The sequence below is a fragment of the Cololabis saira genome, chromosome 2 (assembly GCF_033807715.1).
Source record: "Cololabis saira isolate AMF1-May2022 chromosome 2, fColSai1.1, whole genome shotgun sequence".
NCBI classification, from domain to species: Eukaryota; Metazoa; Chordata; class Actinopteri; order Beloniformes; family Belonidae; genus Cololabis; species Cololabis saira.
This window is the reverse complement of record NC_084588.1, coordinates 21,370,943-21,614,341: the sequence shown is the minus strand read 5'-3', so window position 1 is coordinate 21,614,341 and position 243,399 is coordinate 21,370,943. Positions and strand designations below refer to the sequence as shown.

The 243,399-nt window shown below is 39.2% G+C and overlaps 13 protein-coding genes across 20 annotated transcripts; 6 read left to right on the top strand and 7 right to left on the bottom strand.

The window, feature by feature from the left end:
- Positions 1-3,151: 3,151 nt before the first annotated feature.
- Positions 3,152-10,485, top strand: LOC133460034 (BTB/POZ domain-containing protein 1-like). Of its 2 annotated transcripts, none has more exons than XM_061740519.1 (8): positions 3,152-3,754; positions 6,301-6,457; positions 7,538-7,643; positions 7,733-7,930; positions 8,112-8,304; positions 8,404-8,491; positions 9,384-9,530; positions 9,648-10,485. In XM_061740519.1, the coding sequence occupies exons 1-8, from the start codon at positions 3,333-3,335 to the stop codon at positions 9,804-9,806; spliced, it is 1,470 nt and encodes a 489-aa protein (XP_061596503.1). In that variant the 5' UTR covers positions 3,152-3,332; the 3' UTR covers positions 9,807-10,485. The 2 variants fall into 2 exon arrangements, with proteins under 2 accessions (XP_061596503.1, XP_061596513.1); XM_061740529.1 differs by having other exon boundaries at positions 3,153-3,754; positions 8,175-8,304.
- An 8,891-nt stretch (positions 10,486-19,376) lies between these two features.
- Positions 19,377-22,948, bottom strand: LOC133420078 (RNA guanine-N7 methyltransferase-activating subunit-like protein). Its single transcript, XM_061709649.1, has 3 exons — positions 22,845-22,948; positions 22,526-22,693; positions 19,377-20,531 (listed from the first exon to the last, which is right to left on the bottom strand). The coding sequence occupies exons 2-3, from the start codon at positions 22,690-22,692 to the stop codon at positions 20,330-20,332; spliced, it is 369 nt and encodes a 122-aa protein (XP_061565633.1). The 5' UTR covers position 22,693; positions 22,845-22,948; the 3' UTR covers positions 19,377-20,329.
- A 612-nt stretch (positions 22,949-23,560) lies between these two features.
- homer2 (homer scaffold protein 2) lies at positions 23,561-58,341 on the top strand. Of its 2 annotated transcripts, none has more exons than XM_061740505.1 (9): positions 23,561-23,774; positions 33,185-33,341; positions 39,278-39,409; positions 39,540-39,632; positions 40,159-40,298; positions 45,192-45,348; positions 46,481-46,591; positions 54,491-54,571; positions 55,952-58,341. In XM_061740505.1, exons 3-9 carry the CDS (start codon positions 39,308-39,310, stop codon positions 56,138-56,140), a joined length of 873 nt encoding a protein of 290 aa, XP_061596489.1. In that variant the 5' UTR covers positions 23,561-23,774; positions 33,185-33,341; positions 39,278-39,307; the 3' UTR covers positions 56,141-58,341. The 2 variants fall into 2 exon arrangements, with proteins under 2 accessions (XP_061596489.1, XP_061596481.1); XM_061740497.1 differs by having other exon boundaries at positions 23,561-23,985.
- A 1,502-nt stretch (positions 58,342-59,843) lies between these two features.
- LOC133460015 (WASP homolog-associated protein with actin, membranes and microtubules) lies at positions 59,844-83,310 on the bottom strand. Its single transcript, XM_061740484.1, has 11 exons — positions 82,650-83,310; positions 78,846-79,019; positions 78,151-78,301; positions 76,740-76,909; positions 74,400-74,607; positions 67,087-67,271; positions 66,720-66,806; positions 66,499-66,594; positions 64,249-64,669; positions 63,677-63,810; positions 59,844-60,901 (listed from the first exon to the last, which is right to left on the bottom strand). Exons 1-11 carry the CDS (start codon positions 83,232-83,234, stop codon positions 60,746-60,748), a joined length of 2,367 nt encoding a protein of 788 aa, XP_061596468.1. The 5' UTR covers positions 83,235-83,310; the 3' UTR covers positions 59,844-60,745.
- A 1,286-nt stretch (positions 83,311-84,596) lies between these two features.
- On the top strand, positions 84,597-93,696 carry LOC133459992 (fibronectin type III and SPRY domain-containing protein 2). 2 transcript variants are annotated; one of them, XM_061740452.1, is made up of 13 exons: positions 84,597-84,682; positions 84,903-85,177; positions 85,404-85,499; positions 85,691-85,924; positions 86,150-86,172; positions 86,435-86,556; positions 87,634-87,798; positions 87,930-88,064; positions 88,210-88,363; positions 88,948-89,081; positions 89,596-89,728; positions 89,811-89,987; positions 90,874-93,696. In XM_061740452.1, the coding sequence occupies exons 2-13, from the start codon at positions 84,914-84,916 to the stop codon at positions 91,121-91,123; spliced, it is 1,887 nt and encodes a 628-aa protein (XP_061596436.1). In that variant the 5' UTR covers positions 84,597-84,682; positions 84,903-84,913; the 3' UTR covers positions 91,124-93,696. The 2 variants fall into 2 exon arrangements, with proteins under 2 accessions (XP_061596436.1, XP_061596443.1); XM_061740459.1 differs by lacking the exon at positions 84,597-84,682 and having other exon boundaries at positions 85,125-85,177; positions 85,415-85,499.
- LOC133460007 (KH homology domain-containing protein 4-like) lies at positions 91,258-100,717 on the bottom strand. Its single transcript, XM_061740471.1, has 14 exons — positions 100,582-100,717; positions 99,087-99,351; positions 98,876-98,995; positions 98,672-98,748; positions 96,566-96,618; positions 96,206-96,411; positions 95,503-95,711; positions 95,283-95,343; positions 94,937-94,994; positions 94,497-94,732; positions 94,032-94,136; positions 93,191-93,276; positions 92,983-93,101; positions 91,258-92,547 (listed from the first exon to the last, which is right to left on the bottom strand). The coding sequence occupies exons 1-14, from the start codon at positions 100,608-100,610 to the stop codon at positions 92,417-92,419; spliced, it is 1,755 nt and encodes a 584-aa protein (XP_061596455.1). The 5' UTR covers positions 100,611-100,717; the 3' UTR covers positions 91,258-92,416.
- Positions 100,718-104,082: 3,365 nt separating this feature from the next.
- pde8a (phosphodiesterase 8A) lies at positions 104,083-172,347 on the bottom strand. Of its 3 annotated transcripts, XM_061740422.1 has the most exons (22): positions 170,709-172,346; positions 134,705-134,761; positions 130,929-131,119; positions 129,354-129,410; positions 129,091-129,145; positions 128,927-129,015; positions 127,499-127,577; positions 127,032-127,172; positions 124,821-124,909; positions 124,651-124,702; positions 124,519-124,561; positions 122,263-122,340; positions 121,993-122,063; positions 117,970-118,134; positions 115,364-115,412; positions 115,104-115,239; positions 114,796-114,994; positions 113,778-113,995; positions 109,223-109,355; positions 107,066-107,230; positions 106,794-106,923; positions 104,083-106,160 (listed from the first exon to the last, which is right to left on the bottom strand). In XM_061740422.1, the coding sequence occupies exons 1-22, from the start codon at positions 170,859-170,861 to the stop codon at positions 106,054-106,056; spliced, it is 2,457 nt and encodes an 818-aa protein (XP_061596406.1). In that variant the 5' UTR covers positions 170,862-172,346; the 3' UTR covers positions 104,083-106,053. The 3 variants fall into 3 exon arrangements, with proteins under 3 accessions (XP_061596406.1, XP_061596423.1, XP_061596415.1); XM_061740439.1 differs by lacking the exon at positions 127,032-127,172 and having other exon boundaries at positions 170,709-172,347; XM_061740431.1 differs by lacking the exon at positions 134,705-134,761.
- Positions 172,348-183,154: 10,807 nt separating this feature from the next.
- gatm (glycine amidinotransferase (L-arginine:glycine amidinotransferase)) lies at positions 183,155-187,402 on the bottom strand. Its single transcript, XM_061740409.1, has 9 exons — positions 187,272-187,402; positions 186,271-186,489; positions 185,985-186,180; positions 185,709-185,899; positions 185,343-185,480; positions 184,953-185,117; positions 184,742-184,805; positions 184,544-184,660; positions 183,155-184,404 (listed from the first exon to the last, which is right to left on the bottom strand). The coding sequence occupies exons 1-9, from the start codon at positions 187,338-187,340 to the stop codon at positions 184,292-184,294; spliced, it is 1,272 nt and encodes a 423-aa protein (XP_061596393.1). The 5' UTR covers positions 187,341-187,402; the 3' UTR covers positions 183,155-184,291.
- A 4,671-nt stretch (positions 187,403-192,073) lies between these two features.
- LOC133420067 (long-chain fatty acid transport protein 2-like) lies at positions 192,074-203,722 on the top strand. Its single transcript, XM_061709637.1, has 10 exons — positions 192,074-192,629; positions 196,008-196,217; positions 196,300-196,458; positions 197,101-197,225; positions 199,782-199,976; positions 200,746-200,836; positions 200,922-201,120; positions 201,695-201,792; positions 201,899-202,029; positions 202,502-203,722. Exons 1-10 carry the CDS (start codon positions 192,152-192,154, stop codon positions 202,676-202,678), a joined length of 1,863 nt encoding a protein of 620 aa, XP_061565621.1. The 5' UTR covers positions 192,074-192,151; the 3' UTR covers positions 202,679-203,722.
- Positions 203,723-207,981: 4,259 nt separating this feature from the next.
- LOC133459959 (long-chain fatty acid transport protein 2-like) lies at positions 207,982-212,640 on the top strand. The gene is made up of 10 exons (XM_061740396.1): positions 207,982-208,515; positions 209,358-209,567; positions 209,717-209,875; positions 210,108-210,232; positions 210,377-210,571; positions 210,767-210,857; positions 210,933-211,131; positions 211,471-211,568; positions 212,039-212,169; positions 212,251-212,640. Exons 1-10 carry the CDS (start codon positions 208,047-208,049, stop codon positions 212,422-212,424), a joined length of 1,851 nt encoding a protein of 616 aa, XP_061596380.1. The 5' UTR covers positions 207,982-208,046; the 3' UTR covers positions 212,425-212,640.
- Positions 211,974-217,219, bottom strand: hdc (histidine decarboxylase). Of its 2 annotated transcripts, none has more exons than XM_061740375.1 (12): positions 217,138-217,219; positions 216,829-217,001; positions 216,598-216,711; positions 216,357-216,479; positions 216,111-216,248; positions 215,889-216,032; positions 214,734-214,800; positions 214,442-214,604; positions 214,225-214,315; positions 214,037-214,135; positions 213,815-213,916; positions 211,974-213,535 (listed from the first exon to the last, which is right to left on the bottom strand). In XM_061740375.1, the coding sequence occupies exons 1-12, from the start codon at positions 217,163-217,165 to the stop codon at positions 212,765-212,767; spliced, it is 2,013 nt and encodes a 670-aa protein (XP_061596359.1). In that variant the 5' UTR covers positions 217,166-217,219; the 3' UTR covers positions 211,974-212,764. The 2 variants fall into 2 exon arrangements, with proteins under 2 accessions (XP_061596359.1, XP_061596368.1); XM_061740384.1 differs by having other exon boundaries at positions 216,829-216,955; positions 217,138-217,200.
- Positions 217,220-220,912: 3,693 nt separating this feature from the next.
- usp8 (ubiquitin specific peptidase 8) lies at positions 220,913-235,815 on the top strand. 2 transcript variants are annotated; one of them, XM_061740346.1, is made up of 19 exons: positions 220,913-221,014; positions 222,365-222,538; positions 223,333-223,477; positions 223,574-223,659; positions 223,785-223,926; positions 225,589-225,631; positions 225,829-226,000; positions 226,178-226,340; positions 226,436-226,577; positions 226,898-227,169; positions 227,310-227,780; positions 228,340-228,414; positions 228,564-228,862; positions 230,102-230,323; positions 230,414-230,624; positions 231,589-231,825; positions 232,087-232,229; positions 233,087-233,219; positions 234,320-235,815. In XM_061740346.1, the coding sequence occupies exons 2-19, from the start codon at positions 222,435-222,437 to the stop codon at positions 234,476-234,478; spliced, it is 3,219 nt and encodes a 1,072-aa protein (XP_061596330.1). In that variant the 5' UTR covers positions 220,913-221,014; positions 222,365-222,434; the 3' UTR covers positions 234,479-235,815. The 2 variants fall into 2 exon arrangements, with proteins under 2 accessions (XP_061596330.1, XP_061596322.1); XM_061740338.1 differs by having other exon boundaries at positions 227,280-227,780.
- Positions 235,816-235,994: 179 nt separating this feature from the next.
- LOC133459941 (uncharacterized) lies at positions 235,995-241,813 on the bottom strand. The gene is made up of 7 exons (XM_061740362.1): positions 240,564-241,813; positions 237,948-238,148; positions 237,669-237,864; positions 237,352-237,567; positions 237,095-237,237; positions 236,312-236,444; positions 235,995-236,183 (listed from the first exon to the last, which is right to left on the bottom strand). Exons 1-7 carry the CDS (start codon positions 241,811-241,813, stop codon positions 235,995-235,997), a joined length of 2,328 nt encoding a protein of 775 aa, XP_061596346.1.
- Positions 241,814-243,399: the final 1,586 nt, after the last annotated feature.

The window sequence follows — 243,399 nt, the reverse complement described above, 5'->3', positions numbered from 1 at the left end:
CATTCAGAAGACATATTCCACATATAAGGGCAATATTCAAAACACTTTGCATGGCCACAGCAACAAAATATTCTTTAAAAAAAAGGTATAGAGAACACAACAGCAAGCAGGGTGGGAATACAGCAAGAGATGAGAGAGAAAGGGAAGGAGGGGTGAAAGAACAGGAAGGCAAGGAGAGGTCAAAGCCATAGATTATCTATAAGGGTCTACCATTCTAGCATGCAATGTGGTGTTTGGGCACGCCCTCTTGAAACAAGGCCTGAAAAATTATACCATTCACTTCTTGGCAGACTTACGAGAACAGAGGCCGTCTCTGAGCATGTCTACCAGCTGTGTACAATGGCAACATTTCATTCATTCTTCTTTTTTATTTATTTTTTAAATACTTTTTCTACACTACATACTCTTTACAGTCACCATCCTCAACATTTTGATGGATTTTCAACATTTTGATGGATTTTCTGTAGTGTGGGTTAGTATTCTGTGCGTTGTGTGTGATTGGATAAGAGCATGCATATGGACGCTGTGGATATGACTGTGTGTGATCATGTAACGTAAAAGGAGTAGAAAGAAATATTATATAGTTGTACTGATGTGAAAGGAAGAACAGTATAAGAAGCTGTTCAGTCGGTACAGTATGAATGTTCATCATGGCTCTGCCCTAACCATGGCTGTCTCTCAGTATCATGAAAGTTCAGAAGACATGTGGGACACAGTCTTTCAATCTACACTCCTCGTCATTTTTTTTAAAGTGATTGAGGTTCGTTACCTATTTTTGCATTATGTAAAAAATGTTCATATTAAGCATCTTGTGTGCTCAAGATGAGCAATTGTATAAATAAAGGTTCTCTTTATTATCTATTATGAGTTTACATTTAAGCAAAATTCTATAAAATTAGGGATTTTAAGGTGTTTTTTTTCTTTCTGGTAGAAAAATGCATCCAAGATACAAATTGGAGAAAGCAAAACAATTTGATACTTCACAAATTAACGCTGGAGTAGTACAATGTCTGTGTGAAACACAAACAGACTAAACTCTGCAGGTAGTAAATGATGAATGGACAAATTGAATATTTCTTAGTATGTACATGTACATATGCACACTCAAACGTACACGAGCACGGGTTGTGGTACACTTGAGTGACAGCAGTCATTGCACTCCACATACCATCTCTCTATCCTTCAACCCTGAGTAAAATCTAAGGGAGAGATTTCATTGTTCTCTGAGACATAAGCACATGAAAGAAAGTGTGTGGCTTTATTTTATCTTTCTTTTCTTTTACTTTCCTTTTTTTTTGAGGTGCCAGAATGTACACATTTGTGTTTGACCACAGCATGTGTGTGTTTTTTCATATGTGAGCCCATCTGCGTGAGACAATGAGATTATTCAATGAGAACCTGATGATGACTTACACACGATAGAAGAAACTGAAATGTCAAGGGCAGGGGTTTGCAACCTGCGGCTCCGGAGCCGCATGCAGCTCTTCCTCCTCATTGTAGCAGCTCCCTTCCCTTTGGCCTTGGAAAAAATGTCATTTTTAGTCATATTATTAGTTTATTTTGTTGGGCAGTTATCTTGGAGTTTGAGTTGATGCCATCTAATTTTAAAAGAACTATTTTTAATTTCTATATTTCTATATTTATTTTTAAAGCTGCTAAGCTGCAGCTAAATGTTTTATTTACCGTATATTAAATTGGGGTAGTTTTTATTTTACTGTTACACAAATATAGACTGAAATAGTTCTACAGATTAATTTATTTCAAAGTATGCCTACGAATGCACACTGCACATCTTGTTATATTTAGGGGTTGTAACAGCTAACATAAATAAAAGATGAAAACTTTTAAAATCTCTGTTATTTCTTGCGGCTCCCGACAATTTATTTTTTGTAGAAGTGGGGGAAAAAATGGCTCTTTTGATAATAAGGGTTGCGGACCCCTGGTCAAGGGTCAAAAGAAATATCGATTCAAAATGTCCTTTTTGTTCTGCAAATTCGGAAACAATGACTCACTTATTCTGGCTGTGCCGCATAGTTCAAACGTTTTGGAGTGATATGTGTAATTTTGTGTCTGAAAGCATTGAAACTGATTTCTAATTATTTTGGAAGGATGTGTGTTGTTTGGTGTTTTTGACCATATAACGATTAGAACAAAGCCAAAAGAAACATTTATTATTAATTTGTTGATTATTCTTGCAAAATTCCACATCCACAAATCCAAATTCTTACACAAAAAACCCTCTTTTTTACTTTTCATTGTGAATTCAATCAGTATCTGGACTCTATTAAGTTTTCTACTGATTAAAAAGCAATCAAAACCATAAATGTATGTAAATGTTTTGGCTTTCTGTTATAATTTAATCCCCCCTGGCTGGTTATAATGTGTTGTACTTTTTGTTTTGTTTTTTACGGAGCCCCTCTGGTGACATTTGAAAAAAATAAAATAATGCGTGTCCACGCATTAATAACTCGTGGCCACGAGTTAATATCTCGTGGCCACAAGATAATCAATACGTGGCCACGAGATAATCAATGCGTGGCCACGAGATATTAATGCGTGGCCACGCATTATGTATCTCGTGCCCACGCATTATTTTACTCGTGGATGGCATTATAACCTACTGTCTGGACTTCATGGATGCAACTTCCTTGGTGGGATGGTTATTCATCATTAATAACGGTAATTATAGTCTATTTATATTAAAGAGCAAGAGTATTGTCATGGCGAGTGTAGTAATAACATGTGACATTTGAAAAAAATAAAATAATGCGTGGCCACACATTAATAACTCGTGGCCACACATTAATAACTCGTGGCCATGCATTGATTATCTCGTGGCCACGAGATATTAACTCGTGGCCACGAGTTATTAATGCGTGGCCACGAGTTATTAATGCGTGGCCACAGCATTATTTTTTTTTTTTTCAAATGTCACCAGAGGGGCTCTGTAGTTTTTTATTCGAAATTGCATAATGTGAAGATTTGTAATCATTGTACTTTTTGCAAATATTAAATAAAAAATTTAAAAAAAAAAACCTTGTCAAGGGTGTTGTAAGTTCTTCCACCAGATGGCAACAGTGTGCTATCAAGATCCTTGCTCTAAGGCCGACAGACGAAGAAGAAGCAGGTAATTGTTTTGGAGGAAGTCGGGTTGCGTCATTTCTGCAGCAGTGATGGCCGCTGCAGCGATGGACACCACGTAAATAAACCTCTCCTCGCAGCGACTCGGCGGTGCTTTGCCGTCAGCGCGGGTTGTTTTTTTTTATCCAGACAAAGTGCAAACAAAACACAACCAAAACCACAACCACAACACGCTGTAGCAGCGTGTGGTCATGGCGACCGGGAGCGGAGGCGGGTTGGCGTGCAGCCTTGAGCCGGAGGCAGCGGCGTCCAGCTCGGTGCAGAGCGGGGCCGCGGCGGCGCCAGCGCCCTCCAGCCTGCCGGCAGCCTCTGCTCCCACCCTGGCCGCCTCCCCGCCGGAGCTCGGCCTCCACAGGGGGCCCATGTACAACTGGCAGGCGAGCAAGAGCTCCCTGAAGGAGCGCTTCGCCTTCCTCTTCAACAACGAGCTGCTGAGCGACGTGAGGTTCGTGGTGGGGAAGGGCCGGCAGGCCCAGCGCACGCCGGCACACAGGTTCGTGCTGGCCGCCGGCAGCGCCGTGTTTGACGCCATGTTCAACGGCGGCATGGCCACCACCTCGGCCGAGATAGAGCTGCCCGACGTGGAGCCCGCAGCCTTCCTTGCCCTGCTCAGGTACGGGGGGAAAGGGAGGGAGGGACCTCCACACTGACATGAGGACAGCCAGGACTCGAGTTGGAAAAAAATCAGGGGGGGTGGTGGATTTTATCATATGGGGACAGATAATTTGTGCTGATTACAAATAATATAATATATTACAAATAATAGCAGTGACCAAAACACCTGCAGAAATACTGCAGGAATGACATAGCACAGGGCCGGTTCTAGAAAATGATGACTAGGGGTGCATTTCAGATCAGAGGGGGTGCACATACCTGGCACGTTATTTAACACTAAATTATGCATTTTCCCATAATTTCAAGCGAAATAATAATAGCAAAACAACAATATTTGAAGTGTATTTCAAGTGCACTTTTGCAGCAATATCGCTGCAGAACAAAGAAAATGCTACATTTAGTCTGGACTACCTCACCCATCAGACAATCTAGCAACAGAAAATAAAACATAGCAACAAAAATAAATTTAACCATAAATATACAAGACTGTCTCAGAAAATTTGAATATTGTGATAAAGTCCTTTATTTTCTGTAATGCAAAATGTCATACATTCTGGATTCATTACAAATCAACTGAAATATTGCAAGCCTTTTATTATTTTAATATTGCATGCAATGCATGCTTTTGCACCCTCGTAGACCCGGGCCTGACATAGCAGCAGTTAAATGCAGCATTCTGTAAGCTTTAAATATCCACTGGGCTTACATCAAATACATCAAAACACAACAATAAAAAACAGTTTTCTGAACTTATCAATATGACTTTGTCCTTCACAGGATAAGTAAAATGGATCACTGCAAAAACTCAAAATCTTAACAAGAATATTTGTCTTATTTTTAGTTAGAATGTCTCATTTTAGTAAAAAAAAAAATCTCATTACACTTAAAACAAGACTCATCACTTTCACCTGCTTCAAGTAGATTTTCACTTAAAATAAGTAGAAAAATCTGCCAGTGGAACAACATTTTTTTGCTTGTAATGAGAAGTTAAATCTTGTCCCACTGGCAGATTTTCCTACTGATTTCAAGTGAAAATTTACTTGAAACATGTGAAAATTGTCAAATAAGTTATTTTTCTGTTGTTATTTTTCTGGTGATGACTCTAAATGTTGAAATAGCAGTAAAACCACATTCATTGATGAAATGACATAAGGGATGGAAAGGGGGGGTGGCAGTTTTACAGGGGGGGTGATTTTGACCGTTTTTATTTCAGGGGGGATGCCATCTCCCCTCATCCCCCCTCAACTCGAGTACTGAGTACATCTGAACCTGCAGCAACATTCAACAGCAGATCTAATACTCGATCTAGATGTTGTATGTTGAAGGTGATCATTTATTTACATTTGTGCAATATTAGAAGATGCATATGATAATGTCGTAATTGTAATGGTTATTTAAGTAAATGTTGCACACGTTGTGCAATGCTCTCAAATAGCCCTATAGAATAAACTTTATTAATCCCCCAGAGGAGAAATGTACTTGTGCAGCAACAAACATACACACTCTCAACCATTTTACAAAATACACACGAAGTATGAAAAGGTATAAAAAAAGTATATCCTACCAAAAAAAAAAAAAAAATGAATAAATAGCTAAATGATTAAAAAAGAGCAATGTACAAAAGAAATGCTAAACCTGAAAAAACGAATAATATATACATGTGCAAAAATACCAGTGAGGTATTTAGAGGGAGAAGGTTATTGCACTTTCAGAAAAAACAGGTTATTGCACTCGAGTGACTAGAGTTGGTTGTTGTAGAGTCTGATGGCTGTCGGGATGAAGGACCTGCGGTACCAAAGATGTACCAAAGTTTTACTTTGTAGAGCTTTATTTACATTTTAAATCTGCACTATTTTTGGATGATTTATGATAATTTTTCTAATGAAAAAGGATAACGTAGATTTTGTTTTCACAAGGTACTATCTAATAAATGGATAAAGACATTTATAATAACAGAAGTCCATTCATAACAGAACACAGTAAACATATTAGTTGCAGAAAGTGAGACCATTTTATGAAAAATACTAGATCATTTTGATTTGGATTACTGCAATACATCTAGAAAGTGATTGGAAAACTACAAAAATAGGTTGGAAAAGTAAGTTATACTAAAAAGAAAAACTTGAAGGAACAACTTGCAAATTATTAGGCTGCTTGGCAACTGATCATTGACATGATTACCTATAAGAGGAACATTTTAAAGAGGCAGAATCTCTTAGATGTAAAATGGGCAGCAGTTTGCCACTATGCAAAAACTGTATCAATACATTGTGAAACAATTTCAGAATAATCCCAGAATGAGAATATAAGGACCTTGAAAATCTCATCATCTTCAGTACATATTATCATCAAGATTCAGAGAATCTGGAGAGATCTCTGTGCATCTCTTGAGTTTACTTTTACCTATTTAGATATTTGAACAGAAGTAGCATACAGCCAATTTGATTAATATCAAATTCAAAGTAAGGGTTAAACCTTTCAGAGGCTCTCAGCAGAAAAACAAAAATACCTGTCCATCACTATTTTTGTGTTCCCTCTGTACAGGTTTCTGTATTCTGATGAAGTCCACATCGGTCCGGAGACTGTGATGACAACTTTGTATACAGCCAAGAAGTATGCTGTTCCGGCCCTGGAGGGCCACTGTGTGGAGTTCCTTACCAAGCACCTCAGAGCCGACAACGCATTCATGCTTCTCACTCAGGTTATTCCCAGTTTCCATAACTGTAAATACATATTTCACTCTAAAATGACCTGGCACTGAGTAGTGTGCCAGCATAAACTGCTGTTTTGATTTAGAAGCATATTCTGTATGATTCTATTTATAAAGTTAAGTTATGTGCATATGTCTAACCAACATTGCTGAGGTTTTGAGTCATCTGAGATTCTTAAATTTCATTTGTGGTTCTCAAATCTTTGAAAAATGGTCAGATTAACACATCTTTCTGCAAATGAAAGCCATGTGGTGGATCATTTACAGAACATACTATGAGCCATTTTCATTAGATTTACTTTATTTTGAGAAAAGAAAAATCCTCTTAAAATACAGGTTCTGTAATATAGGGAGGGAATAGAGAGTTTCTGTAAGAGCTTGGTCTAATCACATTTTCCAGGGTGTTTGTTATGTAAAAAAAAAAAAAAAACAACAATTCAGCTTTGCGACTTCCATCGGCTGGAAGCTGCCTGATAGCAGCCCGTGTGGTAGAAGATGAAGTCATTTTTCTTTGTGTCCACAGCAGACCATCTTCCAGCTATTGCTAGTAGGATTTTGATAACGTTAGCTGGTCTATTTTTGGTTTATGCTATCATTTGTTTGGGTTCAGCATTTCGTTTTGCTGCTGCCTGCTATTCCTCCAGTCTGCTGCATGACTGCAACTCAAAGAAACGATGCTGAGAAGCCACTTTGAGCAGCCCATATTCCATGAAGCTTTTTTTGTAGTTATCATTGCTTGCCTTATTACAATTTCCTTGACATTAAGTGAGCTTTAGTGAGTTATTTCTGCCCCAAACTCAAGTTTGCCTGAGTTATGTAAGTTATGTCATTTAAGGAGATCTAGAAGATGATACAACAATGTTTTTTAGCTGATTTAATTTTCTTACACCCGGCTTGTTTTGGATTTATCTGACTCACTATTTAGTAGATAATGAGGCTTATGCTTTTGTGCAACTTAAAATAAAAAGCAGCAGTTCTTCTTTTGTGCATGTAATGCATGTAATTTAATGGCCTGAATTGTCCAATAAAGGTTCACATGGCTTTTTTTTTCATTTTTTATTTTATGTACAGGCAAGGTTATTTGATGAACCTCAACTTGCCAGTCTCTGCTTAGACACCATAGACAAGAGCACTGGGGACGCAATAAATGCAGAAGGCTTTACAGATATTGATCTTGGTATGTGAGTCACCTTTTTCGAAATTTGTTCCTCTACAGTTATTTATTGTTGTCTATAAAATTGATTAAATCTTTGTTTGTATGTGAAGACACGTTGTGTGCAGTGCTAGAGAGAGACACACTCAGCATCAGGGAGAATCGCCTGTTTGAAGCAGTGGTACGCTGGTCAGAGGCTGAGTGTTACCGACAACAGCTTCCCCTGAGCTCGGAGAACAAGCAGAAGGTTCTGGGGAAAGCGCTTCCACTCATCCGTTTCCCGCTCATGACTGTTGAAGAATTTGCTGCCGGTAAGTGTATCACAAGATAATTTATCAAGCAGCCGTGTTCATTTTTATTTATTTATTTATTGTCCTTCCCAATCATTATTCCCGCCACGTCAGGCATTTTTAATCACATTCATCATGTTCCTGACATGTCCATACAGCTCAAACCACAGAAACCAGTTTGATATTCTTTCTTGTGCAACAGGGCCTGCCCAGTCTGGAATATTGTTCGATCGGGAGGTGGTAAATCTGTTTTTACACTTTACAGTAAACCCCAAACCACGGGTCGACTACATTGACAGGCCCCGCTGCTGCCTCAGGGGGGAAGAGTGCAGCATTAATAGATTCCAGCAGGTTGAGAGTCGATGGGGGTACAGTGGCACCAGTGACAGAATCAGGTGAGGTCGCAGCTGTCAGTTGTTGATCAGAGCAAACTAGAATTAAGTTAATTATTTGTATTAATGGTCTTTTTTTTTTTTTTTTTCTTCCCTCTGTAGGTTCAATGTAAACAAAAGAATATCCATAGTGGGCTTTGGCTTGTATGGTTCAATACATGGACCCACTGACTATCAGGTCAACATACAGGTAACTCCTGGCATTAAGGCATAGACTGGTTCTCATACCATCTATGAATTTTTAAAGGAGGTGTAATTTATTTATTTTCTCGAGTTGTAATTCATTATCAGACTGAACTCAACCCTCACTTTAGCATGGTGTACAGCTTTTGAAACTAGCAGTCGGGATGTTACAGTCCCATGCAAATCTGAATGGCATGTTTTCATACTTATGCCAGCCATACACTGAATGACTTTGCAAAAACGTCCTCTCGCATGTTAAAACTATAAACCAAGGCACAGGTGAACAATTTCACAAAAGATTGAGGATCTTGCTGGATGTCACTCTTAACACAGCTACAACCAACAATGCTCCTGTTGGTTGTTGAGACTAATTTTGTCAACACTGGATTGACAAAGTTTGCTCTAGTCTAAAATCTTACGACGATAATGTTCTTTGACTTTGGAACAATGACGAGATGAGGACACCTCAAGCAGTACTCCTCATGTTTTGTTTTGTTTTGAGCTGTGCATTTAAAATAATTATAAATTAATATATATATATATATATATATATATATATATATATATATATATATATATATAAAATATTATCAGCTTGATAGTTACATGTTACATATTAGTTCAGCAGCATTATGCAATCCTAAAGTACCAGGCTTGTGTCAAAGTCAGTTTTTTAGCTGATAATCACATCAATACAGTCGTACGCAGAAAAAAAATTGTTCCCCCCCCCCCCCCCTCCCCCCACAATGTTCCATTTAAGTTTCCATGAGTTCCCCACCTTAAAATATTTAATATGGTTTTAATAAGCTGGCAAAATGCATGATAGGAAGGAAATGATAGATTAAACTGCCAAATACATGTATTTTTTTTGTTAATTCAGTATTGTCCTGCTCTTCCAGATCATAGAGACAGACAAACGCATTACGCTGGGACAGAATGACACCGGATTTAGCTGTGACGGCACGGCAAACACCTTTCGAGTGATGTTCAAAGAGCCGGTGGAAATCATCCCCAGCGTCAGCTACACTGCATGTGCCACCTTAAAGGTTAGTCTCAATTTGCTGCATTTAGAAATAGATTTTGACATCTAGATCATTTGAATAATAAATGTCATCTGTAGACTTTGAATTAACGCACAGCCTGTCTTTAAATACTTAACTCAGGGTCCAGACTCCCATTATGGCACCAAAGGCCTGAAGAAAGTCACCCAGGAATCAGCAGCAGGGACCAAGACGACGTTTTTCTTTTTTAGTTCACCTGGAAATAATAATGGTACGTCAGTGGAGGACGGGCAGATACCAGAGATCATCTATTACACATAAACTTAACAAGTTGCCATACCGGTACAATGAGCCAGGGAGACCTCACATTACTGGGAAGACTGGACTGCTACAGATGGACTTAGTGCCTCAGGATCCCCTGGAATGTGTTTGAGTGTGTATATGCTGTATCTAAGACTTTGGTGTATAAAATAGTGATTGACGTACATAATCAGGAATGTGGAACGGCTTGTGGTAAAATCACAGCTCTGCTGGTAAAACAAAAAAAAAGTTTTGGGGCATAAACTTAATTATTCATCTGTAAAAAATCTAAACAGCTATGTCCTATGAGTGTGTTATTGTAAACTGTGTTGCAGAAGTTTATACTGCACAAGTAATACTACAGAGACGACTAGCATTTGTTATTGATGCCAACTCATTTCATCAGTTTGGCTGATGCATTTATCAAAAGTATAATTACATATTTTTACTGTGCACTGTTCTTGTTTATTATGCATGTGTTCAAGTATTTTGTGTCTCCAGTGTACACATGCTTCATGTCTGTTGTGTAATTTTACAGGTGGTACATGCTGTAACTTAAAATGTCAGGATTGCTTATACCTTCATTAAAATGTAAAACAAGCAAAAATGACAAAAAAGAAGTTCCTGGACTTTTAAGTTTAAATAAATGAGGGGGAAATATTTTTAGCTTTTTTTGGCAATAAAGCAGAGTGTGACTAAAGTGAGAAGGCTTCTTTTGTTATACAGTATCCCCACAAATGTTCTTCTCAAGTGGGTCTTTATAATATTCCTCTTTCTGTCACTAGGTGATGACAGATCCATGCAGATATCAAACTAATGGATACATTAACTCCATGCTGGAAGGGTTTGCTGGAACAATAAGGAGAAAGGAAAAAATACCAGATATTTTTGTTTTATTTTAAACGCCTTTGGAAATCAAATGTAGATAGTCAAAGAGACAGACTATTTACGGTGCAACTTGTGTAATCAAATCAAACTTTATTTGTCAAGCGTTTTTCATACAAATTAAAAAATGCAATGCAAAGCGCTTAATATAACACATGAATATATACCATAAAATTACTATGGCATCAATAAAAACTTGCTAACCAGAAGAAAAATGCCCTTAGGCTGGGATATTATTAATGGCAACATGAAATCACTATTTTACTACTTAATTCGGTTGAGGTGAAGAGTTTTATTTTAAGACTGCAGTTTAAAAAAAGATCCATCATAAAAGTCTCAAGAATTTTTTCATGTCCTTCCAGATTTTGGTGCAAACCTCATTAAAAAATTTTAATGAATGTGCTTTATTCTTGTCCTGGTAGGAATAAAGTGCTGTCTGCAGAATCTTGCAACCCCATTTCAAGGATGAAGTGCTCTTGAATTGCATAAGCTGCACATTTATATGAGACAGGCGGTAGAAACGAAGCCTTTTTAGACAGCTGTGAGTGGGCTTTGATGAGAAGAGTGATCCACGAACACCGTCAGGTGACTCACCAGGACCTGAGAGCTTCTCCTGCCGACTACCCACTTAGACAGCCTTTTTTTTTTTGAGGGAAAGATCCATGAAAATCAATTTGACGCAGGATTTTTTACCACCCACCAAATTAAGTGCTTAAAGACCAGCAGGACAAACAGTCAGCTCCACCTCTCACCTGTGCTGTTTTCTAGAAGCCTTTGGATCTGTTCAAATCAAGCTCTGTGAATGCTCCATTAACTGTTTTCGGGGATGATGGGACACAGTTTACAGTGATGAATTTGCAAATTTGGAGTTTGTGTAAACTATCAAGTCAACTTAATGAACGGTTTCTTTAAGTTACTAGATTACAAATGCATGACAGTGATTTGTGATGCGTGTGCGTATTTGTTTCTGTCCATTTGTGTGTGGGTGGGTGTATGACAGCAGAATGAGCTGTCTTTAACAGCGTGCGCCTTCTGCTTGAACACAGACATCAGGAGAGATGATTTATGCCTCTGATGTTTTTGACAACATTTGACATATGAGCATACTGCTCCTGAAGCAGAACTTACATCATCGTAAACACAGCAGAGAATGAGATTTAATATCCATGTTGCCTTCGTAGCATGACTCTTTATTTTATCTGGTCAAGCTTGATACTAAAGTTGCCTTCAGCATAGCACTAAAGATAAAGTACCAGGCTATGAACCAAATAATGAGTGTAGCTACATACTCATTAGTATACAGGGTTTGATAATCCTCCAGATATGATTTCTTTTTCATATCCTTGTCTGCAAAGTCAGGATTCCCACTTGGATGCGGTGTTAATATTCCACTCTGTTCTGGTATCAATTACAAGGTTCCTCAAAGGTGCCCCCCCCCAAATTGTAGAAAAAAGGATTAAAAGTTGAGCAGGGTTCGCCTAATAAAAATCCAACCAAACAGGAACATGGTTCACATATCTTCTTATAAAGATTTAGTTTGGATAACATACGATTATTATGGTGTTGTTACTCTGATATTGGCCTTTTTCTTCTGTCTTGACTTAGGCTATGTCATATTTCATTTTTATTGCAATATTTTATTGGCTGTACAGTGGATAAAAATGGATGTACACCCTTATGAGATTGTAGGTTTTTAAATGACAAAGATAAATAATTACAATACGAATGTCTTTAATCCGATAATCCATCACAAATCAGTAGGGAAAAAAAATCCCTCATTGCTACCAAGAGTCCGCGAGCAAAACTGCAGGAACTACGTGAATTTCAGCCAGGTACTGCTCACTGGTTGTATGTAACTATCACCTGTCCAGATTGATGGGAATAAGAACAGATACCAAGATATTTTGAGACAAAAACCTCTGTCTGGTCACAATAAAAGGAAAACACAGGAACATTTCAGAATTTCACAAAACAACACTGAAATACACACAATAACATGCACACACACGCACACTTTAAAGACTGTGTTGGGATTTGGTTGTTTAATTTATGATATTTTATTGTCCTTTCTGAAATGTTTTTATGTTTAAAATTACTGGGGTTTCTGCTAACCGTAGACCAAACATTATCAGAGTGAGAAAGCAATCATCACAAGTAAAGTCAAACGTCATCACATGGAGGTTTACAGTTAAACCAATAAGGTTTAACATTAAATTTGATCTAAATAGACTGTAATTTTACTTTCGTAGTTGACAGTTACTGTACGTTACAAATAAGTCTGCATCTATGTGTATGTCCCAAATGCTCAATACTAAGAAATGAGTACTACAGGATCCATACATGAATGTTCAGATTGTGTCATATGGAATAAAAGAAGATATGTTATTGAGCCACGCTCACTTTTTAATTTTAAGACGTACAAAAGCAACACATTTTTCTAGACTTGTTCCAACTTTAAACTAATTGTGACTCATCGGTTGACACAGAGATTCCTAATTGTTACACCAAATGTTATGAAGTTGTATATAAGCTAGTTTATCATATTTCATGCTGCTTTCACAACAAAACAAAGCATGGTCTAGACAAGTACTCCCAAAAGCCATAAACCAATTCTGATGTACATTTATATTTAATTCAAAGCCTCAGTTATTCCAATTGTTTAATGAACATCCTTCTGTTTAGCCTAGTCGACTAAAACGACACAAGGCCATTTCTAAACTCCTGGAAAGTGATTAGGGTTGATAGCTACAAGTGTGCTCATGCTGTTATTCAGATTCAGTATGTAGTCTGTCCTTTTTTTCCAAGCATCATATATCTACACCTTGTTAGCATTACACATTTTCTTGTGACTGTTATTCATTTATGCATGATTTTGTGGGTGAGATGCAGCTCTGGGTGTACAGTACATCCAGAATGCTTAAGAGCAACAGCAACCTGCAGCGATGAACACGGCAGTGTATCTGTATGCATGCCTGCCCAGCTGGTGGAGGTCATGTAGTCTGAACCCTGATGATGTAAGACAGTTGGCAAATTAATTGATGTGTATGTATGACTGTGTGGTAAGCATCAATAAATCCCTCAAGCCTCGGAATCACTGGGTTTGAGCTTGATCCATGTCAACTGACCCTGCTAATTTGTGACATTTACTTATGTGAAAAAAAAAACAGGAAAAAGGGATAATCAGATGTGATATAGTGCCCTGCTGTATTTAGAGAACGTGAATCTATTAAACTCTGTGCTTCATGATGCAAATGTGAAAGTTTATAAACGCAAAGATTGATTTCTGAGAAAATCAGACAGAGATTTTAATGGTTACTGGTTTGGAAAAAGCTCAAAAACACCTCAAAAGTGTTTAAGTGTTTAAGGCCACCAATCCACAGTAAAACCCTTTGTACAGTTAGGGGAATTTAAAGAGCAACCTTAAATTCCCTGGAGTGATTGACCAGTAAAGATCTTTTGACATAAAATGTTTTGTCTGTAAGGTCACAGAGGACTGTTACTGTAACTGTAACTTCTAAGCAGATAAAGGCCTATCTCATGTTGTCTAGCGTTAGTCTTCAGAATGTGTGCCTTCATCTTGATGGGGATGGCAGGGCAGCAAAGGAAAAGTCCCTATCCTCCCCAAATAACTTTGTCAATCATCTGCTTTTTTCCAAAGACCAAGTAAACAGGCCAGAAGGCTGTTGGAAAAATATAATACGGACAGCCGAGACACAAAAATAGAACTTTTAGTTTGAAGTATCACGTTTGGAGGAAGGCACAACACCTCGTTCCAACATAGAGGTTAAATCTGCGAAACATGGTGCCAGTAGCTTTATGGACTGTGCAGATGTTTTACTGCATCTGCATCTGGAAACTGTTGCCATCATCAATGAAAGATTGAATTCAGAAATATGCCGGAAAAGGTCTGGGTATCTGTTTGTGAACTGAATCAGAATTTAGTTATTGATGCATTTGACACACATAAGAGGATGGAAACACTTCCCATAACTTCCTCTTTCACAGATATGATCAATAGAAAGGTGAGTATAGTACATTTGCTTCCTTTTCAAGGAGACCTTATCATATGGTACAGTTGAAACCAGAAGTTTACATACACTGTGCAAAAAGACACATAACATCATTTGTCTCACTTGACCGATTGAATGGCTGCATGTCTGAAGTAAAATCAGACTAAACTTATCCTGTTACTGGTCAGTCAGGATTATGAAAAATTATTTTATTTTGCTAAATGCCATTATAATGAGAAAGAGAATTTCTTAGAGAATTTTAAAATGCTTTCTTCGAGGTCAAAAGTTTACATACACAGAAAGTACTATGTCTTTAAATAACGTGGGGACGCCCAGATGATGATGTCATGGGTTCGGAAGTTCCTGATAGATTAACTGACAACATGTGAGTTAATTGAAGGCACACCCGGGGATGTATTTTAAGGCAACACCTCAAACACTCTGCTTCTTCCTTTGAAATCATGAGAAAAATCAAAAGAAATCAGCCAAGAAATCAGGGAGAGCCTCGTGGAGCTCCACAAGTCTGGTTCTTCCATGGGTGCAATTTCTAGATGTTTGAAGGTGGAACGTTCATGTGTTCACACAATTATACGCACGTATAAACATCACCGGGATGTCCGGCCATCACACCGCTCAGGAAAGAGACGGGCTCTGTGTCCCAGAGATTAACGTGCTTTGGTCCGAAATGTGCAAACTAACCCCAGAACAAAAGCTAAAGAACTTGTGAAGATGCTGGATGAAGCTGATTAAAAACAGAGCCTTATCCGCAGTGAAACGAGCCCTGCACTGACATGGGCTGAAAGGCCACTCAGCTTGAAGAAGCCATTACTCCTAAAGAAACATAAAAAAGCCAGATTACAGTTTGCAAAAAGACACCAAGACAAAAACCTTAACTTCTGGAGACATGTCCTGTGGTCTGATGAAACTAAAATAGGGCTGTTTGACCATTAGATTAGCTTGTAGACCTGAGAACACCATACCAACTGTGAAGCACAGAGGTGGCACCATTATGCATTATGTTTTGCAGCATTCATCCCATTCTCCTCCTTCAAAAATACACTCCCAACATTAATCTGTGATCATTGCACATGTTTGTAACTCTTCCAGACCAGCGCTACCACTTTTTACTCATATTTTTTTTATGTGTTGTGTTTTTTATATATCCTGTTTGATTGTTTGCTTCACTGTGATTGTATAAGCTTACTCTTTGTGCTGCCTCTTGCCCAGGTCGTTGTTGTAAATGAGAAACTGTTCAACTGACTTACCTGGCTAAATAAATAAATAAATAATAAATAAATTGTTGGTCTGTTATGCTCCAGCAGGATCTTGAGCTGTTCATAAAATAGACTAGAACTACAACTTTACATGGAAATATTAAGGCAACATCTCAAGACATCACCCAGCTCCCCTCTGGCAGAGAGTACAGGTGCACCAGAACCATGTGGATACCATGCAGAATACAGTTTATAGTTTATAGTTTTATTTGGATCCCCATTAGCTGCAGCAAAACTGCAGCTATTCTTCCTGGGGTCCGACACATAGTCACGGCTGTTTTATCTGCTTTGATCTTGAATGCTTTAAGGAGGTGAGGGCCGTGTAGCAATGTACAGCATGCAATCAAGTAAACACTTCCCCATACACAACCAAAAACAAATTGTATGGACTTTAGCATAAAAAGGGATCTTTAATGATAAAACAAATTAACTCTTTTTTTTTTTTTGATCTTTTTAGAAAAAACAACATATAATGACAACATGAATATATGTAATCAAAGATACGCATTATACATTATACATTGTCCCCTTTTTTTTATAAACACACAAAACCTAACAAAGGAACAGAGTCTCTGTAGCGTTAAAAAATAAATAAACAGATGAGCAAGAAATGATCAATGGAAGAAAGTAATGGATGAGCAAATGTGGCATACAAAAAACAAATGCAGTGGTGAATGCAAATGCCCATCACTGATATCCAATTAAATGGAAATAAATAAAACAGAAAATGCTACATAAATCACAATAATAAGAACAAATGAAAGAAATGAAAAGAAAATTAAGGGGGGGGGGGGGGTCAGTCGGTGGGTAGAGTCTTCAACGAGTTAAAGTAATCTACGAAGGATTGCCATTTATGAACAAATTTAGCTGAGTTGCCTTTTACTGAGTATCTCACCTTCTCCAATTTGAGAAAAAACATAACATCACTAAGCCAAAAAAACAAATTAACTCTTGACAACTTGTCACCACCAACACAAAGTGGTCTGCACTGGGGGGAACTGTTATCCATGTCAGCTGCTTGCTCCTGGCAAAACAAAACACAGTGGTACTATCTCTGATATTTAAGAGGGAAAGATTAGGAATTGTAGTAGCATAAGCAGGAATATGAAGATCTGAATACCTAATGCAAGTGCCTGTCTGTGTCCCAGTGCAGATCCAACCAGATATAATCAGACTAACAAACTGCCCTCAGCAGCAGAGTCCACTCTCTTCACATGGATAACCTCAGCAGCAGCTGCATGATTAACTTAAAGAGTGTGCAGTTGAGCGAGCAGAGGACAAGATGTTGTCAAAGCAGATCTGCAGCAGCGCTTTTAGCACTGGTTCCGAGTTCTTCATTAAGAGCATATACTGTAGGAGAGTCTGTTTACAAAAGCCATGTGTGTGTCCATGTGACAAGATAACATTGTGCACATATTTATGTACAGTACTCGGCAAAGCTGGGGACCTGTATTTCAGCAAAGAAGGAGCAGAGCGAGAGTACTCTGCCGTTCACACTCGTCACATGCTATGCGAACACTGTGTACTGTCTGCTGGGGGCTGGCTGGCCCGGGCCAACCTTAGCCCCTGCACTTTTGAACACCAGATGTAGGTCGAAGAGTGCTGCAGGGGCTGGGGGATGCTGTGCCTGTGTGAGTGGGTAATGGTGGAGAGGCTGAAGTGTATCGCACGCACACATTTATTTTTGTGTCCACTAAGAAAGGAAGACGGCAGAGTGGCGATTGCACCGGATGAGTTCACCACCAAGGACATGGCCTCCAGCATACTGTCTCCATTGCTGTCACATTTCATTGTCACAAACAGGCTACATGAAGCCTGAAAACCCAGCAGACCAGACCAAGGATGTGCTCTCATAAGTCCCTAACTGTGGCACTCCATTGTTTTCTCTCTCTCTTCAAGCCTCATGATGCATTAGCGGCTAATTAATTCAAATGTTGCCTGCAATAGATTTGATTAAAGGCAGCACTGAAAAGGTTTGTGAGCTCTTTTTAGGAAGCAGTTTAATAAATGCTTAATTAAAACAATTTTGTAGAGCTGTTTCTCACTGCAGAAAAAATAAACATTTCTCAAGTTCAGATAAATAGTTTATTTCAGAGCAAGGCTATTTCCTTATTACTCACAAATTTAATGTAGGTTATGAGCAAGTGGTGCAGTTGTTGAAAAAGCAACAAAAGAGAAAATCAACCACATCTGGCTGCTCTGTGACGACGGTGCTCTGAGCTAAATGTCAAATGTCAAACTGGAGCAAGAGGAAAGCATCGACTATGTGATCATTTATTCTCTGGTGACGGTGAATGTTTCTAGCCCTTTTGATAGCATTATCAAATGTGTTTCTCTTGCAATAAAAATTGCAACGCATAAGAGGAAAAATCAGAGATCACCAAAGTTTGGTGCATGAATAGTAAGATGATTTTAGCTGACAGCTAGGGAAAAAAATGAAGCCATTAGATTGAATCCATGCTCTCCTGCTCCGTTTCTGCCCAGCGCATCCCTGCCCCATAAAGAGACTCCATTCGAAGATGTAGATTCTCTAATCCAACTGATTACAGAGGTGATGGCAGCATTCTTGCTGTGTGACAGTTTCAGCACTTCCCCCACACTTTCACTCTTTCCTCGCTCCCTTATCATCACAGCTGATTGCACTGCCGAAGTCCAAATAAAATGTTAGCACCATCTTTGCCATGGCTCTAAATAGAAACCAAAGAAAGGAATTCAAGTTGCAGTGCCATTCAGTGATGAAACAATGCACATTTTTTCTGCTTGGGCTGCATGTCAGAGGGACAGTTTTTCAGAGTCACGGGTTGTTAAGTGAAATCCAAGTCCTCATCTTTAGGCAATGAGCTACACGTGCCATTGCCAATGATGCATGTAGCAACAATGTATTAATGATGCACATAAATATTTTAGCCACTTTTTACAAAGTGAACCATGACTCGTGTTTTGTATGTATGAGCGTTTACTGCAAATGCAGAATTCCCATTCACAGACATTGCACTTGCTCAGATCACCTGATTTAATGTGTCATCCATTACACTACAATTAAAGGCTGAAAACATTTCTCAGCCTGCTACGATTAGCAGTTATTTCAGAAAAAAAAGTTTATTTGGATTAAAATGTCCACTAAATGTAACAATCTTGATTTGTTTTCTGGGAGAGGTAGTTAATGCATGGAAAGCAGGCATTTGATAATATGCAACAAAAGCCTTTTTTGAGATAGACACTGCTTTCATCCAAGAGTTAAATCAGGCCCAACTGATTTAACTGAATCTCCCAAACACCTTTCCCTCCAAAGTCTGAAATTTTCACCTGTAACACAAGACCAGCAATGTTGTTGGTCTACCTGGCAAAACTTAACACACCGAAGAGGAAAGGGGGGAAAAAACAACCCACAAAGTATACTGAAATTGGATTGGTAATTAACGACCCTGGTTAAAGTCCCAGTATGATCTTTTTTATTTGCAGTATGAATATTCTCACTGTTTTGAGTGAGTCCCCCTCCGCCTCTCCAGGTACATCAGCTTCCTCCCACAGTCCGAAAGCATGCATGTTAGGCTGACTAGTAATTCTAGACTGACGACAGCAGTAAGCAAGAGCATGCATGGTGGTTTGCGTCATTTTTCTCTGTGGCCCTGTGACACACCTTTTTGCGATTTACACTCCCTCTTGCCTAGATACAGCTGAGGTTTCAGCATAATCCCTTTATTCTACATCCCATAATAGAAATGGGTGTGGAAATTATATGAATAATTTTCCACTGCTCCGTGGGAGTGATCCTATTAAATGTGATTAACTTTTTCAAAAATTGACATGCAGTCTTACCAAACAGAGACCTTTAATTAGAAAAATACATGTTTACTGACATTAAAGACCATCTCTGCATTTTTGATGCAGGACAATAAAGCTGCTTAACAAATACATTTACTGTTCAAATTTAGGCTCACTGCTTGTATTTATATAAAAGAGAGAGAGAACACTGATACTGTAGTCATGACCAAGCGAAAACAGCCCTAAGCCTAAAATATTTTGTTTTGCTTCAGTGCATTGTGCAATGAGACTTTTCAAGTACTGAAAACTGCGCATTTGTCCTCAAAGATTTCCACAAAACATTGTCAGATAATTTAAATATGACCACAGCAAAGTAGGAAAAATTAGAAAATAGATGCGTCAATTCCTAATACAATGTGTGTATACTAGAAACAATGATGGAAAACAATTGTTTTAACATTCCTGCCTCTGAGATGGTAACATTTATTTAAAAAAGAAAAAAAAAGAAAAGAAAAAGAAAACCCACTAAGAAATGCAGTGATATATTGTCAAATAGCGTGTAAAGATTTTATTCTATAAATACTGACAAAGCATGCGTGACTGGAGTAGATCAGTAACAGTCATAACGTGGTCTCTGATGATGAGAGTTGTATCCCTGGTTTGAGCTTTGGGTGCCTGACCGATATTCACTTCCGTGCCCCCATTGCCTGTCCCTGTCATGCCCATGATGATCCCGTCGCCAGCCACGGTCTCCCCCCCAACCTCTGCCTCCTCCCCACCCACGGTCTCCAGGTCCTCGACGATCCTGGTACCTTCATGAAGACAAATTGAAATTTATGATCAAGGGGAAAAAAACAAAAACATTTACATATAAATGTAGATATTGTATGACAACATAGTAGTCAAGGAAACCACACTAGCCAATAAAACAAAAAGCCATATGACCACAGAGGCTGTAAATGACCTCTAAGGCTAATTAACCTGGTGTGCAGTAGAAAATGCAGTCCGGAAAATGTTCCTTCATATGTTGTACCATATTTTGCTTTGTTTTCAGCTGCTTTTCTTATTGATCGTCAAAAGTTTCTGTGTGACTGATGACATGGCAGGTTTATTTTGGTATGCATATACGCACACAAGTCACGTAGCATCAATTAGTGACCATTTATAAGCATGTCGGTAACCCTTTGAGTTTAGGTACTTTGGTCAGTGTTTAGGTATGGGTGTTCATTGTTTCCCTGTTTAGGTTAATATCACTTGCCCTTTGAGAGTTTTTCAGCTGTCCTAGTCTATCTGCTGACTTTTTGACCAAACAGGTTAACGTGTTTTTTTAGGTTATTCAGCAGCTCTTTGTAGTTGTTTTAAGCCTCTGTATTCTATAATTTTTTGACTGTTTATCAGCTCGGTCATCAAACACTTCAAGTCAACAATACCTTGATTTAAGCTTCAGAAACCCAGTCATATTCACCAAGACGTTGTGCCCAGTACATCCACGTAATAATACTTAAAAAAGGGCCTGTCATTTATTCTAAAGTGTTTTCCCTTTACACTGCAGAACTGCATTACCTGAAGTGTCAGTAAAACCAAGGAGATGATTAGTGGTTATCAGAAGTTTCAAAATGAGCCAGATACTGTGACAAACACCAAATACCTCATTGCTGTTAAAAATGATGGACTAAAATATGGCAATTTATATTGTACATGTAAAGAAAAAAATTAACATGCAGATGTCTCTGGAAACTCAATTCATTTTAGACATCTAACGAAATTCAAGTCATGTTATATTGTATGGCATTATCACGTGAGCCAGTAACAAGACATTAGATGTTCAACAGAGCAGTCCTGTAGTTGTGAATGTTCTGTAAAAGGCTTGGCAGTAGGAATGGGTGATATTTTACCGTTCACGATATACCGTCAAAAAAATTCCCCACAGTAAGAATTTGTCATCTCATGGTAAAAACAATAAATTCCTGTTGATTTTTTTGTGTAACAAACATGGCGGAAGGCGGATCTGAGAGCGAGGAGCTCGTTGTTAAATGAGACTCCAGCTCTGGAACTGGTTTGGATTTAAAAAGAGTGACGAGGAGCAAACATCATCTATTATGTGTCTGCAAAAAAAGAAGGAAATGGTTGTTACATTTTGATGTAACGTTTGACTATTGGCATGTTCCAACCACAGGTTAATTTGCACATTTTATTTATATTAGAAGAGGTCATCACTGATAGTGTTTTATTTTCAGTGAACTTTTATTTATTTGTCCTGTTTCTTTATTTATCAGGTTGTATTTTTTTCTACTTTGTGATTTTATAAGCTAAGAAAACTTGAAGGACAATGGTACTTTTGCTGTTTGCACTGTTATGCCACTGTTTAAGCCATACAGTTTGAATAAATGTTGAATCTGTTCTTACATTTCAAACTTGTTTCATTTGAGTCATTACAGTTTTGCAGTACAGATGTACTAATTTAATTGTTTTTTGTATTGTATTTGTATTGTAACTAATTTAATTGGTTATTATTAATTCAATTTAATTGGTGTAGTTTAGTAGCATTTAGTATTCTTTTAGAGCAGTGTTTTGGGGGCTCCAAAGACTGAATGTGGTGATAGATTTATAGTTAAAAAGGTGGAGTTGAATTGGTATTTTCTTTTTATCGTCATTTTTATCGTTATCGGGATAAATGCCAGAAATTATTGTGATACATTTTTTTAGTCCATACCGCCCATCCCTACTTGGCAGTGCAATAAAACACAGGTTGCATTAAAGAAAATAAAGTAAATAAAAGCTCCACATGGCTGCAGACTGGCTGTACCTGTTGTCCCTGCCTCTCTGGTTTCCCCCTCGGCCCCTCCAGTCCTCCACCACGGGTGGGGGGTCCGTGGGACGTTTCACATACTGCTGGTATTCTTGATCCTCCGATGAAAATCTCTGCGCAAACAACTCCTCGTAGCTCTGCAGCGTCTCAGAGATCTCCGTCATCCTGACCACACGGACAAGTCAGTGGATAACTGCTAACGGCACTGTTTTCTACTAAAACGGTCTCGGGTAAAGAGTGTTTATCCACAGTAACAAGCAACATCCAAATCAGAACAAATACACAACCAACGACAGATAACAGAAACAACACACACCTTTAAACAGCGAGGACGTCGATAGCTTCACTAGCGCATCTACGGTCTGAGCCCTGCACAAGAGCGTCACTGAAATGGCTCCCCTGGAACACACAAATACGATTAAAAGGTTCCGGAAGTCGCGCACCTGTTCATGATTACTAACTCGACGGTGAGAAAAATGGGTTCGCAATCAATATCAAGTCCCATAAATACGAAATAAAAAAAAGATAAAATAAGGTTCAAGCCATATATTTTGAGCGGATAATGGCAATTAGTGATAGTAACGCATCATCATACCTATATTTCATTTAATCTGGGAGAAAGTGCCTGCTGCTGGAAGTGAACACGGCCACTTCAAACATGTGAGTGTGAAGCGATGAAACTCGTTTTTGTTTTGTTTAAAAAAAAAAACGTATGTCCTGTTATTTTAACAATTGAAACATTTCGTTTTGGCTAATTGTTGAACCGAAACCGCAGACTCGACCGCAGATACCACAGGTTGGGGGAATAAAAAAAAGAGTGGGTGGCTTCAGGATGAGCAGGTGGGAGCCGCTCAAGGCTGATTTATGGTTCCGCGTTACACCAACGCAGAGCCTACGCCGTAGGCTACGCGGCGACGCGCACCGTACGGCGCGCGTCGCCGCGTACCCTACGGCGTAGCCCTGCGTCGATTTAACGCGGACCATAATTCATGCTTCAGCGTCGCTGCTGCAGCCCTGCATGTGAAACAATCCCTGTGGGCAGGGACAAACTCCGCTCACAGATTAAGCAGGGAAATACAAACATTAATTTAATTCACTGGCGCCGATTTTTAGTGGACACAGAGGAAGACACCATTCCGACGTGATAATTATATCATCGCGCGTGGTAAGGAGGGGAATATACGAAGAAAGGGGAAAAAACTTCCTGAATTGAAGCTGGTTCTGCAAGAGCGAGCCTGACAACCCAGTGAGTCGAGTTTCCGAAGAAGCGCTCTCATATTTCACTTGTCTGTCATCAGTCAGAGGACTTGTTCGAGGCTGGCACTCGGGATATGAACTCCGTGGACCACTAATCATCTGTGGACTTTGACTGGGTGTTTTAAACATAATTTTCCTCAAGGTTATATATATACATTTTTGACAAAAAAGGAGTTGTTCCTGAAGTCCGCGGCAATGGGGTGAGTAATTCAGAGAGCGCTGCCCTTCAGAGCGCCTCTCATGACACATGCACTGACTCAAAGCTTTATTTCCTTTAAAAGATTCAACACAATACACCATAGCTGTTTAGTTTTCACGTCAAGCTTCTGAACAAATTCAACTGTAATCATGTCTCCCAAATCTCTTTTGTAATGTAAGATTATGGAGCAATGTTAGGAATTCATTGGGTGACTCTTGCTGAACTGTCTCTCCGCTGTGAGATATTCCGAATCAATGTGTGGAAAGGGTTGATGTCCTATTTCTAATTGGATTATTGAATAATTTATAAGGATAAATTAATAGGGATGCCACTGGTATAGTTGGGAATGCTACAGTTATTCTTTATCAGTGCAAATGTGGATTTGTAAGGGTTATGATATGGAGGTGTCAGAGTCAACACTGCCCACTAAATAAGGAGAGATTGCACTTGTGAGTGTGTGTGTGTGTGTGTGTGTGTGTGTGTGTGTGTGTGTGTGTGTGTGTGTGTGTGTGTGTGTGTGTGTGTGTGTGTGTGTGTGTGTGTGTGTGTGTGTGTGTGTGTGTGTGTGTGTGTGTGTGTGTGTGTGTGTGTGTGTGTGTGTGTGTGTGTGTGTGTTTTTGTGCTGGCGGTAGGGCTGTGCTCTCTTTAGTTTCCAGGGAACAGTACATTATTTTGCCTCTATAATCCACTGTGGTGTGAGTTTTGACTGTGGCTCAATTGTTATGCAATCATTAATTTCTCTTAGGGCTACAACTCCTTTCTGCAAGTATTCTTTTCTTTTTAAGGTAGAAATTGCACTATTAATGGCAATTTGCAACTAATTCTGAATAATTTATGGAATGTTATGATTGCATGCATTCGCAAAAATAAGAAACCACAATCTACCACACCACAGGCTACAGTGCCATAGCTTTTAATGTTAATTAAACCAGTTCAACAGTCCTGACTCTCTGTCAGGTGTTTGGTTTAGTCACAAAACTGGTTTGAGGGGAGTAGGTCTTGTTGTGTCATGAAACTAACTCGGTGGACCAGCAGCAGTGTGACAGCCAGACCAAGACAGGTTGTCACACCTACTGGGTGAAACAGGTGTGACAACCCCTTCTAGTATCACTTTTAAAGCAGCACCTTGGAATCTTTCAGACATTCTCAAAACCCTCAAACTGGCATTTGTTTAGGGTTGCAACAACTAACAATTTCTCATTTGTTTTAAATTCTTTTCCTCTGCAGTAAGATGTGTCTTGTGTGAATGTTTAGGTGCCCCTAAACAATGTCTATGACTCAAAGTGATTTAAAAATTGCTTCTTTTAGTCTGAGCAGCATCCCAAGACCCAAAGATAATAAGTTTATTCAGTGAAGAAGATTGATGACACTAATTATGCGTCTGAGGATGTGGAGCCAGCAATTATTGACATTTTAGCTTCAAAATGACGTAAACCGTTAATCTTGTATTTAAATCTTTGTTGCAGTGATTTTTAAACGAGTTAGTTTGTCTAACCAGAACTCTATTCTCCCCCAAAGATTATTTTCATAAAAGATGATCTGCAAGAATGAATAAACACTTTGATTAACTGGCAGTAAATGTTGAGTATATTTGATTTAAGAAGCAAGTATACAAAAAGAATGATGGTGATGTTAATGGTGTTTACCTCCATGTTTTAAAAAAAAACTCAAGGTAACATGAATTATTTGCTTATTTTCCATAGTGGTTGTTTAATATCCTTAAAATATTCAGTTTCTTATACAAAAAAGGAGAACCAGAAAATCCTCTTAACCAAGAAACTTGAAGCTTTTTTTCCCCTTTTTCCTCCTTCCCCTCAGAGAAACAGATGCTCTCTCTCCACAAGCTTAGGACACATGTGCGTGCAGTGAACTGCAGTGACAGTTTCTTGCATACTGAGCATTTTTTATTTCTAATGATGTGTATATATTTTTTGTCTCTATAAATTATGTAAAAGTCTCAGACTTCTAATCATTTAAGTTTTGTTCAAAAGTTCTTATCAAAGCGCAGCTGAACTTTAACATATGCATGTTTTAATTGGCCACTATATTCTATCCTGACTTCACCACGGTGCAATGATCTCCTGCCCTGAGAGACTGGTCGCTGTTGATGTGTGTATGCATGCCACACAACTTACTCACACCCACAGTATAATTATTCTTTTGTCCTTTTAGTACTGCAGTCTTTGACTATACAGTATGATCCATCAATACTCCATTGCACTATTGTTACTGGTAATGCTTTTTCCTCTTAATTGAGAATGTACTGTATGTCTTGGCAGAATTTATAACATGGAATTTACTGAGCATGTTTTGTAGATCAAATCAAAGCTTTTCAAAATGGATGAGACGGTTGTTACACAGTTGAATGTAGACCAGGAGAAGATGGAGAGCAAATGAGTAACTTCAAAACCAACTCCTCTCATCACAGGCAAATCTGAGATCACTAGTAAATAAAATAGACATGTTTGCAGTGCTGACAATGCATACAAAGACATAGAACATATTCCAGATTCTAACACTTCATGCAAATTTAAAACATTTTGGGCGGAGCAGTAAGAGTTAAGGTGGCAGGTAGGGCATCAGTGCTTGACAACAGATGACGTAATCCTGGACATGTCACTGTGAAGGAGCGTCTGCATCCTGGGCATTGAACTGTTTTTGTTTACCGAGAGTTCACTTGTATTACCCGTCAAAACTGCCTGTAACATCAAAACCACAGTTGTTTCTATGTAACAACACAACACCCTGATTGATCACAGCACATTTCAACCACACCTCTCTACACCGCCAACCTAACAACTATCGCTTTTTGGCGATTTTATATGAAAAGTAAAATTTCAATTTGAAATTAGGGTGGTAAAAGTGGAAAGAAAGTGAAGGCAATTTTGTTTTTAAGTTTGAAGTCCAAGTGCTCTGCAACTTTACCATAATCAATCTTCAGATTGCCTAAGGTCCCTTCCTATGGAATAAACGGTCACACTGCTAGCAATACTATCAGCATATTGCTATTTAAAGTAAGCCAGGCTGGGAGCAACCCGAACACAGGGTTAGATGATAATCTGCTTGCTGGCCAGAGAATGACATCTAAAGGCTTAACACTCATTGATTAGGGTCTGTGACATAGTAGAGAGCCTCTTGGCTGCTCAGACAGGAGGGCAGACTTTAAGCCTCATCGTATGCGTATGTGTGTCTCCTCTCTTTTTCTAGTGGTTTGGAGAAGAGTGTTGTTGAGGTGTAGTATAGAGGAATAGAAGCTGGTCTTACTGTTTAAAAAAAAATGTGTGTAAATGAAGGGGAACAGACTGACAGTAGATTGAACGTCTCCTCACCAGATGGTTGAAGCCTAGGAGGCCATCTGCTGTCATGCTGTGTTTCTGTGGGGACCTCCTCATTTCCTTTTTCCTTACATCTCTCATCATTGGGTTCTTCAACCAACCTCGGTGTGCTGGTGGAGGCCTGCTGTGATTGCTACGGGGGGAAGCTGGCATTACATGGAAAAAAATGCAAATGATAAAGATTATAATCAGCGATACCAGCTAAAACAGGTATACGGTACATGTGTGACTCTGAGTCAATGAGAGTGGTAAAAAGGAAATTTTGTTTTCAGAATTTTCTGAAATGTTATTTTAAACAACAGAATATTCTTGTAAACTTATATAGCATTTGTGCTACAAATAGAATCTGAATCTGCACACACATACACTATTAAAGGACCTTTCTGAGATGTTTATTATATATCTAGCACTTGTTGCACTGTTGCAGCCTATTATTAATCCCAAAATCTAATCTAGAAACCCATCAGATGCAGTCGGACTGGTCTGACTGCCAGTAATTATAAGGTCATGGCATAGCTATAACAATGATTGACAACTGATTTTCTTTTTCTTCTAAAAAATGGGTGTATTGTATATCTATTTTTCATCCTGCAATTATATAATTTTTCATTCTTAGGAGTTGATTGCCTGGATGATCGGAATTACTGGAGGTAACCTGGTTTTATGGACTTAAGTAAACTCAAAGCTTGTAATGTATACTGACAACTTGTGGAACAGTACATTCGCCAGAGCTTTAACTGTACATCTGCTTTACTTAAACAAATAAAAATGAAAAACATTGACTTGTTTATAAGGCTAAATATTTAACTCTTTACAATTAGTTTTGCACTTTATCATGTCATCTTATTGTTGTGCCTAAGGGTGTATTCACACTTGACAGGTTCATTTGTTTCAAAACAAATGTTGTGACTACTCTGTTAGTATAGATCATTCGAATAAGTATGTTGTCCTCAGATCCTTTGGTATAAATCAAAGAAGCAGAATGAGATCCGTCTGAGAAGGGGTTCGCTTTAGGCTGCTTCCAAATAAACTCTGGTCCGAGTTATTTCAAATATAAGGGTGTAAGGACCAAAGGCATTAAAAACACATTAATAGATTCTTCTATAGTCATAAGATTTGGGGTGTTACCCTAATTTCAAAGCACTATCTTCATTTTTGTGTACAACACAAAACGTCCCAGAGGAATTTTGACTTCCCTTCCCCTAAATGCTGTTCTTTGTGTTTGGGTTTTGTCTTTGGGTTTTGTTTAAAAAAAATAAGAATAAATACTTTTGTTGTTCCTGAACTTGGGTTTTGTTTGATGTGACAGTTTGTGCACGGGATGTGACAGTAAAGTCAGATTTCACTAAAAATGACCGGGTTGTATTTTCTTTTTCTCTGGTTTATACAAAATTGAAAAACATATTTCACTAGCTGTCTATAACCTAAATTAGTAGATGAAGACATCTCATTATATAATGGACTTAATATCATTATGCTTTTGGGTTGGCACCCAATAGTAACTGCACATTTGTCTAGTTATTCTATTCCCATTTCATGCCCCAGTAAAGGTGCAAAACTTTATTTGCGGAGCTCATTTCTGACCCATTTACTAAGACTTCACACCTTTTTTGTAACAGTACACCTAGTAAAAATACTAAGGTTTTCTTTATTTATTTAAAAAGAAACAGACATAACCAAATGAGTTTGGATCTTTATGTACAAACTAATATGGGCTCAACTCTAACAATTTGACTAATTGTATGAGTAGCTTTCTGTATTACTATTGTGAAAGTTGTGTGATTTAAGTCGGTCATGTAATGTTTACGTTCTGTTGGAAAGTGAAAAATGTAGTTCACATATTGAAAGCTGATAGCAATGCCACATTCTGTCAGATGGGCTTGATTGAGTTTTGCCCTTCAGTTGTTCAGTTTGACCTCAGACCCTTAAATCACTCAGCAGTCAGACAGACGGGTTTAGCTACAGGGTATGCAACTATGTTGGCACACAGAGTGAGCACTGGCCCAAATGTTGAAATTACACACCCTTCCCCCCCAAAAACACAAATTTAAATAAGGATTAATGGATGATGGAAAGATTAATAAAACAAAAAAAAAAATAGACTACTAGATCATGGTCATTTTTTAAGATGTTGATGAAATTGCAAGGAACACTCAAACAAAAAGAGAATTATAAACAATAGTGTACAAAAACTGTGAAAGCACAAAGGGAAAGCAAGTGGCTGGCAGCAAATTCTGAAGGATTTAATTGACCTTTACAGAAACCTCAGTCGGAGCACTGATATTGTATGGGTCTTGGTACAGAGAACTGTGCTTTCGCTGACTGCGTTCTCACCTGTGCCATGCATTACCATCAAGCATGTTTTTATGTGTCATGGTGCTCCCACTTCAGGTTATTTTATACCAAGACAAGCATTTGCTGAGTTTTGCAGGTTTGAGATAACAAATGCAATGTGACTGCGACTCTGCGAATTAAAATCAGCATCCCAAGTCTTAGTCAAAGATGGAATCATCCTGCTGTTAGTCATACTTCCTCTTGGGACATAGTGTCATTCTGCATCTTCTTAAAATGATGGTGTGTGTGTGCGTGTGTGTGTTTGTTTTTTTTTTTATATAGAGCATGACAATCTTTCAGCAAATTTCACTACACCTAGTGTCAAGGGCAGTGGCCAATCTGAAGCTTTATAGCATCTAAGAATTTTATGTACCATGAAGTTGAGTAATTCATCTAAGCATTTTTAATTCATCAGTAGAATGAAAACTGTTTGTTGCCTATTGATGAAGCAGTATTTCTCTCCTTTTTTGATGTTTTCTGCACACAACACCTCTTTCTGCATCATCAGTAGGTCTGGTGTGTGTGCAGAACTGTTCATGGGTACAAACGGTGCAGAAAAACTCAGACCTGCACCTTCCCTTACACACACACACACACACACACACCTGTAAATTATTCAAACCACCAGCTGGGGACAGAGAGTACCTGACAGTCAGTGGTCATAAAGTCCCAAATGTTGTCGTCTCTTCTCCCCAATATAGATCAAATAACCTAATGCTCTTTATCTTGGTAATGCAGGTCAATGGATTCCACTAACATTTGTGTGAGTGCATCCATGTTTTTAGCATTGGCCTTTCACTTGACTTTCCCGGCCAGTCTGAGCTGGCTTCAGACTCCACTATATCAAAGGTCAACATGTGTGTTTGTATATGTATGGTGAAAACAACAACAGTGATCTGTGTAATGGGTTCTGTTGTTCCCAGAACAGATGAAGACTGAGATTAGGCTTTAGTTTCTACGAGAACCATAACCCCAATGAAACTAAAAGCTTTATTAGCTCCTGAATATTTGTAGCATCCCAGCTTCTCTGTTGGTATTCAAATTTTTTTTTCATACCACAGTAGTGCATTGAATTTATACTCTTATCAAACATCCTGCAGTTATCTTAAGCTTCAACAGCAATATTGCTCTCTGTGCTCCATTTATTAAAAAAGAAATAATAATAATTCAGTGGTACCCATAAAATGAATTGGTTAGTAATGGCATGGCAAAAATATTTGAGTGTTGACCTAAAATCCAAGCTCCAAGTGGTAGCTTCCAACGGATGCCATCAAAGAAGTAACCACCACAACACATAAGATCCAGAGGATCTTTTCCTTTCATCCTGCACCAGACACTCTGACACACTCATCTAGGGTCTTTGGTCAGAGCTCTTCTGGTGGCCTGCTGGTTTTTGAAGGAATACGAGAGAGAGAGAGAGTACAAAAAACGGGTACTTTAACAGATCACATTTAATAATGCAGATTTCTATAAAAATGAAAGTGCAACACAAAAATTGGACGGCATCAGAGTTTAAGTGATAGTCACCAATCCTCCTGCTTTACTTATTTTTTTAAAAACTTATTTTCAATGTTTTATTGCACTGTTCTCATTTCCAGTGTCACCTGACACTAAAGGCATCAGTTTAAACTCACTAAATTCTCTTTTAGATGACTAGTATGTAAAACTGGAAAGCCCATGCCAGTCCAGCACTGACTCTGAAGAGCTGCCTCCAATGTTTTCTTTACTTATCTTGAATCCCGAGATCACAACCACTTTAGCAGCGAACATTCAAGTGTAGAAATCTCTTCTTTCATGAAATTACATTGGTCAGCTGTTATTTTACATATTCAACAAAGTGCAATGCACTAAAACCCTTTGAAGGATTTTAAAAGTTATTCCCACTATTCCAAGTCTTTGCCTTTTTCACCTCTGCGATGCTAGCACCCCTTTTTTTCCCTCCCCACTTATTTCATCCATCCATTCTAGGATGACCCCTGTTAGATGAAAAACACATCTTCAGTAAAAAAGAAACAGAAATCTAAAAACCATCTTTTATGCTTTCTGTCCTTCATGCGTAAGTCATTTTGTGTTTGCACGTGGATAGATGGATTGATCAGTATATGGGGCTGTGTATAAAAGTGCCGGTGTGGGAGGATAATTGGTCTCTACAGAGATATCTGTGGATGTCATAAAGAGGAGTTGCATTTCCATTGTTTTCAGTCTGGTGTCATTTGAGTTTAACTGATCTGCTCCTCAACTTCAATGCTGATGCTTCTCTGAATCACAAGGCAAGCACATTTCTCATAGCTGAAGAGTAGAATACTCTGACCCTCTCGAGGAAAGTCTGCATTATTTGGAACCTCTCTTGGTCAAGATTGTTGAGTTGGGCCTTGATAGTTAGCTAGTTTATTCAATTTTTGGTAATACATAAGAAAAAAGAAGAAAAAGGTTGTTAATTCTATAAAGGATTCAAAATCATTTTGATTTGGTAATAAAATTAGTGATTTAATGACATAAGATGAGTAGATGTAACTAGGCATTAAGGTCAGGAGAACTGAAGTCAGATTATGAGAGTTTTTTTTTCTACATAAAGTATTATACCCATGATCACTGAAAATCAAGTTAGCGCAATATTTAGCATAGGTTAACATGCTAAATATTTAGCATATATATATATATATATATATATATATATATATATATATATATATATATATATATATATGATGTATCGTTTTCACGAAATAAAACAAACTAATTTCATTGTACTGTTCCACTTATGTGTAAAAGAGGGTCTCAAATAAAAAACAAGGTTTTATTTTAAACTATTAAGTCTATGGACAAAAAGAGACTATGGTGTATGTTCAGACTGACAGGTTTTACAGTAAATCCAAAATTCTGTTTTGACAATCTGATAATTTGTTTAGAGTTGCATCATATTAGGTTTTGCACTGAAACATATGATCAACGCTGAAATAACCATTCTAGTGACTTGGAGAGGGTGTACATTTTTTTTTTTTTAAATCACATGGTAATTTTGTAATGACTTCTATACATTTCCCAAGTGTATAGTTTCAATAGCTTGGTTAATGAGGGTAACATGTCGGCTAACCTTTTCTTTCGTAAAAGGTGGATGTTTTTACTAGAAAAACAATTTTTCCTTTGTTTGACTTTTTTACCACAAGTAGTAAATATTCTCTAATCAATTTATTGCGTCTGAAGTCTTACATGGGATAACAAATGGCAGTACATAAACATGGGCATGATTTCACATGCACACCTTAGAGGTATATTACTGACACCTATTAGAAGTAAGGGGGTGTTGATGTGCTGATGACATGGTATTCTATGTTACATTATCACCCGCATGAGGGTCTCGGGACTGCAACTCTGGAGAAGAACTACATGGCGATGGTGACACTAAAACTGTGAATCATTTCAAATGTGCCTTATTTGATAGTGAATGTTATCTTGAACTGTAGTCACATGCAGTGTTTTATTTCAGTCGTTTTTAAGCAGTGTCTGTCTGCTCTGTCCTCTCTGCACCAGGGAGCAGCCGATCTACACCACCAGGGCCCATGTATTCCAAATAGATCCAACCACCAAGAAGAACTGGGTTCCTGCCAGCAAGCAGGCTGTCACCGTTTCCTATTTTTATGACAGCACACGCAACAGCTATCGCATCATCAGTGTGGATGGATCCAAGGTAGGTGTTGTTTTTTTGTTGTTGTCGTTGGTGTGTGTGTGTGTGTGACATTTTCAGGCATATTCTGTCAGTTTTTTTTTTTTTTTAAAGAAGAAATGGTGTCAAAATTGTCTTAAGAGACAAATGGAGAAAATGCAACCAAATTGTACCAAATGTTCTGTTGTTGTTCAGTGATGTTCAATTTGCTGGAACCATGTTGAATTTGATGTGCTCATCCCAATTTGGTGTGGTTATTTGAAAGTTAATTATCATTTCACTTGAATATTACCATCAGTTAAATATAGATGTATTGTAGTTGTGGCATATTTGTGGGGTAAAAACTCAAAGCCATATTCCATTCACACCTGAGTCCTTTCTTAAAAAAGCATTAATAAAGCAGAGGGATCATTTGAAAATGTTCACTTGAGAGGTTAAATCTTTGCATTCTATTGTAAATGACTTTGGACTATATAATTTTTATTTCTCATTAAAAATTACAAATGACAAACTTTGATGCACACAAGTGTGGCTTCAAGTTGCAGCAGGTCTGTGTGAGTTAAGTTCCCCAATTTAACCATCATCGGCACTACATGTACATCATAGAAACTGCATGTGGAAAAACTAAGAACAGCCTTATTGCCTTCATATGAATTAGTGGTGAATAATAATTTGAATAATTGATCATCAGGAAGTGTGAGCCCCTCCATAAATACCGAGGTTTGGACAGTTAACGAGAGCATTCAGAACATCAGTGTTTCTTGGAGAAATGACTGTTAGTAGCTGTTGATATGAAGAGGGTTTGAAATCCTTTCCAAACTATTTGGGGACCATCATTTTACTTGTAAATAGATTTTCCACTTGTTTGAATTATGTAACATTCAAGTGAGTTGTCCATCTTCATAGGAACAGATGCCTCCGTAAATTCCCCACAGATTAATGACTGATGATTTTTGTCATTGTCATGGTTTTGGATGATTTGTTGTTGTTGTTGTTGTTGTTGTCACATAGGAATGGGAGGATCTAAGGGTAAGCTAGCCTGTATCCCAGGCACTCTGTATTCAGTAATGAATTGGATGACTTATGGCGGACGTACTTGCATCATGTGAACTTTCCCAGGCAAAGACAGATGGAAAGTTCCAAATTCAATCTAGTTTCCAAAATGATGAACATTTGCCTTTATCATTAGTTCATGTTAGAAATGTAGATTTACCATGTCACTATTTTATTTATTTTTTCTTTTATTCAATGTGTTGAACACACCATTGATCCGTGGAGAGCTGGCCACAATGAATTAGTTTCCTTTTCAGACCCATCTGAACTATTCTTCTATGTACCGGTAATTTGAGGTTTTCCTTTTGGCTTTAATTCAGTTTGAAAGGGAACTATTATGTGATAGGAAAAAGTGCTGATTTTTTTCAAAAGTGTATACATGATGCAGACATTCTCAATAGCATGAATCTAAAAAAAAAGACACATTTTCTCATAATAATTGAAATCTGCCATTAAAAGAGCATGATGTTAAAATTAAATCATTCAAGAGAAAATGCACCACATGTGTATGTGTATTAGCATCCTTTACCTGAGCTCAGTGAAAGAATAGTTTCCATGGTGACTTTATCTGTGTGAAAACTGTAGATGCATTACAACAGCAATATCCCTCCACTGACAATGTCAATCTCTTTTTTACAGTGATACATTTCAAATTTTATCTGCACAGCCATTTATGAGAAAGGATTTCAGCTTGGTTTTACCTGAATAAAGAACATTGCAGAAGAAGCATTTTTCTACTGGCTGACTGGTTTGTATTTTCGACAAATACAAACTAAATATTTAGCTGATATTCAAACTATTCAAAAATCTGAGTTTTGTTTGTGGACATTACCTCCAAATAAAAAGCTAATAATATTTTAGATAATATTTTATTTTTAGATTTATTTCCCACATCATACGTTTAGTTTAGTTTTTTATGTCCTCTGTATCCTAATGACCAGTCCTTTCAGCTCTCCCATTATCCTACATCTACATGCCTATTAGCTCTCCTGTAACCACAACAGGACAGCATGTGTCAGAAAATATCTGCAGGGTACCAAAATATGTTGCCTTTGAGAAGAATGGAACGAAACGTTATCCTGATTTAAATAGGGACAACTTTTTATCCATGTCTCCAGTGGAGTTGGATAAGTCAAAGTGATGTAACTGTGCACAAAAGCAACCAACAGCAATGAAATGTCGAGCCATCAAGTGTTAAATATAGTCCTTAGTTTGTACAGGAGCTGCAAGGGAGACAAGTCTGTCTAGGAGAATAATCTGTGCTGCTGTACTCACAAACTGTGACAGGTTGTCTGCTTATATTTGCCCACTTGTGATTGTTGGGCAACTTGATGAAGATGATATTGCAAGTAGAGGAACAAACAAGTAGCATGGTGTTGCCAAGAATTAGAATACATTTTTCATTCCAGTTGATGGATGCTCTGAAAGTCTTTTTTTTTTCAAAATTTTAGATTATTATTATATAATGTGACATACACACAGTGCTATGACTGTAATAGTCAAAGTACTGCATAGCAGGGTTTTTTTTTGTAGTATGGTGAATCACTTAAATCCAGCTGGATTGGCTATTTTGTTGTTTCCCCAGCTGTCATGACAGAGTCCCCGAGCAGTTATCCATCAGGATTATGGATTCAATCACACCAAGGCTGGTATGAGTTAATATGAAGCTCTAACATAAGTAAACTCTGTATTGTAAACAGCATTGTGTATCATTGCTTTTTCTTTTATAAACACAAATATGGGCAGTAAATGATCATAAAGGAGAATTAGAAATGGAAAAAATAGAAAAAAAGAAACCTTCTCTTCAGCTATCCAGCTGAGGGGCCGGACACAATTGTAGCTTATAAGGCCAAATTTCTTGTACATTAACACAGCCCCTATTGTAGGAAACTGCAAATGTATCTTCTACTTAGTCTCAACCTACAGCTGTATAAATATCCAATTAAATATGTCAGCAGGATATGTATGTAATGAAGAGGACCAGATGAGCACACATTATAAAAATGATTAGTTAAGTCATCTTCTTGATAAGATAAAGATTTCAACTGCCGACAGCCTCCACTTTAACCCACCGATACATCATATAGCATTTGAGGGTCCCTGCTCCCTTTTTTAGGTCTTAATAAATTGAGATTCTGATTTCACCTCTCATTGCTGCCTACCTTTGGAAACCAATCCTGCGTCACTTGCATCACGGAGCAGTGTTATGTCTAGTTCTTTAATATTTGGTACAATGAAAAGACCTGGCAGATCATTATTATTTTATTTTTTTACTGCGTGTGTGTGTTTGTTTTTTTATTTTTATAATGGCAATCCCTTCAGTGCAAATTATCATTCTGTTTTATTTTGTGTTTATATATGCCACATTCTGGACATGGTTCTGTGTTTGAGTTAGAAGTTGCTACAGGGTTTTACTTTATATTATCTTGGGGAAAAAGTACCATGCTGTGTTGCTTCCATTTTTCTAAGCATGAAAGAACTTGCATGTGGTGTTTGACAGCCGATCATGTCGTTTCCATATAATCCTCTCCCACATTCTTCATCGTCAATTTTACTTACTGACTTTGCATATTCTTTGCAGTCTGCAGACACCTAATCAGCTGAGGAAGCTTTCTCCTTTAACCTTCTGGTTGGGTTTCTAACTGACCCCGAGGCCAGAAGGCAGCCAAGCCTCGCTTTGAGCCTTGTGTGCCACTTGATCTGCATCCCAGCCAAGAGCACAGCTGTTAACGTCACTCCAATCCCTCCCTTATTCACTTGCTACCTAGTGCAACATTCCTACATGCCAACATACAGTCACAAGGTCTACAAAGATGAAGGTAGTCTGGTAGTCGTGCATCTTAACTTCCAGCACATCATTTGGGATCCCACTTCATTGCTTCACGGTGTGAAGTTAATAATCATGTTGGCTGTTATCATGTTGCACACCGGTGATGGAAGCACTCAGAGGCTCAGTTACATTTTTAAGCTCTAGTTTGTTGCTTCCCACCTGCAGTGTCTTTTCAGCCTCAGTATTTGTCTGAGTCAGTTACATTAGGGCACTGGTTTGTGTCATAACATCTACGTAACAGTTTAGATGCATCAGCTCAACAAGTTTTCCATTGACTGGTTTAAAATAGTCTTTCAGTTTCAGACGGCAATAATCTGAAGAGTTCCAGACCTTATGCGGTAAACAGTCTAAAAGAGTGTGTTAAACACAATATATGAAAGATATAAGAAATGTTTTTTAGTTGTTTAATTAGATACGTTTGAATGGAAACGTTAGTTTATGTTCAAGTGGCTAATGAGTTGATTTTCCATGTGCTTGCTTACATTTTTTGTTTATTTTTCTTCCTGCAGCTACAGCCTAGTTTTTACACAAAATGATCATTAAAGTTTTATCCAATCTTAACACTTTTCTTTGAGCTCGAGTGACTAGGCCTGTTAAATATTAACTCTGCTGCTTGAGATGAGATTTGTGAGCATTGTTTAGACTTTGCCCAGGTTCCTCTTCGGGGGAAAGTGGGTCACATTCATTTTTGTTTGTTCTTTATGTATCCGACTTAGTGATTTTGAACTCTAAGTAACAATTTGTAATTGCTTGTTGTGGGAATGCTGTTTTAATGAGAAGTTTGGTTTTTACACTTTGAAGATTGTAAAGGCTTGTTTGAGATGATTTTTAAGTCTAAGAATCATTTACATTGTTCTGAGACACAAATGACAGAAATTGAATTAATGTCATGCTAGTGTTTTGTTATTTTGTTGGCTCAGTGTTTCATCTGTGTAGCAATGCACAGTTAAAAAAAAATTTAATTAAAGTTTTGAACACCCCAACCACTGAAGAGATAGGGACAGAGACAGTGGAGGCGTAAAAAAGGACACAAGTCTGTCAGCAGTTTGAATCCTCAAGTCCTATGTTCAGAGCCATGTTGCTATGAAACAAGGGCTACACTGTGATTTAACTGCCATCTATTGTTTCTTAATTGTTGGGCTTAATTAGCATGTGTTGCGTTTAAGTTCTGCTGTATATTTATATTGAGATTGGGTTTGTGTGTATACAGAGGTTATTTACAGCTGCTTATTTTTACATGCAAATTTACCCTTCCATATAAGAGTAGATGTCAGTGATGTTTTAAACTCACTAATCAATGAAGTCTGGTCAGGCTAATACAGTGTTTACAAATGCAAAAGTTTCTTCTGTTACTGCAGCACAAAGTCTACAGTTTTTCACTGCATCGGTGGTATGGTATCTGTTTTTACTGCATAGTTACAGCAGGTGTATGAGCTCTGGATAAAAATATACTGTAGACAGACTGCAATTTTGCTGCTTGTCCACCTGCATGTACTGTAGGTTGGTGAGTGCAGGCACCACTGCATATGGTTGGTCCATTCGTGTGTTTTTTTTTAAATTAGTTTTTGTTTTTGTGGTTTAGTTAACAAATATATTAATTTGTAATTGTTGAATAAAATTACAATCACACCATATTAGCCATTCACTAATGCTATGAAATGGTTGTCAAACATGCATATTAATCAATTTACTTTTTAAATGTTTTTATTATTATTTTAAAGACATATGCCTCTGTCCTAAGACGGGAATAATGCTTGGGCCAACTGTGATCTAGCTTGTCAGTTTACGCATAAATATGGCCAACAGATAATACATTTACTCTGGTGCAAAACTGATCTCCAGTGCATTGGCCTGTGTTAAATAAATGACACTATTCATTACATGGGTGCAGCAACTGTAATGGCCTAAAATATCATGGATGAGTTTCTCAGTTTTCAAATTTGTGCAGTGTCAAATCCAAGCAGAGAGGTTCTCCGTGGGGTGCCACACGCATCCACCTGATTCCTTTGCTGAAAGTTCATCCACTGATTCTGTACTGATGGGGCTTGAATATTGATAAGTCTCTTTATCCTAACAGGTAATCATCAACAGCACAATCACACCAAACATGACGTTTACCAAGACATCACAGAAGTTCGGCCAGTGGGCAGACAGCAGGGCTAACACAGTGTTTGGACTGGGCTTTGCTTCAGAGCAGCAACTTACAAAGGTATGATGAAACATTTCTGTAGCAACGTGTCACCTCACAAAGAACTTAGACATTTTGTAATAGAGTCCAACTAGGTTGGCTTGTACTGCTACTATAATGACAGCTATTTTGTCTCTTTTTTTATGATCAGTTTGCTGAGAAGTTCCAGGAAATAAAAGACGCAGCCAAGCTAGCAAGGGACAAATCTCAAGAAAAGGCGGAGACGTTGAGTAATCACTCCCAGGTAAATAATCTCTGTCTTTCTGGAATTCTGGGCACTCTGAAGTCACCGTTGGCCAATCTTGAGACAACTTGCATAATTACAGAAATGTTGTAGCCTATATACATTGCTGAATGAGAGGTCAAACATTCTGCTCATTAAGACACACAAATAAGCTAATGACATTAAGGCAGTTATATTCGTTTTTTAGTCCAATACAGATAATTTCAAACCTTTTTGATCCTGTTTATGATTGGAGTCACATGGACAATTGACAGCCACCTTCCTGCCAGACCAGCTTTTAGCTTGCAGTATCTCCAGATGGAATCTGACTCAGCGCTGAGACGTGCAACGCTGCTGGTCATGGACATGATTAACACTGGCAACAGTTTTTCCTCACCCCTCCACAGTCATGGCCAACGTGTTCAGGGTTTTTTTTATTCCTACATATTTCTGAATGTTTATTCTCTCATTTAGAATACTTAAGGTAAACTGCTAACGTGCTTAAAATCTGCCCTGAGATACAAGTTTCCCACTTTTCGCCAAGCAGGAGTCTGGACGTGAAACGCCTTCATCAAACCAAGCATCAAGCATTAATGGTACAGATGATGAGAAAATCTCTCATGTCAGTCCAGAGGCTGATACGCTGAAGACAGAAAATGAACGTCTGAAGAGTGAGGTAGAGCAGAGGTAAGCTTTAATTTCATGAAAACATCAGAAGAACCTGTTTTTTAATGTCTTGACATGTTATTCATTTGATTTTTATTTAATATCTGGTTTGTTTTTGCCCCCTTCACAACATTTAGTGTGTTGACTTGATGAGGAAAAAACAAAATTGCAACATTTTAAATCATGCCAAGTAAAATTTCTCCGATTTGGATAAATGCACTGAGATGTGCAGTCGCGGGTGGAACTCAATAACTCCTATATCATTTTAATTGGACTGAAACATGTCTCAGCGCTGTATGCATGATCCATTGTTCCCTGCCTGGGCTTTGGCCTAAAAATAACAAAAGAAACAAAGGCGAATAAGTCAGTCCCATCAAGAACTATGCAATACAGTTTTATATAGGTTATACAGTTATATACTTTTTTTGTTTTGATCATGGAGGTGGTGCAGGTCTCAAAAATGTCTTTAATACGATAAGCCAGGCATTAAGGGGTTAAAGTTATACAAGTACCAATATGCATAACGTTTACTTCCTGGTGGTTTGAATGCAAATGCTCATCCTGTGTAATACTACAAATGAAATTAAATATTTTTCTCTTCTGTACTCTTCAAATTATGATCAAGGTAGATATTAGAAATACAATTTGAACAGTAGTGTGCAGCAGGTGGTGTGTGAACAGTATACTGTAAATGTTTGGTGGGGTTTTTTTTTAATTTTATTTTTTATTTCCTTGATCAACAAGCAGATTGTACAAGGGCGTTTTACAATCTGGCTTTTTGAACATCAGCTCAGCTCTGGGTTTCACCATGGGACACAGTCAATTTGAAACTATGTGTATTCTAAAATGTCATAATTCATATGTAATAATGGCACACCTTTATTCTCAAACATGCTTTATGGCCATTATCATTTTAACTGCACATTCATCAGGTTCTGATCACTATTTTTTTCCGTGGATTGTCTCTGCACGCAAATGTTCAAATATTATCCCTTTTCAATCCCCAAAGGGCTCAGAAATCATAACGATCCCCTTTGCAGAATGAGGCTGCCTTACTCCACCATTTGGTTATTCTGGCCTCTTTAATCCAGATGTCTGCTGTATAAATCGGTAATTGCATGAAACACCAGATGTTGTTCCAGATGGGACTGAATTGACCTCAGGGTGGCAGAGTCAATTAAAAGTATATCATTTAAATTTGGCTAGAGTCACAGCAAAAATCCCCAACACATCTGATGCAGGTTCCTGAATGGTTCAGTGAGATTTGTTACTCGTTATATTTAACACAATGGTGTGATGTTGCAGTCATTACACAGCATGAAACATGTTCATTTGTCTTCAGGGAAGTTTGCAATTATGCAATTTGGAAACTGTTTCCAGCTAAAAATGACTAACAAATGATTATTTACTTCTCATGCACAGTTTCCCCCTTTCTTTAAACCCGAGTAAGCTCATTAGCTTGCATTCTTCTATCCTATAATTGTTAGATTTTTATTTTTTCCAGCATCTCATAATGCGTGAAAATGCCATAGAACGTCCTAAGTACCCATCCATACTCTTAAAATGAAAAATACTTGTGCATATTTCTATGCCAGAATAAATGTCCGGAAGCACAGAAAATCACCCGATGTTGTTAAAGAATGTCTTTTCTTTTTAGCTTCTAAAAAAGAAACTGTGTTGCAGGGGCAAAAATATACACTGCAGAAATGTGTACAAATGCATATATAAATTGCATTAATTAAGCTTATAGACACCAATAAATTTAATTAAATTTCCCTAGAAAGTAACTATATTCAAGCAGCTTTCTCAAGGGTCAAACCTTACGATTTCTTTTCCTTATAAATATCTTAGATAAATCTTAATACATGTATGAGCTTTCAAAATAATATTCTGTTCTAAGAACCTGACATTGAACAATCGCTCATTATAGGAAAGGCATTTTCTTTTGTCTTTGTCAAAATTCTCCAGCTTCTAGTTGTAAAATGCAGTTTGGCCTGTTCCCTGTCGTCGTTCGCACATGTCAATCATTCACATATATTTTCTGCGTTGTTGAATTGTCACAGCAGTGAAACAGTGGAGGGCTGCAGAATGCTGTGTTGCAAGCATGTCAACATTGGATGGACATTTGAACTCTTCAACCCAGCCATGGCTGAGGAAGGGAGCAGATGTGTAACAAATGCACATCACAAGCTCTCCAGACTTTTATAACACACAAATGCATGCATTCTGATGTGAAAGGATACTTGGTGATTTGAGTGGCTGAGGTCCAGTCTTCCAAACTAATGACCGGTGGCTCAATCACCTCCTATTGGACAGAAAAATGTGTCAAACTGATTATATTTTAGTCATACAATACTGTGCTGAGTAAACCTGCTTTCAGGTTTTCACATGGATCCTACCTTGACACTTGGCCACCGACCTAAACATGTTTGCAGTCTTCCCCCTCCCGAGCCAACCCTTACAAGTGGACAGTGCCGTTGCTATATGAACAGTAATGGGTCCCCCAAAAGTGGAAGGAAAAAAAAAAGAAAGTTTAATTTCAATTCAAATTCAAAAATGCTTTATTTATCCCCAGAGTGAAATTAGTAAAATTCATTTTGAAAGTCTTCATTTGGCTTCCAAACTCCAAAGATGGTTGGAGGCAAAAAGTCTTCAAAAACCCTCTACCCACAGGGTCCAAAGGCTCTGTTGCTAACATTCCAGTACCAGATGCCCTAGAGCACCCCCAGGATTTCTTTGTTCAAGCAATGACTGGTCAAAGCTCTTTTTGGCAGTAAAAGAGGCATCTTCTTAACACTAGACGGGAAGCTAAAATGCCAAGGCTGATTGACATATGGTGGGGCAAAAAGGTATTTAGTCAGCCACCAATTGTGCAAGTTCTCCCACTTAAAAAGATGAGGCCTGTAATTTTCATCATAGGTAAACTTCAACTATGAGAGACAGAATGGGCGGAAAGAATCCAGGAACACATTGTAGGATTTTTACTGGTAAATTCCTCGGTAAAATAAGTATTTGATCACCTACAAACAAGTAAGATTTCTGGCTTTCACAGACCTGTAACTTCTTCTTTAAGAGGCTCCTCTGTCCTCCACTCTTTACCTGTATTAATGGCACCTGTTTTAACTGGTTATCAGTATGAAAGACACCTGGCCACACTCCAAACTCCACTATGGCCAAGACCAAAGAGCTGATAAAGGACGTGAGAAACAAAACTGTAGACCTTCACCAGGCTGGGAAGACTGAATCTGCAATAGGTACAGTAAGGAGCTTGGTGTGAAGAAATCAACTGGGAGCAATTATTAGAAAATGGAAGACGTACAAAACCACTGATAATCTTCCTCAATCTGAGGCTCCACACAGAACCACACGGGGGACCTAGTGAATGACCTGCAGAGAGCTGGGACCAAAGTAACAAAGGTTCCATCAGTAACACACTACGTCGCCAGGGACTCAGACCCTGCAGTGCCAGACGTGTCTCCCTGCTGAAGCCAGTACATGTCCAGGCCCGTCTGAAGTTTGCTAGAGAGCATTTGGATGATGCAGAAGAGGATTGGGAGAATGTTATATGGTCAGATGAAACCATGAAACTTTTTGGTAGAAACACAACTTGTTGTGTTTGGAGGAGAAAGAAAGCTGAGTTGCATTCAAGGAACAGCAAACCTACTGTGAAGCATGGGGGTGGAAACATCATGCTTTGGGGATGTTTTTCTGCAAAGGGACCAGGACGACTGATCCGTGTAAGGGAAAGAATGAATGGGGCCATGTATCGTGAGATTTTGAGTGAAAACCTCCTTCCATCCGCAAGGGCATTGAAGATGAAACGTGGCTGGGTCTTTCAGCATGACAATGATCCCAAACACACCACCCGGGCAACGAAGGAGTGGCTTCTTAAGAAACATTTAAAGGTCCTGGAGTGGCCTAGCCAGTCTCCAGATCTCAACCCCATAGAAAATCTTTGGAGGGAATTGAAATTCCGTGTTGCCCAGCGACAGCCCCAAAACATCACTGCTCTAGAGGAGATCTGCATGGAGGAATGGGCCAAAATACCAGCAACAGTGTGTGAAAACCTTGTGAAGACTTACAGACAATGTTTGACCTCTGTCATTGCCAACAAAGGGTATATAACAAAGTATTGAGATTAACTTTTGTTGTGATTTTCTGGATTTTACTTTTTCATTTTGTCTCTCATAGTTGAGATATACCTGTTATGAAAATTACACACCTTATCTTTTTAAATGGGAGAACTTGCACAACTGGTGTCTGACTAAATACTTCTTTGCCCCACTGTATAAGAAGCACTATCTGTTCTTATGTACATGTATGAGTGTTGTAATAAAACAATCTTTTCTGAACCTGGATAAGGTTAGAGATGGTCATATAATAGGGCTCAGAGATCCGATTTAAAAAATAAAAGGAAAAAAAAATCAGAATGGAGACAGATTGACAATGTCGGGTATATTTGAAATTTCTGTTAATACTTTTACAATGTTGATAATGGTCCACCTATTATCAACAATCAACAGGTAATCTATATATGTGCTTGGCCTCTAGCTTTGTTTTCAAAGACACTAATTTAATACAATTAAATTCCAAGTACAGCCGACTTTATTTACATGTTATATTTCCAGAACAACGAGCCAACTTAAATAACCCTGGCTAGGTCTACAAGCCAAACGCAAACACTGACTTTACAGACATGCCCTGATAAAATCACCTTTGACAATGTCTGCTTTTCCCACACCTTCCTTCTTAACTCTGTGATGTGCGTAACAAGTTTTATTAAATGGTTATGAGTTGAAGTCTCTGTGTTGTATTATGTTCTTTATCAGTGGCCATGTGCCCCAGCCATTCCATCACCGACTGGCCTACATTTTGCTTCTGTTAATAACCCTCCTGTATATCTCTGTCTGTTAGCAACACCAATGCCAAGAAGTGGGAAACAGAGCTTCAGACTTTAAGAGACAATAATGCCAGGCTGGTGGATGCACTGCAGGAGTCTTCGGCTAATGTAGAGAGCTGGAAGAAACAGCTTAGTGCCTGCAAGGAAGAGGGTGACGCACTCAGGCAAAAGGTAATACAGTCGTGTTCTCCTCGGGGAAGCTGAATCATGTACACAAACCCATCAATCCTGTTGGCAGAGATGCTGAATCGCTGTATCTGCCTCTATAAAACTAGATCAGTCTGTCTAAAGGACATGTTTTTTTTTTTTTTAAACAGTTTTAACTAGTGCTGTCAAGCGATTTGAAAAAAAAAAAAAAAAAAGATCTCACCTAAAAATTGCTGAGAAAAGCCCTCAACTTGAAGTGTTTTCCTTTAAATTCATTACATTATTGTGGCAGATCAAAAGATTAATATATAACAAAAAAGTGGCTTTATAAAGTAATTTATTTATTTTTTGGACAGACTTGAACAGATGCAGTCCTAGCCATTTACATCCACTTGACAAGAACATTCGCCCTCCTCTCGGTCGCAGACGTGCGCATGCGCGGCTGCTCTCCTCGAGTGTAGTTTGTAGTTTAAGACCGTTGCTGTGGCAACATCGTTGCTGCTAATGTTAGCCGTGGCTGCGCTCGCAACCAGGTGCTTTGTGTTTATGTGGCTAAGCTTGAGCTGCTCCGGTGGTCAGCAAAGTCCTCTCCACAAAGAACACATATCACTCTACCTTTATCAAAGGTGCCGTCGGGGCGTTTTAGAAATGTAAATTCCTCATTAACTGGACTGACAACTTTCACATGCTCCTCCATTTTCACCCCCCCAGGCCTGTCCAGCTACAATGCGAGCCTACCAGCGTCTGCTAAACAAATGCAGGGACAGCCAATCAATGTTCACTTCAAGGTGTAACTAACCATTATTTTCCACCCACAACTCAAGGACAAGAAGTCCACCGCACAGACACATGTTTCAAAATAAAGGCAACTCGCAAACAGAAAAAGTAAAGTTAGAGATTAAAAAACATCACGCGCTAAATATACCTGTAATTAATTCATCGCAATTAACGTGCTAATTTGACACCCCTAGTTTTAACAGGACACCACTGATGATGTGGACTACCAATTTATCCAGCTTTCCACAAAAACGCATCAGATGTCAGCTGGATTAATAATTATAAAATGTTAAAATTTGTCTCACTCACTCACTCACTACTGAACACCTTTTGTGTAAAAACTTGATAATGCATGCAGCATTTTTCGTCTTTTGTTCAGATTGCAGAACTAGAGGCTCAAGTTAATGAAGCCAACCAAGAGAAGCAGAAAAATTCCCAACTGACCATCCGAGTGCAGGAGCTGGAGGCTGAGCTGCACGAGAAAGAACAGGTAAGACTGCAGCAAATACTTCTTCAAATGACAGATTCAAAAGTCTCCAGAGCTCAGTCGTCTAATGGCTGTTCTATATGAGAGTCTGTTTATATTGAACCTGTGTGACTCACTCAACTCCTTTCGTCAAAAAGGCACTTTTCTTCCCTCCGGAGGTGGTTATACCTCTGTAGGAAATGATACTTGTATGTACTTTGGTTGTATTGAGTGTTTGTCGAGGGCCCTGTATTTTTAATGTGGTAAATATCTTAATTGAACTGCCCCCGTACTTTCTGCTGCTCTACCTTTCTCATTGAAATTAGTTGTTTTATCAGATTCATGTTGGGTGACAAAGTTGTTCAGGTTTGTTTTTGTTTTTTTTCCTCTTTAGAAACTCTTGTGATTTTCGACAGTGTTCCTAATGTGTAGTTTCTCTTATGCCTAGCTGTTGGTGATTGGGGGTTGTTTTTAATCTGGTATATGTTTTTGGTATATCTTTTGGCATTTGTGGTATCATGGTACCTTTTTGGCTAATGCATCAATGATCCAAAATCCAAACTGTTGGTTCAGTGCAAATTAATGATGCCGCTATTACTAATAATGCTAAAACCTTTTCAGCCACACTGTCATTTGACAACATTCCTTGTTAAATTCTGTCTCTGCAGATCCATCATTCTGACTTACTTCTGACTATCTCAGGTTTTCAGTTCATGTTTCTACACTAAGGGCCTGATTTACTAAAGGTTTGCGTGCGTAAAAACCTGTGCAAACTTGACAGCACCCGCAAACCAACATGCGAGCTGATCTACTAACGGCGTGTAAAGACGACTGCGTCTCTGAAATCCGCAGAATAGCGCACGCAATCCATTTAGTACTTTTGCCCTGATGAATAATCAATATTGGGCGTAACCGCCAGAGAGCGCTAAATACTGGGAGGGGAAGATGCAAATAGGTTAATTTACCACGCGCAATGAGATTTACCAAGCCTGAAAGTAGTTGCGCGTATTGTGATTGCGTCTGTATTTAATACGTTTGAAAGTAAGGTGCTAATCTGCTGCTGCTGTTATTGTGGCAAGGAGGCAACATCCAAAATCAAAGAATACGCAGAGAGAGAGTCTTTATTCTGCTCCATGCTATTTTAAAAATGGTTGCACAAGTTTTATTAAAGGCCACTTTTTCTTTAGTTCTTCGCCTTCTTGCCACCTTCTTTTAATGTGCCCCCCTCCGCTCGCCCACAAGCAGGCCAAGCCTTTGTGCCAAAATTTGTATTTTATTGATTACTTATCTTATTGAACGTGAAATCATCCTTCGTAAATTACATTTAAAAAATACATTTACAAAAAAAACAATTTTTTTAGTTATATTTGCGCGCCCTGCTTTGCTCCGATTCTGCGCCCACTCGCCGCCGACTCTGCTCCACCTGCGCGGACTCTGCGCCGAGTCTGCGCCACCCCGTTCTATGTGAAAAAGGCTCAACTCAGAGGGGGAACACTGAGTCTTTTTTTAGACATTTTGTTCACATTTTCACTGTCAACTGCGGATTCTGGTGTTTTCCTCTTTGCAGCAAGTTTAAACAAATCCTCCTCCATTACACTATCCTCCTCTCCATCCAACACAGACTCAGCCATCCTGGTGGCAGTCTGTCCAGTCAGCCCCTTCAACAGAGCCTGACTTCCAGACTCTGCCATCTAGCTCTGTACACCGGTCGCTTCGCTCTGCACAATAACCTGCGCCCCACTTTGCGCTTCGCCCGGCGCAGCAGAGCCGGCTGTCAGAGCTGACAGCCGGCTCTGCTGCCTGCCGTTCCCCCGCTCTGTCGGGGCATGAACGGATCAACGAACGGATCAACTTGATATATTGAAAACATGTATGTGACCTCGTTGTGTGTTACGAGTAAAACGTTTTCAGTCAAAGTAAAATGTGCGCTTCCTTGCATTATTTACATCTAAGTGATTTTATTTCTCCACATGTTTTAGACAGATTATTAATAGGAAAGCAGTGAGAATGCACTTTTTTCCTTAAAATGCTGTCCTACAGGACTGATTTTGTGCCTGCCCTAATAAGCCTCGTGCCCCCTCTGAATATTTGCTCTGGCGCCGACCCTGTCTCTAACTCCAACTCGTCAAATTTAATTTTGCGCTTGCGACTATCCTGCTTTCCATCCACTCTCCATGGCGCAAAGTTTGCGCTCGCAAACCGTAAGACACGCAACACCTCATTTAAATACTGAGGTTTGCACCTGTTATCAATTGCGCACGCAATCTTAGTTGATCACCTGCAAAACACACAACAACAGCACGCACAAACTTTTTCAGTGCACACGCAATTTAGTACTCTTTATTTAGGATCTTAGTAAATCGGGCCCTAACTCTCTTACATGATGAAGATGGAGAGACAATTTCACACGCCTGTTAAAGCACAATAAAATAGAGAAAACTTGTTTTCCCCTTTTCCAGTCTGCTACACTACAGAGTCTCGTTCTTCCACAATGTCGACTGACAGATTCCAGAAACAGAAGTTGAGGTGTTCATTCCTGTGCGACCACACTGCAGGGGCATCTTGTTCCCTGATCAAGCCTAAGGCAACGGCTGTGCGCTACTTCTGGTCCTTAAATCCCAAGTCCCTCAACAGTTTTTTGGTGCATGTTCCCACAAACCCTCTTCACCAGACCTCCACTGGGCGGACTTCCGTGTTCCTTGTTCTCTCTGATGGGGTGGACTTGCTCCTGGTAGCTGTAGCCCCTTCAAGGACAGAGGCAGTTGCCCACAATGTTGTTGAGGTGTTAGACGTTGGCAATGGTAGGGCATTGATGCTGGATCATTTCTCCTCCAGTTTGGTAGCAAGGCTTTTCAAGACTTGATTGTGGTGCCAAGTGTATAGTCCTTGGGTAAGGCTGGTTCTTATTTTACGGGTCCCAAGGGTGAGGACCGTGGTAACAAATATGTGTACCTGTGAAAAGCAGGTGGAGTGCGGAGTGATTAAAGCACGATGCGTCTCTGTTCTCCGCCAGGTAATTTCTGAAGGGGCAGCGGCAGGTGCACCACTTTTACCGAACCCCGGAACCGCTGGAGCGACCACAACGTTCCGCCCCACTACTTCCCAGTATAATACGTTCCCCTTCACAACGGTTATTAGACATCAAATAAAATACATGAAAATAAAATACACTTCTTAATGAAGGTGTCCCATTTGCACACATAAAATAAAAATCACATTATTGTGACCACTCCTTCACAGGGGTGTCACACTTACACCCGGTGAGTATCTGCCGGAGGGAAGCTGGCTTGGAGCACAGGACGCATCCAGGAACTTCGCCAAATCACTGGTGGAGATTAGTTGGTGTTGGTAGGACGTCATATGTGGCTCTGATAGCAAAGCTCAGGCTCCTTGCTTCCATGGCCCATACATCCCTCCAGCTCAACCTCCTCTTTTTCGACACTCTCCCACCGTGTCCCCACTCCTTTTTGCCGAGGGCGACTGCCTTGGCCCATCTTGCTATCTCCTCCTGACGCCGCACTTCCTCCACCACCATCTTCCTCCGTGCTGGACTGGTGGATTTTTTGTCCAGGCTGGGCGGCTGGGTGTTAGTCCAAGGCCTCCCCTTCCTTGCAGAACGTTTCCATAATGTCAGCATGTCTGAGAGCTGCTGTTGCCTCCTCTACTGCTCTTGCTGGTCTCCACTTGCGGCCAGGTCGGTGCATTTTCACTTATCACCGGATGTTTGGATTCGTTCAAGGTCATCTGCAGTCATGCTTTAGCACACTTGAACTTGAAACTTGAAACTCTGCTGTAAAGCTGGTGAGGGGCAGAACACTGTCTCCGTAGAGGCCTATGGCGGTGAGGCACCGTAGGACTCCAAACCACTTCTTGACGTGGGCTGTGATTCTTCTCTCCAGCTTCTCTACTGTTCAGATGGGCACCTTATAGACAGCCAAGGGCCAGAACACCGGGGTAGTAGACCGAACTGGAAGCACCAGGTCTTTAACTTCCCAGGTAGTTGGGTCTTGTCAGTCGCCTGCCTAGTTGCTTCACCTGGTCTTGGTTTTTTAGCCTTCCAAGGCTTTTGACTGGCTGCTCAAATACAGTGGGGATTGGGTCATCACCGATGAAGAACTGCAAGTCAGTAAGCCCTTCCTCCACCACTGAGATGCTGCGTGACTTAGACGGTTTAATCCTCATACGGGCCCAACTGATGTTTTCTGACTAACCTCCTGGTGCATGGCACGGTGGTAGTCAGGGTGTTAATGTCATCCATGTAGGCTCTGAGGGGACGGAGGTGCTGGCAAGAGCCGAGTCTTTGTCCACTTACAGTCCATTTTGAGGCTCCTATGATGATCTCCATGGTGCTAAAAACTAGTCCTGAGAAGCTCATGGGGCACAGTGCCGAAGACGTTTGCAAGATCCAGGAAGATCGCATGGATATCACTTTTCTACAGCTTTGCTATTTGGATCTGGTGCCAGATCATGCTAGCATTTTCTAGGCACCCAGAGAAGCCAGATACGCCTGCTTTTGTACAGATGTATCCACATACTCATTCCTGCGCAGGTACTCTGCCATCCTTTGTGCAATAACTCAGAAGAAGATCTTACCCTACACGTGGAGCAAGGCTATGAGCTGGAACTGGCTGATGTTTGTTGTGTCCTTCTCCTTTGGGATAATGATGCCACCTGCCCTACGCCACGCTACGAACTTAAAGGATTGAATTAAATCAAACTTGTTTTGAGTTAGTGGAAGTCATCAGGGGGCCCCCACTTTGAGGGCCTCAAAGTGGGTGGTAGGCGGTGAACGAACCAGGGCTGGGCTCCGTCTTCCACCTATCAGGGCTTACATGGATGACATGACAACACTGACCACTACTGCAGCATGCACCAAGCGTCTACTTGGAAAGCTTCAGGAGAACATCAAGTGGGCCCGAATGAAAATAAAACCAACCAAATCTCGAAGCATCTCCATAGTCAAGGGGGTGCTTAGAGACACAAGGTTCTACATTGATGAAGACCCAATACCAACAGTGTCTGAGCAGCCTGTCAAAAGCCTGGGCAGGTGGTACAACGCAAGCCTCAAGGACAAAGAGCAGGTGCAACAACTAAGGCAAGAGATCGCTAATGGCCTGGAGAACATCAACAAGACTCTTTTGCCCGGGAAACTGAAGCTCTGGTGCCTACAGTTTGGACTCCTCCCCCGAACAATGTGGCCACTCACCATGTATGAAGTCCCAATAACAACTGTGGAGAAGATGGAGCGAACCATCACTTCATATGCAAAAAAGTGGCTTGGCGTCCCACGATGTCTCAGTAACATCGGCCTCTATGGCAAAGGGATCCTGGAGCTACCTCTCACTAGTCTAACTGAGGAATACAAGTGTTCTAAAGTGAGACTCCAGATGACACTGAAGGACTCCAGAGACAAGACCATCAGTACTGCTGCACCGCCCCTAGCAACTGGACGGAAGTGGACACCATCCGATGCAGTGCAGCAAGTCACATCAGCCCTGAGGCACAAAGACATTGTGGGACAAGTCCAGCAGGGGAGAGGAGGCTTAGGCCTGACCACAAGAGGACCAACCTGGAAAAAGGCTACAACATCAGAGCAGAGGGCACTGGTGGTCGAGGAGGTGCGTCGACAGGAGGAGGTCTTGAGGAGTGCGAAGGCTGTCTCTCTTGCCAAACAGGGGCAATGGATGCAGTGGGAAGGTGTGGAGAGGAGAAAGATCAGCTGGAGGGACCTCTGGGAAATGGAAGCAAATAAGATCAGCTTTATCATCAGAGCAACCTATGACGTGCTCCCATCACCAAAGAACCTCCATCAATGGTACGGCGAGGATCCAACCTGCGCCCTCTGCCCAACTCCAGCCACCCTCAGACACATCATGACAGGCTGCAAGACTAGCCTCACGCAAGGGAGATACACCTGGCGGCACAATCAGGTCCTCAAAAGCCTGGCATCAGCCCTGGAGAGCATGCGGAGTGTGACCAACGCCTTGCCACCAAGAGCAACCAATCCCCCGAAGACAACAAGGTTTGTCCGAGAGGGACAGAAAACACCCAAACATCCTTCCACCAAGCCAGAAGCAGGACACCTACACATGGCCCGCGACTGGAAGATGCTGGCAGACATCGGCAAAAAACTAATCTTCCCACCTGAGATTGCCGCCACCAACCTCAGACCAGACCTGGTGCTCTGGTCCCCTTCACTGAAGACTGCGTACATCATAGAGCTCACAGTCCCGTGGGAGAACTCTGTTGAGGAGGCCTATGAGCGTAAGATGCTGCGCTACTCAGAGCTAGCAGCAGATGTGAGGCAGCGTGGCTGGAACACCAAAGTCTATCCAGTTGAAGTGGGATGCAGAGGATTTGTGGCATCGTCTACCATCAGACTGTTGAAGGAACTCGGAAGCCACGGCCAGGCACTTCGGAGGACCATCAGAGCAGTCTCAGAGGCAGCTGAAAGAAGCAGCCAGTGGATTTGGCTCAAGCGGAAGGACTCGTGCTGGGCCCCAACATCAGATTAACAGGATGGATTTCGGTGGCGGCTGAGCATGGGACACAAGCTGAGGACTGATCATCCTGCGGCGGGCCACCCTTGTGGAGGGTGTATAGTGTTGGAAGGCCGAAACACCCAATGATGCAAGGGCATACACTACTGAAGATGTGTCTCTTGCCCGGCTGTCCTGAAATTCTACCCTGGCCAAGACTCACCTCCCACACAACTCGGAGAACCCTGACCTGTTGACTACATACCACTCCCAAAAACATGGCATATCTTTAATGAGTGCTCACCACCTATTGGCACAAGGGACAATTTAACATCTCGTCCTGTGTTTTTTGATTCTTTTCGGTTTTTGTTGTTTTTTTCAAAATTGAATGAAATGTTCATCTGGAATTCAAGATTTTGTTTATATGTTAATGTGTAAAATATTTTCTTTGATTAATTATCTTGCGTATACATTACGATTTTATGTAATTCAGACATATCTGTCATCAAATGTTTGATCTCCTGATAAAAAAAATTCTCCTTGAAACAGTTTGACTTAATTGTTTGGGTTGAATTCAGTGGTTCTCTTTTACAGTGCTTCAAAAACATTGAACAACAACAAAGGTTGCTCTGTGTGGAGATACTTTCAGACTACCTTTAAGATAAACAGTGTCTGGAAAATTCTAGGTGACCACCTGGCAGCCAGAGTATTAATAGAACATTTACATCTTTCCTCGGTCTGCAGTATATATCTCACACAATGACAGGAAGAAAACTAGTTCAAACAGCCGGGGCTGATTTTAAAAGATGGCAAGCAAAGACTTGGGCCCTATGGGAGCTCCAGCATTTCCACTCTTTGGTATAACAGCCATATTGTTGCAGAGACTGACCCAGGGGCTTTTGGGGTGGGTGTTTCTGTTTGTCGAGAACTGATGCAGCAGACAGCCCACAGACGCTGATGTACACGGTGACTCATTCCCTTCCAGGGAGATGTACGTACCCACCACCTCCAATTAAACATGTGGCTGTGAATTATTAAGGATTCACTGTGGTGTTGACCCCAGTGTTGGTCAACAGGAAACTAGCAGAACAAAACTCCTGCAGGTTATTAAAAAGACAACCAATTATTACTTGTTGTGAAAAAGCTTAAAGTAATTAAAGATGTTATGAAACTGGGAGGTTTTTTTGTTTGTTACTTATAGCAGTTGGGTAATGAACGCTGTAGTTCAGAACCATATTAGCTGAGAGCAACAATGTAAAAAGAAAAAGAAAAAGGTAAACATATAAATAAGTTTACACTCCAAGTATTTATTCATAGTGTTACATTTTTAGGGTTCAGTACATATGAACACTGACTTTAAAAGAAAATTAAAATGCTGTCGAAAGAACTACACATAAATTGTTGTATTTTGATGAAGAGAACTGATTTCTGTAACTATTTACAGGAGCTGGAGAACCTGAGGAAGCAGGCTGAAATAATCCCCCAACTAATGGGGGAGTGTGAGACCATCACTGCAAAACTGCAGGTATGTTTAAAACACCCATAACAAACCTTTATTTTCTAAGATATGATTTACAGCAGACACATGTACAAACCTCAAGCGCATGTGAGGGCATAATGTCTGTCACTGTGAGCTAACACACAGGCTCTGAGGTGGAAGCAATAGTTTCAGATAAAGGTAGAGAAGAAGGGCTTTTATTCATCATTCTGCTCAAGGTCTGGTGACACAATAGTCCTCACGAGTGTGCATCGTAGTTGCTGTAGAAGTTAATAAAAGCCTGCTCTCGGTGAAATGCTGAGTGAATTATTTGCTCTTTTGAAAAGGATTTTTCTTCATCTGTGAAGAGCAGGTTTCATAACACCACGCGTGTGGGTTGTCTTGTACATTATGTTTTATTGTTTTTTTTTTTGTATTTTTATGAGTTCTTCATAAGAGAGCACCGTAAAAAAAAGTCTTATGTGGGGAATACCAGACTTTGTGTAAAACCAGAAGAGCAAAGCCCTGTGCATGTCTGATTGTGCCGTTAGTGCCCAGTCTGACCTGAACTGCACTGTTACTGACGCTCATTTCAACCTGTACTGACTGACCCGGAGCAGGATTCATGTTTTGCCTTTCAGCTCAGACATGGAAGGGAATAAAACAAACAGCAACATACCTAAAGTTCTTGCGCTTCACCAAACTTGACTGCTGGGTTTGTTTTTGGAACAGCCAGCTGGATTAATGACGGTTGCTGTAGCAGGAGTTTATCTAACTGGCTAACCAAGCTTAGTAGAACCACAGACATTGGAATTTCTCAGATACCTTTATCTATCCATGAGGCTTAAACCCAAAACTGAGCCACTGTCCAAAAGGAAAATATTTTCACTGCCACCGAAAGAAATGTACCCATTAATTTACAGTCTACCTACTCCAAGTCTGTATTTGACTCCACTCTATTTAAAGATGACACCCCATGAGGAGATTGGGTTTCAGGAGTCAGCTGGAGGATGCAGTCATTCAGATGCAACTCCCATTTAGCCCTCCTATTTTAAACTCCACCATTCAAAGGTATCCATGGCACTGACGTGTCACTTGTTGCCTGTCAGTCTGATAAACTTGCTGAGTGCTCTCATCTTGCACTGGTAAAAATGTGGATTTCCTGGTTTATGGTTTTTCAGCTATGACATAAACATGTTTTTCTTGTACTTTGGCAGATGTTCAAATGAATGAATATAAATATATAATATAAATCAAATGTGAATTTTGATCTTTTTTTGTAAGAGAAGGTATTCCCTTAGGTCATCTCAGCTGAGGCAAAAGAATGAACCTGCTCTGCATCAAATGCTCTGCTATGCCTCTGAAGATACTAATTTGATCTTACTTTTTTGCTGCATTGTATCAATGTCCCCTGACATGTGTTCACAGGCTGCAGAGACGAAGAACAAGGAACTGGAGGGGAGGATAGAGGGTCTTCAGACAGACATAGACGATGGTCTGCAAAAACAAGGAAATGTGAAGGGCGAGCTGAAGAAGTTCATGGATATTCTGGATGGAAAGATAGACGAGCTGCATGAGTTCAGGCAGGGACTCTCCAAACTAGGTGCTGATAACTGAGGAAAAACCTGTGCTGAGCTGAAAGAGTGAAAAGTTAGGTACAAAGGATGAACTGGAGTTTGTCTTCAGGGCAGGAACTACTGTATATGGCACCTACTCCCCCAAAGTGATGCCCACTCTGAAACTATCCGCTTTGGCTTCTAATAAACACTAACTTGTGTGAGAGAGAGAGACATGTTTGGAAGAGGGAGATTGACAGACTAAAAGGAAGAAAGCCAGCATGCCCCACAAAATAACTCAATCGTGTGTGCTGGCATTTGGAAACTACATTAAAAGTCACGCTTTGAGCTCACTCGTCCATTCTGTGGTGGAAGGTGGCTTAAAAGAAGCTGGTGATGGGTCCTTCGATTCTGTCCATCTGTCCTTTTTTTTCTTTTTCTGAAAGCTGCAGAACTTCTACTTAAGCAATCTAAGCTTTGAGTAGTAGAGGGGATTTAAAAGGGCTAAAATGAACAACACAGACACAAATACTGTTCACCTCCAATCAAGTAATAGTGTTATTCCTTGTGGCCCATTCAGAGAATTAAAGAAGTCGTCCCTCTACAGACTGTCCTCGCTGTTGTCTCATGTCTATCTCAGGTGTCTCAGAAGACAGTTTGTACAAATTAGATTATATGCACATAAATGACAAATGGCCGTGACACAAAGTGCCTCCAGGTGTATCTAAATCTCCCTGGAAAGGAAAACTGGCCAAGTCATGATCATCTGACCTGATGATGTGTCCATCCCGAGGATGTTAATGTAACGAGAAACTCAAGGACAAAGCAGGAGTCTGCATTAAAACCACTCTGATGGAATTTTTCTGGTGGGTGTATTCAGTAAAACTGTCCTTTTGCATAGAGAAGGAAAACTCTTTTCTCAGGATATTTTCCTTCCAAAATAATAGTATTCCCATCTTACAATGAGTGTAGTGGTTTAAAGAAGTTTTTCGTGTGCATTAGTGTTGTTCATTTGTAGAACAAACATGTTTGTCTCCAAGGCTGTTGATGTGCTTCCTACACACTGGTTTTAGTTATGGTGGTGGTTATTTCTGGATGAGGGGACATGATGCTGCTCGATGGGTAGGTTTCACTGTAAACATTTAGATGGACTGGGCCTTCTTACTATAATCCCTGTTAAATTCTTGCTTTTGTCTTACGGAAATATTTATTTTTGGTGCCTCTTTGCAATTGGTGTTCAAGACCAGCGTTTCCCAGCACTTGTCCTTGGGGCACACTGTCCTGCATGTTTTATTCGCTACCCTGCTTCCGCACATCATGATACAAGTAGCGATGTCATGAACAAAGTTGTACAGACCTTGATAAGTTGGTGACAACTGTGTGTTGATGCAAGGAGACATCTGAAACATGCAGAACGGTGTTCCCCGAGGACCAGGGGTGGGAAACATTGTTTCTAAACAGCCATGTACTATTTTCCGGGTGTAGAATAATGTACTGAAAACATACCAAACTCTGAGGATGGAGAGATTTGTATAACCGGGGATGGTGTCGCATCTACTTTTTGTGAAGCCAAATTTGAAACATGATACAGTACATTGGAAATCAAAGGCACAAGTTATAGTTGAATATTTACTCTGTAATACTATGTCATATGTTTATATTTTTCACCACTGTTTTGATCTTGTCATAAGACTAAGATCCAATGAAGGGATTTTCTTGTTTTCATTTTTTGTTTTTACTTGTTTGTAAGGTACCTGAATCTGGATAACGCAATGTATGATTCTTCCTGTTGAACCAATGCCTATTGTGCACTTTTGTGATTCCTACTCAATATTGTACAATAGAACTGACAATTGGTAAAATCTAGTTTAATTACAATGCTGAGAAAGTGTCTTTCTTTTCTTTTAGTTAAATTATTTTAATTTGTTATGTGTAAGAGCTCCAAAGGGGAAATGATGAAAGTCTTATTTTGGGCAATATATTTGTACGTTTCATGGCTCTTTCTTTTTTTTGTCTCCTGTAGTAGAGGAGGAGGAATGAATCTTCAGAAGTGTCTGGCAGCTCAACTGCTGCAAGTTTTTTTTACCCGTTTATTTACACACCACTAAATATAGTAAAAATGCTCCTGAAAATGAAATTTGATAGAAACTAATCTCAAAGATTTGTACGAGTTTGAGCTCAAACGCTGTGCTGTTGTGCTGGATCACAGGAAATGTTGCCTTGGCAACTTGATCCCACTCACTTTTTTTTTTTTTTTTTTTTTTTAAATAACAATGTGAATAAAGAAAAATGGGAAGTGTACTTTCCAGAGCTACTTTATAAAAATGTGTAACACAAAATCTTAGTTTCCCTGCCAGGGTCTCTAGTTTCCTTTTTTTACTTTCAAAGATAAGCATGTTCACGGGGGTGGAAATTACTGAGCTTGTAATATGAGTTTAAGTGCAATCAGTTTATAAAAAAGTAACTGCTTAATGAAAACATGTCACTTTTTTTTAACAAACTTTAGAGACCCCATCATGACTGTTCTGAAGTTTCAGATTTTAGTGCAGTGACTGGGAATCCAGTTCTTCCGTACTACGGACCTGCATGGTTAAGATGGTTCCCCTGGTCCAACACACCTGTCTGAAATGGATGTTTTATTAACAGACTTTAAACACCAACTGATGGAGATCCATTTATCTAATTCATTTATTGAAGCCCAGAGACATCTAAAACATGCAGGACTGTTTTACCAAGTCCAAATATGTTGTTTACCATTTTCTAAATTTCTGATATTCCAAAATGCTTTTGAATATTCACAAAGTAAAGTAAAATTGTATCAATTTTAACACAAACTGTTACTTGGGCACAAATGACATGAATCTGAATATTCCTATCTGGATACCTTTAACCCTTGTTTGACTTGAAGTCTTGTAAGCACTTTAAGAACCGGATTTGACCTTTTAATTCAAAGCTTTGATTTACGGTAAATACATGAAAAAACAGGTAAAACACTGCATAAAAAAAATCATTGTACTAGATCAGTTAATACCACTTCAAAAGAAAAAATTGCAGGAAAAGCAACATTTCTTCCCGTCTCCTGTTCATTGCTGCCGAGACTCTGCGAGGCTCATTGTGCGACTGGTGGTGAGTGGGCGAGTTGCTGAAACATCATTAAGACTATGCTGCTCTGTACATGTGAGAGTGAGGGAGAAATGGCACTGCAGGCCACTACAATTGAGACTTGCTGTTACCATAGTAACAGGCTCAGGAATTTCATGATGATGCACGATTTGAGTGGTTTGTCGAAGTATCCCCTGTGTGTCCTCCCTAAGGTGCGTGGTCATCTTTCACCTGTATGCTGCAGACGACAGCAGAGAGCCAGCAGCCCCACAAACATGGTGGCGGCGTCTGAAACTAAGCGCAACTGCGGGCTGCTGGTGGCTCCTCTCAAAGTGCACGGAGCTGAATAATAACGTGGATCACAGCTGGCTGGTTACGTCTGAGCTGTCGATGCTTGAGAGATACATGAGAGCGACAGCTGCCAGGATAGATACCACTTTGAGTCGTCATCATGGGCTACGAATCTGCCAAAGTACACTCATCGAGGTTCAGCGCAAGTTTGACAAGACACTTACTCGGATGCTGCTTTGACAAGGGTGTCATTATGACCTGGCTACACCTACATGCAAATCAGGTGAATAGGTAGCCATTTAGATATTGAGGGGAGGGAGGGGGCAAGGATGTCAGATTAGTAGTTAAAATCAGAAAGAAAATCTGCAACATTGAATACTCATGACAAGATTTATTACAGCAGTATTGCAGGTGCGTTTCCACCTTGGCTACTATCAGCTCAGCTTTCTGCAAACCATTCAGTATGTATGTTGAAGGCTTGTTTATTTGATAACGTCATGTGACCAAGCTTTTGTTTTTAGGATTCAACAGCGATTACAGGGTGAGACACGTCTTCATTAAAACTGTTTCATACTAAAACATTCTAGTAATATACATTTGTCACTTCATTCATTATGGCATCATGAAGGCAAAAAAGAAGAAGAAGAAAAAAAAAAGATGGTTCTCTCAAAGTGCTCTTCCACATTCTGACAAAAAGGACAAATAAAAACAAACCAGTGCAAAGTATAATCAGCTTCTCCTACAAACACTGAAGGTTTACACATGCAGCCCGAACTGTTTACACTGTTTTCACACCATATCCTAGTTTGTTTAGCACTGAAGAAGACTTGTTGGAGTAGGTTACTGAAGCAATCATTAAGGTTTAATTACATTCAGGACTTTTAGAATCGGCAGTATAGCTGAACGTCGTATTGCAGCTGTCTCTGCCTGCAGCACAGGCTTCTCCTGCTGTGCGACAGCCTCACATAGAGGTCTCGTACACACACAGTTGGGATTCCCCCCCAAACACACACTAATCTGGGAAAATAGAGCTGTTTTGGATCCAACACAACCTTGCTGGGCGACTCCGTTAAGACCAACAGGATTAGTGTGACAGCTTCAACAAACTGTAGTGTTCAAAGTCAGAGGAGGCGTAATCTCATCCTTGTCAAAGAAACTGCTTTTTACATTTTTTTTGTAAAAGTCTGGCAGCAACCGGAGCTGAAGCCTGCAGCCTAGAGGAAAGTGAAGCAGGGTAATGTCAGAGCAGCTTCATAGGCCACCGTGAACGTCCTCAGCTGTCCCAGTCCGTCCCCTGCGTGTCGTCGTCACCTCTGTCCTCATCGTCGGAGTCGGCTGACACCTTCTTCATCCTCATCATGGCGGCTTTGATGCTACGCTCCAGGTCGTTGTCGCCGCTGTCCTGGAGCCCTGCTTGTGCAGGAATCACCTACAGCACAGCCCAAACGTCTGAATCAACATTCACAAAACAAAAACTACTTCTGCAAAGAACACCAGTAAAACATGTCTTAATTAAAAAGTAATAAAGCTTAATCTGAGGGCATTAAAAAAATACTTTTTGTTCTTTTTGTGTCACCTTGTTATCCATTAAAAATATTTTATATGGCCAACTGATTTTAACTGATGTGACAAGCCCATGTTTGCTTGCTTTTGCTGATGCTTTCAGCCTGCTAGAAGTAATGTTTAAAAACAACTTGCCTCTCCTTTTTTTTTATTATGACTACAATATTCACTTGAGTACAATTTACATTTGAGACACTGATTTATTTGCATATTATGCAGAAGCCAAAGCATGTGTGAATAATGAAAGAAGGGTGTCAGAATTACATTTTTGTGGAATCATGCATGCTGATTTCAGGTCACATTTTCACAGGTTACTGTGGCACTTGAATTGTGCAGAGACACCCTTAATGGTTTTAATAACCCATGTGCTTTTCACTGAATCCCCATCACCGCTGTGGAAAAGCCTTACTTGATTTTACCCATAAGCTACACTGGCTTGGAATGATAAATTTGATTTTCTATCATGATAAATTTGTGTTTTTTTCTCCCTCTTATTTCCCGTACATGATTCAGGAAAGCAAGACTGTTGGATAAAAACTACTCTGCGCAGATACTATTACCACTTTATTAGGTACACCTGTCCAACGGCTCGTTGACGCTAATTTCTAATCAGCCAATCACATGGCAGCAACTCGATGCATTTGGACATGTAGACATGGGCGGAACGATCTGCTGCAGTTAAACGGAGCATCAGAACGGGGAAGAAAGGTGATTTAAGTGACTTTGAATGTGGTACATTTGTTGGTGCCAGACGGGCTGGTCTGAGTATTTCAGAAACTTCTGATCAACTGGGATTTTCACGCACAACCATCTCTAGGGTTTACAGAGAATGGTCACAATGCCTTGTTGATGCCAGAGGTCAGAGGAGAATGGCCAGACTGGTTTGAGAGATAGAAAGGCAACAATAACTCAAATAACCAACCAAGGTATGCAGAAGAGCATCTCTGAACGCACAACACGTCCAACCTTTGATGAAACATTCGGATGGTCGGGTCAGAATTTCGTGTCAACAAAATGAAAGCATGGATTCATCCTTGTATCAACGGTTCAGGCTGGTGGTGTGATGGTGTGATGGTGTGGTTAGTGCTGGGCGGTATACCGGTTCATACCGAATACCGGTGTTTATTTTTCTTATGATATGAATTGTTCATATACCGTAATACTGGTGAGTATGTACAGTAGCGTACACAACGTTGGGAACGCCGCGCGGAGCTACATTCTGCCGCGCACCTGGACACTGTTTGTGAGGGGACTGTTTAGCAGCAGTGATGCACCGATTGTTCGGTAACCGAAATTGTTCGGCCGAAAATGGCAAAAAAACCACTTTCGGTGTTCGGTAAAATAAGTGGGAAAAAAAACGAACAATTAATAACGGCGTTGTAATATAAGGAAATAGACTGTCCGCTCCCGTACCGGTTGCGCACCACAAACATAAATCGTTGGCCAACCAAAAAGTAACCACACAGCAGTTGCATTGTTTACAGCAGACATATGTGGGTGAAGATGGCTGAAAACGAAAGTCCCACAACTGTTCCAGAACATGACACAGGGGAACTTGTTCCGAAAAGAGGAGCCGTATGGCTGTGTGGAAATTCTTTGGCTTTAAAAAAGACGACGTCCAACAAACAACAATCATCTGCAAGTGTTGTAAAGCTAAAGTTGTAGGATGTAGTTGTGGGAGGCAACACTAGCAACTTGCTCCACCACCTCAGCCGCAAACATGTGATAGAATATCAAGAATGCATGAAGCTGAGATCTGCGTCCACCACGTCTACAGGTAACACTAGAAGTGCGGGAGAAAAGTCAAGTCGGACAACACTTAAAGTCTTTAAGTGTTGTCTGACTGATTCTCTCACTTCATTAGAATCATAAGTGCCGCCACCTCATTGTAAATGGCATCATTATGTGAGGCCATGCAAACCTGTATTTATACTAGTGTGGACATTAATGTTTTTCTACAATATTTCCTCCTCATCCTCAATATTTCCTCCTCAATAATGACTTGGTTTTATATAGCGCCCTTCAAGGCACCCAGAGCTTTACAGAGATCATTATTCATCCATACACATTCTCTCCGGTGGTGGTAGCTACGTTTTAGCCACAGCTGCCCTGGGTCAGACTGACGGAAGCGTGGCTGCCATATCACGCCAAACGTCCCCTCCGACCACCACCAACATTCATACACATTCATACACATTCACACGGGGCAAGGTGGGTAAGGTGTCTTGCCCAAGGACACTACGACAGCAACTGGGACGGAGTGGGATTCGAACCGCCAACCTTCCGATCATTGGACGACCCGCTCTACCACCTGAGCTACTGCCACCCCCAAATTTTCCCTGACTGTACGATTAACGAAGGTCTTAGGATTTATTTCTGCATCAACAGAACCAATTTTAACTCAAGTCATTTCTTAAAATTTGTTTTTCACTGTTGTCTTTAGTCTTCTTATTTTTCCCCGAAGGGAATATGTATAAGTTGGGTATTGAGCCTCTAGATTTTACAGTTGAATCATCCCGTCAGTCTTCTCTGGTAAATAAAGCAAGTACTAGAGACACTTTTTCTAAATCACCTGGTACAATTGAACAAATACTGGTCGAACATATCTACGATAAACGAGATGTGAAAATATTAAAGTCACCTTCTTCAGTGTGACTCCGTGTCGGATGGCGGACATTAGACTGCTCCTTGCATCCCCAGTGGGTTCTGCAATGGGGACCTTCCTCAGTTTAATCTGTCCACGTTGCAGTGAGGCCAACACTTCATCCATTGTTCCTACAACAATGGAGGAAGAAATGGAAAACAATTTAATTAGTTGTGATGTTAAGAGCTTCCCTGGAAGTAGAGAATGCACTTTTGTGATTAAATCAAACAGAACAGTTTATACATATTCTTAACGCTCCACAACATTGAAAACAACTTCTCTGAATGAACTAACTCAAAACGCTTGTCTGTCTCTTCACATCTGACTTAAAATGCCTCCTCTGGCCTCGTGGGAAACAATGGGAATGTAGGACAGAACAGCAAGCACAGGAATACACAGACACACTCCCTCTCTAAACACACACTTTCACTTGAACACAAACACAGCGTCCAGAGCAGTAAGACAACATCGCATACTCCACTCCATTTGTACTCCATTTACCTTTTTTTTCTTCCTTCCTTCCTCCACAGACACAAAGTTTGATTATATTGTTAGCGTCTCAATCTCACCTATATTCTGTTTGAGCGTGTTCTTGGCTGGAAACGGAGGGTCCTTTTTTTCACTGAGAGGCATCGGCTTGTCCTCTGGGTAAGGCAAAGCTTGGACAGGTGGAGGAGGCATGGCAGGAAGCAGCAGTGGAGGTGGAGGTGGCGGTGGAGGTGGAGGTGGAGGCAGTGGAGGGGGTGGAGGAGGAGGAGGTAAAGAAGGACAAGCTACTGGTGGAGGAGCAGCATAGATTTGAACAGGAACGTCTTTTGGCTGCCGTTTTTTGGGTGTTTTGCTGCGCCTGGGCGCTGGGCGGATGGAGGAGGGTTCTTCAGAGGTGGTGGAGGGAGAGAGGCTGATGATGGACATTGGCTGAGATGGACATGCATCTTCTGAAGGAGAAATCCTGGTTTGAGGAGTCAGGATGTAATGGCCCTGTCGTTTCTAATATAAAAAAACAAACAAAAAAAAAAAACACTTCAAATATATTTTATCATCTAAGACAGATTTGGCAAGTCAAGCTGAAGACAACATTACAAAGTGCTATTTACACATATAACACTTCACTCACTCTTTCATGGATAACTTCTTATTCTATCTATGCAGACTATACATAGTATTCAGCGCTTTGTGATGGAAGCAATGGCAGCAAACACATTTCATGATGACATCAATAAACTTGAAAGAACAATTTTAATGCAATGTTGGGATGCAGCCGCCATTTTCAAATCCATTTCTTTTATATGTTAATGATACATTACAGATATGTTTTCAACAGATTCTTTTTTTAAATCTGATCTAAAACTCATAAGAATTCCCACGAGTAAAGACTCATAAACCAGTCATGTGTGAAGATGGTCGGTGGGAGACATCTGCAGGGTTGTCCCGGGAAAAGCAATTAAATGTGTGCAAATAGTAAGTGCACACATTTAATTAGTAATGCAAATGTAATAGTCCAAACGTACTGCTCTTACTGCAAAACAGGTCCATTAGGAGTTATGAGTGTCTAATGTGTTTGAGTAGTAAAACACGTTAACAAGGCAGTGATTTTAAACACAATGTAAGTTGCTGTAGCAACACGTTTCTCAGATTGAAAAGAATTTTGATCCGGTGGTTGACTGTGTTGCAAGTGGCTAAGGGTCTCGCCGGCTGATCACGTAGCTCGCAGCTCAAGTCCCAGTTTCTCCTTCCTCCCAGTTTCTAACACGTGTTATTAGACGTGACACAGCCTCTTAAGTTCCTCCAAGTATCTTGTTCGACAGCTCCGCTTCAATTGATGTGTGTGTTTTGGGAATAGACGCATAAGAAGCAAAATTCTGAAAGTACTATTTTAGTAAATTAAAAACAGTGAAATGGAAACAAATACTTGATAAAATACAACAATTATAACGTGCAATTGCATCTTAATCTTTAATTTGTACCATGATAGTGCATATGGTAATTTCTATACGGATAATATTTAAGGGAAATAATTCAGCAGATAATATTCAAGGAAATAATTCAGCAGACTACTTGTGCAACCATATTAGACATTGAATCTAGAAAGATTGAAAATTATTTAATCAATAGTTGTGCTACAATTAAAGAATAAGGTAGCGTGTGTTTATTGTGTTGTGTCAAGGATATTGATTGCAATTTCGATTGAAAATCGATTAATCCTTCAGTCCTATCAAAAACTTCATTGTCTCATTTAACCAGAGTACATTCTTCACCGTATTTGGGCATTCTTTAATGCCATTTGATGAACTCTAAACATGCCTTATGCCCTATTTACGGATAAATTAACTTTGTTTCTAACGCTTTTGTAGACGTTTTTCATTTTAATTGCATAGAGGTTGTCTGAATTCTTTCAGTAACTGGCATCATCAGCAAAGAATCTAGGTCTCTGAAGCGAATCAAGTAAATACATACGTGCACAGTACTTTCTAACTTTCTTTTTTAGCATTACTATCGTTTCAATTTTACTTCTACAATTTCTGCTATTTTGTGCAAGTTCACACCATAAAATGTCCAAACATATGATTTAAATTACAGTTTGTAATGCATCAAAATATGGAAGCATACCACACATGTTCCCAAACTGATGTCAGTTTAAGCTCTGGTTTAAGACAACTGTCCAAGACGGAAGCTGTTCATGATCAATGCATGTGGTTAATTCCCATGTGGTTAATTCCCAAGCTTTAATTCTGACTTTTCACTAAACACACTATGCAGCATTAACAAAAAAGGAGAGCTACAATAGGAATAGAGCAGATACAATGACAAACTCTGACCTCTCTGAAGGATCGTAATCTGCTCAGAGTCTTCTCTCGCTCCTGATCCACCCACTGTTTCCTTCTCTGCTCCTCCTCTTTCTTCTTCTCCCGTTTCTGCAGACAACAGAGGAAGACACTCAGGGGCAATAGTAACGAAACAATTTGATCCAGTTTCATTTCTAGCCTCTGCTGGTGACGGGAGAGTCCGTGTGGACTGCCTTGTTGCCGTGGTGACGTACCAGTTGGATCTGATGATGCTGGTTGAACAGCATCGAGCTTTGCTTGGCTGGCAACTGCTTCTGCTCATTGGCTTCCATGCACTGATCCTGACAACGTACACAAAAGTTACATCTTCAAATATCACATTTTTCAAAGTTCAACAATTTAAAAGAGGATTTAAATAATTAATCTTTTTTTGTACTGTTGTTGACCATAGGTTACAACAGGTAAATTGAGAGATGACAGTTGCATCATCACCATCCTCCTTCTTTAAAACTTTTGATAATTTCTACATCTACTTGAAACAAATCAAGTACCGGTAATCATTTTCAATTAGTAAGAAAACATAAAATAATACTTATATTAAATGACTGCACCCTTCCACACCTTTTTGTTGCGCAGATAAGCCCTCCGGGCACAGATGCCACCCCTCTTGGTCTCCAAGGCCTGCAGTCGTCTTTTGAGCTGACTGATGAGCGTAGAGTCTGCCTGGTGAACATTTGTGTGAATCATGCTCTGCAGCTCCTCCTGATCCTCACACACATCATAGTACACCACTTCCTCCTTCAGTTCTGAAACATAAATGCACTTCAGTCACTTTAACTCCACATTTTATAATTTTTACTGATGCAGCCACGTTTCTTTGATCAGGATTTAAATCTGTGTTTGTTCTTCACATGTAACTTTTGAAAGAAACTTCTCCGTCATCGTCTCTAGTTTACCTAGCGATCTAAACTTTGTAAGCAGTAAACAGGCGTGTTTACGCATGCCACTTTGATTTAAATCTGTAATTATGACGGTTTCCTGAACTTAAGAGGTTGAACTATCTTAGTTCATTACAAAGGCAAATTACTCCAACAAGAAACAGTCTGGAACTACTTTGCTTTACTTCTGCAAAGAAAGACTGAGGTTATATGTTTTTGTTTTTTTTTTGGTTTGTTTTGCTTTTCTTGTGTAGAATCAAAAAATAATTTAATTAGCATAAGTAAAAATTTCACAACAGTTGCCTTTTTGGGGGAGAAATGTGCAAAGACAGTATATATAGATACTTCATTACATCCCTTGTCTGTAAGTTTTAAAAATGTGTCAATTTCAAAAACAAAGAAAGTGGTCTGAATGTCATCTGAATTTCCCATTGAATAATTAATATATTCCATCAGCAGCATAAAGAAAGACATGGCTCTTCTCTCTCTCATTGATTAATTCATGTGCAGGCTGCATAAACTCCAAAGTCCCTAATTAATTTGCCAGTCTTTTCATTGAGAAGTAAATGAAGTGTACACTGCCTTTTAGTTTGGAAAATGGACCTGAAAACAGTAAATGTAAGAAACAGTCACAAACAGACTGGAAGGCACACAAAGCTATACACACTGTACAGACATCCGGAAATCAAATATACCTTGTATCTTGGAAAGCAATTGGAAAAAAGTATTTACATAAACAAATACAGTTTCCCCACAGTAAACCTTTTACAGAACACAATGAGTGGCCAGAAAATAAGAACCTCCTCTACATGGACGCGGAGGTTTAATAACCTCGGGCACCTTTCTGCCGCAGGCTACAAAAAATGTGTTGTGTATTTTTAATAATAATACGAGTCGCGGTGTCACAAAAGTTGTCCATTTCAACACTAATAAATGTTGCTTTATATTCTAAGATGTTCTCAGATTCAAATGAGGTGGATAAAAGAAATGCATTTAAATGCAATATAGTCCAATTAAAAAGAAAATCCTGTGAACTTTAAATAACACAATCATTTAACTAAATCAACATGGGAAACAAATGATATTTTACATAGAAGCTTAACTAAGAAAAAATTTAAAAAATAAGTCAAGAAAGCTGGAAGGTCTTTGTTTGCTACAAAGTCCATATTTGCGCAGGCGCTGTTGGACTACACTTAGGGCCCGATTTACTAAGATCCTAAATAAAGAGTACTAAATTGCGTGTGCACTGAAAAAGTTTGCGCGTGCTGTTTGCGTGTGGTTTGCGGGTGATCAACTAAGATTGCGTGCGCAATTGATAACAGGTGCAAACAGCAGTATTTAAATGAGGTGTTGCGTGTCTTAAGGTTTGCGAGCGCAAATTCTGCGCCATGGAGAGTCTGGATGGAATGCACAGTCACAAGTCACAAATGAAATTTGACGAGTTGGAGTTAGAGATATTAGTGGAAGAGGCAAATAAACACATTCATGAACAGCAAAGAAATTTAAACATTACCAAAAGAAACGCAATACCTACCTACCTGCGATAGAATAAATGCAGTTGGTAACACAAAAACGGAAAAACGTCTGGTTTTTCATATTTCAATTTTAGGCACAGATCAAAAATACGAAATAGCAAAACGGGCCACAGGACTGAATTTGATTTTAATATTTAATTGGTCGGCTTTGCGTGACCCGGCGGTGCTCGGCATGATCTGAGGAGAAAAAGACATCAGACACAGAGCTGGAGAGCGCTTTGATTCATCTATTTATGAGTTAAGTTTTTATTCAGATGTCCACAGTATATTGCAAATATTATATATTATATAGCAAACACTGACAGTAAATGTGTGACAGACGGGACCATCATATGGCCGTCGATTTAACGCAGAACCATAATTCAGGCGAAGCTGCAGTCTCTGCGCTGATCCTGACACAGCGGGTCGGAGCGGATTTGGTCATGATGTTTAACCTGTGTTTTGTGATTAATAAGCACGGGTTTTAATTAAATGTAATTTACGAAGGATGATTTCACGTTCAATAAGATAAGTAATCAATAAAATACAAAGTTTTGGCACAAAGGCTTGGCCTGCTTGTGGGCGAGTGGAGGGGGGCACAATAAGAGAAGGTGGCAAGATATAAGGAAGAAAAAGTGGCCTTTAATAAAACTTGTGCAACCATTTTTAAAATAGCATGCAGCAGAATAAAGACTCTCTCTCTGCATATTCTTTGATTTTGGATGTCGCCTCCTTGTCACAATAACAGCAGCAGCAGATTAGCACCTTCCTTTCGAACGTATTAAATACAGACGCAATCACAATACGCGCAATTACTTTCAGGTTTGGTAAATCTCATTGCGCGTGGTAAATGGAGCAATTTGCATCTTCCCCTCCCAGTATTTAGGATTTCTGCCGGGTACGCCCCATATTGATTATTCATCAGGGCAAAAGTACTAAATGGATTGCGTGTGCAATTTTGCGCATTTCAGAGACGCAGTCGTCTTTGCACGCTGTTAGTAGATCAGCTGGCACTTTGGTTTGCGGGTGCTGTCAAGTTTGCACAGGTTTTTACGCACGCAAACCTTTAGTAAATCGGGCCCTTAGATCTTAATAAAATTAATTTTGTCCATGACTTTACAATTTAAAATGCTGACTCTTTTCGTCGGACAAGAATATTTAGGTTTTTATATACCTGACAAGAATATTTAGGTTTTTATATACCAGACATGTTTCTGCGATTACTTCGCCTTCATCAGAGTCAGGGTGACTGATGAAAGCCTAAATATTCTTGTCCGACGAAAACAATCAGAAAATTAAACAGAGGTTTTATGCGTAGTAATTTGGCCTGTTTCATTAGACCCTCTCCCTGACATCGCAGGGTCCAGGCCAGGATGCAGAGCTGTAGTTTAACACACTTCTCTGCTCCTTCTCGAGGACCAACGCCTGCCAACAAAACTATAAGATTACATGATGTAACTGGTAACTCTAACCAGGTGCCTAGCAAAATAGAAGTAGTTGCAGTTCCCCGCCCTCCACTAGTTCACCAGGTGCGGCGTTATAGAGGCGTTAACCAAAATAATCTTGTAAAAATTAAAACCAATGCACATTTGGTACCAATAAGAGACCGAAAAATTAGATGCGGACTACTAAATATACGATCATTAAGCTCCAAGTCTCTGTTAGTAAACGATATAATCACAGAGAGCAGGAGTGATGTTTTCTGCTTAACAGAAACATGGTTACAGGATGAAGAGTATGTTAGTTTGAATGAATCAACTCCGCCCGGCTACTTTAATCATCACATTCCTAGAAACACGGGCCGGGGCGGAGGAGTCGCAGCAATTTATAACTCCAGTCTCCAAACAAAAATTGAACCTAAGTGCAATTATAATACATTTGAAAGCCTCACGCTTAGTCTGAAATTTCCGAGCTGGAAATCAGAGAAGCCAGTTGTGTTAGTGGTAGTGTACCGGCCCCCTGCTGGCGCTTATCTAGAGTTTTTGTCTGAATTTTCAGATTTCCTTTCTGGATTATTGATCAGTACAGATAAATTCATCATAGTGGGTGATTTTAATATTCATATGGATGTTGAAAGCGATAATCTTAAATTAGCTTTCAATTCTCTTTTAGAATCAATGGGTATCTCACAAAAAGTGGACGGGCCGACGCATTGTTTTGGTCATACTCTCGATCTCGTTCTCACCTACGGTGTTGAAACTGATGGTCTGTTGGTGTCACCTGTTAACTCCCTTTTATCCGACCATTATTTAATAACGTTGGAATTGAATGTTGTTGATGTTGAAGTGCAGGGCAGGAGGTATTATTTTAGCAGATGTTTGTCTGATGAAGCTATTGCTAAATTTAAGGAGACCGTTGCTCGTCTTGCGACAGTGGAAAATAGTGAAGCCTCTACTGAAGCAATAGAGGCCAGTGACCTGGGTTCTACCTCTGATGTTGATTTTCTTGTTAGTAACACTGCTGATCTGTTGCACTCAGCTTTAGATGAAGTTGCTCCTTTGAAAAGGAGGGTTTCTAGCCACAGGAGCTTAACTCCCTGGTACAATTCAGATATTCGCATGTTGAAACAAAGCGTGCGTAAAATGGAAAGGAAGTGGTACTCTTGTAGGTCTGTAGACTCTTATCGTGAATGGAAAGATATTCTAATAGTATATAAAAAAGCCATTCGCAAAGCAAGAACAGCTTATTATTCAACGTTGATAGAGGATAACAAAAGTAACCCACGTTTTCTGTTCAGCACTGTAGCCAGGCTGACAAAGAGTCACAGCTCTGTGGAGCCGTGTATTCCTGCAGCTCTCAGTAGTGAGGACTTTATGAGCTTCTTTAACAGTAAAATCACGAGAATTAGAGAAGAAATCAACCAGCCGGTTGTGGGCGTTTCTTCAGCTTTAGCGACTTCCCTAGGCTCTGACTTGTCTCTAGACTGTTTTGATCCTATAGACCTCCCTGAGCTGACCTCACTCGTTAATAGAGCTAAGTCAACCACATGTATGTTAGACCCCATCCCGACTCGACTATTCAAAAATGTTTTTTCTCTTATTGGTGTGACAATACTGGACCAAATCAACCTATCCCTAAGCTTAGGATATGTACCACAGGTTTTCAAAGTGGCAGTAATTAAACCTTTACTTAAAAAACCTTCCCTTGACCCAGACACCTTAGCTAATTATAGGCCAATTTCTAACCTTCCATTTGTATCTAAAATTCTGGAAAAGGCAGTTTCAAGCCAGTTATGTGACTATTTGTATAGAAATGATCTGTTTGAAGTCTTTCAGTCAGGGTTCAGAATGCATCATAGCACAGAGACAGCACTGGTTCGAGTTACGAATGACCTTCTTATGGCCTCAGATAAGGGATTAGTGTCCATATTGGTTTTACTGGACCTCAGTGCTGCTTTTGACACTGTTGATCATGGCATTTTACTGCACAGGTTAGAGCATGTTGTTGGGATTAAAGGGACAGCTCTACGTTGGTTTAAATCATATCTATCTGACAGGTTCCAGTTTGTTCATGTACATGAGGTTTCTTCAGAACAGTCGAGGGTCTGTTATGGTGTTCCGCAGGGTTCAGTGCTAGGGCCAGTCTTGTTCAGTTTATACATGCAGCCGTTGGGAAGTATAATCCAGAATCACGGCATACACTTTCATTGTTATGCTGATGATACGCAGCTCTACTTGTCTATGAAGCCGGATGAAACAGAACCGTTAGTTAAACTTCAGGCATGTCTTAGGGACATCAAGGACTGGATGTCCAGAAATTTCTTGCTTCTAAATTCAGATAAAACAGAGGTTATCATTCTTGGTCCAGAGCATCTTAGGAAGGGATTAGATGGTGTTGCGATGGCTTCCAGTGCAACTGTGAGAAACCTTGGTGTTGTTTTCGATCAGGATTTGTCGTTTAAACCATATGTTAATCAGGTTTGTAAAATAGCGTTTTTCCATCTCCGTAATATTGCAAAAATTAGGAAAATCCTCTCGCAGAGGGATGCAGAGAAACTAGTTCATGCGTTTGTATCTTCTAGACTGGATTACTGTAATGTGTTGTTAGCAGGATGTCCAAGTAATTTGCTGAATAGGCTCCAGCTGATCCAAAATGCAGCAGCACGAGTACTGACAGGAATTAGCAGGAGAGACCACGTCTCTCCAGTGTTAGCGTCGCTCCATTGGCTACCTGTAAAATTCAGAATTCAATTTAAAATTGTATTACTTGCATATAAAGCCCAAAACGGCTTAGCTCCGCAGTATTTACAAGATTTGATAGTGCCTTATGTTCCTGGCCGAGCTCTCCGCTCCCAGGGTGCAGGTTTACTCGTAGTTCCTAGAGTATCTAAATGTAGATTTGGAGGGCGGGCGTTCTGCTATCAGGCACCATTACTTTGGAACCAACTTCCAATCTGGGTTAAGGAGGCTGACACCACCTCCACCTTTAAAACTAAACTTAAAACCTTTCTGTTTAGTAAAGCTTATAGTTAGTGTTAAGTAAACCTCTAGCTGGTGTTGGTAAATCTCTAGGTAGTGTAAACTTTAGTGTGTTAGAGTCAGTAGTCATAGTTGCAGCTATAGAACAAGACTATAATAGTTAGTCTCAAATATAGCTTCGCGGTAGATATGCTGCTATAGGCTTATGCTGCAGGGGGGCACCGACATGATCCGCTGGGCGGTGCCTCTCACCCTTCTTCTCCTCTCCTTTTCCCTGCCTCTCTTCTCCATTACCATTTTTATTTATTATAAATATCTCATAGCTATCATTTTTGTCCATTGTTCCTGTAGTTTCTTGTGCCGGCCCCCCTTTTTTCTCTTTTGTGTATGTTTGCAGGCCGGAGCCTCAGGAGCTGCGTTCTGGCCTGTGTTCCCGGCCCTCCCCCCCCTCTGGTCATCCCATTGCTTCTTCCACCTGCCTACGTGGATGTCTGCTGTTGCTGCTTCCGCCTGCCTGCACCCCCCCCCCCTCTGGTCATCCCGCTGCTGCTTCCACATGACTGTTGTGTGCTGCTGACGCCCCCCCCCCCCCCCACCTCTGGTCATCCCGCTGCTGCTTCCACCTGCCTGCTGTGTGCTGTCGACGTCCCTGACTCCCCCAGTCTGGCCTTCGGCAGGAGGGTCCCCCCTTATGAGCCTGGTCCTGCTCAAGGTTTCTTCCCTCCTAAAGGGGAGTTTTTCCTTGCCACTGTTTGGCTTAAGGCTTTTCTCCCACTATGGGAGTTTTTACCTGCCATTGTTTATATAATAATTGCTCGGGGGTTTATGTTTATGTTTATGTTTATGTTTATGTTTATGTTTATGTTCATGTTCATGTTCTGGATCTCTGGAAAGCGTCTAGAGACAACATCTGTTGTATTAGACGCTATATAAATAAAATTGAATTGAATTGAATTGAATTAAACGCCAATACATTGTCATATTGTCATATTGTCACTTAATCACTTAAACTCACCAGAATATCTGCTGTTCAGTACTTCTACCTGAATGCAATGCAAACATACCTTTAATCTGCCGTCGCAGGGTGTCTATCTGTGCCACCAGCAGCTGTTCTTCATTCTTCAGGATCTCAAACTTGGCGTCGTATAGTTCAAGCTGCGTTTCATAGAAGTGCAGCTCCAGCTGGTCTACTGTGTCCTGTGGCTGACCACCATCAAACGCAGGCCGAGAACTGACTCTCTGGTTCTGGACTCTCCCCGACAGGCTCTCCAGCTACACAACAACAAAAATTGCAAGCTCTATTAAAGGAACCATAATTGAGTTGTTTGTTGTCAGTTACAGTCAGTTACAGTTTACAATTTACAGTTCATCAAACAAGTTTGATGAACTGTAAATAAAATGCTTGTATAAAATTAGACTTTCTACAATGTTAGCAGGTGAAAATACAACTGAAAAGACATCTTAAAATGGGTTTTAATCTCTGCAAACATTTAAAGTGTGACAAATGAGCTGAAACCACCAACTACGTTCAGTGTGGCGTCTGCAGTGAGAATGATTGTTACCTTGTTTATGAGGAGACACAATCAATCAAAGCAAATGCATATCTTTTGAAAGGCTCAATGTCACAAAGAAATAAACGGTTTGCATACGATAACTGAGCGGCAGAGATGAAAGTGATAGAGTGCATTCATTATGTATCCTGGCCTCGTTAAAGTCATTTATTTCCCCACACTGCAAGCCTTGAACACCTGGATTTTGTGGATTTTCTGTTCTTCTTTTCTGCAAATCCGCTTTAGCTTTGCTGTGGGATGGTTCAAAAGGGACTATGAGCAGTTTCTGGTCTCTCCAGAAATGTCTGATTCAGGTCAGTTCAGGTAATGCTTTGACAGAGTTGTCCCTGAACCACTTCTCTGTTTGTTTAAAGTTATTCTTCTACGCGAATAAAAGCCTTTAGTCTGGTCTGAGGTCCTAAAAGCTCAGAAGCAAGCTTTCCATTAAGTATTCCTCTGTCCTATGTGATCTTGAAAAAAAGTCTCCTTGCTGCAAAAAAACAACAAAATAAACTAACAAAGAAACAACAACCCTGCTTTGTGAGAATGACATTAAATCAACGAATCAGTAGGACCTCAGTCCCTCCAGACCTGGCACCTGGAATTATAGTGAGTTAAATCTCTACTTTATTAGAAGATAACATTTTTTGCAGTTTGTAAGGTACCAACAGTGAACTTTAATATTAGCATGATGCTGATAAAAAACTTAAATATGAAAAATATGAAGGGGCCTCAATACTTTCTAACCGCAATTTACATTTAGAGAAAAAAAAGTCAATGCTCTGCACTGATACACTTTTTCATCCTAATCTAGATTCAACAAAGTATTCATAACCCGTCATTCGCCCATTCACGTATGCACTCATGCAGAACTTACTTATTTGAGATCAGTCTATAAGTGCAGTGTTCATCCTCCACAATCACACACACATACAAGCATAATGACAGACATAGGAAGTCAGAATTTTGCCTAAGGATTTGGGGATTGAACCAGAGATCTTCTTAGAAGAATATGGCCAATTTAAGCCAAGCCCACCCACAAAAACACAAACATTAAATGTAAAACGTGTCATGCTGTAACATCTGCAGGCACAGCAGTGCACCCATCAGTCACAGAGTTATGGTGCCACTAGAGCAAAATTCTGCGTAGGTATGGCTCACTGATCTCATTAGAAAAACTCAGACATAGTTGTCTATGCAAAAGAGCATGCCGATGTCACGGTGGTGGGTCCTTCCAGCAACCTCAAGCTTGATTTTTAAAAGGCTTAATCCGATGAATAATGCAAGGACATGTACCGTAGGTGATGTTGGTGAAGGTGTTCTGCTCACAAGGAAAAAAAAGGAAGAAAGCCCTCAAAAGCTCAGCGTCACACTTTCTGGCTCCAGTTTGCTGCAGTTTCCCCATCATACTGTGATGCTGACATTAGTGACATATTCCTATGATCCCTATATCCCCATACAAACACATTTTACATACAACTGACACGCTTGGAGTATGTATACTCACACAAACACACTCTCACTTATTCATTCATGCAGGTTTTTGGGAGTGTATCTGGGGGATTCTCTACATTTTTAGAAAGCTTTATAAATAGATCAAAGGATGTCAGCATTCAGAGATTTACAGACTAGAATACCAAGCATCTCAGCTAGTGGGCACTGTGTCAAATCACTACGGACTTACAACCACCACAAAGGCAGCGTTTGCCTTGATAGTGAAAGGAGGAAAAAAAAAATGAATAACATCCTAAACCTTACACGTGTGTCAGACTCCAGTGTGCCCTTATGGAGTTTACTGAGTAATTACAGAATCACTGGAGAAGGCGTAACTGGAAATGAAACAGTGAGACCTACTCGTTCTCTGATGGATGTTTTCTTGCGACTGAGACACATCTCTGCAGCTCTCATGTGCTGTAGGGTTTCTTTAGCTAACAGGAAGCGTAATTTCTCCAGTCGAGGAACTGCTGATGCCCATGCAGCAGGTCCAAAATGTTTCTTATCCTCCTCCATCTGCTTTGACATACCTGGACATGTACACAAGAGTCTGTTATATATCTGCATCAAGAAAACATCATACACAGTCATGTGAAAAAACATACACCCTTTAATTTGTAAGACTATACCTTAACACACATTTAAAAATAAACACATCTGGAGTTTACCTGGTCTTATTATCTGGTAAATACAACCTCAAATGATGAAAAACACATGATGCATTACGATGGGTTATTATTTTAACAGAAACAAAGCCAAAATGCAGACATAATGTGTAATAAACTAAGCAAAACCCATGATTCAATAACTTGTAGAGCCATTTGGTAGTTGCTTGAGTGTAATATTCAAAGCTCAGATTTGCAGCTATGTTCCCTCTAAAGAGAAGAGGATTTTTCCTGGCAATCTCATCACACAGGCCACATACATTTAGTCATCTTCTAATTGTAGGCTACTGTCACAAACTTATCATTTCACATGACAACTGAGGCTTGCAGAGTCTGAGAAGCAGCACTTGTTTATAAAAAAATAAATAAAAAAAAAGTTTTATGTGTAATCTCTCTGAGCACTGTACTTTCTGCCTGGGAAGATTGGCAGCTGCCCTAAATATATTCCACTTGTGATTACGGTAATCTTTTTCACTGTACAGTGAGGGACTTGAAAAAGTTTAGAAATATCTTCACACTTGACTTCCCTTCTGAGATTAAAGGGGAAGCAACAACTGGCCCTCTAAGATCATTGCTGATGTCTGTCCTACTTGGTATTGTATTAACACAAACATGATTGCTCCAACATAGCAAGCTGCCAAGACGTCTTATTTCGTAGAAGTGTTCACATCCGCTGACAATCAATTAATCAAGTGCATTTGCTAAAGAACACCTGGTTGTAACTCACCATCTTAAATCCTGTGGAGGCTGATTGCTTTTAGCACACAGCCTCTCCGTGTCTGCTTACTTTTTTGTTCAATAATGACAATCTGCAATATGTTATATGGTATTCATTTTAGGTTTTTTTTAATAACAGATAATTAAGGATAAATTTAAAGTACCCAGAAGCTGGTGTGAGTTGTTTCTCCTGCTGACCACTGACCAAAGGGCATATAAACCAGGGGATATGCAGTCTCCTGTTTGGATTTTTGTTTATTTGAGAATATCTTAAGTTGATGGAAGTGCAAAGAAATGAATTCTGCTGCATTTTTCCATGGGTGGCACATCAGCATTATTAACCATGACAATCCACGCCCAAATAAAGGAAATAAACACATCGACTTTACCAGCCAGAGCCTTTGAAGTCTGTGCAAAATATGTGACAGTGATGTCCTGAATTGAAGCAACAGCATCTTCTGCTTTCGTTCTCCACTCCTCCGCCTCCTTCTCCAGAGCTGCAATTCTCTTGGGACCCAAATCCTCAAACTCCAAAGACTTCTGCAGAGAGACATAGTGAGAAAAAGAGTGGACAAATTTACGCCGCATTTTCCGCTGTAATCCCTAGTGCAGTTTATCAAAAATGAAAAACATGTCATCAAATTTTCCGTAAAACCTTTTCTTACCAGGTTTCCTACATTAATGTTTATTTAAAGTTACAAACCAAACGGATATTAAAGAAAAATAACCTTTAGTGACCACTGAGTGAAATAAGAAGAAACACGAAGATTTTATTTTGACTAAAAACAGAGGATACGACTGTGAATGGGTAAATGATAAAAACACTGTAAAGTACTTTGTCAAATCTGGATAAGATTAAAAATGAACTACATAAGTGGAAGACCAATTCTGGTTCACTTATAACAGGAGGGAGATGATGTGAGCATATAATCTAAATACCAAAATCAAACAACTGGAATCATACAAGTAACACTGCTATACATTTAAAATTCATGAAATTGACAAGCACCTTATGTAGAAAAAAAGGTGTTAAGAAGATACTTATTTACCACAGTCAATAAAAATAAACAAACTATGCAGTTACCAGGATCTCCATCTTGTAAAGGCAGGCCAGCTCTCTCATGTCTCTGAACGGCTGCAGCAGGTACTGGAAGAGAGTTGTGGCCACAGCGACCAGGTCTTGGTAGGCCTCGTCTTCCTCTCTGTAGATCCCGAGCAGCACAACCATCCCATCAGCTCTGCTGTGACTCTGCAGCACCTTTAAATGTGGAGCACAGAGAAAATATTACCTGGGTCTATTCTGAGCCCTCTCAGAATTAGCTTTGTTCTGTGTAACTTTACTCTGAAGAGCTGAGAAGAAAATAAGATCTCAACAGGGAGCTGTTTCATTTTTTAATGTACTAATCAAATCAAAACATCCAGCTGATCTAACTCCTTTCAAAAGGCAACCTGTGGTTGGCTGAAGGAGTCTGCTGCCAAGCTACTTCAAGATACACTTAGTGGTTCTTAAATACCAAGTCATTTTTCTCGATACTGATCATTGGTATACAAAAAATTTATTTATTCAGTGACACATTGAAACCACAGACTATGTTTGCAAATCAGCTTGGTCAGCTTCTAAGATGCTTACATTTTTTTTCATGACCTGGGATTAAAGTAATGCCCTAAAAAATACACCGTCTTCTTCATACATATGAGAGAAAAAACATTTAGCTTAACATGAATGACAGAGCGATAACTCAATTTTCATAAATGTGCTATTAACTGCAGGACTGTTGTATGCAATTTTTACTGAGGGAGTATAAAAAGACTATATTTTTCCAGTTCTTTTTTTTTTTTATTAATAACAGTTTAATCCAAGTTACTTAACCTTGTTTACTTTACTTATGTAACAAACAGGTGAAAGGTAATTTTCCACATTTCTGTTAAATTCACATAATTTATTCATTTCAAAAAGTAAAACAAAGGTCACATCGGTCAGTGTTGCAACATGTTATGCTTTGATTGCAATACACTACTAGCACGTGTTTGCTGTGTCATGGCAGGTCTACTTTAAGAGCTTTACACCACCACTGTGTGGTGCTAGTCCTACAGGCTACGGCTTTAACTTCATGTCTAGCTTTTGGTCTACTTCACTCTGCTCATCAGGAAGCGGGCAAACACTTTTTCACACAACTGTAAATTAAGTTGCTAAAATTGTTTTCCTATGTTTTTTAATTCTTTTTTGTACAACAGATCCACTGCATAGCCTGCCTGCATGAATGAGGCCTATGATAGCCAAGGTTTTCCCAAATATTTGTAGTCTATATTTATTGATATGTATTTGGTTTTTGCAAGACAAAACTAATAGAATTTATCATAAGGGTGTCGAATATATATATTGAAATGTTCTTTTTTCTTAGGCCGGTATGGTCGGAAATGGTAAAGAAGTAAAGACACTAGTGCTGGGCGGTATGACCAAAAATTTATATCACGGTATTTTTCAAAATTATATCGGTTTCACGGTATATCACGGTATTTTTTTTTTTCATGCACAACTGGGTGTTAACCACATTTTCTAATGATTTGGAAAGGAATTGCTGCAGTAAATTGGCTTAGAATGGCCTATTTTACTGTCATGAGGACGAAATATTGTAGAAAAACATTAATGTCCACACTAGTATAAATACAGGTTTGCATGGCCTCACAAAATTATGCCGTTTACAATGAGGTGGCGGCACTTATGATTCTAATGTAGGGCTGAACGATTTTTGAAAATAATCTAATTGTGATTTTTTTCCTCAATATTGCGATTTAATATGCGATTATTTTTTTCAAGGTCCTGTTCTCATGTATTTTACAACTACACAAGCAATAAATCAGTCTGTTTCAAGTAGATTTTCACTTGAAATAAGTAGAAAAATCTGCCAGTGGAACAAGATTTTTTTGCTTGTAATAAGAAGATAAATCTTGTCCCACTGGCAGATTTTACTACTTATTTCAAGTGAAAATTTACTTGAAACAGGTGAAAATGCTCAAATAAGTTATTTTTCTGGTGATGACTCTAAATGTTGAAATAGCAGTAAAACCACATTCATTGATGAAATGACATAAGGGATGGAAAGGGGGGATGGCAGTTTTACAGGGGGGATGATTTGGACCGTTTTTATTTAAGGGGGGTGATTTGGACCGTTTTTATTTCAGGGGGGGTGATTTGGACCGTTTTTATTTCAGGGGGGGGGGTGATTTGGACCGTTTTTATTTCAACTCGAGTACTGCTCACAGGGAAATCAGCTCCGCGTCGATTTAACGCGGAACCATAAATCAGGCTTCACAGCGCGACTCACTGTGCGCCCGGCTCGTACTCCTCGCCGCGCGCAGCTCATATTTTTAATAAATTTATAAAGCCCATATATTTATAAAGCCTCACCCAGCCGAGCCCTAAAGCTGAGGCCATGGTAGATTTAGGTTACACGCGGACACGCGGCACTGTTGACTTTTCCCTGCCGGCTCTGCTCACTGTTCACTGGCTAAACAGTCCCCTCACAAACAGGGTCCAGCGGCGCTGCGTTCCGCCGCGCTGCGCGGCGCTCCCAACGTTGTGTGCGCTACTCACCGGTATTACGGTATATGAAAAATTCATATCATAAGAAAAATAAACACCGGTATTCGGTATGAACCGGTATACTGCCCAGCACTAAAAGACACTGTAAGTAAGATTCAAATCCAAAATAAGCCATACCCTTTGTTGGCTGTGTGAGCTCGGGGACAGGGCTTCAATTTAAAGGGGACCTATTATGGCATCTAATACCTATTTTAAACTGGCCTTGAATGTCTTAAAAACAAGCTTTTGATTGTTTTTGCTAACATGCATAACTATGATAATGAGGCACTGTGCTGATTGGCTGCCTGAATGATAAACCGCTACGAAAAAATGGTGGAAGCTCCGGCTGGCGGAGTTAGTTGTGGGCTTGGTTTCACGCATCGGAGGCCAACCTATGTAAATCGCATTTTGGTTACGTAACGACGGGATCAGAATCTGAACGGCTCGTAAAAGCCACATCACACTGGATGTCTCATCCGGGCGGCTGTACAGACACTGCAGAATTTGGTTGAAGATTTGGAAACTGACAAAAAGGTCATAAATCCTTAGGGCAGGGGTCACCAATCCTGGTCCTTGAGGGCCGGTGTCCTGCATGTTTTACATGTTTCGCTGCTTCATTGCACAGTGATAAAAGTGACTGTCGTTAAGAGAATTGTGCAGACCTCAATCACAAGCTGATGACGATGATTAATTAGAATCAGCTGTGTTAAAGCAGAGAAAACTCTAAAACATGCAGGACACCGGCCCTCGAGGACCAGGATTGGTGACCCCTGGTTTAGGGGAACATATACAAACTGAACAAAATTTAAATGGCTTCAATTACTGTTTTTTTACCGTGCAATACTTTTTCCCGGCCTATCTGTGCAATATTCCACCACATGTGTAGTTATATGTTATTCTGTAGATAGGATCTCAGGTCTTGATTACACTATTCAAAATGCATCTTAACCTTTTTTATATTCTTTATATTTCTTATCTGTTTGCACTGTCTTGCACTGGAGAGGTGATGCTGCTTTTAATCTCACTGTACCCAAGTATAATGACAATAAAGTATTCTATTCCATCATGCTTGAAATTTTTTAGATTAAAATCTTGTCAGGTTGCATGAATAATATGAGAAAAGGCTGTCACCTGTAGCCCAACAGGGGCTCTCACACACACACACACACACACACACACACACACACACACACACACACACACACACACACACACACACACACACACACACACACACACACACACACACACACACACACACACACACACACACACACACACACACACACACACACACCTACACACCTGTTTCAGGTGACCCTTAGCCCTCGACATCTCTTCTTGCATGGACTTCTTCTTGAACTCCTGCAGGTTTTCAAAGTATTCTTCCACATCCTGCTCGTCCTGGGTGAACAGAGTCTCCAGGACGATCTTCCTCCCGCACAGGTCGATGGCCGTGCTGAAGTATTTCTCCAGTTTCCTGCACGGCGTGTCCAGATCCCTGTGCTCGTCGTCGTACTCGGGACCTGCAGACCTGCGACTGAGCAGCAGCAGGTCCCAGATATTTCCTCCTTCAAACTCCGACAGGTCCGGGAAACAGGAGCCCAGCACGTCGGCCACGCAGCTGAACTGCTGGTGGACGTGCTGCAGGTCTGTGACGGAGAAGAGGCCGGCCCAGCTGAGCGGGGAGCCGGCGGAGAGCTCGCAGAGCTCGGCTCGCTGCTGCCGCTGCTGCCGCTGCAGGGTCCGGTTGTGGCAGGTGACCGCGAACTTGGACTCGATCACGTTCCACTGGACGATGAAGCCCAGCTTGAACGTCTCGTTCTCCTCGAATATGTTACTTTTTACGGCCACCCAGCCCTCTAGACTGTCGAACCGGTCACTATCCATCGCGTTTTCCGTCGTAAACACAGCGGTTTCACTTTAGCCTCCGCGAAACTGTTGGATCTGTTTACAATATCCGCCATTTGTGTGACGCAAGCTGCGTTCAGGTTCCCTCGGAAATATTTCAACTTCTACGGACTGAACTTGACGGTCTTTGATATACATCTGCAGTGAAAATTATGGAGGATTTTTTGTGCCAAAATTAAATAAATAAAAAAATAATAAATTAATTAAAATGGGAATGAAATATATCATGAATTAATTAAATGTGTCATTAATTAATTAAAATTAGAATGACATATGTCATTAATTAATTAAAATACAATTCATTTTAAGTAAAAATATATATTTATTATTTCAGCATTTAATTAATTAATGACACATGTAATTAATTAATGATATATTTCATTCCCTTTTTAATGAATTAATGATGTATTTATTTATTTAATTTTGGCACAAAAAATCCTCCATAGAAAATAGGATGCTTTGTTATTCATTTGCTCCAGTATTGATATGCGTATGTGAAAAGAAGCTAAATGATCTTGAATGATGTATGTATTGACCATATGAGGGAGGGAAGGGGAGAGGGGTGTGTTGATGTATTTATTTATTTAAATGTATTTATTTATTTTTTCTTTCTTTCTTCTTCTTCTTATTTATTAATTTTTGTTTAATTATTGTTATTAAAAGTTAAAAAGGGGAAAATATTGATACTTCTATTGTTATTGTAAATCTTTTTTTTTCTTATTGCCCTCAATAAATATATCTATAAAAAAAGAGGATACTCAAAACACTTGAGAATAAAAGGTAATCCCTGTACTTTTGTCATTCTCTGACTAAGCAGACGTAGCTTGTTTTCTATTGTAACTGGTCCAATATGTTTTTACTTATTTCAATTTTTCACAGTATGCATTGTAGGCCTACGTTTTTTTCTTTGTAATTTAATTTTTTTTTAAACAATTTGATAAATGATGAGTCTTGGATTTGGTTAACGAATAAAATATGGGCAAAAGTGTGACAGCGTTTAAATGTCCGATTGGGGGATTTACGAAGGGTTATGAATGCACCACATTGTCACTTGCAGTGCGTTTAACTTTAACCTTTTGAGTCACATGCTCGGGGATTTCCATCTCCTAATACGGAATCACATAAAACTATAGGGACGAATATAACATATTTATCTCTGCAGTGTCAATAAAACCTAAGTCACGCCTTGGTTAATTTAAATTTTAAATCGTATTCATTAAAAACAAGTGAAAAAAAATAAAAAATAAAATAAAAACAAGTGACGTGCGTGGATGCTTTACATGCCTGTGACATCTGAGCAATGCCAGTCATATCTATTTTTGTCACAACTTCTGGTTGAAGATTGAACTCTTCAGTTTTTACTAGTCAGACACCATCGCCATACTGAAATGGTTGTTTAAAAAGGACGGGCTCACTGAGTTTTTCAGGTAATTTCATTCTCAGATGCTTATTTACTAAGTAAGGATCATGGAAACCAAGTTACTTGCATATAAAGAGTGGAATCCTCTTACGTTTTTGTGTTTCTTCTTTACTATCTTACATGCTTATGGATCTATAGATTGCTGCAATGTAGAGCAAACAAGTTAAATTCAACTTTACTCCAAATATTTGATTGTAATGAACATGTAAATCTCTGTCCTGTCACAGTCAGAGTTCACATGGACCTGAATGACATCAGAGGAGGCAGGTTAGATGTGATTACGGAAGAATCTGAGCACCAGGATTTAAGCAGAGAGTCGACCACTATGGATACACACAATGTGGGTTTAGAAAGAGGAGGAAGGAGCTTTCAGAGGTTCTCAGTCAACACCAATGAGTCCCTTCGTTTTGATCCATGTGAGGACAGCTCTCCATCTCCCACTGAGGCAGAGGATGGACATGATGATGATGATGATGATGTGTTTAAGAAGGGAGACAATGAGGTGAGCATACTAACACAACTTAAATTAATAAATTGATTACATTAAAAAAAAAGATCAGTTTTTAGGGAGACTGTGAAAATATAAATATGAGAAAAGACTCCTAAAATTGCTTATCATCCAAAGTTTATCGATGTTGATTATAGATTCAGCCATGACAGCAAAGGGTGACTTATAGTTAATATTACTGGTTTGAATGAAAAAGAGTATGACTTTGAGTCACTTTCAGAGCGACACCAGCTGGATCAGGAATTGCTTGCAGGAGAAGGTTGCTGAGATGGAGAACTTTGCTGGTCACCTGGAGGAAATCTTTCTCACTGTGGAGGTAAAATAAGCCTGGTTTGCAATGCCAGCATGCTGTGTTTTGGAATTAATTTACAATTTGATTTGATTAAAAGATTGAAATACAACTTGATACATCAGCACGATGTTCAATGGCCAAAAATGAATCCATGTACCCATACGATAAATGTGTAACTGACTGTGATGCAATGATCCTCTAAAACTTGTGTTCAGGAGAATTTTGGCCGTCAGGAGCAGCACTTGGAGCAGCACTACAACGATGTGCTGCAGACATTGTCTCAGCGATATGACGAGAGGGGCGCTGGACTGGAAGAGGAGAAGAAGAGTAAGTTGGAGTCCCTGTACAATCAGCTGCTGGCCTGTGGTCATGCAATGGATGCCTCCAAGGAGCTGATTGAGACAGCGCAGGAGACCTATCGCTGCCATGACAAGAGGCTTTTCCTAAAGGTGCCTTACTTTGGTTTCTTTTGTACTTCTTTCAACTGGCTATTAAGTTTTGTACTTGCATTCATCTCCACAAGAACAAATGACCCCAGTAGGCAAAAGTTTCGATGTTCAATAAAAAAAAAAAAAAAAGTAAATATTACTGATCTAATTTTGGACATTGGATGTTGATATTTCTGCATTTGATTACTTTGCTCTTCAATTGATTTCTTTGATTTTGGTTGACAGACAGTTATGCCCATCATTAAAAGGTAATGATCATGGTGTTCAGTGAGTATGCATGGTGGCATGGTGTGACGCTGCATAACAGTGACTTCACTTAATTAAAAGATTAAAAAGGAATAGCACGTTTACTATCTTGATTCCGCTTTGTATCTGTAATGAATTTTGTTTGTTCTGCCGCCAAACTAGAGATTTTGCATGAACCAGATCTGATGTCAAAGAAAGATTTTACTTTTATCTTCACCCATTGAACTTTGTGCTCTTTTTTGCTTACTGCCGGTGCTTCACCAGAACTGAGGCGTTTGCCAAAGAAGAGGTTGAGCTCACATTGTCTACAAATCTGGAATTTAAAACACCATTTGCTGATCTTTCGGGTGTCAAAACCATGATGGACTCCATCAATGCTGTTCCAGGTTTGGTTAATAAACTGCTCATTCAGTTCAGGGAACAATAACTTCAACAGCGCAGCAGGCTACATTGGTTTCCTGTCAGAATCTGAGGAGTTGCTTTTGACACATTGTGCATTGAAGCACATCTCTCTTTAAATATATAAATAGTGTAGGTAATTCTGTGGTATGGGGGGAGGGGTATTTACCACATGACAGAACAGGGTGATGGGAAGCCTCATATGACGTTCATTTAACACCCAAAACCAAAGCCCTTTGAGCGACATATAATTATTTTTCATTTTAGGAGTTGACATGACAGTATGAGAAATTAGAAACCACAATCATAACAAGAGGAAGAAGAAATAGCACACATTTAACCAGAGAGGAAGTAAAGAACCAAAGAAAGGAATAATTATGATCCTAGTAAATGAAAACACTATTATTCGGGCTTTAAGGTAGGGTAAGCGGTTTCCGGTTGATGTCATTTCTGTTATTTGAAACATAAACAATACGCAGAGAGCTAGGTCCTCAGTCTAGTGCTCCTTGTAAAAATACACCCCATTATGTACACAATCACAAACCTTCAACCTGTCAGTGATTGGCTGTAGAAATGTCTTCTGTGGTTTGTGGGTCAGGCTGCCCTCAGCCAGCTTCAGAGGCCCGGGTTGCACACGTAGATCTGGGTTTTTAAAGTGTACTCATGAGACAGGTAACGAGCAGATTAGGAGGAGATATCCGCCGCATGCCACTAAGTGTGTTCTGGGTTAGAAATGGCCAATGACTCACTTAACTTACCTTTAAGCCAGACCAAGCAGTCATAGGACTTTACTGTAAGTGCAATATTCTTCCACTCATTCATGTGCATTATTATTCTCTCATTCACTCATTTTCATAGTGTATATATATTTATGTTTCCTGTTTCTCATTTTGTTGTTTACAGTCTTTATTTACATAGTCTTTGCATGTGTGCACTTTTACAGAGCTGCTGCCTAATCTCATTGTACCAGTATAATGATAATAAAGGCTTTCTATTCTATTCTAAGTTATTTAAAGTTTTGATAACAAAACTGAATGAATCGTGTTTCTTCAACATTAAAACAGCTCCATCTGCCCCAGTAATCAACCCACAGATGCCCAACTCGGCCACCCAGACGTCTTTGCGCGTGTGCTGGAGCCTGTTTTCCGATGACACGGTGGAGTATTACGAGCTTTACTACAGACCAGTACTGGAGGACTCGCCAGCTGACGGCACGTGTACACCACATGGTATGATGCAGAGATGCCGCCTGCAGAATCATATTGTATGATAACCACATCTATTGATAAAGAAGTATCAACCAATGTGGCTTCCTCAGATTTCCACAATCACTGCAACTAAACCTGTCCTCCCTTTTCAGAGAGCAAGGTAAAGGTGAAGGAGACCCACTGCACTGTGACAGATCTGCTGCCTAACGCCCAGTACGAGCTCTGGGTAACGGCCACGAACACCACAGGCATCAGCCCGGCCAGCGAGAAGGCTTTATACATGACAGGTTTCTAAATGTCACACTCCTACAACCACATGAAGGATCTTAAAAACTTGTGACATTAAATTATAGCCTTTTTGTTTCATAATGTTTGCAGTGCACCACAAACTTGCGTGGTTGAGTTTAGAAATAAAGTTCTAATCCTGTGTAGTGCCATCGCCTCCTGTGATCAAGCAGAAAGAGTGCACTAGCTGTCCAGAAGCTGCACTGATCCGCTGGGAGTCGGGTAACACCAATCCTGTAGATTCTTACACTGTGGAACTCAGCGGGACGGATACTGATGACACACAGAGCGGTATCACTGAGTAAGAGTGGTGCATTTCACACACAGACTCAACATAGCAACAAGCTCAGTATATGACTGGGTTTTCCTTCTAACTATCATGTTAAAACACCTTGATGAAAATTGAATTAAAACAGGATACAGAAAGCTTCAATGATGCAGCACTCCAAGATACTTCTCTTCACTCGCCTTTCCTGTAACAAGGCTTTTGCCCAATAATACTTCCATAAACTCACAAGGGTTAGTGCTTGCCTGGAATTTTTTGAGGTCCCATGGTTATATAGCTGCCGAATCAAGCCACACTCTGTCCTAGAACATCTATTCTTAGCTTCAACTCCTGCAGCACTGTTTGCCTCAGCTGGAAGACTGTCCTCACATTTGGAGTCATTTTCATTTTCCTTCTTCAGAAAACAGTCAGGCCTTTTAAAGCTCTTAATTAAGCCTCCTATCATGCGTGCAGCATTTTAGGGGTGATGAGAGAAGATAATCATTAAGAGGCTGGTAGAAGTATGGAGATAAAAGCTTACCTAAAAATTTATCAGTTTGGAATTAAGATATCCCTAAAGAAAATAATCTGGAATTTCATTTTATTTATGAATCCATCAGGTCCATAGTCGCGGTGCCCACCTGTCAGTGTCTCATCCAGCTGCAGAAGGGACGACGCTATCACATCTCTGTGAGAGCAGTCAACATCGGCGGGCCCAGTGACAAGAGTGACATGATTAGTGTCTCCACAAAAGGTGAAATCTAACCCCGTTCACAATACTTCCAACCAGTAGTTGCAGAGTGGGAAGAGCAGCCACCTTACATTCACGAAATATCCCTTTATCCTTGTCTACAAGTCAGATAAGAGGCATTAGAAACAAAACAAGCATAAGCATCCATGCAAAGCACCAATTCATTTGAATCATGAACATGTTTTAATTTCTTATGTACTTATCTTTCATTCAGCGCAATAGTTGCACCATTGTTGCAAATCTGAATTCATTTTTTTTTTATAAATATTTAGTCAAAATAAATCAGGAAACTACTTTTGCTTCCATGTCATAGTCATGATTAAATTAATAATTGTATTACAATAAAAAAAAAAATATATATATATATATATATATATATATATATATATATATATATATATGAGCATTTAATACGGATTCAAGTCCAGTATCCTTCAGTATATATTAGTCTACTTTGTGCCAACACTTTTAGTACCTTCATATGATTGATAGCTAACGCTATTTGATACGTGTGCAGGTTCATTCTTTTATCTCCTGGAGGACACAGCTCATCCTTGCTTGTCCATATCTGAAGATGGTTTCACTATATTTTATGGAGATGAGGAACTGCCAATAAGCGCGATGGCTTTAGATGACAACGCTTTTACCAGGTGGAGTGTACAACTACTGCTTGCCTCATAAAGATTGATAACATCTGATTTAACCATTTATGAAGGGTGTGTGTCTGTTCAGATGTGTGGCCATCCTGGGGGATCTGATTCCAGTTCGGGGCCAGCATTACTGGGAAGTTGAGGTGGACGAAGGGCTGGAGTTTCGGATTGGAGTCGCGTATGAGGACACTGAGAGGGACTCGTACCTCGGGGCCAACAGTACTTCCTGGTGCATGAGACATATGCTCAGTTCATCCAGGTAAAGAGCATCATTCCTGTTCAAACATCATAGGGGATCATGTCCTCTTCTTTTGGCTTCTCCTTTCAGTGGTTGCCACAAGAGGTCATTATGTCTAAACAGCCTTAATGGCTGAAAAACCCAATGAACACTTCTTATCAGCTTAAAATAAGCAGAATTGCATATATATATGTAAATATATATATCCATTTTCTTTTCCTAGTTTGCACACAGCCTATAGATTTTTACTGTAGTAATGGGACAGTCTCATCTTTGTTACCCTAATTTAATCCTCTCTCACTTCAACACTTTTAAGTTGAGGTTTTTATTGCTGTGCAGTCATTTGCTCAAAGATCTTATTCCCATTTGTTTCACCAGCATAGTGAAATAAGGAATTGGCTTACCTTTTTACATTGCATTGTTGACCAAGCAGATGACCAAGCAGATGCCACAATTAGCATGCTGATCCTGCAGGACTTTCCTTTGCTTTTCATGGAAACTGGGCCAAGATGGTATTTTTAGCATTCAACAATTTTCCTTTCCTAAGCTAAAATTTGTGCATCTACACTCCGACTACCCCCACTGGAGGTAGAAAAGCCTGCAGTGAATATCATTGCGTTTCTATGGTAACCATTTTTTTGGAACAAAGCAAGTCAGCTGTATTATCATATTAACCAAATCTTTCAATTGATAGGGAATCACATGAGTGCCATTTTGGGACTGTTTTTGTTAATTCTCAGTTCTCACCTTTGTAATTTCCTTTTATCTGCAGCCATTCCAAATCCTACTGGTAGCTCATTATTTAGCACCGTTTCCTGATGGCTTTCAAACAGAGAAAGGGCTTTGTAATACGAACATCTCTGCTGTGCACACACAATCATAACATTGCCCTATTTTTCTTTTAAAGGCACAAATATGAGTTTCTGCACAATGGCTGGAGTCCAGACTTGAGGATTACAGTGCACCCAGTGCGGATCGGAGTGGCACTTGACTATGACAGAGGGACTCTGTCTTTCTTCAATGTACATCTGGAACAACATCTGCACACCTTCTACTGTCAATTTAGAAATTATGTCCACCCCTGTTTTAGTTTGGACAACCCAGGAGCCCTTACTGTACACAACGGCATAGAGGCTCCTGAATTCACATTCATCTAACAAAACCACAACATGCAACAAAAACGAAACAATATTAGTGCTTTTCATAGTCAAGGAGTTGAGTGGCATCCTGTAAATTAAAAAAAAAGAAACTTACTTGAACACCGAACTTCACAAAATAAGACTAATTTTCTTGTGTTTTTATTATATTTATTCCATGGGAACAGGCATACACCATTTTCCAAGATAAGAAAAGGGTTCACTGAATTTTACATTATGTATTTAAACCCATCTGTAACTGCAGCCAACCAGGTGTGGAAATCCAAATGGGAAATTATAAATTGTTTTTTGACTAACAAAAGATGAGTTGGAGAAAAAAAATAAAATAAAAATAATTATAAACAAGAAAAAAAAACATTTGTAGTTAATATACATTTGTAATCACTTGATAAAAAGGAAAAGTCCATCCTCCATATTTCCGGACTCAAGATTGCCACTAATGAAGTGGAAACTTTTTGTAGACCGATTTATTTAATAGCTATTTTTAGCCATTTATTTCAAAATATTGGAAGGTATTAACGCAGCGAAAATAAAAAAAAAAAAGGAGAGAGGATTTTCATAGGAGGGGAATAATGTAATGAAATCCTCAAAGGCTTGAAGCATCAGTCATCCGTGACCTCAGTGGCTGAGAATCCACGCAATGAGAACACAATGTGTGTGTGTGTTTCTAAAATGCCTGTTATGCTATTTGGCAGGTATATTTGTATATTTTCATTATCTTTAAAAAGGTGGACATCAATGTAAATATGTTCACCTTTGACTAAAAGCAACTCATGTGTGATGGATTGCACAAAATTAAATCTACAGCAAAAGCAAAGCCTAGAAAAGGGGACATGAAATTATAACTGTTTCCTTAAGACAACAGCAAAGCACCAAAGTCTGGTTATTATAATTGAAACCAATTTTATTTTGGCATCCAGACATGGTGCTAGGGACTGGTACTGTACATTAATGTCTTTTAAAGACTGGTACCCTGACACTGAATTAAACTAATAGTTTAAGTCCTAAAATGGACCTAAGTAAGTAAAGTTGTGACAGAATTTTGTACAGAAGTACTCCATAGAGATACATGGAGATATGAAAACCAGACCTGCTTGCAGGGAAATATATATTTATTCCCTGTTAAGGAGAGTGAGTGGAACGTGAAAACACGTGTGTAGTCCAAACAGAATGTATGGAAATATAAGGGTAGACTTTTCCTTTTCCGTTAAGTTTGAGAATTGTGTTGACATACTGAGTGTAGGCTTCAGGTCTGTGGATATCCTGGGTCAGTGGGCATGGGGCGGGCAGAGGTTATGAGTTCTCTGTCTTACTGCAGCGTGTTCTCTCCTCCTCGTCATCGGAGGAATCTCCTCCATAAGGCACCAGTCCCGAGGTATCATCATTCAATTTAGTCTTCTTCACGCAAACTTCTTCTTGAACACCTGTAAGGGAAGAATAAAAATAGAGACAAAGAAAAAGGAGAAAGACAAGAGAAAAAGAGAAGGGAAGAGAGACAGGGAGAGAGAACAAAACAAAAAGGAAACCCATTCAGGAGCCCCATATAAGCGGCGGTTTTTTGAGTTCGTTTGATCCAGAGCCAGGGAAGGGGAAGATATCAAATCAAACGGCAGCAGAGCACACATCCATAACAGGAACGTCCGGGGCACATGTTGAGAGAGAAAAACAAGGGAAAGACAAAAAACATATACAAGAAGAGCATGTTAGTGAGTTCCACCAATGGAGAGATTCACACAGGTCTCCACTCCTCCCCAATTGCTCCATGGGGGGAGATGCTACTTCATGCACTAGACAACGCCACAGAAGAAACGTCAGAGTACTCAGACTCTCAAAATGTTTGTAAATGAAGAATCACATACCCATTGATGCGGTGCTTCTGGGCAGACTAGCTGGATCTTCTGTTACTGCCTCTTTCGTCCTCTTGCGTGCGACAGGTCCAGGAGCCACAAAGACAGGTGGTGGTGGAGGCATCAGAATGCTGAGAGGAAAGACAACGTTAGTACCCTCATAGCACATGGTTCATTTGGGAGAACACTCGAGAGAAGCAAAAAAGATGCATCATCAGACCTATCAACTACTTCCTCCTCTTCAGCACTTGAATCAGGAAGGGCGGACTCCAGATGAGTGGGACCTTCCGGAGAGCCGCTGGTAGGCTAGAAAGAAACATTTCTTGTGACTTTTAAAACTTAAACTGGTGAAAAGGCTAATCTCAAAAGGAAGAGTAATTTAAGCAGGGGAAAACGATAGGAAATGATCAGGGTTGGATATTTTAAGTACTTATTGTCAGTTGTGCTTGCAGTAAGAAAACCATTATTTAAAGAATGGTTTCTGAAAACTTAAAAAAAAAAAACAGACAATTTACAACTATTTTTCCAGAGGGGGAAGTAAAGGTAACAATTTGCTCAAGTGTTTGTTGAGATTTGGCAGATTGTGTTTTACACCTTTAAAAGAAAAACGTTTTTTTTTTTTCTAAAAATGTATGTGTGAAACACCTATTTGCAGTGGGATTGTATGTGTAATTTAGAAAAAATGTAAAATGGAAGAAAATAAAAATTCTCTGGTTTATTTAAGACTGCTAAGGTTGGTAATGTCTCATTTTGTTATTCCATTACTTAATGTTTTAATTTAGAAGGGAAATAGCTGCTAGTTTAACACGCAACACAGCTAAAAAAAAAAAAAAAAAGTTTACATTTTTCCCATTTCATTGACAATGACTGATGCAATTCTGTTCCAATTTTTGCAGCGCAGCAGTGATGCCTGAAACTCCTCTTTTTTTCACGAAAATATTGATAAGCAGCAGGACAATTAAAAGTAATTCAAATGGACTCATAATTTAACAGAGAACTTGAACTTAAAGTGACCAGAATCATCTTTCTGTAATATGTACAGGCATTACTCTCAAGCCAACCTGTTCATCTTTAGCCCCTCCCTGGACATGACGTTTGGGGCTTCCTGAGTTAGGCGCAGTGGTTGAAGATCCTTCAGGCTCTACAGTCTCACTGCTGCCTGGATTCTTGAGTAGAGCACAACCAACATGTACACAGGGATGCTTATCCAGGATTTATATAAAATAAAAAAAAAAAAATAAAAAAAAAAAATAATAAATCTCCACAAAGGCTTTGTTGGGTTTTGTGTATTATTACTCTCATGGTGTGAACTAGTAACATCATTGATTAAGTGTCTGACTAAATAACATCAATCTCTGGACTGGTTAATACATTCAGTTGATTTCGTTGTTTCAGAAGATAAAACTAATATTTGGAGGTTTTCATTGCTTATATATGGTGTGATAATGATATACATATACAGACACACACTTTAGGGTGAATACTGAAAGTGTCAATGACTGACACCTTACAAAATCCATAATTACCTGGACTAGGTAGGGATGCTGTTTCCTGGGACACACTGGATACTGAACCATTGCCTGGGAAGATGGAGGGTTTGTCGACATGTTAGAATGACTTGGAGGACCATTTGCATTACTCCAATAACCACCAGCTCCTGGATACGCTGCATAGCCGCCAGCATACCCATTTGCCGGGTAGTTATACCAGGACCCTTGGTTAGAGTAATTGCTATTAGGAGGAAATCCATGTGCTGGGTACGCTGAAATGACAGTATAGAATGCTGAGTTAATAGCCTATCTCACAAGGATCAAGAAAAGGGTGTTTTGACAACTGTGACCTACTACTTCAAGTTATTGTTGAGCCACTAAAAAAATCCAAGGGAAGATTTATTATCACAAGAACAACTTCTGGCCACCCTTTGGGAAAATGTCCACCTAGTTACAAGATGCAACCAAATACTCACGTTGGGTTGAGCCTGTGGCTGTGTACATGGACACCAGTTGGGCATGTTCATCTCTCACCTGGAGTATTAGAGAAAACAAGAATAACTTCACAAGATAGATAGAAAGAAAAAAAAAGTCCACAGAGGCTCCATTGACTCATTTTCAGTGATGGGATTGTGGGTAGGTGCAGAGCACTCAAGATCTATCTCTGGAGATCAGGTGGTTCACACTACCACATTTAATTTTGGAGGTGGGTATCAGTGAAAACTAAATGCTTTAGTAGTTTCACTTTCTTATACCTCCCAATAAACTTTCTTCCATGACAAATTAGCAACTTAAATAACCGAGATGAGTTCATGCACTTACAGTTTCCAACAGACTCTCCGTGAGCTTCTTTGCCGACTCTAATCCAGCAGCATTTGGGTGGCTGTCACACAAAAGAGACCATTGTTGAGCAAAGAGCAAAAGAGATGACAGCATTTATTTATTTTTTACAAGCCAGGTTATTTACGCGATCCATGATATACAGAACCTCCTAAGACTAAGCATCACGGGTCATATATCCTTTCCTCAAGAATCAACATACCTGATGTAGACATAGAGAGGCTCAAAAGATTCTCGTTTTGATGCCTGTTCTATGTAACCAGACCCTTTCCCTCTTAGGAATACTCGAGCCCCCGTTTCCGTCTGGATGTGACTGAGGTACGAACCTCCTGGACCCTCAACCTTTTCCTTTACACTGAATGAAGGCAACGCCTGGTCCAGACCCACAAAAATCTTTGTGTGGACAAAACTCTGAGGATAAATGAATAAGATATGCAACCTATTAATATAGTCAGCATATATGAATCAACACAAGAATTGAACATTAACAATAGGTTTTGTCAACAGAAGCAGTGATCCAAGGCCTTTTCACTGTAAACCTGGGATGTTCTCTCTGTTAGTTAATCTTGGAGGTGGGTATCGGTGAAGGCAATATAATCATTTGCATCACTTTCTTTACCTCCAGGTGTACACTTCTGTTTCAGACTTCAGGGAAACCATGTAAAGTAAATAACAAGTATAGATTGCCTTGTGTCACCTCATAAATACAAAGTAATTCCAGTTTTATCCATGTTAATTTTTAAGGCAATGTTGCACATCGTGTGGAATATTGCTTTTAAGTGTGTTTATGCAACACTGAAATAATAGTACATGATTAAAAAAGGGTATTTCAAAGTTAAAAGTAAAAGGTTTCGCCACGGTTATATTTCAAAATACAGCTACTTTTTTTTTTTTTTTTTATCTACCCCTGTATGAGGCGCTGCAGGCCGATGACCCTGGCTTCCCGCTGACGTGTTGCTGGACGTCCGTGGCACAGAAGGGGGAATGACGGGTCGAGGCGGCTGAGGGTACAGTGTGAGAGGCGGCATTACAGGAACCTGTTGTCCTCCTGATGCTGCAGAAGCCCTCAGCACCTCCTCAGAGATGATCTCCTTTATCCTTATGACGGCCTCTAATGTTGCAGAAAGTTAAACAATGGTTGGTCATCTGCCATAGTTAAGCTTTTGTAACAAACACGTGCTTACATTTGTGAACAGATGAGGAAAAACAACCAGGCTTTTCTTCACAGATTTTTTAAAAGATGTTTTTAAGTAAGTACTACTTACTATTTACTTGATCTTGGTTCTTTCCCTGGACATGCAAATACAAAGGTCTTTGTCTAAAAGAAACCAAATCAGAAAGACAACAATGACCTTTAGACCATTTGAAAAAGTATTTTTAAACATGTAAACTGCTTGCTGAAAGATTAAATCAGATGGACACACCACTTGTAAGAGTTATGGTGAGATAATAGCATGACATAGGCATGTCAGAAAGCTTCTTTACACCAACTTTTTCGCTGGACTTATTTTACATTGTAGAAACAACCAAAGTCAAAGTCAAAATAAAGATGTTTTAATTTATGTGCATGATGACTTTGTCCAAAGCAGTTACAAAATGTAACATTTTGCAGTGCAAAATGGCTTGTAAATCAGTTAAGATGTAGTCAAAAGCCCTTTTCATGCATGAGAGGTTTAACATGAATTGCATCATCAAAATGTGACAGCAATGACGTTCTGACATTGGTTGCTTTTGTGATAATGTTTTACACCACAGAGTTTTGTCCTGAGTCTCATTCACTTGGCTCAGACACTAAAAAATATAAACTTAGCACAAAAAGTAAGGAAATTTGTATTTGACTAATTATTTCTTTCCTGTAACAATGCTTCTTGGCAGTAAATCTTATACCGTTGGAAGGCCTATTTATTTCCTTTTTAAAATGGTAACACATTTGTAAGGACCATACATTTTTGGGAGGAGCAGCAGAACAGAGTATGTGGGTTGTGCCCATGAAAACTTTGCCATAGCCAAAGAGTTTTGACTCTTGTTTAAAGGAGCTGTATGTAAGAGCAATAATAAAACGAATCATAAAATGACCCCGATATGTCAACAGACATTTAAAAATCATGTTAATTTCAAATACTTATGTCACTGACAACAGCACTCAAGCCAGGATATTCCAGTTTAAAAAGAGGAGTTGCAGCCCTCAACTGATGTTTATGTTGTCATTTTTTGTTTTGGTCTGAAGCTCCACCCTCCACCTATCTCCCAATCACCAAGTCAGTATTGTTTCGGCATCCGGGTTGCCAGCTCGGCTCTAATTATTGCAGCCATGGCAGCCTACGTTCCTGCTGCATTCTGCAGCCTACCTGGCAACCTCTGGTCGGGGGGAGGAGGGGGAGGGTACACGCCGCTCAACAATATTTTGAAAGTGACTGCAGTACCAGTTTTGGCCATTTCTTACAGACGGCTCCTTTAATGTCTGGTGGACTGGAATCTAGTATCATCACTAAACATATGTTCAGTTTCCAGGGCATGTGTTGACGACACCAGCACAAACAGGCCCGATGGTGAAGGGTCAGTCCCGGCAGGCTTCCTGATAGCCCTATGGACATTGGCGGCATACAGTCTGTTTTGGATTGTCTGGGCAGAGAGCCGTCGGCCATATAGTCCTGCATATGATAGATGATAGACTGTCGGCGCTAAGTGCTGACAGGGTGAGGAAAGAGTCTTAACTCTTAGGTCAAAACAAGAAATAAGCTGTTTAGCACTGGCACAGCAGATTTTACCAATGTTTCATTGGCACAACTCAACTCTGCTGCCCATCCCACAAATGCATCTTTGTTACAAATGTGTTAACATTTAAAAAAGGGAAATAAATAGCCTTTCCAGTGGTATAAGATAAATTGCCTGTAAGGGTCCGACGATTAGTCAACATTATCAACAAAAATCGATAATCAAAATAGTCTCCAACGAATTTAATTTTAGACTGTTGTCGGAGAAAAAAAATAATAATTCAACAGAGTACGGTGTGATGCCTTACTCTGTTCAATTTATTTATTTTTGATCACCGCAGAGGTTTTCCAACAGAGTGAGGCATCTCCCTCCATCCTCTCTGCTTAGAGTTGCAAATGCACAATAGACTACAGCAGCAGGTAAAAACAGATGCAACACCGTGGCGACTAGAAGCTAAGTTCATTAAAAGCTGTGTCCATTTTTTCTTGACTTATACTGTTAATTGGCACATCATTTAAAGAACTGAAGCTGAGAGCTAAATAAGAGCTATTCAATAATTCAAAATTCATCATCGGAACAGGAAACCACACAATACAGGACATTTATAAAATACAACATGTATGGAACAGAACATTAAGTAATGATTGTTACCATACCCTCCTCCTTTCTCCTTTTCAGCATCAGCCATGTAATGACCTTTTGTTGAAACAACAGCTCCACTAAACTGGCGGATCTGAAAAACATAAGAAATGTTGTTTTTCTTTTTTTTGGAGGGGGTGGGTGTGTATTTTGAAACTTCTTTTATACATCAGTTTTTCAGTGTGGTATGCCAAATTTAAATTCACCCACATTCTACTTACTTCCTCTTGTGTTTTGCCTTTAGTAAGAAGATCCCTGCAATTTATCGGCACATCATTTATATCAACCTCCGTGACCACCATCTCTTCTGTAGCAGTTGGTACAGGAATACCTGGAGGCATCTGAGATATTAAAAAATAGCAAAAGAAAGTGTCATTTTCCAGTACTGCTTTAACTGACAACTATGTTTTAAACCTTTTTAAAACATTTTACCTTTGCAGGTAATGGTGGTGGAGTTAAAAGCTTTCCCTTTGCCATTAGCATGGCATTTATTTTAGCAGCCATTGCTGCAGCCATCTCAACTCCTCCCTGAGGAGCTTCCCCTTCGCCCATTCCTGATGGCTGTGAAACTGTGCTGTTTGAACCAGCAGCGCTGACAACTCCTGATAAAGAGACAGCACTTCCAATACTTCTCTGCTGTTGTACACCTCCATTCTGTTTAGGTGCAGCTGGCTGATCCCAACGGCTGGTTAGACAGCTACAAAAAAAGAAAAAGAAAAAGGGAAACAATTTACATACTTGTTCCAATTCAAGTTCAGACCTGCATCAATTACAACAAAACTGCCGATAAGTAAATTATTTGATTGACTCAAGCTTTTTTTGTTCATAAATATGAAAATTGTTTGGTATCAATTTATTCTTTTATTTTATCCCAGTTATCGGTACATCGTCTTTAACAACTTGATGGCTCCAACTGTTTATTTTGAAGTGTTACTGTTTAACCAACAAAGTTTCAGCCAGCATTTGCTGACGTGGAAATAATAAGTCACACATCAGAAAGTGGCTGTGGCAGGGAGTTTTAGGACAAATGACGAAAGAGAACATAATACATTGGGAAGAAATTGAAAACAATGTCTTTGCTTTGCACAAAAAAGTAGTAAAAAGTTTTATTTCATAAATCTAATCTAAAACTAACATTGTCATACAACATTACTTGCTAGAACCAACAATCAAACTAAAAGTGAATGGTGTTGATGGCGCATCCAGTCACCAATATTCCCCTTTAAAAATTAAAATAGTAAGATGAAAGAGATGAAACATGATGAACAAATGAAACAGTTTGATAAATATCGGTTTGAAAAAAAGATTAAAACAAAAGTCAATCTCAAGTTGTTTTTGACCAGGACTCTATTGTACCTTAGATCTCCAAACACATAGCCATATCATCATTATCCTTAATGCTGAGTACAGATTAAACTGTTTCAGATTTCTGGGTCAATATTTGCAGCTTTATTTAAAGTCAAAACTTCGCTACTAACATGTGAAAACCAGTAGAAACAACTCGTTTTTAAGAAATACACCAACATCGATTAAAGGCCAGTTAAGTGGATAACGTGCGCTTTGTTATCAAGTCGAAGAATATTGTATATTTCTATAAAATAACATAATAATATCAACATCAGCGAATAATCCGCTAGAAGCGAGGCGGCGCAGCTAAACTAAACTAAGCTAAGCTAAGCTAACTAAACTCGTTAGTGTCAGATTTTAAATATTCTCCCCTGTTTTCAGTAAATGTACTCATCTTTCGGATTAAAATAATTTAATTTCACATGACACAAAGCCACATAAACCCACAGTCCCCCCAGGTTACTGGATGAGAGTAGCAGCAGGCCGCGCTAGGAGCTAGCAGGGCTAGCCTAGCCTAGCATCGGCTAGCGCGGTTAGCTCCGTAAACATCACGTTTACACCAAACCGGTCCAGAACTTACGGTGTCTGTCCTGTCATTCCCGAAGACATAGCACAGCTCCACCAGATCGGTTATATATATTTAAATATATATATATGTATATTTGTGGGCGCTTCTAACACAGATTACGGTGGGTGATCGCAGCCATGAGTTTCCTGTGACGAGGCGGAAGCTGCTGGTTCTGCTGCAGCAGCTGGACCTAGATCCATGAGCTGGACCCACATCTGGACGAGTTTCACACACACAACTACAGGGGCTTTATGTTTCAGCAAAGAGTCGGTCAACTTTTACAACTTTCACATTAAAATACACGCAAAAGATCACCACATTTTTACAAGTCCCTTTAATATGAAACCTCAGGTCTTAATACATTTCTTCTTTTTTTTTGTCTGCATATATATTAATGGTTAATGCCAAGTTTGGTAAAAACCTAAAGCATATATATGCATTTTAATCTTCCAACGTGTTGTGCATTTTTTCTTTTAATATTTGTTCTTTTGTATTGCACCAATCACCACAACACATTCTTTGTGTGTGTTAAACTACTTGGCAATACGTTTCTTTCTGATTTCTGATTCTGTTTCTGATATATAATCAATTTAATATATAACATATAATGTTTTCTTTTTTGATAATTAAAGGGGACCTATTATGGCATCTAATACCTATTTTAAACAGGCCTTGAATGTCTTAAAAACAAGCTTTTGATTGTTTTTGCTAAATAAATTAGAAATTCAGCCTCTGAGCCATGTCTTTATCTTCCCATTCTCAAACCTCATTATCTATGCAGGATTCTGAGTGGGCGGGGCTATGATAATGAGGCTCTGTGCTGATTGGCTGCCTGAATGACGCGATACACCGCTACGAAAAAATGGTGGAAGCTCTGGCCGGTGGAGTTAGTTTTGGGCGTGGTTTCACTTATTGGAGGCCAACCTATGTAAATTGCATTTTCGTTACGTAAAGAACCGGAGCAGAATCTGAACGGCTCGTAGAAGCCACATCACACTGGAAGGATCATCCGGGCGGCTGTATAGACACTGCAGAATTTGGTTGCTTTCCTCCTTTTCTGAGTTGGCAGGCTGAGGGGAGACCACTGTATATATGTTAAAGCAAGAAAAAACATGTTTTTCATAATAGGTCCCCTTTAATATAAACATATGTGAGAGGAGGTCGGGGGAGTGGCATCCACTGCTAGTATGAAATGAGAGAAACACAAGGAAAGGCAGCACAGAAGTCTTTGAAATCTGTAAGAGAGAAAACAAACAAACAAACAGACACAAGAACAGGCAGAGACACAAACAGCAACCTGTTCAGGTCTCTGAAATTGAATCAAGACTAGGCTACTGCGATTAACCGTCTCCCAAAAATGTGGAGTGAGTATTAATACATTTCTAAGACATTAGACCCTAGCATGGCATGGTGGATTTTCTTCATTTTTCTTTCATTATTTTGACCCAGATATCAAAATCTTTTCTGATATTATGAAAAGTGTTTTTTTTTTGGTACAAAACAAAAATAACTACTTCACTTTGTTTAGAATTGAAAGCATATTTCACACATACATTTAGATGAAGACTAAAGTGATTTAACTTTAACAACACAACTCCTGGAGTTGGTACTCATTAATCTTCCATTTATCAGAACAAGTACTGCATCCTTTTTAGGGGTCTCAGGCACAGTTTTGTTGAACGTTCCAGATCCAGAGATATTAAGCAATACGTAACAGTATATGGTTTCCTTTTGGAAATGCAGACATTATGTTAATTACAGAAAAGGAACAACAAAAAATAAATTGTTCAGCTATAGAAAGAAAGACAGTCAAGGCAGATGACAATATTCCCTGAATCAGTTTTCATTGAATGTTTATTCTTATTTGAAAGGGAATTTTTATCTTCCCAGTGTCAGAATATACTTACTCAAATTGGCATTACATGAATTTTGAATCTGAACTTATATTTTTGGTATAAATTATGATATGGAGCTATAATTAACTGAACGGAACGGGAATGTAAATGGATTAAGTTTGATGGTTCCTAATCATACTGCATTGAACTTATTTTCCGTGGAAAATGCCTTGAGATAGCTTTTGTTGTCAATTGGAGCTACTGTATAAAAATAAAGTATTGGAAAATTAATTCTTCCAACTTGTTCATAATTTGGCACAATTTAGCAGAACCCCATCAAACCTGTCCTGCAGCAGCTCCGCTGGCTCCCTGTAACATTCCGTATCCAGTACAAAATATTACCTTTCACTTACAAGGCTATCCATAACCTTGGTCCTCCAAACCTTGCAGATCTCCTCCACATCTCCATACCTACCTGTACTCTCATATCCTCCTCATCTATTTTCTCCGACTATCACTGGGGCCAGAACATTGAATCTCTCTGATCCCCAACTATAGAACTTGTTCCCCCCGATCTTCGTAACATAAATTCAATTACTCACTTTAATTGTCCCCTCAAAACCCATCTGTTCAGGCTGTCCGACTCTCTCTGAATGGTAGAACCTGAACAGATGTCTGCAGACAGATGATATGAGAGAGGTTGATGCAACTTGTTTATACTTGTCCATTTATCTTCATTGACCATTGTATTGTATTATCTATTTATTATTTATTATCTCAAATCTTTCTCCATTACTGTGTGGTCAAGTAAATAAATGTTATTGTGTGTGTGTGTGTGTGTGTGTGTGTGTGTGTGTGTGTGTGTGTGTGTATGTGTGTGTTTTTTAACTGGCAAAGACACAATGTCACCTTAGTGTTAGGCATCCTACATCCTACCTGCTTTTTTGCAGTTTTTCTTTCTTTCCCATACTGCACTACTTTTTATTTTTCATTCCAATGTATATACTGTTTATATTTTGTAATTATATATTTTTTACCCTTTCCCTGCATGTGTGTGTTGAGTGTACTGGTGCTACACAAAGCAAATTTCCCCATTGAGGGAGAAAAAAAAACGACAATCTAATCTCTCTGATCTAATCTATATTGGATATAAAAAAAAACAATGACAAAAGGTTGGATGATGTAGTAATTGCATCAAAAGAAAAAGAAACGAAAGACTAAATGCAAATATCCAGTACACTGATATATCTCGCTGCAGTATTGGATAGTACTGTTGCCTCACAGCAAGTAGGTTCAAATCCCAATGGGGACCGTGGAGTTTGGGTGGTCTCTTCTCCCTTGTGTTTTTACATGGCGCTCCTGCTTTGTCCAAAACATGCATCTCAGGTTAATTGGTGATTAAGTTGCCCATAGGAGTGAGTGTTTGTGGTTGTTCTATATGTGGCCCTGTACTGGGATGGACTGGTGACATCTAGGATTGTTCCCCCCGCCTTTCCTCCAAAAAGAGTTATGACCGGCTCCAACAGATCCCCATGACCCTGAGTAGGAATATGCAGGTATAGTTAATGGACGTCTCTGTAAACTAATACATTATCAATCAGAAAAGACAGAAAGGGATACACGCAAGAGGTCAGATACCAAACTGCTGGAGAAAACAGACTGAAAACAAATAGTTGACATTATTTTATTATTTATTGAATAGTTTCTATTTTTTTCCGTGCCTTCAGACCAAAACGTGAATCAGAAGGAACAAACAAATCCCCTGATTGAGTGTACAATTCTGTCATAAGAGAGAAACAAAGATATTCGTGGTCAATGCATCTTATTAACCATTACTTGCTTAGCTGTTATGGAATTTATATACTGTTTAAAGAGGAAATATTCTTAAAAAGCAACAACCTTTAACATATATTAGTATCCTAATCTGAATCCAGCCTTGAACAAAAAGCTGTTCCCTGGGTCTGTGTATAAGGATGTTTGACGAGTGGCCAAAATAGAATGTTTGATCAAAAATCAATTCAAGCTGGCCTCTAGGAGACTGCTTAAAGACAGTGATAGACAACTCTGCAATCCACTTCCTGCTTTACCATTTAGTCTTCTGTATACATGCTCTGTTTGACTTTTCTTATTCACAGGAAATCAGATAGCTATAATGGTTGATCTCATCTGATGCAAATCCAGTGTAAAATTCATTGTCTATAAAAATATTGAGATTTACTTGAACACAACCTTCTGACTATGTTATAATAAAAACTCCAGATGTCTGTTGCAGTTGCACAGTGGGATGTACTGTATAAATATTGTATAAAATAAGGCAGTCTTTTCAGTAGGATAAACCAGATACAAAAATTTCTGGGAGAAAAAAATTTCAAGTCCAAAATGTTTTCACATATTTCTGCTGTTGTCAAATGTCAAGCGGTTTACAGCATTAAACCAAGAGTAAGGGATTGTTGCAACAATGAATACACCCACACGCTCACACCAACAACCAAAACGCTCCCACAGATTCACACACGCACACATTCTCCTGATGATCAACAATAACAGCTTATTCTCCAATGCAACATCCCATACCTGGACAAATCACTGAGACGTAGACATTTCTAATATTGTTTACAGTGCAATACAAAAGTTTTCATTTAAACTGGTACGTTACTTTTGATAAGAAAATAAAAATGTTTTAATAAGGTAATGTTCCATATGAATAACAATTGTGAGTTTTTTAGAGTTATAGCAATATTTGTCTTAATTTGCTTTGGCTTTTCTGTCTCTTTTTAGATTTATTTTGCTCTTATTTATTGACTAATTCATGTCTGGATTTTAATATAGAAAATATGGAACATCTAAGAAAAATTAGCATAACAAATCATTGTAATTAGATACCTATGATCAAGGTGTTGAGGTTTTCATCTCTCAGCAGTGGCCAAGAATAAAGGCCCACTCTCTGACACATTAAGCAAGCACCCCCTCTCATGTCTGTTATGACAGCTATGTGTCACCTTGGTTGTGTTTCTGAAGGACACGTGAAAATATTGCCTGGAAAACAAACAAACAAACAAACAAACAAAAGAAAAGCAGTGGAGTGTTCTTTCTTGATTTGGCCTCCTGGGGTTTAAGGAGCAGTCCCGCCTTGCTGCAAGCACAAGGGTGGAGGTCAAAAGTGATTACATGGCCTGACGTGGACTAGACACCTTCATATGCAGAACACACTTTCATCCACTCCTTCTGTAAACAAGCAGTTTTTTACTCTAACGGCAACTTCAAAGGCAGACAGGAGTGCCCATGTGGTAATCAGAGGATGGATGCTTTGCCAAGAGACCTGTAAGGATTCTCTTTCAGTCACGTCACTTGACCGGCTACACTGCGAATGCCTGAGAGGCACGAGAAGTTCATAAGGATGCTGCATGTCCGTTTGTCCCAGTTCTTTTCAGACAGGCTTGTAAAGCCGGTTTCATTACTGCAGCATCAGGAAGTCCCTCTGTGGTTTCTGTATTGATGGACATGTGGACGCTCGGCGTGCTACAGAAGCAGGAGTTTTGAAGGCGAGGAGGCCCTGTTGCTGACTGGGCTGGCAGGGAGAGAGACACCCCAGTGGGAGAGAGAAGTTCTGCCCCAGACTGCAGAGTGACAGGGCTGAACACTGCAGCACCTACTCTGGAGGAGGTCGCAGGCTGTGCAGCTTCCGCTCATCCAGGCCTTTCCAGTACTTGAAGTTGTTGTCCAAGTGCTGCATAAGATTGGGGAGGTCTGCAAAAGCTGGAGAGATGACAAAAGGACAACCGATGAGGTTTGATATTCGACAGCGTGGGGCATTTCAGAAACAAGCATCTCTATTTATCCATGTGATACATAATACAGCACCAATATGACACCCCCCATGCCTTCTCCTCAACAGGCTTTTTGCTGGAATCAACTACTAATTTCCTCTGACATCAATCTCATACTAATAAGCCCCCCCATGAATATGAAGTTTATATACATAGTTTTGTTCAAATTGTTGATTTAATTGTTAAATTATAACAGAAAGACCTCTGAAATCGGGGTTGTGACTTCAAACATGTAAATACACACTGTTATAATCCCATACACAAAGGTAATGTATCTAGTATAGCTTGGATATCTCAGATGTGCTCCTTTGTCAGACGATATACCATATCTGCATTGGAATTTTTTGTACTGATTCCTACAATAAATTATGATACTTTTTTTTAGTTTTTAATTCAGCTATTCTGTTAAATAGCAGTCTGCACAAAGGTAGCTCTCACTCTTTTTAAAGGCTTCTAAACATTTTATTTCAATGTAACATGTGTCATTTGTAATGAAGAACACTAAGTCAATTAGATAGAAAGCATTTGTACAGTATGATCATGTCATGCTGTGCAGTCTTACCATCCCATGCGTCAAACATGTCCGTGATGAAATAGTCTATAAAGGAAATCTGGGACTTTGGGATGCTACACGTGTTTCTGTCAAACACGGGCATGACCACTGGTAGACCTTGTCTCTTCTCCTCATCTGTCTGCACCACAGACAAGAAAGCAAGTCATCATCAAATTAAATAAATACATGGACCACAAAAAAATAATAATTGCAGCTGCTGGCTGGTGGACCCATGTCCATAAATCATCAGCATTATCTTGATTTTTTATTTCCCTAATTACCTGTGCAAAATATTCCTCTGAGATGCGTCCAGCCCATTCTATGCAGAGCTCTTGAGGCCTGCATGGATTGGAGATGTCAGCGCACTTAATCAGCATCCGCTTGACGAGGATGCGATTCTCAGGAGACGTCAGAATACTTTTGACAGATTCCTCATCACTGTTCCCCTAAACAATTAGCACAAAGAAAATTGAAATTTAATTCACTTGTTGGAGGAAGCAGCTACTTATCACACACATTAGTTCAGCTACAGTTACAGTCAAAATGATTAGCCCCCAAGGACGTATAAGACGGTTCCCAAAAAAAACAAGGACCAATAGATACATTATTTACGAAAGACATTCCTCTGTGTAAAGGTCCGTAATCGGGTTATATTTGAAGGTAAAATAAGAATTTCAGTTTTGTATACACAAAATTCAACGAAAGTCGAAGGGGTTAAAATTGTTAGTCTTCCCGGTGATAGTTGCCTTAAAACCACACCTGTGCGACCAATAAGCATTTGAACTGTTCTTAGAACACTTTATGAGCAGGACCTGTGTCACTTCAACACTTGACTGAGAAAGACTTCAGAGAAGTGATATCACAATACCAAAAAGTAAAGAAATGGGCCTGGGACTCAGACAGAATATAGAGGATAATCATCCGAACGGGAATGAATACTTCTATTTTCAAACGCTTCACTGCGTCTAAAACAGCTGCTGTGTTTCATCATTGCAAAGTACAAGGAGGAAACTTCTGTTATAAACAAACTTGCACATAACTTTGGAGAGGTAAATAGAGATGTCAGCAAGAATCCCTGAATGTCTCCAAAGATGGATTTTGCTGAACTGACTTCTTCTGGTCTTGATGTTACACAGAAAGTTGTCACTGCTGTGGATCATTGCCCGAAAAGTATTTCCTTGCTCATACAGCGGTGCACTAAAACCAGACTGAAGTTTGACCGTGAACATGTGAATTATGGGAATTAATTTAAGAATTTTGTCCTCTGGTTTGATGAGACCAAGCTTGAACTTTTCAGGCATATATGGGTTCTGTGTGTGTTTGGTAGAAGAAGGGTGAGACCTTAACTCCTCTGGTTTCACTTTTATCTGTAAGTAAAATATATTTTTAGTGATTTGTCTTTGTTCCTTTGAATTCCAATATACTGTATAAACACCACTGGTTATGGTCATTTCTATGGACTAACCTTTTTGACTGTAGCTGTACATAAACCAAACTGTTGTACTGGATCATGAGTAGTATGAACTTAAGTTAAATAATTATATTAATAAAGCTTAAAATCTTCTTTCCACAAATTATTTGCTACTTTTGTTTTATAGACTTATAGACTGAACATCACTTACAGTTTATGAAAAAAATAAAACATTTGCATGCAGAGTGTCTAAAGTAATTCACTAGTACCATCCCTGCTTTTAAAAGGCAAGACAACTTTTAAATGTCTGTGTTGAGCATTCCACACATGCATGAGAAAGGTGGTACCAAGTTGTAAAATTCCCTCCCCACAGAGATATCTGTACCCAGGCAACAACGTGCCATACGTTCCCTAAAGTCATCTTAAATTAGTCTTCAACTCGTGTTGCTTGTGTGTTAAGAGTATGATTGAATGAGATTTAATAGATCCTTCCTTTACAAACACATAGTTCTGATCTGTTCAGAAAACACAAATCTCTATAATTAAAACAAGCGTTTCCATACAAGTGTAAAATAAAAACATTTAAGGGAGTTTCAGCTAGGCTGATATGAGATTCTGAAGGTATGATATGCTTAAAAAAATAAAATAATATATATATATATATATATATATATATATATATATATATACTGTATATATACAGTTTTACAGGATTGCAATTGCAGCTCTAAAATGCTTTATTGATCAACAGGTATTTTGTGATTCAGTGTTGGTTAGCATGCTGTGAAAGATATTTAAACATCTGTGGTGAGCTTGAAGAGTTGTGCACTTTGTGTAAAGAAAACAGATATATATACATGGAATCAGCTAAATAAGAATATAATCATGGAAAGTTAGCTCTTCTCTGCTCATCATAACTCGGTGCCATAACATTAGGGGGAAGTTAGCTATTTTTTTAAAATCACGATAAACTGTGATACCATTAACCAGCTCATGTCTCGTTTCACTGTGATGCTTTTTATCTCACCCCATTCTCCTCCAGAGCAGCCAGGGGCTTGTTGATGCTGTTCACAAATTTGTTGACATGTTCAAAGTGTTTGGTCATCTCAGTTGCGAGCACCATATCTATGATGGCCTGTCGTAATGTTCGATACTCATTCCTAGAAAGTGTAAAAGGGAGAGATGGACAAATATTAGAAGGGTGAAGGAGGGAAGGGCATTGGGGGGGCAGAGGGAGGGAGTGACAGTGTGGTAAATAGCAAAGAACCCCGTGTGAACAGTTTTCTCCTTCTGACGGCAGTGACAGTGGCAATGAATGGCTGCTTTGTTCACCGTTCCCCTCTGAGGGGACCAGCACATGTGAGCTATTCTGTTTTGGGACTTAAATCACATTACTACCCCGCCACTGTTAGCACACAAACACACACACACACACACACACACACACACACACACACACACACACACACACACACTGACAAAAACATACAATGTTTTTCTTTCATCAGCAACTGTTCAGACTATGTTTATTGCCTCTGACGCATCACACTATAATGACTGTACGATAAACTTGTTTCATAATAGGGTCTACTGCATACTACATAAACTACTACATAAAAATGAACTGTCATATTTTTACTTCTTGATGTGTATAAAGCTCTGTATATTAGTATATATATTTATTTATTATATTATAAATAAATATATTAATTATATATATATATAGTAAAAAAAATACTAGTTTAATAACTTAAACTGCACTAAAAGGGCTAATTCCTAAAATCTTGAATACATTCAGGTCAAGATTGAAATAAAGTTGTGTTTTTACTCTGTATCTGTCGACAAAAGTTAAATATTGCTACATAATTACATTTTAAGAGGGATGGTTGGATTGATTGTTTAATGTCTTTGTATTGACAATTATTATAGAATTGCAGCTGCATACTAGCCTGACCAGCTACCCTAATTCTTTTCCTATTCAAAATAAAGAATGATAGGGTTTCTCTGAATTTAACTCTGATTTTCATTTATTAAAAATAGACGCAGAATACCTGCACCTGCGATGAAGCACCTGGGATTTCATTGTTATAAAATAAGAACAATGACAAAGAATCTTGAATACGCCGCTTCTGGATGCCATTGAATGGGCATAGAACCAAGCAGAGAGCTAAGGCATGTGACATGGGAGGATTGACAAGCAGAGTAGTGTCAACAAAAGACATCCAAAGTGGTGTGTGCTGGAGTAGGTACACCTGTGAAAGACTGTTGTTGGGTTTGCAGTAAAAATGTGTTGATTCAACATGTTATTAGCAATACTGCAGCCCTGTTCTGCATACCGGTTCTTGGACACTGCTGTAAAGATCATAGCATGAAGCTTGTTGTAATTGAATTGGTACATTGTGCACCAGTGGAAATAGCTGTAAATCGGAGGGGTACTAGATCCATTTCACTTAAGAGAATGGCTAGATATGGCAGGTCAGACTAGTTGCAGACTAAAACCAATGAGCCCATTTTATTCTTATTTCAATGCAGTTCAATTCTATAATACTTTATTAATCCTTGAGGGGAAATTATATACATTTATCCATTCATCCATTTTCTATACCCGTTTTATCCTTTGCAGGGTCACAGGGGTCTCCTGGAGCCTATCCCAGCTCATTGAGGCAGGGGTTCACCCTGGACAGGTCGCTAGTCTTTCACAGGGCCACTATATTCATTTATATATTTCCATAATGTTCTGTAGAGGTGATAAGAGATTGACACATTTCTTCTGCTGTACATTGGTGCAGCACCTCTCGTTATTTTCTGTTTGAACACTCCTATTTGCAGAAGAACCCAAGTCTGCTGAGACTGGGACATTAGAGAGACATTAGACATGCACTTTACAAATGTATTACAGGAGGATGTAAAAAGGAAGTCCCCTTGGTCAGTGAGCTACACATGCTCTAGAACAGGGGCCACCAGGAGAGCCCCTATCCAGCATGTTTTAGAAGTCTCCCTGCATGAACACACCTGATTCTAATCAATGGTCGTCATTAACTTGTCATCAAGGTCTGGACAGCTCTGTTGTTGACACAGCTCCTTGTATCATGGTGGGCTGAAGCAGGGAAAGATCTAAAACATGCTGGATAGGGGCCCTCGAGGACCAGGGTTGGTGACCCCTGCTCTAGAACATATAGCACTTCGTTACATTACATGCATAAATAAATGATATACAGTGGGGCAAAAAAGTATTTAGTCAGCCACCAATTGTGCAATTTCTCCCACTTAAAAAGATGAGATATACCTGTAATTTTCATCACAGGTATATCTCAACTATGAGAGAAAAAAGTGAAAAAGAAAATTCAGAAAATCACATTGTCTGATCTTTAAAGAATGTATTGGCAAATTATAGCGGAGAATAAGTATTTGGTCAATAACAAAAGTTCCTCTCAATACTTTGTTATATACCGGTATATTCCTCCATGCAGATCTCCTCTAGAGCAGTGATGTTTTGGGGCTGTCGCTGGGCAACACGGACTTTCAACTCCCTCCAAAGATTTTCTATGGGGTTGAGATCTGGAGACTGGCTAGGCCACTCCAGGACCTTGAAATGTTGTGTTTCTACCAAAAAGTTCTATTTTGGTTTCATCTGACCATATAACATTCTCCCAATCCTCTTCTGCATCATCCAAATGCTCTCTAGCAAACTTCAGACAGGCCTGGACATGTACTGGCTTCAGCAGGGAGACACGTCTGGCACTGCAGGATTCAGTCCCTGGCGGCGTAGTGTGTTACTGATGGAACCTTTGTTACTTTGGTCGCAGCTCTCTGCAGGTCATTCACTAGGTCCCCCGTGTGGTTCTGGGATTTTTATTCACCGTTCTTGTGATCATTTTTACCCCACGGGGTGAGATCTTGCATGGAGCCTCAGAATCGAGGAGATTATCACTGGTCTTGTACGTCTTCCATTTTCTAATAATTGCTCCCACAGTTGATTTCTTCACACCAAGCTCCTTACTGTACCTATTGCAGATTCAGTCTTCCCAGCCTGGTGCAGGTCTACAATGTTCTTTCTCACGTCCTTTGACAGCTCTTTGGTCTTGGCCATAGTGGAGTTTGGAGTGTGACTGTTTGAGGTTGTGGACAGGTGTCTTTTATACAGATAACCAGTTAAAACAGGTGCCATTAATACAGGTAACGAGTGGAGGACAGAGGAGCCTCTTAAAGAAGTTACAGGTCTGTGAAAGCTGGAAATCTTGCTTGTTTGTAGGTGATCAAATACTTATTTTACCGAGGAATTTACCAATTCATTCAGTAGAAATCCTACAATGTGATTTCCTGGATTCTTTCCCCCATTCTCTCTCATAGTTGAAGTTTACCTATGATGAAAATTACAGGCCTCTCATCTTTTTAAGTGGGAGAACTTGCACCATTGGTGGCTGACTAAATACTTTTTTGCCCCACTGTATATGCTACATTTGCTTATAGCTGCTATTTACTAACAGTGAGCTGAGACAAACAGTAGCATCAACTGGCCAAATTCAAAGCAACATGAAGCATGAAGTACGTAGTTTCATGGAGCAAGTGTCTCATTAACTTTTTGTGACTTTTTGTTCAGACTGCTGAAGCACCACATCACCATTCCTCTTTTAAGAAAAAGTGCTTTTGCTGCTATTCAAGCATTGCTGAGAGGTCTCTCACTTTGCAATTTTCAGTCTGTTTTTTCTATGTAATTTAATAAGTATTAAGGTGCTTTACTAAGGTAAAATATGACTACAACATTCACCAAGTACTCCATTACAAGTTAATGTTCAACACTGAAAGTCTTATTTAAGTAGACGTATATTCTAAGTGTAATTACCTACTTTAAATAAAGTATTGCACAACATTGCTGTTTTTTTCTTCACATTTTGCTATGATTTATGTAGCATTTATGTAGCAGTTCTGATTTCCTGGCACCATTGATTCCTGATCACGGTCAGCTCCTATAATATATTATATGCTTCATAAAGCTGTTTAGCCAGAAGTTCACATTCAACAATCGATCCTAGGGACTGTTACTTTTTTCATTCAGCAATATTTGTCCTGATGATAATCATTTTATTGACTCAAGAATTGAGACCACCAGTTCACACAGATTTCCATTTATTTACTTAACAAATAAGTGTCTCGACTTCACATTTGGCAAAACCTCACTTCTTCTTTACTGTTGACTTTGTTCATATGATTTTCTTGTTTTGTTTTTGTAAATCTGTAATGCGAACAATATTTATATATGCCAATTACAAAGGACTTTTCCTGGCTTGGGGGAGTAAATTAAGTTTGTGCATATGCATAAAATTCTCTAATGATTATATTGAATAAGAAAAGAACCACATGATGGATGGCTTTAAAAATCTGTCAAAAAGACTGCACATGTTAATTTCTGCCTTTGTGCACACATAGGTTTAGTAATGAAACTACGCAAAAATGAGAAGGATCTGGCTCCTGATCTCGTAAGAGCTTATAGCTGACGTGCTGTGAATGTTGTGTGGATGAGTAAAAGAAATCATTTGGATATTTGTTGTTTCATTTTTTCTAATCAAATGCGATGACTTTACCTCTCTATGTTTTTGAAGATGTTGCACTTATCATCTCTTGTGGTGATCTGGAAGGCCAGCGCTGCATGGTGACTCTCCAGCACAGCGGTGTCGTTGTACAGAATGGCCAGTTCACTTCCTGCGTTGCACAGAAAACTGTTGGTGCGGCCTGGGTGGTCTACGTCGTGCACTGTAGCAGCAATCAGGGCAGCCACCTCATCAATGGGATCTAAACTTTGCTATTATAGCAAACGATAGGAAAAAAAATGCTTTATTATGTATAATGTATTCTAATTTTCCATATAAATTGGCCTCACCACCACTAACCTCTACAAATTTAAGGTTGAAAATGTCATGGTTTGTTGGAGCTGTTTATGTCCCATGAGCACCAAAACGTAATAGAAAAACAGCTGTTGTTTTGCTAAACATTTTTTCATTTCTAAAGCCGCTGTGAATGTAGCACACCTGCAGAGTTCCAGGGATTCATTAACCTAGAGTGACGTAACATTGCAGTTCGGTGGCTAAGCCAATGAGAGATCACTCCACTAAGATCAGAAACAGACAGGTAATCAGCTTATCGAATTCACACTGTCACCAAGTTACTGAACTACTAACACACTTGGGCAAAACCATGACTTTCTAGGATTAGGTAGATTGGACACTTGACACTCGAGACCGCGCCTAGGCTCTTACTTGAAAAGTCCTAGCTTCAGGACACAGTAGGTTAGGGGTTGAAAACTTAATCAGCATAATAGTGAATTCTTATGAACAAAGGATGTAACCTCTCACACATGCTAAACAGTATCACCACAGTATTCTCCCAACATTCAAAGCAGCTTGGCTTGGCTTGGCTTTAAGTGCAAACAGTATGCTCACCTTCAGAGAAATAGAGAAAAATCCAACCCTGTAATCTTACTCTAATCAGCACTATAACGTTGTTGTTTTTCTCTAAAATCCAACTCATCCAAATAATTAAATAATTGTGAAGTGATTACACTTAATTGTCAGTTTTTAAACAGTATAATATTTGCCATTTTACCTTAACCCTCTCCTTGCAAAGAAAATATGCAGTTGCATGCAAGACATCAGCTGCATGGCTGGAGTTGTGGTAGGGGTTACTGGAGTGGTAGTTGGCTTCAATCACTTGAAGCCAGGAGCGCAAAGTAGCTTCAGGGCAGTTTAAGTACTCGCAGACCCCAAACCGGGAGAAGATCTTCAGGCCCAAGTAGGTCAAAGGCCTGCAGGAAGACAGCATGGTCTTTTAACACAAACTGACATCTCAAACTTTCTGTTCACAATAGAATGATGAGTATAACCATTGCAGCCTTCGATGGTGTTCAGCCTCACCGTTTCAGGGTTGCAGACTCCAAGTTAAAGATGTCAAAGTCCCATGAGTCCTCACTCTCCATGGTCTGGGCGATGCGAGGAGGGATGTCATTTAATGACAGAGGGCTTGCCAAGTGACTAGGGAAGTGGTGGGGCTCTGCAGGCAAAAAGAAGAAAAAAAAGTTTCAGGTAAATAAGGGAAGGTTAGGAATTTATTGCAATTTCTGGTTTAATAAAAGACCCGACAGAAAAAAACCCTCCAAAACTATAGTGAAACTCACGCTTGGTGGAAAGGATGTATTCATTTCCTGACAATCTGCGTAAACCATCCTGTAAAGAGATGAAAGACAGAAACAGTTTCATGAGCTGAGGAAGAGGAGAGGAAATTAAAAAAAAACAACAAAAAAAACCCCTGAGCGTACACACGATTAACAATCCATCATTCATCCTTTCTGCAACTGTCACATAAGGAGGTCAGGTCTGCGAGAAGATCACCGGTGTCAATCTGTTTCACAACTGTAGGAAGTTTCCAGATGATTCGGCTTATAATATAGGTCTGCATGGTACTTTACTCTTCTCTTACATCTATTAGAGAGGACTTGTGCATCAAAACTCAGAAATCAGCGCCAATACAAACACAGAAATGGGCTCGAAAGAAACCTAAGTGTGACCAATGCTGGTGCTTTTGTTTCAATGACCTCTAAAACAAGAAAACCAAATAACAGATGAAATCCTCAATCAAGGTCAGCAATGATTAAAGCGTTTAGCCATAACTATGACCTCAATAAATCATTTCTTTGCAGCATGGAACATAAATACACATTTTAAAAATCAATAATCAGTGTTGTTTTGAGAAGAAACAACTATATTTTGGATGTGTTTCAGGGTTTCTTGCTTGTCTTTTGTGACAAGTGAGCATTAATATTTACAACACTGATACAGTTACAAAGAAAGCCCTGATTTTTATGATTTGCCAAGTTTATTCCTCAGTGAATGTTCCTCCATCTGTTCTATGACACAATATTTGAAAGCTACGTTACCCAGGCACTTAGAACCCCACTGGCAGTACTGAGCATGTTAATAAAACCATTGTTCAGTCCAAAAAATAATTATCAGATTTAGGAGGTGTAATGGCTCTGTCAAAAAATGACTCCATGATGATTTATGTCCATACATTAGCTAATCTGGAATCAGTTTTTGAAACATGACATTTGTCTTCCCCTTGGCATTGCTGCATGCTGTGATAGCAAATGGGGCTCATCAGTGGGAAAACACTCTCTCACCCAAAAAATCAAATAAGCGGTGAGAAGTATAATGATTCGGGTCTCTTAGGACTGTGAGTCATACCAGCTGTGTGTAACCGGCTGCCTGTTAAGAAACTGAGAGGTAGAGGACAAATATTTTAACAGCTCATGGATGAATTGCCAAGAAATACTTAAAAGACATTCATACTCCAGAGAGGATGGATTACAATGGTGAGTCTTTGACTTTTACGAGGTCTCGTCAAAAAGGTTTAATGTACTGTGTTGATGAAGTCACTTTTTTTGCCGTGTATTTCACTAGAACTGGGACGTCGGGATTCCCCAGTTCCTACTGTAAAAGAAAATTGCAGCTGGAATGCTCTCCAAACGTTGGATTTACAATTTGGACTATCACAAAAACTGCACCAAGCCCAACTTCAAAATCAAGCATGACTGCCACATGCACAAAGAAAGCAACTCCTCAGAATATTGTATGTATTTAACAGTCTGGGACTAAATATACACAATCGCTAACAACTTTGATTGGAAAAAAAGCTTTTAAGCCTAGCACAAGGCTTAATCAAAATCTGTTGAACTGAACCTTTTGACATTGATCTCCACTTTTTTCAAACAAAGGTTATGACATTTTTCATCGATGACAAGCTCGTATCAGTCAGCCTGTTGCGCAGTATAGTCTAAACTACAGCCTGCATTGGCTGTCGGTGAGTGCATGGGCGTGTGTCACAGAGCGAAATGTTTACTTCACGAGTGAAAAAGGAAGAGGAGACTGGCTCATCTTTGACCCATGCATTGTCTCCTGGTGACGCTGCCTCTGTACACACTGGCTATTTTAAGACTTTGTCCCCAGAAATATGACAGCTCTTTCAGTGTTCAGTGTATCTTCTGAGTTCAGGCACAACACTTCGTCAGCATAGCCGGGTGGAAATCCAACTGGAAAATTCAAATTTGACTGGAGACTTCACAGAGCCGTATGACTGTAAATAATCATAAATAAATTACTAAACCTGGACAAACTGCTCGTGGCTTTTTTGCATTTATCTTTTATGCAAAACAAATCTTTCTGGCAAAAGACTAACATCGCTGTCTTTGCGTTTCCACAGAGTACGTGTATAAGTAAGGCCATGCTTATTCATCTGATCCAAAGAACAGGATGTTTCCAGGCCTGTGAAGTCAAGAGGAAAACGTTCATGCGAGTGTGACTGTGTGTATGTGTGCAGTGTGTGCAGAGACAGAGGGAGGGAGGGGAGAAAGGGTGGGCTTTCCTCTCCAGCCTACAGGAGCACAAAGGACAATCTAACACTTCCTCTGGGTTTGTTGCCAAGACTGCCAACTTGGCACTCTTTCTACTTCTGTTCCTCACCATTACCCTCTGTTGATCTCACTTTGTCTCCTTCTTTCCCTCTCCCTTAATATGAACAGGAATCCCTGCAAAAAGCACATGTCCACACACTCCTGACCCTCCTGTTGTCGTCTGAATGAACAAATCAGAGGCTCTCACAGAGCAAACGCTTCATGGTATTCACGCTATCATATAGGAGCTGATATCTGCGTGGTGAGAGGAAGCTGTTTGGGTGTTTCAGTCATCCTGAAGGCCCTTCGTGCTTTAAAATAGATATGCTTCTTACCGTCATCAGCCCCCCTACAAGGTCATTTGTGTGGGGATCTTCATCCTTGGTGCCCAGCTGTGGGGAATAGAGCTCTGTGGTCCTCAGGATCTCCAGTACCCGATCCAAGGCCTCTGCCACGGGCATAGGGCTGCTTTCCTGTGCTGCATTAATTATGTTTATTACCTGAATGATGACAGGAGAAAGCTACCATTACTAAAAGTATAGTAGATACTGAAAACAGAGCAAGTTAAAAAGAATAATTGCAGGACAACAGTCCATCTAACAAAATAAGCTTTGATAAGAAATGATTTTTCAGTAAAATATAGACACATTTAGCACAGTACAGCACAGTTTTATCTGGGTCATTCTAAAGCCTCTGGACCTGGACAACAAAAGCTCTGTCCACTGTAGTTTTCAGGATGCGTAGGGACATAAAGGTCACAAATACTGCTGAGCACCTCTGGGAAAACTATATATTTTGTTGAATTAAACATGCAATAAAACAACCCCTGCAGCAAACGCATATTAAAAAAATAATAATTATGATACATTTCAAATCATAGTAACTTTTCTATTTCATACATTTACAAGTGAGGAAGAAAAAACAAAACAAAAAGTGTTGGTCAAAATACCATAGGGATAGAAAGAAAAAGCTCCCTTTAAACATCTACTCAAAGCAGTTGGTTGTCTGCTCTGATCTGGGTCTGTGACGTCACAAAGCCCTGCAAATCTGAATGACTTGTACCAATGGTGACTGCCGGGTCCCTATCCAATACTGTATTTTATATTATGCACATTACATAGTACGCAGTTTCAAAAAACAGCCAGGGTGTTGAGGGCCTTTCCCAGCTGTCACTTGGTGAAAGCCAGAGCACACCCGAGACAGGCTGCCACTCCGTCACAGGGTCACATGGAGAAAACCAACCACACAAACTCACTTACACAGACATTTTAGAAACTCTAATCAACCTAATAGGCATGTTTTGGACTGTGGGAGGTAGAAGAAACCTGGTAAAAACATGGAGGAGCAGGGAAAGTATGCAAATCCCACACAGACAGCTGATTTAACCTTTTACTACTGTCCTGGATGGTCTGGTATTGTTCTCAAGTCTTGAAAGCTAATAGAGATGTTTGTGTGCTGACAGCACCTGTAAGACGTATGGGAATCAGGATAACGTCATGAATCATGATAAAACCACACATTTCCTTCCTAGAAATCCCTTCGAGTATAAAAGGAGCATCAGTGGGATTACATTGACACAGGAGCACCTTAAAATAAAACCCAAAACTGCAACTTATTAAAAGTTAACTTAACAAACTGAGCAAGCAAGCAACTGAGATAATCAAAAATAAAAGCAGAAATAAACATATGTTGTTTTTCCTTTTCCTTATACATGCATTCCTTGTTTGTACATGTACGTCTCCTCTTTTTACTTTACCTCATGCATTTTTGCCTCATTATGCAAATGAGGAGGGCTGCCATTCTTGGTCCAGCTCTTCTACTATTGGTCAATAAACAGGAAGAATCCTGCTTCTTCCTGTTTATTGACCAATAGTAGAGGAGCTATATTTTTCTTGATGAAAATGCAGGTATAAGGAAAAGGAAAAACAAAATATGTATATTTCTGCTTTTATTTTTAATTATGTCAGTTTTGGTCCTCCATACCAGATGCATGTTTTAGACAAAAGCAAAAGGCAGTAACTCATGGTGGAACATCTTGCGAGTTCTTGAGCAGAAATATTATGTTTTTGGGTTGCGCAGCATGTCAACAAATTCTAAATATAAATGCAATCATCGAGGAATAGATCATAAAAAGGAGAGAGATTTTAAACCATTTATGAGCTAAAAAAAACGTAAAATAACATCTCTCTTGATTTGAACTAAACTGAGTCTGTGATTGAGGCCTAAAAGAAGGCAACCCCAAAATCTTCACCTGCAAGCAATCACTGTTTTGAGAGAAAAACGTCCAACATGTTATTTAATGTGGACATTAAAACAAAATCAGTTCACTTCATTTAAACTGATTTAATGTTTCATTAATATTTTTGATTGATACTGAAAGGAAATTCTATTGCTGAAGTAAAAAGTCACTCAATTAGTGTTATAAAATCACATTATAGTCATTGTTGAAGGATATACCTTTGGGCAGGACTCTCTCTATATTGAAGTGAACCTGAAGACGTCTCTGACTGAAGAAATTGTTGTTTCATCACTGTGTTGTGTTGACGATGTGCACTTTTGTTCATTATATTTTGCAACTTATGCAACATTCCTCTTTGCACAATCAGCTCCCGGGGCTCCTGAGCATTGCCCAGCATAGAACGAGCTTTCTTTCTAAAGTTTTTTGTTTCTTTTTTTTTAAGTCACTGGCTATGATGGTGCAACCCCAACAGATGACTGTTGATAAAACTGCACCCTCCATCAGAGACTTAAACAAAATATGCAGCATCTTCCTGCAAACAATGAATGATTTAAGCTTCCTCAAGAAGTAGTCTGCTCCATTCCTTCTTGTAGACAGGCTCTGTGCTGCTTCCAAAAAACACATGTCCATGAAAATCTAACCACAACCCCCAAACAGGGAACTTGCAGCAGGAGATACAAACTTTGAAATCCTTCTTAAGGCATGTTTCAAGATTTTCAAACACTGATTCATTCATCAGATTATCTGGTTCTTGTATTTAGGTCACATGGCTGCCAAAGGTGCAGGACACCCTAACCAGCTAGTCACAGTTATATAAAATCTTTAGTTATTTTTACTAAGGAAATAATATTGGTTCATGAAACTGCTAACTTGATGTGGTATTGCAGAACAACAAATGTTCCAGTGTTTATGATAATGTACAACACTTGTATTACCATTTAAGTGGCAGCTGGACGTGCAATGCACAGAAAAACAGGTATACTTGGCAGGTGCACATCTTATCACAGAATAACTACTTATGGAGAAGAATTAAGATCAGGAGATCACTTGTAAACACCTCAAATTTGAAGAAAATCACATTCAGTCAACAGGGAAATAAAGAATATCCTAATGAGGTGAGTTTTACAGGTGGAAGAGGCTTCTGGGTTGTAGTGGATCCATACTTTGGCTGTTTTTAAATCATATCTCTTCACCAAATAAAACAATAAAATATACCCCACATTTATTGTCCCTTGCAAAATTCACGTAGACAAAATGTCAATTTTGAGGAAAAAAAAAGTGAAAAGCTGCAAATGAGATATATCAATTAACAAGCGATGACTATAGCTGGCAAGCTATTGAGCTGTTTAAGAATTTTGCAGGTAAGATAAAAGTAAATAAGATGGAGTCTGTATCACTGTAAAATGAAGCTTTATAACTTAAATTCCGGAAAACATCCACTTTTTTTTTTTGTTCAAAAGACGAACTAAATTGTAGAGAAGGTGCCAACATCGGGCACCTATGGCGAGGTCAGCGAACATGTGCAAGAACACAAGTTGTAACTAATTTGCTTGAACACACACACACACACACACACACACACACACACACACACACACACACACACACACACACACACACACACACACACACACACACACACACACACACACACACACACACACACACACACACACACACACACACACACACACACACACACACACACTTCTATCGGTGCATTATTCTCCAGAGGATGACGCCTACAGGGACTGACTACGCAGTCAAATGATACAGCAGAAGAACTGCAGTGTGTCATATGACCCATCCCTGGGGACTTTCTCTGTTTCCGACTATCCGGGCTTGCAGACTTCATAAACCACTGAAACAGCAAGTCATTCTGGCCCAACATGCTTTTCTTGTCTTCTGCATAAAATGCGGCATTTTATTGGCCTATCTCCTCTTGAAATGGTGTGCGTGACCTCTACACTCAGGGCTTGTAGCTGTACAAGAAGTGCTCATGGCAGTTGTGGCAGTTTTATAATCAAAATGTTCAGTCATGAGATAGAAGAACATCAGTACTAAGTGATAATCATATGATGGAGGCTAGAAGGGATGATGGGGAGGGAAAAGAACCCACCTTGGTGATGGGAGCTTCAATAGTCATGGAGTGAATTCTGGCCATAGAGGAGTGTCTTCTCTGAGAGCTCCCTGTCAAGATTAGAAAGAAGAAGCATCTGATTGCATAAGCTTTCCGAAAGGATAGGGTTTATGAACAAATTGAGCAAGAATTTTCCAACTGCTTTCTAATTAGTGTGTGTGTTTTCAGCCAATCAACACATAACGCAGGAGAAACAACAGAGGACGTAGGTGGCCGGCGTTTCCATCGTTTATCTCCCTTCACTCTCACCATCGCTCCCTCGAGACGTCGTGGATCTTACATCCAGAGAACCTTTCCTCCTGTCTTTGTGCTTATTGGATGTTATGTCTGGAGAGAGAGAGAGAGAGACAAAAAAACAATCTTACAATGACGCACAAATAGAGAGGTACTGTTTAACTTTGAGTTGTTTTTGGCCCTATGTCACAATATGTGGATTTTTATATTCTTTCATTCAACTATAGTTTCTGATTCCGTTGTCTCTCATGGGTTCTGTGTGTGCTTTGGACAAAGTTTGGAAGAATAAAAAACTGTTAAAAACAGAGACAATACATATAATTAAAAAGATACCACTCCACCATTTGAGGAAACAGAAATCAATCTGTTTATAGACAGGTTTTTCTTTTTTATATACAATTTTCCTTTTTTTTAACGTTATTAAGCATTTCATTGATACAGCCTGTTGTAGTTTTAGATTTTTCATGACTATCAACAAATCCCCTATAAAACTTTTTTTTTTCTTCATTTTTTATCCCGATTTTTTCCCCATTATATCACCCAGTGCTCCTACCTACTGTAAGTGACAGTCCTGGGCATTGCCATCCTCTACCAACCCAGGGAGGGCCCCGCACTGAGCTCCCAAAATCCCCTATAAAACTTTAAGACCAATGGTGTGTTAATCCACACCTCAGTTCTCCCATTTTTTCCAGTAATTCCTCCTGCGGATGTGTTTTTAGAATCTGGTGAAAGATAAATAGCCTTTTAATAATGAAATCTCACACAGAACTAATGAGTGCATTTGCTCTGGACTATTTCCAGCACTACATTAATATACATGTCAGTATTTTATAGCACCAACAATATGCATGAAGGCATGAGTGTGTGTCTGTTCACATCCTTGGTGAAACATGTATGCTCTGCTCTGCTCGATGGATTTTAAATAATTTTATGCATTTGAGTAAAGGAAGAAATTAAAAATTTAAGAATGTTGCTGCACAGACAATACTTTTGTTATTCAGAGAAATTGCCACAAAATATATTGGCATTTTAAACATTTATTAAAAGGTTAAAGTAGTTATATTATACAGTTATAATTGAGGTCTTCTGTAGATGTTTGCTTCTGTTTCCAATTTCTACCTTAATTTTAGCAACAGAGCATGAATGACGCTGACTTAACAAACTGTGAGGATTTACTGCAGCAGGAATGTAAAAAACTGTTACTTAAAAACACGTAGATACAAGTCTGACTTAATTGGGAGACTCAATGCAATACAGGATCTATTGTGAAATGCCTGATACTAGAAAAAAAAGATTATGATGAATTACTAAAAGCATAACCAACCTGTAGAGCATTAAATCAGAAACCAACAGGTGAAAGTGTTGAAAAGGAGTTGATGTAAAACAAACTTTGAGGGAACACCATGTAAAGCGCCAAGAACACATTGCACCGAGCTTGTGACGTGAGCACGGGAGATATATGATATCTGCTTTGTTTGCTCGTCAGGAGTCGAGCTGTCGTGTTTTTAAATCAGTTGCAGCTGCTGGTTTTAGTTGATACCACAATACAACCAGGAACAACAGTCCTTATAGCCAAAATAGGGGGATTTTTTTTTTCCTTTTAAAGGTGAACAAAAGATGGATTTAATTTCCTTTCAGATATTTCTCTGGTAGATAAAGCAGGTCTGGACACTGAGAGAGTGCGGTTTAAAATTTGGTTCATGATAAAAAGAAACAATGATTTACAAGAATGGCGCAACAGGTTGCTATTTACGCAATTCTGAACCTTAAAATGAATAAACATTGTAAAATTGCCAAACATTCCATCATGAAGAGAACTTTTGCCTCTAAATACACCAGCACTGCCGTCTTCCAGACCGTAAGTATTGATCAGTCTCACACATCTGTTGCCATGTGTTTCAGAGCCTCTATGAAAACATTGCACTGGTTCATGAGAGACATCATGGTTGGTGAGCTTTGCCCACTCTTGCAACCCTGAGTGCAGCACCCTCAGAGAAAATTAGCATGTGAATCTATACACTGAATTACTATCAAAGCTAATCAGAGCTGGAGCTGAAAAATAATAACTACAACTGCAGAGACATTTGCAGCCAAACTAAAAGACAGATTAAAACACTTTCCCATAGCAGCCCAAAGCCAGCAGTGAGCAGATGTGAATGGGTCTCTTTTCCACATATGTAAGAAAAGCTTAATGTTGACAAGACTTGGACCAAAAAGTCTTGCACAGAGGGGATTTTAATGGAACGGTGAGAATTTTAGGATTGATCTCACCTGTTTGAGACTCTGCCTGCACACGTTCACTGGATTTATCACTCTGCACAGATGAAGGGGGAAAAAAAATTGAGAGGAGCATTCTGGCGTACACATATATATTATTAAAATCACCAAAACTTAGAAGCTCACCTTATTATTATCATTTAAAGGCCTGTTGATAGACACATAGTGTCTGATTTTTCTGTGAATGACAAACGTGTTTTTGAACATCAGATGAAATTAAAAAAATATTACAATTAAGTATAATTATTTGATTTGCAACATGTTTCCAAGACTTCATTAGTTGGGTTTCAACTCACCCTCCCTGTCCAATTATAGGTGTGATCTTCACATTTTGCTGAATGCTGTCTCCATTCTTCTTTTTGGCATAATAAATCCCCTGCCACTCCTGGCACACAAAATGACAGAAGGACATATATTATAGGGATATATATATATCTTTAGAATACATAAAACACCAATTCCAAACTGTAGTGAAACCGTGCAAAATGTAAATAGAAGTAAAACGCAATGTTTTGAAAATCTCATAATGCCATATTTTATACACTACAAAAACACAGAAAACATGTCTAATGACTGAAATGAGGAAATTAAGGAACTGAGGCACCATATTATCAAAATGATCATTTTGATAATAATTTTGAATTTGACAGCAGTAACACATCTCAAAATGTTGGGACAGGGTAATATTGACCATTGTGTAGTATCTCATCGTCTTTTAACAGCAGTCAAACAACACTACGTATGGGACCTGAGGAGGCCAGTTGCTGGAGCTTTGGGAGAAGAATGTTTTTCCATTTTTATCTGATACAGGATTCAACCTGCTTAACGGTCCTGGGTGGTTTTTCTTGTAGTTTTTGTTTCATGATGTGCCATATGTTTTCAGTTGGTCAGACGTCTGGACTGCAGGCAGGCTATTTCAGCAACTGGATTTTTCTTCTAAGAAGCCAAGCCTTTGCAATGGATGCAGTTTACACTTTAGCATTGCCTTGCTGAAAGATGCATTGATCCTTGAAGGAACCTTGAAGGATCCTTTGGGCATTGATGTTTCCTCTCCAGACATGCAACCTGCCCATTCCATAGGCACTCAAGCATCCCCACGCCATCAGAGATGTAGGCATTTGAACTTAGCACTGATTGCACGCTCAATGGTCCCCATCTTCCTCCTTGATCCAGAAGGCAGTGTCCATGGTTTCTAATGAAATTTCAAATTTAAGTTAATCTAATCAAATTTTGTCCTGAGCCCATTTTAAATTAGCTTTGAGCCAAAGACGATGGTGGTGTTTTTGGATCATGTTCACATACGGCTTCATGATAGAGCTTTAACATGCATTTGTGGATTGCATGATGAGCTGTGTTCTTAGAAAGTGACTTCCCAAAATGTTCCTTTGCTCATGATATATTTCCATTTTGCCATCTTAAATGTGGTGCTACCTGAGGACCCAAACATGACAGACCTCTTATGTTGATTTTTGGGATTGTCCCATGCACACAGGGATTTCTCCAGATTGTCTGAATCATTGGTTAATATACACTGTAGATGATGAGATCTTAAAATTCTTGGAATCTTTGGGCCAAGGAACATCAATCTACAACAATTTCACGGGTTGAAAATTGATGAGCCTCTGGCCACCTTCACTTCAGTCCAAGATGCTCTTTTTTTTACCCTAAATGTCACTGACCTGTTGCCAATTAACCTAATTAACTCAAAGACGTTCCTCCAGGTATCTTATTTTAGTATCTCTTCCTTTTCCAGCAATTAGGTTCCCAATGCCCCAACCGCTTTGAGACATGCCGTTTTCATCAAAGTCAAAATAAGATAGTAATTTTCATTCAATGGTAAAATGTCCCACCTTCACTATCTGATATCTTTTAAGTGATATTGTGAATAAAATATGAGATTTCATGAGATTTATAAACCACAACATTCATATATTTTACACAAAATTTCAATTACTTTATAAATGGGATGGTATAAAGATTTTAAACATGGCAAAAGTGTGGGTGTGTAGCACATCAGTGTTTTTGTTACAGGTGATGAGTTGGGGTGGGCAAGAGTATTTCAGAGAGCAGCAACCTGCTTTAATAGGTGGGAGAGAGCGCTACTGGAATCCTGGTGCTCGTTTCATGTCCTCCCCTACCTGCAGACTGTTTTAGCAGCTTAAAAAGACCCTTCCTGCTGTTAGCCTGTCTGGAACTGACCTTTGCTCTCTGTGTAGTGAGATTACAGCACAGCCATCAGCTGCTGTCCTTCTGCACATGAAACAGAGCTGCCGGACGGCCAGCAGTGCAGACGGACAGCACACGTGAATGGATGTGCATGCATGCATGCACAGACACAAAGGCAGCAACAGATATCTGCGGTGCTTACAGGAGTGATCTAATTTTAAAGCCGTAGTCTATCATGACTATTAGACTACATTTTAAATTTGTGTATTCATAAGCAAAAATTGTGTTTGGCCAGAGATGTATCTTGTATTTGACAGGATGATTTAATGAATGCATATTACCTTTCCTTTCCGTATACAGGAGTTTATTGTTTCAAGGAGATCAGGCTTATTCTTCTCACTTTTAGGCACTTCTATTATTTCTTTCCCTATTAGCTCGCCTTGTTGGTAGCCCATAGTGGACTCATAGGCAGGATTCACATACTGTGAAGGAGAGGAAAGAAGAGTGTTCAGGCTTTATCTGAGATGGTGATCCACACTGAGTTCAAACACAGTTAACTTATTGCTTCTGATGAATAATGACAAAAAAAGGATTTGCTGCCTATTAGATGGAGGTTAAAACACAGTGAGAACACACGGGCTACAGTGTTTGGGGCCATTCAAATGACAGAAACTGCAACTATTGCTGAGATTGGAGATCATAAGACCCGGACAGGCAAACAGGAAAGGAGGGGAATGGAGCGAGAGAGAGAAGGAAAGACATGAATTGTTGGAGGGGAAAAGCTTATTTAAAAAGAAAAAAACCCCACCTGAATAACTTGATCTTCAGAAGTGATCTCTATGGCGTCTTGGCTTTGTTCCAGCGCTGTGAAAATGGCACTCCCAGCCCTTGTTTGAAGAGACAAGAATATCAAAACCGCTGTTAACATATGGAATATTGTCCAACTTCTAAATAAGCATTTAATTATTTTCAGTTCAGATCAGGCACTAGAATCTGACGTTAAAAAATGAAATATTTTATTGCATATCTTCCTCTGAGGGGCTGACTGATCTGGAATTCAACTTCTATACTCTGCAACAGTACATTTAGTTTCTTTTCCAGATAAAAATCATAGTGTGTCACTATAAAGTGTTTCACATAAACTACAAAAAATATCATATTAATGCATAAAGGACAAAGATACAAAACAAAACCCTCACTAAAAAAAAAAAACTGAAAACCCTCACTACCTAAAAGTTTGCCTGAACAATAAAAAGTATTTTTTTCTCTCAAAAGAATGAATGCCATCAATGTGACTTCTTAAAAGAAGCAATCTCCCCAGAGTTTTAAAACAGGTGTCAGGGTATCTCCAACAACCTCTGGCCACATGAATTTGATTCTGAATGAATTGGATGAGACTCAATCATTCTGAGGAGCTTGACCATGACAGGCCTTGAATTTTTGAATTTTTCTATTTGTTCCATTTAAGAGCTTTGCAGCAGCACCACTTTGTACAATCTGAAGATTATTGAGGGCTTCTTTTTTTTGGTTAAATAAAAACACCAAAAGGTCTCAGGCTTGACTGGACAGATGAACTAATGAGTTAACTAGGTCTCTGATTAGTGGAATCACACTGTTCAGTGTGATGATCAGGCATCTTCCTTATCAGAGATAAGGGAAAATAGCCATCTGTTAATCATTTCTTGATACTTAAAAATGAGTCAAGCATATCTACTACTACTACTACTACTACTACTACTACTACTACTACTACTGCTACTGTCATTTAGCAGATGTTTTATCCAAAGCGACTTACATCTAAATATCTGACAATTTATGAAATTCAGGGTCTTTAATGGTTCAATGTATGCAAATATCATCACCCTAACAGTGACACGAATTACTAATAGTATATCATAGAGAGATCATTTATATAGTGAAACTGAATAGCGCTTAGGACATAACCCTGAGGGACCCCATATGACCGCCTTTAGCTTCTGACGTAAACTGATTAATACAAAATCCATATCTCCTGCCGGAGAGATAAGAATCCCTCTAGAATAGGTTCTTGAAATACCCTACAAATCATGAATTGTATTGAGGTGCTGGGATCTGCTGTATCAAAGGCTGATGTAAGTCCTAACTGAACTACAACTGGGAGTCCTCCAGAGTCTGTGGCCATCAAAATATTATTATCTATTATTGGCTGTAACTTTGAGAAGGGCACTTTCAGTGGACTGCAATGAGCACAACTCACCTCAGTTTGAACTGTGCCAACACCTCTCCATGCTCCAACTGTAGCAGCTCATTGTAGCAAGCCATCATATTGGCATTTTCCACATATCTCTAAGGGTCAGAGCAGCAAAAGTCAAACACAACTAAAACGGGTTTGCAACACTGATAAGGATTAACCATTCTCACCCTATTAAAGCCGGCATTGATCAGCGGCATCACAGAGGCCTCTTCTCTGTCTGGCCTTAAAAAGAGAACACATGTTAGCGCCGAAGCCCCACGTGACAAATGCTTGTTTATGGAACATCAGAGGTTTGCTACGTATGACAGACTGCAGGCCCACAGACCTTGACTCCGTTGATCAATTTTATTGTGACAATAATCCTAATCATTGGCTATATGAAAAGACAGCAAGAAAAAGCCTTTAGAAAAAGGAAAAAGTGAGTATTTACCTTTTCACAACAGCGACTATCACAGTGTTTTCTGAAGAGTTGACCGCTCTAATTGACCTGAATGTAAACAGAGGGAGCCATTTAGCCAGTGAGCAGGCTGATGGAAAAGCCCATGGCATCAAATCAATGTAATTTCAGTTTTTCACGCTCCGATTCTCCTAGGCAGGCAGAGCCCAGTGGTGGAGCCCTGTGAGCAGGCCGAGGCCTCTGAAAGAATGCAGTGTACAGGGCCACTCATCCGCCTGTGGTTTTACCCAGCCATGGGTCATAAAGGCCCTTTAGTTTCCCCATCAGAGCCTGTGCGTGTACACTGAACATATGGATTGGCCAAAATGAATAGAGTTAACATACACGCTGGGCAGGGCAAATGAATGTTTGTAAATGTGCTTTTGGTTTGGGCAGAGGCTAAAGATAGAGAGTGGTATGGCCAGGCATCGCTCATTTCTCAGGGACATGACTAGGTAGCATGCAATGGAAACTGGGGAGCCCAAAGTGAGCGGACCATTTACCCCCCCCCCCCCTCCGAGTTATAATGACAAGTGTACTGTAACACATGAAAGTACTGCTAGAGTTGGCCCTATCCGGTTCATGTGGCCTGAATAAGGTTATTGGCCTTAGATGACTAGCATAGTAAATTTCAAATCCATTTCAAATGTGTTTCCTACACCAGAAAACCAACAGGAGTACTCTTAACCTGCATGGCTATTCTGCAATTGCCAGGGGACACAAAGGAGACTCAAAGAGGCTCAAGTAATTAGAATAACAGAAATCACAATTTGTTTCGATAAATGTTTTCACATCATCTTAAAAGGAGCATGAGGCAGGATTTATGAAAAAAATGTGTATACGTTTTAAGTTTTCTAGTAATAATGTCAGATGAAGCGTTCCAAACCAAAAAGAATGATCCCTCTAGTGTATCTCTCCGTTGCCTTGAACAGGCTGTGTGCTGCAAAATGCGCTGCAATTCTGGGCCCGAATTTCCCGCGCTATCCTGCGGATGTCACGTCAAATGACGCTGCATGCGCGTTCTCCCGTGCCGGCTTAGCGGTTGGCTGCAGTAACCTCGACTGTCGTCGTGGCGCTAATGAGTCTCATTTCTTATTCTTGCCTCATGCTCCTTTAAAGATTGAGTATTAAGGTGAGAACATACCAGGAATTGCATGTGTAAAAACAGGTTATCATGCAAGTATAAATAGTTGGCAAAGATTATGTAATAAGTGGTTAGAATAAAGTCCTAAAAACAAAGGGACGTTCTGGAAACAGGTGGTAAACATTTGTGTATAAATGGATAAAAACATTCAGAAAAAATTGTGGATATAAATAGTTAAAATCCCAGGAACAATTTTGCCAGGGTATGAAAAGTAATTACTCAATGTTGACAGTGTTTGGCTTTTGACTTCTTTTGGCATATGGAAGTTGAATAAACCCTGACTTGACAGTACTGACCCACCTGTGAAACACTGACGGTTGAACTATTATTCTTTACAATATCAACTTTCATATAATTAAATTTGGTTAAATTCTAAGAAGTTCTAACAAAGTTGACGGATTAAGTTTCAAAACAAGCGTCCTTACCGGCATAGTGCTTCTGCGTCAAAGTGTCTGGAATGTCTATGGTCAATGATGACGAGGTCGTGATGCTTCTCCGAGAAGCACTGAAGGGCCGACTCAGGTGTTCGCGCCACATTACACCTGTAGTTGGCCTTCTCACAGGCCCAGCAGAAGCCATTACTCTGACTATCCTCTTTGGCAAAAACTAAAAGTACCTAAAAAGGAAAGACATTAGTTATTTTTATTTCTATTAAAAAAACAAAAAGCAAAAAAACAACATGGTTCACTTATCTAAATTGAAGTTCAAGTGGATTTCACTAGAAGCTATGAAACACAGGGAAAGTGATTAACAGAAGGGGGAATTATATCTACATGATCAGTGATTGAAAAAAAATAGGTGTGTGTAGGGGGTGGGGGAGCAGGATCTCCTCTCTAAATAGATTCTATGAAAAAGGATATTGAGAATTGCCTTAAAGATGGGGTGGAAATGTTAAAAAAACCTCCACAGACAAAGCAAGCTAAGTTCCCAACTGGCATCACAAGTGTTTGGGAACGCCTGTGGGTCTCAGCCTGGAGGGAGCCAAGAACTGTTGACATCCTTTTATGTACAGGAACAAATAAGCTTATTTTTACTTATATGCATGTTCATTTTTCCATGTTTTAGTTCTTAAGTAAAATAGTTAGGGATAAACTTCCGATATCTGTCTATTGGACCCAACGTGCTTTCCGATTTAAACTGACATGCACAGATGAACCAGCAGATGCTCAACTATTGACATTTAAAAAAAGGTATATTAACTATTTTTAAATGCTGACATAATAAAAAAAAAAAAAATAAATAATAATAATAATAATAATAATAATAATAATAATAATAATAATAATAATAATAATAATAATAAGTATTCATTTCATTTCTTTGACTTTATTTGTTCAATATGCCACAAAAATACAAGTGTCGCTACAATTTCTGTCCGATTAACTCTGTGCAGAAGTGTTAGCTTTTTATCTTTTATTTTTAAATCTGGCATACTACCCTACCCTGAAGTACTGCAAATCTAGCAATATGTAAAATTATGTAGAGATAAATATTAGAAAATGGATAGATCTATTTTGTATCCACTGGCTCTGTGATGTCACAGAGGAATTCTAAATGGATCGCCGACTAACGCCTTTCAAGACCCAATATACACAAGCAGTAATTGTGTTATGGTGGAGTTGTTCATTAGGAAGACACCCAGACACTCAAATATATACTTTCAAGCAAGGAAAATAATTGTTTTTGTTTTATGTTCCCTTGCCAGAATGACGATGTGACTACTATATTTAAAAAAGTTAGAAAATTGTATTTCACAGAATAAGAAAATGACTGAGATGCTTAATATGCAAGTATACAAACATATTTACTCACAAGTGATGTGGTTAAACCCTGTGGTGTACGCTTACTGCAGTTTAAGCATAAGCGCTACAGTAAAACATGATTTTGACATTGCAGTGTAAAAACAGCTCTGTGCTGTCATCATTGTTGAGTTTCTGCTCATTTGCGCCTGTCGTTTTAATCAGCTTACAGTGTGACCTCAAACCCCTAGTGGACAGACCCAGATTGATCAGGCTCAGCTCTTACACTTGTGCGTCACAGTTTTTATTGTCCGCTGCCATGATCTATGACACAATTAGTTGAGGTGGCCTTGACTGGCTGCAGCTCTTCCAACAGTCTGCCAAGGCTGTGGCTGAAAGTGCTGCTGCTTTACCGTCAAACCAGCCATTGAGAGCGCGCTCCATCTCTGCCAGCATACTTTCATGAACCCCCCCCTCCGTCTCCCCCCTACTTGCATAAATACTGGACAAGAGCGTTGGGCCCGCCTCCACGAGCTGTGCTGCACTAAGAGCAGATTCATGAGTCACTCTTTCAAACAGACGTCAGCTCCAACTGTTGGCAGGGAGCTGAGGCAGAGTAAATGTAAAGAAAAGGAAGCTTGTTCTACTCATTTAAGTTTGAACCACACCTGTAAGGTTGAGTTAGGTCATAGGAATCCCACTTTGTTGAGAAAACAGCAACTGCATGAACTGGTTGTTTTGAAAAGCTCTTGATTGCAAGTTGACAATTGGTGTGGCTTTCTTTAAGAGCCACGAGGTCCGGTAGTGTAAAGCAGCTGCGAGGCTGTTCGGTGTGAGAGGTGTTGCTAATGCAAACCATATACCACATGTATTCCTTACAAGCAGTGAAGAGTGTACAGGTCATAAATACATAACCTCGAAATCCTGCAACTATGTTTGGTACGCACAGGGAATTAGATCAGAATTCCACATTGGGATGTTGGTAGAAAAGTCAACATTCCCGTAGAGTTGGAGGAACAGTGTAATACAGGCCGAGATAAGGGTTTTTCAGATGTCTGTACCGGTACCACATGAACAGACCTTGCTCAGTTTTAACCAACACACAGTGGGAAATGATGATAAACAACTAACCATTTAAAATCACATTGAAGCAAAAATGTTTCTGAAACGAGGTCTTTGCTCTAAAGAAACTGCAGTAGAAAGAATCGTACAGACACGAACAGCTGGGGGGGTGGTGGGTGGGGAGTGGGGGGGTATTCTGGCAGAGTTTGATCACTCCATCTAGAAAACATCATTGTTGAAAACGGAGAGGACCCGGCCAGATCCTGTGAAGCGCGAGAAAAAGAGGAGGAGTAGAAAGGAGGAGGGCATGACAGGATCAGCTGTGAGTGACAAAAACAGGAAGGGGATATCTCTCTACCTCGTTTCCCTACTGCGGCCACATTGGAGTGCATGAGATAATAAGGCAGAGTCTACATTCACACTCTCTGTTGCATTTAGTTAGAGGGCTTCCCATGTACTGCATTTCTGTGGCTCTCATTGCCTTTACATCATCTCTGTTATTCTGTGTTGTAAGTTATTGTGTACAAAGTGTGAAAGTAACACTCTGTGTTTGTTTCTTTTATTCTGAGTTGAAGAAAAACACAGTAAGAAAAAAAGAAGTAAAATTGAGGGTTAAATACAATGCTGTTCATTGTTGTCTGAACCGTCTAAATCCCAAAGTGTTCACTCACATGATGAAGAAGAGCAGCACATTTAGAACAGCAAATGCTTGGTATTTTTGTTCAATAGCTAATTGAATAAGACCATTACCACTAGAACAATTTATTAATGCACACAGGATATTATTATGAAAGCAAATGTAAAAGATAAAATCTAAATGCATAAACAGTTCCTAAAAAAGCCAACTTATCCAAGTGTCCATATAACAGGAGTAACACAAAGCAAAGGCAAAAGTTTGAAGTGTACAAAGGACCATTGAACATCACAGACGGTCCAGTCTGCAGCGACCACACTGCCGATCCTCTGTGCAGTTCTTCCAGAATGTGTATTGTTCATTATGGTATGTTCTTGGTCATAAATGTTTGGCCCTGTTGCCATGACAACACAAGGCCGCACTGCACATAGTACAACCATTAACATTTTTTCCTCCTGGTTATCTTTTTTTTGAATGCTTGCATGGATTTTTTTTTTCCTGTTCAAGTTTTTTTTTCCTTAGAAAGATGTGGCATAGTTGACAGATACCCGATTTCTAACTGAAATCAAAAAGCTAATTCAAAAAACATATAATCAAATATTGACAGTCACACCAAGTTTAGCGCCACTGCTAACCTGTACGCTCCCAACATGGTTCAGACACAGATGTTCCACAGCAGCCGCTTTGTTTTTGTGTGGAAAGCCTTAATGCATTCATGCACATAAGCATCACTCACACAAAAGTTTGGCATTGATTTTTACGATACCTGAAGTGGATCTTTAAATAACTTCATTGGTCCAAATTGCACCTCTGTTAATGTGGTCTGAAAGATAACAAAAACAATACAAGGATTAGATTTATTCTTTTAAAAATGGCACATTGTTTTAGTTGCTTCATATTTTAACAGAATTTAAGTCCACAGAGACCTCATCGATGTTCTTCACACTTACTACAAGAACGTACTGTCCAAACCAATCACAGAGTCATAGCCAGTAAAAATAAACTATCTTTAACCATCATTTACAACTGGGCAGTTTCATTCTATGTAATATACCAATCAAAGTAGAGAAAACCCTATTTGAGGATGTCTCACTTTGAAATGTAGATACTAGTTGCTCCATTAAGTGTAGATGCAAAATATCTCAGATAATGCTAAGAAAGAAAAAATAAATTAGAACCAAAACCAGTCCAGATCCCAAATTAAAATCAAACTTTGACCTTTGAAAGTCCTGCCTTACTTCTGATCCAAACTGTATGCATATATGTTTAAGGTGACATTCACAGTTATTGCTCAGTTTGTTTTGGTCCAGACCAAAGCGGAAAATGATACATTTTACATTTAGTTTGGTTAAGAAGTAGAAAATCCTGTTCTTTAGGTGTTCACAGTGGTTTTTCAACACTGGACAGAGCAAGAAACAAAACATAAGAAATGTAAACAAGATGATAGCCTGATTATACAGATACTTAGGTGTGTTTGAAAGCAGAGGTGGGTTTCTTTCTTGTTTGCGGTGCACCAGTGTTCGGGTGGTAGTGTTCAAACTAACAGGGCATATGCACCAGAGTTCACTTTATTCAAATCAAAAACTGAATAATCTTGCAAACACAGAGGCAAAATTAACTTCTCACACAAGTCCCTTGGCTGAGCTTGTTATGATTTTTGATGCAAAACGTATGACTCCACTCTAAATTATTCAACCTTCACTCTGCAAAAATCTGTTTTTGGTCATTGCAGTTTACATCAATTTACTATAAACGGTAACAGATGAAATGATCAATATTAACTGTTGCATCACAGTGCAGTGCTCTGGTAGAAAGTCTTTGGTCCTGCCCATAGACTGTATAAAACAATGAACAAAGCATAAGGTCACATGACCCAGTGGTTTCTGAAGAGCGACTGATGCCCCTTTTTCTTCATGCAGGTTCTACAAGCAGACACGCCAACCCAATGTCAATCAAAAGCTAGCTTTGTTTCCAGATCATCAAGCAAACCCCATCGAAATGTCTGCAGAGCTGCAGTCAGACATTTATAGCAGAATATACTGTTTAACATGTTAACTCGATGGCCAAATCAAAAAGGACAGTCGCGTTTAGCTGATGCTGGGTTCATATAGAGGGCTGTTTGCTTTGCTAAGAGCTGTAGCATGACTGTAACAGTTGAGAATGTGATAACAGTGAGTCATTGGCTGAGCCGACTGTCAGTCAATCATATAAGAAATAAATATAATGCTTTATATTCTCCTGGTGTGGTAACCCCCCCCCCCCTTCAGAGGTGTCATGGGTATAAAATCCAACAATTAAGACCAAACCAGGCTGTAAATATGTTTATTTCTGCTCTAAAGGTGACCTGCTTTTGCCGCCAGCCTCTAGTGGCCAGATGAGGAAGTGCAACAAATTTTAGTTTTGCATGAGCCTCAACCCGGAAGTTAGATGACTGGTGCTTTTGTCCTGCCACTCACCTCATGGATATTTTTACACCATTACTCCTATGGCAACTGCACTTCCAACAGTGGCCTCTGTCAGTGGACAAGGTGTCTGACTGCACTGCAAAACAACACCTTAAAGACACCGGCACAAAGAAGCATGCGCTTGGTCTCAAAACTCACCAGATCTTAATCTAAGAGGGCATCTTAGAGTTGCACTAGAACAAAATTGGCCCAGTGAAGCCCACCTTGCAACTCCATAACCCTAACATACTTTGCAACTCCACCAACCCAAAGGAACCACACTCAATGCAATAGAGCCACTTTAGATACGTAATCTACAAATTCTAAAAATCATATAATGGACAACTTGACCATCACTGAGATTTTTTTCAGTGAATACATCTGTATTTTCACTTGTGCAATCCTCCAAAAGGACACAGTATTTTACCATTTTGCTTATTATTTTATTTTCCCCAACCATGCACTAATGCCATTGTACTAATTTACACACCACAACTTCCCACTTGCTTTTTCCTGTTGCTCCACCAGTTTCTTACACAAAACTAAAAATGCTAAATGACAAGATTTAAACTTTTTGGCCTATCAATCGTGACATTAAAGTGATGCTGACATTATTGCATCTTAAAATTGTGATTCATGCAGTGCACATACCCTTATCCTTATGTCACTGACTGAATTATATTTGACTGACTGAATTATATTTTGACTCTACAGCTTAGTTATGGCAATTAAGATAGAGATAACAGGCAAAGACAGGTTTTCAACTCATGACAATTCCCCTTCATGAGCTTACTCTTTTCTGTCTGCAAATAATTTAGCTTCCTTCCTGCTAAATGGGACCCAGCTCAGGGGTTAGTAACCACAGCAACCAAGCCCTTTGCGGGCCACCATCCCTCTAGAATTCCTCTTCTCCGTAAACAATCTACACATGTGAGGGGGAATACAGAGAGGAATTTTAGAGCACGCCGGGCTACAGTAAATCACTTCTTGCTAAATTGTAAGCCTTCAGAAAGTTCCATGAAACAACAAAGAGGGAGAAAAAAAAAAGAAGCTGATTAGCCCTCGGTTGTAGCCAAATTGACGTCATCACGACACTAGACTGTTTGTTGCAGTTGTCCACAAACAAGGAGTATGAAATCAGGATGCCTACAAGCTGATGCTTTGTGATCATCTGATCTTTCACAGACACGAGGACCAGGTCTCATGACAGCCTCATGTGTGCTGGAGAGACAGCACGCATGTTAGTGCGTGCAGCTTCATAACGGCAGCTAACATATATGGAAAATGCCACAAACTAATTTTCCCCCAGGAGGATTTGACTAAACACGACTCAGTTTTTTTTTTTTGTCAGATTAGATCTCAAGTGTTCTGGCCATGTGTCGATTTTGATCATAGATTTAAACCTCTCTCTCTCATATATATATATATATATATATATATATATATATATATATATATATATATATATATATATATCCACATACATATATATGTATGTAGAGAGAGACTACTGCTGAGGGAATGTAAGATATTGAATTTACAGATACACATGCGCAAGATTAAAAAAAACAAACCCATCTGTGTCTATTGTGATGATTTCTGTTTGTTTTGTTTGGTGAAGTAGTTGAGGTCAGGCCTTTGACGTACAGAGTTTGGCCACATTGCCTGCAGCTCGCTGCAGCTTAGTGAGAGCAGTGAGCAGCACTCTGTCTCCATCCAGGGAGACTTCCCTCTCTGACAATGACACAACCAATCCCACAGCAGCTGAGCTTGTGTAACTCGTACAGCTTGACACACACATACGCACACACGCACAACCACACACACACACAAAGTTAAAAGTCTGCCAGCCTCTTCAGGCAACATTCAGCATACACATACACTGCAATGAATCATTTAGCCAAGTATTTGCATCCCGCAAACATCACGTTGGCACTCAACCAGAGGCAAACAAAGCAAGGGGAAATGGGTTAGCAAGTAAGCCACGGAGGCAAGCTGTACGGACACGGTGTGTACGTCTACATAATCCAAGTCCAGCTATATGCTGCTATGTTGTTCCCGTCAGACTGGGACTTCACTCTGTGGCAATGTGCGTCTGTGCCTGCACACGGCCACTCGCTGAAAAGGCAACAAGTTTGTAAAGCAGTGCGGTTTAGTGTATATGTAGCTGCACTCAATGAATGCGTTCATTATTCAAATGCATGAAAGTTAATCTTGACTGGCATTTTTGAGAAAAAAAGTGAAAGAATTTTGTGGTTTTATAGTTTTACTTCTCAATAAGCCTCTTCCGTCCATATAATAACTCAAAATTTAAAATTTAAATCAAAAATTTTGCTTTCCAAATGTGAATCAGTGTAAGGAAAGACATTCTTTTGAAATTGAAATAAATCATCTAAACTTGCTTTAACTTCTTGTAGGTTCAAAATTACTACTTAAAGGGCATTGGAAAAACAACAAGGCCGTAGCCCCTTGTCATAACTGGGGACCAAGCATGGTATGAGATATAATACTTTAATGAATATTTATTAAACAAATTAAATAAATCATTTATTAAATAAAACAAGGGACAGTGTCACATGTTGAACAAAACAGATGTGCCTCTCTGGTAACCATCTAGATATTCTTAAGCAATGTTGACTATTCAAAGAAATAAAAGAAATAATAAAGGACTTATAATCTGCACACATTGTTAGCCATTAATCAACCAGTTGATTATGTGGGGTCTCTAGAAAAAAACATATTTTGACCACACTGTTTTAAGACAGATCTGTTGGATATGAACTGCACTGAATTTGACTGTATTTGATTGAACTGCATTGCACCTATTTACCTTCTTTGTAAAGTCCCATGAGATGATTTTTATTGCTTATGTAATATTTCTTTAGGGATTTATAAATTATTTATCAAATGAGCGCTTGTGAGCTGGCACTTTAAAAATTAAGTGAACTCAAAATGAACAGAATTCCCTGATTCTTTTCAAGAAGTTTTATCACAGTTATTAATGCACCCAAGCAACACCACTGGGTGAAATTTTAAAGTATATCTAGAGGAACAACCTTTGAACAATATGTCCGTTTACAAAAGTAAGGAACTGTAAATGACATTATGCTTAAAGCACCCTATGATGCCAGTTTACCCCATTGTATAATTTCTTCATAGTCCTCGTCACAAATGGAACAGTAGGGTTTACGTGGATTATTGATATTCAAAAACATTTGAACATCAGAGGTCATTGAAATTGACAAAAACGCTGCTTAAACTAAAGTCATATCTAGCCAATGCTTTCACCTACAAAATCAAATTTGGTACATAAATATACAATATGCAGGCATGGACTGGCAATCTGGCAATTCTAGTAATGTCAGATACGCTGGTCCACTCAGAAGTAAGGGGGAAAAATAAGGAGGGGGGGCTATTGCAGCCCATTTGATGGTGTGGATGAAAGTCCTAAATAAGGGTAAAGGGGGCTTGGAAAAGCTGAAAACAGAACAGGAAAAAAAATCTATAGGTGCTGCAACGCAAGTCTATTCTATAGCAATGTAACTGATGCTTCTGCTATGCAAGCAATAACTTGAACCAAAGTGTTAACTAAGAAACTTGAGTTCAAAGGACATTTACAGCGGTCCATAATAATGAGGGGAAACAGAGAATTTGTATGGAGGCCGACTCTGGTGAACAAAAGAGATTGGCCACTACATAGGAGGTAATATAAAAACTTAATAGGCAGAGGTGTATAATCCAGGTGCCATAAAGTAAAAATCCAGTCCAGCAGTTGTTCCAACCAATCACTAAACCAGCTCCTCTGCAGGTAGATGGTAGGTTGTTAGTGAAAACCCCTGTTCTAAATGTGCAAGCTGATCCAGAAACATGGCAGTGTTTTTACTTTATGGCACTCGGATTATACACCTCTTGAATGTACTTTAATGTTTTTTTTTTTTTTTACAAAATCAAAAATAGTTTTGAATCATTCTTAAATTAAGACCAATTTTGAAATGGGGTCAGTCAAAATACCATTAGTCAAATAATTTTTATTTAATTTACAATTTACAATTCAATTTACATTAAGCTGATATTTTCTCATTAAAACATATACCTGTGTATCAGCCAGTACATTTAAAACAGGTGTTTTCACTAACAACCTACCATCTACCTGCAGAGGAGCTGGTTTAGTGACCGGTTGGAACAACTGCTGGACAGGATTTTTACTTTATGGCACCTGGATTATACACCTCTGTTCATAGGTGATACACGTAGTCAACCATAACAGTCCAGCCTCTTCACTTAATACAAAAAGGATAATTCATGCAGAACATTTGGCGAGCCAACAGGGACATCAACACGCCACTTTTAAGTTGTGATAAGCGAATGCTACCGAGAGAAAGTGATTCCGTTTAAGTTATTTGCACCAAGTTGCACTGTTTTTAGTGATAATGAATATATCGGGGAGCAATGTGGGGGTTCAGGGTCTTGCCAAAAGATCCACCCGACATGTGGTGGGGATGGGAATAAGAGTCCCAACCTTCCAGATGGAGAACGACCTACTCTCGGTTTCTGCCAAAGTCAACAAAGTGGATCTTGAGACTGGGTGTTCAGACTTAACGCAAAACAGATATGCACCTCATGTAAGTTGCAAGATTTTGGCTGCTGGAGTGTTATAGTGATATTTCACAACAAGCAAATGTTCGCCCATAGCAAAGGAAGGAAGGGGATTACTTCCAAAGACACCACAGACCTCAATAGCATTCATTTCTGCCATCAGCAATGAGTGGGATAACTTCTGAATCTGTTGCTGCTCTAAGCCTGTTCTGGAAACATTTGGACACTGAAATACTGTTACTATTTTTTACCATAGAACATAGACTTAAGGCCAGCAGAGAGATCTCACATTATGAAATATTTGATTTTGAAGACCTTAGTAGGTGGGAGATGGCAATCTATAATACCAACCTCATTTGCCCTTACTTAGCCAGCCATCCTAATTATTTTTATCTTCGATTCACATAATTAGTGAATGACAGTTGTCGGTTTTGTTGTAAAAACTTGTTGATTGAAGATGCTTTCAGAAAGTTGCAGCCGTCTCGGTTGTTTTTATCATCACCTGAAGCCCGGCCCATTCCGCCCCATTATGATTGTTTTGGTACATTCTGTACCGGTGTGGAGAAGTACCAGGCCTGATTTTACGTGAGATAATTTTTGCAAACTCAATAGGTTTGGCTGGCTGGGGTACATTTACCACTTCACAAACATCCTTAACTTGGCAAGACATTTTATACGTTTCCTTGAGATCTTAAGTGTTTGTTACAATTAAATGTAAACTATAATGCATGTTGGGTTGTAGCAGGCACTGTAAATCACAAAATGTAAATACAGAGGCTGGTTTTACACAACATACAACACTACAAGTGCATACTGACTTTTGCCAAAATGTCATACTCGGGATGTAAACAACAGTTCAGTTAGTGAGAAATATCCAGAGTGAAACTGTGAAACCGTGTGAAACTGACTAGTATCACGCAGTGGACTAGAACTGCAGGAGCTGGTCACAGCAATCAAATAATCACATTTACAGTGCGATACTACAACCACTAAACTAGTGTGCAGTGCATACTATACACCACACCAAATGTGCAGTACACATCATGTGCTTTCTAAAACATTGCTGAGGACAAATATAGATCACCTATATTCTCATTGCTTATGTGATATTGAATTCATCTTTTTTTGTTAATTTCCTATTGTCGGGTTGGCTATATTTGTCACTGAAACTGATATTTATGCCAAACACAAAGACAAATTCACATTCACATCTACTGTACAGCAGTAAACAATAGCTAAAGAAACGTAGCTCAAAAGAGGCAAATTGAATTACTTTGGCTCAGTAAGATCATTGCCAAAACTAGACTCACTTAACAATCTGTATATTTGCTGACGCCAGTTCCACGTAGGTCCAACAAATTAGTTGGCACAAAGTGAGATTTGAAACCTTCGGGCCCTTAGGCCCTGTAAGCGTCTCATGCCTCAGGACAGTTCCCTCCTTTGCCTGACTTCTGCTTTCGTTGTATGGAAAATATAATTTGATATGACACAGTTCTTGCTTGTTTGGGCTAATCTGACCTCACGTGATGTGATGCGTGTCTACAGTCATCCTGAACAGCCTTCAGAACAGTCTGCAGTCTCCTGCTACTTTCATTCAAGACACCTTATGTATTTACATAGTGAGGTTTCTTCTGACCCCATATCCTGCTTTCAGTGTATCCGGCCCTATAGATCTCCTCCTCCTCGAGCCCTGCCAGCTCCTCTGTCTCATGGACACGCATACACACTAAACCATACACAGTGGGAGAGCGGCTTTCCACTAAAGTGAAAAACAGGAAATTGGATGACATTGTTCGGTGTGCCGACGTCAGCAGTGACAGATAGAAAGAGTAAACAGCTTCCTCTACCCCAGCGCTGGGACCAGGATGCAGGGAATCTTGGGATGCCTGCTTTTGCTTCTTAGGAAAAAGAAGCAAGAGTAACAAACTTCACAACCCTTCTTTTGACAGTTTTCCCCCGTCAACAAACTCTTTCTCCCTCACGCTCCCCCGACACCACTCCTTCAGTTCAGGAGCAAGTCCTCCTTAAAGCGTATCACCATGTGGTTAAGTAGAACATCATATGCACAGTTGATACCCAAACAACATTGGACGAGATCAGCATTTTTGCCCTATGAGAAGTGGTAGGGTGCCTTGCGTGTGTTTGTGTACGTGTGCTTTCCAGTCTGAAAGTGTGAATCAAATGAAGATGAATCAATGTTCTTGATTAGGTCTGATTAAGGCCAGAAGTCCCAGCCACAGGTGCGGATGCACACTATGTCCTAGACGGACTGACAGGCAGACAGTCAGACACACTAACTCTCACACACACTGAGCTAAGTGATGAGCTAAATGGCACAGAGCAACACATCTGCTTCAGCACACGCTGCACCACTTAGATTGTATTGCTAGCTTCCCATGCTGTGTGTGCTATCTCAAAAATAATAATTCACTTTCCTGTCTGGCCATCAATTTGGTGCCCGTACATCCACAATGAATGATAAAAATAGAATTTTAAACCCGTAACCACTGCAGAATCAGTAACTAGCATTAAAAACACCAATAGACCTATTTCAACTATTTTAGATAATGTGAATATGTCATGGATTCTATCTGAAAGACAAACTTACAGCTTGCTGATATAGTGGTAAAGCTTTATTGGAATTAACAGGAGTGATGAGCATAAATTAAGCCATTGAAGTGTGGGCATCACCCAAAATAAACAATGGTTGTGTCAGATGTCTGACTGCTACTGAATGCTACAACCAACTTTCACCACTGAGAGGAGTTACTTGCTGGGGAGTAAAGAACTATGGATACATAAAAATCCAGTATCTATATTAAAACTGAAAAAATTCTTACAAAAGGTTCAAATGTTCACGAGCCGAATCTGCTATCACAACTGTAGAACAATCGTGTATAGCAAAAAATGCTACAGTAAGGCCATGGTTACACGCCGCAGGGGAGGACAAACCGAATGCAACACTAAACAATATACCCACTGGAACCTTCACAGAGACCAGTATACTGATGTACATCAAAGCACACATTATCCTAGTAATGCTTGGCTACACAATGAACACCACAAACCCTAAGAAACAGTGTCCCCTACGGAAGAGAGGGCAGGAAGCCATCAAGGCAACATGAACAGAAGTAAGCCATACAAGTGCAATGGAAAAAGAACTTGCTATGATCTACACACCTGTGGCACTGTAAACTGCTAAAGATTAAAAGCTCGGAATAAGGATCTGAAAAGTTACTTAAAGAGAAGTAGAAGTCAGGACAGCAAATATGATACTCTTCACCAAACTATCAAAACCGTGATCGTGGTGGAAGGGTGATGAGATGAAAATAGAACTGAAAATTACTGGAAAAGATTATGGAAAAAAAGAGTTGTCAAATAAAACAGACAATAGATTGAAAGAATGTGACACAAAAATGTTGTGTACCATACTGATGAACTCTATCGTACTGAATGGTGGAAATAGTCTAGTCGTCATTTATCTTAGTTCTTGTTTTGATTTTACTATTATTCAAATGTAATTTACAACATCATATACTTTATTATCTAGAATTAATATGTCCACAAGATGTGTATATAGTTAGAATTTAGAATATCTAGGGGCAGGGTGGCGCAGCTGGTAGTGCAGCGGTATCACAGCTAGAAGGTCCTGGGTCGGGGACGCTGTGGGCGCTGAAGTGCGTGTTCGTTCCCCCATGACTTCAGCACCCACACCCTGGGTGGGGTTGGTGAAAGGGCCTTTCTGTGTGGAGTTTGCATGTTCTCCCCGTGTTCCCTTGGGTAGCTAATGTGAGCTACCCTCACAAAAACATGCAGCAGTCCTGGGCTATACATGCCCCCTCTGGCCAACCGGGGTAGGGAGGATCTGGCCGGAATAACGTGATCCTTCCACGCGCTACGTCCGGCCAGAGAAACCCCACCCTGTCTGGTGAAAAGAAGCGACCATTTTACTCCTCAAGTTAAGGAGGAGACTTGAGCTCAGTGCAGGGCCTTCCCGGGGTTGGTAGAGGGGAGCAATGCCCGGGACTGACTTAGTTAGGAGCACTGGGTGATACAAATGGGAAAAAATCAGGGATAAAAATAAAAAAAAATAAAAAATAAAAAAAAAAAGGTAAAATTTCACTAAATATGTCTCTATTTTTTATGTAGCTACCTGCAAAGCCAATTTAAATTTGCTAGCAATAAGCCTAGATTTCTAGGCTGCTTCTATGTCCAAAAAAGACCTGTTAGACAGGAAAAATTGAGTCAAACCTTGATCCTCTACAATATTCTAGAATAAAGATTCCAGGTGGTATGGATTAATCTACCCTTCAGATAATCTAAATTCAAAATAACAGCAATAATCAACATTAATAATTGTAGACCATTAGCGTCAAATATTCACCCAAAAATATCTGAGAGGAACCTCAACATTCTAACAGATAAGTGACATTTATTTATTTTTTTTATTTACATTGGCTCCAGTGAAGCAAATGACGGTAACGTGGCATGATGACGATGAAATTGGTGATGGATTTGTGAAACCACAAAACAGATTTCACTACTTATTTTTCCAAATAATTAAAACAATTTCCCTCTTTACATTAGAGTTCAATGCAGACAATCATGAGTTTAGAGTGTGGGTGTTGTAGAAATGATTCACATCTTCACAAGATAAAGCCAAAACGCCAAAGATTGTAAATTCTCACATTACATTCTTTGTACACTTCCAAGTGGAAAAAAATGAAGAACCACAAATATTTGTGCACCAAGTGACTTGTCAATTCTCAGGTAATCAAGGTCAGGTCCAGCTTATTCCCAATCATCCTGAGACAAAGCCGGCTAATGCAGATTTCTTAGTGTTATATAGTAAGGTACGACACTGATGAGATGCATAAACTGGTGGACATGCCCAACGCGTAGTCAGCCAAGACATTTAACTGAGTAGTGCCTTCATTGTGACTTGAAAGGTTATAAACTTCCCATTGTAAACTACTCTAAAAAACCAAAATTATAGATCCAGAATTAAAGTTGACAAAGCAACATTCAAAGTGGCATCTTGCTTTACCTTAGACACTATTATGGGAGAATTGCCTGACTCCTTACCCACCATTCAGCAGCAATGGGCTCTTCGGTGTATATTCAACACTATGAAAACTAAAAAAATATTTAAAAAAAATCAGGAAAGGCCTATCAGAAAACAGCATAGACTGTTCAGGTAATTTAGAGGTCAAGATAAGGTCTAAAAGGGAAAAAGGAGAAATGTTTGTGGGCTAGTTGGAAAGTAGGCGTGTAGAAGTTCCACAGTAATAAAATGTGTTTGCCAGTGGCCTGATTCTAGATTTACATTTTGTCTGACTGGGCTTTGCTTCAGAGCCTATACAGAATAGAAGGAAGTCTGCACACAGAACAGATGCGCCACACAGACCCAACAGGGGGAGCAAAGTATTTTAAACAATGGACAAAATTATGGCATATTTATGGACAATGTAGTATAAAATCTAACACATTTATTTTTTTTTATCATCAAATCATGTGGAATTCACTGGATCACAAGCCCATAAGACAAAAGTATGTAGAGCAGTGATTAACTACAGTACTGAACATTCAGCTGATGAGAAAACGGAAATTCCTCGACACCTATACAGCTAATACAAGCTTAACCACAAACATAACAATTTGTATGTAAAATAATTTTTCCAACCACAACTTGGCAGATCAGTTGTACTGTTACCTGAGGTTCAGATTGTAGCCCACTATTAAATTTATATGTAAGAAAGTCACATGACCTTTTTTCTTTGCTGTTGGAGCCTGTGGTTAAACCTGCTGCTGAAGGTTAGGTTGAAAAAATATCACATATGACCTAAACAAACAAACCTGTGACATCACCCATAGATTTTAAGAAGAGCACCTTTAAAGAATCTTTTTGGTCTACACGGAGTCGTTGTAGTAAAAACTGACACCTCCCAAACTCAGTTAATCTGAGAATGGGCAAAACAAATGGGAGCATGCCTACCTTAGCTTACTAAGCACATTTAGCTATTTTAGCTTGGCTGGTTGAGATCATGCTCACTAATGTTAGTATACATTCATGCTGATCAAATCTGCCCCATGAATCTCATTTCAAATGTTGATACTAAAACAACACCCAAAACAAGTACTTCCAGATCCGAAACGAAGACTACCAGAGCACATCAGTGACCTGCAGTAATAGCGGCCTAAGTTACCAAGCAATGGTATGGACTTAGGCAATTGAGTTGGCTTGTTGTCTGGTGAGTCAACCTGGATAGTTCCTGAAGTGGTTTCAAGCCAAGATCACTTGACTGAAGGAGCTGGTTACTCCAGCTGCTGCAAGAAGTAAAAGGTGATGAGTTACAGGTGACCAAGCCTTCAACCAAGTGCCAAGATAGCCGGAGACTGCTTTGCTGAGCTTTATTCCCAAACCCTTCTAGACCAACCCAGAACCAACTGGGGTTTGTATTAACTTTAAAATATGAAGGATTATTCTCTTAGGTCTTTATTCATAGCTCAGAAGTCAAGCGCACTGAATGTGCCAAATAGGTAAAGTAAAGGCTAACCATGTGACACCTCAATCAAAAGACCTGTAATTAGGGCCCGAGCACTGACCCTATTGTATCGGTAGGAATTGTTCTCGTCCTTTTTTTTTTTTTTTTTCTGACGAAATGAGGGCCTTTTTGCCCCCCTAAACATGCCCCAAAAGTCACCACATTTTTGCACGCAAGGCAGGCCTGGCGAAAAATTTGATATTTAAGGGTTTGCATTAATGGGCGTGGCCTAATTGCTCAACAGGGCCCCCTAGAAAACTTTGTGCCTCAAGCCCCACAATACGGTTTGACGTACATGCACGAAAATCGGTACACACTTGTATCATGTCGCAACTTAAAGAAAAGTCTCTGCCATGGCCGAAACCGAACAGGAAGTCAGTCATTTTGAATTAATCGTGTAATTATGCCATTTCTTCGGCCGTTTCTTCGCCCGAACCGTAACGTGCACCCAGGTGTGTTATACATCAAAATGTGCGTCTTGATCCTGCGACGATGCACATTACTTTTCTCAGTCAAAAGCGTTACCGTGGCAACGATAGACGCAAAAAAGACACCCGTTCATCGCTGCTTGCAGCTTTGATTATGCACTTAAATTGTGGCTCTAAATAATTTTTACCTGATGGAGGTACATAAAAATGCACCCCATGAACATTTGCCATAGTTGTGAAATCCGACTGCCGCGACCCCCCCCCCCCCCTAAATCTTTTTTGAAATCATGCTGTAAATGTTTATTTCTGAGCCCCTAGTGGTCAGTCAAGGAAGTGTACCTTTCTTTACATCCTGGATGGGATCAGAATAGCAAGATCGATGTAGATCTTTGGGTCTAGGCTTAATGTTCAAGTGCAGCTAAGTTAGCCACAAGCTAGCCGACAGGACAAGTTAAATAGTTACACCAACCATTGCCTTTGATGATGTTGATGAGATATACATATATTATTAGCCCAGAAACAAGTGCCGCTAGGAAGTTTAAATTCGCTGTGCAGTTACTCATAGCTATCATCCACTGAAGCTCATCAAATATGTCCAAAAGTCCTGGAGAACCAGTCAAATAAGTCCATCCTTGTGGACAGGGGCTCTCGGCGGACTTAACACATGACCATGACTGTCCGTGTCCGTGACTGTTGCTCTGAATATGTCATCTTGTTCATTGCTTCGATTGCTCATAGTGCTAACCAACTATATGTAAAGGCAGTTTAATAAACAACTGTTGGTTCCACCCCTCGAATCGGGAGCCCCATATGGATTGTTTTCTAGATGTGGGTCTGATCTATAAAGCTAATCGGCAGGGTAAGTTTATTTGTACAGTACATTTCATGTACAGGTCAATTCAAAGTGCTTCACATAAAAAGATTTTAAAGAGTTTAAAAGCAGAAATGAAAGACAAACAGACATAAATTAAAAACAATTAAACAAATGAGAAGCAAGAAATAATGGTTGTGGTGCATTATGGTAGATTACTGAAATGCTGCAGTAAATAAAATGGTTTTCAACTTTGACGCAAAGCAAATGAGAGTTTCAGGAGCCCTGATGTATTCTGGGAGTTTGTTCCACAGGAGTTTATCTACAAGAACTATTACATACATGTTTCACTGTCCTACAAAAAATAAGACCCAGTTGTTATTCACTGGTTTTTTAATATATGTAGAGTTGTTGGTTTTCTTTTACAACCAAAAAATATTTTTATAAGATATATTTATAAAATGTATATAAAGTTAAACAAAGGTCAACTGTATTTAACTGTTTCAAATCAAACTAAATTGTTCTTTTTTTTAAATGTAGCGTCCTTAAGTTATATTATATTCCCATGTATATAGATTAATGTTGACACCTCTAATGGGATGAGATACACACTAACTCACTGCAAGACAAATCAAACCGGTTTAACTGTTCTACTGAGTTGCTCCACCTGCATAAATATGAACTTCATGGATCAATAAGAGGAAAGCTTTTAAATGTCACAAAATTCAAAGTCAAAACTTTGTATCATCTGAAGATCACTGATACAATATGGAGACAAGTTTTAAGTCTTAATGAGTAAATAGTTTGAAAGAAATGAGTGATATGATATGAGTGGGCGTGGGAGCATGTTTTCAGCTTGTGTTACTACCACTGACAATGAAACAAAGAGGGACTGATTCAAATAATATCAATAAACCTTACAAGAATACTACAGGTTGTCAAAGAATAAATGAATAAATAAAGTAAATCTGACAATATTGAAATAATGGCTTCACCAAAAGGGTAATAATGCTAAACACTCAAATCCACAACAGACCATCTTTATGATATCTTGGCAGTCGAGGACACCACACTGAAAATCTGTTGATTGGTTTAGAAATCATTACTGAAAATTTCCAATAGAAAATAAAAGACTTCAAGCTGTGAAAAAAAAACATGTTTACAAGCTGTGAAAGCTGGAAAAGAGGGGAGATAATGGTAAACACCGACTAAAATTATGCTTCAGGCACATTTAAATATGGAAATAACAAGAAATGTTGCCTAAATATTAATGAAATCTGTCATCTGTGACGTTTGGAAATCAGGTCACATTTTACTTGTGAAGCTATTAATAGAAATTCTGACCACAGCTTCCAAAACTACTACACGCCACTGTACATGGTGGTGCTCGGCTATAAACACCCTGCTACCTCCAGTTTACTATCTGGGCATCCTTTTCTATTACTATATACTGTACAAAAAGCAGCAGCTGTGAAATCAGTATTCTGACTGAACAAAAATCCTATCTTCCTCAAACAAGTAATTGCTATTGCAGTTTCTGTTAAGAAAAATAACTGCAACCATGTTGTCACTGTCCACATTTCGTACCAGCGGTGACGAGGCTCAAAGTCAGCGAGGCAGAAGACTCTAGTTGAGTCATTGACATAGTTGAGAGAAACTAGGCCACTGTGGATTGGTGTGTCCCAGAACATCCCTGCTTTCTCTGTATTACTATCTTTATCTCTCTCCCTGTCTGAGAGAACATACTACAGAGGAAAGACCAGTCATGTAGAACAAACACTACAACGTCCTATGAAAAACCTCTCTTTAAAGAAATGTGATCCTTTTCCTTGTAAAACTAGACATATACAGTCTTTTATTCAGAAATTTCAATAGAGAACAAAATGCCTTTTTTATATAATAGTATAATGATTTTAAAATTCTGAACATTTTTATCCAGCCCTGAAGTTTAAACTACAATTGTGCGTACTTTTTGCTATTTTCCCGTTACACTGAGGCCCATCTGCAGCAAGTTTGCATGATTTATCCACCAAACCTGAAGCATATAATTTGCAGTATACAGCGCCATTATATTGGCCGCTGTGAGAAACTTGAAATACACGATACCCTGAATGGCCCACTGACAGGTTAAAAAAAAAACTAAACAAAAATACAGCGGTCCTCATCATCACAGTTTCACTCCATCATGACTTTCATATCCTAGATGATGTGCAGTTGATTCAATTGCTAGCATGCAACAGCACTTTCAGGTATCATAATTACTTAAGTAGTGTAGGTTTATCATATCTGCATTGCAGGTACTTTTGTTCTAAGATTTGTAAATATATATTCAGCAAATGAGCAGAATTCTGAATCAATATCAAACTAAGCCACAGGCCTCAATATGGAGTGACAGAAGTGCCACAAATAAGTAATACATCTAAGAAAAAGATTATATCACTGAATAAAGATATGAATTGTTTAATAGTTCATATATATATATATATATATATATATATATATATATATATATATATATATATATATATATATATATATATATATATATATATTAACAACCTTTTGGAGGGGTTGTTGTTGTTAACAGGCTATAAGTACAGTATGTTCATTTCTGAAGGAAAAATTGACATTTTAATTGATCCTTTCTCATAGAGGCTACTTAGTTACTTGGCTGAAGCGACATATATATTGGCTTTTCCTGTTGATATGATGATCTTTTTTTTCAGAGCAATTTGGAAACAGAAATCGGATCATCAACTATGATATTCAGACCTGAATTGTGTCATGTCAGGATGTGGTCAAGTATAAATCTGATACGTGGCGATGCGACATGAGTGAGAGCGGATGTATCAGTATTCATGTGAGTTATGCCCTATAAATGTATCAGCAACAATGAAGGAAAGCGGCAGTTGTCACCAATAACACTGTGATTACATTGATTCTGATGAGTTTGTATCTGGCCTTAATTACATATCCTGCTTCAGTGCTGCGTAGTCTCACATTTATAACGGTTTTCTGTTGTTGAACAACTGACACATGCTGAATGGTATCTGGTCACATGACTCTCTTTTCTGCAGGCTGCCTCCCATCCACGAAGCCCAAATTCAAAGTTTGTTCTAGTTTGTTTCTACAACTGCGCTTCCTGTTTGGGTCATAGAATTAGATGGGCCACTATGGAAGTGTAGTCAATCACATGTAAAGGACTATTAAGACATGAAAAGTTTAGGATATTAATAAAAAGAAATGCTACAGAGCTCAGGAAAGATGGTATTACAGGTTATAAAGTGGCTGGTTAAAAACAAATAAGTGAAGGTTTAAAGGGTGAAAAGCTGTCACTGTTTGGTATCATGGTGTTCACCATGTTGAACATGGACCAGAGAAAGGAAAGACAAGAGATGTCAAAGGAGATGAGAAAGAAAATGATAGACTTATAAAATTTGCAACTGCATGAAGTTTAGGTCCCACAAGACTGTAGCCAACATCCCTGGGCGTGGACGCAAGGGAAAATTTGATGACAAATTGAAGAGATGTATGATATAAACAGTAACCAAAGAACCCAGAACAATTTCAAAAGAAATTCAAGGTCAACTTCAAGGTCAAGATACATCAGTGTGAGATCACACCATCTGTCACTGTTTGAAAGAAAATCATAAAAAAGTAAGACTAGAATTTGTTGAAATGCATATTAACAAACTTCAAAGTCACATGAGTTACATGTTCACAGATGCAAAAATAAATTCATTTTGCATTCAAAATAACAATCTACAAGTCTCATTGAGAGTTACAAAAATTGCTTGATTGTAGTGATTGTCTCAAGAGGTTGTGCAAAAAAATATTAAGTTGAGTTTATCAGCCAAATTGTTAAAGTTGTTATAGTTTTTCTTAAATGATTCGGTTGAACCACAATTCGAAAGCAATGTTTGATTTTTTTCAGTTCTTGTCAAATTATTATTACTTTTGTCTCTTTGAAGTTGTTTCAGCGTCCATTGTGGGTTTTCTTTTCTTTGATTGAACGGTACCAACAAATCTGTCTATATATTAGATAAGCACTTTCTTTTGAACTACTGGTTGCTGTGTCCAGCCTGAAGTACTGTGAACTACTTCTGACACACACTGTACAAACTACAGCAATTTGTAATATCTCACACATGCGCACATACAAATTCATTGTTTTTAAGCAGAGGTTTCAGAGTCCGCCCTGACCTTTATTCTGTCTGAAGTGACATCTCTCCTGCCTCTCTCAGTGCGGAAACTCAAGCATACTGGAATGCGCGCTCGCGCACACACACACACACACACACACACACACACACACACACACACACACACACACACACACACACACACACACACACACACACACACACACACACACACACACACACACACACACACACACACACACACACACACACACACACACACACACACACACACACACACACACACACACACACACACACACACACACACACACAGGGAAGACACCGAGCCACTCACAGGAGCCTGAACTTGTCCTGGAATTCAGTCCCAAACGCCCTTGAATGACGTACGTGGTTTAAAAATATAGAGTTTGCAGAAAATGGATAGGTTACTTCATCCTTGGTGGCCTGTCCCAGTTTCTCACTGGTGTTCCACAGCTTATGGGCATCGCCTTACATATTACATAGCCCATCAGATTTTGTGTGATGCCAATTCAGTTCATTCTATCTTTTACAGTTTGTAATAGCAAACATCTAAAAGTTTGTTTACAGCTACTGAAAGCAAGAAGTCACTAAAAGACAAGAGTCGAGTACAGCAAACTATGAGTTTCTGAGCTTAAAAAAAAAAGCTTTCAAACTTTTAGTTTTTTCCTCTCTGACTGGTGTTAACTCCATTCCCTCAGCAAATTATGGCACCATCGTTTACCTGCATGCAGTCCATCATGACATGAGCATGTAATTTATCTGTGTATTACTATGCAGAAAGGGAGAACAGACCAGCTGGGGTAGGCCATTTTGGGGCCTGAATGCTGTTGTCTTGCATGTACAGTATCAGATGTCTCCTTGCATTAATACACCTTATTCAAATTTATAAATCTTCATCAGCTTGACATCAAGGTCTGCACAAATCTGTTAATCACACAGTCATTTGTATCAGGGTGTGCTGAATCAGGGGAACATTTAAATTATGCAGGAATCTGGGATTGAAGGACCAGGATTGTCTACCCCTGGACCATACGAGGAACACGGACAATAGATATATATGCGGCTGTTTGCCGCAACTGTTAAACTGTTTTATTTCAAATGACAGAAGATATTTAAATCCTATCAAATTTTCATGCATCTCCTGTGACTGTGTTAATTTTTTCCTAGATTTCCCTTCTACTCCCTTTCAAGTTGCTTATTTGAAGCAGTGCTGTCCACACATGCCAGAGAGCGGAGTACTCACCAAAGTACATTGGCCTTACGTATAATTTCCATCTACATTTACAATAACTATCCTTCAGATAAAAATGTTCAAAACAATGCACTCTTGACGACAAAGGTCAGCTGAGAGGTGGTGCCCTGCCGATTATAGAGCAGGAAGTAGAGCTCACTTGTGCACTGGAGACGCCTGAGGTCCACCGTGTTAAGCTTTGCGTCATTCAAGCTCTGTGTTGTTCTGCTATGTACAGATTTCCTGAGCTCATCTAATAATGCTAAATTTCTCTGAAAAGATTTAATTAGTTATTTTTTTTAAACAAAACAAATTTAGTTCTTTTGATGCTTACTTTAGAGCGGACACGACAAAAATGACTTTTTTATGTGGTTGTATTTTTATGTGAGTGTATATTTCATGGTTGACATATCAAAAACTCTGACATACATAATACAACTCTGTAACTAAGTTTTGGGCAGCCCGAGTTTAAAATCATGCCGTTCGGTGAGCCGTTTAGGGAAGATTTGCAGCGTACTGTGGCATCACAGACCAAGATCAGAGCAGATTTATCCAGCTCTGCTATCTCTATCTCCACCCAACTTCCCCATCTTTATCTCCACCTAACTTCACATGATGCAGCATTTTTCTCTACCTTGGGAAGTGGGTAGCACAAAACTCTTTCAGGAATTTCAAAACATGCACATCCTGGGGAGGAAAGGGATGGAGTCAAGTTGAGTGTTTTTATCCATCCCCCTTAAACTGTCTGCTATGAAAAGAAGTGAAAACACATGATCAAAAATGGAGTTTTGAACCATATCTCTGATATTTTGACCAAAGCGTGTCGCAGACTTTTCTTTCTATAATGAAATATCTGTCTTAGAGGCGATCACACATCGCATAAAATGTAGTCACATTAAGGTATGGCTCAATGTATGTGAAAATAACCTATAAACTGTGTTAACTCGGTAAGCTCCAGGTCAGCTACCGGTGTGTGTATAGCACAGGGAGTTTGCTGCCAAGTCCCAAGTGGCTGGGGGGCCAGACCAGGTGGATTAAAAGTTTTCCAGCAACCAGTTAAAATGGTTGCTAAAAAACGGTGCAATTTTTTCTGCTTGTTCATTTTGGCCCCCATTATTAAAGTAAATATAATGACACAAACAACAAACTGTGTGATGTCCAGATATGTGTACACCAGGTCTTAGGAGGTTAAAAGCGATTCACCTCACTCAGTGGTTTGCAAACACAAACTATGCAGGTAATGGTGATGTTTATGCTGCGTTATGGTTGGTTTATGTGTCAAGGTCAGAGTCATGCAAAGCCTATACAGAAGCCAAGAAAAGGTCTGTGATTATTTGAGCACATATGTGTGTCTGTTCATGCAAAGTTTGTCTCTGAGACATATTCAAGTTTAGACCTCCAAATCACTAGCTGGCAGCAGAATTGCTGCTGTTTCTTCAAGCAACAGTGACTGGCAACAAAAGATCCAAGATAACCCAGATTCTCTGATTATGTGAGGAGCTCATAAACGCTGCCTAACAGTCACTTTACTGAAACTACTGCAACGCAGAGAAAAGCTATTATGTGACAGGGGATGTCGAGCACAAGCATCAGGCCAGAGCTTCTAAAATCAGAAAACAACTGAAGGCAAAGTACTTGGGTTTACGAGTAAAACTGATTTAATTGGGGGTTGTTGTAATTTAAATTTGTGGAATATGGTGCTATCTAAACACATACAAATGTAGATTGCATTTGCTTTTTAGGTGTTCTATATATGGAGGTGGTGGGGGACTGAAGGATGGCATAATCCGTAATGTTACACAACAGTAGGTAATGAGTTCAATATTTACTAAACAGAAATGCTCAGGTGTAAGCTTTGCTGTTATGGTTTGTCATGCGGTGCGTCCGAAATGCCATACTAAACAGTATATACTAAAAAGTATACTTAAGTTCGGCACACTTTTGATTAAATATTAATAGTGTGCATTAATTCGGACGTACTATTAAGAGCGCACATGTCACTTCCTGCCGTTGGGAGGAAGTGACGTGTCACAGCATCAGTAACAGTGCACCGCTCCGCTATTTCCCGTTTATTCTGGCCGAAACAAGATGACATTATATAATATTATTATATACGGATATTATAATATTAATATTATATAATATTATTATTATACTTAATATTATACTTATGACATATACGTATCACTTAGCAACCAAACACCGCTGCATTGCATTGTGGGAAGTTTCTGCTCAGCTAGTGTCCATCAATCCATACTAATAATTTCTCCGGAATGAGTATGGATAGAGCAAACTATTGAGTACGTTCTAATGTTTCGGACGCACTAAAAAATCTTGCATACTCATTTTGCATACTCATTAGGGTGGAAGTATGCAATTTCGGACGCAGCCATGCTGTCCACTTTCACGTTACAGATGTCATTCTAGCTCAGGCGTATATGGAAAGTTTGATGTGCTGGGGTCTTTGACAAGAAACTATCAAAGTGTTGAAGTGTAGGTAACCTGTTGATGTGCTGAAAACATGACGGATTTGCAACAGGAGTTTGAGCATTTATTAGCCCTTAGCTCGGCCCTCCAGCTTCCAGGATCTCAACAAATAATTAAAAAAAAAAAAACCCTAGAGGCAAATCTGTTCGTTTTCCCTTAGAAAGCACTTCAACATTAATGCATATTATTACCTTGAGAATGTTCGAAAGTCCACCAAACATGAGTTTGTAAAGCCAGAGTTTTCTCCACATCACTCCTCTAACTGGTTCATTTCTCAATGACTGGCCAGTATTTGTGGACAATCCTGATGGAAACTGCAGACAGAGCGTGTCCAAGCTGTCCTCTCAATCCGGTCTTTTATTATCATATTACATTCATACATACGTTTTTTTGCACACTGTACTGGTGTGCCTTTTGGCCAGGTCTCCATCGAAAAAGAGATTTTATCTCAAGGGACCTCCTGGTAAAATAAAGGTAAAATAAAATAAAATAAAAATGCAATCACCAGGTGTGTAAGGTACACAGGAAATGCAGCTTTGCTGCTCCGTCATAAAGTTGCAAGGTGGGAAAAAAAAGGTCAAAACCCAAAGTAATAGGACTTTTCAAAGTTCTAAAATAATGAAATCTTACAGTGATGAATTTGATTAAATCATGATATTTCCAGCTCCCCAAAATGACTTTGTCTTTGTAACGTCATACCTCCAGTAAACAAAGCAAGGTCTCTATGCAGTATTCATTCATTTCAACCTCACACAGCTCCCTCCATACGTACAGATATGTTTTCACATGCATTTCCCTTCATTAGGATCAAACTGAGTTTATTTTGAAAAATTCATGGGAGTGATGATTTTAAAGGAAACCCATAGACGGCGTTTACTCCACTACCAGTCATTGTAAATTGATTAAACAGAGAAGATAGATCAAGGCCGCCAAGAACTCTCTCCAGCGTTCACCTTCAAGGTATTTCTGTCCTTATCCAGATTACACTGAAATCCCCATAAGACCGAGACAATCCTAAGCTATCCAGGGCTCTGGGGCAACCCCTTACTAAGACCTCCCTTTTTTCTTTGCCACACCCTCCCTGGAGGCCTGCTTCACTTTCTGTTTTATTCACACCTTCTCCTCCTTTTTAATGCCTCCATTTTACATGGTGTAGAAAAATAAAATTAAAAATAAAAAAAAACCTCCTGCCAGTGAGTTACTTTTCACTTTGAGCTATGTGCAGTTAATGATCTGGTGGGAGCAGGTTTTGTACAGGTAAGGTCAAAGGCCAAAGAAAAGAACGAGCTGAAAGTGTTTAGAAAATCTAAGTTGAACACTGCCTCACTGCCTGGTCCAAGCGCACTACAGCAGTCTTACTGGGAACCTTTCCATTGTCGATAACTCCTCCTCCTCCACCTCCTCCTCCTCCTCCTAGTCCGGCCAAATGGATTAAAAAAAGGAAAGCACAGCACAAACACCAGGGCACATTAGTAAGAGTTCATTCACCTACAGTAATAATGTTGCCAATGAAATACCCAACTGTAAAATCTAAATGATCTCACCTCTCCTGTTGCCAAAAGACAGGATTACAGTTAGCAATGTGTCCAGTGTGGCCTCCCCACCCGTACTCTGTCTTCAACTCTGCATGACTCCACCTCTCCACAACACTTTATATGTTTTTGAAAGCATTATAAATGGTTCTTTTGAGGTCTTCGGATGACTGAGTGCGCAGTAGATAATCAAAACCTCCCTTTCTGACACACACACTCAAACACACACACACACACACAAGACCCCTCCCTCTTCACCTGCTAAAACAGGAGCACTGATGTCACTGTTGCATGAGAGATTAGTGAGTGACATGAGCTGCAGCTTGGCACACAAACTATACTTGATATAAACACAGACACAACAGCCACACAAGAAGATAAAGTCTGAGGTTTGCTCGCCCATTACTTACAGTATAGTGCAGTTTTTTCAGTCAACAATGACATGTTACAGAGGTTCTGGAAAGTGTAATAGATCAAAATATATGGGAATAGTTACATATGCTATGAAAATCAATGTAAAGATAAGAAAGACAAGACGCAAATGTTTTGCATGTTACACCCAAGTATGAATCCACAAAGACTTTTTCAAGGTATGAAAGAGCAACCATGGCTGAAAATTATGCAATACTTCACAAAAAGACCACCTACCGCTTCCATAGGAATTAAGAGGTAAAGCAGCAGTCAGGTACCGCTAATCAAACGATGTTATGATTGGCAGCAACAATTTCAATGCCTAGAAAATTATTCACAAATGGAAAAACATTCAAGACAGTTGCCAATCTTCCCAGAAGTAGATGCCACAACAAGTTCCCCTCAAGGTCAAGCCATCCAATATGCAAGGAAATTGAAAAAAGAAAAGGAAAACAAGTCCAACAGCTACATGTCAGACTGTCCAAGCCGCATGTCATATGTGAAAGTACAGGACAGTGCAATTAGAAAACACTGCACGAGTACAGTTTGTTTGGGAGCGTTGCTAGGAGAAACTCTCTTCTCTCTAAAAAGAACACTGCACAGCTTATGGCTGGCCACCCTGAAAATGTTTAAAATCTTAATGGCTCTCCAAAATACAAGACCCCATACAAAATTTTAAAAGAAAGGCAAAATATTAATAGTTTTGTTCATATTGTGGATTGCAGCAATAAAATTCAATCAGCACACAAAAGACTAAAAGTTTGAGTTCATAAAAACCACAAGAGTCCTGGATGTAAGCAAAGGAAATGACACGAAATCAAACAACTTCAGTGTAAACAACATGTAGATGGGCAAGAAGAAGCAACAGCGGCGGTGTCTGTTTTAATCTAATATTTTCACATGAAAAATTAAAAGACAAGGATTTACACCAAGTGTTAAAGATCATGTGATCAGGTACTGTGTCATGGATGTCACATGTTTTTTCTATTTTTAGTGCATCTCAGGGCTCTTTTGGATAAATAAATACTATTTACTTTGACACTGCTTGATTAAATTAACCTTAAATCACAGGTAATTCTCACTCCATCTAACTTGAAGACTGTGTATTGTTACATTCCACACAACAATCCACAGAGCATGTGAGCATTTGTCATCAGGGTTCTCCACATACAAAGACCCATTACACAGGATAAGATAATCAGTGGAGTGACAGTCCCAGAGGGAGAATTAAGACCAAAAATCAGCCAAGATCATCTTGCCTGCTTTGGGTTTGCAAAGTTGCATATAAACACTTTTGTAACAATGACCTTTGGAACGACTAAAGTTTATGTATTTTGTCATAATGCACAATGCCAAATTTGGAGAAAACCAAACAAAGGATATTGGCAGTAACACCTCATGCCAACTGTTAAGCATGGCAGTAGAAAAATGGTGATCAAAGCTTGTTTTGCAGCTGCAGGACCTCAACACCTTGCAGATGTTGACTCAACAATGAAATCCATTTGTACACCCGAGTCAAACATGACGGCATTTGTCTGTCACCTAAATCTTGAGTGAAATTGGTTCCTCCAACATTATTCAAAGCACGCTTGTGGAATTGAAATTAAAAGAATCATCAGGCTTCAATGGCACAGTCAAAGCCAAGTCCTCAACTTGACTGAAATGATGTGGTGGCACCTTAAGAAGTCTTTGCATAAATGCATGCTTGCAACGCTGTGAAGGAGAGTGCACCACAATTCTCATGAGAGCCTGATAACGTCATGCAGAAAACAATTACTTAAAGTTACTGCTGCTAAGGGTGACTCTATGACCCATTTATTCCAAGTTAGACATTCTGTCCACTTCTACATTTTGAGTTAGCTTTTGTGTTTGTATGTTTGCATGTGGATATGTGTGAACTATTTACTTTGAGTAATATTTTATAGGTAGTACAATATTTCAGATGGATACAAGAAGCTTTACTGGTTTTACTGGATACAATTCAAACCTGTAAAGGAATGTAATCAGGCTGACGCAACAGGTGATTTTCACAGACATGCAGGAATGTTTCTGCTATTGTTCACCTCTATTATAACTTATCAGAGTGCTCTGCCATCTTTCATTGTTTCCCTTATGCATGTCAAAATTCTTAATGGGGGACGTAGTCTCATAGTTTCCACTGAAACATTCATAGATCTCTTACGGTTTCCAAAAGGCAGTCTAGATATAGTTTAAATAAATGCTTTTAAGATTGGTGCATGTCTTCAGAGGATTCCCAGCTAACAGGCTAGAAAAGCAACAATCTGAATCAATTTGATCACATTAAGGCTCAATTGTGAAAGCTATTCTAAACTGTCACAGGAAAAAATTGCAAAAAGACAATTTCATTAACAGACAAGATCAGATCTACACAATACGAGAGTGGATGATATCAAAGTACCACATAAAAATCTTTAACCCTGATTGACTAAAATTGACTTGGCAGAATACTTTTTACTTTTGGATCCCAGGAGGCCCAGTAGGCAGCTCGGAAATATCAAGGGCCGTGTTTCGTTGGCTCCTAAAGGCAAGTATATTTTTAGACATCTAAGGAAGGTTTGACTGGCTCATTTAAAGTTCTGCAAGTTATCAGAAAAATAAATAAATAATTTGGATATCATGGTCAAAAGTCAAACATTAGAAAGATGCTCAATAACTCAGCAAAGTGACAAGGAAGAGGAACTGGTTTTTGCTCCCCTACAACTGACGAGAATGTTACTGTGCAAATACACACACACACACACACACACACACACACACACACACACACACACACACAAAATTAGCAATATGCCCAATGAAAATGGTAAAGGATAAACTGTATCTTCTACAATGGTACAGGAAAATCTTTACAAGGAAAGAGAGCAGACTGTCCAGTGAATGTCTTTGTCACAGCTCTGTCTAACAAACGAAGAGTGAGACAAGCTCTGCTGGGTTAATGCGGTGTTCAACAGGTGAATGAGAGTGTTGCGTCACTGCTGCAGCCAATAAGCTGCAAGCTTGTTCACTGGTCTCTTTTGTTCTTCAGACAAAGAAGGTCTAAAACGAAGTCAAAACCTTTTAAAGTATAACTGTCACGTTTTTTGAGTCAGACAGCAGTCATGTGCATAATGTTTATAATGCAAGACAAATGTTGTAAGGCATTGCAAAACCTGCTGCAGAGAATGCCCATCAACATACTCTGCTGTATTCTGGCTATAAGGACAGAGGTGTTACGGTGCATGAAACTGTCCAGAGTACTCCAACAACCAGATGTCGATAACACGGCTGTTAAGATTCTTAACGTGGGGTGTTGTGCGTGGTTACAGCAGAGCATAATCGCCACATAAGGCTCTATTCCAGAAGAGATTAAAGACATGTCTGTTGAGACTGAAACCTTGACACAGTGTAAGATAGATGACTCTCATACGAACGCTCCTTCTGAAAGAACAATAGTAATGTGCTCAGTGCATGGTGGACTTTTCAAAACCTCTCATGAGTGTGGAATTGTGACATGAAGTGAGAGTATGTGGGTGTATTCACATGTGGGAAAGAAAAAAAAAGACATGACATATAGAGGAAAACAGTTGAGAAGCCATCAAGGGAACAAAGACGTTTTTAGAGAAGGGAGACAAATAATTAAAAGGGTGGGGCAAAAGCAAAAACAGTAGGATTTTAGTAAACCCTTATTCTATATTTAGTCAAGAAAAGTTAAACAAAGAACAGGAAGTTATTTTGTTAAGCTCTCCATAAAGACTGGAAAGTAGAGGACTAAACAACTATGGCTTTGCCTGGAGGTGGTCATGCCTGTAAACCAAGAAAGTTTGCATGTTCAAACCATTATATCAGTATAATTTAGCAGACCCTTTCATCCAAGGCGACTTACAAGTGAGGAACTAAATGATTATATTATATATCCTTACTCTCACACCTCCAATTCCATCATCCATCCATCATCTACACCTGCTTATTTCTATTAAGGATCTCAGGGACGAAGCCCTTGTATTTCACCACTCCTCATAATGGATATGTACTTCATGGCCCTTAAGGCATACGTTTCCACACGTTGCCAGAGCTAGTGTGTTGATAAAATATTAAGTTCATATGAATAGTTGATTTCCAGTAACTGGGTTGAAATACCAGCCAATGCAAAAATACACAAAAATGAGAATCAGAACCTCCTATGTCTGCCCTGCACGAGACAAATTCTGTATAGAAAAGGCTGGACAAGCCAACTAACTTCAGATATTTTGTTTTTGATTTCGATTCATTCATTATTTAATTTGTTCCATGTGGTATGTTTTATCCGTTACCTGTGCACAAATAATTGATTAGTGACCTTACGGATATTTTCATGGCAAATTAATAAGCAAAGGAATTAGAGGGAGGACAAAGTAGCAAAACACACACCCACACAATTTAATACAGGACTTCTTGCTATGAAAGATCATCTCCCTTAACACTCCATGGCCATGGAGCAGAGAGCTACATTTGAAATACTCATCAAACGGCATGACATCATATCCCCAAGAGATGTTCAGATATTGGGGACTGGAGTGTCCAAGGATGAGCTTTAAAGGCCACCAGTGGACCTGAGTCTGCTCACATCTACATTCCTGTGGGCTCCTGAACATGAACAGAGAGCGCCGCTACAAAGTAAACACTTGAAGTGCCTTGTTTTGGAAGAATACCCTTTCAATAATCTCATAAAACTATCACATGCTGACCTTATGATACTAAATTCTTAACCTGGAGGGGGAACAGAAGTAGCTTTGGATGTGGCCTTATTAGCTAAGACTATTTAAAAAAAACAATGGGAGGTTCTGTTTTGTAAGTGCATGCAACCAGTTGATACCCCACAGTGAAAGACTGAGCTGAAGAGAGCTGCTGTAAACTCAGGATCACAAAAGGGATTTATCATGACATACAGGCATGATTCCTACAGTCAGACAACTGAAGAGACCGGTTCTTAGAAATGAAATGTGTTGATACTGTAATGACTCATACAAAAACAAGAGAGATAAGCTGTACAACCGACTTCACATCAATCAGTGGAGTTCGGTTGTTGCTTGGGCCCCATCTTGTTTCCTATCGGCTCCTTCTGCTCATGCGCCGGTAGAGATAAATGACTAGGCAGAAAAAAATTACCCCCTTCTGCCCCAATACTGCCCCTGCTTACACTCGAGATTAGGATGGAAATACATGTACTATATACTGCAGGGACACTTGCTTAAAACAAAACAAAACCATTTTTAGGAGCTGTATTTCAGCACTTAGCAAAGTTTTTCATACGTATCTGAATTTAAGTTGTCCCAGTCTTTCCATTATTTTATAAGTGAAAACAACAAGTCTGAAAAGAGAAAATCATCATGTGGGAAAATTAACATGTTCTCTTTCCTTCAAAGAGTGGCTGGGCTAACTGTTGGAGCTAAAGGTGAGGACCTCAGCCATCCAAAAGCGGCTCAGAGTAGTCAGTCACTGCTCCTCCATACTGAAAAAAGCCAAATAAAGTGGTTTGGACATCTGGCCGGGCTGCCTGCTGGACACCTTCCAGATGAGGGGGTTTAGGACATCCTATTGGAAGAAGGCCTCAGGGCAGATCCAAGAACTCGCTGGGAAGATTGTATCTCTTGGTTGGCCTGGGAACGCCTTGGTTTTCCCCAGGTTGGAAGAGGAGAGGGAAGTCTAATGATATCTGTTCAAGTTCTCTAGGGATGGATGGATGGATGGATGGATGGATGGATGGATGGATGGATGGATGGATGGATGGATGGATGGATGGATGGATGGATGGATGGATGGATGGATGGATGGATGGATGGATGGATGGATGGATGGACGGACGGACGGACGGACGGACGGACGGACGGACGGATGGATGGATGGATGGATGGATGGATGGATGTTCTTGCCTAGTGCAATACAAAGATAGGAGCCTTGTGTATGTATCCTAGATAGGAAGCTGCAGACAGTATCTATATTTATCTTAACATAGAAACTGGAAACAGTAGGGCAAATGCCAGTTTGTCTCTCTCTAAATATAAAACACCACATGCTCCAGCACCTTTGAAGTTAACCAATTAACATTTTTTAAATATATATTTTTTTTTTCTCATTTAAACCATGCCACAATAGTACCAAGATATTGCCCCAAAGGGACTCCTGCTCCTTGCTATGGCATGGTGCCACGAGTTAGTGCCATGCACTGAGCTATAAAAGACCACTGTGCCTAAAGTACACCCTGGACATCTCTGACAGATGTAGAAAAGCACAGTTTTTCATGTGGTCCATATAGCAGCTGTAAGACAAAGACAACAACACCACCATAGAAGTCAAGAGAACATTGGAATTTCTCCGGGTGCACAGAGGAGGACTGTTCTTATCATGTATTAAATTATCCATTTAGTTGTGACAGTAAAAACAGCTGCCCGTTACAGTAGGTCGACATTAAACTATGAACCGTGGGTATTCCAAGAGCATGATCTTAGACCAAAAGTAATAATGTGCAACAATAATTAAAAAAAAAGAGAGAGAGAAGAGGGCAGAAAAAGTCTGATAGCCAAATGAAAGGGGGGAAGAAAGAAAAAGAGCCAATATCAGTCTCCGTCCTCCCAGCCAGCAGAAAAAGCACAGTGGATTAATTCATCACCATGCTAAGCCTTTGCCCTTCTCTGGAATGAATTACCCAATGATTCTCAAGTTAGACTAAACACACACACACACACACACACACACACACACACACACACACACACACACACACACACACACACACACACACACACACACACACACACACACACACACACACACACACACACACACACACACACACACACACACACACACACACACACACACACACACACACACACACACTACTGGTCAGAGAGAGCGCACGGCCGCAGACACAGTGGGAGAGAAAACCTGACAAATGCATGCAGGCTGCTCAGGTCAGAGAAGTATCATATCTTACTAAACACTCTTCAAAAGTGAGATGAAACATGTGACGTATAGAGATATTAAGTTAGAACTAGCTGAGGGTGTTCCAGGTGAGAGAAAACCAACCTCATATGCCCTGTCACCCCTGGCTTTGGGAGGGTTGGGTTAAATGGGGGAATTCTGGAGGTGCAGCTGAGTGATTCCACCTCTTAAAATAATCCAGTGTGGATTGAGATTTCTCCATTCTCCAACCCTTTCAACTTTTCCAAACTGTACTGTTTCTTCTCTTTGATCTTAAAATTAATTCACTTTATTTTGTTTTATCACAAATTAATTCTTCACAATGACAAAGCCAAAACAGACCAGAATTTTAGTAATTTATTTAAAAGAAAAGAACTGAATAGTCTCAATGTACATATGAAAAAAAAGTTAGTTTTTTTTTAATCACAGAAAATGAGCTCTGGCACATCCTACTCCTGTCACTGTTCATAAATGCTTCGACAGCTTGACTAGACTCCAAAACCAACCAGTCAATATAAATCGCACCACCACAAAGCCCGGTTTTGATTGTGATACACACTCAAATCTTTTTCCGTTTTTTCTACCTGTGGCAAGATCTTGAAGATGATACAAACCAATTCTGCAGTATTTAAAGAGTCCAAAGGAATCCAGCAACCTTTTGCCACTCAGATAACCGACAAATGGTTATTAATAATGGGATCCGTAGTTCCTTCGTGGAAGAGAACCTTACAAATGACAGAACAATCAGGTCTTTATGGTTGAGGGATCATGCAGAAACTGTTCCTCCATTAAAAGTATATCTCAACCTTCTGGCCTTCATCTAAAGATGCACCCGAAAGACTCTCAGTCCATGAGAATAAAAATCCTCTGATCTAATGAAATGAGGATTGATCCACTGGGCCACAGTTAACACCAGCTCCCTTTCAGCAGTGTCATTGAAATCCCTTCCATATACTGCTGTTTTGCCAGAGCCCCTGAATTTACCCAACACAAAAAGCAGTCTTTGGTGCCAGTTTTCAAGACATCACTTGTCAGTATCCAATAATAATGGTTCAAAGTAAGAAGCGTTGCCTTTTAACCAAACCACAATATTTCACTAAACCTAACCAAGATCGTTCCTAATCCTAACCGAGCAGCTCTGTATGATGCCTCAAAGAAACCAAACAGTGAGGGAATTTGAAAATGTTGGCAGAGGGAACCAGCTATTGAGCATTACCTCATTGATATCATTTCCGGTTAAACATGGTGGTGGTGGAATCATTATTTGGCAAGCATGTTTTTCTGCAACAGGAGCTGGGAGGGTAGACATGACTGCACAAGGACTGAGAGAGAAAAAGCACAGAGCAACCCAGAGTGCTCAGGAACTCAGGGTCAGACTGCAGCACTAACACTTCAAGAAGACAGGGATAATGTATGGCTCATTCCCGAGAGAACTCGTATAGTTAAATGCGATAGTGTTTTATTCTGTCTGTCCAGATCACACCTAAATTGATTAATTTAAAAAAAGATAGAAAAAGGTTTGGTGCAAGAGCGTGGATTGTGATGCCGAGCAGTAGGCCCAGATATGTTGAGTAGGATGCACTTGAAATGCCTCTGGTGTGACTTAAATCACCAGAATGGGAGCACTTTGGGATTCCACTTTGGTGTCCCTGTCGAGTTTATTGACAACGGTTTGCATTGAACCAACACATAGTTCATGATGCAGGTCAGACACAGCAGAGGTAACATCCAGAGGACAAATGTCGTCTGTTAAGCATCGAAGCAGATTTCACCTTGTAGCTAATAAATGTTGCATAAATAAACAGGTGATTTTTGCTTTTTTCAAAGTTTGTGGACAAAATGGTCTCACGATGTTATTGTTGGCACAAAAGGTACACATATAAATGGCAATATGTGGAGGATGGGCATGCATATGAAACTTCATCCTGCTGTGCACTAACTGAGGAAAAGTTAAAATAAAATTAAATAAAATAAAAAGACTGACCAATCCAAGTCACAACAAGTTACTAATCCAAGTAACCCTGGGAATATTTCAATTTTAAATGTTTAATCAACTTTAAAAAAATTAAAAACAACAATCTAAAAACAACTGCTTTTGCTTTGCAAAATACAATTAAGTAATTTGATGTGAAGTCTGAAACTCAAGAAAATGTGGAAACATCAAAAAAGTACTTCATGGGATGGAATCAGGCAGGAAGCAGGATGGCATTGCTCCCTAGATACTTGTAAGCTTAGCACCTTTTATTGCCCTTTTCCATTTATAATAAGAGGTAACAATAAGGCTTATTCTACATTTGCTGTGGAGGCAGGAGAGCTACTTGATTTCCTTGAGTGGGGGCAATCAGACTGGAAAATTCAAGGCCAGATAAATGGTGTTGTGTTTGGCTGAGGTCTTTGTCTGTTTGGCCTGACATGCACACAAGCGTGCAGACACACACACACACACACACACACACACACACACACACACACACACACACACACACACACACACACACACACACACACACACACACACACACACACACACACACACACACACACACAAGGGTGGAGGGGGGGGCACTATCACAGGACCTTGTACTTGAGCCTTATCATCACTGGAGCAGCCCAGATGGTAACATACCCTTGACAAAACCTCGCATCACACTCCCAAACTTCTATTGAATGTTTCTCACATTGCAAGCGCCAACACATGTTCTCTTCCTGCCTCTTTCTCTCAAAAAATATAATATAAACACATACATATGTATGTATGTATGTATGTATGTATGTATGTATGTATGTATGTATGTATGTATGTATGTATGTATGTATGTTTCTAACGTTCATACAGAAACTGCCTGCTCTCCCCATATCTTAAAGGGTGAATGTGTGTATTTTTTTCTGTCAGAATTGCAATGATTCAGTCCCAAGTAAACACATAGAAACTAAAAAATATCACATACAGTTATTTAAGATGACAGTTTCAAATACTTCCAATTGAATTGCGAATGCATTGCTGATTAATCTGCCAATTAGCTCTTTCCACACAGTTTGTTCAGAACTTTCATAATCCCCAAAGCCCAGTGTGACGTCTAGCCTGCTTCATCTGTTCAATAGCCCAAAACCAAAGAAACTTTATAGTTGCATAAGGCAATAAATATCAAAATAAATCTGCGGGAACCACAAATTTGCACAGTTAATTTCCAACCACATATTATATTTTTCTAGAATGGAAACATTGTGGACATCTTCTTTCTAAAATAAAGCACTACCCTCTCTTTGAGTCTGATATATTGTGAGAAATTAGGGCTTTTCAGCGACATTGTGTTGAAAAGAGGTCTTATTAAATCTCGGTGAAAGAAGAACACAATTGCAAAACAATCAATGGTCACTATTGATCACTTTTTGGGAGAGGAAATCAAACGAGGAACATTGCTTTGTATGACAGAGCCTTGTATGCTTCACAGGAACCTAATCTGCACGTGATCTCTAATGAGAGAGACTATAATGCAGTTTTGTGTACATTACGGAAAAATGTAATCTGGACACGCATGGGGAAAAGCTCGGAGGATGTTAAAGATGACACCTAGCAGAACAGGAATTAACCATTTCCATCAGGAGAAGATTTGTATACCATTAGTCTAACTCAATCAGGGAGCTAATTCAATCAAAGGCACAGTGGGCATCCTGACATGGGGGCATCTGTCACACTGACTTCTCACTGCATCCTGCGGTGACATTTGGCCACAAAATTCAGCTTGACAGAGGCCCTCGAATAGCCTGGAGTCTCTTCCAGACAAAACACACACATCCTCAAAAATGCACATGTACGCTCATGCGTGACGAAATTCACAAGATCACACTTTTTTTTTGTTTGTTTCTTTTTTTAAGCGGGGGCTTTGTTCTTGCAGATGCCTTCAATTGCATTTGTCCAAACATCACAGCACAAGCCATCTTTGACTTTATTTGTTAATGTTACTCCACTGGAGACATCATTGTTCTTTATTTAGACAGAATGACCGCTCCAAGCCAGGTACTGATTAATTACCAAGTTTCCCATCAATGGAATAATTCTTTTCAAGCTCACGTGAAAAACCAGGATCTTCACTTTTTAGTTTTCCTGCAAGGACTCTCCCTTCTAAACACACATCTACATTTCAATCGCTGTTATGTACTGACGTAACACCTTCTAAGTTTATTTAATGTAAATATTTATCAGCCAATACACAAAGGAGACTTATTGGTCTTTTCATTTTTTTTTGCAACAATGAAGCCCATTAATGAGATTTTACACATATATTTAGCGTATCCGTCATAAATCCCTACTTTCCATACAGCTTCTTCTATGTACTTGTGGCATTTAAATGTTAATTAATTGTCCACTTTCATGAATGAAACACAAAGTTAGGCAATGATAAGATCCCACGAGAAAGGATAAGCCTCTCAAAAGCACAACTGGTGGGAAGGTTAAGTAGAGGCCAAAAGTGCGTCAGCTGAAAAAGACCCAAGTCTGACAACAGATGTCAGTGCTTTATAACTTAGATTTCTGTTCTATAAAGTCAGCATTGTTCCCGCAGGACGATTACGCACATAGGGAAGATTTACAGGCATTGAAAACTGCAACAAATTCTTGCATTACTTGAAACTACACAGAAAGCTAAACCTAAAGTTAACCAGAAGTGCTGCTGACCCCCAGGACTTCCAGTGTATATGATGGCCTGGTTCCTCCAACTTAAAAAAAACAGCAAATGTGTCATGTCACAGTAATGTTATACTTCTTTAAATGAAAGCAAATGTCTCCAAAAAGGCTATAGAACCTACTGATTGTAAATGTAGAGAATGTCCTAAGTATGTCACACTGTCAAACTCAATATAGTTTTCATTTCTTTTGCTTATATCTAAATCTTTCTCATCTTTAGACAGATGAGCATTTTCTTTAAGACAGAAAATGCACTGTACTTGATAAAATAGAGGCCGAACAGCTCAAGTGCAACAGGCAAATGAGAACATTCTCACTCAGACACACACACACACACACACACACACACACACACACACACACACACACACACACACACACACACACACACACACACACACACACACACACACACACGTGTGTATGTAAATGTAATGAAAGTAGGTTCCCTCACCTTGCAGCTAGGGGGTTTTAGGGGTAGTCCAGCGGCAGGATTTCCTTGATGCTGAGTGGTGTTAGTCTGCTGGGGTGAGTGGGAATCCTCAGACCCTTTTTCACTGTGGTGGACCACCCTATCAGAGATATGAATACTTGAAGCACAGCCCATGCTTCAACCAACTTCAGCCTTTTTCTTTTTGCGCAAGTGCTTTACTTTGAGGCTACAAGAGTGTCATTCGCCCTCTCTGTGTATTTTGAAGGTCCACTCTTCCTCCTAAGGTTTATTTTTGTGAAAATATATATATATATAAATACATACATCTATGTATCATCTAGGCCACAGCAAAGCCGGTTCTCCAGTTGCTCTAACACAAGGCATGAATAATATATGTATCTAACCCCCACCCCACGACCAGGAAGCTGATTTCCTCCCTCTGTTTTTCACATGAAGTTAATTGGAGATCTTTAATCAAAGCAGCTGTCCTGTCCTCGAAAACTCTGGGTTCCGTTATTCTTCAGCTGCTCAGATCCCCATGGACGGTTTTTTATCCCTCACTCCGGCTCCTCTTCTCGCCTTCTTCGTACCACATCACCATTTTCTTATTTTTTCCCCTTAACTTCACTGTTACCAAGTAGGCCTAAAAAAACACACCATGCAGTTCCCCCCCCGGTCAGTTTCATGCATTAGTTTTTATCCATTTTTTTGGCGTCCGAGGTTTCAAGTGTAGTAGTCGTCCTCCTCCACGTCGGAGCCATCAAAAAAAAGGAAAAGAAAAAGAAAAAAAAAATATATGATTTATTTAAAAAAAAAAAAAAAAAATGTTTCTTTCTTTAACAATCTGGTTGTCCACTTGAGATCAAGACCAGAAAGCGATTCTCACGACACTTCCCTCCAGTTGTGAGCGGTTCATCATCAACAGGCTGGAATATTCACACTGCGGAGTGTTATTGTGGCCAGTCGCTCCCATGTCAAACACCCTTCAGAACACATAACGCCATGGAGCCCGGCGCAACACTCCGACAAACCGGCCCGAATTCACCAATTTAGGAAGCGGGGAAATCTTAGTGGATGGCTTGCAGTCTCCATTCAGACATCCGCTGCCCGGGCTGAGGATGATCCGCCTGATATAAGAGCTCCGAAACCACCGGGTGCGTTTGCTTACAGTGTCATCAGACTCCGCGATTTTCTCTCATTTTGGAGGCAAAAAAAAAAAAAAAAACGGGGATGCAGAAGCTGTCAGTGTGGATATGTGTGGAGGTACCACCTCTGGAGAATGCACGCGTTTCAGAAAGGACACACTGAGAGGAAAGGAAAAAAAAAAATCCCCCAAAAAAAAAGAAAGAAAAAAAAAAGGACCGTTCCGCGTCTCCAAGTTTCAGATCTGAAAGCGGGGGAAGGCAGGATGATTTCAAGCTGAGCGGAGATATATATAATAAGGCAGAATCGAGCTACATAATGCTGATTTAATGTTTGTCTTTTCTCTGCCTTCTCTGTGGCGTTTGCCCTTCCAATTCTTCAGCACTGCTTGACAGCGGCACATCCAATAAAAGCACCCGCAAGGATTGACCTACAGCCTTTACTGACGTGAATGCAAATGAGCTGCGCGCACTAATGGGAGCGCGGCTGCGCGGCGCTGGGCGCTCCTCCGCGTTCCGTGGGAACTTTGAAAGCAGGAAGCGGCCGAGCAGCGAGCAGCTCCGAGCTGGCTGCAGGTACTCTTGTCTCTGCTGCTGCTGTCCCTGCTTGCATGCGTGCAAACTGCGGGAAAAGGGCGTTGTTGAGTTTCGCAAGGTTTTAAGGGTGGTTTAGGGTTCCGCGTTAAATCGACGGCGTAGGGTACGCAGTGACGCACAACGTACGTTGCGCGTCGCCGCGTACACTACGCCGTTGATTTAACGCGGAACCATAAATCAGGCTTTAGAAGTGTCATTTTGCAGAGACGGATAATCGTCTTTGAATGGGGAAAACGTTTAGTTAAACTCGTGAATGTACAATTATTTATGAAAATGTTCATAAAAATCCCAAAAGATGTGTAAGTAACTGCAGATTTAAGAGATGGATGCAGATTTTTGTTACCAAAAGAAGTTAAAAGAAGATGTATTTCTTTTAAATGGGTCCAGCTGAATGAATGAATGAATGAATGAATGAATGAATGAATGAATTAAAAACTTTATTTAGAACATGCTAAAATATATATATATATATATATATATATATATATATATATATATATATATATATATTTAAACCAAAGAACAATAGTTAAATAATAATCATGATAAATACAGTATAATACAAATCATAACAATCAAAAAACATGCCTCACTGGCATGTTTTTTTTTTTTTTTTTTTTTTCTCTGCATGCTCGAAATGGAGCAGGGAGAAGTTAAAAAACTTACCAGCTGTGGAATAGTGTTGATCTCAAACTGAAGCTATGTACTTCCTTTGTTATGTTCATAAAATCATTGTGTATTTATATTTGGCAGTTATGGCTGTAATTGAAAAAAGGGGGAAAGAGATATGTATGTGTGTGTATACATGCATCTATGTGTGTACATGTATGTATGCAAGTGTATGTACAGTATATGTATATATTATATGATTGTTTTTTTGTTCTTTTTTTCCACACTTGACACCATGTTGTGTAGCTTAAATTGTATAGTAGGCGGGCATTAATAAGCTCTGCTTCTGCCTGAGCCTTTTTCAGTCAAATTGTAAAATGTGTTTCTTTCTTGTTGCCTTGAAAGGTATATATGACTGAAATAAACTTTAACTAACTAACAGATTGGTGTGAAATTGGACTCATTCTCATCAGAAAAATTGTTAATTAACGTTTCAAATGCTTCATTTGATTTATGTTTCATTTTATTTAATGGAAATTATGTGAAAGGCTATTACATCTCACTCTAGTTAACGTGCTATTTTCCTCACTTGTTTTTATTCAAGTTTCCTGTTAAACAGTTAAACGGTGATTCTTCAGAAACTTATGCAGTTTTTTAATAATACACCCATCTCATCAATCTGCTGAAGTCAATTTCTTGGACATTTTAACCCGGTGCTGCTTCCTAAACTAATTGTTTTTATGTTGCACATCTCCATCTTAATACATTGCTTAAAAAAAAAAAAAAAAAAAAAAACATTTTTATGATGACATTTTTACATTTCTAATTCATTTCTGCTTTGACCGCATAGTTTAATATTTTGCGTGACTTCAGTCTGGGCAGATAGCTTCCTTCTGTGAGTCTGATTCGGCTGGAGGGTTTCTATTATATCTTTAAAGCCATGTTGATTAGGGTTTTTGCTAACCATTTTGTCAACTTGTGCTAGCCAGTATTTGTATGTGGGACCCACAAGAGCAAAAAGTTGGTTGCAAAAGGTGTCTCTAGGTTTTTTTCCGCAGGTTCTATGTAGTCCTGCATGTATTTCCCCACATGGGCCTATAGTGGGCTCTGTCTGGGTTTTAGGTGGGGCCCAACTGGTTAATTTTTTAATTTGGGGCATATGTTACTGAAAGGAGTTATATGGGGGGGGACATGGAATGCCTCTATCTTAGCCCCTGCACATTTAGTCCATACATTTGGTTTGAATTTTAAATCTGGACTCTTTTTGACTTGCGCTTGCTTGGACTTAACTTGTAAGCATTCTGCGTGTCTTGAGAGGACTTCTGTTGTGAATTTACCCTTTAAATAAACTGAACTGAAACTGAATGTATTTAACATTACTGTAAATAAGTGTCAAGCTCATTGATTTTCAACTTTAAACATATGTATTCCAGTTTCTTTCCACAGTCCAAAAGCATTGACGTTAAACTAGTGATTCTAAACTGAACCTAGGAGTGAGTGTGAGCATGTGTGGTTGTTTTTGTGATAAACTGGTGACCCGTCTAGGGTGTACTTGCCTTTAGCCTGAAGACAGCTGGGATGGGCTCCAGCAGACCCCATGACCTTGCAAGGGAATGGGGTCCTATCTATAGATAGATTTCTATTTACCTATTTTTAATAAAACCATGTTGCTGTAATATAAATGATGCATGCCTTTTATCTGCGTTGTCTATTTACTGCCAGGGATCAGTTTTATCTGCGAAAGCAGAAATATATTATCACCATACACTGAATTGTGGTTTGATTTATTGCAAGTCATATTATCATTGCAGTTTTCAACTTGGATTTTGCAGATCACATGTTTTCCAGATATTGTGCAGTATTATCCTGACCACTAAGACCGAAAGTTCTGACTCAACATGCTTAAATAATAAAGGTTAATCAATTATTTCTATCATTCCTAGAACTTTGGTACATGTAGACATGCCTGCTCAGTGGATTCTGGTGTGGTGGGTGTCCTCCTGCCCGTTTAAACCATTTTTTAGTACCGTTCAGTCTCCACAAATACTTACTCTGTATAGAAAGAAATGCTAAGAAGCTGGGTTCCATTTCAAATTATGTTTTATTTAAGAGAAGGGAGAAAAAAAACTCAGTCAACATATCTGTTTAGCAAAAATCCTTAAGGTATTCCAGCTTTACCAGCTCACAAATTTTGCTGTCCCACTAATCCAAATAATCCTTCTCCAGTTATACTTTTCTTACATTAGTCCTTTTGGTTTTTTTTTTCTTGATCCAGGCACAGATTCAAATGTATCTATCATTTTACATCTTTTAAAATCTCATTATTTATTGAGTACCGGGTATCTGCTTTCTACTTGGCAACACAGCAGTAAAGCCTGTCTACTACATTTGTGGACTTGTATTAAACCTGTCAGGTGATTAGATTTCCAGTTGTGGTGAAAAATGGTGACACTAGTGAAGTTTTGACTCCTGTCATGGAGATTAGGCAGTTGGTACCATTTGTTTGACTGTATCTTAAGAGATTTACTAGAGTTATAGGTGGATTACTAAAGACATTTTACGAGGGATGGGGCATGGCTTTTTAACCCCCTCAGCTTTGGCAGAGGCATGCCATTGCAGACTACTACTTTTTTTATTTGTTGTTCTTTTTATCACTATAAAAAGGCCACTTTGGCTGACCAAGTAGTTTGATTTTAAAAGTTAAACTATTGGACATTAGACACAAGCTACAAAATGTAAAAATAAAAAAATAAATCAATACTAATATCAAGTTCTATTTACATATTGCAACTTTTTTGCATTTTTAAGATGCTTTCATATGGTCAACCGTGATTTGATCAGTTTTGTTCACAAACATGACCTCAGGAGACCACGGAGAGTTAAAAAATAGTTTTTATCAAATCAAACTCCTGTATGTTTGTATCTCACTAGGGAGATTTTGTTGCAATGCAACAAGTGTGTGTCTTGCATAAAATTCAGTCTATAGATGGGATGTGCTGATCCCCCTTTTTTAGAGTTTGATAGCGTGACAGGACGAAGAAGAAGTACAGTGATGTATTCCACTGTGCTGACATGCATCAACTGGCATCGATGTGCATATAGATGCTGCTGATAAGAAGGCTTAGGCAGAAGAAAAAAGACGTGAGAGTTTTAAAGGCACACCCAGACACCTTACTTGTGCATCTCTTTGAAGATGGTGGACTTGTGATATGCAGCTCAACACAAAGAGAAACATGTTGTAAACATATTTTTAAATGGCCAACCTGTCTCTGGTTAACAACCAATGGGGGAACTCAAAGCCTTGACATTGTATAATGCAGACTTTCTGCTGCAGTCTGCAAAGTCAAACCAGGATTAACTATCATCACGTGTTTTCTTTAGACTTAACAAAGGGCCTAATCGGCGGAGAAGTACTCCCCCGACAAGCGAACTGACCTTTATGTGTCAAGCTTCAGGAGCCTCAGGATGCAAAAGGCTTCATATTGCTGCAGAGGTGCTGTTGGTCTTGGCCTGTTCTGTAAATCTGGAAAACTTTAAGGGTTATTTTATAAATAATAGTTACTTTGTGCAGCTCAAAGCAACATATCACATGAGGCTTTACTTTCTCTCCTACAGAGAAAACTGAAAAACAAAACCCAGCTTTCAAACACCAACTTCAGCCTGAAATATTTTACTGCTTCAAGACACACCCGTTTTAAACAAACAACAATGCCACTAAATAAATATATGTTTGGGATTTAATAGATAGTGGATTTGATAAGGTGCCATTAAAAGATCATGCCTATTTAAAAAAACAAAATGTTTTAAATCATTTTTAGTTCTGACAGTGTCTACAGCTGATTATTCATGGAGGAAATAACTTTACTGCTGCTTTCTTTGTGTTTCTCTCACTTGTATGTTTATCTATCAGTTATCATCACTGTACTTTGTGCTGCTGCATTCTTCACAGAGGAAGGTAATTTGTTTACGTTTGGTTCACAGTCTGACGACAAGTATCTACACAATATTGCAAAGTTTCATTGTGTAAGCCCCATTGCTCTAGCTTGTTGTGAAATATAAACAAAATGTCTTTACCACTCCATGTGTTACCTTTTAAAGTGAATGTTTGATGTTTTGGATCCCTCTAAAAGATAATTTTGTGAATCCACCAATCAAAGATCCCACAATTATTATTACATAATTATTTTTTAACATATGGATGTTCTTTAGGAATAATAATAGTCCCATTTCCGACTGTAAGCACCTCTTCTATTTTATTCCAGCTAATAAAAAAATCAATTATACCTTTTCATCATCATTAATCTCATGGATGAGGTGGCTGAAAGTGTTCCATTACTTCCCCTGTGAAATGAATAGGTTTCAAGGGGACTAAGTGTGACAAAGTGTGATTGTTTGACATGACCTGCAGTTTCCTGCAACTTTTATTAGAATTCAAGATTCAAAATCATCTTAACTGCATTTATATTACTATATGCTGTTTCTTGGTTGTATTCAAATATTTTTAAATATCAATTTAGCAAAGATTTCAGTCCATTTAATTTCAATATTTTCCTTGATTGTTCTCAAAGATGGCTTTATGTCATAGTGTAATTCTTCTAGTAAGATGTTGCACAAGAAGATCATGCAACATGCTTTTTTTTCTTTGATAAATTCCACTTTGGCCACATTATTATATTTTAACCGATTTTAATTCTTTTTCACACTGTTTTATAAGCCTCTAGAAACTCTTGAGCATTTCAGCCTGATGCGGTGCTTTATCCAACATTTCCACTAGAGAGCGCCAGAGGAGTAAATCTTCCAAACACACCATAATGTTTTGGGGTTTTTTTTTTTTTAAAGACTTGTCTGTTCGGTGTCAGAAAATAATGTCATGAAAACTGTTGCAACAGTGTTTTGCCCTGAACTTAATAAATTATTGTGTCCAATGTCATCAAAACATCATTGAATCCGTTTCATTGCTTATTGCTATCAATATTCATGTCATACTTTTTAAATTTATTTATTTATTTATTAGCCTAAGGGTATTCTGACACATGGTTTGCAAATGTTCTTTCTTTCTTTCTCTCTATACTTTGTGACTCACAGCATGTCGAGACGCAACAATATAAAAACCTAAACTGTTTTCTTACTGAACTCTGACTATGCTGATCATATAGTATCTGCACAAGCTGTACTTGAATTACCTTTGTTCATCACTCAAAGTGAATGTGCTAAGTGAATACCGTTTTTTTCTATTATTATTATTATTATTATTATTATTATTATTATTATTATTATTATTATTATTATTATTATTATTATTATTATTATTATTATTATTATTATTATTATTATTATTATTATTATTATGCATAAGTAGTTTACATTAATTATATTATGACATATTAACCCAACTTTGTGATAAGTAGGCAGGGGGGGACAAAAAAGATGGCATCCATACCTTAACTTTAAATCTTTTGTTTTTAATCTTTTTCATGCAAATCATTCTTGCGCTTCAGTTTCTCATAATCAAGTCTGTCACCTATGATACGGGAGATTTGACACGTTAATATGTTGCCCTTTTAATACATTATACTAACATCTAGATAAACTCATCAGAGTGACTGCATTTTCATGATTTATAGAAGTCTTATACACAGCAACATATTTATGGCATCACTTGAAAAGTAAATATAGACACAAAAGACATGTGAGAAGGAGAAACAAGAGAGTAGCCAGCCCTTCTCTGGGAAGAAAAGGCAACATCTAACATTTTTAATGAGTTTTACTAAAAACTGCAAGTACTCTTGTGTACATTAGTCAGAAGAAGGCCTTTGGTGAGTTCACAACCCATGGACCCATAGCTGCCTGCTACCACTAGAAATGCAAAAAGTGTTTTCTGCCTTCTTTTCTTGCCCTCATGTTTGTTAAATTTTGATGACATGTTCCTGATGACATGTTTGGGTTCTACATTTAATTTAAAAAAAAAAAGATGACCTATAAAAAAATGTTTTAAGGGATTTTTGACCCTGACCATTTCCTCCTTTCGCCTAATGCAATAACTTTTAACCAGTTAAAATGGGGAAAACCCTCTTGTGTACTCTGGTAAAGTAGCTTTAACAACAAGTTAAGTTAAACTTACATTTGTTTTTGTTAGACAGTTGAGCTCCACTATTTCCCCGTTCAAACAAACTGGTGAGGAGCATTAGTTAATTGCATCTTGCATACCATCTTGGTAAACACCTTATACACATTCCTTTTTCTTTGCTACACATGCAACAGCAGCACTTTATATATATATACTATTTATATACTTTACAGTATATAAAGTATATATACTGTATATACTTTATATATATATACTGTGTATATATATATATATATATATATATATATATATATATATATATATATATATATATATATATATATATATATATATATATTCATATATATATATTCAGTTGCAAGTTTTATTTTATACAGTTCTGAACAATTAGTTTTTTTTAGGGGTGGGGTATTAATTTGAAAAAAACGTTAGACAAACTTTTTAATTTCACTATGTAATTAACGATGTAATTAATTAAGTCAAAGACTAAAGAGAAGTTTTTTGGACATCGCTTTTTATGAAAGCATTATAGCAGCTTATCAATACCCACAGCACACAACAACTGTCAAGCATGGTGGTGGAGGGGCAATGATTTGGACTTGTTTTTCTGCCACAGAAGCGGGGCATGTTGCACTCAATAATTTTACCATTAACATGTCTGCATCGCAGCATATCCTAGCAAAGTATTCAAGAATCACATGTGAGCTCATATGGCTAACAGCTAAAACTGTAGTCCAAACACACCAGCAAATCTAAAACAGCGTAACATCCAAAAGACAGAATCTCAAAAATCTAAAAAAAAACACAAACAAAGAACAGTCACTTATGAAATGTATTTAGTCTCTGCAGAGTCGATGCAGTCCCCGACAGTCGAGAGGACCTGATGAAGTGACTGGTGTGTTCCTGAAAATGCTGAAGCCTGATCATTACCAGGTTGCAATCAATTCTTCTGTTTGAAGACAGTTGCTGAGGCAGCTGGACTGTTGCACAATTAGGCAGCTGTACAAACAAGCAGTCCATGTGCACTATGCTACACCGACGCAGAAACAAATGGTACACGATAGAACAGCTGTAAACAGAGGCAACTAGGCTTCAAGTAAACCTGTCCTGATGCACTGCCACCTTTAATCCAATGTGCGATGTTGGATGAGATCACATGGTGCAGCCACAGGCCTCGTTCAGCTTTAGGCCATCATCTTTAAGAGCTCAATCCAAGCTGTACTGTTCATAAACGTGAAGCGATTAAGTTAGCAACATGCTTCCTAAAAGAAAATTGGATGACATATGAAATATGAATGAAATGACATAAGGGATGGAAAGGGGGGATGGCAGTTTTACAGGGGGGATGATTTTGACCGTTTTTATTTCAGGGGGGATGCCATCCCCCCTCAGCCCCCTCTGCGAACAACCACACACTCACGCCTATGGTCATGTTAAGGGTCACCAATTCACTTAAAATGCATAATTCACAGAGGAAACAAGCAAACTCAATGCTCCAAAACCAGATTAGAACCAGGAATCTTCTAGCTGTGAGGCAACAATGATTGTCATTAACTTTAAATTTAACAACACCAAGTGGCCCCTATTTCTTTTTATATTAAAGTTTATGTAATGTATGATGATGCAACACATGTGCCTTTGACACATGAACTTGGTTAATGTTTACTGACAGAAACGTGTTACAGTAAATCATTCAAAAAAAAAAAACCAGTCCAACTGTGGTACCCTTTATCAAACAGGTGAAAAAATCCCAGGTTAACGGGTTTGTTATGGCCGACTTTATCCAACTCGCTGCCGTCTGCCAAGTATGTCAATGTAGATGGACGGCAGTATCATAAATATTTTTAAGATTTATTAAAACAAGCTGGAATCACTTTTCACTCACCAAGGTTCTCAAACATCTTCTGGATGGTGTCTTCATTGGCGTCTACCATAACGCGTTTCTCATCCAACATCAGAACGTTCATGGACAGCCATTTAGGGGACATCCACAATGGGTGGTCTGTTCAGAAAGAGTTGTCTTTTAGAGTAAAAAAATCAAATTACTTCTTTATGCATAAAACGTTTGAGTTTAAGTACTGACCATCAGGAATCAGAGGTGTTAATGGTTAATGTTTACTGACAGAAACATGTTACAGTAAATCATTCAAAAAAAAAAAAATTCAGTCCAACTGTGGTACCCTTTATCAAACAGGTGAAAAAATCCCAGGTTAACGGGTTTGTTATGGCCGACTTTATTGAACTGGCTGCGTCCGATCAGCAGTGGGATCTGACTAAGCATGCACGCCGCTGCTGTTCAGGCGTGTGAGGGTTCTCCATATCATACTTTTATTGTACTTTACTATATTTAAGAGGGAAATATTGTGCTATTGAATTCTTTACATTTGTTGGGATTGACGGCTGGTAGGTTACAGGAGTGAAGGGGGAATGCAATTATTCATAAATATAGTTGACCTAAATGTCTATTTAATCTTGAAACTGAGAAATTACTTCTTTTTTTTATTATTTTTAAATGATATATGCACCTTTTCTGACATGTTTCAACAAAGTTGGAATTGGGCCGTTTGTACATCTGTGTTGCCTTATCTTTTACAAACCCAAATTAGAAAAAGTTTGGATGATATGAAAAATGAGAATAGGAAGAAAAAAAGAAGAGATTGTTGCTTAACACTATTCATTTACTCTTATTTCTTCCATTGATTTATTTTGTTCAAATACTTTAATTTCTTTTGGCTTTTTCCTTTTCCTGGGATTATATAACATACCAGCTTTATTTATAAAGCAGTTAAAACGAACACAGCTGAGACAAAGTGCTGCACATAACTGAATATGTATATACTGTATATATGTATATATATATATATGCAGAAATTTCAGTCTGTAAAGGCCACGTGGGCATTATTGTTAAACAATAATGAAAGAAACTCCATTTACAAATACGCTTAAAACTTTTCTGTGCATCAAAAAAAAAAGTCTGATGTTAACCTTGTAGAGGTGGGGTTGGTATCAGAGGCATCTGGGATGGACTACCATGCAGTCGAAACACATATACCGGTAGTCTGATTCATCGGTATTTCAGATCTTTTTTTTTATTTGGAGGAAATGGACGCCAAATGTGATCTGAACCAAAGATTAAAAAGATCTAGACCAGTTTTTATAATTCCAGTTTTAACATGCTGCTGGCCTGCATGTTTTAGAAGTTTCCCTGTTCAAACACATCTGACTCAAATAAAATCACCACCACTAGCTTGTCATCAAGGTCTGCATAAAGTTTATCAATTAACCATTTACAGTATTTGCGACAGGTGGGCTGGAGCAGAAAACATCTAAAAGGTGGACAATGGTGGCCTTCAAGGACAGGAAGTGGGGAGCACTGACCTAAACTACGGGCAGCACAGAGTGGTGTGCACTGTCGTCTCACGGCAAGAAGGTTCCTTGTTCAACTAGTGGCAGGGATCTTTCTGTGTGGAGTGTGCTTGTTCTTAAGGCTGGCAACCCATCTTGGTATCTCTACCTTTTGTCTGAAAGGAGCTGGTTTTTGGTAACCCTGAGTATGAATAAGCGGGTATTGATAATGGATTGACAGGTTTAGGTTATCTAGACTTTTATCGGCGACAGCTCCCAAAAGTCTGGAGTGTGAAGGTATGGAGATGAGTGTCCTAGGCTAAGGTCTTTTACCGTTCTATGATGATGAGGTTGATACTGAAGAGTACACTGAGACTTTAATGCAACATATGATCCTTTATGGATTACTATAGAACTTTTATCTTGTTGCTAAAGTTCATGCTTTGACTCAAATAAGCCAAAAGACTTAATTTCCTTTCCCAACAGCAAAAAAGAAAGAGTGTAACTTATTCAAAACAAACAAAGGCTGATAGAAGCAAATCATTTAATTACATTTAATAGCCTCACATAAAGCAAATCGGTACTTGTATTCCACAACTTTCCTTGAAAATAGATATTAAGGTCGTCACATCTCTGTCTACAGGCACCAAAGAGTCATGAGGAACAAATGATCACAACAAAACATCTTTCACTCTTAAAGCAGTTTTATTTTGCACTAAAAAGCATCCATGAGGTTTCTATGAGCTTTACTAGGAGCATGTAACTGGCCCAGGCTTGTAATAAGAGAAAACAGCAGAGGCAAAAGGTATACAAAATCTGATATGGGCTGCATAGTAAATATATATAAAAAACATGAATTGCTGGGAAATCCAATAAAAACTTGCAAAAATATAAATAGAACCGTCTCTGTTCCATTGACTGAATTTTTCTTTACAAAATAATAATCTAGTGATAAGTTAAAATTGTTTTATGACCTACATACAAGTTCTATACATGTATTTTAATAAAACAAACGTTTGGACAATAAAATGTTAGAATTGTGGTTTCTGAGGGCGGTTTTCATTATGCTAACATTTTTCTTTACTTCCTTCCAAACTGTCTTTTCCTGTCAGCTCCGTCTGAGATGATGAGAGACAGACAGATGCATCGAAGGATACTGCTCAGTGAGACGTTTATGGGATTAGAAGATCCTCTGTAACGGCGGATGGAGAACAATTCCCAGATAACAGGAGAAAAGATGAAAGGAAGCAGGAAAGGAAGTTGATATAATGAAAACCACCCTGAGTCTTCTTGAGGAGGTGGAGTCACACCTCCTGTGCCCTAGTTTGATGACATTCACATACCAAATTGTACCTTGTCCTCACAGCTTTGGCTTTTGGATGAATAAGCCATTAACACTTCATCTTCACAATAACCAGGCCAGAAATGCAGTTAATATTGAGATGACTGACTGAATTAAAGGGATGCTCGGTTGTTGATAGTTGATACTGAGCATGGATATATTATTTATCCCCAAACAAAGCTCTGCAAAAGCACCCTGATGCACAGCAATGTCAAATCAAAACCATTCATAAATGTTAATTTCTGACACAAAAGGCACAATCCGGAAAAGTGGCTTTGGTGGCCTCCTACCTAGACTGCCCCATTGTTATTCATTTCACACACGTTTGAAGAAACACACGGTTGAATTGGCACTTTTCTTCATACAAGCTAGCTCCACCCATCTACAATGGGGACATTGTTGATTGATTTAGGAAATAAAGATTCCGGATTGAGCCTTTAGCTTTCAAAGCTCAATATAAACTGCCTATTTTCTGGCACGGCTACTGGAAGTAGGACTGGAGGGTACCACGGCGGCGGACATCGGTTGTCCAGCAGTGGAAGCCGCCTCCCAAGGAGTTGGCATGGCGAATGTTCACCTTTATGGTCTTGATACCTGCAAAAAGCACATAATTTATACATTGAAGTCACACAACAGCTTTTGTTTCTGGCAAGTATGTCAATGTAGATGGACGGCAGTATCATAAATATTTTTTAATAGGAATTAAAACAAGCTGGAATCACTTTTCCCTCACCAAGGTTCTCAAACATCTTCTGGATGGTGGCTTCATTGGCGTCTACCATAACGCGTTTCTCATCCAACATCAGAACATTCATGGACAGCCATTTAGAAGACATCCACAATGGGTGGTCTGTTCAGAAAGAGTTGTCTTTTTGAGTAAAAAAATCAAATTACTTCTTTATGCATAAAAAGTTTTAGTTTAAGTACTCACCATCAGGAATCAGAGGTGTTGGAGGCTTCACAATAGTCCAGCCCGCCTTCTTGAACATGTCAATCTGAGATGAAGAGCAAAGAGTTGTGGGGAATCAGCGTGACCGTGTTTTTTATGTTGTTGTTTTTTTTTGCCTCCACAGGAGGGCAGCACAGCAGGCCTTCTGGATGAAAGCACACTAGCAGAAGTCAGCAGTGATGTCTTACAATACCTGGCGACATGGGCGATCAGGATTTGACAGCACCAGCCCCGGACCAATGATGTTAAACGTGGCATCGATGTGCATGGGGTTAGGGTCCTTGAATGAAATGATGTGGATCTTATAATCTGGGGCCAGATGACGGCGCATCCACTCAATTCCCATGAAATTTGTAACCTGAAAAAGAACAGAGATTTCAGAGTTTTAACTGAGATGAATGGTGAGATGTACATTCTTAAACTCTGCAGAGCAGCATTCTAATATCTGCAAGTGAAGTTAGTAAAAAAGTAAGTTTATCTAGTGTGACTTCTGCATGCTGCATATGGCTGACAGTTAAGTACATACAGTACACGACCCTATGAGATAGCATAGCATATATGAGATAGCAGATATACGTCATACCTGACTCCTCTGGACAAAAAGGTCCCTCCCAGCTCGGATAAAATCAGCAGCGTCGAAACAAGGCTCGTGTTCTGTGGTCACAAACTTCCCCTGGGCCGCCAGCTGGTGTCTGTCCTCCACTGTGCGGATGGGATAGTCCTGAATTATTAAAAAAATGATAATTATTTACACTGAAGCAATTAAGCCATAAAGTAGTCTTTTCTTGGGAAGTATGATTAAAAATCAGATTTCAGAGGTGATATAAATAACCTAATGAGGGAAATTTTAATAAAGAGCTTTCATAAACATTAGTCCAACATAGTCTGCACTCAAAACACTTAACTGGGTGCCTTTGGTATTTAGCAACAGCCACCTTGGCATGCTCACCTGATCATACAGCTCATCAGCCATTGTGGGTTTTGGAGCAGTGGTCCATTTAGCACCTTTTCTGAAGTATTCTTTGATCAGAGGCCTGTAGGCGCGGTACTCAAAGAAACGAGCCCTCCAGGCCATAGGAGCCTCAATGATTTCATTTCCTACAACCATTAGGATGTCTCTGGGCATAGCAGCATACATTCCTGTAACACATTCAACATTGATCCATGAAGATCCTCCGTCACCTGCAAATGCCCAATATTCCCTTTGCATCATGTGTCATTGTACCTTTTGATGTGAAATCTGGAGTTTTGTATTCCATGGACCAGTCGATAGGTTCTGGCCTTCTCACAGTCACGCCCTCGTGATGGAGAATATTGCACATATCTTCAATCTCAGCAACAGCTTTTTTCAAGTGGTCCGCAGGAAACAACTGACCCCCATACTTCTGGTAGAAGGGCCAGTACTTCTCATATGTGTTAGCCTGTGGAAATATATACAAAAAAACACAGTAATAGCACTGTCACCCATGCACATCTTGCATAATTCAAATAAATCATGTCATGAAGCTTACTTTCACTTCCACGGTGAAAGGAGGGATGTGGGCATTTTCAGCTCGACCCACAATCACCTCCTCAAGAGGGTCCCATTCGTTGTAGCTGCAGACAGGACATTCCTGCAGAGCAGGCGCAGTAACATGTTCCTCTTCAGCTGCACGCTGGGGTTGTGCAACTGCAGCACTTGAAGTGCTCTGGAAGGCCCTTTGGGCCCAGCCAGCAACTGACCGGCCAAGCTGAGGAGGGAGAAATGGGTCATTTCCATGCTGTGGATAAATGCTCCATGTTAAAGTCAAATATTAGATAGTTAATAGCTTTTTAATACACTTGTTTGTTTTTTTTTGCAAGAACACATTTAGTCATTTTGTTGGATTTGAAACTACAGGTGATAGCTGCATAAAATGGCTTGGTACATTCAAATACAATAGGGGAAAAAAAGTGGAAAGTGATAAGATGCATTTTTCAGACATTTTTAGATGCTTTCAATGAGATAGATTGGTTTGATGCCAGGGTACACGTGTTATTAAGAAGCCTTATCTCCTCAGATAGACCAGTCTGGCCTCAACTGGCTCACAACCAGCTCCGATGTCAATGAGTTTGAGAACGCATTTGCGCCAAACAGCTGTTCACCGTCACTCAGAAGGAAAAGGGAAAAGAAACTCTGCAGTCAGGAAAATCAGATCACTCCCTGGAAGTTAGATTTCTTTGAAATTACCTGTGTTAATAAGGTTTCTTTTTTCTTTCCTTTCCACTAAAAAATCCATCATATTGATTTTTTCCCCCCTCAATGCTTCTGTATATTAAGAAGCTCCAACGCCTAATCAGGCAAGCAAATCAATAAATCAATTAAGCTGGTCTTAATTAACTCAGATGTAACCCAGTGAAGGAAAGGTCGAAATGAATGTCTTTATTCACTGACGTGTGCTTTTTAACAAAAATAAAATAAAAGATATATTTTGCTAAATAAAGAAATAAAAAAAACTGGAAATAAAAAACATAAAACCACCACAATACAAACCATGGCTCCGATCAGATGGGCAGCCTCGGCCCCTCTGCTGCCTCCTCTCAGGCATCTAACTCGCAGCATTGTCCGCAGAAATAAAGAGTGAAATCAAACTTCAGCGCAGGATCCCCCTCTCAGTTTGCTCGTGAGCGGAGACTCCTCAGCTCACAGCCAACTTTATAGCAGGGGGACTACGTGACTCTTCGACCATTGGTCGCTTTCGTGCAGTGATGCAACGTGACTTGAGAAAAAGCATTTCTGAAACACAATCCCTTACGCCAGCAAATTCTTATCAACTCGAGCAGGAGCGTTAAAAGTTTGCAAGTAGAACATCTGAAGATATGGAGATATAGAGAAAAGTTTTCATTGCAGTTTTTGTAGTGGCCTTTCTACCTCAAAAGCAACATTTTAGTGATTTGATATATTTAATCACTCATTTAAATCCAGGATTATTTCTCCTAGATTATTTCTTATTAAAAAAATATGTTTAAAATCATAGAAAAAGATGGGAAAATGTATTGAATAATAATGCAGAAACAGCCATTTCTAGTCAAAGTTTGGCTCTTCCAGGGGGTTCACATTGTCTTACCTGGTCCTCTGTTTTTGAATTAATTCGGCTATATTATATTCAAGGTGATAACAGTTTGAGACACAGAAAATGCAGGAAAGAGGTTAAGCAAAGGCCTGACATAATCAATGTGATAGAGTCATGTGGCGGCTGTAACACCACATGCGTTACTGGACTGTGCTCACAGGAGTTTCACAATCTGCAGACAAACTGGCTGCTGATATTTTCTTGTACTCTTGGAAAAAAGACAGAAGAAACAAAACTCTAGTAATATATTTTTCCAAGTGAAATTGAGAGACATTTTATGAGATAACACGAAAAAAAAGGTTATAGACTTAATTTGTGTTTCTAAATCAAATAACTGTTAAGATTTAAATATGAAAAGTAGTATTTGGACTCCAGCTGGCTGAGGTGTCTGTTGAGAGAGGCAAACGATGTTGGATGGTCCTCGTCAACTGTATCTGGAATTAGAAGTGCAAAGAAAAATTGAAAGGTTTTAAAAGGGAAACCTACAGGTAGACCAAGAAAGATGTCAAAACACCAGACAGAAAACTCATACATCAACACATAGGTTGCACTGGTTGTACCAAAATGAAACACATGCCTGAAGGGAAAGGGATTTACAAAATGTTGGAAAGTTGGAGGGTGGTTGAAATGTCCAGAGATCTGCATGAATGACTGGTGTTGTGTTTGAGGCTGTACTTCTGTGGTGTGAATCATTGCGTGGAGTGACATTTGGCAGTATTAGTTTATTGCTTCTTTCACAAATAAAAAAAAAAAAAATCATATGTACCGGTAAGCTCATTTAAGATGGATTAAATTGCCGCTGTGTCTTCTGTGACAAAGAGAGAAGGATCACATGACTTATTATGTGCACATACTGTGTATTTGTGCTATCTATAACTTTGTGTGTTTTGCACAATTTCTAAAGGTCCATTAATACTGAATAATATGTAAATACTTTAGATTAACATTTCCTACCATCAAGACAATCTCTTTCTAGTGTGACCTTACTTAATTACTGCGACAGCCTGAGGTTTAAAGGCACTAAACTAACCTGTAGGAAGTCACCCACTGGCTTTTTTGTGTCTTAATACGTCAATACTTTGAGTGTTCTCTGCTGAGCTGTGAAGATATCATATCATATCAAGCAAAATTGGTAATATTTTATTTTCAGAAAGACATATGTACATACGTACATACGTGCATACATACGTATGTGCATACATATGTTTGTACATACATACATACATACATACATACATACATACATACATACATACATACATACATACATACATACATACATACATACATACATACATACATACATACATACATACAAACATAACCTTTTTGAACATATGAAATGTTGTCAATTAACAATGGATTAATAAAATGAAATATAATCATTCACAAAGTAGAGTTCTTTGCTAATATTGCATTGTAGCTTTCATCTAGTTACAATTTCAGCTGTCCAAGTATTTTGAAAATGTGATTGCAGAACACATTTTATAATTAAAGTGGTGCAAGAAAGTCATTTGTAAGTGAAAGAATTTGGCTATGAAATACAAACGAAACACACGCCAATCATCTTTTATCTTCCCCTAAAAATATCACCATTTTTAGATCAGATTAATGTGTTTTAGTTCGGTTTTACAATTTAAAGTATGTTTAATTGATTTTGTTGTAACTTGTAGCCTTTTTAAGAGAAAATAAGAAAATATTTGTATATTCTTCAAAAATTGGAATTGGATATTGAGTTTAGAAGCTGACATTTGAACTGAGACGACTGTGACCAATAAAGGACTGACCCTTCAAAGTCCGTTAAACAGAGATGACTGGAAAACAAAGTTGACTGTCCACTAAAGTTACTCTGACTAAAACAGTTTATAGTGCCACAAATAATAGTGAAACTTCCAAAAAGTAATTTAACTAGCTGGTTAAGGCAGCCCAGAATTGTGTTTTTCTCATTTAAAAAAAACGTATAAGAATATCTATTGAAAAAAGGTATGTTAAGACGTGCATTGAAACTAGATGTCACATACTAAAGCAAGAAAATATTCTGTATTTCATTGGTTCTTGTCCTGTCACTACATCCCGTTTCATTTCTTTTAGTTGAACCTAAAAATTGTACTAAAAGCTATTTATTTGAAGCTCAACTTAGTTTACTTGTGAGTCCATGTTTACAAGTTATTTAAAGTGTTGTGGTTGCCAATCTATGGTCTTCAGCAGCTACTATTGTTTGGTGGCAAAGAATAGAGGTAAAACAAAAACAAAGAAAAGAGTGCCACCTGCAGGAATTTGAAACTAAAAGACTGAGGTCTTCTTTGTGTTTAAGCTGGTGCATGAGGGCAGTAATCAGGATTTGTTTAATCTTTACTCATTAGCTTTTCCTGAAAGCAAGCAAGAATATTTTTCTCACACTGACTGTGCTTTCTGGTTTGAGGTCAAACTTTATGTAAAGTTACTGTACCAAATTATGTTTCTCCACCACGCTTTAAAGTGCAACCTTACTTTGTTTGCTTTGTTACATTCAATTTAGTTGAAGTCAGGTGTAACTAACTAGATGAAATACTGTATATTTTGTGGAAAAAACACACATAAAGCTCTTGGCTCATGAGTGACACCAAGTGTGAACTACAACCCAAATTCCAAGAAATTGGGGAAATTGTGTAAAATGCAAATAAAAACAGAACAGGGTGATCAGATGTCAAAACTGACACATTTTGCCATTTCATTTCCAGGTGCTGAACTGGTCTGTCTGCAGTTTAGACCTTTCACCAATAGAAAACATTTACAGCATTATAAAAAAAAAAGAAAGAAATCCAGCAACAAAGGTTCAGGACTCTGAGTAGCTAGATTCCTGCAAGAATGGGACAACATTATTGTCCTCAAACTCTAGAAATTGGTCTCCTCACTTCCCAGATAGCTGTTAAAAGAAGAAGAGATGCCACACAACAGTAAAAACCACCAGTTCTAACTTTTTTAAGAGGTGTTGCTGCTGTCATATTCAAAATGAGCTAATATTTTCCATGAAGGGTCAACATGTTTCAGTTTCAACATTTGATATGTTGTTCAATTTCTAGTGGGGATAAAATATGGGTTTATGGGATTTGAAAATTATTGCATTCTGATTTTGTTTACATTTTAAACAGTATCCCAATATTTTGCAACTTGGGGATGTAAAATGTCATGCTTTTATGCTTCAGTTTTTTTTTTTTTTTTTTGTCTGCATACATATTAATGGTTATGCTTCAGTTTTAAATTCCAGTCCTTGTCAGACCTTTTGCTCTTCCACATTTCTGTCTGCTCTAGTTTGTTTCTTCTTAAGCTGCTGTGGACTTTGCCTCAACAGCTATGTTTACTTTATATAGAAGCCAATCATCCAAAACACTATGACCACTGACAGGTAATGTGCTGGCATTCATATACTATTTTGGCACTTGCCACTTAACTAAAACTGTGTGCAGACTGATAAATCCCCCAGCATGGCAACACCATTTCACTTCAGTAGCTGTACTCCTGTAGCTCCTCAATAACTTTATTAGGAAGCAATGAACGCACAGAATATGAGTCTGAGGTGTACATTTGGTCTCCAGACTTCCAAGATACCAATCTGATTGCAACTGAGCGAAACAATCCAAACTGACAGAGTGAAGAGTCTCCGATACTGCTAATATCTTGATACCAGACACTTGTGGGTGTCTTCAGATGTCCAGAATAAAACTGAACTGACCTCTATTTATTACTATATTTGACATCTTTTAACTGTATGGAAAAAGTCTTGATTGATTTTGCATTGCTTGATAGTGTTAGGTGTTCTTAACCTGCGTGCTTGTTGATTTGAGAAAGAAGACACTTTGTTAGAAATAAACACAAACAATTTCTCTCAATTAAAGTTTTTCTTATTGTAGATCAAAGTAAACTTACACATGGACCTTTACTGTCCGGCACACTACCTCCCAGAAAAAGACCACATCAAATAAGGTGCATAGGCCTAATAGTTTTCTACTGACAAAAATGTAAATATTTAGATAATGATTACAATATGATTGGCTAAACTGATGGGAAGGAACCGTGCTTTAGACAAACCCAAATGATGTTTGGCCCTTTTTAATGTATGTTTTAGTTCTTGCTACCTCCTGCAAAGGCTTAAATATATATGTTCCCCAACAACAGAAAATGTGACTTTTTCTTGGAACTTCACGTACTTTTGAGTAAATGCTCCGCCCCACTGCACAAAATCCCTATTTGCAGCATTCACCGTTTTGCAGCCCAGCCTGCATGTTTTCTTTCACAGACTTAAAAAAAAAAAAGGTCGACGATGGACTTGTGTGTCTTTTCAATAATCATAGCAATCCTCTTCGTACCATTCGCCCTCAAAACTTTTTCCCCTTATGTTTGGATGGACATTCTATATTTTGGGGACATTCTCCGGATTATGGGCACATTTCTTGCGAGGCGAAGAAAGAGACCCCTCTTTTTTGTTTTGGACCGCTTCTTGGAGCAAACCTCTGCGAATCCAAAGAAGCCCTTCGTTGTGTTTGGAGATGAGAGCTACACTTACACCGACACGGACAAAAGGAGCAACCAAATCGCCAACGCGCTCCAGTCTCATCCCGAGTACACAGCTGGGGACACCGTCGCCCTTTTCATGGGGAATGAACCCAACTTCGTGTTTACCTGGTTGGCTTTGGCTAAACTTGGCTCTCCTGTCGCCCTGCTGAATTACAACATACGGACCAAATCTCTCCTGCACTGCTTTAACTGCTGCAACGCAAAAGTGGTGATAGTGGCCCCAGGTATGGATCTGTGCGCAGCTTGTCGGTCAAGCCTGAATTAAGGTCTGCGTTAAATCGACGCAGAGCCTACGGCGTAGGGTACACGGCGACGCGCAACGTACGGTGCGTGTCCCCGCATACCCTATGCCGTAGCATCTGCGTTGGAGTAACGCGGAACCATAAATCGGCCTTTAGACATGCTGTTTAGGACCTGATCTCTGCAGGTTCTGCTACGTGGGAGAAGCCTTTGTTTGAGCTCAGGTCGGACACAAATAATGTGTCATAATTTGCACCAAAAACTGCTGAATAAATGTGCATATATCATTCACATGACTTGAGACAAAAAAGCATCGGTTTCTTTTGCACTACTGTCTGCCATCATCCCAACAACATTGGGTTACTGCTCCCTCAGGTGCTCTTCTTAAACTACAAAATAGTTTTATTTTTAAGAGTGGTTTAACCATTTAAAAACGAAGCAATTAAGGGAAGACATATGTGTAAGATAATATATTACACATTAAAGGGGACATACTGTATCACAAGAAAATTAATTTGTATATCCTTTTGGGTCCCTGGAGTGATGACACTCCCAAAAATGTTGAGATATCACAAGGCTTTCGCTTTGTTTTGAACCACTTAAGTCTAAAAATATGTGATATAATATGAGCCTTTCGAAATCAATGGCACCATGACATCACAGACCCGGATCAGAGTATAACTACAAGCCTCCCCATCTTTATCTCCACCTAAAGTAATCTCTTACTGCATTTACTTCAACACCAATTCCCAAAGAGCCACACCCTGCTGAAGATGGGTTGCTTGGAATCGGAATTGGATGCTGGCTCTGTCCCTATAGACCAGGGGCTAGAAACAAGAGCGTGTTAATTTTTCTTTTCTTCTTTTTTTTTACGGTAACCCTGTGGTATTCCGACTAGAACATACCACCAACAATACATCAGGGTCTCATGAAATTGTGCATATAAAAAAAAAAAGAGATTTATTTATTTGTACAGTAGATGTTGCACTAAGAATTGCATTGTACATAATTTCAAATGAGAGGTAATAATTGCACATTAATTCATATTGTAGGTATTACCCATAAAGTATTGTGTACATGGCAGATTAGGAGAAACAGTCTCACAACTCGAGGGAAGAAACCGTTTTTTACAGTTGTGGGCGTGTTTGGTCCTGTGTCTCCTGCCTAAGGGAAGCATGTTGAGTCGGGCCGGGATTGATGTCAGTGTTCGTTTTCTAATATTTTATGTAATCTTTTTACTCATAACTTCTGGTTGTCTAGCTGGAGATTGCTAGGTTTTGAATGGTTCCCATTAGGCTCTCTTTACTTCACAAACACATTATTGGTGTGTGAGGGGTGTCCTTTCAGTCAACAGCATTTATTTAGATGCCTGAATTGACAACCAAATAAAAAACTGACATAAAACAACCTTGTGGATCTGTTTGCGATGGAAACTTTGATTGCATCAGAAGCTGAAAGGTTCAACTTTTCAGTTGTTGACATAAGTGTCAGCCAGTAATTTTATAGTTACACAGCCTATAGTACTGGCCAGTGATATCATGCAAAATAATGGGCGAGAAGGGGCTAAAGGGTATTGTCTACTCTAAATAATGGAAATACTGATAATTGTTGTGCGCTATCAACCCAACTTGTATGACCAGACTATGTGGTCATACTGTGATACCCAGCTTTCTTGTATAATCCACAGGATCTGTTGTGTTTTGATATGACAAAGGCATCAGCAAAGGACAGTCCACAGTATTAAACACACGTGGCATCAAGCATTACTGCAACACTCCCGTGTGAGTCTGGATACTCCACCCAACTTCTCATCATGCAGCATTTTCTGCTCCCTGAGATTGAGTTGCACTCTAGACTGTATATTACTGGACAAAATCTCCTTAAAGTCCCCCATAGGTTTTCTGGAGAGTAGTTTTAAAGCTGCTTTTTCCTCGTGCTGCTCAGCAGCATGTTACAAATGGATGGAATGAACAGGGCTGGAAAGCCGGCTGGAAGACGCCCACCTCATGTGAATCAAACATTTTAGCTTGGCTTACTCAGGCTACGCTAGCCTATAGTGCTATTAAACGTATGCATTCTTATCAATCAGTTTTAAGTGTTGCTACTGAAACAACCGCTGCCATAGCTAAAACAAGGATCAACCGGCTCTGTTGGTCCACAGGGCTATTGGTCTCTGATTGAGCGCTTTGTTCTGGGGTTGTGAAGACAGATCTTAGCTGAGATCAGACAGCTTGCGCTAACAAAGCCTTAGCTGAATGTAATGTTATTTCTGATTTTGTCATCAAAATGCCATTTAAGACACGATATTCTGCTGCAGATGTTTGCCAGCAGCTCTGCAGCTCCTCCAGCATGGATCAGTTGAAGGAGCTGAAAGCTATGGGAGGTCATTTCATGGTCTTTCAGTGATATGTGGAATGCAACAGAGTATTCTGAAATCAGAGATGACCACAGCCTGTAGCCAAGCCTCGGTTAGCACAAGCTGCTGGCTCTAACCTTTGTCCTCTGACCCTTCCAGGTTAACCCACGGCATGGCGGCCTGTTAGTACAGTTAACACCACAACGCCAAAAAAAAACAAACTATTTTAAATATGAATGATTAGTTTTTGTTTAGTCTTTGTTAATAGGTCATAAACTATGCTCAGAAGTCAAATACAGTGCAAAGTGCTTAGTAGCTCAAGTGATGACTAACGATGACGTCATTATCGCAAGCCGCTTTGGCTAAAGCGTTCTCTGGTCAAAAGTCCACTGGCCTTTTAATTACACATAAATTACATAAATATGTTGCTTAATAAAGAAAACAAACAAAAAAAAGGTTTTGGAGATTAAAACCATTTTTTGAACCAGGTTGGAAATGTTGTCAACATTTGAGGTGGCTCAAAACGTTTATTAAAGTGGTCCTAAGACAAGAACAGATATTGTTCAACATTCTTGCATAACATGTATGTGTTATTAATCCTCTTCAAATGTTCAATATTGTAAAAACCTGTAAAACCTCCCACTAGGAACCAGAGGTGGATATTTCAAGTGCCATAGAGTAAAAACCCTGCCATGTTTCTGGATCAGCCTGTACATTTAGACCAGGAGTTTTCACTACAGACTTACCATCTACCTGCAGAGGGGCTGGTTTAGTGATTGGTTGGAACAACTGCTGGACAAGATTTTTACTTTATGGCAACTGGATTATCCACCTCTGCTAGGAACAGAGCTGTAGAAATACATGGAAACACAAGCTTGTGTACTGTGTCTCTATGGTATTTGGACCAAAACGCGTGACGGACAGCTCATCAAGACCTTTAGAAATTGTGTCACTTTTGAAAAAGTTGTATGTAGCTGTTATTTATATATTTTCTCTCCCTTTGCAGAGCTAAAGGATGCAGTGGAGGCTGTGCTGCCTTCACTGATCGAGCAGGGTGTCACCGTCCTTCTGATGAGCAAATGCTGCGACACCCCTGGAATTGACAGCTTCTCTGAAAGAGTGGAAGAAGCATCAGATGCTGCACTCCCTCGATCCCTCAGATCACATATCACATTCAAAAGTCCAGCTGTCTACATTTACACCTCTGGAACCACTGGTAGTTGAGAGGCTGCATGTGTACTGTTGTTTTTGGTAGTATCTTTCTTTTTTAATGATATTTTTTTACTTTTTTATAACAGGTTTGCCTAAGGCAGCTTTGGTCAACCAGAACCGCCTTTTAACAGCTTTGGCTATTTTATCTTCCAATGGCGTATCATCAAAAGACATCTTCTACCTGAACCTGCCTCTGTACCACACAGCAGGGTTTCTTATTGGCTTTATTGGCTCCATTGAAACGGGTGAGACGATGGAGAGGCTGCTGCGACAGCCAAATTAGATGAAAACTTAGTTAGATGAGATTCCTTGTGGAATGAATCCTGTGTTCTGTTTCATGTCACGCCATAAGTCAAACAAAACCTGAAGATAACCACATCAAATAAAATTGCTTTTTTTTTGCTTTTTTTTTGCTTTTTTACTTGTTCCCACTGCCCATGCTACAAAAGTGGTCCCCTTGCTCCAACTCTCCCTCTGGTTGTCCTGCCCTGGTCCGACTCGAGTGAAAGGGTCTTTTGTCACCCTGTACCAGTAATCTGAGCAGATCCTTTCTGACTGTTTTTTTTCCCAAATAGGCTAAAGTTCACGGCTTTTGTCTGTGTGCGTAAGCACTCTGAGATACACACTTATTAGGAAACATTCAATACTGCCTAGAAAACACAGATCTGTTGTGCAGAGTTCCCTGGCATACAGTGTCAGCAATATGGCCACGCAATAATCCAAGTATTGTTAATTCATTAAATGCAAAGTGTTTAGTAGATAGACTGTTAAAGATTTAAGGTATTAGATTCATTTAAAAGAATTTATAAACAAAACTCGTAGACAGTTGAAAAAAAACATTGTATTGGAAGTGTAATGTCTGTTTTCTTTGGTTTCTTATTTTGAAGGGTCAACTATAATTCTAAAAAGGAAGTTTTCTGCCTCTCAGTTTTGGGATGACTGCAGGAAATACAAAGTGACTGTTGTCCAGTACATTGGAGAGGTGATGCGCTACCTTTGCAGTGCACCGAAGGTAAAATTATTTCCAACTGTTCACACTTTCATATATAAGATACATTACTGAATGTATTTTTTTATGAAGAAGAAGCTGTAGTTTGTTACCTCTGTAAGTCGTTGTGGCCATTTATTTCAGATAAGTTCAGGCTGTTAAGGGTTACATACGGACATGTTTGTGAAAAAAGCTTGTGCAGCATCATTATGAACATGCGACAGCCGCCACTTTCAGCTTAAACCTGACTGGTGGCATTTGTTCAGGTTTGTCAGGAAGTTAACGTCCCTTTCCTCGTAACCCAGAGTCTCTGATTGTAAACTCTGGAAGGCCAGAATGTGATTGGTATATAACCAATATGCAATTTATTAATTACAGTTATGTTGTTTTAAATCATCAACCTTCGTTAGAGCCTGCTGTAGTGTAGAAAGTCGTTTTAAAAAAAATATACTTTGAATGGAAAAAAATGCTCTATCATGTTGACATTTTAATTTATCTTGCTAGCTACGTCATTAGTCTTATTTAATATCCTTTAGTCATTTCCTGATGTGGTAGTAGGAGAGCACTTCAGGAGGAAGCTGAGACAGCTGAGGTGTGACAGGGAAGCTGTCGGTCAAGGGATGAAGGGACGTCTGTTTGGCTGGGGGCAGGAGAGGAGGATGCTGGGATTGTTTCTGAACTGAACCTGTTGTAGAAGAAAAATGGATTGAGTAAAAGGAGAACATTGTTCTGTGGTCAGATACATTCAAATACAAAGTTAGTTTAGGTAATTATGGACTCTATGGCCTCAGAGGAGAGGAGCCTAACCATTGTTATCAACACTCAGTTCAAAAGCCTCCTTCTCTTAGGGTATGGGGGTGTCTATATGGAGTGGGCTGCTTGCACATCCGTAGAAAAGATATCATTGCAGAAGGGTATATACAGATTTTAAAGTAATATATTCTCTCATTCAGATGACATCTTTTTCTTGTAAGTGCTTGTATCTTCCTTCAGTGCCAAACTGTATACTGTAAACTCAGCCGGTTGAAAGATCAGCAGCTGAGAATCTTTGGTGCATCATGAACCAAAAATATGACAAAGAAGACCCAGTAGACAGGACTGTTGAGCAGCTGTATAAGACAAGAATGGGACACCAGCCTTCCCCCAAAACTTTAACAAACTTCCCCCCAGTTCCAAAACATTTATCATAGCGTGGTGTGGCAGAAGAGGGTTGCTACACAAAACATTTCCTTGCCGCAGTCTATTTAAGATATGTTGCTGCTATTAAATTTAAGATCATCTCATGTTTTTTCTTTGGATGCAGAATTTCCTCATTGTCAACTTCTGATGTTTTCTATGTGTCTCCTGTGAATAAAATGTAGGTGTGAGATTTGCAAATGATTAGACTTTGTAGGTTTTTTTTAAATTTTGCAGTGTCCCAACTTTTGGGGGAATTTGAGTTGTATTCAAAAGATTTTAGTGGAAATTTCAAATTTATCTTGACACAGTAGAGTATTTCTTTTTTCTTTTGAAATTCTAGATAAAAGGCTTAACACATTAGCCCCGAGGTCTGAATGTGTGAAACAAGCCTGCGAAGGATCTTTGGCAGGGAGCTCCAGACACCACACCTCTACTTTGCCATCTTAACTACTGTAAAAGCTCCTTTCGAAGGACAGCAGCAGTGGCAGGGGGCCGTAAACTGGCTGCAGCAAGTTCCAGTCTTGAGTGAACTTTCTAAATCAGTACATTCCCCAAGCACAGCACAGCTGGCTTACCAAAATAGAAAACATAAATCTCATCTTTCAGGTTCCAGCCTTCTGCATCAATATATCTGGGCGGTTTTGATTTATAGAATACAGCACACGTTTTTGAATTTTCAGAATGACTTTGTGTCTGAAAGATTTTATAAGACTGATTTATTTTTCAGAGCACTGCACAACATAGTGCCTGTATGCCATTCAGAGTATCTAATTGCATCACATGAAATGCTGTCTCAATTTACTGCGTTACGGAATAAGTCAGAGGAGGTTTGTCTTTATCTGGTAACCACTAGGAATAGATGCTGGCCTTTACTTTAGAGCACCCTATCAAGTAACATAGCAACCAAATCTTCCTGTATACAGTACAACTAAGGGTCACATTATTTTAAGAAGCGAGTAGCAAGTATTTATTCAGCCAAACTTATACATATTTTTGATTGTGGCAATTGGCATTTCAACTCAAATTCTTATGTCTGGATTCAAATCAGGCAAACTTGAGGGAAGTAGGCTACATGATCTTAAACATCTATTTTGATGTTGTCTGGATATGACAAAGCATCTACTGTACTTTATCATACAAGTGTCTTTAAATGCACTTTCCTCTCACATTTAAAGGGTTTAGAGATGTTTTTGTTTTTTCCTTAGACCTCTTTTACACTTTGTTTTTCATTGAAAAGGCCAATAAATACAGTTTACCTCATTTCCACAGGTCTAGCTAATAAATATGGACATGTTCTACTTCTTTGACTGCTTTACTTTTCTCCAACACTGTGTGACACAGATGATTTCTATGGTACTTGTAAACTGCTAAATTTGTTTTTATCTGTGTATCAACATGTAGAGAGACAATGACAAGGACCACAACGTCAGACTGGCCATTGGCAACGGTGTCAGAGCAGAGATATGGAGAGACTTTCTCAGTCGCTTTGGAAACATTCAGATTCGAGAGTTTTACGCCTCCACTGAGGGAAATGTGGGATTCGTTAACTACACAGGAAAAATTGGAGCTGTCGGACGAGTCAATTTTTTGCACCGGGTAAGTCTGAGTCTTTTTTTTTTTTTAAGTTAAAGGTGTCAAGCCTCTTCCATATTTATGAAATAGATTATAAATAAATAATAGAGGGGGCAGTGAGGTGAGTAGATGAGAAGGATCTGAGAGTATAGGTAGGTATGGAGATGTGGAGGAGATCCACAAGGTACGGAGGAGAAAGGTTATGGATAGCCAACTAGGTAAACAATAATATTTGGTATTGGATATATTATGTTAGTGGGAGCCAGTGGAATGAACCAGTATGGCAGCAGTGTAAGCGATGGATGCCCCAGAGAGGGAAATATGATGCCTGGGTTATGTAGGAAGTGAAGGCAAGTGTGCTGTTGAGGATCACACCCAGAATCTTAGGGGAGGGAGTGATACTAAAATTATCAATGGGAAGTAAAACTGTGGGGTTTGCATATGGAGGCCTTGGTACCGACGAGTGACATTTCTGTTTTATCACTGTTTAATTTAAGCAAATTGGGTTTGAACTTTTAACTTTGCAGTCAATAAGGGAAGATGGAGGAAGGGAGGAGTCAGGTTTGGTGAAGATGAAAAACTGGGTATCATCCGCACTTCTTAAAATGCAGGAGAAATTTCCACAATATTTTTCTTAGAGAGCATAGGCATAATTAATCTATATGTTGCTAGTCTAAATAAAAAATATAATATCAAAAGTATAAAAGTGCAGTGTTATGAATACAGTCAGTTTATTCTGATGGTATAAAAATGTATTGGGCTCTAATTACAATTCTCTTCATTCCTGATGCAGAAAGTGTTCCCATACACTCTTGTAAAGTATGATACAGAGAAAGATGAACTGATCCGAGATGCCAACGGCCTCTGCATTGAGTCACCCAAAGGTGAAGAATAATCGCAATTATCTTTTTGGGTGACACTTAAAACTTGTGTTTGCCATCTTCATGGATTTCTTGGCATTTTGTTTAGGTGAAACGGGACTGCTGGTGTCAAAGATCACAGACATCGCTCCTTTTGTCGGATATGCCCAAAACAAAGAACAGACCGAGAGGAAAAAGCTTCAAAATGTTCTCAAAAAAGGAGATCTTTACTTCAACACTGGAGACCTAATGAGGATTGATAAAGACAACTTCATTTACTTTCAGGATCGTGTTGGTGACACATTCAGGTGTGGGACAGCTGTAAATCATAAAGCCAATCTGTGGTGCAATACAATTTCTGACCAGTTGGGGGAGGCATATCAAAAGAAACTTCATATTTGAGTCTCTGGCATAAGACAGGACAATGTGCTGCTCTAGTTGGCATTACAAGTGACATTACATTAAATTACTCTTTTCCACAGTGCTGTTAGTGACTCTTTTGTTAACACATCAGATCTATACACTCTCAAGGGGTCAGGAGTTATATGCACAACTTATAAACGAGCCATTGTGAATGGAAATAAGACATTTTGCAGTTCATGATAAAACAGAAGTTTCTCTGATAAACCAAGGACAAAAGATTTTTTTGTTTTCACTTATTGAATGGAATGGTTAAGATCACCATTAACACACATTCAATATGCACTATGTCCTGTTTCTAGCCTTTAAAGAAGCTTTTAAATAGTTGAAAAGCTTGCATTTGTTGTTGGGGCTCAGGCTCTTATTTTGCTAAATATTTTTTCTTAAAATGTATTAAAATATTACATCAAGAGAAAAGAAAAATATATTTGATATAAAGTTGTAATTTGTTTGAGACCATAGGTGGAAAGGTGAGAATGTGGCAACAACGGAGGTGTCGGACATCCTGACGATCTGTGACTGTCTCCAAGAAGCCAACGTTTATGGAGTCCAAGTGCCAGGTGATGGTCATTTCCTGTGTGTTTGATAGGAATATGACTTATAAATATCAGAAAAGAGGAAGTGGTTTGATGATAAACTGGTTCATTTGGGTTCTGTTTGCTCTAGGGCATGAAGGTCGAACAGGAATGGCAGCTGTCACTGTGAAGAAAGATGAACAGTTTGATGGAAGTAAAATATATAACCATGTTGTTAGCTACTTGCCCTCATATGCAAGACCACGCTTTATAAGGATACAGGTAATTATTTCCAGACACACTTTCCTGTTTTTTTTGTTTTTTTTTACGCTTCCTGCTTTTCCCTTTAGCTCATCGGATCATCTCTTTATCTTTCTGTATTTTCTGCATCTTCCTCTGTCACACCAACCAACTGTATGTCCTCTTTCACCGCATCCAGAAATGTTTTGGCCTTGCCCTTTTCCCCCTGGCAACTCCATCTCAGCTTCCTTCAACCAACATATTCACTATCCCTCCTCTTTACGTGCCTAAACCATACTTCTACTCTCGTATCACAGATAACTCCAAACACTTTATCCACTCCCCCCTGTCTGCACTCTTCCCCTCTTTTCTATGCTCTCCATTGCATAAAAAATACAAATGGTAACACTAAATGGTGTTTAGGCTCCATTCAAGCAATTTCAGCATTGCTCTGTTGTGAGAAGAAGCATTTCCCACATTCCCACTTGAGTAAATGCATGTTTCTTCTGTCCAGAATGTTCTAGAAGTCACTGGGACTTTTAAGCAGATGAAGATGAAGCTCATGGAGCAAGGTTTTGATCCAGAGCGTATCCAGGACCCTCTCTACATCCTAGACGACCATGCTAAGAGCTACATACCACTGACGGTTCAGCTCTATAGTGCCTTAATATCAGGAAATATCAAACTGTGAGCAGATTCAGCAGCCATGCGCGCTCCTCAGCCAGACCGCGTTCCTTTCAAACAATAAACCTCCAGCTCAGGGACACAACAGTCTTTTTCTTTTTTTAAATTGATCAAATATGCTTGAGAGTCATGCTGGTGTATTCTTATTCATGTGTTGGGTGGGGTTCAGCATCGGTTTATACAATGTAAATGGTGCATTTGCGAGCATTGTGGCTACTTTCCAGTGTGAACATTGCAACTTGGACTTTATACTCAGTATAATATTGGTGTGGTATGCGCTGCTATTTGGTAAGGGTATGTTATGTTATGTATGTCCCATTACCGTCATGACATACTAATATGGGAAATGCTGAACTGTAAGAACTTTAAAATTCACTCTTCTTGAAAAACAAAGTGTAACACATTGTATTTCTTTTCATGTGATGGTTTGTAATTTACAAAAATAGGCCTATTATCAAATGTTTATTCCATGTCAATATCAGTAAATAGCACTGTAAATTGAAGAGATTTGCTCTGTAAGAAGCAGTTTTAGTGTGTTGTCTTGTGTGATCTTTTTTTTTTTCCCCCACCATTGCTGTAACACAAATGCAAATTTCACATGTGACAGACTCTGAAAACTCACCAGATGGAGCCAAATACTCATGCTGCCAAAGACTGTCCCAAGTGTAGTCAAAGGAATTGAGTTTCCATAACCACCTCCACACTTTCCCAGGAACTTTTCCATCAGTATTTTAAATCTGGCTGTGCGGTTTTTCTCACATTCAGCCAAAAGAGCATGAATGAAATCCAATGCTGATGTTGAGCTATCTGCCATGGCTGTGAGTCAATGTTCTGATTCATGTAGGAAGTAAAGCTCTTGTGTGCAAAGATTGTAATGGAGAAACCCAAACTTTAAAATTCAGGTCCAGATTAAAAGCTGAGGGGTTTATTTAATTTTTGGCACATGGACTCTTGTGCTAATTGCCTTCAGATATGGACATCCTAACTGTCCAACTCTCAGCAAAACTGAAGTAATGTAAAACAGAAGTTTCTTGTCAAATGGTGAAAGTACAGCTTTTTTTTTTTTCCAACATTATCTTTTTTTATTTTTTCAAAGAGAACAAAACAGACCCAAAATACCAAACAGTTGCCAGTTCACAAAGAAAGAAAAGACAAAAAAGGAGATTAAAAAAATGATCGTATAAATATATATACACATACATATATACACATTTAGCTGTATAAAAGATACAAAAGGCTATGTCAGTCCAGACCATACTCAAAAAGACCAGGGATTGGCCAAGAGGCCGGGAGAGCTGTGCGTCCGTATAAGCGAAAGTACAGCTTTAATGCTGCTGAATATCACTGTCAAATTTTATGAAGGTAGGTGCAGCAAAAAACTATATTCAATTCAATTTAATTCAATTTTATCTATATAGCGTCTATTACAACAGAAGTTGTCTGTAGGCGCTTTCCAGAGACCCAGAACATGACCCCCAAGCAATTATTACATAAACATAACATAAACAATGGCAGGTAAAAACTCCCCTAGTGGGAGAAAAACCTTAAGCGAAACATTGGTATTTATTCTGGTAAATCATTGAAGCACTAGAAGAACTAATAAATACAATTAAATACAGAAAACGCAATGAATAATTGTGTCCGAGTCAAAGTTTTTAAAAATCTTTGAAACCAATTTGGAGCTGCACTTTGTTCTTTTTTAACACGTTTGTTGCTTCAGATGAAGTTAATCTTTGATTCGATAACTCAAAAGTAAACTGTAATTTAGTTTACTTAGTCTTCATGTTTTGTAAGGTGAGTCTAAGAGTATTTTTTTCAGACTGATAAATGGATTTTACTAATTTAAAAAGTGCAGCATCTATGTCAACTACTTTTTATTTAAACATAAAAAGGATCTTTTCTTTCTTTCATTTTTCATCAATCCATCCAGCCATCATCTATACCCATTTCATCCTATACAGGGTCAGGGGGTTGACTGGCGCCTATACCAGCTCTCTTCAGACAAAAAGAGTGTTTTTTTCTTAATCAATTTTAAGTAATAATTCCTACATTTTAAGAGCATTTCTCCTTCTGGGTTGGACTTAATAAAGTTAATAAACTACACTGACCCTGGACAATTACTAAACAACAGATGGAGTTTTAAATAATTACATAATATAATTATATATATATATCACTAACTGAAACAGTCACAACCCAAATGAAAAATATACCGTAATTAGTTTAACAACCAACATACGAGCACCAAAATGAACAACAAAATAAAATGTATATGGATCCCATATATTCATGTTTTACATCTCAAAATGATAATACATTTTGTGTCTAATGTCCAGTGACCAATGTGCAATGTAAAATAAACTCAAGATTATAAAAAGGAACTGGTTGCATAAGAACCAAATTATTAATCCAGGATCCCACGGATCAGAGCAGAGGTGTTTCTTGCGATATCCAGACGTAGATGCTCCTGTATCCACTCAGGACCTGCAAGCTACAAGGTCAGCGCAGCTTCAATATGCATTATTTGGAAACGATAGGATCAATTTTCATTTGTTTCACCTATGTAATAACATTTCAGTATTTCACTATGAATCATTGGTTATGCCAAGTTACGCCTCAGAAATTCTTGCAAATTTACAAAGTCGTAGAGTCAAAATTCCAATTGTTTCTCTTCCTAATTTACAAGTTTATAAAGTCAGATTTCTCTGAGCTTTTTCCTGTAAATTTGCAAGGTTATAAAGTAAGAACTTCTGAGTTTTCTTTTGAACAAATGTTGAATTTATGATGTCAGAATTTTTCAGTTTTCTCTTACACATTTTCAAGTGCACAAAATCAGAAATTCTATTTCTCTCGGTCGTAAATTTACAAGTTTGGGAAGTCAAGAATGTATTTGACTTGTTTTTTGTGAAATTTTAATCATCTTCTTGATATGCATTTCTCCCTCAAATGTTCATGCACTCATGTGGTGCTTCCGCTACCCTTAGCAGAATTAATTTTAGATGAATCAGGGAGGTTTCATTTTTAAGCTTAATTTAAATTTAACAATAGATTCACGATTCTTGTGTTTGTCTTTCTAGCACTGTAATAGATTAATTTTTAACCTTTGATCATCTTAAGGGCTTCGAATGTCCTATCTCTGATGTGATTAGAAGTTGCTACATGTTGTGTCCAGCGGGTGTGTAGGGGTTTCACTACAATAAGAATAGGTAGATGAGAACCTGCTATCTCCTAGGTTGAATCCCATGCGGAAATAAGATTTGTTGCAATTCCCCGACTGGCCGCTAGAGGCTGGCTCCAAAATTGTGTAAATCTCTGCAGACTTCCATGTTAAAATGTTCAACTTTACAACAGATATAAACATGTATAAAGCCTTGTTAAAAAAAAAAAAAAAAAAAAATTGTGTCTGGGGATTCCACATCCATAACTCTGGGGGTACAGTAATCATGTTTTGTTACCAAGTCAGGGTAATACAAAGCAATAGATTTAATTCTAATATGACTGATTGACAGTTGGCTCAGCCAATGCTAGTCATTATCACTTCCTCATCAGCCATTGCCATGTTAAGCAAAGTAATCGGCTGTTTATCTCAGTTGAGGTCTCTTTTTTGTAAGAGGATGTAGCTCCAGACTGTACAGAGTTGACCTTCACTTTGGGCAGGAACCATGTGACTTCCAGCCAATGGAGCAACTTTCTCTGACACATAACCCTAAACCTAAACACTCAGCAGGTCATGGAGGTCAGTGGAGCTCCAGTGTTTACACAATCTGCAGCTAGAAGCTCTTGAGAAGGAAGCATCAAAGGTCACATGACTGATGCTTTGTCCATTGTACAGTATTTCAGTCAAACAGCTCTCACAGTAAGTTTGAAACACTTTTCTGTAACACATATTTGACTTTGGCGTTTAGGCTCCATTCAAGCAAAGTTTATCAGGCTTACACATTAATACAGGGGTGTAGGACTACTACAGGGGTGGGGGTGGGATTGAGAGGAAGCTTGGTTGAGACATCCGAAGGCATCTAAAAATGTATACTTCTTGCTCCTTAAATAGGTCAAGGAACAAAGTGAGTAATTGGAATGAACCATTCAAAAGGCTGAATAAGCAGGTGCAGGCACTGCAGAGATCGCCTGCCTGAAATAACTCCTAGGGTTGTATCATTTTCAGTATATGAATGAGAAGCAGACATATATTTGAAAGCAAAGTAAGTAATAATAACTTAATAACTAATAAATTAGCTTTATGTGAAATAAAACAAGCCGTATCCTTGCGTGAAGTTTTGTAAAGTAATGACACCCAATCAGAATCTCATGTTTGTTTGTTTATTTATTTCAGTCATTTCCAAATTAAGAATTCAAATACAAAAGAAATGAAAGAAAAGAAAACAACAAATAAACATTAAGTTAATGCTAATATTGCATTAGACCAAAATATATAAACAAAACAAGACCGAAAAGGTGTAGGCTGAAGCTTAGATTATTACGCCTACCCTTTTATAATTAATTTCTGTCAGTTCCTACATATACCGATACAGAGCAGTAAATCAATTAAAAGAAAAACATTTCATATACTTTTTGTATATTGAAAACATTCAATATACTGCATAGACCTATTATCTGTTTAAGTTCTGACACTTATAAACACTCATACAATATGATCATACTGAATGAGCATCTTGTTCTTCAATATTTTTTTTTAATATTTGGTATGTACTGCACTCTTTAATTTCCATTTCCAAAACATTCCACAGATTAACCCCATAAACTGAAACACATCTATGTTTGACATCCACTCTGTTCTTTGTGTTTGTGAACATACTGTACAGCTTCCTCTCAGTTCATCTACATTTTGTCTTTGCTGAAACAACTTCTGGATACAGTATGGTAACAGATTATTATAAGCCTTGTACATCAACTTTGATATTTTGAAATCAACATGTTCCTTACATTTGAGCATCTAACAATTAATACATAATGTATTTGTTGGTTCCCGATAATCATCTCTGTTGAGGCCAAAAAAATGTAGGGCAAACCAAAAAAAACTAGACGCCCATGAAGCTTTGAAGCTACTTTGTATATTTTTCAAACAAAACACAACATAATTTTATTCAAACGTGATCACAGAGTCGTGCATATTGTATCGTTTGGGTAAAATGTGACTGTATCAGTACGTACAATTAAACGACCACGTGTAACAATGACGTCTCTCCCAGTAGGGGGGGTAATTGTCAGCAGAACAATCTCTCCTGTAAGCACAAACAGTTAACTCCCACAAACCAGGACAAAGTCGAACAAAGTTCAAGAGGCGTAAGCAATGAATATCACTCTTGCTACAATTGCAAGTGAACCCTTAAAGTGCTGTCGTGCAGCAGTGCTCCGATATGATGATCGCATATGTGATATGCACCGTTTTGGCAGTTTTGCCCTTATTCATTTACTGGCGGAACCCTTACTTTGTGGGAGATGTGCTTTACGCAGTCCACGCCATTTGCATCGGCTTGCGAATACACAAATTCAAGAAAAAGTTTTACAGTCTCTTGGACAGTTTTCTTGACAAAGCGGCGAGGCATCCAGATAAGAAGTTTATCCTGTTCGAGGAGAGCTCGTACACCTACGGCCAGGTGGACAGGGAGAGCAGCAAGGTGGCCAGAGCCCTGGCCGCGCATGCGCGCCTGAAGCAGGGGGACACGGTGGCCCTCTTCCTGGGGAACGAGCCCCAGTACGTGTGGCTCTGGCTCGGACTGGCCAAGCTGGGGTGCGTGGCTGCTCTGCTCAACTGCAACATCAGGTCCAAGTCCCTGCTGCACTGCTTCTCCTGCTGCGAAGCCAAGGTCCTCATCGCTGGTGCAGGTGAGCAGAGACACACTCATCCCTGCAAAGCTCATTTCATCTTTTAAGTTCATATCATTCAGATGCAACAGGAGTCATGGATGTTCATCTGTCCCCTCTCTTAAATCTCTCTTAAATTAGTTTTCTACATTTAAAGTTGACCCTGACTGAACTGTTTATCTCCTGGTAGTTTATGGAGGAGGTAGATTTGTTTCTTAATTATTCAAAAAGATCAAAAATCATCAAAAAAAGATTGCTTCAATCAAATACATTTATTTCAATCAAAGAAAAAAATGTGTTAGATTGCAAAAAAATATTTGAGACTCAAAAAAATGCATTTGAACAAGTTTTTGTTTGAAGCAACTTTTTTGATTGAAATAGTGTTGTTTTGTGTTTGTGCCATATTATAGGACATTTGTGTCTTTATCATATAACCAAAAGATTGCATTTGAACACTTTGTTTTTGGATTGAAAATGTTTTCTTTGATCGAAACAATATTTTTTTATTGAATAATTAAGAAACAAATCTACCTCCATAGTAGTTTTGTGATTTATTTTTGGCAAGAACATAGCAAGTACTAAATACGACCATGTTTAAATATTTCTGTGTTGCGGTTATATATATATATATATATATATATATATATATATATATATATATATATATATATATATATATATATATATATATATATATATATATATATATATATATATATATATATATTATTGTTATTATTATTATATATCATTATTATTACTATATATTATTATTTATATTATTATTATTATTATTATTATTATTATTATTATTATTATTATTATTATCATCATTATTATTATTATTATGTGCCGCTCACCAGATCTCAGAGAAGCCATAAAGGAGGTGCTGCCCTCCCTGAGGGAGCAGGGCATCCAGGTGTTCATTCTCACTGAGCACTGTGATGATGAGGGCATCGAAAGCCTCTCTGATAAAATCCAGCAGGCCTCAGATGAGCCTCTTTCACCACAGCTGAGGTCCAACATTAACCTGAAGACTCCTGCTCTGTATATCTACACCTCAGGGACCACAGGTAATCCGACAGGCGTATCTGACCTTGAACAGTATTCTGAGTGTTTTATTATTCCACTGTGTTTCATGTTTGTGATGGCCTTGAGTGACAGATGTAGGGTTATAAAACCCACACTATCTCTCGATTCTAATAGCGGCATTATCTTCCAGGACTTCCTAAAGCGGCTGTAATTAACCACGAGAGGGTATGGTTGGCCTCTTTTCTTCAGATTTTTGCAGGCGTGCGCTCAAACGATATCATCTACATATATATGCCCCTCTACCACACTGCTGCTTTCCTCATGGGACTTGGTGGAGCCATAGACAAAGGTAGTGTGTGAAACATTGTTAACAAGTAAAACAAACCCTGCACTCCAGTAACTTCAGGTTTATTACCGGTTAAAACAACATGCACATGACCTCAAACAACGGACAATCTTGTTCTGATTTTCATTGTTTGTGTTTCAAAGTCCTAAAGTTCAGTTTACAAAGCTCCAAACACTGACTGAGTTTTCATCGATGCACAGTTTACCTACTGATATCTGTGCCATTCCCTTTCCAGGTCTCACCATTGTTTTAAGACGTAAATTCTCTGCGTCCAACTTCTGGAACGACTGTAGAAAATACAACGTGACTGTAATTCAGTACATAGGAGAGATCATGCGTTACCTCTGCAATGCACCAAGGGTAAATATTAGCCCATTATCACCTTTTTAAACCAATATTGTGACAAATTTGATCAGTTTCCTAATTCATGGCATTACATTTGCAGTTACATCTGTCAGGCTGGTAAAGTTTTGTTTCATGCCCATTTTCCATTCTCCCTTTTAGAAAGACAATGACAAGGATCATAAAGTGCGGATTGCTTTGGGGAATGGCATGAGAGGAGACACCTGGGCTGACTTTCTGGAGCGATTTGGAAAAATTAATATCCTTGAATGCTATGGAGCAACTGAAGGAAATATTGGCTTTATCAACTACGCTGGGAAAATTGGAGCTATTGGCAGGGAGCATTTTCTCATCAAAGTGAGAACTGGAGATATTCCATCTATTTTTTCAGGGTTTCATTATTATCAATATTGTAAAAAAAAGTCTAAATGGTTTGGCTTTTCTCTTGTAAACCGTTTGCAGGGTAATTTACATAATTACATGATATGTACTTGATATGCACGTTGGTCACTTACAACTTCTTCTTTGCTATGTTATTAAACTACTTTACAGATGTCACTTCCATATGCCCTCATCAGGTATGACACAGAGAAAGAGGAGCCAGTCAGAGACTCTAAAGGATTTTGCATCGAAGTCCCCAGAGGTGAGTCATTCTCCTTCGAAGCGAATGGCGTCCTTTGTGCTTTCAGTACATCTTGTTTGTTTCTTTCACCCGCAGGAGAGACCGGTTTGTTAGTGGGAAAGATTGGAAAAAGATCACCTTTCATAGGCTATGCCAAGAACAAGCTGCAGACAGAGAAAAAGAAGTTGAGAGACGTGTTCGTGAATGGAGACTTCTACTTTAACACTGGCGACCTCTTGAGGATAGACGAAGAGGGATTTGTCTTCTTTCAGGACCGCATAGGAGACACTTTCAGGTTTGTTGATGAGACTAATTGAACAAATTTGAGACCATAATTTAGACTATCTCAACACAACCAGAAGACCTACTTTAAACTGAAGAAGGCCGGGACACGCAGAATAGTCTGCACATGTCTGCACAGATCAATAGCCACGACAGTCGCTGTGACTTGTCCAAGATTTGTTCAGACATGATGAATTTTGGCAAAGAGCATTTGAAGTACAAAGATAAAGTACATTTCTTTATACCTTGACATAGGGACAGTACAAGCAAATGAGTAACGAAAAGTTTTAAATTCAAGCTGCCAACTTCTGTTTAAAGATCTAAATGTACTCAACATTTTCAACATATGCAGGTGGAAAGGAGAAAACGTGGCCACCACAGAGGTGGCGGATCATTTGCTCATGATGGACTTCGTTGAGGAGGCTAATGTCTATGGTGTGAAGGTGCCAGGTATATCATTAGCAGTTTTACAAGTTTTAATAGAAACATAGATGAACGTTTTACAGCAGTTCACCTGAGAACTTTGTCCTGGATTTTCAAAAGTTCATTAAAAGATCTTGGTCATGTATAACCTTTCATACAAATGTAATTGAAGTAGAAAACCTTTTTCACACCGGATTTGCAGAAAGGTGCGTCGGAGGAGGAAAGCTGCAGCCAAATATAAAAAGAAAACTCCTGCACACCTTCTTCTCACCGTGCACTCGTTTATTAGGCCAACATTTCGGTCATGGACCTTTTTCAAGGCATCAAACCGTGATGCCTTGAAAAAGGCATCAAGAGATGAGAAAAAGGTGTGCAGGAGTTTTCTTTATATATTTGGATACAAATGTAGTTAAAAGAAGATTTTATTTCATAATAAGAAACACATATATACAGAAAACTCTGAAATGAATCTGTTTTTTTAATTTGTTACTGTTTAGGACATGAGGGAAGGATTGGAATGGCAGCACTGAAGCTGAAGGAAAACATGGACTTTGATGGCAACGCTGTGTACAAGCATGTCAAAAATTACCTGCCCAGCTATGCCAGGCCACGTTTCATACGCATACAGGTGAACGCAGACTGTCACATTTACACACGCATGAAAATGTCTTAACAACCATAAATATTCATGAGGTTTTTTCTGGGGCAGGATGCGTTGGTGTTGACTGGCACGTATAAGCAGATGAAGGTTAAGCTGGGTGAAGAGGGTTTCAACCCCACCGTCATCAAGGACCCATTATTCTTCCTGCAGGACAATACGGGCTACGTGCCCATGACCCAGGAGATATTCAGCAACATCGCAGAGGGAACGCTCAGACTTTGATCTTTGTTCAGTGTTTATTATTAGATTGTCAAACCGTCCAATTCATGTTTTGGCCTTAGGGGACAGGATGAAAAATAATCACAAATAACTTGTACAGTCAGCATGTATATACAACATATGTCATGAGTTCTTTACCTTGTGTGGGAAACATTTGGTACATGACCATTTTAAAGGAAGAAATAAAAGAAGGAAGAAAAAAAACCATGATTGTAAGTGATCATCAATGTGTCTGTCTGTGCATGTTCAGCACCAGCACATCCAGCTGAGAGGCACACAACTTGATTATCAATAGCAGAACTTTCCTGTCGGTGTGAACTACTGTCCGTTGCTTCCAGAGCTTTTAGAGGAGTGTAGCTGCAGGTGCAGACTCCAGTGAAGTGTTGGTTGGAGCGGTCTTGGCTAGAGAAGAAGTGGGCATGTAATTCATTCTTCTGCAGGTGGAGGGCAAATGTTTCTGTGTCTGTGAGACCTTTATAGGGCAGCACAGCTGGGGCCGACCACACTGGACCCACTGGTTGCAGAAACTGGGCACACTGTAGAACTTTGTCAGCTTTTTCGTGACCTGTTTGCCCGGGAGATCTGAAGACATCTCAATAACTTCAAACACTGGACCAGATCTTGCCACTGATGGTGCAGCTGTGGGAAGGCCACTTGCTGCATTTTTGAATCCGGGTCTTGTTTCACAGTCGTAGCCAGGCATTGGCCCAATGTAAGTACACGGGAGAGGCTCGCTGCTGCAGCTAAGTGAGCGCATTGGTCTCCTGGGTCGATTCCACGCCTTGTCGATCCACAGCTCCACCTGAAAATTGCCAGCATCGTCTTTCTTATTAGTGGAAGCACTTGACTGATTCTGGTGTTGCTCAGCTCCTGTCACCTCATCTTCCTTTGATTTTGACTTATCAGCATTATTCAAGGTTTTCATCTCAGCCAAAAGAGTGGAGGCAGTTTCTGAAATAATGCCCCAGTCCTTAAGGATGTCATCGGCAGAAGTGAACTGTGAGGTCACTGTAAACCGGATGATGAATTTGCTGTGAATTTCTGCAGGGATGAGGTACATGGTGCCAGAACGGGTCAGTCTCGTTAGCAGTTCCTGGGTCGAGTCATTTCCTTCCTAGGATATAAAGAAAAAAGGACAGAAAAGAGAAGGGGGGGGAAACTCAATGTATGGAGAGCTCAACTCTTGTACGTTCACTACTCCGTGCCCTTCACGTGAGCACGATAAAACTGTATACAGCTAAGTCACCTTTGATCAAGGTGCGACTTGGACAGTTTTATATCTAAATAATGATTAGCCAACAACGGGCTTGTTGCTTCACACAAATGGCAAAACCATATTCAGCACATTTGAATAGTTTACTACCGAGGTCAAGGAGGTACCGGTACTACATACTTTCAGACAGAACACCACCAGGCCGAGGTGCCTCTCAGCAGGAACCTCAAAATTTAAGTCATTCCGTATGTTAGACTCCAAGAGTTTTGCCATCTCAATCCCCTGAAAGAACAGAAAAGACAACATTCTGAAACTTCATTGAATCTCACTTTAACACGTTAAATCTTCTTTGATAGTGATTCCTAAAAATTATTTACAAAAATAGAATCAAATATCACTTGCATGTCTTATATGAGCCTGGAGGTTTTTTAGCCCAAAGGAGCGCATGACAAACCAGAGCTTGAGGGATCGGAAACGTCGGCTGAGAGGAATTTGCCAGTGCTGGGTGACAGGTAAAAGTAGGTTTTAGTCAAACTTAACTTCTGAGATGGTTTAACCTTTAATTAAATGAAAACATGATAATAGAATACCATAAAGTCTGTGGCTCCTTGTGAGTTTTCATGCCGAAGGTAAACAGGGTCAACACTGAAGGTCTGGTGCAGCTTGTTTTTATCCTTTACCCTGATCGAACAAGGTTAAAACGAGTTACCGGCCGATAAAACTAGTTTTGGATTAACTGGTTTTTCAATTCCAGATGTGTTTTCAGAGTTCATGCTAAAGACAGGGAGAGATAATATCCTCACTCACCAGAAGGCCGTGCAATCAAAATGAACCATCATCCACTTGGAGGGATTAAAGACAAAAGAGTGTGCAAATTCAATGCCCTCCAGGGACCAGCGGAGCTCCGGACAGAAGTAGGCCGAGCCAGCGTACGCAGCATCTACATGAAGCCAGAGTCCCTCTTCTGCACCTGTGAAAAGGTTTTAATACTTCACTTTTTACATTCTGTATTTCTTTATTAACAGACACAATTTCAGACTTAACAAGCAGTGTTTAAAGATTATATATATATATTTGGAATTAAACTTTGGAGACACACAAACTGGTCCCAGTTCGGAGAGTTTGTCAAAGGCGCACACTCCTGTAGTTCCCAAAGTTGAACACAGCTGAACAAGAGAGAAAGAAAATCCAAGGTGAGATGGGAAAGCCAATATCTGTATTGTGATTTGGACTTTTATCATTTTTAAGAAGTGGGAGGGGGCAATTACTGTTTGTTTGTTGGTTGAATTGATTATGCAAAATAGTTTTAACTGATTTTAAATGTTATTACACGTATGGTCAACAAAAAGAAGAATACATTAGGTGCTTGTGAGGACTCAGATTGATTTTATTTTATTTAAAACGTTTTATTTTGTATCATATCTGCACATATTACAAAATATTTTATAACATGTTATTTGATCTCATTTTATTTTATTGCTAAACACAGCTTTGGGTTAAGCTTTGGTAAAATGATACTGCATGTTTATATAACTTGTTGGAAGGTGCTCATTTACTTCTTTATGTCACCAATCATTTCTCATTTAGATTCATAAAATTATACTATTTTAAAACATATCTTTGCTTTTTAGGGGCGCAGCATGAATAGTTTTGAAGTTTCACAAGGTCTCCCGGGTTGGCAATGTATCTATTAAACAACTTACAAGCCATAAATACTGGTTAACTGATGGATTGATGATAATATAACATTTTATTGTCATTATTATCATTATTATTATTTTGTATCAATTTTTTGTGTGTTTTATCCTTTAGATGGTAACTCAGATGGTGAATTTGAGTACTGTCTTCAAATGGCTTTGCGGTTTAAATCTAAGAAGAGTATAACATTTGCTCACATCAGCACATCCAGAAGTTTTAAGGTTCACTGCTGCAACAGAGATTACTGAGAAAGCAGTACAGTGAGCATATGTATCATTAAACGTGCTTCTTAAACAAGAAAACATTTCTGATGTTTCCGTTTGTTTACCAACAGGAAAGACACAGTTGAGCAGTTTCTGCTTGTATTTGCATCGCAACCTGGCAGTACTATAGTACTGTAATAGTTTAGGTAGCAAACTAATAATTTTTTTCTGGTACCAAAGCATGTGCATTTAAATGCTGTACAAGCATTGCAACTGATTTGAATTCCAAATTTTCCTCTTAAACGCCTCACTGACCCTCGGTGTCCATCCGTCATTAGTTGTCAAGTACATACCAAGAAAGGGACGAGTCCCAGCCTCCTGTCCTCTTGAACGGCATGTTTCAGGGTGTCTCCTCGAAGAGATAACTGCTCATCAGTGGGCAGAAACCTGATCTTCACCAAGGAGATCAGACCTGCCTTTTCAACTGAGGAATGAGCCTGCAAAAGCGGTCATAAAATCAGTCTATATTACCAGACCACTGAGAAGATTGCTGAAGAAAAGGCGGTATCACCTACCTGATCTGAAGCGTAAGCAATGAGTCTTGAATTGAGGACTGAGTCATCCACGTCCTTTTCCAGTTCAGCCCTCATCTGGAGAATTTTGTCTTTCCTCGCTGCCAGCAGAGCAACTAGTGTGCTTTCACTGACTGTGCTCTGAATGGAGAGGTCAGGTCAGAGAAGAAAAAAAAGGTTTGAGATTTTTTGAAAAAGAGTCTGCTCTATATATGGCGTTCAAAACAAACAGCAAATGCATTTGCAAACCTGCAGCATGCCTCCACCTCTACTGTCAGGATGATTATGCAAGAAGAAGAAAGGCAGCCCCAGGGCTTTACACAGCCAGTCCATCACATTCATCTCCAGTTCTGTACAAGCTGGGCTCGAGGCCTGTTTAACCCCCGAAAACGCCAAACTAGAGTTAATCTCGATGGTACTTCATGAATGCAAATTCTTGGCTATTTCTAAATGACATGACATGAATTGGTGTTGTATATATCCACCTTACCCAAGTGAATCCAACACAGTTGATGGCATCAGCTAGCATGTCCCCAAGCATTGAGGGCCACGAAGTCAGACTGGGGAAGTAGGCGTGCATGTGAGGGCTCTGCCAATGAACTACCTGAGCTCAGAGAGAGGACACACTTGCTTCTTTATCATAATGACATTTGAGGACATTTTTTGTAAAAATAAGCATTTTGAACTTTAGACTGAATATTTAGGAAAACTGTGGACTGACTCCAGGCATTATGACTTTCTCAATGTCATTGAAGATGTTTTCCCAGTCCTCTGGTTCTGTTGGTGCAGTGTCCGGAAGAAGCTCTCGCATGAAGCCTGGTTTCACATCTGGAATGACCTTCCTCTCCCTGATGGAGCACAAGTACTGTGTGATGTAGTCCACCATCTCCTTACCTGACCCGCAACATACATTCATGTTAAATGCTTCTATTTACACATAGATAATTCACTTATTGTTTTCTTATTCATTTATAGTAATAAACATAACATTAACATAATCACGGGTCTATGTAGTAAAACCTACGCTTACCTCTACGGTTGTATTCCTCAGCTTGCATTTTCAGAGATGAGACCTTTTCAGTTTGATCTTTTATGAGGCACAGTCTGCTGAAGGGATGCTTTGTGTATTCAGCGGCAGAGATCAGAGAACTATATGAACCTTGTTGTGAGGAGCACGCCCTAAATTTATGACGCATTTTACGTCGGCACACAGATGCCCTCTATGTTTTCTTTCCGTCACACAGAGTGCCCACGTTTGTACTCGATATTTACTTTCCCTCCGTGTGAAAAAATCTTGTATGTTTCATGAGATGAATTGAAGAAGATTGTGATGTTAAAGACGTCATTAAATGTGTGGCAAAGCAATACATTTCTCCATTTTGTTTCATTTAAACTCACACTTTTGACCTTTCAGTGCCAAAAAATACCAATGTTTAAATAAAAGTGTCTGTATCAGGGGAAAGTTTACCAACCTGATTTTCCCATGTATGACATCATTTGCACCATTTGCTTAAATGAAATTGCTTGTATAACACTGTGTAATCAAATATGACTAGTACATCATAATTTTTAGCTGGGTTATAAGTTTAGTCATCTCTTAGTGATAAAGTAAAGCGTGCTGTTAATTTTTTTTTTAATTTGTATTCAAGCAAAAATTGAAATAGAAACAAGGGGTAGGACCTCATAAGTTTTTTACTTCATCCTACTCCTTTTCGGGCTTGAAGGTTTATTTCCCTTTGATTTTGTTTAATGACTGTTTATTTGTATTCTTTTCTGATGTTTTGTGTAATTGTTATTTTTTAGTATTTATAATTAATATGCTCGAAATGAAGATTTCAATCAATCAATCAATTAGTTAACCAATCTCAGATGAGGTTTTAGAGCAAAACAATAACATAACAATATTTGGTCCCTGATGACCTCACAAACCAAACAAAAGGCGACATATAAGGAACATTATGCAAAATGCGAAAGAATAAACAAATCAAAAGATGAATAGGCCTAACCCATTTATTGTCACAATTTATCGCTGCCTTTTAAACTATGACAAAAGCTCAAGCAGCACCTGCACTGCTCACACATGCTGGTGTTTACCGGGCATTGTGCTTGACATCGCTGTCATGTGGTACCATTATCGGTACATCTGAGGGGCCTGTATTAAGGCAAACAATTCACTCAAACTAAAAGAAGCCTAGAGGATGTTTATCTAAGTCAAATGACCATCATACTCATCATTATAAAAGTGACATATTTAATAAACATACAGTGTGGTGTTCTCTTCAGAAAGCTCATGTATTAAAAGTACTGGTAATAATAATATTATGATAATATTGGATTTGATTTATATCATGCTTTTTTGGACACTCAAAGCACTCACAATGGTTCCATTATTCATTCACTCCTCATTCATCCAGGTAAACAACAGGGTGGTTCATGAAGTACTCTTCCAATAAAGATAATCCATCCAGCATCTGCAAGAACGTGGGTGTTTGTTTTTTTTCCATGAAGGTCTGATGTTTGTTTCCCCACTCTTTCGCTCTTTCATTCTCTTCACACTTTCCACACTTCCTGCAGATTTAAATGATAAAACACAAATCTAAGTTTCCAACATATTACAAACATGAAGATCTTTAACTCTGAGCAATAAGTGTGACAGAGACTTTTTTACCCCACTGACGGCACAACACCCAGTCGCGTGCACTGACCCATGACAGCTGGTGTACGTATACAAATAAATGTGACATTGAGCCAAGCACACTGCGACTATTGTGCCTTTACTCTTGAGAGTCTGGGCCTGATGAAAGCAGGTTCAGTCGTAATTGTGCAATTGCCCAGTGCCTTGTAACATCAAAGACAAAGTGCTTTGTGTTTGTCTTATTCTGTTGCTTTTATTCAAATAAAAAGAAAATGTCAATGTGATGGTAGCTGATCGGTAAAAGTACTTTCATATGGGCTTGGTAATGCAGATTAAAAGTCAAAGACAGTTCACAGAGAGAGGATATGGCCACCAAGTTTGAAATGAGTCAGAAAGGATACACCAATGAGGAATGATAAGACTGTGAATACAATTGGAAAAAAAGGAAAGAAACTTTAAGACATGTTTCTTTATTGTGGCAGGGATCTGAGTAACACACCAAAACATGTATATTGCTGTCATCTTTTTTTTTGAGACAGTATAAATCCAAGATATCTTTATTTAATTTGTTATCATATACGTCTACTTTTGCCACTTGAAGCTTTACTGAATAAAAATGATGCAATTTGTTAACCTTGTTAACATCTCTGGGCTTTTAGGCATCTGAGATACACGTCATACAGCTGAAATGTGTTGACCGTTCAATGGAGAACTGAATCAGTCTTCCAGATCTGTTTTGGAAGTAATGGATGCCATATAATCCAAATCAAAGATGGAAACGATCATCCAGATTGTTATTGTGAAAAAGTCCAGAGTCAAGGTGTGGTACAGGATTATGTAGATGCCGATATGAAATGTAATTTACACTTCTGTGTAGCAGCACATTGATGTTTTACAGCAAAGTGTGCTGTATTCAAAATAATACATGTTTTCTTTGCTTGTAATTTTTGACAGACAATGACAACCGAGCAACACATTACAAATGTCTAAAGTCCAGTATGTGTACTGAACTGGCTTGTATGGAGTTTTAAGCAATTATAATATATGGAGAATTCTGAGACAAAAAATAAACAAACAAACAAAAAAAATTAAATGTTTCAAAGATGATGCTGTACTATTGCACAACTCTAGATGTGTTTCTGGAGAGAATGGGACGAAATCCTTTGTCGTCCTCCATGCCAGAACGGCTTTTATGCTTTACTAAGAAAATATATCATTAAAACTGGTAAAATATTTACTGTCCTAACTTGTGTATTTATTTTCTAAGATTTTCTTGTCAATCGTTTTTCTTTGAAATGATTGGCTACCTTTAAGCCTTTGCGGTCAGCATGACCCACCTCATTTTACATTATAGCACGAGACAAGTGTCTCAAACTCTTTGCATTGGTCTGCATATGATGAGTGCATGTCATTGTTTTAGTGGTAGTGGCAATGGAATTTTATTGTCCATCTTGGATTGCCCATCCATCCATTATCTATACCGGCTTTATCCTTTGCAGGGTCACAGGGGTCTGCTGGATCCTATCCCAGCTAATTACAAGCAAGAGGGAGGGGTGCACCCTGGACAGGTCGCCAGTCCATCATATATATATATATATATATATATATATATATATATATATATATATATATATATATGCTTAGGTTATGATCATAAACCTATTGTATTTAAATGTTCATAATTTCAACCAGAAATTCAATTCAATTAAATTGTATTTATAGAGCATCTATTGCAAGTTGTCTCAAGGGGCTTTCCAAAGACCCAGAACATGTCCAGAACAAGACTTTTTTCCACCCCAAAGTCTCATTTGCAAAGTATAGTACAAGCAGAAAGTATTTTTAATACACCAATATGCATGAGCAAGTGTGCTGGGAGTCTTGGAATAAAACATGTATATTCGTTTTTGCTCATGAAATTCGATCATGATCTTCATGAATATCACGCATCAGTGTTTAAATGAATAACATGAGCACGGTTGGCTCATTGAGGTGCCGCCTGACCTTTATTCATTGACAACGAATCACAAGAGAAAAGCGAAGACCGCGCCTCCATCCGGCCCAATCTAGCGCGAGCTAGTGTTTTCCTTTTTTGCGGTCCTGCGCCAACCTCTCCCGTCCACCCGGGGGCGCTAGTGCGCTAGTGCGCATGTGCGCCTCGGAACACCAATAAACCTGATAGGGAGAAGAAGAAGAAGAAGAAGGAAGAGGACCAAGAAATAGGAAATCAGCTGTCAAAAAAGTAGCGTAAGTGTAAACAACGGGTCAGAAAAAGGTAAATTAAGAACATTTACATTTCTGTTTACGCATCTGCCACTCTAATAACGAGGATGTTATTGATGTAAGACATGTATTTACCCTTGATGTTGAGTGTTTTTAACCGTGACTGTGCAGCTCACAGACGCTAACGTAGCTTAGCGAGCTAACGGGGAAACAACAACACCGCAGAGTTGGAGGTTTATAACCCACACTGGGCTTTTGGTGGGCCTGAGGTCAGGGCAGGCTTCACGCTAAATATCACACCTGTATTTGTTCGTGACCTGGTCAACGATGAGCCAGTTTAGGTGATGGTCCCGGTTAGCTTTGGCCCGAACACTGCTGCATGTTGACAGTCCTGCGCCATCGGCTGGTGTTGACACCAGAGAGAACTACCAGGACTAGAGTTGTAAAGAAAAATCAGGGGGGATGGTGGATTTTATCATATGGGGACAGATAATTTGTGCTGATTACAAATAATATAATATATTACAAATAATAGCAGTGACCAAAACACCTGCAGAAATACTGCAGGAATGACATAGCAGCAGTTAAATGCAGCCTTCTGTAAGCTTTAAATATCCACTGGGCTTACATCAAATACATCAAAACACAACAATAAAAAACAGTTTTCTGAACTTATCAATATGACTCTGTCCTTTACAGGATAAGTAAAATGGATCACTGCAAAAACTCAAAATCTTAACTACAATATTTGTCTTATTTCTAGTTAAAATGTCTAATTTTTAGTCAAAAAAAATCTCATTACACTTAAAACAAGACTCATCAGTGGAAAAATTTTCACCTGTTGCAAGTAGATTTTCACTTGAAATAAGTAGAAACATCTGCCAGTGGAACAAGATTTCTTTGCTTGTAATAAGAAGATAAATCCCACTGAGTAAACTTTCAAGTGAAAGTTACTTGAAACAGGTGAAAATTGTCAAATGAGTTATTTTTCTGGCCATGACTCTAAATTTTGAAATAGCAGTAAAACCACATTCATTGATGAAATGACATAAGGGATGGAAAGGGGGGATGGCAGTTTTACAGGGGGGGGGGGGTGATTTGGACCGTTTTTATTTCAGGGGGGGATGCCATCCCCCCTCAACTCCAGTACTGAAAACAACCTTTTCCATCAATAAAAGTTGCATTTCATCCACGTTTCATATGTTCAGCGTTTTATCTTATCATTTTGGACATTTTGAATACACCATAACATCAAGCCGTAACCGAAACATGTTGTTTTATTGTTTTTTTCGCTGAAGGTATTGATTTAAAAAAAAAAAAAAAAAAAAAAAAAAAAAACAACCCGAGATGGTGATGTTTTGTGTGTTTTTTTAATGTATTTATTTGTATTCTTTCTTTACAGACATGTACAGTGGTTGTGTGCAGCACTGACCGTCACCTGCCTGTGAGCTTCTACTGAAACAGTCGCCAAGATGCCAGCAGTGTCTACGGGGGTCAAAGAGTTGTACTTATCCACATCTCTGGGAGAACTCAATAAAAAAGCTGAAATCAAGCCAGACAAGACAAGTACCAGGAGGTAATGCAGTGTGTCCTGTTATGTCCCCCACAGGATTTTAAAGTTACTTAAACCAAACTGATGCAACAAGCAGCTTCCGATACTTGGGAAATTAAATCATCAGCAGAACTTGCACCAATGTTTGATAATGAAAGTAAAAGTATTTTGACACAGGCCACATAGACAAACTTTTGGTGACTTTTAAAAGCATTATTAAAAAGGAGCCACATTAGAAGTGTGATATGATCAAAGCTAAAGGAAGTCCAGTAAACTGTTAGTAGTAGTTGTGGGGGGGTTTTGTTGTAGTTTTTAGCCAGGAATTGTATTGATTTAGAAATTGGACAAATGATTCAAGGGCATATGTGGATTAATATGGAATTTGTTCAGAATTACATGTGCAAACTTTACTAAAAGAAGAAAAAGTGCTGTTGTGCTGGTCTGCCCCCTCCTTTTCTCTTCTGTGCATGTTTGCTGTTCAGAGCTTCAGGAGCTGCGTGCTGCCCTGCAGTCCCAGCCTCTGATTATCCCACTGCTGCTTCCACCTGTCTTTACAGATGTCTGTTGGATGCAGGCTGACATCCTAGCCTGTAATAGACGCTATATAAATTGAATTGAATTGGAAAAAGTCTTCCAGCCTCGTGAAGTTGGTTTGTAGTTGGAACCAGGGACTTGAACAGGTTCATGAGACCACTAAAATTAATTAGTCTGTCATATTTTACAGGTTGAAAAGACTGCAAAAATGGTTCACAGTCAAACTTGAATTGAGGACCCTACTATCATTTCATGATTTTCTTTTTCTTTCTGCTTCATTCTAGCTATGTTCAGAGTGCCTGCAAAATCTTCAAGGCAGCAGAGGAATGTCGTCTTGACAAAGATGAGGAAAAAGCTTATGTATTGTACATGAAGTATTTAAGCGTTTACGACATCATAAAGAAAAGGCCAGACTTCAAACAACAAATGGTATGGTTAATACATGTATACAGTTTTCTTTTAATACCTACATTTTAATAACTACTAGTTGAAATGTTATGTATTTTTCTTTTCCTACGTGTGTAGGAGTATTATGTAACTATGCTTGGGCCAACTAGCTTCAAGAAGGCCATTGAAGAAGCTGAGAAGCTGTCTGAAAGCCTTAAACTCAGGTTAGAGCATTTAGTCATCTTCAGTTATGTGCTCTATGCTAATGTATATGCTGCATTATTAAAAATTGCATATACTGCACTCTTTTTTTTCTGTTTTGCTGAGCTAATCTTTATGATTCAAACAGGTATGAGGAAATCGAGGTTCGAAAAAGGCTTGAAGAAAGGGAGAGACTAGAAGAGAAGAAGAAAAGGGAAGAAATAACAGTGAAAGATAGCGGTAGGGGCTCTCCAAAACCAACATCTGCAAACAAGAAGGACAGCAAAAAGGTAACTGTCTTAACTTTTGAAAAGACTACCATGAAACTTTCAGAGAAAATTGAATTCTGGTGGTTGCTCAGGTCACAGCGGTTGGGCGAGGACTTTAAAAAAGTTTAGCAAATTTACTATTTGTTTATTTTTTTCTGTTCAATAACATATTTAATGCACACTGGTAAACATTGTAATTCTAGAGAAAATAGAATACAAATGTATTTCCCATACAGTATTCATATTCAGGCTATGTTATGTTAACAGCTACCAGCTTACCCAACACTGTTGAAAATTAGTGAAATACATTGCCATTTTCAGTGATCATTGTTGACAATGGTAATGTCTTACTCATATCACACATTCAAACCTTTCGTCAAGGTTACAGATAACATGCTTATGTTACATCAGCCCCTCCATCTTCAAACACAGAATAAATATGTGATTATGCTTGGTAGCAAAGTTTGCTGATTTCCACTGTGGCCATATTTGGTTTTTAATCACAGCCTTTCAGACGTTTTAGCAGCTTTTTTTGTTAAGAAGAGAGTTGGGGGAGAGGAGATTCGTACAAAAGTATTACTGTGCTTATGGGAATACAGATGAACCCAAAATACAGTTTCAATTATTGTTGATGAGTTTTGTTGAGAATTTTTAAAAGAACTTGACCACAGTCCCTTCAGTGAGGTTGAGAATAAACAAGAAGCAGTGTGGTAGCTGAGCAGCATGTGATCAAGACAGGAAGGTATTTAGTTACGTAAAGATGAAGCACAGATCCTGTCAGAGACTATTAAAAACATTGACAGGACAAGACAAATTAAGAGACAAGATAGTGAGGGGTGCAGTATGATGATGAAGAAAAAATAAATACATTTGTGCACACCGATCAGTCATTTTTAAATTCCTGTGCATTTATATTACACAACTAAAGAGATTAACATACAGTAGGTTTTCACCAGAGTTTAACTCAAATTGTTTGTCTGGTACAAGCAAGTGCACCTATCACGGAAGCACAGTGGAGGAAGGTCTTTCTCATTATTAACATTACACCATAATACACATAACACCCAGTAAACCCAACTATTTTGTTGACCTGGTTGTTGATGAGGACTGGCAGATTCTGTTAGCCCCCCTCTCACGTCTGTTGGAGTATTACACTCTGGAAGCACGGGAGTCATGACTTCGATTGCTAAAGTTCAGTCAAATTCTGCTCCGCTTTCAAGCAGACTACTTTTGATGCTAATGCTCTTTACAATGTTTGTTTGTAGTATTTATCTTTTGGCCTTTTCTTCCACTAACCTCTGTCTTTTGCGCTTCTCACTCAGCAGCTCCTCTAGAATGTCAATATACTGGATATTATAGTCAATGAGCCTCATGAACATCTTTCAGCTTTTTTAGTATGCTGATTGGTAACCACCAAATAAATTAAGCTCTGATGTGGACTGTTTGTAGCTAATCTCTGTACTTGTCTGGATTGTGAAAACCTGCCTTAAGACTGTGGTGTTCAACCTGGGCTTAAGTGTAGCTTCAACTCTGTAATCAACTTCACAGAGACATAAAAATGAAGCTGCTGTTCTAACAATTGATTTTATCGATGTAAAAACTTTTTTTTTCTATGTTAAATGAATCAAGCCAGATCAAAATAATTAATGTATTAATGGGATTGTTTTTGTGTATTTATGTCAGGTGAAAGGAGAGCAGAATGAACTGAAGAGTGTAATTACAAAAGGTACTTTTTATTACTTTATTAAGAACTGTGAAAATCATGCGTGGTTGTGTGTGGGATAGTGGTTTTAAATAAAAAAAAATAAAAAATCTAACAACAAACCTGCAGCCATCATGTTCCAGAATGTCAGGTCTTATACTCGATTTAAAACAGTTTTGAAGTATTCACTGATGTGTTTTTTTCTTCACATTGTTTTTTAGCTGCCCAGCCAGCTGGTGGGATCACAGCTGAGAAACTTTTTCATATGATGAAAGACCAGACAATCTCAATAATTGTCATGGATGCCCGCAGCCAAGGAGACTATGAAGAATCTCACATTCAGGTCCCGGCCCAGACCTGCATCAGTGTGCCTGAGGAGGCTGTTAGCCCCGGGTACGAAACAAGATTTCAGATATCTGATTCTTACTTGATATGGATTTAGGAATAATGTCTAATGCTATCTAATGTTGTTTTTTTTTTAATGGTGATATTTTTGTATGAATAAATGTGAAAGTGAATTGTCTCTTCTGTCAGTATTTCTCCTTAAACTGATATTTCTTTGCTTTTCAGAATCACCGTGAATCAGATTGAAGCAAAGTTGCCAGAAGTGTCCAAGGATCTTTGGAGGCAGCGGGGATTTGTGGATTATGTAGTCCTACTGGACTGGTTCAGTTCTGTCGCTGACCTTAAGTTGGGCACCACCTTGAAGAGCCTCAAAGATGCCCTGTATAAGGTATTTGTGTGTGTTACCCATGCGTGAATTGCAGCATACGGTCATTTTCATGTGAATATTTTTGTTTGTGAACAATGTGTTTACAAACTCCTCAGTGGGACAGTATCACCATTCTGCGCAGCGAGCCAGTGGTCCTGGAGGGGGGCTATGAGAACTGGCTGCTGTTTTACCCCATGTACACGACCAATGCTAAAGTTCGACCTCCTAGACAGACTTTAATCAACACACTCCCTCAATGTGAGTATCACCATCACTGAATAGACTCTCAGCCCAACTCTGTAATTTCTCCATGGGAAATTAATTCTGACTTAATTTAAAAATGTGTCCATATCCAGATCCATAGATGTAATTAACATAAACAGTTTGCAGTTCATATTTGTCAGTATAGTAGGAACTCTATTACGGTAATGACTCTCTGCTCTGCACAGTATAAATAAATGCCTCTACATTAACCATAATACACATCAGTCAATGTAACAATAAGGCAGGTATAAGCTAATATTGTAAAATATATTTGTCCGTAGTTGCATTAATTTTAACTGTTATGTTTTGAACAGTGAACTTCAGCTACCCATCCTTGGAAGAACCCAAACCTCCAGCTCAGCCCCAGCCTGAGGTTTCATCTGAGAGTCATGAGCCGTCTGCTCCGGTGCTGGTGAACGGGGTTGCACCTGCAGAGCCCCCAACATCCAAGACAGCCATTGTTGCGGATAGGTTGCCAGACACTATGGATAGCCCAGTAACAGGCTCTACAAATACTGGTCTAGAGCTAAGTAAGAAAGCTCCTGCATCCAGCCAGTCACCAGCAACAGCCAGGGCTTTCCCCCAGGTATCGTACCTACTTCAATAACTGTTTGACTTTGAAAAATGCTAAACATTAGTCACTCTAACCTCGTCTAAATGTGACAGATGTTTTGTTTTATTCACCGGTTTTCCTAGTTTGACCGTACCAAGAAACCCTCTGTCCAGGTGTCAGATGAGACTAAACCCAGCCAGAATGGATCAGCAAGAGATTCCGCCAAAAATGGTCCATTTGTCCCTGACCGCTCCGGCAAACCTCCCACCAACTCCAGCACTTCTCTGTCTAAAGAAGAACAAAGTCAGATACACTCTGAAGTGGTGGCAGTGATGGAGAAGGCAAAGCAAGAGCAGGAGAAGCGGGTTCAGGAGCGCCGTTTAGAAGAGGAAAGGCGAGAGAAGGAGCGGCAAGAGAGAGACGGGAAAGAGAGATTAGAAAGGGAGGAGAGTGAAAAGAAGACGCAAGAGGAGAAAAGACACCAAGACAAAAAGAAACTTGAGAGGCAAAAGGCAGAAGAAGAGGATGACAAAGAGAACAGGACATGTGATGAGAGGAGGGGAAAAGAGCCCAACTCTGAAACCCCCTCCAAAAGCATGTCGCTCGACTCACCTGCTCCCAACCATGTTGTAAATGAAATTAAGGTGAGTCCTCTTTGTTGTTAGTGCTGAATGCTTCTGCAGTTAGTTGTTACCTTTCTCGCACTGTCACAAGCTGCATAAACTCTGAAAATACAAAAGCAGTACCACAAGAGCCTGTTGGTAAATAATCCCTTTGACATTGTCTAAACCACAATACCAGAAATCCACAGACACTATTTATACATCTGATAAAGTACAGCAACAAAATGAATCCATATTAAAGGTAAAATGATATAACTGGTGTTGTTTTGTCTTCAGAATGCAGGGTTTTTCTTTTCCATTTGACTGTTTCAGTTCTGGCTATACACTTTTATCAGTGCTTTTAGAGTTACATTTGCTTGCTTCCTCTTTTAAGCTCACTCTCAAGCTCATGTTATCCAGATCTCTTGTAAACCAAAATTAGATTTGATTGTATTCTTAAATGTGCTTACTTTGTGGAAAACAAAAAAAACTTTTAACAGCTCCGTTTTTCAGTACTTCTGAAAACTATACATGTCATAAACATTTTACCATGTTATTTTTTTGCAGAGAACTTTTTAAGTGAAGTGTTTTTTTGTTACAGAGGGAACCTTTAACGAGAGCAAGAAGTGAGGAGATGGGGAGGAGTGTGCCAGGTCTACCTGTTGGTTGGATGAAGGTACCACATATCATTAATTAGTCTAGGCTAATGAACAGTTAACTCAGCATATATTAATTGCAATTACAATTAAATACAAAGAGCTGTATATTTTCATATACATGTAATGCTGTCATCTTTTTTTTTCCCCGTCTTTACTGTTTGGTTAGTTCCTTGACACAGTGACAGGGACCTACAGATACTACCATTCACCGACCAATCGCGTCCACCTGTACCCCCCTGAAGTTACGGTTCCTCAGACTCCTCCTTCCACGCCGCCAACAGCTAAACAGAAGCCAGCGCGACAAGCTGAGCCAGACACCAGCGGTGAGCGAGAGCGGGAACAGTCGAAACTGAAACGCTCCTACTCCTCCCCAGACATCAGCCAGGACCTGAGAGAGGAGGCCCAGAAAAAGACCACCGCTCCAACCACTGCTGCTGTCATACCCACCATCAACAGAGAAACCAAGTAAGGCCCACACAGTTTTTGGTTTACAGCTCAAATAATGTAGGCTCTCTTTTTTTCTCTTGGGGGGAGGGGGTAATTTTAAAAATAAAAGTCTTTTATAAAGGAACTCCTGCAGTGTAAATACATTGCAGGCTTCTTTTGTTGTATTTGTTTGCCTAAAGTGTTTGTGTTTAAACTTTCCCTGCTTGCTATATTGCATAAGATGAAAAAAATACAGTAAAATCTAATTCCAAGGATTGATTAGAAATTGGGTTGGGTTGGGGGGGGCTTTTTCCTCCCTTTGTGTTTTTTGTCAGTAGTTGAGTATGGATGTTAGAATATGAGTCGCTTTCCCGCTTAAAATCAGTCATGTTAATTAAATTAAATGAATTATTTATTCGTATCGTGCCTGTTCACAACTAGTGTCATCTCAAGATACAATACACAGAAAAGTCCATTGCAGAGAAACAAAACCTCCAGCTGAACCAGACTCGGGGTCTGAGATGACGCCACACAGAAATAGACACCAACAAACACAGAGAGATTTGTCCAGGGTTGTCTCTCTATGAGACACAAAAGAGAGAAATGCTAATTGCAGTAATAATCACATCTACATACAAGACGAATAAAGAGAACAGAGTAGGGAAAGAGGTTGGTGCATCATAGAAAGTGTTCCTGCAGTTTACGCCTCATGCAGCATTTCTACAGAGATGGTTCAGGGTACTTTTATGAATCAAAAAGGAAAGATTTTAGCCTCATCTTAAAGTTAGTCTGTGTATTGAACACTGACTCTGATATCCATGGTCAAGTTTTTTGATTTAATGGCCAAAACATGAATTGAAAAGGAAAGCTAAACTTGTTGTGTGGTCTGTTTATGTAGCTTTTTAGATACCTTACTTTTACCTTAAATGATTTAAAACTGTTTCAACATGATATAACTGCTTCAACAGTAGGACTCTACTGATTAATCCCAGATACAGGCTCAGAAAAAGAGGTGACCCTGAATTTCAGTTGCTGACCCCATTCTCATAAAAAACTGTGCAAGATCCATTTCTTCCTGTCTTTCACTTGCAGCTGAACTTGTTTGAAATGTGATATATATATATATATATATATATATATATATATATATATATATATATATATATATATATATATATATATATATATATATATACACACACATTTCACCTTGACCTTAACTGTAATGTCAATGGAAAGTGCTGTAATATTTTATCACCATCCTTTTCTTTTCTCCAGACCTGTCTGTGCAAAGGTATATTCTAAAGTGGAGATTGCACGGCCATCTGCAGCAAAAATTCGCAACTTAAACCCTACATTTGGAGGTTTGGGTGCCTCACTCACTGGCCTTCGCAACCTGGGAAACACATGCTACATGAACTCCATCTTACAGTGTCTTTGCAACACACCTATCATGGCTGATTACTTCAACAGAAATGATTACCTTGATGACATTAACAGGTGAGGTTTTAGATAAGTCTTCATTTCTTGCCATAAAGAATCTGCTATGAAGGAAATGTAAGGCATCCCTTTATCTTCTTCCTCTGCCAGATACAACATTCTTGGCCATAAAGGGGAGGTTGCAGAGGAGTTTGGTGTGATTATGAAGGCTTTGTGGAGCGGTTTGTACAAGTGGATCAGTCCACGGGACTTCAAGATCACCATAGGGAAGATCAATGAGCAGTTTGCATGCTACGACCAGCAGGACTCCCAGGAGCTGCTGCTGTTCCTCATGGATGGGCTACATGAAGACCTCAACAAAGTAGGCAGTTCCATCAAAGCATTTAATGAAAGTGTGTGCACTGAGGTGTAGCAAAGTGAAGGACATGAATCTTACAAAGGTTTCATTGAAACATCAACATTAATATATGCTGAGTTAACTGTTTATTAAGTTATCCAATAGTTTAATCATTTCAACGGTGGTTGTGGAAAGCTTGCCTTCCACTACACCTGTATGTTGTTGCCTATTAAAAACAAAAAACGTAGTTGGTTTTTTTTATCGTTTTTGTTTTTTCCACGTTGCTTTTTTGTCCGATGGGTTTTATTTTGAAGGCAAATTAGAGAGTAAGTACCGGTAAGTAGATGTGTGTTTTTGTTCTTCCTGCAGCAGTGTGGCAATGTCTGCATCTGTCCATCTGTCTGTTCCGTCAGAACCTCCTTGGATGTGGACTCAAAACATGCTCATTGTCTATAAATACTGATTTGTATTTATTTATTTTTACTAGCTTTGTATGCAGTTGAGTAGGTGAAAGGATCAGATGAAAGTTTAGCTGCTGATTAGGTTTTAGCGGCCGGTGTCGTACATTTCTCATGACACACTCAGCTTCTCATAACATCCCTTTTGTGTGAGGTTTAACCCTGTCTGCCATCAGGTTGGCCCAGTCTCAGTCCACTTTGTCTTACCAGGTTAACTGATAGTTCAGTCTTATGACCTGATGGAGTATTAATTATGAAGCACTTGTATCTTCCTGCCTATCTTATACAGAGTGAACTAACTGATCTGCATGCTAAAGACTCTTATATGAGTATTGAACACCCTAATTATCACTTAAAGGCTTGCACAAAAGTGATCAGTAAGTTCTACTTGTCGATGGAATATTATGTTCTGTATCATGCATCAGTCATCAAGTTTAATGGTGTCATAAATGGGAGTTATTGGTACATAATTACATAATATTGCGTTTGTTCTTTGAACCAACATGTTGTTTTTCCATCTCTGTTGTCAGGCGGACAACAGGAAGCGGTACAAAGAAGAGGAAAACGACCATCTGGATGATCAGACTGCAGCTGACCTGGCCTGGAGCAAACACAAGCTGCTTAATGAGTCCATCATTGTAGCACTGTTCCAGGGGCAGTTCAAGTCCACGGTGCAGTGTCTGACCTGCCATCGCAAGTCACGAACATTTGAAACCTTCATGTACCTGTCCTTGCCTCTGGCCTCAACCAGCAAATGCTCCCTGCAGGTTGGTCGCAGAGGAAAAATGTCCATCAGAACATTTAGCAGGCATCATCTCTATTTGAAGGATTATAATAAGATGTAATCTTATGAGAAAAATCCTTGCTTTCAGAATCAACTTCACTTTATGCCACTCAGTTTCAGCGTTTTGATATTTACACAGTTTTTCAATCGGTGTTTTGTTCTTTTTATGACATTATTTGGCTTTAACACTTATGTTGTATCTTTTTATAAATGTGTAATTTTGTTGTTTCTTGTTACCTGTCAGGATTGTCTGAGATTATTCTCTAAAGAAGAGAAACTGACCGACAACAATAAGGTGTTCTGCAGACACTGCAAAGCCCACAGAGATTCCACCAAGAAGCTGGAAGTCTGGAAGGTTCCCCCGATACTTCTGGTGCACTTAAAACGGTCTGCACTTTTTTGCATTTCAAATTATTTAGAACAGTTTGTAGAGAATGTGAAGCCATGTTTCTGGTTGCTTGTTGTTACGGAAGCGCCACCTTGTGAAGAACCCATTAACTGCACTTGCAGCTGTTTCTGCATCAGCTCTGGTTTGTATTCATACTGGTCAACTTTAGTGGGAAAAGGAAAGAACTCACTGAGAGAAATTCACCTATGTTGATAAAAGAAACCCATGATCAAACCATAGTGCTCTCAAATGTATTCCTCTGTAGGATTGTTTTATAGAGTTGTAGTCACTGAATATTTTATTCATTTTCTCCACCTGCTTCATCTGGGTTCCACCTGGAGAGGTTGCCAGTCCATTACAGGGACTCAATCCTGTAAATAATTTTCACTGTTTGACCTACCATAAAAGTTTTTGAAGGATTGGGGGGGGGCGTCTGGTGTACCTGCATAAATGTACAGGCACAAGGATGACCTGGCACACAGAATACCTAAACCATCCTTCTGGCGGAGGAGGTGGAGAGGCAGCAGTAGCTGTGTTTTTGATAATGCTATAGTCTTGGAACAGTTTGTGTATTTGATACGTTGAATGGAAATGGACTGAGAAAAGGTTTTGGATTATGTGCATAAAAACAACTTACTACTGAAGGTCCATGTGCAGGGTTATAAAAGATGGTTATGGGCTTAGAGGGATCTCTAGATATGGGACATGTACAAACCCATTACAAACATTTATACAAAGTTCCTTATGGTGTGATATCAGCTTGAGCTTTTCTTCAATTTTCTTTGTTTAAAAAATGAGATAATATGAAACTTGACAAATTTGACCGTATTTCTGTAAATGGCTACTATTTGTGCAGGTTCTCATATGAAGGCAGATGGAAACAAAAGCTGCAGACAACTGTGGACTTCCCCCTGGACTGTCTGGACCTGGCCCAGTACGTTATCGGACCTAAACAGAATCTGAAGAGATACAACCTTTATGGAGTTTCGGTAAGTAGGCCGGGACTTTGTTGGCCACTTTAAACAAAGTCAAAATTAAAAATGTAGTAGTTTTTACTCTGAAGCTCGGATAAGATAAATGAGTTTAGATGCACTCTAGGGCTGAAACGATTCCTCGAATAATTCGATTACAAAAAATGATCGAGGAATTTTCTCTGCCTCGAGGAATCGTTTAATTTTGCCAGTTCAAAGCAGGTATTTCACCTGGACTACGTTTAATGCGGCACAACGCGCTGACGCCGCGCACGTAAAGGAAGAAGAAAGAGGCGGCGGATATGTTTGGTTTTAGTAACATGCCGTGCTCAGGCATAGATAGATATATTATATATCTATGTGCTCAGGCAATGAGTCTGCAATGGCCCAGACGGGAGTCACATGTAGCTCAGTGCTTAACTTTTATTTTCAATCCACGCTATATTCTTCTGGTCCGTTCTCCTATATGTTCCCCCTCTAACCCGGTACATACATAGGTTCCTCTAAACATCTGTTCCCGCTACAGTTTTAACTAAAAGAAAATGTGCTCCAATACAGCAGGTCTCATAATTTTATTTTGAACACTGCCAAAACTCAAAATCTTATAAAGACTTCAACTTAAAACTTAACTAGAACTTAAAATTTGCTTGACACAAATGAAAGTTCAATTGAAACACGTGGGAAAAACACCTTACCTTTTAAGTGATGTGTGTTATCAGGTGTAATGGCATTTTTAGGTTAGAAATAAGAAAATTTCTTGGTAAGATCCTCAGTTTTTTGAGTGAAGGCAGTGAATTTGGTCAACTGGTGGAGGTTCAGGGTTTTTAAATGCACAGCCATGAACCTACTGTATTATATAATTCAGTCTTAGTAATGTCAATTAACATCTAACATCTTATGTATATTTATAATTTCTCTTTAACTAAACAAAAATATGTTTTATCCGATTACTCGATTAATCTATGGAATTTTCTGTTGAATACTCGATTACTAAAATATTCGATAGCTGCAGCCCTAATGCACTCCAGAACTGCTGCCCCAGTAAGTTTATAAACAAAAATAAGTCAGGTTTTTCTAGCACTTGGGACTAACTTTACCTTCCTCTTTTTCCCTTCCAGAACCACTATGGGGGGTTAGATGGAGGCCATTACACAGCCTACTGTAAGAATGTCCTCAAACAACGCTGGTACAAGTTTGACGACCACGAAGTGACTGATATGACCACCACCTCTGTCAAGTCTTCTGCAGCTTACATCCTGTTTTACTCCACCCTGTGATGGTGTCTTAGAGCATGAAGAGAGGAGAAATTACACCAGAGCAGTGATGCTTGAGCCTAGAGGTTGTTTTTCTCTTTGTGAAATCGCAGCTCTGAGGGCCTGCCGCACATGTGCAGGTTAACTGGTGATGTATGTACACAAGAGGATGCACTCGCGCAAGCATCTGTGGTCGAGGAAAGGTGGGTGCACACTGTGCAACGCTTCAGCTACTAAAGGACACTATAGCTGTAAAACATGCCGCCTATTCACATTGCTGATCATCCACAGACTAAACAGATGCTCATGTTAATCTGATTTTTCTCTGATAGTTGTGTTTTAGGGCTGACGGCTGATTTTGATGCTCTTCGCTCTCATTTCTGTTGCATTCAGTGTGGATGGCAGTATTGCAGAACTGATTTTTCAGCTTTCCTGAACTGTGTTCACAGGATTAACAGTTAGATGGCATGTATATTCTTACCAATGCTGATGTTGCACATTCAAAACTTGTGAAAATACTTGAGGGCAAATTATTTATCTGTTAAGTGACCAACTTTTTAGTTCTTTTCTTGAAAGTAGCAGCCATCATACGTTGCCTCACACAATATCATTTGTTAAAGGGGATTACCGGCTTAGCCTTCAGGTGTTTGTTATAAGAGGGAGACTGATTTTTCTTTTTTTTTTTTGTTTGCATTCCTTTTGAAGAAAGGAAGGAATGTGTTGCTTTGTTCATAGTAACTGCATTCTTGCACTTTTACTTTATGCAATCAGTCTGATTATGTAGTACACACTGTTTAACAGCAGATGTTAAAACTAAGAATCCTTTAAATTGATACTGATGCTAAAGTTTCTCAGTCCATTGACAGAAAACCCTACCTGCTTCTGTAAAATGTAATCTCTGTTAAACATACTAAACTTTTTACTTTTATTATATTCATACACTATTAAAGAAGGAGCAATGATTGGGTTAGGCTGATATATTCTTTTGTTTAAACCAGTGATGGTGGTTTTCTTTGTAGGAGTCATTTTTAATGACTTTTTTTTTTTTATGCTTGTGTGAGCCAGAGAGTATGGAATTGAGAAACTGACCTTGTTCGGTGTTGTGCTGCCTGACTGACCAACTTAATGACAAAAAGAAAGCACAAAGAAGGCAGATGTTACTCAGAACGGACCAGAGATCTGAAGTCAGGATTTGACTCTACTACCCAGTTTTATTGCCTCGCAAGAGATCATAATCTGGTTTTCTTTTCACTCTTTACATTGATTTTATTTCTTAACGCTCTAAATATGAATTGTTTCATATATAACGATTATATTAACCTCAACTCGTATGACTATTTATTAAAACTGGTTCAAATCTGTGTTTGTATTTATCATTTTTGTCGCCTTTCTACAGTTAAAGGATGTTGCAGACATCCGGTCAAGTCAGTTTTAGATCTCATTTCCAATAGGTTTGGAACAACAAGCAGGATAACAACCATTAAACAGAAGGGTGTAGAATGAGCCTCCACTCCTGGATTTGAGTAAGAAGATGGAGAGCTCAGAGCCCATGAATGTTCGGCTTCTGCAGGGGCTTGTGGCTGTACAGAAGCATGTAGGCGTTGGGAGATTGCACGAGGCCGTCCTGGACTTCTCTGACCACTGCATCGTCAAAGCAGTGCCACATCTGGGCCGGGCCGTTGTAGCACAGAGCCGTGTAGTGACCCATGTTCAGATGACCTGCGTGGTTCTGGAGAAGGCGAGAGGTTAATATGCGTGAAAAAGTCTCAGGTGCGTTGTCTTAACTTAAGGTACATTCAATTGTTACTTCTGATTCAAGATCCACAGTTCCAAACACGTTTCTGAATGATGACTCACCACAACAGCATAAAGGTGGTATGGAGAGTATGTATTCTGCTCCGAGCTCGACAGAAATGGTGTGAGATCCAGTTTCATGGAGAATAAAACATTGGTCCTCAGTTTCACCTGATTCTTCCCCTTACATCCAAACCTGCAGAGACGAAGCTCGTGTTGACTTAAAAATGAATTACTTATGTACAGCCAACACCACTGGCATTAGCTAGGCCTCCAGGGCATTTGGACACACAAGTGCTTCATGAAATGTAAAACCTATGCTAATGCACATGGAGTCGATGCTGCTCATGCTGAATAATGTATGTATCTACATATTTATAGTTGAAGCACTATTTGTATAATGTACTTAACATTCAGCTGTTAATACTATTTAATACTTTTATATTAGAAATATCTTTCCAGTAAATATATGTAGTTTTGTCTTTTGATGCATGTTAATTTCCCCAATTTGATGTTATGAGAACTAACTTTCTATCAATTTTGCTATTGTTTTTTTTTTTTTAATGACTAAATATACATAAAATGTAAGATAATTCGGTGAAAGAAAATATGTGCAGTAAATCATAAAAATCTTTTCGGCCAAAAATTACTAACATTTCTGAAGTTGGTGTCAGAAATGTTGGTTACTTTTACATCAGGATACCAGCTGCAGTACAAGTGGACTTGCAGGTCTTAAATAATTTCACACATTAATTCCTTTGTCAGTAGCCTACTACAGATTCTTCTATTAAACATGTATAACAACCTCCCAATGTGTTGCTACATTAGTAAAAACTCCAATATTACCGTTTCAGGTGCAACACAAGGATCTCAGGAGGACTTTCTAAGCAAGTGAGGATTGCTGTTTCACTCCTCAGGCCGCAAACCGAACACAGAATCTGCTCTCCTCCGGTCAGGATGGTCTGCTGGAAGAACAGTGACAAACAATCCTGCACAGACATGAGAGGCAGATTGGAAGTGAGCAGCAAGGTTTGTGACCACCTCATACAGAGTAGATGTTTGTAAAGGGAGTGCTGGCAGAGCGTTGATGTGTTAGATAATACCTTAATCGAGCATTTCATGATGTCCTTTGGAATTGGAAGTGACAGTATAGTGAAGGCTTGCTTGTTGTGTGCCTGGTGATGACAGTGCATGCAGATGTTCATGTAGCTCAGCTGGCCCTCAAATAGCTGTGAGACAATTGTGAACTCAATGGCAGAGCTTCTGTTTTGTTCTTGTCTCTGTTGTTGCGTTGAGTAACGCATGTGCCACTTTGCAACCTTGCAAACACAAAATACACAGTTACTCTTTCTGTTGAAATCATTTTCTCCAAAAAGGAGGACATTTAAAAATGGTGTTTATAAGACGGATGTCGCTTCACTTTTTTGAAGTCATCGTGGAGCACGTTGAGGAGATAGAGCAGCAGTTCCTGGGCATCTTGCTGGGAGTTATTGTTAAACTGGGGGAGGACGGAGCAGATCATAGACCTGACCTCTGCAGGAGCACAGCTGGACCTTCCTCCAAGCCACATCTTCTCCAGCAGGCGGACGAACGCCTCCGAGACCCGGCACTTGCTCCTGGATGAACACAGAAGTTAAACTGCTGGAAAAACATGGCTGTTTTTAGGTGTGTATACAATTGAAATGGTGAGAGCTGTTACTTTACAAGCTCCTTGCATGTTTCCCGATTAAGAAGGTGCTCCACGAGCGGCACAGTGGAGCAGAGACACTGCAACACTGCGTTTAAGTAGCAGGAGTTGCCAGAGTTGTCTAAACCGCACACCCCTGGTCTGTGCCATCTGGTCTGCAACTTCACTCCAGCGCTGCAGCTCTGTTTCTCACTCTCCATCACCTGAGCACACCTGTTGGTACATGTCCTTCATCAGTAAATACAGAAGAGAAATTCTCTGTATTTTGAAGGCGGTATCGTAATTCAATGTGGTCCTAATTCAAAACATACATGTAATCCTTGGAGTATTTTTCCAATGGTTGTGTTTATCAGACGTGTTCTGACCCCTTGACTAGGGAGAGATCAATAAGCCAACAGCAGGATCTTAAAATCTATTATGTGACAGACAGGAAGCCATTGTAAAGATCTGAGAACTGGAGTTATATGGTCCACTCTCTGAACTAACTGCAGCTTTGATGGGTTTTTTATGGAGACCCGTGGGAACAGCGTTGCAGTAGTCCAGTTTACTGAAGATAAAAGCATGGACAAGTTTTTCTAAGTCCTGCTGAGACATCAGTCCTTAAATCGTCAATATGTTCTTACCGTGATAAAAGGCTGACTTCACTGCTGTCTTAATGTGGCTGTTAAAATTCAGGTCTGAGTCCAAAACCACTCCCACATTTCTTGCTTGGGTCTTGGTTTTTAGCTTCACTGCTCGTAGCTGAGTGCTGACTTTTAATCTTTCTTCCTTGGGTCCAAACACTTTTTTTCTGTTTCGTCTTTAATTCTGGCAGAGGCACTCTTTAGTTTGATCAATGTTTGAATTGGATTATAGTCTCCAGATATAGTCGCCAGATGGTTATATAGATTTGTGTGTCATCTGTGTAGTTATGGTAGCACATTTTGTTTGTTTTTTTTTTTTCCCCCCATAATTTGAGCAAGTGGGAGCAAATTGTTAATCAACAGAGGGCCCAGAATTGAACCTTTTTATTTTTGTTATGTCAGACTTGTACCTCAAGACACAAAATAGTCCCTGTCTTTTAGATAGGACTCTAACCAGGCAAGTGCTGTGCCAGAAAATCCCACCCAGTTCTTCAACCGGTCTATCAAGATGTTATGGTCAACTGTGTCAAATGCAGCACTGAGATCCAGTGGGACCAAGACTGAAAAGTTGCCACTATCAGTGTTGGAGCGGATGCCATTAAGGAACTTTATTAGAGCTGTCTCAGTGGCCAGAAACCTGACTGGAAGACATCAAAACAGTAATTTAGTGTCAGGAGGTTATACAGCTGTTGAAAAACAGCTTTTCCAGTGATTTTACTAAGAAAGGGGAGATTTGATACGGGCCTATAGCTGTTCAGAAGTGACCCATCTGGACTGTTCTTTTTTTTAATGTGGCTTAATGACGGCTGTTTTTAGGCACTGAGGGGAAATACCTGGAAGCGGAGACATATTTACAATTTCTAAAAGATCTGAGGCCGTACAATGCGCAACACTTAAAACACCCTGTTGGCAGAGTATCATGGCAGCAAGTGGTGATGAATGAAGTCATCCAGGTTCTTACGAGAGATTGAACAGAATTGTGTCATGGCTACTCTCAGTGCACACAGAGGCGGCACATATCCTGGCCAAGCATTGGAGCACTGACTGACTGATTTTCTTATTTTTGTCAGTAAAGAAATGAGTAAACTCATCGCAGGCACAGTTGGATGTGCAGGGTCCACTGACTCAGAGGGATTTGTTAGCCTTTCAACAGCAGTGAACAAAGTGTGTGCATCATTGTTGTTTTTGGCAATAATGTCAGAAAAATATGATTTCCTTACTTTCTTCAGCTCTGTATCATATATGCTCAGGCTCTCGTTATACAACGCATAATGAACCTGTGATTTAGTTTTCCCACACACAGCTCTGACTCGTGCAGCATTTCTCCGTGGAGGTTTCTTTTTTAGCAGTGATCACCTTCTTCTTGGTGGGAGCAATGGCATATTGACAATATCCACTGTGGGGGCTTATGGGCCTAACTCAATAGTGATAAATATTTACTGGTTACCTTTGTTGAATTATTTTCAGTTTTCTCAGTTACATTTGTTTGCTTTTATGCTGCTCTGGGATCTGGGAACCTTGTCACTCATTTCTGAATTGTTAGGACTACAGTAAATGAAGCTTTTCATATCAACTACTGAAGGAAATAATTATTAGCAACAGCACTTAAGTTTCAGACTTTATTTTTAGAAATGCGTTTTTTTCCCCCTCTGTAACGGTATTGCTACGTGTGTGATCTATAGTATACATGTTCCTCAATCCTAAAACATGTAATTATGGAGGCTGATAATTTATCTTGCATAAAATATATATTATGGATATTCTCAGGATTACTCCTTCCAACCAGGATATAAATCTACATTTTGTCCTGTGCTGTAGGACACAGTGATCCTGATTTGCATTCAGCTAAAGCTGTAGTGAGCTCTGGACTGTTAATCTGATGCAGAAGCCTTTAGAGATAAAATGATCCAAAAATAGAACATTTTTATTTATTTATTTTATTTTCACACATGTGCCGTTGTGCTTGCTATTATTAACTATATCTGACGCTCTGTAACAAACTTACCTTTGCTTAGAAAGATTAGTGAGACCGCTGTCCTGGTAGGACCAGCTGTTCAGCCGGGGCATCACTGGCACGATGACGCTGTTGTCGGCGCCCAGCTGAGAGGCCAGAGCCCTGGTGAACTCTGTCAGCTGGATGTGCCTGCCCAAGCCTCGGCTCTGCAGAGTGTGCAGCACGTATGTGTTGATGCAGATGATGTGTAGTACGACCCAGAGGCCAGGCATAAGCACGTCTGCTGCGGATCCTGTCAGGTCTGACAGTGGGAACAACGCAGGGCCTGTCCAGCCCTGCAGGTGGGACAAAAGTTTACACTTTGAGTCCTTGGATGTTGAACGGTGCCTTTGGGGTGTGAGTGGTGGAGATGAGAATGATCTTGGACCCAATGTTTCCTTTTTAACAGCTAGAACAAAGTGACTATCGACCCCTAATGCTGAGAGGATGTTGTTGAGCCTGCCGTCCATCCAGGCAGAGCTGTCCACATGAACTTGGGGGCTCTGGCTGCAGAAAGGTCTGAGAAGGTGTTTGACCACCTGCTCAACTACTGGCCTCCGACTCTGCTTCTGGACCTGCTCCTTACAGTACAGATACATGTTACAGATGAATCCTGAGCGTGCGTCACAGAGGAGGGCAAGATGGAGAGAGCAAGGACTTTGCTGGTAGGAGAGTCTATATTTCTTCACCACCAGGTTGGGACCAGCTGCGTGCAGGCTCTGGTAGCGTCTGCATATGTGGCTGCAGACGCCAGACAGGGTTTGCAGCTTGTCTTCATCCTCCAGTCCAGTCAGAGACAGGAGTTTGGTCTGGATGCTGTTTCTCTTCAGGACACCCTGCCATCTGTCCAGTTTTAGCTCATGGCCAGGCTTGCAGTTCTCTCCTACGGACAACCCGCTTTGTAGGACTATAGAAAACCACATTAGCGCCTCCGTGTACTCCTGCTCAGAGAGATCTGCGCTCTGCTCACGGATCTGGCTGTGTGACGGTCGGCGATCTCCAGCCGTCACCCCGGGAGATCTCCTGATCAACTCCCGGACAGCTTCCCTGTCCAGCGCTTCCAGCAAGAGCTCTCTGGCTGTGTGGTACACCTGATAAGTTGGGCTCGTGTGAGCCTTTGCAAGCGGCTTCACCTTTTTGGACTTGAAGATATTTGGTAAGCAGAGGCTCTCTCTCTCTGTATCTCCGTGCTGCTCATCCACCAGGTGGCACTCCTCTGACGTCCACATGCACTCCCTCACCGCCAAAGATCTGGCCTTCATTTTAGCCTCTGTGCTCTCTGGTCTTGCAAAAAAGAAAATAGGATTTACGGTTTCATGATTATTCTTCTCAAAGTGAAGATCTCTCATTTAAAATCAACATAACATTACAGGAACAACATTGAAAGAATAAAAATGATCTTCTGTGTTACCTGAAATGTCACCCTGCAGCCTGTGTAGTCTGACGGTAACAGCTGAAGATAACAGGACACAGCAGAGCCGAGGTGTTTCTGTTTTCCTGTGGGGAGTTGCAAACGTTATGTGTGCTGTATATGTACATACGTCGCAGCTCAGTGCTCTCAGGTGAAACGAACACACACTCGTGAGATTCTGCTGTTACGGTTGGGATCCACGGTAACCAGACAACACAGTCCTGGCAACGGACAAACGCACCACTTTCACAGCATGTTTTGTTCTTCCTCCAATATGTCCCTTTAGCGTTTAATTTAGAAAGTGAACTAGAAGCGACAGTGAACTAGTTTCCTTGCGCAACTGCACAGCATTATTTGATGTTTGAAAATCTCTCACAAGTTGTGCATTTGGATGAAGCTCTGGCCCCTATTTACAGATTCACTTCTATGGGAGTATGGGACTGTGCTGACTCCTTACAGAAGGATGGTGGTTTTGTCCCATTACTCCTTGTAGAAAAAATAACCAAAAAACACATGGTCTTCTTATTTTGTCCACAGCTTCTACTGAACTGTTTCAGGTGATGACCGCGGTGAAGTTAGTTTTACGTTGGATATTCGTTGGATATTCGACAGACATTCGCTCTGGGTAAACCTGCCCAGGGCGGCTCTGCGCTCTGGGTAAACCTCTCATGGGTCCAGGGCGGCTCTGAGCGGCTCTGCGCTCTGGGTAAACCTCTCATGGGTCCAGGGCGGCTCTGAGCGGCTCTGAGCGAACATTTCAAATGCGCACGTATTACAGACTTTACAGTAAACACAGGCACGCAGAAAAGGGCTGAAGCTGTCCTGACTTCATGTTTTCAAAATGAGATGTGAGATATAAGCATAGATACTGTGTTTAGAGTTGATTAGGAGCTAACAAGCTACATTTATTAAATATCATAATGTATACAAAAATTATGAACATATTTGAAATAAAAAAAAAGAGGCGTATCTTATGCAGCCAGAGTAGTACTATGATCCAACACTGATTTTGAGTCAATTGATCACATGACCTGGAAGCTATTGAGCTAAAATGATATTAGTTCCATATAAAAATTAATAAAAATTATGAAAAAATTTGAAATTAAAAATCAAGAGGCGTATCTCATGCAGCCAGAGTGGTACTATGATCCAACACTGATTTTGAATCAATTGACCAAATTACCTGGAAGCTATTGAGCTAAAATGATAATATTTCCATATAAAAATTAATAAAAATTATGAAAAGATTTTAAATTAAAAATCAAGAGGCGTATCTCATGCAACCCGAGTAGTACTATGATCCAACACTGATTTTGAGTCAATTAACCAAGTTACCTGGAAGCTATTGAGCTAAAAGGCTAATATTGTATATGAAATATGCCTCTATACATATGAATATTAATATAAATTATGACGAGATTTGAAATATGAAACCAG

What these genes read in the sequence shown, in the direction of transcription:
- usp8 (XM_061740338.1), top strand. Translation starts at nt 222,435, where the DNA reads ATGCCAGCAGTGTCTACGGGGGTCAAAGAGTTGTACTTATCCACATCT. An exon ending in ACAAGAAGGACAGCAAAAAG is followed by an intron (nt 223,927 to 225,588) that starts GTAACTGTCTTA and finishes TATTTATGTCAG; the next exon opens with GTGAAAGGAGAGCAGAATGA. An exon ending in CAGCCAGGGCTTTCCCCCAG is followed by an intron (nt 227,170 to 227,279) that starts GTATCGTACCTA and finishes CGGTTTTCCTAG; the next exon opens with TTTGACCGTACCAAGAAACC.
- LOC133459992 (XM_061740452.1), top strand. Translation starts at nt 84,914, where the DNA reads ATGGACCTGAATGACATCAGAGGAGGCAGGTTAGATGTGATTACGGAA. An exon ending in GATTAGTGTCTCCACAAAAG is followed by an intron (nt 89,082 to 89,595) that starts GTGAAATCTAAC and finishes ATACGTGTGCAG; the next exon opens with GTTCATTCTTTTATCTCCTG. An exon ending in GATGACAACGCTTTTACCAG is followed by an intron (nt 89,729 to 89,810) that starts GTGGAGTGTACA and finishes GTGTCTGTTCAG; the next exon opens with ATGTGTGGCCATCCTGGGGG.
- LOC133460007 (XM_061740471.1), bottom strand. Translation starts at nt 100,610, where the DNA reads ATGTCTTCGGGAATGACAGGACAGACACC. An exon ending in GGAATGACAGGACAGACACC is followed by an intron (nt 99,352 to 100,581) that starts GTAAGTTCTGGA and finishes CTTTTTTTGTAG; the next exon opens with CTGTCTAACCAGCCGTTGGG. An exon ending in GAACCAAGATCAAGTAAATA is followed by an intron (nt 96,412 to 96,565) that starts GTAAGTAGTACT and finishes CTGCAACATTAG; the next exon opens with AGGCCGTCATAAGGATAAAG.
- homer2 (XM_061740497.1), top strand. An exon ending in TCAGTGTGGATGGATCCAAG is followed by an intron (nt 33,342 to 39,277) that starts GTAGGTGTTGTT and finishes TTATCCTAACAG; the next exon opens with GTAATCATCAACAGCACAAT. An exon ending in GTGACGCACTCAGGCAAAAG is followed by an intron (nt 45,349 to 46,480) that starts GTAATACAGTCG and finishes TCTTTTGTTCAG; the next exon opens with ATTGCAGAACTAGAGGCTCA.
- LOC133460015 (XM_061740484.1), bottom strand. Translation starts at nt 83,234, where the DNA reads ATGGATAGTGACCGGTTCGACAGTCTAGAGGGCTGGGTGGCCGTAAAA. An exon ending in CCTGCGACGGCAGATTAAAG is followed by an intron (nt 67,272 to 74,399) that starts GTATGTTTGCAT and finishes TTTATGTTTCAG; the next exon opens with AACTGAAGGAGGAAGTGGTG. An exon ending in ACGGAGTCACACTGAAGAAG is followed by an intron (nt 60,902 to 63,676) that starts GTGACTTTAATA and finishes GCTGTGCTGTAG; the next exon opens with GTGATTCCTGCACAAGCAGG.
- LOC133459959 (XM_061740396.1), top strand. Translation starts at nt 208,047, where the DNA reads ATGATGATCGCATATGTGATATGCACCGTTTTGGCAGTTTTGCCCTTA. An exon ending in CTACACCTCAGGGACCACAG is followed by an intron (nt 209,568 to 209,716) that starts GTAATCCGACAG and finishes ATTATCTTCCAG; the next exon opens with GACTTCCTAAAGCGGCTGTA. An exon ending in GGGAGCATTTTCTCATCAAA is followed by an intron (nt 210,572 to 210,766) that starts GTGAGAACTGGA and finishes ACTACTTTACAG; the next exon opens with ATGTCACTTCCATATGCCCT.
- pde8a (XM_061740422.1), bottom strand. Translation starts at nt 170,861, where the DNA reads ATGGGCTGTGCTTCAAGTATTCATATCTCTGATAGGGTGGTCCACCAC. An exon ending in GAGTCTGCAACCCTGAAACG is followed by an intron (nt 114,995 to 115,103) that starts GTGAGGCTGAAC and finishes GTCTTCCTGCAG; the next exon opens with GCCTTTGACCTACTTGGGCC. An exon ending in ATCTTCAAAAACATAGAGAG is followed by an intron (nt 109,356 to 113,777) that starts GTAAAGTCATCG and finishes TACACTTTCTAG; the next exon opens with GAATGAGTATCGAACATTAC.
- LOC133460034 (XM_061740519.1), top strand. Translation starts at nt 3,333, where the DNA reads ATGGCGACCGGGAGCGGAGGCGGGTTGGCGTGCAGCCTTGAGCCGGAG. An exon ending in GCCTTCCTTGCCCTGCTCAG is followed by an intron (nt 3,755 to 6,300) that starts GTACGGGGGGAA and finishes CCCTCTGTACAG; the next exon opens with GTTTCTGTATTCTGATGAAG. An exon ending in GGCACCAGTGACAGAATCAG is followed by an intron (nt 8,305 to 8,403) that starts GTGAGGTCGCAG and finishes TTCCCTCTGTAG; the next exon opens with GTTCAATGTAAACAAAAGAA.
- LOC133420067 (XM_061709637.1), top strand. Translation starts at nt 192,152, where the DNA reads ATGGACTTGTGTGTCTTTTCAATAATCATAGCAATCCTCTTCGTACCA. An exon ending in CTGCATTGAGTCACCCAAAG is followed by an intron (nt 200,837 to 200,921) that starts GTGAAGAATAAT and finishes CATTTTGTTTAG; the next exon opens with GTGAAACGGGACTGCTGGTG. An exon ending in CACGCTTTATAAGGATACAG is followed by an intron (nt 202,030 to 202,501) that starts GTAATTATTTCC and finishes TCTTCTGTCCAG; the next exon opens with AATGTTCTAGAAGTCACTGG.
- gatm (XM_061740409.1), bottom strand. Translation starts at nt 187,340, where the DNA reads ATGCTGCGAGTTAGATGCCTGAGAGGAGGCAGCAGAGGGGCCGAGGCT. An exon ending in CTGATGAGCTGTATGATCAG is followed by an intron (nt 185,481 to 185,708) that starts GTGAGCATGCCA and finishes TTAATAATTCAG; the next exon opens with GACTATCCCATCCGCACAGT. An exon ending in CTGATCGCCCATGTCGCCAG is followed by an intron (nt 184,806 to 184,952) that starts GTATTGTAAGAC and finishes TCTTCATCTCAG; the next exon opens with ATTGACATGTTCAAGAAGGC.
- LOC133459941 (XM_061740362.1), bottom strand. Translation starts at nt 241,813, where the DNA reads ATGAAGGCCAGATCTTTGGCGGTGAGGGAGTGCATGTGGACGTCAGAG. An exon ending in CTTGTGTTGCACCTGAAACG is followed by an intron (nt 236,445 to 237,094) that starts GTAATATTGGAG and finishes TCGTCTCTGCAG; the next exon opens with GTTTGGATGTAAGGGGAAGA. An exon ending in ACCACCTTTATGCTGTTGTG is followed by an intron (nt 236,184 to 236,311) that starts GTGAGTCATCAT and finishes CGCCTTCTCCAG; the next exon opens with AACCACGCAGGTCATCTGAA.
- hdc (XM_061740375.1), bottom strand. Translation starts at nt 217,165, where the DNA reads ATGCAAGCTGAGGAATACAACCGTAGAG. An exon ending in AGAAAGTCATAATGCCTGGA is followed by an intron (nt 216,712 to 216,828) that starts GTCAGTCCACAG and finishes CTCTGAGCTCAG; the next exon opens with GTAGTTCATTGGCAGAGCCC. An exon ending in AAGGAGCCACAGACTTTATG is followed by an intron (nt 214,136 to 214,224) that starts GTATTCTATTAT and finishes CCTGTCACCCAG; the next exon opens with CACTGGCAAATTCCTCTCAG.
- LOC133420078 (XM_061709649.1), bottom strand. Translation starts at nt 22,692, where the DNA reads ATGACGGAGATCTCTGAGACGCTGCAGAGCTACGAGGAGTTGTTTGCG. An exon ending in CAGAGAGGCAGGGACAACAG is followed by an intron (nt 20,532 to 22,525) that starts GTACAGCCAGTC and finishes GTCTTCATGAAG; the next exon opens with GTACCAGGATCGTCGAGGAC.